General features: G+C 49.0%; 6 protein-coding genes, 2 non-coding genes and 2 pseudogenes across 25 annotated transcripts; 4 read left to right on the plus strand and 6 right to left on the minus strand.

The window, feature by feature from the left end:
- Positions 1-6,333: 6,333 nt before the first annotated feature.
- On the minus strand, positions 6,334-6,601 carry LOC132506010 (NADH dehydrogenase [ubiquinone] 1 alpha subcomplex subunit 1-like; annotated as a pseudogene).
- Positions 6,602-11,458: 4,857 nt separating this feature from the next.
- On the plus strand, positions 11,459-29,048 carry METTL22 (methyltransferase 22, Kin17 lysine). Of its 7 annotated transcripts, XM_060123033.1 has the most exons (12): positions 11,482-11,555; positions 12,116-12,257; positions 14,383-14,549; positions 16,131-16,487; positions 20,527-20,567; positions 20,656-20,800; positions 23,612-23,683; positions 25,047-25,100; positions 26,080-26,160; positions 26,343-26,445; positions 27,532-27,700; positions 28,938-29,048. In XM_060123033.1, exons 3-12 carry the CDS (start codon positions 14,396-14,398, stop codon positions 29,001-29,003), a joined length of 1,242 nt encoding a protein of 413 aa, XP_059979016.1. In that variant the 5' UTR covers positions 11,482-11,555; positions 12,116-12,257; positions 14,383-14,395; the 3' UTR covers positions 29,004-29,048. The 7 variants fall into 7 exon arrangements, with proteins under 7 accessions (XP_059979013.1, XP_059979017.1, XP_059979015.1 ...); XM_060123034.1 differs by lacking the exons at positions 27,532-27,700; positions 28,938-29,048 and adding an exon at positions 27,153-27,525 and having other exon boundaries at positions 11,465-11,555; XM_060123029.1 differs by lacking the exon at positions 28,938-29,048 and having other exon boundaries at positions 11,475-11,555; positions 27,532-27,890.
- A 16,747-nt stretch (positions 29,049-45,795) lies between these two features.
- ABAT (4-aminobutyrate aminotransferase) lies at positions 45,796-134,077 on the plus strand. Its single transcript, XM_060122360.1, has 16 exons — positions 45,796-45,921; positions 95,386-95,500; positions 100,852-100,949; positions 102,682-102,711; positions 104,723-104,840; positions 109,310-109,359; positions 116,518-116,598; positions 117,214-117,306; positions 117,797-117,859; positions 120,284-120,347; positions 120,830-120,978; positions 124,621-124,758; positions 125,574-125,741; positions 126,982-127,128; positions 129,350-129,461; positions 130,802-134,077. Exons 2-16 carry the CDS (start codon positions 95,431-95,433, stop codon positions 130,921-130,923), a joined length of 1,503 nt encoding a protein of 500 aa, XP_059978343.1. The 5' UTR covers positions 45,796-45,921; positions 95,386-95,430; the 3' UTR covers positions 130,924-134,077.
- TMEM186 (transmembrane protein 186) lies at positions 98,964-144,584 on the minus strand. Of its 9 annotated transcripts, XR_009535069.1 has the most exons (5): positions 144,548-144,582; positions 144,140-144,389; positions 119,275-119,367; positions 104,777-104,956; positions 98,964-99,080 (listed from the first exon to the last, which is right to left on the minus strand). XR_009535069.1 is itself a non-coding variant. In XM_060122361.1 (2 exons), the coding sequence occupies exons 1-2, from the start codon at positions 144,548-144,550 to the stop codon at positions 142,862-142,864; spliced, it is 639 nt and encodes a 212-aa protein (XP_059978344.1). In that variant the 5' UTR covers positions 144,551-144,577; the 3' UTR covers positions 142,414-142,861. The 9 variants fall into 9 exon arrangements, 1 of the variants encoding a protein (XP_059978344.1); XR_009535068.1 differs by lacking the exons at positions 144,140-144,389; positions 144,548-144,582 and adding an exon at positions 120,145-120,964; XR_009535064.1 differs by lacking the exons at positions 98,964-99,080; positions 104,777-104,956 and having other exon boundaries at positions 119,074-119,367.
- On the minus strand, positions 123,341-123,413 carry TRNAR-UCU (transfer RNA arginine (anticodon UCU)). Its single transcript has one exon. It is a non-coding gene; the product is annotated as a tRNA-Arg (tRNA).
- Positions 128,270-128,342, minus strand: TRNAE-UUC (transfer RNA glutamic acid (anticodon UUC)). The gene has a single exon. It is a non-coding gene; the product is annotated as a tRNA-Glu (tRNA).
- Positions 144,585-144,750: 166 nt separating the features above from the next.
- PMM2 (phosphomannomutase 2) lies at positions 144,751-166,124 on the plus strand. 3 transcript variants are annotated; one of them, XM_060122340.1, is made up of 8 exons: positions 144,751-144,882; positions 149,735-149,846; positions 151,681-151,757; positions 152,439-152,530; positions 155,166-155,265; positions 155,376-155,451; positions 156,728-156,843; positions 164,574-166,124. In XM_060122340.1, the coding sequence occupies exons 1-8, from the start codon at positions 144,817-144,819 to the stop codon at positions 164,697-164,699; spliced, it is 765 nt and encodes a 254-aa protein (XP_059978323.1). In that variant the 5' UTR covers positions 144,751-144,816; the 3' UTR covers positions 164,700-166,124. The 3 variants fall into 3 exon arrangements, with proteins under 3 accessions (XP_059978323.1, XP_059978324.1, XP_059978325.1); XM_060122341.1 differs by having other exon boundaries at positions 164,645-166,124; XM_060122342.1 differs by having other exon boundaries at positions 164,392-164,716.
- Positions 166,125-169,956: 3,832 nt separating this feature from the next.
- On the minus strand, positions 169,957-180,401 carry CARHSP1 (calcium regulated heat stable protein 1). Its single transcript, XM_060122343.1, has 4 exons — positions 180,334-180,401; positions 172,828-172,992; positions 172,026-172,148; positions 169,957-170,334 (listed from the first exon to the last, which is right to left on the minus strand). Exons 2-4 carry the CDS (start codon positions 172,983-172,985, stop codon positions 170,172-170,174), a joined length of 444 nt encoding a protein of 147 aa, XP_059978326.1. The 5' UTR covers positions 172,986-172,992; positions 180,334-180,401; the 3' UTR covers positions 169,957-170,171.
- A 17,757-nt stretch (positions 180,402-198,158) lies between these two features.
- USP7 (ubiquitin specific peptidase 7) lies at positions 198,159-254,417 on the minus strand. 2 transcript variants are annotated; one of them, XM_060122389.1, is made up of 31 exons: positions 254,280-254,417; positions 228,650-228,754; positions 223,378-223,576; positions 221,272-221,410; positions 220,524-220,612; positions 218,581-218,689; positions 217,603-217,733; positions 217,091-217,145; positions 215,992-216,072; positions 215,801-215,891; positions 213,443-213,525; positions 211,462-211,571; positions 209,989-210,145; positions 209,069-209,213; positions 208,655-208,785; positions 207,614-207,748; positions 207,135-207,236; positions 206,856-206,961; positions 205,983-206,075; positions 205,826-205,893; positions 205,395-205,495; positions 204,364-204,517; positions 203,680-203,747; positions 203,092-203,200; positions 202,920-202,997; positions 202,107-202,207; positions 201,023-201,122; positions 199,498-199,617; positions 199,273-199,344; positions 199,055-199,145; positions 198,159-198,740 (listed from the first exon to the last, which is right to left on the minus strand). In XM_060122389.1, exons 1-31 carry the CDS (start codon positions 254,356-254,358, stop codon positions 198,634-198,636), a joined length of 3,309 nt encoding a protein of 1,102 aa, XP_059978372.1. In that variant the 5' UTR covers positions 254,359-254,417; the 3' UTR covers positions 198,159-198,633. The 2 variants fall into 2 exon arrangements, with proteins under 2 accessions (XP_059978372.1, XP_059978373.1); XM_060122390.1 differs by lacking the exons at positions 228,650-228,754; positions 254,280-254,417 and adding an exon at positions 227,739-227,755.
- Positions 254,418-261,595: 7,178 nt separating this feature from the next.
- LOC132506259 (barrier-to-autointegration factor-like) lies at positions 261,596-268,461 on the plus strand (annotated as a pseudogene).
- The last annotated feature ends 16,359 nt before the right edge of the window (positions 268,462-284,820 follow it).

The following is a 284,820-nucleotide window of genomic DNA, read 5'->3' on the forward strand; positions in this document are numbered from 1 at the left end:
AGCCTATTCCCCATCTACCAAGTCCAGCATTTCAAACCACAATGTGTTCTAGGAAGTTCTTACTCAATACAGCCATGACCCCCAGAGGACTCTCAGGAACAAACAAGAAAGCATCTCTATGAGAGGAACCATGGGCATTCGTCAAGTCACCGCTTTCCTGAGTGTCGAGACCACGATTGCCCGCCTGGATGGTGGACTTCAAGGCACTCGGAGAAACAGGTAACTACAGCTCAGCTGGAGAGCTTCCTGGGGCTACAGATTGGGGGCGGGGCAGTTTGCAGGGGATATATTGGATATAAATCTCTGCACTTAACACTTAATTTTGCTATGAACCTAAAACTGCTCTAAAAAATAAAGTTTATTAATTTTTTCATGTTTTAAGAAAAGAAGGACGGAACAGGAGGGAAAGAAAAGAAAAGGGAAGGACATGTTGGGCACATGACTTAACCTGTCTGACCTCATCTATAAAATGGGAACAATACTTCACTCATAGCGTTGTTGTGGGAACTAAAAGAGATAAAACATATGAGATGCCTGGCACAGCCTCCATTCGTCCAGGAATTATTAAACAGGACATGGCTTCGCATTCCGGAGTTACTGACCCTTACTCAGCTAGCAAAGATCAACCCCTGCCCAAGCTTGAAGAAAAGAGACATTTTAAATAAAATTAAATAGAAATCAGAGGGGAGACCCAAAGAAGCTGTTGGGCAGAGACAGTTGAAAAGCAGCTTAAAAATAATTTTAAAAATAAATAAATCAATCAAAGTAGCTAATCCTTCCCTGGGGAGATGGTGCATTCGCCTCCCCTGTGCCTCCCTCCACACTGGTCCTGCTATTCAGAGGATGTACCCCGATATCTGGATCCTGGTGATTCCACTGCCACCCTACAATAAGTGGTCAGATGCAGCAATCGGACACCTTGCTAGGAGACAGCCATAATCAGAAGAGGGAGGGAGCCTCACCAGGAAGAGAAGAGGCCATTCAAAGTCTTCCACCAGCATCCTGGGTCCTGGGGTAATCTGGGAAGAAGGAAAACAGAGCAGGCTTGGGACACTTGGAAATATTCATTATTCTCCCAAAGCCGGACACAGGAAAGAACAGGGTGACTTCTTAAGCTCATCTCAAAAGAGAACATTTTGATCCTGGTCTAAGTGTTTCACCAAAACCTCTTCTGCCCACCATGCACAGCGAGTGGGTGGGGTGTCAAGGGCCAGTTTCTCTGAAGTTACACCTTCCCCATGACATCTGGGGCAGTAGCGCCTCCAGAGGTGCTCCAAAGGTCTCCAGCCTCTCGTTCTTTCTGCAGAGTCCCCGATCACAGGTGCTCAGGAAAACAGTGAACCAGGCAGGCAAGGCCCCGCTGTCATGCATCTTACATGCTAGTGCAAGAGACAGATGATAAACACGGAGAAATTAAATAACAGGTCGTTCTGGAGAGCGACAGGCCTAGGAAGAAAATAAAACAGGTGTGTGATAGAGATCCTTGCGCAGATGGTAGGGGGCAACACAGGATGGGGCGGTGGGGAGAAGGCCTATCTGAGCAGGGAGCATTTAGACTGTGAACTTCAGAAGGAGCTGATCGTGGAGGTGGAAACCGGGCTGGGCACTGGCCTTCGGAGCCCAGGGGACACCAAAGCCTTGAGGCACCAACCAGCTGAGACCACCCGTTAGCTTCCTAACTGGGTACCACAAACTAGGGGGCTTCAACAACAGCAATTTCTTCTCTCACAGTTCTGGACAGCAGAGGTCTAAGATCAAGATGTCAGAAGGGTTGATTCCTGCAAGAGACTCTGAGGGACGCTCTGTCCTCTGCCTCTCTCCCGGCTCCTGGTGTGGCCAGCAATCTTTGGTGTCCCCTGGCTTGTAGACTGGTCACTCCAATCTCTGCCTCTGTCTTCAATCACCTTCTTCTCTCTGCATCCTCTCCTCTTTTTATTTATTTTTTTAATATTTATTTAATTTGGTTATTTATTTATTTTGGTTGCATCGGGTCTTAGTTGCAGGCTCGTGGGATCTTCGTTGAGGCATGTGGGATCTTTTCATTGTGGTGCGCAGGCTTTTGTTGTGGCACTCAGGCTTCTCTCTAGTTGTGGCGTGCGGGTTTTCTCTCTCTAGTTGTGGCACGCAGGCTCCAGAGTGCGTGGGCTCTGTAGTTTTGTGGCACGCGGGCTCTCTAGTTGAGGCGCGTGAGCTCAGTAGTTGTGGCGCACGGGCTTAGTTGCCCCGCGGCACGTGGGAATCTTAGTTCCCCGACCAGGGATCAAACCTGTGCCCCCTGCATTGGAAGGCGGATTCTTTACCACTGGACCACCAGGGAAGTCCTCTTTTTATAAGGACACTTGTCATTGGATTCAGGGTCCACCCTAAATCCAAGATGATTACGTCTACAGAGACCGTATTTCCAAAGAAGGTCACATTCGGAGGTTTCAGGTGGATATGAATTTTTGGAGGCTGCTTTTCAGATCACTACAGATCCTTAATTGTGTGATTTTAACACAGTTAAAAGGGTATCTGCAGTCCTGTGAGGGCCACAGCAGGCTGTGGGAGATATGAGAATTGGCTGGGTTATCCTTAAACAATTCGTAAGAACAGCAGCCGAGATACTTCACCGCATCCCTTTTTTCCATGCATCCAGGCCCAACATCTAATAGGCAGCAACAGAGGCTTTCTCTAGGGTCACTCTGCTCACCCACGGCCAACCAGAAAAGCCAAGAAATTAGCAGCCCTAACCAATGACTGCGGAATTTGGTGTATAAATGCCCCAGCACCCACACCCTTTGGGTGAGACAACTCAGAGGCATGTGCTTTACCCTGGTTCCAAGAGTTGCCCAATAAGACTAAACTCCAGGAAACTGGAAGCTTCATACTCAGCTGGGGCTGGAATATAAAATTATGCAGCCACTTTGGAAAACAGTTTGACTGTTCTTTAAAAGATTAAACATAGTCACAAAAAGACCCAGCAATTCCATTCCTAGGTAGGTAGCCAAGAGACATGAAAATGTATGTCCACACAAAAACTTTACATGAATGTTCAGAGCACCATTATTTATAACAGCCAAAAAGTAGAAACAACCCAAATGTCCATCCACTAATGAATGAATAAATAAATGTGATCTCTCCGTACCATGGAATGTTATTTTGCCATTAACAAGGAATGAAGTACTTATAATAACTACAAATGGAGTATAACCTTTAAAAACTGTGAATCACTATACCATACACTTATAACTTATATAAAATTGTACATCAACTATACTTCAATTTAAAAAGTATTCTCAGCCAGAGACATATGTTTAATCATATTGGAGTTTACCAACTCATATTTTAAAAAATTACACTGGCAACTTAGAATAAATTAATTTGACAATTGATAAGACATCTCAAAAAAAAAAAAAAGGAATGAAGTACTAATACATGCTACAACACGGGTAAACCTTGAAAACATGCTCAGTGAAAGAAGCCAAGCACAAAAGAGTGCATTTTGTAGGATTCCATTTATATGAAATACCCCACAGAGGCAAATCCGCAGACAGAAAGTGGTTTGGCATTTGCCATGGGAGAGGGCAATGGAGAGTGAAACAAAACAGGACACTATGGTCCTTCCCCCACCCCCATATCCTCCTGCCTTTTGTCTGTGGAAAAACCTTAGCCAAAGAACAAGCTTAATCAGAGAAGTGAGAGAATGTAGAAGCAAAGAAAAACAGTCCAACAGGACGAAACGATAATAGTTTAGTCAGTAAGCAAAGTCAAGGACATTTAGTTCCCTCTCAAGGGCTACAGATAATATTCTGAGCCATATCCTGTGAGCTGTCTTATAGATACTGAAACCCTCACCAGGTGGAAGAAGTTAACTACATGATGACCAGGCTGTAGCCATGACATAAGCTGCCACAATTCCGAGAATTGGCCTCAAGGAAATGGGAACAAACCGACCCGGAGAACTGAAGGTTAACTGTATCTAAAACCATCAATATGGTGCTGGTCAAACAACCAATGACCAATTTCAAGATGACTGTCAGAGCTGACTGTGCTGTTTCTGCATGTAGCCCCCTCCCTCTGCCTATAAAAGCTCTTGCCCCCTGGTTGTCAGTGGCGGGGAGTTGGCCTTTGGACAGGACTCTGCACCTCCCCCCAGTTGCCGGCCTCCAAAATAAAGCAAACTTTACTTTCCACCAACTTCGCCTCTTTATTGGCTTTTGAGTGGCGAACAGAGGGACCCCACTTTCAGTTACAGGAGGATGCTGATGGGCAGTGTTTGTTTTGGGGGTGATGAACATATTCTGGAATTAGACAGTGGTGATAGCTGTACAATGTTGTGAATATACGAAATCCACCAATTTGTACACTTTAAAACAGTGAATTTGACAGTATGTAGATTGTATCTTAGTTCATTCGGGCTGCTATAACCACATACTACAGCCTGGGCAGCTTATAAACAACAGAAATTTATTTCTCACAGTTCTGGAGGCTGCAAGTCTGAGATCAGGGTGGCAGTGCGGTCAGGTCAGTGTGGCCTGTGTGACTGTCTTGTACCTCAACTGTCTTTTTCCCAAACATCCATTGATGATTCTTATCTGGATCAGTCAGCATTAAGGTGACTTTAAAGAGTGATTTTCTATTTCTACTCATCCTTCCTTCTATAGTTTCCCACTGCAGTTTTCCATCCACCACCCTTTTAAAAAGTCTTTTAGTTTCATTATGAACTCATGGAGTTTTTCACTGAAATAAAATTCACCATTCTAAAGTGAACAATTCAGTGGCATTTGGTACATTTACAGTGTTGTACAACCACGCCCTCTATCTAGTTTCAAGCCATTTTCATCACTCCCAAAGGAGACCCCGCACCCATGAAGCAGTCGCTCCCCATTTTTCCCTCTCCCCAGGCCCTGGCAACCACCAGTCTGCTTATGGTCTCTATGGATTTGCTTTTCTGGATGTTTCATTATACGTGGAATCATGCAGTACGTGTGTGGTCTTTTGTGTCTGGGACATTTCACTGAGTATCCTATTTTCAATGTCCATCCATGGTGTAACATGTATCAGTACTTCCTTCCATGTTAAGGCTGGCTAATTTCCCCCTGTATGGATAGACCACATTTTATTTATCCATTTTCCAGTTGACGGACATTTAGGTTGTTTCTTTTTGCTACTATGAATAGTGAATTTATGAACATTCGTGTACAAGCACTGGCCTGAATGTTTGTGTCACCCCAAGAGGGCGTTCACCACAACCTGACCACACTGGTACCCTGAACTCAGACTTCCAGCCTCCAGAATTGTAAGCATTTCTGTTGTTTATAAACCACCTACTCTATGGTATGCTGTTACAGCAGTTTCAATGGACTAAGACACATTTGTTTTGAGTACCTGTTTACATAGATTGCTTTTATTCAATGTATCATGTTTTATTCTTGCTAATAAATATTCATTTAAAGGCTCATATTGTCCCACATTTGACCAGTGTAAGCCCCTGTGCACTTTCACTTTTAAATAAATTTCTAACCATAGAAGTGATATATGTTGCAGCCCTTTAAAAATTAAAACAAAGTCCTCTCAAACCTACCTTCATCCCAGCCCCTATCCTGAGAAGGCAACTTTCCAGATTTTTTCTGTGTATTTATATAATATGCACATATCCTGAGAAAACATATAGTTTTTGAGTGTTTTCTGTTACTTAACTAATATTATACAGTATGTATGGCATCGTAACTGGCTTTTAAAATTTTTTTATTTTAATTTTACTGGAGTACAGTTGATTTACAATGTTGTGTTCGTTTCAGGTGTACAGCCAAGTGATTCAGTTATACATATATATTCATTCTTTTTTAGATTCTTTTCTCATATAGGTTATCACAGAATATTGAGTAGAGTTCCCTGTGCTATACAGTAAGTCCTTGTTGGTTATCTGTCCTACATATAGCTGTGTGTGTGTGTTCATCCCAAGCTCCTGATTTATGTAACTGGCTTTTTAAATTATTTATTTAATTTTACTTTTTTGTTTTATTTTTATTACAGAGTACAAAATACACTGCATGCTACACAATACACTGCATAACCTTCTAGCAGCGGTAGATGAGCATAACTGAGTTATTTTTCATCAATCAGGAAAATGCTCTTTTTTTTTTTTTTTTTTTTTTTTGCTGTACGCGGGCTTCTCACTGCTGTGGCCTCTCCCGTTGCGGAACACAGGCTCCTGACGCTCAGGCTCAGCGGCCATGGCCGCTCGGCGGCATGCGGGATCCTCCCGGACAGGGGTACGAACTCGGGTCCCCTGCATCGGCAGGCGGACTCCCAACCACTGCGCCACCAGGGAAGCCCCAGGAAAATGCTTTCTTAATCAATGTTCTCCAAACCCTTTGGCACATAGTAACGATCAACTCCAGAGATGCGCCTATCTCTTTCCACCGAGTTCCACAGATATGAATAATGGGCAACCCTTTTTTCCTTGCCCCCCGTTAGTGAACCTGTGGATGCGTGCAGTGGCCATTCCCGGGATGAACAAGCACGCGGCCATGACGGCAACCCCGGGGAGAATCTCGAACCACATCGTGACACCATCACCAAGGCCAAACACTTCCTTCCAGGCCCCTTAAAGGTGACCTGGCTTAACTGGCTTTTTTGTGTGTGTGTGTGGTACGCGGGCCTCTCACTGTTGTGGCCTCTCCCGTTGCGGAGCACAGGCTCCGGACGCGCAGGCTCAGCGGCCATGGCTCACGGGACCAGCCGCTCCGCGGCATGTGGGACCTTCCCGGACCGGGGCACGAACCCGTGTCCCCTGCATCGGCAGGTGGCCTCTCAACCACTGCGCCACCAGGGAAGCCCTAACTGGCTTTTTAAAAATCTAACAATATATGACTTGGTAAAATTAGTGAAATTGGTGCGTTCTTTAAGATGAAGAGATACGCTCAGATCAGCTCAGGAAGCACAGGAAAGTCGTGCCTGGAACTTTCCACATTCTATTTCACTCATTCTCACAACAACGCTTCAAAGTAGGTATTATTATCAGTACTCGAGAAATTAGAAAATTAAGTTCAAAGAAGTAAAGTAACTTGCCCGAGTACCTAGCATGTGAAAAGCTCTCCACAATCACGCATCAAATGAGTGACTATGATTACTGAGTGGCCGAGCTGGGATTTGAACCCAGCTCCATCACACGCGACGGTCAGCTTGGTTTTTCTCTACGCAGTACCAGGAACCAGAGAGGCAATCACTGTGCATTTGTAGTAGCTGCTGTTAGAGGCTGGTGAGATGCGGGGGTGGGGAGGTGTAGAATTATAATCACCTGCTCTCAGCAGATCCAGGGGAAGAGCTTTCTCTCCAGGAGGACAAAATCTTCCAGGGCCGATTGGGAAAACGCATCAAGCATTTAGTAAACGCATGACCTTTGGAAACGGGGTTGCTCTGAATACCCGGGCTAATAATGATCACCTGATAGCAATTTCCTGCAAGCTGGTTTCTTATCACACATCTGGCAGGCCATCCGCTTTCCTCTGTTGCATACATGATTTTTCATTAGCCCAGGCAGTGGGGGTGATGTACACTCCGGCATATGGGAGTTAGCCAGTAACCCTTGCATCGCCAAGTCTCGGGGGAGACTCTCAAAGGAAAAGACGTGCCTCGGATGCTAGAAACGGCTTTTCACTCTAAGGCCCCATCCGACGCTGGGGCATATCAGAGACCTGGGTCTGCATCCCAGCTCTGCCACTCAGCAGCTGGCATTTTGAGCAAAGCACCTCACCTGTCTGAGCCTCAGGGGTGGTTGTGTATGTAACTGAGACTCAGGAACGCGGGGGGCCCTCTCCCCCTAACCTGCAAAGTTCTGCGAAGAAGGGCAGCTTTCCTTCCCCCTTATTCTGCGCATCTACTGCTGTGTTGCAAACTACCCCCAAATTTAGTGGCACAGACCATAACACTTTTGTTATGTTTATGGATTCTGTGGGCCAGGAATTCAGACGGAGCACAGTGGGGCTGGCTTGTCTCTGCACTACGATGTCTGGGAGTCTCAGCCGGGAGGACCCCCCTAGCTGAGGTGACTCACACAGCTGCGGGCTGAAAAACTAGGTCTGGAGCATCCCTTCTAAGATATTTTCTATTATGGGTCAAATTACGTTCCCCCAAAAGATGTGTTCAAGTCCCAAACCTGTGAATGTGATCTTATTTGGAAATAGGGTCTTTGCAGGGTAAATAAGTGAAGATGAGGTCATACTGGTTTAGGTGGGCCCTAATCCGATGACTGGTGTCCTGAGAAGAGGAGGGGATTTGGACATAGACACAGAGGGAAGATGGCCATGTGAAGATGGAGGCAAATGTGTCACTGGAATGACTCATCTACAAGTCAAGGGTCACCGGGAGTCACCAGAAGCTAGGAGAAAGGCCAGAAAGGTATTACAAACTGCATGTGTCCCCCCCAAATTCATATATAGAAGACCTAACCCCTAGTGTGGCTGTATTTGGAGATGGGGCCTCTAAGAAAGTCATTAAGGTTAAATGAGGTCATAAGGATGGGGCCCTGATCTGATAGGATTAGTGTCCTTATAAGAGACACTAGAGAGCTTGCTCCCTCTCTCTATTCATGTACTCAGAGAAGAGGCCGTGTGAGGACACAGTGAGAAGGTGGCTGTCTGCAACCCAAGGGGCGATCCCCTCACCACAACCTGGCCATGCTAGCACCTTGATCTCAGACTTCCAGCCTCCAAAACTGTGAGAAAATAAATTTCAGTTGTTTAAGCCCCTCAATCTATGATAGTTTGTTACAGCAGCTCAAGCTAATACAGAAGGATCCTTCCTGAGAGCCTTTGGAGAGAACCCAGCCCTGATGACACCTTGATTTTGAACTTCTGGCCTCCAGGACTGTGGTGAAAATAAATTCACCAAACTTGTGGTAATTTGTTACAGCAGCCATAAGAACCTTAATACAGTTCCATCATTCACATTTGCAGGGCCTGGCCGAATGGTGAACAATGGATTCAGCTGGACCTGTTGACCAGAGGGTCTACACCTGCCCGCCCCCTCAGACATGTCTGGGGCGTTTACCACCTGAATGAATTAGTATAAGCAATAATATAGTTGACCTGTGAACAACGCAGGGGTTAGGGGCACTGACCCTCTGCAGAATTGAAAATCCAAATATAGGACCTACTGTATAGCACAGGGAACTCTGCTCAATATTCTATAATAACCTAAATGGGAAAATCATTTGAAAAAGAAAAAAAAAGAAAATCCAAATATAACTTTACAGCCTGCAGATTCAACAAACCACAGATTGTATAGTACCACAGTACCTGTTTAGTGAAAAAAATCCTCCTATAAATTGACCCATGATGCACAATTCAAACCCATGTTGTTCAAGGGTCAACTGTTATAGTTTATAGGTGCTCTTGTCATTTCTTGAGTGCTCATAGCATGCTGAGGATGATGCTAACTGCTTTACAAGCATTATTCTCTTTTCCTTTGTGGATACGGAGAAATCCTGCATAAGTTGCTGATGGGAACCAGCAGCTGCTCCTGCCTCCAAGACACTCACAACCTGGTGGGGGAGTCACAGGTGCTCTGATGGAGACAGTAGAGAGGACTGGGAGGGCCCAGAGACTCATAGTCGTGAGCTGGAGGAGGGGGAATCAGGGAAGGCTTCCTGGAGGAGGTGACCCCCAAGTAGTTTTGCCACTCTGCCATAACTTAGTGTAGAGCCCTCATAGCACATCTGTTTTGGGCCTCATGAATGATGGAAGGGACAAAGTATCAGGAACCAAGGACTCCCCAGTTTCCTGCTTAAGGGAGGGGCCTGGAAACTGCTCCGTAACACTTCCCTTTACATCCCATTGGCTTAATCCCTTTGGTTTAACCCCATGTCCTTGCTATTGCAAGGGAGGCTGGGAAATAGTCTTTAATTTGAGGGAGGCGTGTGCCCAGCAAAAATATTATACAACTATAGGAGGAGAGGAGAATGGATACTGTCCGTGCCTCAGGGAGGAAAGGTTAACGGGGTCCAAGTGGAGAGTTTGAACTTGACGCTAAGGATGACAGGAAGCCTGGGATGACGTGAATTACCTCAACATCTCAGTGAGGAGCTACCCAGACCCCCAGCAGCTCTCCGTCCAGCTCCCTAACACATCCGGGCAGCCCAAAGATGGGCAGTGACATCACTTCTGCTTTTGTCTACCCTCTCTGCACACCCCGTGAGCACACATTCCTCTTTCCTTTTTTCTTTCATTCGACAAATTGAACTTTTTGAGCAGCTCCTATGCACCAGGGAGTGCCTGGGTGGGGAGAGGTGGCTTTTCTTTTTTTTGGCCAGGGCCTGGGGATTGCGGGATCTTCGTTCCCTGACCAGGGATCGAACCTGGGCCCCCAGCAGTGGAAGCGCAGAGTCCAAACCACTAGACCACCAGGGAATTCCCCGAGAAGCGGTTATTTTAAATAGGATGGTCTGGGAAGATCTCACTGAGAAGAGGATGATGCCTGAGCACAGGCCAGAAGGAGGTGAGGGAATGGAACAAGGCAGGTGGGTGTCCTGGAGAGAAGCCTCCGGGTGAATAGGAGGGAGCAGAGTCGGGTATGAGATGGGGAGGGGATGACTGTGAGAATACTGACTTCCTTCTGTCCAAGGTGGGGGCCTCCAAGGGTTTGAACAGAAGAGGGACGTAATCTGACTTTTGTTTTTAAAAGATGGCTCTGCCTGCTTTATTCTCACAAGCCTTTAGACAAAAAACCCAGAGGTGTCTACACCACCTTCCTCGGTGCCCTCCTAGCACCCAGACATCCCCTGGGAACAACCCAACCAAGACTAGAACGGGGTCCCAAGATGCCCAGCCGGCTCCCCCTGTACTGTCCTGGGGAGTTCAAGAAACAATCTGTTTCCTTTAAAAACACTTATTTATGTTGCTTGCTCACTCTATTAACCACCCCCTCATGTTTTATCCATGAAACTGATGTTGACCCTCCGTATGTGCATGTAAATGTGTGCACATTTTACATCTGTGGTCCTATGTGCTTGGAAGCTTACTTGAAGTGCAACAGTTGTATCAGATTTAATTTCCTGTTAGACGCTAATTAACCTGAGGTTCTTCATTCGCCTGGTGTTGGAGACTTGACGAGTGGATGAATGAATGAAACGAGTACCAGCTATCATATTAATAAGTACTAAGAGCAGGGATAACGATAATTAGTATATAGCTAGTATGCTGGTTAACAGCACAGGCTCTAGAGCCCTATTACCCGGGTTCGAATCCAAGCCTTGCCACTTAGCTGGGTGACCTGGGGCGACCTAACGGCCCCCCTCTCGCAGACCCGTCCCACCCAGGCCGGCCACCCCATTAAACCAGGGCAGGTGAGAGCAGACCTGTGCAGGTGCGAAATTCACCTCCTCAGGGCTGCACCAGTCTGCCCGCGAGGCTGGCACGCATGCGCGATTCGGCAGATAGGCGTGGTCACGGGCGACGAGGAGGGACACACGCGCAGGGGGTGGGGCCGCGCCTGCGCAGGCTGCCTGCAATGGCGGCAGCTTGCGCACCGTGCTGAGCGTTTCGGTTGGGACTTCAGGCAGCGGCCGGCGGTGGGTAAGCCCGTGGGAGAGGCGGCGGCACGCGGAAGGGTGCAGGGAGCCTCCTGGCACCGAGCCTGGCCTTGAAGTGCGGGCTCCCACGGGCCTGAAGCCTAAGTCCCCACTCAGCCTCAGTTTCCCCTTCTAAACCAGGGTGTGGGAGGAGTCCATGCCTTCCTCTGGGTTTCCGTTCGCGGTCCACGCAGCCCCCTCGGTTTTGGATTAGGAAGGGAGGGTGATGCCCGAGCTGTGACTGCAGTTTGAGACGGCAATGCTTAGCTCGCCAGCTGGAGTTAAGGGAGCGGCAAGACAGAACGAAGAGCCGCGAGGGTCGAGGACCCTGGAGCCCCTGACTACGGCTCCGCGCCGCGGCCAGGGCCAAGTCTTTGCACCACAGACCCGGGCCTCGGTGTCAGAATCCCTCCTACTTCCTGATTGTTGATGACCTTGTGACACCTGGCAGAGAGAAAGCCTGGGAGGCGGGGAGGCATTACAACCCCCAGATCCCAGCAAACTGCTTTTAGTGGGCACTCCTGATGGGGTTAGGATGACAGCGTCTGCGTCTGGCCCCCACAGCCTTAAAGGAGCCAAGGACACTTGTCAGCTGCTCAAAGGAGGAAGCAGAGGTCCCATCTGCAGTCGGGGTGTCCTTTCCCTTCTCCCCAGTGAGAAGAGGGGACTGAAGCCCATCCAGCCCCAGCATTCCCAGACAGAGACTGTGAGTCAGCTATTCCTAAATAGAGAAGCTATTGCCTTATTACATCTTCCAGCACATCAATTAATAATTATTCTTATCAACACTATAATGATAATATTTTCTATTGTCATTTATTGAGCACTTACTATGTCCTGAACCCTGAAAATGATCATTGTCTCATTTAATCCTCACACAGACGCTGAGACAGGTACAAAGTGCTTCTGCATTCCCAGAGATCTGGTTGTAGGAAAAGCCCCTTAAAGGGAATCCACTTAACCTAGTACTCCATTGTAGAGTGCGTTTCCTGGGAGACCTGTGCAGGTTGGATTTTAAAATTGAAATTTCAACTAGAAATTAAGAATACGGGTTTGGCTTTTCTCTGTATTTAAGAAAATTTGGTATGCGGTTGCAGTATTTTCCCCCAGGACCTCTTTCAGTCCCTGGAGAGCCAGATCTGTCTTTAAAACGATTGGTCATGGTAGGTCTAAGCTGTATTTATACTGGATACTCTTCCTGGATCCATCCTAATTTTTCCAGTCCACATTGGTTGAGGACTTCTACCTGAGGGTCGAGCATTTCTTCTCCATTGCTTTCATTGACACCATGAAATCCTGCATCCATCTGCCAGATTCACAGGCTCACTTCACAAGCCACTTGCTTTGTGCTGGCGTATAGTGTTAGATAGGAAAGCCAGCCAGCAGGGGGCGACTCTTGTATAAAAATGTTTGTGTTGGTACAACTTTTGCTTCCCCGTGGAAAGTACTTAAATGTAGGCGCTCCAGTTATGTGGACTCAGATTGTGGACAGCCTGGGTTATGACGATCCCATTTTCCAGTTGAAGACATGGAGGCCCGAGAGGTCTCATGACATGCGTGGGGCACACACGTAGTGCACGCACCCACCCAAGTAGGGACGGTTCCCGTAGGAGGTCAGGGGTTGTGGGCAGGTTTGGGTCAAGCATCTGAAACCAAGGATTTATTAACAATTGCTGCGGACCAAGGGCTCTGCTCAGCACTTAACACCCTTCCCCCACATATCTCCCCCCATCCCCCCACCTACTGCCAACCCTGCAAGGTGAGAATGTAGCTGAAGAAACGGGTCCAGAGTAATTTTCTCAAGGTCATGTAGCAAGGAGGTAGGAGACTGGGTTTATACCTGCTCTGCCCAGCATCACAGCTCAAGGCTCTGTCTGCACGCGGCTGCTGCTGTTCAATGCTTTTTGATGAGGTGGAACATGTGGGTGGAGGGAAAGCCTTCCTGTTTTTGACCACCTTGCCTCCAGCATGGTTTTCCAAATTTTAGTTATTGCTGTGTCGCCTTCATAATTTTTCCACATCTGTATATCACCTGTACAGTGATTCCCTTAGTTGCTTTTCCTTTAAATCCGCTCACTTTTTTTTTTTAATTTAAAAAGAAGGTTTAAAAACAAATGATATATGGGCAGCTGGGGCCAACTTCTAGAAGAAAAAGGTTATAGGGAAAACAACTTCTAAATGCAAAGCATAAATTGTGATTGAATACTGGTTTAGGAAAAACTAGCTGCAAAGGATGTTTGGGTGTCAAATGGAGAAAATTGATCATGAACTGGGTTTCAAATGGTATAAGGGAATCGTTCATGGTTTTAGGTCTGCTAATGGTCCTATGGTTATGTAGGAGCATGTTCTTTGGAGACAGATGCTGAAGAATTATTTAGGGGTTAAATGGTGTGATGTCTAGAAGGTGCTCAGTTCAGGGGAGAAAAAACCTAGATAGATGGATTGATTGATCATGTGAAAAAGCATTAATGGTCATTGAATCTAAGCAGTGGGTATATGGCTGTTTATTATGCTATGCCCTCAACTTGCTATTTGAAAATTTTCATAATAAAAAAATTGGAAAAAATAAAAAAGGGAAGGAAAACTTTATCAGTATAAATGGAAATGTAGATCTCTTGCCATAAATAAACGATTACTATGAAAATGAACACAGTGAAAAACAAAATAACAGTTCTAGCTGCATTCTGTTTCCTTGCCAAGGCTGTGAGACTTTCTCCTTCAGGAAGAATTAAGAGAGGATTGAAAAGGGAGCTCTCTGCCACCTGGCTGGGGTCGTTTACACTGTTCCCCTCTGGGACCTGCTGTCCTGAGGACTTGCTCTCGCCTCTCAGGTGCTGCTGTCCCATGGTTGATGGGGAGCCCAGGCCATGGTTGCCGTCTCCCGCCCCGGCCATGGACGAGATCACCTTCAAAAGCGACACCGTGCTGTCAGACGTCCACCTCCACACCCCAAACCAGAGACACCTCATGGTGCGGCTGAGTGGCGTGGGGCAGCCCGGTAAGGTCCCTGCACCCCAGGGAGCCCGTTGTGTTTCCTGCTTTCTCACAGAAAAGATTGGGAAGACTGGATTGTTTAGCTTATCCTCACACCACTTCTTAAGTGCCCTTGTTTCACTGAGCAAACCCCTGTGCTTGCCCGAGCACCTGCTCTGTGCCAGGCCTGGACGCAATGCCGGGAACACAGAGGGAATGAGTCGAGCTCTGCCCTGGGGGAGCCCACGGGCCGGTGGGGCAGTCAGGGCCCGGGGACTCCCCCAGCCCACTGCCCCTACCCCCGGCTGACTCCTCCCACCGGGGCTCCCTGGTTTTTCTCCTGTACACACTCCCTCACTGCTCTCCCCAGCAGCCCAGGGGGTCCTTTGAAAAATGCAAATCATACCACTGCCCTGATTTAGACCCTCCAGTGGCTTCCCTTGCTCTTAGAAGGAAATCAGAGCCCTCACTTTGGCCTGCGAGGCCCAGCCCCACCCAGCCCCTGCCCGTGTGTCCACACTTCTCTCTCCCGCCCTCGCTGCTCAGCGGCCACTTTCTGCCCCTTTCCGCCCCTCACACACTGCATGTACCTTCCTCTCTGAGCACCTTTGCTCTTGCTTTTCGCTCTGCCTAGAACGTTCTTCCCTCCCTGGCCGCCCTCCCCAGCTCCGATCACTCTGTTGTATTTGCTTGTTGTTCTGGTGCAGTTCATAACTCCCCTTTCCCTCGTGTCCCAGTTTGGATTCCTGGATTCAGGAAACTGAGGCTCAGAACAGATAAGCGAGTTGCCCCAGGGTCAGACAGTCGGGGGACGTGGAGGACTCTGGCCCAGGACACCCCCTGCCTCCAGCCCAACTCTCCCGGCACCCATACTCTTACCAAAGCCTGTCCCAGTGACTTTCTGGCCACCAGGTGGTAAGGGACACAGTATCCTCGTCCTCAATTCCAACCTTAAGGCTGAACAGTGCGGTGAGGAGGGCAGAAGCGCAGGGGTTCAGTAGACCGGGTTTGAATCCTCAGCCACGCCCACAGCTGTGTGACCTTGGTCAGCTCACGTAACCTCTGAGCCTCAGCCTCCACATCTGTAAAACAGAGTGACACTGGGACTTCTCTGGCGGTCTGGTGGTTAAGACACCGCACTTCCCCTACAGGGGGTGTGGGTCCCATCCCTGGTCGGGAACCAAAATCCTGTAAGCCGTGTGGCGCAGCCAAAAAAATTTTTAAATAAAAATAAAATAGAGTGACACTGCCACTTCCATAGCCGCTGTAAGGAGTAAATGCGGCCTTGTGGGCCGAGCGCCCGCAGTGCAGGTGCTCATCAGCGGGGCTGCGCTGGAGGCTGCAGCGTCACAGCCGAATCAGACAGACCTTTGCTGCTGGTTTTATGATATTTCCACCTGGCCTTTCTTTTTTTTTTTTCTTTTCCATTATGATTTATTTACCGGATATTGAATATAGTTCCCTGTGCTATACAGTAGGTCCTTGTCCTTTTTTTTTTTTTTCCACCTGGCCTTTAAAACTCTTCCCAGGTGGAAATTGAGGAAGGGAAATAGAAAAGGAGACGGTTTGGAAATATACTGCTTTTGTGTTTTGTCTTGCCTTTCAGTCTTCCTGTCCCAGTTCAAGCTTCTGTGGAACCAAGCCTCTCAGACAGACTCGGGGGCTGAGGGTGGCAATCACAGAGCCCATCACGCAGAGGCGACTCCTCCCGCCAGAAGCGGCTGCAGCAGTGAGGGAGTCTCCCTCCAGGCTGGGGCTGACGCCACCAGCCAGGAGGGGGTGGCAGCTCAGCTGGACGAGGATGGGGATTTGGACGTTGTGAGAAGACCACGGGCTGCCTCTCCCTCCAAGCCCTCGGGGCCTCCGAGAGACAAGGTACATCCCATGATTCTAATGCAGGAGGAGGATGACGTCCTGGGAGACGAAGCACGAGAGAGTGGCCCCTACGATGTCATCAAAATAGGTAATAAAGGGCTGCTCACCTGCCGCCAGGCGGCGCCACAGCGTCGGTCGGGGCACAAGGCTGCTGAGCACGGGCCCATCCAGGCATCTCAGGGCAGGACAGGTTAGCAGAACCGGTGTCCAGACACTGGGAGCCAGTAGTGCCGCTGGCAGCAGGGGAGCTTGCCAAAGTGCTGTCGGGTCACCCTCCTGCTCCAGACTCTTCAGTGGCTCCCCATTGCCCTCGGGACACAGTCCACAGCTCTGGGGCCCCTGTGTGAGGTGGCTCCGCCCTCCTCTCCAGCCTCAACTCACACCAGCCTCACCCGCTCAGCCTCTGTGCGCTTTCTCCCTGCGCACCTCTGCTTCTGCCTCCTCCTCAGAGGGCTCGCTCCCTAACACATTCCTGATTGTACAAGTCCCAGCTTGGCCGTCCCCTGCTCCAGAAGCTTCAGTGCTGCTGCCTCCTGCATCAGTACTCTGATCCTACGTAGCATGCCAGGGTGTGGGTCGGGGTTGTTTGTGGAAGATTTGGCCCACAGGAGCCCGCAGCAGGGAGCCATGGCAGATTCTGGAGCTGGAGCAGGGCAGAGGGGGAGGGAGGGGGAGGGAGATCCAGAGTTAACCTGGAGGAGTGTGTGGGCCCATCAGATGGGCTGGGAGCTAGAAGCTGGGGGCGTGGGGGGTGGAGGAGGCAGGGATGCAGTGGCAGGAGAGGTGGGGCGGAAGGAGGTTTCAGCAGGCACTCAGGCAGGGCCCAGAGGGTCCATGCCCGGGCGTAGGGGCAGGCAGAGGGCTTTGGTGACTCGGGGATTTTGATGTCTGGAAATGCCAGGAGTGGAGAGCAGCCAGGGCAGGAAGGAAGCCAGCGATGATGAGGCACCTGTAGTGCTTTGATGTTCACCTTCATCACCTCACATAGTCTTCTCAGCCTCTCTGAGGGGTGCTACAAATGAGAAAGTGACGAGCCCAAGGCCGTGCCGTTTGGGGGCAGGGAGGAAGGTTCTGAGTCCGCGTGATCCAGCTCCACAACCAGGGCTCTGGCCATCCCCAGCACTGCTGTGATGTGAGTCAGTTCACTGAGATGCAGGGTCCTGGATGGTGCCTGAGGTCCCAGGTAAAGGCCTCCCCCAGCACTGGCCTGGGTTGTGCACATGGGGTCCACTGGGCGCTCTCAGAAACCCAGACAGAACAGCAGCTCTGATAGCCGTGCGGTCATCCGTTCAGCAGACGGTTACCGAGGGCCTGCTGGGTACCAGGCAGGCTGGTTCTAGACCACCCTGGTGGGGGCCCTACTCTGTTTTCTGTGGATTACCTCTGGTCCTCATGGCCTTTCCAGGGATGAGTATTCCCATTTCACAGAGGAGGGAACTGAGGCTCAGAGAGGTTGAGGAACTTGCCCAAGATCACACAGCTAGTCAGTGGCAGAGCCTTGACTCACACTTAGGTCCATCTGACACCACAGCCCATGTTTCTTACCCATGTCACGTGATCAGAACATTGGAAAGTGTTATTCTTGGGGGTCGATGACTGCTCCTTTCCCTCAGCCGTCACTTAACTGGCCTCCCTGAGGAGGGGAGCAGCAGACTTCACAGCGAGCTGTTTGGCCTCCAGGGCGCATGTTTAATGTTCCGGGAATTTCCCATCCTGCAAGCTGAGAACAATGTCCCACAGGGCAGGGTAGGGTCGGTGCGCCGCCAGCTCTGCCTCGCTGTGAAGCCCCATCTCACAGCGCCTGGAAGTTCGCCCTCCTTTTCGGCTCACTGTCGCTCGGTCCCTACCTGCCCTGAGGGAGGAGAATAGAAAGGTCATTGAATACCTGAGCTTAAGCAGTAACTCCTAATTATTCCATCCTCAGCTGTACACTCACATCTGTAAAATGTGGCACAGGGGAGGGGGTCCTGGTCTCAGGATCCTGTAGAGCTCCTCCACCCCTCACAAGCCAGGGGACCCCGGACAAGTATCCTGCCCACCCAGAGCCTCAAGTTTTTGGACCTATGAAAGGGGGTCGGGGAAGCTGCCCTCCCTGGGTTTTGGTGGTGATTTCATAAATACTGCCCCATAAGTGCTCCTGCAGGGCCTGGTGCAGAGCAGGTGGTGAGCAGGTGTCCCTCCCCTGGCCACCCTGTTCCTCCCATTCGTAAGCCCGGCCTTTTTTAAGGTTATAGACCCATTTGAGAAACTGATTAAAATCAGATTCTCTTAGCGGGAGGAGAATGTGTTTTCCAGACTACTTCCAGGGATTGTCAAAAATCTAAAGTTTATCCACGAACCTGCTAGGAATCCACAGACCCAAGGTTCAAAGTAAATTATGATCATTTTCCCCATTTTATAGATAAACTGGGATGCAAAGAGAACTCAGAGGAGGCAGGGCTAGAACTTGGGCTGTCAGATCCCAAGTCACGTGCCTTTTCCATTGGCCTGTGACTTGGGCAAGTACGTTAACCTCTCAGAGTTCAGTTTTCTTGTCAGTAAAATGGGTATGATCTCTGGTTGTGGGGAACTGAGAGAGCTGGCGCATGTAGAGTTCTTAACACAGTGCTTGGTGCGTAGTAGGTGCTCAAAAAACGTGAGCTGCCGTCAGCTTTCATTCCAGGGGACGATCTGAGTGTGGAGAGGGAGACGGGCTGAGGAGGAGAGTCTGGGTTCCTGCAGGTCTAGAGACAGTCCTGGCAGGGGCAGGGTACAGCTCAGATACTAAGACTGTCTGTCTAAGCCCATTTGCCAACCCTGGAGTTTCTCGTGTGTTCCTCAGGCTGGGCTTTTATGTTCTTAAGACGCCACTGGAATTGTTTAAATATAAAGTGTGACTTTCCCCTGGGGCAGGAGCTCCCTGCCCTTGACCCTGTTTAGGGAGGCCATTGAGCCCATGAGTGAGGTGATGTTATTTCTGTATCTTGTAAAGGAGCAAACTGTGGCTCTGGTGCTGAGAAGTTCAGTGACTCACGCCACTGGCCAGACTGCGTGACTGAGTCTGGCTCACACGCAGGTCTTTCTGAGCTCAGTCCATGTTCTCACTCAAGGGAAGCTGAGCACCCCTTAAATGCAGCTGGAGGCAAAACTTAAGTCCATGGGCCCCCTCGGAGAAAAGACCAGGCATAGACGACCGAGGTCCCCGTGGGAGGGCACCCCTGGCTCAGCCAGGCAAACTGGAAGGAGACAAAGAAAGATGGGAGGAGGGGAGACGCGCGCCCCAGCCGGGGGCCAGTGGGCCAGGGACAGTGTGCCGTGGGGCTGCAGAGACTGGGGAAGAGGGATGGACAGGATGGGGGGAGCTGACACTGAGGGTCCGGAGCAGGGCTGGAAAGCAAGGAGGCCTCTTCTCTCAGGCACGTGCACACTCACACAGACACAGACACACACCCCTTCAGCCTTGCTGTCCCCTCCCCCCGCCACCCCCGCTCCCTGCTCCCGGTTTGAGGTGAGCCTGGGGTTTGATGTGAACTAGTCTGCCGTGTGCGTGTGTTGTGGTGTTTTGATGGCCGTCACCATCTTGCTTAAAGATACGAGAGCCGGTTCTTATTTAACAGGAAGAACGTTTGCCATCATTCCCTTTTCTCCTTGATCTCATAGTTCTGTTCTCCACCTCCCCCCAACAACCAGCACCAGATTTTGTCCTAATGTATTTTGTGCTTGAGAATACTCCCTAACATACTTATTTTTCATCTAAAAAGGATATAACCTGAAACTTACTTTGTTAACTTCTAGTGTGGTTCTGAGTGTAAGAAAATATTTTGGAATGAGTTGTGATTATTATTCCCATACAGTTGATCAAAAGAACATAAATATATTATGATTGTAACATGCAGTTACTGAACATAAAAAAGTGGAGTGTGGGGTATGTGTGTTTGATTAAGTTGGGCCAAGTCCTCCTGTGACCCGAGTCTCCCGGCTGCGGGCAGAGAGACCCAGGGATCTGAATGAGAGTGACGCTCACATGCCCCCTCCTGACTGTAGCCTGGCCTGTGTTTCTGCTGCCTCCCCCGCACCCCATCTGTCTCTGTTCTATCCATCCCCGTTTTCACGGTGGCCCTTTCTCTCTCGGTTTCTGTCCCGTCCAGAGCACACCATGGCCACCCCCCTGGAGGATGTTGGCAAGCAGGTGGGTAGGTCCCGTCCGCTTCCCACGGCCCTGAAGGGTCTCTCGGGAGCCGCAGGCCACCTTTGTTCCTGGTCCCTCTCCCCTCCAGGTGTGGCGGGGCGCCCTGTTCCTGGCGGACTACATCCTGTCCCAGCGGGACCTCTTCCAGGGTCGCACGGTGCTGGAGCTCGGGGCGGGCACCGGGCTGGCCAGCATCCTCGCGGCCACCGTGGCGCAGACCGTCTACTGTACAGGTAACGCCCCGCCGTCTCAGGCTGAGGGGGAGTAGGCTCTTCACAGAGCGTGTGCTGACTAGATAAAAAGTGAGGCGGGAAACTGGACACTGGACCTTGGCTGCTCTCGCCTTTGCCCTCCTCTTTCGCTGGTTTTCTCCACCCTTCGTTGTTTTCTCAGCAGCGTGAGGATGACCCAGCAGGACCGGCGGGTGCAGGACCAGTGGTTCTGCTGGTACCTCTGTTCACACCCCCTCAAAAGAGTAAACATCTCAGAAAACCATGAGGAATATGCCTCTCATACGGCTTAAAAACAAGCTTCTTTTTTTTTTTCTGATTATGGAAATCTTGCCTACTCTCTGTGGAAAATTTGTAGAACAGCAAATAACATTTCCTCATAATTTTACATTTCCCATATAAATTCAACAATATGCAGTTCATTGCATGCCCACTACGTGCCAGCCACGGTTCCAGATGCAGGAGACCCAGGAGTGAATGAAACAGATCAAGTCGCTGTACTCAGGGAGCTTTAGAATCTATTTTTTAACGTTCGTATATATACTTTTTACAAGTTTTTTCCTTTTCCTTTGTGTGTACCTATTCCCAAACAATAGCTAAAGTCAAACTGTATATATTCAGTGCTGTATCCTACCAAAAATGTCAAAAAAGGGAAAAAGCATTTTCCACTGTCGTTAAAAATTACTTATAAATGACTTTCAATGACCAGGTAATGTTTTGTCCCTTTTTTTTTAACCATTCTTATATTACTGGACATTTTGGCTGTTTTCGTATGTTGTGTTTTGTTTGCATTTGTCTATTGCGCTGCAACAAATACCTTTGTGCACCATTGTCTGATAATCCTTAAACTAGATTCCTCAAAGTGGGTGGGACCTTTCTTAAGCTTTTGATACTTATGGTCAAATGATTGCTTTTTAAATTTTTTATTTTGAAATAATATTAGGTTCACATAGAAGTTGCCAAACTAGTATAGAAAGTGCCATGTACCCTTCACCCAGCTCCCCCGGTGGTAACATCTTCTATACCGTAGTTTGGGGATCACACCAGCAAACTGACACACTGCAGTACTGTCAGTTACACTCCAGATTTGCCGACGTGCTTTTTTAGGGAGAGTATACCAGTTTATAAGAAAGTACAATAGTATCTTACCAGGTAATTATTGTTAGTGTCATTATGTTTTAAATCTTCGATATCTGCTAGGCAGGAAGTGGTGCTGCTGACTTGCTTTGCATTTCGTCGATTCCTAGTTGACGTTTTCGTGGCGCACGTCTTTTGCTTCTGAGCTAGGAAAGGGGAAGCTAGGGGTGGCCTGGGAGTCGGGCGTACTTTTCAGATACCCTGCGTAAGCCACCCTGTTTACGCCTCCTTGACAATTCAGTGTAAATCGCCAGTGAACTTCTCAAGAGTCAAGCCGTAAAGCAAGAGTGCCTAGCGCCTGACAACAGCATCTAATCAAGTTATCTTACCCCTGAGAGAGATTTACTGGAGAGGAAGAGAGCTTGCATCCTGTCAGCACGTTCCAGTTAGTAGAGCCTTTTCATGAGCATCAGCACTTTTAACCTCACAGTGACCCTGGGCAGTCGCCGGGGAGCCTGTCACCATCCCCTCCATCCAAGTGGGCAGGGTAAGGCTGAGGTCAGGGGGCTGGGCGAAGGTCACATACATGGCCGCTGGCTCACAGCACGGTGCCTCTCATCATGTGGGGGGCTCAGGCTGTTTTCTGTGGAGCAGGGTTCTGTGGGCTCCCTCGGGGGCTGGCCAAGGGGTGGAGGCGGGGGCAGCCCCAGGGCTCTGGGTCTCCCACCGCCACTCAGCCATCGCTGCTCCTCTCGTATGTGCTTGGTGTGTTAGAATCCCGCACAAGATCTGTTTTGACAAAAAGTACCGTAAAGGCTTAAAAACTGCTGACCCAGTCCTGTGTTGACAGGCACATACATCAGTATTCTCTTTACCCAGTGGCCCAGGAGAAGGGACAGGTGCGGCCCTTCGGTGAGCAGAGCCCCACACACACACATCCCCGGCTCTGCATGGTCCCTGAGGTGGAAACGATGGTCCAGTCCCGGGAGGTCTGCAGTGGGCGGGCGAATGCCATTCACAAGACCCCCTGTGCCCTCCACACGCACGCTCTCCTAATGGGAAGTTAATTTTGGCAAAGCACTTCCCCCACTGCCGTCAAGGATACACTGTGCTACAACTCAGGTCTGCTCGAGTGACAGGAACCCCCATCTCATCAGAGCAGCAGGTGGCTCGGGAGACGTGATGGCAGGACGGTGAGTCAGGCACCAGGGTGCCTGCCTCCAGCCTGCCTGAATGTGCTCTGTCTCCACCGATCACATCCAAATGCCCTCCTGGCTCCAGTCAGTTTTCTGGGGTGTCAGAGAGCGAGGCTTGTTGGAGTCAGAGACACCTGGGTTCAAATCCCAGCCCTGGCTCTGCCCAGCCACCTGACTGCCGGAGTCGCTTTGCCTGTGACGGGACCGTGACACCAGCTCAGGGTCATTAGAAATACGGAGGGTGGATTCGGGAAGTGTGTGCATGTGTCATATGCTCTGAAGATGCTGGGAGTTCTCACCCTTCCCTGCAATGCAGAGTCCCCACCAGGACAGTCTTCTCTGTTTTAAGGCAGAGATCATTAGAAAGAGCCTTAAGGTGAACATATTTCATTTTAGTGTAAAACACACAGGAGAAGCTTCTGTTTCAATTTTGCACGTTTCTGCAGCCGTGCTGTTGGTACCAGCTCTCTCCAGGCAGAAGCACAAAGATAAAAGTGTCGTCACGACCGGCACCTTATGACTTGCCCTTCTGTCTTTCCAGATGTCGGTGCAGATCTCTTGGCCATGTGCCAGCGAAACATTGCCCTTAACAGCCACCTGACTGCCGCTGGAGGTGAGGCCCATCAGGTCCCCGCCCGGGAGGGAGGTTTCCCTGTTTCGCAGGTGAGACAGACACCCAGAACCACGACACTGGGAGGCGGGGTTCTCCCTGCGTCCCTGGACACCCCGGTAGTGGAGGGAGCGGACGTCTCGGCTTCGTGTCACTTCAGTTGCTTGACGGCTCTGTCCTCGCCTCATCTCCTCCCACGCCCACAGCCACGTCCTACCTCAGCTCTCTCCTCCCTGCAGGTCGCAGGGCCCTACCTGGTCTCCCCAGCTCCTGTCTGAGCTGCCCAAGCGTCCAGAGCGACCTTTCTAAGATGCAGCCTGACCCCTTCACTCCCCACTGAGCATCTTCCGGGGGTGAAGTCCAAGCGCTTCCTCTGGCTCCAGACCTCCGGCTGGCCCTGGCCGGCTTTTCCTGTCTCCTGTCCTGGCAGCCCCGCTGTCCAGCCCTTCATCCAGCGAGCCACGGGCTCCTCACTTCACATGCTCTGCCCTCTGCCCAGAGCGCCCCCGCCCCGTCGGCCTGACCATCAGATTCCTGCCCCGCCGCAGGAGTGAACTGCCATGATGGAGGAGCTGCCCGGCCAGGCCTCCTGCTCCAAGCGCGATCTGGGGCGCTCTTCTGGGCTCCGACCGGGTCATCTGGCCCCCCAGGCTTCAGAGCCTTCAGAGGTTTCTCATTGCTCTCGGAGCACAGACCCAACTCCTTGGCTTCTCCGGACCCCGTGGGGCCTGGCCCTTGCCTGTCGGCAGCCCCTTCCCCACAGCTCTGGCCTGGCCTTGCTGGAGCTTCCATCCGCGTGGGGCCTTTGCTCTGCTCTCTCCTCCGGCCTGTTTCCTCTCCCTCTTCCCCCGTCTGTTCGTAATCATGCTCAGACGTCCAGGCAAGATCACAGTCCCCTTACAGGCTCTCCTTACACCTTGAACCATGGTATTTTGACATTTGTTTGTGGGACTAGTTGATTGGCATCTGCCGCCCCACTAGACCACGTGCTCCGTGAGGTCAGGGCCCTGTCTGATCCCCTGTGTCATGTTTGTTGAATGCCCAGGGCACAGCAGGCTGTCAGCAGGCCTGGAAGGAAGGAGTGGTGTGAAGTGCCTTCTCAGAGCCTTCCCTGACGCCCATCGACACGAGAGCCCTGTCCTCCCGTGCACCTGGCGCGTCCTTTTCATAGCAGTGTCTGCTCCCTGCCTGTGTCCCAGGACAGGGACGTACCTCATGAATCTCTGCCCCCTGGGCCGACACCGGGCCTGATGCTTAGCACTCAAAAAACGTGGGATGGATGGATCTTGGTGTGTAGTGGGAAGTTTTATCTTCTTTCCTAACTGTGTTCAGAGTTTGGGGAGTTCCACTTGTGGTTGTTTTGCAGGCGGTGTGATTAAGGTCAAGGAACTGGACTGGCTGAAAGACGATCTCTGCACAGGTGCGTGGCCTCCTCTGTCGTGTCCCAGTTGATTCATTGGTTCCTTGGGCTGCCCCCAGGCCATCAGCCCTGTGGCCTTGACCGCCCAGCAGAGTCCTAGCTCCGTTGGCTGAAGAGTGACAGCTGCCGTTCTTGGTGCCGCATGTCAGGCACCCTACACTCATTCTGTCATTCAGACTCACAGTATCACTGTCCAGTCGGTCCTGTAGTCCCCAGTTCCGGGGAAGACTGATGCTCAGAGAGGTTCAGTGCCTGCCCAGGGTCACAGGTACCTGGCAGGTCAGGGTGTGAACCCAAGTCTGGGACTCCAGGCCCTAGACCGTTTGCCTGCCAGGAAGCAGCTTCCCGCTTAGCACCCGTCCTCTGCCTGCAGCAGGGAGTCGGCCCCAGGGGTTCAGGGGCTGCTGAGTGGGGAACATTTCTAAATTTCTTATGCAGACTGTTTCAGACCTGCACCTTTGCTCTTTCTTTGTACAAGAACTTTTCTTTTCCCTGTCAGATGTCAGGTGGGGAAAATCATTGCTTGTTGAGTGCCTGTCACCTAGCAAGCACCTAGCACACTTGAGGTCCTTTGGTCTCCCCGACAGTCCTGTGAGGGAAGCATTGTTATGCCCATTCTAGTGCAAACACTGCAGCCCAGAGAGGTGAAGCACCTCTCCTGGGGTCACACAGCAAGTCCACGAGGGCAGGAATGCCATGGACGGAGGTGTAGATCGTTTTCTGCACAGGCTACTGGCCGAGTCAGCAGGTCAGGCCCCCATGGATAAGGTAGCCGCCCCGGCAGAAGGGGCACCTCCTGCCCTGAAGTTTTCCACGTGGGTGGCGGAGGCGCTGGGATTCGGGGCTGCCTGGTGGCGCCCACTGCACCGAGCTTACCCGACCCCGTTTCTTTTCCTGAAGCTTCTTTCAGTCTGTCTCGTTGAGAGCTGGTGGCCCGCAGAGAAAGGGCTGAGCCCAAGATGTCCTTCCCCTTTCACAGATCCCGAGGTCCCCTTCAGCTGGTCGGAGGAGGACATCTCCGACCTGTACGGCCACACCACCATCGTGCTCGCGGCCGAAGGTGAGGGCGCCTCCTCCGCGGCACAGCCGGGGTCACCGCTCGTCGTCACGGGCCGGCTCCCACCACGGCTCCGTGCCGCTTTCATTCTGAGCGCTGTGGCTGTTATGTTTATCAGAGATTCCGTCCATGGGGCCCGCTGAGGACTCATTTCCTCTGATATTTGCCTGTTTTCTTCCCCGCAGTGTTTTACGACGATGACCTAACTGATGCTCTGTTTAAAACACTGTCCCGACTGGCTCACAGGTTGAAGAACGCCTCCACCGCCATCCTCTCTGTGGAAAAGAGGTGAGCTCCTCGCGGGGCCAGACTCTCACCTTCCAGATGCGTCCTCACTGGTGTCGTCCTCATCACGTGCTTATCCAGCACCTGCTGCGGCCGGGCCGGCTGGTCCTTTACACACGTGGCCTCGTTTAATCCGCTCACCAACCCCATGTGCAGGCACTGCCATCCCCATCGCACAGCCGACGGGAGGAGGGCTGAGGCGTCAGGGACCCGTCCAGGCTGTAGCTGGGCAGTGAGTGCGTCAGAGCCCAGACACATGTCCACTCTGCACCCCGGGCCTCTGCCCTCGCCCTGACACAGAGCCCCTCCGGGGCGTTTCTGCCCGGATGTCCTGAAACGTTAGGGCTCTTGTTGATGGAGTGACCGTGTTGTGATAGACTCGGTGCTGGGCCCCCTGCACACGTTTTTCTCTAATTCTTGTGATAACCCACAGCTTTTCTGAAGGCAATTTAGAGTATATAGCAAAAGCCATAAAACCAAACACACTGATTTTTTTTTATTGGAGTATAATTGCTTTACAACGTTGCATTAGTTTCTGCTGTACAGCAAAGTGAATCAGCTATGTGTATACATATATCCCCTCCCTCCCACCCCCCGCATCCCAGCCATCTAGGTCATCACAGAGCACTGTGCTGAGCTACCTGTGCTGTACAGCAGGCTCCCAGTAGCTACCTGTTTTACACATGCGAACGCACTGGTTGACCCAGCAGTTCCGCATCTGGAACCGGCCCTGAGGAAGCGATCCCAGCCGTGCACAGAGCCGTCCAGATGGACGCATCTGTTGCAGCGTTGTTTACACCGATGACGTCCAGGACCCCCTTCAGGGTCCACGTGACCAGTGGCAACGTGTGGACCCGATCACTCGGGTGGAATCTTGGGCACATGCCTTCCCCTCTCTGAGCCCCAGTCCCCACCTGAGCGGAGGCCGTAGCCGGCCCCACCTCCCAGGCTCTCCTGCAGATGCCAGAAGGCCGCGCACTGGCGCCCAGCACGCAGGAGGCGCTCAGTTAAAATCCAGCGCCGTGACGGGAGGGAGCTGCAGAGCCTCCGGTGGTGACAGGCAGTGTGTGTGTCGCGGCTTGTTCGCAGGCTGAACTTCACGCTGCGGCACCTGGAGGTCACGTGCGAGGCCTACGACCACTTCCGCTCATGCCTGCGGCGACTGGAGGGGCTGACCGGTGGGCGCCTGCGCTTCGCAGTGGAGCCGGTGGACGTTTCCTTCCCGCAGCTCTTGGTCTACGAGCGCATCCAGCAGCTGGTAGGTGTGCCCGCCCGCCCGAGGGCAGCTTGCTCTGGCGTGAGGCTGTCGGCTGGAGGAGGTCGTGAGCCAGCCTCCAGGTCCAGCCCGGCCCGCGCTCTCCCCGCTGACCCCGACGCTGGGCTCTCTCCAGGTCCAGGAGGGCCTGCCTGGCCAACGGTCACTTGGCCTTAGGGCACTTCCTCTTGCCGCGGGCAGTGCAGGCTCCAGGGGAAGCGGGGGCGGGGGGGGGGGGCATTGCGTGTGGGTTGCTCTTGACTGGGCTGAAGATCTTGACGCAGGAGCCCCAGTGCCGACGGCCACGTCTTCACTGTGAAAGTCTGTGGCCTCGTGGCCTAGGCGGGCTTGCCTGATGGCCGGTGGCCCGTCTGACGGGGCAAGTGGGGTCTCATCACATAGGCCTCTGAGCAATAACCCCAATGACATGCTCTAGGTGCCGGCTGTCTCAGCGAGAGACAAGGTGAGTCCCAGCCAGGAAAGGGCGGGGCTGGGGTTAATCACTTCCTATTACAGTTTTAAAACCAGCACTAGGGGGAAATCTGCAAAGTCAGAAGACCCTTTAAAATCCCTTAAACTTTGTAGGAGCTGGATTCGTATAAGTCCCAAGGTCTTTTCGTTCTCTTGGCTTCTTGTCTGCAGCCGCCCTTTGTCTGGGTCTTTGGAGACCCGGCCTGGCTCTTAGGAGGAGGGGCCTGCTCAGCTCGCCCTCCGGTCCCTTCCGCCAGCAAGCGCGGCGTTGCGTTCGTTCGTGTGTGCGGTTCCATGTGCGAGGAGGGCCTTCCCTTCATCGCTCCGCGGCCTCTGAGCTTCCCAGGCCCCTCCTAGTGAGGGTGCCAGGCTCCCACTAAGAACTTGGCGTGTTTTGTACCTTCTCCACCTGCCAGCATTAAGAGGAGCATCACACAGCCAAGAAATCAGCTCCTTACAAAATCCAGCAGCTGTGCTGCACGGCTCCCAGAATGGAGAAGGTGTGCGACTTGTGGCCGTTCTGGTCCCTTTGACAGTGTGGCAGCCTCCTGCCTCTCAGATCAGTGCTGGGACTCAGCATCCAGCTTCGCCTCCACGGAACAGCCCAGAGCAATAAAAGCACCAGGAGAGGCTCCCTGCTCTCGTGGTGGCTTTCATGCTGCCCGTTTTCACGTCTTGTTTGGGGCTTCTCTTTTGCTGATTACATCCCTTTATGAAATCGTGAAGTCTCATTTGCACATCTCGGAATCTCCCCCTCTCTCTGCTGCAGGAGCTCTGGAAGGTCTTTGTGGAACCAGTAACAGAACCCATCGTGTCTGCAGACACAGCTTCTTGACTGTTCTTGTGATGTTTCTAATAAAATTGAAAGCTCACAAAGTAATGTGCTTGAGATTTTATTGTTTAAAAAATACGGCAGGTGGGCCTTGTGTGACCCAATGCGGTTTTCTGCTTCCCAGCAGCAGCCAGAGAACGTGACTGCCCTAGGCTGGGAGTCCATTTGGTTGCATGTGGTTTTTGTGCTGCCGGCTTGGAGTAGGTGTTGCAGGGTGTTTGAGAGCTGCTTGGTCAAGTTGGGCGGTGTTCTCAGCTTGGTTCCGCTGGAGCTGATGACCTTACCCAGGTGCTTCCCTTGGGGCAGGGGCCCCAGGCTGCACCCATAGTCTTTTATGTTCTCTTCTTCTAACTGCTTACAAATGAGTTTAATATCATCTTCACAGTTGCCGTAGTACCACCCCGCAAAATGGGGCACAGACGCCTCCTTGCCTTCCACGCTGCGTGTGCCCTGTCCCTGTCACTCTGCTGGGGGCCCCTTCAGAGGAGGAGGCAGGAGCTCCCAGACTGGACGCCTCTGGTGGTGGCCCTTGTTTTATGTTTTAACCCTTTGTAACCAAAATTGGGTGTGCGTAGAACAAACATAAAAGCCACTCCTTTGGGTCCTGCAGCTGCCTAGGGCTGGGGTCCGCGCAGCCACCTGCCTCGAGGGCATTTCGCTTCCTCAGCCTGGCCTTGTTCCCCCTGTCCCCTCAGTCTCTCCACCATGCGCCACCTGTGCACGTGTTTGTCTGTCTGTCTGGTTTTTGATCTTTTTGTCTGTGCCTCTGCTGTATCTCACCCCCTCCTTCTTGCTCTCCCCCTTTACCTTGTCTCTTTATGCCCCTCCCACCACCTCTCCCTCCTTCTCCTTCTTTCCAGTTAGGGTCCCTCCCACCCTCCCGGAGGCTCCATTTCCCCGCCTCGCTGCTCCTGCCCGCTCTCCACCAGGGCCCGGCATGCCCCTTCCCCGGCTGCCCCTGCAGCTGCAGCTCAGCTGCTCCTGCCCACGTCACTTCTCCCCAGGCACAGGTCCGATTGCCAGGCCCGTCGTACCCCCCACCCCTGGTCATTGGCTTATCCTGACACCGTGGGCTAGGCTTTTGCAGGTCTCAGTTCACTTCATTTTCCCAACAATCTAGGAAGTCAGCAGCCTGGTTAGACCCACTGAACAGTTGAGAAGACTAAGGCTCCAAAAGGGAAAAATCTCCATGAGGTCAGGGACCCTGTTTGTCTCATATACCAGTGTATTCCCGGCACGTGGTCCTGGCCCGAAGTAGGTACTCGGCACATGTTGTTGGTTTTTTGGTTTTTTTTGCGGTAGGCGGGCCTCTCACTGCTGTGGCCTCTCCCGTTGCGGAGCACAGGCTCCGGACGCACAGGCTCAGCGGCCATGGCTCACGGGCCCAGCCGCTCCGCGGCGTGTGGGATCTTCCCAGACCGGGGCACGAACCCGCGTCCCCTGCATCGGCAGGCGGACTCTCAACCACTGCGCCACCAGGGAAGCCCTCGGCACATATTGTTGAATGAATCGTTAGTAGGAATTACTGCTTAGGATGGTGGTTTTCAGTTGTGGGCAGTTTTGCTTCCAGAGGCATTTGGCAAAGTTTGGAAACATTTTGGGTGGTCACCGCTCGAGGAGATGGGTGCCACTGGCCAAGGAAGCTGCTAAACATCCTGTCCTGCACGGGAGCCCCCCCAACAAAGAATGGTCCAACCCAAAATATCAGTGGTCCCAAGGTGGAGAAACCGTGACCTGGAAGAAGAGAATTAGCTACTTTAGGAAAGAAAAGTGGGCCTCCGCCGTACCTGCCGTGAAAGCAGTGCAGGAGAATGAGTCCCAGCCCTTCCCTCTGGGAGTGGAAGGAAGTCTACACACATCATCTCTAAATCTTACAAAGATCCCGAGAGGAGGAAGTATCCCCATTTTAAATGTGAGAAATCTGGGACTTCCCTAGTGGTGCAATGGTTAAGACTCCTTGCTTCCATTGCAGGGGACACGGGTTCGATCCCTGGTCAGGGAACTAATACCTGCATGCCACGTGGTGTGGCCAAAATAGATAGATAGATAAATAAATAAATGTGAGAAATCTGAAGTTCAGAGAGGTTAAGCAATTTGCGCACCATCACACAGCTGCCAAGTGGCAGAGTCAGGCTCCCAGCCCGGGCCTGTGCTCTTCCCACATCCCCACAGTGCGGTGCCTGGACCAGCAGCACCGGCGGCAGTGGCATCACCTGGGAGCTTGTTAAACATGTAGCAGCAACACAAGCCCAGACCGGAGTCAGATCTGCATTCTGACAAGACCCCGGGTGATTTGTGAACCCAGTGGTTTGAGATGCGTAGCATTTGAGCTACTCCCACTTTCCAAGGTTCCTACACACACAAAAAAATCCCTGATAGACTCGCCATAATCAGGCATAATCCCTGATAGACTCGCCATAATCGTGCAGATCACGATGGGATTTATTAATAACAAGTCTTCGAAATAGAACCCCCCCCAGACAGAGCCCCAGCTGGTGATGTATCAGCATTACCGGTGACATTTTCCTAGTGCTCCTGGGGACAGGCCTATAAATGTAATTGACACCAAGCAATAGAGTTTGTCCCGCCTTTCACCTGGCGCGTTAGGGCAAGTGCTTTAATGTCCAAACCACTTGGCCTGAAATCTTCCTCTAAGTGGAGCCTGGAATTAATCTTGATTCACTATAGTTCAAGGCATCATCAGATTTTCACTTCTCAGAGTGGAAGTGCACCCTTATCGCCGTGTTTTAAGGCTTTGCTTGAGCTTCTGTAAGCGCTTGTTTGGCAGTGCTATTTCAGAATCATCAAACCATCAAGGTGTTCTGCTAGAGAATTAACCCAGGCCATTGGACTCAAATTTTTTTTTTACATATTCTAACATTTTCAGAGGATATATGGCCCAGGGAGGGGACTTGACTTGGTGGTTCAAGCCTACACGGGAAAGATTTGGTAAAACCAACAAATAGTAACGCTGTGGGCCCAGCACTTCTCAGATTCTATGCACGTGAATCACCCAGGGTTTTTTTTTTTTTTTTTTTTTTTTTTTTATTTATTTTTGGCCGCATTGGGTCTTCGTTGCTGCGTGCGGGCTTTCTCTAGTTGCGGCGAGCGGGGGGCTACTCTTCGTTGAGGTGCACGGGCTTCTCATCACGGTGGCTTCTGTTGTCGCAGAGCATGGACTCTAGGCGCGCAGGCTTCAGTAGCTGTGGCTCGCAGGCTCTAGAGCGCAGGCTCAGCAGTTGTGGCGCACGGGCTTAGTTGTTCCGCGGCGTGTGGGATCTTCCCGGACCAGGGCTCGAACCCTTGTCCCCTGCATTGACAGGCGGATTCTTAACCACTGCGCCACCAGGGAAGCCCCTTACCCAGGGTTTTGATAGACGCAGATGCTGACTCAGTCCCGGGTGGGGCTCGATGCTGCAATTTACCAGGCTCCCAGATGATGCTGGTGCAGGGACCACATTGTGAAGAGCAAGACTGTAATGTTTCGTCCCTGGTTAAGGGCACAAACTTTGGGGTTGGGCAGACCTGGGTTCAATCCTGGCTCTGCCACAGACCAGCCAGATGACCCTGGACAAACGGCCTAGTCTCTCTGAGCCTCAGCTTCCGCATCTGTAAAATGGTAAGTCTCCCCCTCTTCATGGAGTTATTGTGAAGGTGATATTAGATAATGTGAGTAAGATGCACCGGGGAAATTTTCAGTAGGTTGCAGGTATTGTCCTAACGTAGAGTTGTCTGGTTTGGGAGCATCTTCAGTTTGTACACCGTGGCCTGGGTGATTTATAAGGTCTGGTTGTCTGTCATCGTCACCTGCTAGAGGAGTCACTGAGAGCCATCTCTACCTCTCTGTGTACATAAAACGGATCCTGGGAATTCCCAGGCAGTCCAGTGGTTAAGACTCGGTGCTTTCACTGCTGTGGCCCGGGTTCAATCGCTGGTCGGGGAACTAAGATCTCACAAGCCACAGTGTGCAGCCGGAAAAGACAAAAAAACCCACAACAGATCCTGTGTGTTACCTATCCTGCCACAATAGCTGGGCAGAGAGCAAATTTGAAAAGTCATACTGAACAGGCCTGCCTTAAGTTCCAGGCTCCGTGTTACACACAAAGGTCACTTCGGAGGACCTGAGTGGCCCTCAGAGGAGTAGGCAAGTCACCCTCAACACCACTGGTGGGGGAGACCACTGCCTGGGGAAGCGATCTCAGGGTCCAGGTATCTCATACAGGGTGGAGCTGGAAGTGGGATGTCGTGTCTGCCCCATCTGAGGTGAAAACTAGTGCATGGGGCTGACCCTAAGTTGGCAGGCAGATCCTGGCCCTCCGTGACTCTGGTGTAAAGCATCCTGGCAGGAGCCCCAGCTTGCTGTGTCTCTGCATCAAGGTGACCCGTAGGCCTCTGGGCTCTGGGCTGCAGCAGCCGTACTGGGTACCTGGGCGCTGGTCCTCCCGATGTGATGACGACACTGTGCGTGCTATGTTCCCTGCCCTGCAGTCTTCTAGAAAGCTACGCAAGTGTGGTATTAGATCTCGGGAATGTGACTGCAAGGTCGAACCCACCTCGGCCAGCGCACGGGCTGAGGTGCTGAGCAGGTGGTCACACTGCAGACAGTGGAAGAAGGCAGGGGTTCACCCTTGGTCCCAGCTAGAACCCAGGACACCTCCCAGACTGTGCCGTTCCCCACCCGGGGTGGCAGCCCCGTGCCCCAAAGCAGGTGTCAGCCAGGACTTGGTGACCCAACACTGCTGAGTGGTTTTTCTCCACAACACTGGGGCAGCTAGCTGGTGGTTCTGAAATCCATGAACTATTCAGTGACGTTACAGTCTCTCTACCAACAGACTGAGAAATCAACCTGATGGTTTTGTGCATTTTAACCCTCTGTTAAAACCACAGCGAATTCCCTGGCGGTCCAGCGGGTAGGACTCCACGCTTTCAATGCAGAGGCCCGAGTTCAATCCCTGGTCAGGGAACTAGATCCCGCACGCATGCCGCAACTAAAAGATCCCTCATGCTGCAACTTAAGACCCAGCGCAGCCAAAATAAATAATTAATTATTTAAAAAATAAATAAAACCACAAAGGGGCAGGGTCAGCCCCACAGACCAAAAAAACCTGTGGGCTTGGGTGATGGAAGATGCCCTGGACGCTTGGGGGCAGCCCTGACCTCTGTCCCCACATGGACACTCTTCTCGTCAGAACAATCTGGCATCCAGTGAATGTGAGTTCTGTGCTGATAGGAAAAAAATCGATGGGATGATTGGAAAGAGCATAAGAATCAGAGGAAGAAACAGTACCACCATTGGTGATTAAACCCGTGGGAAATAAAGCTAAATGCAGTGAAGTGGACAAATAAATGAATAGAAACATCAATCTCTATTGATTGATAGATGCCTGGTCAAAATGGGTCTTGAATTGGTTTCCCATGGGAAACACTAGGTGATTTTAAGCAGCAGAGTTGTAATGATTAAAATCTAACTTTATTCTTAAGCTGCCGTATGTAGTAAAACCTTAATTAACTAGAACTCAGTTCATTAAACCTGCTTCCCCATCACTTCCAAGGCTCAAGCCACTGGGAGAGTTAAGCATAGGAGGGAACTTGAAGAAAGGTCACAGCACATCAACACCCTCCCCTAAGCACCTGGGCAGTGAGGAACCACCTAGAAAGATGATGACCTCGGGAGGAGAAAGCCTTGCTTCAAAACCAGGCCTGAGTACGATGCTGCTGTGGGAGCCCTGGAGTATCAAGGTAGTAAAAGCCAACTGTTCTGAACACTTTGGAGGTGTTAGCTCAGTAAATCCCCCGGCATGCACATGAGGCAGGTAGTATCAACCCCACTTTATGGCTGGGTAAACTAAGGCATGGGGGCAGGCCAGGTAACCCTCCCAAGGTCACATAGGTGGTAAGCGATGGAGTCAGAAATTGAACCCAGGCAGTCTGGACCTAGAGTCTGAACACACCCACAGGCCATCCACCCCTCCAAGTAATCTGCCCACCACGGCACTGCTTATAAATGGCAACTCTAAGGTATGTGTTTCTACGTGGAAAGTTACACGCTGCACCATGGGCTTGGGTTAATCCTGGGGCGTGGGATTGAGGAAGGAGTTGATAAGAGACTTTGCCTTTTGTACTGTGTACACCTGCACCTGACCTTTGAACAGCACAGGTATGAACTGCCTGGGTCCACTTATTCTCGGATATTTTTCTATAGTAAATACTACAGAACCTCACAGTCCATGGTTGGTTGAATCCGTGGATGCGGCAGGACCGCGGATACCGAGTGCCGACTAGAAATTAATTATACTTGGATTAATTCCCACATTGTTCAAGGGTCAGCTGTACTTTGTTTTTACAACCAGCGTGGGGTATTTTTGTGTTTTTCTTTTTTACTGCAAATAAAGATAAAAGATAAGCTCACACACGTGCGCCCACGCGCGCGCACACACACACACACACACACGCAAATGCTACCTCCACCAAGAGACACATTTGAATGCAAATGGGTCAAACCATGCGTTTGGAATGTGGCTCAGTAGCCAATCTCGGAAAATAAAATCAATTTTGACCCAAAGGCTCTAGAAAGACTTAGAGAAACAGTTACCCGTGTGGAGGCCAAATCATGCCTCAGGTGGCTCTGGGGCTGCAAGACCCTGTGCTCCGTCCTCCTCCAGCTGAGACCCAGATGACAATGACACAGAAGGAGAGGACTCGGGGCCATTTAATAAAGCTCCACGTTGTCCAGTTTTCCTGTTTGGGAATTTGGCATATCCAAGCCCAGGAGAGCATGGCCGCCGTCTGCACTAAAGGCTGGAGTCGCGCCATAGATTTTATCCACGTTTCTAGCCCATTACTTTTTCAAGGAGAGCCCTCACGGACATGGCAGCAAACCGAAGGTGGGCGTAAATCCAGCCACCACAGGGGGAGTGACTCAGACCTCTGAGCCTCTGCCCAGTGGCTGGAGAACACTGATATAAGCGAGGCCCTCTGGAGAGAGCACAGAGGTTGCATTAGTTATCTATTCACTGCATAACAAAATACCCCCAAAACTTAGAGGCTTAAAACACAAACATTTATCCTCCTACAGTTTCTATGGTCAGGAATCTGGGTTTGGCTTAACTGGGTGCCTCTGTCCCAAGCTCTCTCACAAGGGGTTCAGTGTCTTTGCTCTATAGGACATTAACCAAATTTATGTCTAAAATGGCAACTTCATCTCACCATTTTCCCAACTTACTCTGAAAATCTCTGGTTTTCGTATCCTCTTTTGAACCAGCTCATCCTGCTTAGTCCCTCTTTAGTGAATTAAACAAGGTTCTGCAGCGTGCTCGCTATCAATTTGAAGAGAATTACCTTTTAATGCTTTGAGAATTATAACGTCCACGGGGTTGATAAGCGCTACGAAGAAAAGTAAAGCCATCTAGTAGAGCGTTAACGATGGGGGAGGTGATGGGGCGGGTCCTGAAGACAGAGGAGCCGGCAGTGCAGAGAAAGGAACGGAGGAATGAATGAATGAATGAACCGCAAGGGAACCAGAGCTCTTCGTCCTCCTTGCTCTGCCCCAACCGGAGGTGAAGACGGGGGCTGGAACTACTTCTTAGAGCCTGCAGGTCCTTTTCTCCTCCCTCCTCACCTCCAGGCTGGCTCCCCGGAGGACTCTCGCCGCGAGGTGGCGCCCCAGCCTCATGAATCGACAGCGGGAACTGCAGCGAGGAATCTAGGGCATAGTCATCTGTCCCCTTGGCCACTGGCAGCCGCTCCCAAGTGGACCCTGGGAGTCACGAGGGACTCTCTACCCAACCTGCGCTACATTATCCGATGGCACATTAGTTCTGAGAGCCGCCAGGGCCTAGTTAGCCCCACACCCTAATTCAGATCAAACCCACGTTTATTAAGCACTTACTACTGCTCTCCTTTATCAGTACATCAACACTGAATCCATTTTAGAGGTGGGTAAGCTGAGGCTCAAAGAGCACACGTAGGCTGTCCGAGGTCCCAGGACTCGGAAGTAACAAGGGTGGGATCTAAGCCCGGGTCTGCCTGGCTCTGTAGTCAGCATTCTTACAATTACCCCTTGCCCAGGGTGGGGACTGTTTGTCTGGAGGCAAGCAGGAGCCCTGTGGATCAGAGAGTTTGCTATGCTATTTTGCTGGGATAGATCCAAGGGTTTGATATGCGAGGACTGAGACACCTGCCTTAGGCTTTAGGAAGCAGTGCACATTGGAGCCATACAGGACCGTTTCTTTGGGGGCAGCAACGTCTGGATCAAGGAGTTGAGCTCACAAATGGGTTGCATGGGCAATTGTGGAGTTTCCAGCTTCCAGCTTACCAAGAAGAGAGCCTGGAGCTAATGGTTTGGATGCTGGGGCCAGGGACAAAAGGAACTGAGCTTTCCCCATACACCCTCTTCCACTGAAGGCTCCTGAAAGGCAATAAAACCTGGTGGTTAGAGCATGGCACCAGGTGTCTGAACTGGGCTCAAGCCAGCCCTAAAACTCACTTCTCCAAGCCTCGGCATTTGTGTCTGTAAAAGGCTGTACTTGATAATGCATATAAAACACACGGCACATAACCTGGTTCAGGAGAGATGCAAGAGCTGGTGGTCGTCATCATCATCACTTGCATCACCACCGTCATCAGCATCATCGCCATCACTATTATTAATTGTTCACTGTTGCATTTCTATTAACTGCCTGTCTCGGTGGGGGATGGAAACTCCCCAAGCAACCGCCTTGCTCAACAGTTAACAATGCTAAAACAATCTCACTTGCCTAACCACTTCGCCTAAGTGTTATTTGACTGACAGGATGGGTTATTTTGGGGAGAAAAATAATCATAGGAGCTCTTGAATGCACCATCCCTGAAAGGTTTCCATGACAACCCACACCTGGATGTTCCAGAGAGAAGGCAGCCATGTGGGGAAGAGTGAGAACTAAACTCGAGAGATGGGGAGGGGGCGTCCCCCCAGTCCTATTTTTCTGGCTGTGTTTGTACGGTAGGACTCTTTACATAGGTTCTCTCTTTTAAACCTCACCACAATCCTATGGGGCTAAGTACTATTATTCTTACCCCCATTTTACAGATGAAGAAACTTCGACTCAGAGAGGTTAAAACTTGCCCAAGGTCGGTCTTGTCAAACTAGAGGAGTTATACTAGAGCAGGGTTTCTCAGCCGCGGCACTGTTGACTTTTTGGGCCAGATAACTCTTCGTTGGGGCCTGGCCTGTGCACTATTAGATGTTTAGCAGCATCTCTGGCTTCCACTCAATTGATGTCAGCACCTCCCTCCTCCCCTGGTCATGACAACCCAAACCGGCTCCAGACCGTGGCCAGGTGTCTCAGCTGGTCACCCCCAGGCTAGGCTAATAGTCATTCCTTACACTTGTAGGGCGCTCTACATGTATAATGCTCTTTCACAGGACCTGTCTCATGAGATCACATGTAATCATGTAACTCTGAGGTCCTTAATGGCGAGGATCCTGGGATCCTGGGACCCAGGGTGTGAGCCCAGTGGCCGAACTAGGGGAGGGACCTGGGAAATCAGGGTGAAACTCAACCGTCTAACCTCCTCGCTGAGCAGACACATCTTGCAGTACCACCCCGTTTTATGGGCAGGGAAAGGAGGGTCAGAGAGGAGGGGGAGCCCCCAAAGATCCCGGGGCCTGTGAGCGGCAGTGCTGGGTGAGTGGCTTCCACTGTAGTCTCTAAGGACTCCAGATCCCAAAGGTCACATCTGTTCAACAGGCTCGCCCAGCTCAGCTTGCTGTGCTGTATCACAGACTTGAGGACGGACGGAAGCAGCCTAGAGTCACGGGCACCCCACTCAGGACCCAGCGTGGCAGACGTCAGGCCCTCGGTCACACATAGGACCGTGGCATGGGGGGAGGGCTGTCACCTGCCTGCGGTTACAGAGGAGAGTGGAGGATATTTCAGTGAAAGTAGCTTTGGTTCGGTGGTCCTCATAAAGAGGGTGGGACCTCATGTGATGCGAACACTGATTTCCCAAGCTGTATGCACAAGCTACCACATTTAATCTTCTCAACACCCAGCGAGGAGAAATCATCATCCCCACTTAGAAAGCTGAGGCTCAGAGAGAGCCAGTGACAAGCTCAAGGTCACACGGTCTGGGACTGGAACCCTGGTGAATGCAGGTAAGGAGAGGCCCGGGAGCTGGCATGTCATTTGGTACCTTCCAGGCAAGGCTCCTCCCTCCAGTGCCTGTGAATTCAGCAGGAGAATGAGTACTTGCGTGTACTTCATGTCTGCAAACTCCCAGGGACCCCCAAGATTCGTTTTCATGAAGACCTTTTCTGTGGGAAATGTATTTGAAACATCAGTCAACCAAGTGTCCGCTTCCCACGAACCCTGGATTTTTTTTTTTTAATTATTTTTGGCTGCGTTGCTGCACGTGGGCTTTCTCTAGTTGCGGTGAGCAGTGCGGGGGCAGGTGGTGCTACTCTTCGTTGCGGCGCACGGACTTCTCATTGCGGTGGCTTCTCTTGTTGTGGAGCACGGGCTCTATAGGCGTGCAGGCTTCCGTAGTTGTGGCATGCGGGCTCAGTAGTTGTGGCTCGCGGGCTCTAGAGCGCAGGCTCAGTAGTTGTGGTGAATGGGCTTGGTTGCTACATGGCATGTGGGATCTTCCTGGACCAGGGATCAAACCTGCGTTGCCTGCATTGGCAGGCAGACTCTTAACCACTGCGCCACCAGGGAAGCCTGGATCTTTATGGCCATGTTCAATTCAGGAAGAATAAAAAGTAAAAATGATACTGTTTCCTCTACTTTGTTTCAGTTCAATTAGACACATACTGAGCCCTGCTCTGTGCTCAGTAAGCCAGGCCGGCTCCTGCGTTCCCCAGGGGAATGCCGCTCTGCTCGCCCGTAGAAACCTTTTTATCATCCACCTTTCCTTCTCTATCTCACCACCCCACCCTGTACTGGGGTCTCCTGGGATCACTTCCCAGATAAAGCTATCAAATCCTGGTTCCAGGAGGAACCCACACTGACTGTGATGATTTGATGATGTTCATAATAATGGCTAATATCGTGGAGTGCTTACTGTGTGCCAACCATTCCACTATGTGCTCTGCAGACATTTCTCCCACTGAACACTCAGGGGACCCCAGTCATGCAGGCATCATCATCATCATCCCCATTTCACAGATGTGGAACTGAGGCTGGGAGAACTTAAGTTGTCTATGTAAAGTCATACCCCTCTTAACTGTCAGAGCCAGGTTATGAACCCAGATCTCTGTTGAGATTGGCTGGGACCTGGGACCTGGGACCCTTAACCAGAGTGCTTGCACTTGCAGGAGCAACTAAAAATAACTGCATGCGTGCGCGGTTGGGGCAATTAGGAACAATAAGGTACAAAAAGGCCACAAACCAACTGTCATTTCTGAGGTGCTGGGTGCAAAAGCAGCATACTACCCATGATCCCTGCACAGCACCACTAAGAAGGTGAGCAGACCACCTAAGGCCACACCCCTCTGGCCCAACCCACCGATCCACCCCTACCCTCACCTCATTTACAAAACCAGCTCCCAGGGCTTCCCGGGTGGCGCAGGGGTTGGGAGTCCGCCTTCCAGTGCAGGGGACACGGGTTCGAGCCCTGGTCCGGGAAGATCCCACATGCCGCAGAGCAACTAAGCCCAGGTGCCACAACTACTGAAGCCTGCGCGCCTAGAGCCCGTGCTCCGCAACAAGAGAAACCCACCGCAGTGAGAAGCCCGCGCACTGCAATGAAGACCCAACGCAGCCAAATAAATAAATACATACATACATACCTAAGAATTTCACAAAAAAAAAGAAACCAGCGCCCTCCTCAGGGAGCGAGCAAGGGCACATGTTCCTTGCGGTTTTTTTGCTCCCTTGTGCTGCAGTCCCAACAAAGCCTGGCCTGAATTTCTCGTCTGACCTCTTATCAATTTCTATTGATTAAAGAGTCCAAGGACCCAAGTCAGTACCGAGGGGAGGATGAGGGGGAGAAATGACTTTGGAATTGCTGGTCCTGCGGGAAGTTTGTTCTCACTTTGGGTTTTCTCCTCCTCATTAGGGAGTTGTCAGGGCCAGGTATTAATAGAGTGCCTACTGCATGCCAGGTACTGTCCTCAAAGACCTCAGGAAAGACCTAAATGCTTAGCTATTTTCTCCAGCAGTGGAGGTTAGGGGGCAGCCACACCCCTCCATCTGACCCCCAGACATGCCCTTGTATGTATCTGCCAAGAAGAATTGGGATGAATAGGAAGACGTCTCCAGCCACAGGAGGAAGGGACCTCGTACACAATACGTTCCTTCCATATTCTGGGAACGACATAAACATCACCTAGTACTAGGTTTCTCAGCTTCGGCACTGTTGACATTTGAGCACGATGATTGTTCTCAGGGGCTGCCTTGTGCATTTCCTGCCTCAGGGAAGCTCTGCAGGGCATGGGGCGGTGGGGGGCACTAGGGAATGACACAGTCCCCCTGATGTTTCAGCGTGGCCGGAGCTACCAGGGTAACTGCACTGTCGTGTCTCTTTCGGGCTGGCAGCTCTGAAGGGCCCAGACATCACAAAGGCAGCAGAATAAAGCATGTCTGTGACATAGCAGATGTGGCAACTGCTTCTGTTGGTTGTGGCACACCTCCCCACGCTGTCCCCGTTTTACCTGTCCTTCAGGTAAGGAAAGTTGCAGGCAGCCCTGGGTCTTCCAGGAGCCCAGCACAAGGAACAAAATGTATGGGAATCAGTGCAAGGAAATCCCATCCAGGTTTGCATTCAGGCGTCCACTTATGTCCCAGCCTTCCAGGTGACCTCTGGCCATCATGGCTGACGTACCTGCTTCCACCCTGGGAACATCATCCTGTGTTTGCTTCTAAGAGTTTTATAGTTTTAAGACATATTTAGGTCTTTGATCCATTATGAGTTAATTTTTTATATGGTGTGAAGTGAAGGTCCAACTTCATTCTTTTACATGTGGATCTTGTGGTAGATACTTTAATTACCCAGTTTACAGATGAAAACACAGAGGCTGAGGAGGGGTAAATGACTTGTCCAGTGTCACATGGCCACTGGAAGGTGAAACTGGAAATCAATATCAAGTCCCGAACTGGTCCCCTTTCCCTTATACCCAAATGCCCTCTATGACACCCCTTTATTAGTTTGTGAGCAGGGAGTATGGAAAGCACAGACCTCAGAAATAAGGCACGCATTTTAACCTGTCTCTGGGCAAGTTCATCCTCGTCTCTGAGCCTCAGTTTCGTTTTCTGTACAGTGAGTTGCTGATTGCTGAGGGTCTTTCCTGCTCAGAGCCCCAAGAGCCTCAGGCTCCATTGTCCTCATTTCTCCTCTCAGGAGGTGCAGTGGGAACCCTCACAGGCAGAGCTGCTTTTCTGGCAGGAGTTCCCCTCCTGGGCCTCAGCCAGCCTCTGGCTGCATCCCCTGGAAGACACCTGCAGCCCCACAGGAAAGCCTCAGAGCTGAGGAAAATGCAAGCAAAAAAAATGCTAACGCGAGCAGGGCTTTCTCTACCTGCTGACAGTTTGCTTCATAAGTGTTACAATGAAGCTATTTGAGAACCAGCTTGCAAAGCCCCTCGCTCTAACTATCCCTCTCACACCCTCCCTGAACCAGAAACAACGCGGCACCTCCTTGGATGCCCAGCACCAGGGCCTAACCCACAGCGGATGCTCCGTACACAGACGCACGAATGAATGAACAGATGAAGATGACTCCACACACTTTGTCTCCCCTGACTGCCTTAGACCAGGGCCTGGCAAACTTTTCTAAAAACGCCAGATGGTGAGTATGTTTGGCTTCGCAGGCTGTGTGGTCTCTGTCGCCAGTAGTCCTCAGCTCTGCTGTGGTAGCACAGAGACAGCCACAGACGTGCAGAAGTGGGTGGGAATGGCTGTGTTCCAGCAAAACTTTAGGCACAACGAAATTTGAATTTTACACAATTTTCTTGAGATACAAAATATTCTTCTTCTTTTGACTTTTTTCTACTATTAAAAATGTAAAACCTATTTTATATCCTAGCTTGCGGGTCATATAAACAGATGGTGGGTTGCATTTGACTTAGACTTTTGCCTTTTGTTTTTCATTTTAAATATTTTTTTCTTAGTACAGAAGCAATATATATTCATTATAGAATAATTAGAAATTAGTGACATGCAGATAAAGTAAAATTATACTCATCCACAATTTCAACATAAAGAGGGAACTACTTTTGGGCATTTATTTTTTCAGCCTATCTATCTATCTATCTATCATCTGTCATCTATATTGGTGCTGTCCAGTGTGATAGCCACTAGCCATGTGTGACTATTTAACTTAAAACTAAAATTAGGGAATTCCCGGGCGGTCCAGTGGTTAGGATGCATGCTTTCACTGCCGAGGGCCCAGGTTTGATCCCTGGTTGGGGAAACTAAGATCCCACAAGTCGTGCGGCACAGCCTAAATTAATAAATAATAAAATTAGATAATATTTTAAAATTCAGTTTCTCATTCGACTAGTGACATGTCAAGTGTTCCGTACCTACCTATGGCTGGTGGCTACCATGTTGAACAGCACAGATAAGAACATTTCCACCATCACAGAAAGTTCTATTGGATAGCACTGATTTATCTGTATCTATTTATATAAATTTACCAAAAATAGAACAACACCAAATAAACTTTTTAGGTGAATATCTTTTACTCACTTAATATTTTGAGTCAACCATTCAACATCCAATACTATGTTTTATTCAACTCCATACCATTCAATATTCAACGCCTATGCTTTATTGGAGGCATTCAGTATCATGTAACAGATGTCCCTTCCGAGTCCCTGTTGTACATTTAAGTTGTTTCCAGTTTTTTGCTACAAGAAACAAAGTGACAGTAAATCACTTTATCACTAATCTTATGCATCATTCATTGTTTTAGGATAAATTCATAGAGGTTTAACTGCTAGTTCAAAGGGTAAGCTCATTTTTCAGATTTTTTTAAATAGGAGTACTCAGTTTCTTTCCAGAAAGGCTTTGAACATTGATACTCCCAACAGCAATTTATGAAATTGTCCACTACCTTGAAACCTCCACAAATAAAGGTAATTATAATAAAAACGAGGCCATTTTTGTATTTGAAATTTTCCATCTCTTTAATTTGCCTTTCTCTGACAAACTTTATTTCCTCCCATATTTACTGATCATTTTATTTCTTTGAGTGTGTCTTGGGCAATAAAAGGGATTACCTGTGTGGCTTAGGTTTTAAGGAAAAATTGCTCGATTTATACCCCAGGCCTCATAAAGTTCTGCAAGGTGACAGGATTAACATACCAAAGAGACTGGCAAAGCTCAGTTTTAGTAGAACTGTGGATCAATTATATTTCGTCTATTCCTTCGTATTACTCTTATTATTTCTTTTGGTCCCTACAGTCACAGACCACACTAGGGGGCAGGTGGTTTGTTTGAGTTGTTTTTTTTTTAATATTTATTTATTTGGTTGCATGAGGTCTTAGTTGTGGCAGGTGGGCTCCTTAGTTGAAGTATGCATGTGGAATCTAGTTCCCTGACTAGGTATCGAACCCAGGCCCTCGCATTAGGAGCGTGGAGTCTTATCCACTGCACCACCAGGGAAGTCCCTGTTTGGCGGTTTTAAAATGTATTTGTTTGCTTTATATTTATCTTAATTCCTAGGACTATAGTCCTGCTCACCTAATCAGAGATAGGGCAGCCTGGATTCATGGAAGGCAGGAAGGAAGGACCTCAGGGTTTTGCAAGATTCCAGCAGACTAAGGAAATAGTTACCTGATCATGCTGAGTGGGAAAACCCAAGCTGTATTCTTCCTTGGCCTTTTAAGTTCTGGAATCCCCATTCATCCATTCATTATGAGCACTTGGTCATCTCATGTTGTTCTGATGGGTAGTTTCTTGTGTTTTGATTTTACCATTGAATGAACGCATCCTCTTTCTAAATACCTTTAGAAAGCTACCGGGCTATCAGTCATTCACACTTTAGTATTAACTAGTTTTCATACAGCATTTTAATTTTTATAAAAGCACCTTTATCACATCTACCACCTCTCTTATGCCCATGAAGGAGGTACTATCACAGCTGTCTCCACTTACTATTGAGGAAATTGAGTATCAGGGGGGCGGAGTGACCTGCCCTAGATCGTGCAGAATGAACCATGGACTCCTAGTCCAGTGATCTTTGCATTGACCCCAGGATGCACTAGCTATTCGTCTTCCGGAGTTGATGGGCTAGGAGGTGTTAAGTGAATGGCAGCTCTTAGGGCAGAGAATGAGAGGGCCCTGAGCACCTGCAAGGGTGGGGGGGAGCACGTGAGGCGGGGTGGGGTGGGGGGGTACGTGGAGGCGGGGGAGGGCCCGATGCTCTTTCCCCTCCCTTTCATACGGAACCTTGTCTGACTCCGAATCTAGGTTTCCAGAGCCCGGAATCCGGGCCGCAGGGTGCAGATGGGGCAGTTACACTAGCCCGCAGCCGCGAGGGTCCAGAAAATGATCAGGGGGTAATTAAAGTCTAGGTGAAATCAAACTATAGAGCCACCCCGCTTTTAGAGACGGGCTCCCCACCCCCCCATCAGATAGGCTTGGTGAGGGCTCCTCGCGGCAGCCGCCACAGCCCGGACCCTCGCTCCCGGCCCTCGCAGTCCCTCCTCCAGGCCCCCAGTTCTTCCGCCCCCGGAGGCCGGACTGTGCCCCCGTCCCTCCTTCCCCCTCCCTCCCGGGGGCGGTGGCCCGTGGCGGACGCGCTGATTGGCGGCGGTGCGAGCGAGGGCCGGAACCGGCAGCGCTGATTGGCCAGAGCCTCTCGGCGGAGCCACGGAGCCCGGCGAGTCGCTGGGGGAAGCTGGGCAGAGACCGGGAGGAACCGGAGCTCAGGGCGCGGATCCCTCAAGTCGGTGCCTGGCAGGTCGGAGTCCGAACGTTGAAGCAGGGGCCTGGAGGTAAGGACCTGGCGCCGGGTCGCGTGAGACGAGCCCTTCCGCGGGAGCTGAGACGGAATCCTTCGGCCCTGCCCCAGGGAGCAAAAAACGGGGCATCTTCTCACAGAGACGGAGCCCTCATCTTCCCGAGACGCGGGTCCCCCCCCACCCCCCGAAAAGAGAGGGTCTCTCACCTCCCAGAGAGCAAAATAGTTTCCTTTTCCCTTCAGAAATGGGCCTTTCCTTCCTGGCCCCCAGCTCTAGAGATAGGATTCCTCTTCCTACTTTACCCCTTGGAATGGAACGTGCCCCCTCAAAGTGGCTTCCAGCCTCCCCAGGTTTCTAGGGCCCCTTGATCTCTTTGGAGACCCATGCCCCTTCCCCTTCCCTAAAAAACTAAGTTTGGATTCTTCTCCCCACCCAGCCTTCTCAGCTCATAGATAACGGTGTGTTTCCTCCAGGAGGGGAAATAAGCCCCTCCCTAAGAGAAGGATATCCCTCTCCAGAGATTCTGCATGTCACCCTCAAACGCGATACAGACCTCCCTGGGCCCCCCAACTCAGAAACTGGACTCTGCGATTTGCCTTCAGAGGTGGATGATTACCTACCTCCTCCCACCCCCCCATCCGTAAGAGAGAGACGACGGTTGGTTGCCTCAGACACCTCCACACTGAAGGCATTTGGGGGATTTCCCCTCTTTCTCCAGTCAAGATGTAACAGAAGGGGTTTTCATACTCAGAAACAGGGCCAGGGTCTGGTCACCAGTCTGCACCAGTCACCCACCTCAATCCACCCCTCTGTAACCCTTTTACACAAACCCCATCCCACTAACACCCCCCCCGCCCCCATCCACCACTCCCAGTCCCATCCTTCCCACCTAATTCCATCTCACCTTTCCTCACCCACCCTGGCCAGAGGTAAGGCCAGAGGATGAGGTTTAGTAAGACTGAAACTCTTAAAGCTGGGATCCTGAGCCTAGAGATCATTCCAGGAGCCTCCAAACTGCCAACAGAAATGGGCTCTGAGGCAGCAGGACCAGCAGGGGCCACCCCCCGCCAACACACACACACACACACACACACACACACACACACACACACACACACACACACACACACAGCACTGTGTTCAGAATATCCTCCCCTGAGGCAGGCCAACCCCTCTTCTAGAGAAGACGGTGTCAGTGCAGACAGAAGGGCCCCAATTTGCTCCCTGGGGCTGCCCCTCCCCCAGCTCCTGTGGGCATTGCCTGGTGGAATTCCCTAGGCCCTTGGCCAGGGGAGATGCTGCAGGAACCATCCGTTGGGCTGGCTTCAGTGAAGCTGGACTAAGGGACAGGATGTTGGTGACCTGAGCGGGGCTGGGCACCACTGTAATCTGGCAGGCCAGGATGGGGGCGGGAGGCAGGGGAGAGAAAGGCAAGGAGCTTTGCTTTGCTCTTTGGAGTTCACCCTAGAGGTGGAGTAGGAGAAGCGTGTGTCCTGGACGCCCAAAGAGGTCAGCCCTGGAGAGAGAAAAATGGCCCAGTCGGGAGTCCTTAGACCTCCCAGGGACTCCAGATCAAAGATCTTGCTCCTTCATTTGACAGTTGAGCAAAGAGAGGCACGAGGAGGGGAAGAGACTTGCTCAAGGTCACCTAGCCAGTGGGTAGCGAAGCTGGTCACAGCCTCTCCGGGACTCCTGGGCTGCCGGGGTCCTGGACACTACCTCTTGCCCTCATATTTAGAACCGGGACTTCTGGGCACTGTGGTCCCCACTTACCAGAGGTGGTACAGAGGCTCTGCCAATGTCACGCAGCTAGGAGCAGACCGAGCTGGAACCCAGCGCCGTCCCCCAACAAGCCACCTTGTAGATCCATTCCCAGGGCTTTGCACTTCACCACTCAGCCCTTGGGATCTTTGTATTGAGCCCACTGCCCAATCTAGGCTTGCCAGAATACAAATGGACTCGGGATAGCAAGTGAGATCAGTTGCAACAGTCTGGAGCCGACGCTGCTGCAGGAATATCTGCTGCAGGTGAGGCTTGCTCCAGGCACTTTGGGCAGAGCTCCCCCCAAGACCTGGAAGTCACGGCCCCTCCCTCCAGGGCCCCCCCCACCTCGATCCCTGCCTTTTCCCTCCGGCCCCGAGTTCCCTGCCGCAATGTCGCGCCCCAGCTTAGAGCCTGCTCCTTTTCCTGAGGCATCGGATGCCCACCAGCCCACTGGGTCAACAGCAACCAGGTCCCTACAAATGGGAGGGTCTTGAGGCAGAAACTCCCCCTGCCTCCAGCTAAGGGGTTGGCTATTGTGCTCCAATGTAGAGCAGGGATCCAAGTCCAAGGTGCCAAGGTGAAAGTTCAGAGTATGAGGGAGAACTGTAGCGCATGGGGGTTGAGAGATGGGTCTCTGAACCCCTCTTATCAGGGTCTAGAGCCCAAATCTGCTACTTAGTATGTTTCTTGGAGGAATTATTAAATTCTCTGTGACTCAGTTCCCTCAATGTCCTTATCAGGGTAAAATGAGTTAATCTTTGTAAAGTGCATGGCACAGGGCAAGTGGGTGGAAGCAGTGATTATGATTACAAGTCATAAAACCTCTAAACCTGGGTAAGGGAGGTTGTCCTTTTAGGTAAAACTTATGACTCGCTGTGTAGATAATCTGTCAGGGGTAAAGGCAGCGAACAGTCAGCCCCTGTTTGGAGACAAGGGTGATGTCTTCCCAGAGAGACCGTACAGTATTTGGAATGCACCACAGACCCTAAAGTCAGATGGAGCCGGGAGTCTACTCCCATTACTGCTGACGGGGGACCTTGGGCAGGTCATCCACCTTTCTGAGCCTCAGTTTCCTTATCTTTGAATTGGGTTTGTTGGGGGGTAGGCATCAGATAAGAGAGAGGTCTAGAGCAGGGTTTCTTATCCTCAGCAGTGTTGCCGTTTGGGGCCGGATCATTCTTTGTTGCGGGGGGCAGGGGGCTGTCTTGTGCACTGTAGGCTGTCTAGCAGCATCCCTACCCTCTACCCAGTAAAGCCACTTGCAACCATTTCCATTTATGACAACTAAAATAATCTCCAAGCCTTGTCAGATGTCCTCTGGAGGGGGGCGGCAAAATCCTCCCCCCTTGAGAACTGCTGATCTAATACAGGTGCCCCACTCATAGTGGATGATTGACATAAGACAGCATCCTTCTCGTTCAGGTTCCTCGTTCTGGTTTGTGCATCATGGAAGCGGTGTGTGCAACTGCTGAGCCTGCCGATATTGAGGGCAGTGTTAACCCCTCACGTTTCAGCAGGAAAGTCTGGAGCACCTCCATGTATATTACTGTAGGTTTCCCATTTTACAGGTGAGCAAACGGAGTCCCACAGAAGTGAAAGGACTCTTCTAAAGGCATTACCCCCTTCCCTGCTAGAAGTCGAAGGAACATCCATGCAAGAAACAGTTTTAGAAATCACGTAGTTCTGGGCCTTCTCAGATCCTTCGGCAGTCTCTTTCAGAATTTAAACTGCGTGCCCTTGGGCCCGGCCATCCCACTTCTAAGAATCTCCTGTAGAAATGCTCACACAAGCACACAGTAGAATGCAGGAATGTTCGCCTAAGGGCTTGGCAATCCAAGATGGGAAGGGGTTCCATTACATGGGAATATAAGCCGTCTTTTTAGAAGAATGGGGGAGAGCTACATTCCTGACCTGGAAAGACCTCCAAGACATGATTTAGTGAAAACACTAAAGTTACAGCATCAGTATATACAGTATTTTAGTAAGTATATGTAAATACATATAGGGAAGCAAGGAGCATGAAATGGGCCTGTGTGTCTGTGTGTATACCTATACATATATATATGTAAATGAATCTATCCAGGGGGAAGGAGAAGAAAAGGAATCCTCTAGCCAGCTTCCTGTGCATTACAGATGAGCCAAGCACAGTCCCCAGAGGTTGGGGCTTGCTCAGGGTCCCTCAGCCAGGAAGGATGGCAGGGGGACTGTAGCCCGAGTTCTACAGCCCAGGCTGGGGCTCTTTCAGCTGCCTGGCCCCCAGGTCAGTGTGGCGGGCGGGGTCCGAGGACTGGACATTCCTGCACACCCTGGTCCCTCTCTCCTGGGAAGTGATCAGGCCAGAAGCTGCCAGTGGCTGAAACTCAGGCCTCTGAGCTTCCTAAGAGTTCTGGGGCCAGGAGACAGGAATCTGAGGCCTCACGTCCACAGGCCGAGCCTCTGCCCTGGCCACAGCGGATTCTTTCTACCAGCATCCCAGTGGGTCTTGAGGTCACACTGACCAGAGGGAGGGAGGGAGGGAGGGAGGAAGGAAGGAAGGAAGGAAGGAAGAAGGAAGGAAGGAAGGAAGGAAGAGGGAGGGAGGGAGGCAATGGTAGAACCTACCTCTGGGTTACTCTGAGGATTAGCTGAAACCCTGTTCAAACACCTGGTACGTGGTCCCCCTTAAGTAATGTGAGCGCTGGCTCTCTCCATCTCTGTCTGCTTGCCAACCCCCCTTGCTAGGATGCAGGGGAAAAAAGCCTCATGGGAGACTGAGGGCTTCAAGAACGCCCAGGCTGAATCACCAACCCCCCTCCCTCCACTGCATCCCTGCAGAAAGTCCAGGAGGGGTTTCTAAAGGTGTCTGCACTCCTCCCTCTCCCTTGTGTCTGACTAGCCCAGGCGTCTCAGGCATTAAATTGTCTTACCCATCCCCGGAATGGCATAACGGGATATGGCCTCTAGTCACACATTCTTTCCATAGTGGGCTCGACTCCCCAAGGGCAAATTGTCCTCCTTCTTCAAAAGCTCTCTCCCTGACCCTCCCTGGCCCCAGCCTGGAGATCGATTTTTCCTCGGAACTCCCAGCACTTACATCTGAGGCCTCCTTGGGTCCATGACTGTTTGCTGTCTTTTCTCCCCTTCCGTATCCCTGGGGAGTAGAGAGCATACAGTCAGGTCTCATTCCCTCCTGTCCCAAGTACAGAGCACCTTTCCTGGCACACAGTAGAGACTGGACGAGCATTTATTGTGCAATACATATAGCATAAAATTTGCCATTTTAATCATTTTAAAGTGTACACTTCAGTGACACTAAGTACATTCACAGTGTTGTGCATCTCTCACCACTCTCTAGTTCCAGAACTCCTTTATCACATCGAAAGGAACCCTTGTCACTCTCCCTTCCCCCAGCCCCTGGCGACCACTAATCTCTTTTTTGATTCAATAGATTTGTCTATTCTGAATATTTCATATAAATGGCATCATCCAATATGTGGCCTGTTGGGTCTGGCTTCTCCACGTTGTAGCATGTATCGGTACTTCGTTCCTTTTTATGGCTAAATAGTATTCTATTGCATGGATATACCACAGTTTGTTTATCCATCTGTCAGTCGATGGACATTTGGGTTTCCAACTTTTGACAGTTGTAAGTGCTGCAGCTCTGGGCATGTATGTACAGCTTTTGGTTCACAGATCTGTTTTCAATTCTTTGGGAAGTGGAACTGCTGGGTCATATAGTAATTTTTTGCTTAACCTTTTGAGGAAATGCCAGACTACACCATTTTACATTCCCACCAGCAATGTGTGAGGGTTCCAATTTTTCCACATTTTTATCAACACGTTATTTTCTGATGACTGTTATTACAATGTATTATTGTCATCCTAGTGGATGTGAAGGGGTGTCTCATTGTGGTTTTGATTTGCGTTTCTCTGATGATTAGTGACGCTGAGCACCTTTTCATGTGCTGGTTGGCCATGTGTATGTCTTCTTTGGAGAAAGGTTCATTCAAGTCCTTTGCCCATTTTTGAATTGGGTCGTTTGTCTTTTTGTTGCTGTTGTAAGACTTCTTTATATACCTACGTATATCTTTGTGTTGCCATTTCCTCTTGCATTTAAACATTTGCTCAGCTCCTGGGGGTCAGGCACTGTCTTGTGACCTCGGGATGTCAAGGTGACTACAATATAGTTCCTGCCCACAAGGGGCTCCCGGTTTATTTATTTATTTTTATTAATTTTTATTGGAGTATAGTTACTTTGTGTTAGTTTCTACTGTACAGCAAAGTGAATCAGCTATACGTATACATATATCCCCTCTTTTTGGGATTTCCTTCCTGTTTAGGTCACAAGGGGCTCCCAGTTTAGAGCAAAGTTTCTTGACAGCACTAGTGCCATTGCTGGGGTGCGTTTGGGGGTGCTGTCCCTGCACTATAGGATGTTTAGCAGTATTTCTGGGTTTTACTCCACTCGGTGACAGTAGCATACTTCCCCCCAAGCTGTCACAACCAAAAATGTCTCCAGACATTGCCAAATGTCCCCTGGGGGGCCACTTGTCCCCTGGCTGAGAATCAGTGGTTTAGAGGCTTAGACAGTTGTGTGTATCTACAACTTCAGTCATATCTCTTGTGCCTAACAGGGTACATAGTGGGCATTCAGGACTTATTTGTTGGATGTTGGATGGGGGGATGGATGGATGGATGGATGGATGAAATAATGAATGCAATTTACAGGGTTTGGACATGTGCCTGAAACTCTAATATGTGAAACAAAACACTCTTCTTCCGACTGGAATATTCTACCCCTTTCTGCCTAGCGCAATGGTTCTCACACTTGAGCATCAGAATCCCCTGGAGGGTGTGTTAAAACAAAGATTGATGGGCCCCACCACCAGAATTGCGGTCCCACTACCAGAATTACGTTGAATCACCGCCCCCCAGAATGCTCCCAACCCAGTTTCCATGTCCCTTGGGAACCCTGCACCAGACTTCTCCCACCTCCGCCAGCCTGTCCATCCTCAGAGGTCTCACAGCCTTAACTGCCAGCATCTCCCACTTGGGTGCTAACATTTATTGCTTTGGACTGTCAGCAACATGCTGGACATCTGTCGCTCAGCCACTGCATTGAGAATTCCTTCAAAGCCGGAACCCACCATGTCCTAGCACCCCTAGAACCCTGCTACCCAAGTGTGGTCCAGTGCCCAGCAGCATGACATCACTGGGGAACTGGTTAGAAATTCAGGCTCTTGGGACCCCCTCAGGCCTACAAAATGCAGTCTGCATTTTAACACCATCCTGGTGGGATGGGGGGTTCATGTGCACATTCGAGTAGTTTGGGAAGCCTGTCCTAGGCCGTCTCTATAACCCTCACAACTCAGAGCTAATCCCTTGCAACTTCGCTGATGTGTTATATTGACAGCATCTGTTACACTGTACATGGTGTCTGGGCTGGAACATCATTAGCGCCTTACTGGCCATTCATCTCTTTGCCTGATGTATTTTATCTCTTGGAATGGCTAAACTGACCTTGCTTTACCCCCTGGAAAACCAGAGGGGCAGCGTCTCGCTCAAGATCAAATGAAGACCGTGAGGCAGAACAGAGAGACGGCCATCCATTCCTTAGAGGGGAGCAGTTGAAGCACCATGGTGGTGACCCATGAAAATATGGGGGGGGAGGGTAGCATTCTGAGGCTACTAGGTTTGCTTTTCAAACATGGAGAGCTGGGAGATGATTCAAAAGTAGGCCAAAAACAGGGGCTGAAGTGCTATCTTGCCATTTATTCAACAAGTATTTATTGAGTACTTCGTAGATGCCAGACATCGGCATCACGTGTATGGTATTAACAAGGTCTCCCTCTTAGTGGCTTCTGTCTAGGTGGGCAGTCTAGCCATCTGCATTCATTCATTCCTGTGAGTGTGCCCATTTATTGCACAACTTCCGTGTGTCCTGACAGAACTAGTGGTGTGTGTGTGTGCGTGCATGCATGTGTGTGTGCGTGTGTGTGCATGGTGAGGGAGAGATGAACACCCAGCTACTACACCAGAGGATCTTCTAGGCTAGCTGTCAGGGGACAGGCCTATAAACAACCATTCAGAGAGATGAGTGCCAGGTGTGTGTGTGGGAGCGGATAGTGGTCAGAGCTCAGAGAAGGAAGAGGTTCCCTGTCCCTGGGGATGCTGGGAAGGAAATTTCAGGGGGAAAAGTCAGAAAAGCCAGGAAAGATATTCTCAACAGATAGAACATGAACGGGGGCTCAGAGACTTCATGGAAAACTGTTAAAAGAAAATCTTCAGGAAAAAGGTGCCGGACGGCGGAGGGGGGGTGCGGAATAAAATCATGGTTCCAAATACAGATGCAAAAACAAACACTTGTCAGTGATTTTAGTAAGCTCATTCAATGAGAGAACCAAGCAGGTGTTGGAACTGGTTCAAAGGAAAAGTCAAATAAAGCACAATTGTCTACAGAGTCAAGGAATGCTTACAAATGGAGACAAAGTAAAATGGTTGGACAAGATGGAATTGGCTTCTCTATCAGATTCCTACAACTTACGAAGAGTTGAAAAAAATAGCTCGAAGATAATGAACAGGGCTAGAATCAGATATCTTAAAAGTTTGTGTTGTATGTTAACAATGCATAGTTTTCCATTGAGATGCAATTTTTTTTCCTATAAAACCAGTGTTCAGAGGATGGAGGAGGCATATGGCGGAGCCCACCCAGGGTGGATGGGCAAGGAGAGGGGGGTCAGATCATGGACAGCCTGGTGACCCTAGGTAATGAGTTCAGACTTGACCTAGAGACCCCTGGGGAACCTGGAAGGGTTTTAAACAAGGAGGTGACCTGATTTGATTAGCACTTGAGCAATATCCTTCTGGAAGATTCGTGGAGAGTGGACTGGTTGTAGAAGGAGCAGACAGAGAAGCCTGTTAAAAGATGAGATGGTGGGGGCTTCACGCAGAGTAGGGCTCCGCAAATATTTTCTTTAAAGGGCAGGTAGTAAATATTTGAGGCTTTGTGGGCCACACAGTTACGATCGCAACTGCTCAAACTGTACCGTGAAATGTAAATGAATGGACGAATCTGTGTGCTAATAAAACTTTATCTACAAAAACAGGCTGGGGGGCCAGATCCCCCCCCACCACCACAGTTTGTCAACCCCTCATCTAGAGCAGCGTCGGAGAGGCTAGAGCTGTCCATGGTTTTGACAGGCCTCCTGCATCCCTTCCTCGAGATGTTTAAGAGTCCATTGGCAGCTGTTGGTGGGAGTGCAGGGACACTGCTCCCCTCCCTTTGAGTGTGGGTTCCCTGAGGGAATCAGACAATCCCTGGGGCGGATCACTGGCCTTCTAGCAAAAGCTTTCAGGACCTCGAAGCTCCTTCAGGGCAAGATTGGCCAAATAGCCTCTTAAAGCAGCCAAAAGAGCAAGCCGTCACCTCAGCAGGGCTTTCCTGCGTAAGATCAGAGTCTGCCTCCCCTCTTTGCCCAGAGCTGTAAATAGCTCTCTGCTGGCTTTGCAAGTGCCATTCTGGGGACAGGCTGGAAATGAGCACACCAAGGAGCATTTGTGCAAATTACTGCCTGCATGCGAATTTGCATGCTTGGCATCCTGCCCCAGCCCTAAGTGCACAGTCCTCCCAGGGGCTGAAAGCAAGACTCAAAGAAGAGCCACACACAGAAGAGCATGGACGTTCTGACCTGGGGACAGCGTCCAGGAGCGATCCAGGGTTGGGCTGCCAGGGTAATGATAAGCTAGAGGGACAAGAGGAAACATTCAGAGGACCCTGGACGGAGTTTCAACTCAGGCTCTGCCCATCCGAATGCAATGACCTATAAACAGTGGCAACTCATATTTGCTGAGAATTTGGTGGGTGCTAGGGCTATTCTGAGGGTTTTATGTGTATTTTGTTCGTCCCATTGCTCACAACAACCTAGGGAGGAAAGACTGATCAGGTTACAGAGGTAGGAAATGGAGGCTCAGAATGGATGACTGACTCCCGGGCTCTCATAGTAAAAGCAGCAAGTCTAGAGAGAAACCCAGGCTTACAGACCCCGACCCCTGCTGTCTAACACTAAGCCACACGGATGCCTCTGGGTATGCCCACTGCTCTTGCTGGCCTCAGTTTACTCATCCATCAATAGGAATAATAATGTCTTATCCCTTGATGATCACAGCAGAGTTTGGGAGGACCAGCTGCCACAGCAAATGAGGAAGCATGGTTCGAAAGTCAAAAATGCTGAATAAAGCTGGTGGTGGGTGGAGAAAGCCCAAAGCACTTCCAGCAGCAGCCGCCCACCAGCAACTCGGATCATTTGCGTAATTGATAGATTCGACCCTGTGCAACCCCTCAATGTCCTGCTGTGGGCTTGGGGTGGGGTCTGTTTCTTAGACCCTCCTATGGGGTCAAGGAAGAAGTCCTGTATTTGGAAAGCAGCTGTGTTGCTGGCCCCCTGAGCGCCCTGGAGGTTGTGACTTCTGGGTCTCAGTTTGTTCATCTGTAAAATGGCAACAATACTGCCCTTTGAAACAGCGTATGGGTGGTTATTAGATTGGATGATAAGGGTGAGTGGTTGAGTGCTTTCTACCTGCCAGGCACTGGGCTCTATTTGGATTATCTCATTTAATGCTCTCAATAGTTCAGATGGGGTTGACCTTTCTGTGGACATGGAAACAGAATCAGAGAGTTTTAAGTTTCTTGGCCAAGTTCACAGAGGTAGGAAGGGCCAGAAACTGGACATGTGAGACATAATTCAGTCTATAGCAAGGCTACTATAAATTGTGTTGCCATGAACATTCTAGAACAAAGTGTTTTAGACTCCACCAGCAGTGTGTATGAGGGTTCCACTTCCTCCATACCCTTTCCAGCTCCAGCACCTTGACCTGCTATTATATTTTAGCCATTCCAGGGGGTGTGTAGTTGTGGGGGGTTTTTCTGTTTGTTTGTTTTATTTTTGGCTTCATTGGGTCTTCGTTGCTGTGCACGGGCTTTCTCTAGTTGCGGCGAGCGGGGGCTACTCTTCGTTGCAGTGCGCAGGCTTCTCATTGCGGTGGCTTCTCTTGTTGCATGCAGAGCACGGGCTCTACGCACGGGGGCTCAGTAGTTGTGGCTCGCGGGCTCTAGAACACAGGCTCAGTAGTTGTGGAGCATTGGCTTAGTTGCTTCGCGACATGTGAGATCTTCCTGGACCAGGGCTCGAACCCGTGTCCCCTGCTAACCACTGTGCCACCAGGGAAGCCCCTGTAGTTGTTTTAAAAATTTCTCTACTAACTGAATTCTATCACCTTTTCTATATGTCTGTTGACCATTTGAAGTTTCTATTTCATGAAGTGCCTGTTAAGATCTCTTGTCCATTTTTCTTTCTTTCTTTCTTTTTTTTTTTTGCGGTACGCAGGCCTCTCAATGTTGTGGCCTCTCCCGTTGCGGAGCACAGGCTCCGGACGCGCAGGCTCAGCGGCCATGGCTCACGGGCCCAGCCGCTCGGCAGCATGTGGGATCTTCTGGGACCAGGGCACGAACCCGTGTGCCCTGCATCGGCAGGCGGACTCTCAACCACTGCGCCACCAGGGAAGCCCTCTTGTCTATTTTCTTCTTCTTATAGCTTTGTAGGAGTTGTTTAATCATGCTGGATAGTGATCCCTTTGCCAGTTATATGTTATGTATATTCTACTCTGTGGCGTGACTTTAGTTTTCAGTGGTGACTTTCGGTTATTGGAATTTTTAATTTTTACATATTTCATATTCATCTTTTTTCATGGTTGAGGCTTTTTGTGTTCTATTTAAGAAATTTAAAGTCATTCATATTGCCCCCTCAATTTTCTAGTAGCTTTCACATTTTGCGTTTCATATTTATCTCTATAGTCTGCCTGGGGTTGACTTTTAGGTATCGAATGAGGCAGGATCATGATAAATTTTTCTTTCCATATGGATAATCCCATTGACCCAATATCACTGACTCTTTATAGGAAATCAAGCATTCATATAAGTGTAAGTCTGTTTTTCTGTTCTCTATTTCATTTGTGAAGTGTGTTTCTTTGCCCCACGCCACATTGTCTTAACCACTGTAGCCTTAGAATATGATGGAACATTCCAGATTGCCTCTAAAGAGGCTGAACCAATCAACACTTTTACTAACAATTCAATAACGGTATAATTTATGGATGTATGATCCTAAGCATAGGCACAGCTTAAAGAAGTTTACAGTTTTATAAGTGACCAGACATGACCCAAATAATTATACAACAGAGGTGTCCTGCAAATGGGGTGCCACAAAGAGGGAGGTATGTGGGGCTGAGTGTGCATGGGGTGGGCAGGGGCTTGGGGGTGGTTTGATCTGGTGGGAGAGAGATCAGGGAAGGCTTCCCAGAGGAGGTGTGTCATGAATCAAAATTGAGGGTTAGTAGGAATTAAGAAATCAGAAACAAGGGAAAAGCATTGGAGGCAGTGGGAACAGCAACTGCAAGGTTGCTCTGGCACAGAAACCTACACAGGATGGACACTAGATCCAAGTGGCAGAACCTAGAGAGAAGGGGAAGTTGCGGTACGTGAAGGTGGGAAAGGTCAGAGGATCCAGACCTCAAGGCTTTTGAACCACATTCAAGAGCTGGTTTTTATACCAAGAACAACTACCCTAAGAAAAGAACAGGAATCTTCCAGATTAAGGGCAGTTCCAAGCACCTTCTCAGTGCAGCTAGAGTTGCTTCTTTGCAGGAGAATCTGTGTGACAACCTCTGTAGTAACACATGGGTCCTATAGCCTCATCCCACAGTTCCTGGCACTGAGCGTCTGGGTTTTCCTGGAAGTGACAGTTTTTCCTTGCAGGCAGCCCGAGTTCTGCCGGCAGCAGCATCTGCCCAGCTCCATATCAGGTCTGGAACCCTTCTCTCCCCAGCCTGGAGAGTGTATCCTGCCTGCTGGGCATTTGTGGGATGCCAGGCCCTGCGCCATGGACTTGAGCCATTCCTCTTCATTCATCATCATCTCTACTCATCACCCCACAGATGAGAAAACAGCAGCTCAGAGAGCTCAAGTCACTTGCCTAAGACCACACAGCTTCCAAGGGGCAAACATGACAGTTTTAAGCTCTCTATGAATTTTATTTTCTAAACTTGAATGGTACTTTTTTTTCCTTTTCAAAATAGTGGGTGAGATTCTTCAGGAATTTCACCTGCAGAGTTCCAACACTGAGTCTGGATTTTAAAATATCCCCAGATCTGTGCCCTGAACTGAACCGATGAATACCCAGGCGTAAGACCCCTCATTCTGCCCTTGGCACTGCTTTTTCAATTTGGTAGCCAGCATGGGGTTTTGGTTCTTTCTGCACTGAGTAGAATAATTGAGAAGGTTTTAATACGTCAAGATATATGTCTGCTGGGGTTTTACAGAACTGGGGGAGGGGGAGAGAGCTATATCTACACCAGCACTTAAAATCTCATCAAATGGGTCCGTCCCTGTTTCAGGATGGGAAATCCAGACAGGGCCGACAAGATTGATGATGTTTTCATGAATCTGGGCATCTGTTGTGTTCCTTGTGGGTTTTCAAGGCAGGAATTTGCTGGCAAGAGAATGAAGCGGCCAGGAGCTTCAGAGAGGTCTCAGAGCCTGGAGAGATGGTATAGTTTTGGAACAAGGATTGGCTTTCCCCTCCACAGTGGGGTATGCTGGGGGGTGGGGGTGGGAACAGACTACGGATTTCCCTTATTCCCTCCCTTTGCAAGCCGCGCTCCCGGTATTGGCTGACACTTCTGTTTACTGAGCACCTTCTGTGCACGGCAGTGCGCTGAGTGCTGCAATTACCCTCTCTTGGGACCCCATAACAACCCTGGGACGGGATTTCAGACCCATTTTACAGATGAGGAGCTATTAACAAAACTTGCACCAACTCCCAGAAACTGACTGCGGGAGTTGGGATTTGAACTGAGTCGCCTGACCTGCTGCATTTGTCTGTCAGTGGTCAGGAATCCCCTTGGGGCAGACATAGTTTTGATTGGCATTTCTCTGTTAATTAGCGATGTTGAGCATCTTTTCATGTGCCTGTTTAAGAGTAGGGCATTTCCAGTGGGGCAGTTGTGGCCCCACAGGGGACCTTTGGCAAGGTCTGAAAACATTTTGGGTTGTCACAGCTGGTGGAGGGGATAGTACTGGCATTTAGTAGGCAGAGGCCAGGGACGCTGTTAACATCCTGCAGTGCACAGGACAGCCCCCAACCCACATACAGCAAAAAATTGGCTGGCTCAAAAAGTCAATAGTGCTGAGGCTGGGAGACCCTGCTTGAGAGCACGCCTTTTCCACCCCCTTTCGAAGGTTTTCTTGGGAAGTTTCTGTAAGGGGACGCCTCTCTCTCTGACACATTGTGCCTTGGGACTGGTTCTTACCGGGTCTCTGGGTGTTTCTTCTGCTAGGATGGCATGGCCTAGGCTCTGCATTGGAGTCAGTAAAATGCTCTAGATAACATCCAAGAAGGAGGCGGCAGCTGACCTCGTGATGTTCAGCTCAAGATGGGTTTGTTTTTTTTTTTTTTTGGCTGTACGGTGCGGCTTGTGGGATCTTATTTCCCCGACCAGGGATTGAACCCGGGCCTCCACCTGCCGTGGAAGCGCCAAGCCCTAACCACTGGACAGCCAGGGAATTCCCACAATTTTAAAACCCACCATTCTGGATCCAGGGCATTTCCAGTACTGCCAGTTTACCCCTGTGTTGATAGGGGGTTAAGAGAAAAATCCCCCCATGGGGGCCTGAAACTCAGGACACTTGCCGTATTATATTCTTTTCTTTCTCGTGGGAACGCAGCACGTGAATGCATTCGTGCCGAAGCTACTAAACACGTGTGCCCGGGGTCACCGCACGTGTCCGGGTGAGATCCTGCGTGTTTATCCTGGGGGATGAGCAGCTGAGCAAACTCTCGCCTTTTGTGTGGGGTTTTGCTACGTTGCCCAACTGAACAGTGGAAAACTTGGGCAAGTTAGTTAGCCTCTGTGCCTCTTCTGTAAAATGGGGTTAATAATCACATCTGATGAGGCATCAGACAGATTGCTTGTCTTCTCTGAGCCTTGTTTTTTCGCTCTGTTAAATGGGAGGGTTGGACAAGATCTCTGAGGTCTTTATCCAGCTCTGAAAGTTTTAAATTTGAGATGCCCAGTTGCCACTGCCACTTTGCTAAAAGAAGAGCTTCCGGTGGAATAGTGGACTTGGCCGTGACAGGTGCACCCCGAAGGCTGAGCCATCCCTGGAGTAACTTTAGAAAGCTGGTCTCGGCCCATGTCCGGTCAGGCACTCATGGGCAGAGAAGGAAAAGGAAACTCGGGGAGGCCACCTCATCCTGACAGAGTTCCAACTGGGGGCTCTCGGGGGTGAGTCCCCCAGAGCTCCATGCCCCCTTCCCCACACACATGCTGTGCATCCCCAACCTCCTTCCGGCTCCCCACGTATTTCCTCACATGAACACAAGGCCCAGTAGACGGTGTTCTGTGGGAGCCGCTGAGCCCGGGAGCCGAGCTGGTACCAGGAACACCGGCATCCAGCCTTGTCTGACCAGAGCCCATATCTCCGTGAGCTCTTTTTTCTGCATCTCTTCAGATCTGTGAAATGAAGAGTCCCAGGTTTGCTTGGGGATGTCCTTTGGAAAGAAGAATGGCATGTCGACGCCACATGGTTATTGGGGAAAGTTGCTGAGTCTACAAGACATCTCTGCACTTGAGTCGGCATTGGATGAGAGACAGGAGAACTCCTCAGAGATTTCTGTTAAAAGACCAGAATGAGAGGCAGATGGTTCATAGTGGCTGCGATAAGAGGCCGGTGACTTGGTGTACTTTTCATTTTCTGCAGGAGCCAAATGATGGTAGAGATTGCATTTCTCCGCACCTGTAGAATCGCCCCATAGCAGCATGCTCGTGGTTCTGCAGAAAAGCCAGGCAGCCAGACAGATATGGGTTCAAACCCCAACTGTCACCTTATTCGATACAAGAAGGGGGGTGAGTTTTACTTAACCTTCTGTGAATCTGTCTCCCCACCTGCAAAATGGCTCTGCCGTTGCATCACGAGATGTTTAAATGCATCAGTGATCAGAGAGTAGAGATAAAGCCTGACCCACAAAAGGGTGCTTCAGATTTCTTTGCCTTGGTTTTCTTATCCACTAAATGGGAAGAAGTCTTCCATGTGATGGAGTGGTGTTTTTGTCTCAAAACAAATGGCACTCGTGGTGACAGAGAGACACAGGGTAGTTACTGGTGATAACCAACCAGAGCACTTTGCCCCAGGACACCCGTCATTCCTTGGACAGTGGACCCGGGGGAGTGGACAGTCCAGCAGGGCACAGAATCTCAGAACCTGGGACCAGGAGGAATCTCTGAGCTGATCCAGTCTAACCATGATGCTTGAAACTCCTCTCCTGCATCCTAGATGAGAAGACGCCCAGCCTCTGGAGTCGAACCCACTCCAACACGAGGAGCTTCCTTAGTTATTGGCCCAAAATCTGCCCGTCCTGGTTATTTCTCTCTCGTTTTGTGACTTACCCAAGATGGCAGCCATCGCACAAGGCACAGCCGGCACATGAACCCAGGTCTCCGTGCTCAGCTCGTGCCCATAGCCCCCATGTTATTCGGGATCCTATTGCGGCCTTCTGTTCTGCCCAGGTTTCTGGGCACACAGCAGGGCTGGTGTGACTGTGCAGGGGGACTCCCGGGGAGAAGGCTGCTCTCTACCTTGAGAACTCTTGGGAATTTTGGGAGTCAGCAATCTGACTGTGTCCCTGAGACCTGGTCAGCCCTTCTCATCTGCAGGTGCTGACCGGCTGATGGGACTGTCACAGGAGAGACGGGGGAGTGTTCCCAGCAGCCGGGTGCGCTGGGGGCAGACCTAAGGAACACTGGTCTTGGATGGCCTGTCCCAGCTGACCCAAGGCCACCTACTTCCCCAGGAGAAAGCTGCCTAGGTTGAGGAATCATTTGTTCTTGCTCTTTTTTTTTTTTTTTGGCCTCACAAAGCTGCAAGATCTCAGCTCCCCAGCCAGGGATCGAACCCTGGCCCTGGCAGTGAAAGCACTGAGTCCCAACCACTGGACCACCAGGGAATTCCCAATCATTTGTTGATTTTAGTTTTTCCTCCTACAAAGTCAGCATGCTGCCCCCATTCCCAGAGGTGTCCACATCCCAAGGACTTAGCAACATTCAACACATAAATTATATTTCATGTCCATGATGAAACAGAGGTGAAGAGGAGCTTGCATTCCGGGGCAGGGAGATGAATGCATCAATGAACAAATGGGAAACTGTGAAGGGCCTCAACGAACATAAAATTTGGCAAGGTGAAGTAGTGGAGTCTGGAAGGCCTCTCTGAAAGTGTGATTTCTGAGCTGTGGAACGTGCCACCCATTCAGAGACAGGGAAGTATGTTGGCCGGGGCCGGGGGGGGGGGGGGGCGGGGGGGGGCAGGGCTCTGTACAGGAAGTGCACGGCAGGACCCAGGTCCAGGGACTTTGAGGTTGTAATGAGAAGGTTGCGTTTTATTGTCTTTGCAATCAAACACCATTGGTAGGCTATTAACCAGGGAGTGACATTGGTCTGTTTTGGCTGCCCCATGGAATGTGGATTGAACAGGGCCCCAGGGAAAGCTGCTGTGACTTGGAGGTAGCTTGGATTCGGGTGGAAACAGAGAGAGAGGATGTCCTGGAAATGTCTGGAATGATGTCAGGACCTGAGGGAGTGGCATCAGTGCCTGGGTTCAGATCCCAGCCCGAGTGATGAGCATACGAGCTTGAGCCTTCCTTTCCTCGTGTGTAAATTTTAAATGGGAGGAGCCGACAATTTGTGAATTGGAGGTGATGAGAACAGTGCCTATCTGTCATGACTCAGAAACATTCATTGAGAGGATGCTGTCGTAACAAAGCATCACAAACTGGGTGTCTTGAAACAACAGAAATTTATTCTCTCACGGTGCTGGAGGCCCGAAGTCCAAAATCAAGGTGTCAGCAGGGCCACGCTCCCTCTGGAGGTGCGAGGCCTCCGGCTCGGTCTGCCCGAGGGAGAATGGAAGCAGCTGAGTCCACAGCCGGGAGGTACCTTCAGTCCCCTCCCCCCAGGGCCCCTACAGGCGACTCCATCATGGTCTGTGAGCGAGGAGAGCCAAGAGGTAGGCAGAATGGGACAGTGTCCCAGATATCTTCTCTCCCTAGAACCACCTGAGAAATGAGGTGTGCCCAGGTTTGAAGGAAACTGAGGTTCAGAGAGATGGCACTAAGCAGATATTGACTAGAAGAGCCAATATTTGAATTGCAGCATCGTGACATAGGGCTTGTGTACTTTCCTTCCGCCCTTCCTCACCAGGGCTCTCCCTCCATCACACTAGCTCCAAAAGTGCTGAGACGTGGACAGAGCCTCTCAAACTGAGTGTGGTTAATACAACAATTGATCATTCTCTCCCCCACTTCTGTGGGTTGGCTGGGCTCAGCTGGGCGGTTCTGGCTGTGGGTCTCTCATACAGTGGTGGGTCAGGTGCAGACGGGATGGGAGTCATCCCAAGACTTGACTGGGCTGGGTGTCCAAAGCACTACTTCCCTCCCAGGTCTGGCCCTGTGGTGCTTCTGGCCTTTCTCTCTGCACAGCTCTCAGCCTCCAGAACCTCTCCCTGTGACTTGGGCTTCTCATGCATGGTCGGAAGTCTCAGAGAAGTCTGTTTGCTTCCATGGAGGCTGCTTCCAAGAGGTAGGAAGAGGCTCTGCCTGGAATTGGCACAGCATCACTTCCGCCATATTGTTTTGGTTTGTTTCCTGGAGGCTCCATTAAGATATAATTCACATGCCATACAATTCACACATTCATTTCACAATTCAATGAGTTTGGGAATATCACATTATTAGTGTTTTTTAATTGTGGTAAAATATATATAATGTGAAATTCGACATTTTAGACAGTTTTAAAAGTACAATTCAGTGACATTAATTACATTCACATTGCTGTGCAACCACCACCACTATCTAGTTCCAAAACCTTTTCATCCCCCCCAAACAGAAACTCTGTAACCAGTAAGCAATAATTCCCTTTTCTCTCCTCCCCCCACCAACTGGTAACCTCTAATCAACTTTTTGTCTTTATGAATTTTCCTATTCTAGACATTTCAAATAAGTGGAATCATATACTATCTGTCCTTTACTTGACTCCTTTCACTGAGCATGATGTTTTCAAGGTTCATCCGTGTCGTAGCATGTATGAGTACTTCACTCTTTTTTATGGCTGATTCATATTCTGTTGTATAGATAGACCATATTTTCTTTATCCATTTATCTGTTGATGGACACTTGGGTTGTTTCCACTTTTTAACTACTGTGAATAGTGCTGCTATGAACACTGGTTTACAAGTATCTGTTTGAGTTGCTGCTTTCAGTTCTTTGGGGTATTTACCTAGGCGTGGAATCGCTGGGTCGTATGGTAATTCTCTGTGTACCTTTTGAAGAAACAGCCAAACTCTTCTCCCTAACGTGCCATACTGTTTTGGTCAAAGTAGCCACAGTAGCCTTTCCAGATTCAATAGGTTGTAGAGACAGACCCCTACCTCCTGAGGGGGGAGCAAGGTCACAGAGACAGGATGTGCAGGAGGGGAGATACTGCAGTAGCACCTTTGCAACAAGCAAACTGCTGCACGGACGGGGCATTGGTCAGTCCATTTATTCATTCCTTCAGTGAATATTTATTGATGTTGTCTGTGCCAGGTGCTGTGCCATGGTGGGGATACAGGGCATCCAGTGTGTGGTTCTTGCCATCTCAGAGCTTACAGTCACTTGGAGAGAGTCCTGAACTAAAATTATGCAATTGATTTTGGAGGAAGGGACCTGGGTTTTCTTGATATTCCTTTTCTCCTTCCTTTCACCCTTTTTTATGTTTTAAATTGTTATGATCATCTTTAAAAAATTTTTTTATTAGAGTATAATTGATTTACAAATCAGTACACCTGATTTACAGGTGTAAAGTGGCAAAGTGAATCAGTTATACATACACACATATCCACTCTTTTTTTAGATTCTTTTCCCATATAGGTCATTACAGAGTACTGAGTAGAGTTCCCTGTGCTATACAGACGTCCTTATTAGTTATCTTCTCCTTCCTTTTACCTTTTTTAAAATGGATGAATAGCTTAATATGGCAAACTGCACTAAACTTAACATACGGCTCCATGAGTCTTCACCTATGTAAACACACACGGGACCAGCACCCAGATCACAATACAGACCATTCCCAGCCCCCAGAAAGTTCCCTCGTGCCCCTTCCCAGTTAATAACCCCCAGAGGGTAACCGCTGTTTGACATCTATCAGCAGAGATTAGCTTTGTCTGTTTTTGAACTTCATCTGAATGGGATCTGCAGGAGATGCCCTTTGGTGTCGGGCATCTCCCTCCTGCTTGTGAAACCCTGCAATTAATGCTTTAGTTAAAAGCTGCAGTAGGGCTGTGAGCGCATGCAGTAGTGAGACAGAACCAAATCTGGGGAGAATCATATCAATACTGACAACAGAAGAGCTTGCTTCTGTTATTTATTATGCTTGCATTGGCAAGCATAATAAATGCCTGCGAAGCATTTATTATGTGCCAAGCCCTGCATGAAATTATAATGGGGGCAGAAGTCAGAAGGCCACGGGCTCTGGGACAGTTCCCAACAGGGTTGGACTCCCACCTCTGCTGTTTATCATCGGGTGTGACTCTGGGCAGTTTACTTTAATCTCTCTGTGCCTTCGTTTCCCCTTTTGTAAAATTAGAATGACCGTTGCTGTATCATGTCACATATCTCAGTGATCAAAATAGACACGAAGCTCTGTATTTAGGGAGCTCGAATCCTTATGGGGATGTGGGGAAGATAGACAGCTTTTTTTTAAATTGAAGCATATTTGATATACAATATTGTCTTCGTTTCAGGTGTACAGCATACTGATTTGGGTTTTTTGCGGATTACGTTCCATTATAGGTTGTTACAAGCTGTTAGGTATAATTTCCTGTGCTATACAGTAAATCCTTGTTCCTTATCTCTTTTATGTATAGTAGTTTGTATCTGTTAATCCCATACTCCTCCTAATTTATCTCTCCCCTGCTCCCTTTCCCCTTTGGTAACCATAAATTAGTTTTCTATGTCTGTGAGTCTGTTTCTGTTTTGTATATAGACTCATATTATTTTTTATGTTCCACATATAAGTGACATCATATAGTATTTTTCTTTCTCTGTCTGACTTTACTAACATAATATTCTCTAGGTCTATCCATGTTGCTGCAAGTGGCATTATTTCATTCTTTTTTTATGGCTGAGTAATATTCAATTGTGTGTGTGTGTGTGTGTGTGTGTGTGTGTGTAGACTGCAAATGCTGGCTCTGGAGAAACACGCACCTCCAGTGCTGCCTACGTGTTAGCAGGAAAGGAAACAGTGTCTGCTGCAAAGAGTGGCTCCACCAAACCAGGGTTTTCGCACTTTCTCTAAAGACTGCACTCTGGACGTGGATGCACATGGGTCACTGTTGTGTCGTTAGGAAGATAGGACCGATCCGTAGTTTCAAGGCTTGGAAAGCCTAGATCAGCGTTCAGCAAACTTTTTCCGCAAAGGGCCAGATGGTCAATATTTTCTGCAGTGTGGCCGTGTGATTTCTGTTGCAGCTACACAGCTGCCTTTGTAATGCTTTGTAGTAGCCACAGTGGCCGGAAATGAACGAGCAGATCTTCATTTGCAAAAATCACGCAACTGGCCACACTGTGCAGACTCATAGCTTAGAATTTGAATCCCTGGGCAACCAAGCCTCAGAACATCCTCTTTCCTGGCCTTCCAGGAACTCCGGGCTTCCTGACTCCAAGCTTCCCTTTCCTCCTATGTCTTGGGATGAGTCGAGAAATTTCACTTTGTGTTGACAACACGTGCCCTGAGCTCCTTGACTGTGCTGACCTACTTTCAACTTTCAAGCATTTACAACTGGGATTGGAATCCGGTTTGACCTGGTTCAATGCCAGGAAACAAACGTCCCTTTTAGAGTCCATTTGAAAGCTCACCTCCTCCTCCCACATCTTCAGAAACCAAATCGAACACAGAGATCAATGTTCCAGTGTCTGTGAGGCTCTTTGTTAATGCCGTGTCAATTTATTCAATACTTGTTTTCCTGTAATTAAATGTCTAGACACATTTTGCTGCCATCAGCTGAGGCTACCCTAGCTCTCTGTTATCATTTCTCTGTATATTATTAGAGAGAGAGGCTGCTTTCAGATCATTAGCAATGATTCAGAAAATACCAAAAGGTGGAAAAAAGTAGACTTCCACTCCATAGCCCCATATCCAAGACAAAATGGTGTTGAACAGAAAATCCATTTCTTTCCAGCCTTCCTTTCTCGTGTATTGGTTTATGGGTTTGTTTTGGCACCTCTATGAAAGTATAGCCAGACTGCATATAAAATTTTACGGTCTTTTCTCTCTCATTACATCACTTCAAAAATCATTCCTCTGGGGCTTCCCTGGTGGCGCAGTGGTTGAGAGTCCGCCTGCCGATGCAGGGGACACGGGTTCGTGCCCCGGTCCGGGAAGATCCCACATTCCGCGGGATCCCACATGCCACTTATTGAAGAGGCTGTCTTTTCTCCATTGTATATCCTTGCCTCCTTTGTCATAGATTAGTTGACCATAGGTGCGTGGGTTTATCTCTGGGCTTTCTATCTTGTTCCATTGATCTATGTTTCTGTTTTTGTGCCAGTACTATACTGTCTTGATTACTGTAGCTTTGTAGTATAGTCTGAAGTCAGGGAGTCTGATTCCTCCAGCTCCGTTTTTTTTCCCTCAAGACTGTTTTGGCTATTCAGGGTTTTTTGTGTCTCCGTACAAATTTTAAGATTTTTTGTTCTAGTTCTGTAAAAAATGCCATTGGTAATTTGATAGGGATTGCATTGAATCTGTAGATTGCTTTGGGTAGTATAGTCATTTTCACAGTATTGATTCTTCCAATCCAAGAACATGGTGTATCTCTCCAGCTGTTGGTATCATCTTTTTTTTTTTTTTTTGCGGTACTCGGGCCTCTCACTGCTGTGGCCTCTCCCGTTGTGGAGCACAGGCTCCAGATGCACAGGCTCAGCAGCCATGGCTCACGGGCCCAGCCGCTCCACGACACGTGGGATCTTCCTGGACTGGGTCGTGAACCCGTGTGCCCTGAATCGGCAGGCGGACTCTCAACCACTGCGCCACCAGGGAAGCCGTGTTGGTATCATCTTTAATTTCTTTAATCAGTGTCTTATAGTTTTCTGCATACAGGTCTTTTGTCTCCTTAGGTAGGTTTATTCCTAGGTATTTTATTCTTTTTGTTGCAATGGTAAATGGGAGTGTTTCCTTAATTTCTCTTTCAGATTTTTCATCATTAGTGTATAGGAATGCAAGAGATTTCTGTGCATTAATTTTGTATCCTGCAACTTTACCAAATTCATTGGTTAGCTCTAGTAGTTTTCTGGTGGCATCTTTAGGATTCTCTATGTATAGTATCATGTCATCTGCAAGCAGTGACACTTTTACTTCTTCTTTTCCAATTTGTATTGCTTTTTCTTCTCTAATTGCCGTGGCTAGGACTTCCAAAACTATGTTGAATAATAGTGGTGAGAGTGGACATCCTTGTCTTGTTCCTGATCTTAGAGGAAATGCTTTCAGCTTTTCACCATTGAAAATGATGTTTGCTGTGGGTTTGTCGTATATGGCCTTTATTATGTTGAGGTAGGTTCCCTCTATGCCCACTTTCTGGAGAGTTTTTATCATAAATCGGTGTTGAATTTTGTCAAAAGCTTTTTCTACATCTATTGAGATGATCATATGGTTTTTATTCTTCAGTTTGTCAATATGGTTTATCACATTGATTGATTTACATATGTTGAAGAATCCTTCAATCACTGGGATAAATCCCACTTGATCATGGTGTATGATCCTTTTAATGTGTTGTTGGATTCTGTTTGCTCGTATTTTGTTGATTTTTGCATCTATATTCATCAGTGATATTGGCCTGTAATTTTCTTTTTTTGTAGTATCTTTGTCTGGCTTGGTATCAAGGTGATGGTGGCCGCTTGGAATGAGTTTGGGAGTGTTCCTCCGCAATTTTTTGGAAGAGTTTGAGAAGGATGGGTGTTAGCTCTTCTCTAAATGTTTGATAGAATTCACCTGTGAAGCCATCTTGTCCTGGACTTTTGTTTCTTGGAAGGTTTTTAATCACAGTTTCAATTTCATTACTTGTGATTGGTCTGTTCATATTTTCTATGTCTTCCTGGTTCAGTCTTGGAAGGTTATACCTTTCTAAGAATTTGTCCATTTCTTCCAGGTTGTCCATTTTATTGGCGTAGAGTTGCTTGTAGTAGTCTCTTAGGATGCTTTGTATTTCTGTGGTGTCTGTTGTAACTTCTCCTTTTTCATTTCTAATTTTATTGATTTGAGTCCTCTCCCTCTTTTTCTTTTTTTTTTTCTTTTTTTTTTTTTTGCGGTACTCGGGCCTCTCACTGTTGTGGCCTCTCCTGTTGCGGAGCACAGGCTCTGGACGCGCAGGCTCAGCAGCCATGGCTTACGGGCCCAGCCGCTCTGAGGCATGTGGGATCTTCCCGGACCGGGGCACGAACCCGCGTCCCCTGCATCAGCAGGTGGACTCTCAACCACTGTGCCACCAGGGAAGCCTCAGGGGTTTTATCTTGTTCCTTCCTCTGGTACATAGCGCTCTCCCTTTTCATCTTGTCTATCTTTCTGAGAATATGGTTTTTGTTCCACAGGCTGCAGGATTGTAGTTCTTCTTGCTTCTGCTGTCTGCCCTCTGGTGGATGAGGCTGTCTAAGAGGCTTATGCAAGTTTCCTAATGGGAGGGACTGGTGGTGGGTAGGGCTGAGTGTTGCTCTGGTGGGCAGAGCTCAGTAAAACTTTAATCCGCTTGACTGCTGATGGGTGGGGCCGGGTTCCCTCCCTGTTGGTTGTTTGGCCTGAAGCAACCCAACACTGGAGCCTACCTGGGCTCTTTGGCGGGGCTAGTGACAGACTCTGGGAGGGCTCACGCCAAGGAGTACTTCCCAGAACTTCTGCTGCCAGTATCTTTGTCCCCATGGTGAGCCACAGCCACCCCACCCCCGCCTCTGCAGGAGACCCTCCAACACTAGGAGGTAGGTCTGGTTCAGTCTCCCCTGGGGTCACTGCTCGGTCCCCTGGGTCCTCATGTGCACACTACTTTGTGTGTGCCCTCCAAGAGTGGAGTCTCTGTTTCCCCCAGTCCTGTCGAAGTCCTGCAATCAAATCCCACTAGCCTTCAAAGTCTGATTCTCTAGGAATTCCTCCTCCCGTTGCTGGACCCCCAGGTTGGGAACCTGACGTGGGGCTCAGAACCTTCACTCCAGTGGGTGGACTTCTGTGGTATAAGTGTTTTCCAGTCTGTGAGTCGCCCACCCAGCAGTTATGGGATTTGACTTTACTGTGATTGCGCCCCTCCTACCGTCTCATTGTGGCTTCTCCTTTGTCTTTGGATATGAGGTGTCTTTTTTTGTGAGTTCCAGTGTCTTCCTGTCGATGACTGTCCAGCAGCTAGTTGTGATTCTGGTGTTCTCGCAAGAGGGAGTGAGAGCACGTCCTTCTACTCCGCCATCTTGGTTCCTAGTCACAGATGCTATTTCTTGAGTATAACTGTGTGCTAGCGAATTGGCCACATTTCTTGGCAGAACGTCTAGACCCTTTGGATTAGAACTTTGCATACACGAGGATGTCAATAATTTTTTTCTTTTCCATTATAGTTGATTACAAGATATTGAATATAGTTCCCTGTGTTATATAGTAGGACCTTGTTGTTTATCTATTTTATTTATTTATTTATTTTATTTATTTTTGGCTGCATCGGGTCTTAGTTGTGGCATGCAGCATCTTTGTTAAGGCAGTCAGGATCTTTCATTGCAGTGTGTGGGCTTCTCTCTAGTTGTAGCATGTGGGTTTTTCTCTCTAGTTGTGGCGCGCAGGCTCCAGGGTGCGTGAACTCTGTAGTTTGCGGGACGCAGGCTCTCTAGTTGAGGCACACGAGCTCAGTAGTTGTGGCACGTGGGCTTAGTTGCCCCGTGGCATGTGGGATCTTAGTTCTCTGACCAGGGATCAAACCTGCCTCCCCTGCATTGTAAGGCGGATTCTTTACCACTGGACCACCAGGGAAGTCCCCATCTATTTTATATATAGTAGTTTGTATCTGCTAATCCCAAATTCCTAAGTTACCCCTCCCCCCCTCCCTTTTCCCTTTGGTAACTGTAAGTTTGTCTTCTATGTCTGTGAGTGTGTTTCTGTTTTGTAAAGAAGTTCATTTGTATCATTTTTTTTAGATTCCACATATAAGTGATATCATATTATAGCTATCAACAATTTTTTTAATATAGTTGTGTCATTTGGAGAAGTTTCTTTTCCTCCAAGCCCTCAGTGCTCTCATCTATAAAATGGGAATAGCAAGAATTCACTCAACAAATAGTGAATGTGCGCCTTGTGTGTGCCATGCACTGTGCTGGGTGCTCACCCCATCTCTGGGGAATGGGGAATATCCTGGAAGGCATGGAATAAGAAGATACACAAATAAATGTATAAGTGCAAGCTGTGATAAGTGGAAAGGAACAGTAACACAGGAAGCTGTAAGAAATTACAGCAGGACAAGCATATTTCCATGAGGTTCCATGAGGAGATAACACGCAATGATTGAGACCTGAAGGATGCACAGAAGCTGGCCGAGGAGGCCTGAGGGAAGCAGTGCAGGCAGCAAGAATGGCCAATGCAAAGGCCCTGAGGCCACAGAGCTCTGTGCTTTCCAGGATTCAGAGGCCAGAATGGCTGGAGACAGTGAACAAAAGGCAGTGGCAGGACATGAATTAGGAGAGATAGACAGGCGGCTTCGTGAAAGACCGGGAACCAAATTGTCCTTAGCTGTGGAGTGACAAGCTGAGAGCGTGGAATTAGGAAGATGACTCTGTCCCTGCAGTAGACCTGCCGAGAGATGCCCAGGCTGGAGCACCTAATGGAAATGGAGAGAAGCAGATGAGTTAGAGGCAGATTAGAGTTGCCTTTCTTCCTCCCTTCTCTGGTTTCATCCTCAAGCTGATGACCAGGTAATTCTGGTCACATTCAAAGAATCAGCACCAAGGTGTGGTTGACTTTTATGCCGGTTTACAGCCTGCATTTCTGAGGCAGCAGCCACACCATGGAGCCAAAGAGCTGGCTGGACTGAACTCCGGTGCATCCTCGCCAGGCATTAGGGATGTTGGCAGCCCAGGTCAGGTATCACTTGTGCTTCAAACTGGTCCAGGATCATCCAGGACCAGTCGTAAAATCACCACCACCATCCCCATCCCCAGTAGAATACAGCCAATCTTTGCATGTCATAAGTACAACCAGGGGGAGGAGCAAGCTCTTACGATCTCACAAAAGAATGAAGCCACCATTGTGTCCGACAGGGAGCTGCTCTGAGGGGTAGAAACTTGAACTTGGTCATTCCCTCTAGTTCATATCCCATCGAAACAAAAGGAGGCATGCTGGTGGGGGATTCACAGTCTGGTTTGCTATCCATTTTTTCTTTATTTGAGATACGCGGGCCTCTCACTGTTGTGGCCTCCCCCGTTGCGGAGCACAGGCTCCGGACGCGCAGGCTCAGCAGCCATGGCTCACGGGCCCAGCCGCTCCGCGGCATGTGGGATCTTCCCGGACCGGGGCACGAACCCGCGTCCCCTGCATCGGCAGGCGGACTCTCAACCACTGTGCCACCAGGGAAGCCCTCCATTCTTAAGGTCCCACGTTGGTTCGGAGTTCAGAGTGCGTTGCATACTTTTTAACGTTTATTTGATCGTATATATTGATTAATCAGATTGTTTAAAATTAAGTGCCGCAAGTCAAATCCTTTTTCTTGGGAGTTTAATTTTTACAGACTGATATGTTGTAGGAGGAGATCGGACATTAGCGGGTGGCCGTGAGGGGCCAGGTTTCCTCGGATAATTAGCTCCATGGTCTTGGGCTTGTCACCTAAACTACCCGAGCTTCATTTTTCTCCTCTGTAACTTGTAGGAGCGCCTGCTTTCCGGGGTGGAGAGAACAGTGGAGTTAATATATGTGAAACACTTAGAAGAGGGCCAGGCATCTAGCAGGTGCTCAGTAAATGGTGACCAAAAACATTATTGAAGGTTTAGAGTCATTCTAGGTATGTAAAGGCACCACCTAAGCTGCCACACACGACTGCTGAGCACCAGAAACGTGGCTCATCTGAACCGAGATGTGCTGTAAGCGATTCTAAAGATGCAGTAGACCCCAAAAATTAAAATGCCATTAAATTGTTAAAAAAAAAGAAAAAAAAGAAAAAGAAAAATATGCCATTAATTAGTTTTTACATCGCTTATGTGTTGAAATGATATTTTGGATGTATCAGGTTAAATAGAACATACAACTAACGTTAAAATTTCACTTCTTCCCCTTTTTTGATAACGTGTTCAGTAGAAAAAATTTTTAATGGGAATATTCAGTAATTTGGGTATGGCTCTGGTCTTTTTTTGTTTTTATTATTAGAGAATAGTTGATTTACAATGTTGTGTTAGTTTCTGGTGTACAGCAAAGTGAATCAGTTATACATATACATATATCAGTTCTGGCCTTTATCCTGTCCTATTCTGGATGTTAGGTGATCCATGAATTTACCAATGGCTATATCCATTTTATTTTTTTTAATTTTATTAAAGTACAGTTGATTTAATAGAAAATTTTAAATTGCATACCTGACTCGCATTTAGAGTTGACCCTTGACCTACCCAGATTAAACTGCACGGATTGTTTTCAATAAATGTAGTACCTATAGGGACTTCCCTTGTGGTTCAGTGGTTAAGAATCCGCCTTCCAATGCAGGGGACGAGGGTTCAATCCCTGGTCAGGGAACTAGATCCCACATGCATGCTGCAACTAAGAGTTCACATGCCACAACTAAGGAGCCCGCAAGCCACAACTAAGGAGCCCGTGGGCCGTAACTAAGACCTGGTGCAATCAAAAATAAATAAATTAATTTAATTAAATTTTAAAAAACTGAGTCTATAAATATATATATTGTGTGTGTGTGTATACACACACACACACAATATATATATATAGTACCTGTATTTCCACTTTCCAGATCTTTGGATTAACTAAGTGTGACAGAGAGTTTGTGTTGGATTTAGAGATCACAGTATGTAGAATACAAAAAACTAGGGTTTGAGTCCTGATTCTATTCACGCTGTTTCAGCTTCCTGCCCTTGGGTGAGTCATTTATCAATTCCTTTGTTTTTGAGGCAGAGAGAGCAGTACTCGGATTTTGGACTGTGGAGGGTTGATGCCCCTAACCACCACGTTGTTCAAGGGTCAAGTGTATATTTTCAACAACACTGGTCTAAAGGTCTGATTTAAGAAGGTGGAATGATTAAGAAGTGGGAGAAACATGAACTTTGCAGTCAGAAAGATTTGGGGGTATCTGGGTAGCATCCCTCTGTATTTTATCAGGGAAGCTACTTAACCTCTCTGTGCCTCTTTCTCATCTGTAAAATGGGAGCAAAAATCCCTACTACAGGAGAGTTGTTTTGAGGCTTAAATGAGATCATACAAGTAAAGTGCTTACCTCAGTCCTAGGCAAAAAATAGGCACTCAAACAGAAGCAACAGGTATAGCTTTAGTTCCAGGCACTTAAGGGGTGTTTAGTATTCAGAAGTGGGCTTGAGGGGCTTCCCTGGTTGCGCAGTGGTTAAGAATCTGCCTGCCAATGCAGGGGACACGGGTTCGAGCCCTGGTCCGGGAAGATCCCACATGCCGCGGAGCAACTAAGCCCGTGTGCCACAACTACCGAGCCTGCGCTCTTGAGCCCATGAGCCACAACTACTGAAGCCCGTGTGCCACAACTACTGAAGCCTGCGTGCCTAGAGCCTGTGCTCCACAACAAGAGAAGCCACTGCAGCGAAAAGCCCTCGCACCGCAACAAAGAGTAGCCCCTGCTCGCTGCAACTAGAGAAAGCCGGCGCACAGCAGTGGAAGACCCAAAGCAGCCAATAAATAAATAAATAAAATCTAAAAGAAGTAGGCTTGAATACACTATGGGAAACAGTATGGAGGTTCCTCAAAAAACTAAAAATAGAGTTACCATATAATCCTGCAATCCCACTCCTGGGCATATATCCAGAGAAAATGCTAATTCAAAAAGATACATGGACCCCTATGTTCATAGAAGCACTATTCACAATAGCCAAGACATGGAAGCAACCTAAATGTCCCTTGACAGATGAATGGATAAAGATGTGGCACACATATGAAATGGAATACTACTCAGCCATAAAAAAGAATGAAATAATGCCATTTGCAGCAACATAGCTGGACCCAGAGATTATCATACTAAGTGAAGTAAGTCAGACAGAAAGACAAATACCATAGATATCACTTATATGCAGAATCTAAAATATGACACAACTGAACCTATCTGCAGAACAGAAACAGACTCACAGGCATAGAGAACAGACTTGTGGTTGCCAAGGGGGTGGGGAGAGTGGGAGGGAGGGGGAGGGATGGAATGGACTGGAAGTTTGGTATTAGCAGATGTAAGCTCTTATATATAGGATGGATAAACAGCAAGGTCCTACTATATAGCACAGGGAACTATATTCAATATCCTGTGATAAACCATAATGGAAAAGAATATTTTAAAAGAATATATATATGTATGGGCTTCCCTGGTGGCGCAGTGGTTGAGAGTCCGCCTGCTGATGCAGGGGACACGGGTTCGTGCCCCGGTCCGGGAAGATCCCACATGCCGCGGAGCTGCTGGGCCCGTGAGCCATGGCCGCTGAGCCTGTGCGTCCGGAGCCTGTGCTCCGCAACGGGAGAGGCCACAACAGTGAGAGGCCCGCGTAACGCCCAAAAAAAAAAAAAAAAAGAATATATATATGTATGTATAACAGAATCACTTTGCTATACTGAAGAAATTAACACAACATTGTAAATCAACTATACTTCAATTTAAAAAGAAGTGGGCTTAGTAGATCTGAAGATTAATAATAATAACTCTCATTTGTGTAGCAAGATGACTTTGCCATGCTGTTTTCACCTCCATTGCCACCTTTGATCTTCAGAACCCCTCTGGGAGGTATGGTCAGCCCCTTGTAGATCTGGGGAGACTGAGGCACAGGGACCCTGCGAGGTTTGAGCAGGACCTAGAGCCAGGCGCCTTCCTGTCAACCCCATCATGCTCCCTTGAAACTTGCCATGCCTCCAAAGTGTGTTCCAGTTTTTGCTTCACCCTCCGGTTAGGTATTTTCCACAGTCATCCCTGGAACAGGGGAGAAGACCATCGCCTAGTACAACCAGCCCCTACAGGACTGACCTTACCTAAGGGTGCTGCTGGGGTGCTGTGTGTTACCTGGGGAGGCTTGAAAGGCTGGAAGGGTATTCCTGGTGAAGAGCTAGTGTTGATACTTGTGACAGAGAAGAGGCAGCTCATAAAAGCACGTTCCCTGGACACATTGGTCCACTTAAATCTCAAACCAATGTGATACCCAAGTGTAGGAACTGCTGGGGACTTAGGAGACATTGCCCCATACATGCTCCTTTGCAAATTCTTTGACTTAGATTTTGATAAATTGCTCTCCGAGGTATTTGTATAAATGTGTGCCCCCACCAGCATGGCCAGATATTTCATGAAGATAAATCAGTGTGGAGAAAGCAGAGGGAGAGTGAGATGGCAGCCGGGAGACCAGCCAGGAGGCTGGGGCAGCTGTCCACCTAAGACATGACGGGTACCAGAACTGGGACAAGAGGAGAGGCTGGAGCCCAGAGCTAGTGTGGAAGTAAAATCCCAGGGCGTGGTACCAAGTGAAGGTAATGGGAGGGAGGAATCAAGGGTGTGTCTCGAGTTTCTGGCTTGAATAAATGGGCAGACAGTGGTTCTGCTTACTGAGGTGCTGAACACAGGAAATGGAATAGGTGTGGTGAAGGGAAAAAATGATGATATTTAGTTGAGAAGGTATTGATCTTAATGTGCAGGACCTCCTGTTGGAACAGGGAGGAAGATTCAGGGATGGTGAATCATTCATGGAAACCATGAGTGTGCATGAGGTCTCCCAGGGATGCTCGGATGGATGGATGAGTGGGAGGCTGGGTGGGTGGATGGGTGGAAGAGAAGGCAGATGGGTGGATGGATGGATGGATGGACAGCTAGATGACAGAAATCTAGATTTTGTCCTACTTAGATTGAATCAAATTAAATTGCTGTTTTGTTCTTAAAAATGATCAAATATTTAATTTTATTCACGCTGAAGTATTTGAGGGGGAAGGGCACTGATGTCTGCAGTTTACTTTGAAATGCATCAACAAATCGGGAGGGTTAATGGATGGAAAGAGGGGTGGATATGTGAGAAATCCATCATGGTAAAAATGTTAACAGCAGAAGCTAGGCAGTGAGTGGACAGGTATTCAATGTCAAATTCAACTTTGGTGTACGTTGGAAATTTCCATAATAAATTCAGGGGAAATGTTTTTCAATGGTCAAATGTTGACATTTTTCATGTGGTTTCACCGAATGTTTACTCTTCATTTGGCCAAAAGATCCTTCCAGGTTTCCTTTCTGTGGCATCAACAGATCTGCCTTGCTGAGACTCCTTTGGCCTTACTCTTCCCAGAGATGGGGGCTGGGGGTCAGCGATCCCCACGCCACTCCCAGAGTTCACGTTAAATTGCCCCAACACGCTGATTACCGCGCCAAGTTCGCCGGTATCTGGTTTGTAATAATTATAGATTTCCTCTGCGATTTGAGCCCATTGGTTGCCACGGCAACGGCGTAATAGCTCAACTGAAGCGCTGTCACGATGATTTAGAACCAACTCGTCTCTCTCGCAGCCTCCAATCTGGGTGCCCCCACCCCCTTGCCGTCGTCATAGCAACTGATGAGCAGCATGTGACCAAAAGCTCTGTGTCCCCCGCCCACCACTTGCCCTCCCCATCTTGTGACCATTCCCACTTCCTCTTCTGGGCCCCCTGTGGACAGGCATTGACCCCAGCTTGGTCTGTAATGGGGAGGCTAGAGTAATCCCCCAGACCCCGCCCAGAGAGGGGGTCAGAGGGACTGGAAGAGACAGGGCAGCCCGTCAGCCCCTGGAGGTCTTGGAGATGACCTGGCGCCCCTCAGAGCCCCTCAGGGCTGTGGCCCCAACATAGGCTGGATCTGCTGCCGCCGCCACCGAGTCCTGGGGAAGCCATTTAGGAATCTGAAGCCTTGGATCTCTGCTTTGTAGCTTCAGGAATTCCTGAGCCTGTTAGAGAAAAATCTAGGGAGAGACCCCCGACGGGTCAAGGGGAGAAAAACAGTCTATTTCAGAAAGTCCCAGAGCAGGTGTTTCGTGTGGATCTTTTCCTTTCTGCTTCTGTCTGGAAAGCTCTCTCTCTCTCTGAATCCATGTCTCGCTCTCCCCGCCCCTCCTCCTCATCCCTTCTCCCTCTAAGCACTTGCTGGGAACCAGCTGAGCGCATCCTTTTCCAGATCTGCTTTGCTTCCTTTTCCAAATCTGCTTTGCTTCCGAGGAGCCCTTTTCTCCCTCCAGTATCTGAGCCCATGTTCTGGGGACGGACGGCCTGGGAGTCTGGAGCATCCTCCCGAGGGGGGAGCTGGTACCCGGTGGCGCCTCTTAGGATGAACCCGCTGGCCGCGTCCCTGGGACTCTGCAGGATGGCATAGAGGAGGCATTTTAAGCAGGCGGGAGCTGGGCTTGCTGCAGGACCCTGACGACCAGGCGCTGTGAGTGCAGACGTGTGTGTGCGTGTGTGCGTGTGTGTGTCCATGTGTTTGCATGTATCTGCTGACATGTGGAGGTGTGTCACTGTTATCTGTGGTGTTTGGCGTACAAGTGTGCCTGTGTGTGACTTTCTGTCTGAAGGACACACAAACCTACATGACAGATTTTTCAAGGATATTTTGTAGAGAGAACACAGCAGGATAAGCCCCACCCCTTTTTATTTAATTTAATTTTTTATTGAAGTATAGTTGACTTTTTAAAGTATGGGCCCCTTTCAAGTGGGAACAAAATAAAGACAGATGTTAAAATGATAAGTAAGGAATTTGCATTTATCAGTAGGTTGGCAGAACCACTTCCGACATGCATCTGCCTCCTGGCCCCAGGAAATGAAGTGTGGGTAACCTTGAAAGGGCATTTTCATTCAAACCCCCCAAAGAGATCCTTCCTTTCTGTCCTAAGGGTTAAAACAGCACACACACACACACACACACACACACACACACACACACACACACACACACACACACACACACACACACACACCTTTCTGTCTGAAACTCTGGAAAAATGGAAGGCACACGGGGCCCCATCAGCGGGCATTTCACTTTCCTCCGCCACAAGACGGAAGGATTTTGCTTGACAACCTGGAGGGCTTAGTCAAGGAGATGTGAGGAAACTTTGGATGGCAACCTCCTCACATGGTTTACTTCCGCGGTCAATTAGAAGTCCATTTTGAATTTTTTGAGCAGAGCAGCCCAAGCCCCAAGAACCAGCAAGAGGCAAGCAGGTTTAGAAAGGGAAATTTCATTTGCAGGGCGAGACGTGGGAATCCTGGTGACTCGTCGTCACCCCTGGAAGGGAATCCGTTGTGCTTTGCCTGTCCCTGAACTTCTGGGAAGCTTGGTGGCCAGTCGCTCTGGATGAACACTGCCTGTGGGCTGGGCAGTGCCCTTGGCATCTTGGAGGAGAAGACAGATCCAGAGACAAGGACCGGCCTCAGGAAGGTTCCGGTCCACGCAGGCACAGACCCTGCTTATTCAGTGCGGTGCTCTCACCCTCAGAGGCGTTGCTGCCACTGGTAATTCCAAGATGCCACTCTCGTTCCCTACACTATGGCCTCTGTCTGCAGTGGCCCCGCCACCTTGGTCCACCTGCTCAAAGCTCAAATCACCTTTAAACATCCTCTGTCATTGCTTCCGGGAAAGCTCGCACTTAGACCGAGGTAGAGCTGATGCTGTAGGGGTAGAGGGTAGGGGTAGAGCTCTGCCCCGCCCCCAAACCCCCTGTACCTCTGCCTATAGGGCACTTTCTCCATTTGCCCATGGGCTACAGTTTATCTTACAAGGACTTAAAAATATATAAAGACTTTCAAAGCGACTGGCCTAGACTCTTAAAATGTCAATGGCATGAAAAGCAAAATGGCTGAGAAATGGTCCCAGGTTAAAAAGAGATGAAAGAGCCTTGCACACAAATGCAATGATGAGTGGTCCCGGGTTGGAGCCTGGAAAACAGAAACAGCTGCCAGAGACATTTTGGGGACAAGTGGGGGAATCTGAATGCAGAATATATTAGATAATACTATTATGTCAATGGTGAATTTCCTGAAGGTGAAATACCTTGTACCTCAGATAATTTGTACTGAGGTTAATATAGGACAATGTCCCTGTTCTCAGACTATACAGGCTGAAGGATTTAGGGATGAAATTCACAATGTCTGCAACTATCTCTCAAAGAATCCAGAAGAGAGATAATAAATACATAGACTGATAAATAGATGGGTTAGGTACACATGTGGCCAAGTATTAACAATTGGTGGTTCTGGGATTATGGGTGGTTGTTGAGCTATGCTTGCATCTTTTCTGTACCGGCCACATGCTGGGCACTCTGCCTAGCTCGGCACGTGGATTGCCTCATGTAATCCTCAGAGCAGCCTCGGGATGGGGGAACTCTATCATACCCATTTTCCAGTTGAGAAAACAGAGGCAGAGCCAGATTCCAGCCCCAGCCAAAACCCACATGATGTCACTGCTCCACTGCCACCCTTCTTGTGAAATTACGAAGGATAACTCAACAGTCTTGCCCACTTCCAGTTTGAGTCTGAGTGACTTCACCTCTTTACTGTGGTGTAGAGGTTAAGAGCGCTGGATCTAGAGCCAGCCTGGGCTTGTATCCTGGCTTACCTACTTAGTGGCTGTGTGTTTCTGGGCAAGTCACTTAACCTCTCTGTGCTTCCAGTTTCCAGCCCATCCCCCCCTTTTTGCGGGGGTTGGTAAGAGAGGAGGATCATTGTAACTGCTTCAGAGGATTGTTCTAAAAATTAAAGGCACTATTATATGGAAAAGCTTAAAAGAGGGTTGGCCCGAAGTAAGAGATCACTAAATACTGTTGTTGCTGTTATTCTTGTAATCCCAGCACCCCTGCCTCAGCCACTGATGGATGAACCTGGAGGGTCTTTCCCTTCTGCACCCAGGGCTGGCTTTCTAGAGCTGGCCTCTGGGCAGGTGGCCCCTAGTGGGTACTGCAGAGATCTTGGGGTGGGGGGTATGGTAAGAGGCCTCCCTATCCCACCTCTTCCCAACAGAACTGCCCTCCTGCCTTCGCCAGGCAACGAGTTACTCAGGTGCGCTGTAAAGACCTCCAGGGAAACACACGTTTAGTCAGAGCCCATAAGCCCACGAGCTCACCAGAGCCTCCGAAGTCCATCCCAGAGGGCTGGAAGCAGCCTCCTGTGTTTTGTCTGTTTTGTGTTGCTTTCACCCCTTGACGTTATGGGGGTGACTCTTCAGGGTGATCAAGAAAGAACCCAGGTAGGGAGGGTTTATCAGTTCACTCGTGGCCTTTTGGTTTTGTGAACCAGATGTTCGCACACTTGAAAAGTCATCCTGAGAGCAGACTGTGGTGGCCAGCGGGTACGGGGGTGGGGGGAGCTGTATCTCAGTCCTGAGCAGCTGGGGCGGATCCTCAGTCATCCTGGTCTACATCCACTGCCCCCTTCCAAGGGGGTGGAAAGGGAAGGACTGTTGCCATAGTGACCGCAGAACCCAGGCTGCCTCGGTGGAACCCTGTGCTCAGAGCATCCAGCTCTGGGAGCACACAGATGTTTGCTGGGCCTCCTCTGCCTGTGACATGTGCTCAGTGCTGGAGGTGATGAGACAGGCGGGTTGATGGCTGTCAAGTGATGCTGATGACCCTTGTCACGATGTGAAATTGTCTTCCTTGTTTACTTAGTTGTTGTCTGTCTCTTCCGCCGGAACAGAATGCAGGGACTCTGCTGTCTGGTCCCACCATCCCACCTGGGTCCTCAGGATTTAGTGTTGTGTCTTCAGGCCATAGGCTGTCAGGACATAGCGGTGCCTGCTGGTGGACCCGTGAGTGAATGAATGAGTGAATACATGAATCTCACAGGCTAAAGGCAGAGACAGAGATGTGAACAGATAGACAGCACAGGTGAACAGGAAAAGAATATGCGTATAAATCTGTGGCTAATCTAAACATGACAGATGTTGACAGTTGGAACAAGGTGGTAGGTAGAGTCAGATTCATCTTGTGTGTTTGAAATTTAATTATTTATTTATTGGCCATGCTACGCAGCTTGTGAGATCTTAGTTCCCCGACCAGGGATTGAACCCGGGCCCCAGCAATGAGAGCGCCGAGTCCTAACCACTGGACCGCCAGGGAATTCCCCTAAAATATTTAAAAAATAATAATAAAAGGAAAGATTGCTGGAGAAATACAGATGAGTGGCATCTAACCCTGAACTGAGAAGCAGGAAGGCTTCTTGGAGTAGGTGGCCGGAGGTGGCCACTCTGAAAAGGTACACAAGAGGTAAGGGAATATGCACAGGACGAGGGGCAGAAAGGACACTTCAACAGACAGGATCATGTGAGTGAAAACCCGGAGGCAGCGAAGAGCAGAGTATGTACAGGTCAGCGTCCAGAGGGCAGGACATACAGGTTGGGGGCAGGGGGTACCCAGCCAAGCAGCTGGGCTTTATCCTGGGGGTAGCAAGGAGCCAAGGAATGTTGGGGCATTTCACATTTTTTAAATGTGAAAAAATAAGATGGCTTCAATAGGAAGCCCTCAACTCATTCCTGAAAGCCTTATCTTTTTGCCTGGAGGATGGCTGGGGGTTTTGTACCTGTCTCAAGGAGTATCATTTTAGAGATTTTCTTTTTTTAATTAGCAAGTTTGTTTTCCTAAAACTATCAAAAAGCCATAAAATGGAGGCATTTTTCTCAATAGGAGGGAAGGCAGAGAACGCTGTTGATGAGAGAAACCCGGGGAGGTTTGGGCACCTGGGTGGGTTTCCCCTCCAGGGAGGATGCCAACCAGGAAATATTCCATGCCAGTTTTATTTACTCTGCGTATCTGGCTCTGTGTGGACAAAACACCGTGGAAGTGATGGATGTTTTGCGCTAGATCAATGCTCCAGCCTCACGTGTTGATAATGACCGGCAGCTGTGATCAGCCTTCTTCCCCAGATTCATGTCCCAGCTCTTTCTTTGGTGCTATATGTTGTCCTCCCGGGCCCACTCCTTTCAATAAACAAGCTAAACAAGGCATTGTGAGCTGTAGGGTTAAGGGCTCCAGCCGTCTGCCCTCTGTGGTCCCGTGGGAAGACTCCCTAAACAGACAGATTACGTTTGATGTCTCAGATGCTGCTAGATCTTTGTGGGGCGGGGGGCAGGTAAGGCTGGCATGAGGATCTTGGAAATCAACACACAGTGCCATCCGGAAGGCCTGACTGTTTGGCCAGGATCATATGACTGATGGCCGTTGTGCCACATCAACAGCAAGGGGTGAGCCTGCTTGATTGGCTCAGAAGGCGGCGAATCGGCTGCTTTTTCATGACTCTATCTTTGGACCTCCCCTCCCCTTCGCTGTCTCTCCTGCACCAAAATGTTTAAAGCGTTGGCTAGAAGAATTAGGATGCAAGAAAAGGTAGGCAAACTCTTGGGTCACATATTGATGTTTAAAACATGCAGTTAGCATTCTCTGTTACCTGGAGCTGTCCTAAGTGCCATGGAGTCATAAAGATGCTGCTTCTTCCACGCCAAGGACCTTACATGCCATAGGGTGGGATGGGGCGCCTCGTGGAATTTGGGCCTCTGCACCCTGGAAGGGACTGTGGGACAAGCTTTGGGGTTTAGGGAAGGTGCCACGTGTGGGCTGAGGTTGGAAACGAGTGTGTGGCTAAAAGATGAAGGTCTTGGGACTTCCCTGGCGGTCCAGTGGTTAAGACTTCATGCTTCCAGTGTAGGGGGCGTGTGTTTGATCCCTGGTCAGGGAACTAAGATCTCACATGCTGCAAGGTGCGGCAAAAAAAGAAAAAGAAAAGATGACGGTCTTCAGGAAGGCTGCAAGCAGTGGTAACTGTTGAAGTTTTTTGTCCCTGTAAAGGTGTATGTATGTTGGTCTCTGTTGATTGATGAGCTCTCTGGGTAAGGATCACAACCACCAAACTGGTAATATACCCAGATCTTAGTCTTCAAGCACAGAGGGCCGTGGTTCTAACACAGCTCCACTATCTCCAGCTTTGTGTCCTTGCGCAAGTGGCAAAACCTCTCTGAGCCTATTCCCTCACCTGAAAAATGGGAGATTAGTAGTTGCCTTCCAGGAGTAGATGAGATAGTGTGGGTAACGCTTGGCACAGGAGGGATTCGTTCATTGAATTGTAGCAGACCCTGCATCACACATCAGTGAAAGATCCTTTGAATTTCTGAAAAGTTAAAATATTTCCAGGGGATCGTAGGAATACTGTCGGGCACACACTGTAACTCCAGTCACCAAAAAAGTGCTTCCAAGTCGCCTGTGGTGCAGACCTGGAAGGAAATAAATGGCTCATTTGTTATACGCTGTGGTATTTGCATACTTAGCAGTTCCTGGAGTCCTTAAAATGATTTGGTTTCTCTAAACAGGAAGCACGTCTCCTCTCATCACGCTGACCTTATCTGTTGCTTGTTGGCCCCCCGCTTGGGAACACTGGATCCTGAGGACAGAGCAGGGCATGTGCTCGCTCTGCAGCACGTGCTGGCTCAGTGCAGGCGCCCCGTAAACATTTGTGAAGTTGAGCAGACTCGCGTACGTTGGCCTGGGTCAGCTTCTTCAGTGTTGGCAGCATCCTTCCCAGACCAGATTCTGCTTTCTCACTCCTGCTCCCTTGTGGGGTTGGAAATCCAAAACTAGCCCAGCCATTCCAGGATGCGTCTTTACACCTGTTTCCTGCCCCCAGAATAAAGCCTGTGTCTCTCCCATTCAGGGGACTTGGACTTGAAGCCTTGTCTGTTCTTTCCTCCCTTCACTCTGTTCTAGTGATGCCGTGTTCATGCTGCCTGCATGCATGATTTAAGTTCACCTTATGCTTCTTGATGGAGCCTGGCGGGCTGGGGCAGGCAGGTGAACTGGGAGACAGGAGCCTGAGGATGGGAGATGTTGAGGCAGACCAGCTTCTGTCCCGTGGAAGCTGGATGTTCAGGCTCAAGCAGAGCTAGAGATTTGCACGTGCAAATGGTCCCTCCCAGCACTTGAGGCTGTAGAAGAAATACCTTCCCTGCAGAGGAGGGGCCTTTGGAAACTGAGAACGTGGCCTGCGAGACTTCTCTTCTACATCTTGTGTGTCGGCTTCAGTTGGCCGGAACCAAATTCTGTGCTGCGTGACCACATGGGTAGGTTTTATTCTTCCCATTTTACAGATGAGAAAACTGAGGCCCTGGTGAGCTGAGCAATGTTTTTTTTTTAATTAATTAATTTTTAGCTGTGTTGGGCCTTCGTTGCTGCATGTGGGCTTTCTCTAGTTGCAGTGAGTGGGGGCTACTCTTCGTTGCAGTGTGCAAGCTTCTCATTGCAGTGGCTTCTTTTGTCGCGGAACACAGGCTCCAGGTGCATGGGCTTCAGTAGTTGCAGCACGCGGGCTCAGCAGTTGTGGCTCGTGGGCTCTAGAGCGCAGGCTCAGTAGTTGCGGTGCACAGGCTTAGTTGCTCTGTGGCATGTGGGATCTTCCTGGACCAGGACTTGAACCCATGTCCCCTGCATTGGCAGGCAGATTCTTAACCACTGTGCCACCAGGGAAGTCCTGAGCGACTTTTTTTTTGGCCATGCCACACGGCTTGTGGGATCTTAGTTCCCCGACCAGGAATTGAACACCAGGCACTCACCTGGGCCCTCGGCAGTGAGAGCGCAGAGTCCTAACTACTAGACTGCCAGGGAATTCCCTAGTTGAGCAACTTGCCCAGAGTCATCAAGCTAATAGACAGCACATTTGGGCCCAATTTCTGGCTCACGTTACTTTCTCAAATGAACCCTTAGTCTGTCTTAGGAGTCAACACTTGCCTGTTTCTAAGAACAATATTCCTCTCTTCCGATACAAGCCACTGATGATAGTATCATGCTCCATGAGGCAGGTTCTTAAAGGAAATCATGAGTGCAGGGTGGGAGGGCCGGGGTCTATTTTGCAGAGAAAACCAGGGAGGGGGAGTCACAGGAGTCGGGGCCGGAGGAGGGAAGCCAGGTCTGAGATGAAACCTTCTGTCCCAAGGCCACAATCACAGGCCCATGAATGGGGCCCTGTTAGCCATCTGTAAAGGCCAGGCCTCTGGCTTTATTGGTTGCCATGACGACCCCTGGCCTTGACAATGGAGGCCCACTTAGCTGAACGTGTCATTGTGTCCCCATTGAGTCTGCAGAAAAGCCGACGGCTAGGGCTGCAGATGGGAAAGGAATGTCCCCAGCCTCTGCCAGCCCCTTTGTCTCTGTCCCTAGAGCAGATAGAAGAATGAGAAAGAGCATCTTCAGGGCCTCAGAGAGGTCTGGGGCTTCTATCTCTAGCTAATGACACATGCAAAGATTTGGTGTTCATAGGGCCTGGGAGGCAGCATGGTGGAGAGATGAGTCCATCTTCGTAGGATGGTTCTGGAGTGTTTATTATTTATTCAGTGATTGTTCTCAGCCGGGCACTGGGGCTGGGGATACAGCAGGGACCCGAGTCCCAGGTCTCAGTTCACCCTCTGCTAGCGCATGAGTTAGGTGCAATTGGTATTGTCCTCATTTTACAGAGGAGGAAACTGAAGCACAGAGAGGTTACTTAAGGTGCCCAAGGTCACACAGAAGGCAAAAGAGGCTGGTTTCACATCAAACACCCTGCATACCACCTCCCCAAAGGGCCACCTTGATCTTCTTCTTTCTCTTCTTTTTCATCTTTGGGATGTTTAACTTTCAAAGTCGGAAACCATTTCCAAGGATTTGGGGACCATGCAGACCTGGGTCAAGTGCAGGGTCCACCGTTTACCCCTTAGGAAGGCGGTTCCAACCCTGCCTCGGGAGCTTCACCAATGCCCAGGTCAGATCCACCCCCCCAGGGCGGGGGTGGGGGGTGGGCGTCGTAGATGGAGAGCTCCCCTGATTCTCACGAGCAGCATGGGGAAGAATCACTGGCTTCTGAGACCCCAAAATCACTGGCTTTTGAGCTTGGGAAGCCATTCACCTCTGAGCCTGTCACCTGAGGTGGATACGAAAAGTAATATAGAAGATACAGGGCACACAGCAGGTGAGCCATAAACAGCAAGGGAGGGGATATGGTGATGTATGTATACATATAGCTGATTCAGTTTGTTATACAGCAGAAACTAACGCAACATTGTAAAGCAATTATACTCCAATAAAGATGTTAAAAAAAAATTCCAGCAACCAGTACTTTTGACTTTTTATTCTCCCTCCAAAGCGAATTGGGAAGGTTCCCCCCCCCCGCCCCCGCCCCCGTTCACCTGAATTCCTCTCCCCCTATTGATTTAAACATTGCTTTCTCCCAGCCCTGCCCACCCTTCAGTTGTACCAGGCAGATAAGAGGGAGCAGAGAGAACTAATTAGCATTTTAATTAGAGGAAAAGGGATAGGGAGCGGTGGGTGGAAACCCAAGGGTTTCAACTTGTTTTGACTGAAACGCACAGTAAGAAACAGCATTTATTGTAGGGGCTCTGGGTGTCTGAAACAAAGATCGCCCCCATCTGCCGCGTACTCTGATGGTTCCTATTCTGTCTAATTTATTGATTGATTGAAATTTCTCTTTAGGTTCTGTCAAGGAGAAAAGTCCCTGTCCTCCTTTAACACCTGTCTAAGGGCTGGTGGTCTCCATCCCAGCAAAAATAGGGGGCCTGGCCGAGGCCGGAAACCTTGGGTAGTCAACTGCATCCAACTTTTAATTTAACAACCTGTCTTGATTTTCTTACATTCTTTCCCCCATCCCCTTTATTTGCCCCAGATGAAACTTTGAGGAAAAGGGGCTGGGGAGTGATTAGTAAGGGTTGTAGGAAAATAGCTTTATAAAGTTTAGAAAGCAAGTTGATCTCAGGGCTTCCCTGACAGTCCAGTGGTTAAGACTCGGAGCTTCCAAAGCATGGGGCGCGGGTTTGATCCCTGGTCGGGGAACTAAGATCCCAGGTGACTCTCGGCACAAACAAAAAGTTAAAAAAAAAAAAAAAAGATATAAAGCAAGTTGATTTCAAGAAGTAACGTTAAGTAAATACATGTTGTACGAGATTAAGAATGTGAGGGAGAAGCAGTATGCTGGGAAGAGGTTTGGAAAACACAGAGGGAGATGGGATTTTAGGGACCAAGCAACCAGCTTGTTTCCGTTCAGAGTCTGGGATCTCTCCAGCCCCGCCTTGGCCACAAGCCTCAGGGTGTGCCAGTGCTCAGAAAGCTCGCCCTCCGGCCCGGGGCCCTTCAGCTCACCTCCTCCTTTCTCCAGATGTGCCGCGGATGGCAGAGGGCGTGGCGGGAGGAACAGGGTGGTGCTGGGACCCCTTCTGGGGTAAGAGTGGAGGTGGGGAGTAGTGCTGCCAGGTATTCTGAGCAAACTGCTCGCCACGTGCTTCTCGGGGTCAGAAGGGGCCTTGGAAACCATATGATCCAACACCTACATTTTACACACGAGGAAACCGAGGCCAGGAGAGTGATGTGTCTTCTGTGCGCAAGCCAAACAAGGGCTGTGGTGGACAGTCAGTGACACAGTGACTTTAGATTTGAGGGCAGGGGAATGTTATTGTTAAATTGTTGTTTTAACACAAATTTCAGACCTGCTCGCTAATTTTAAATATGATCTACCTTAAAAGGTATGTGGGACTGTCTGCCTTTCACAGCTCAAATGCGGTGAGTCCGGGAGCTGTGCTGAGCTCCGGGTACCTGGTGAACAGGAAGAACTCCATCCCCACTCTCTCGGGGTTTGCATTTTTCTAAGTGTGATTGGAGGGTTTTAGGCAGGAGAGTGATGTGAGATGAATTATCCTTTAAAAAGGTCAGAAACCAATTAGAAAACAGAAGGAGAGGAAGAGAGAAAGCCAGGAACCCCCTGAGGGCATCATTGCCCTGCCAGGTGAGAGACAGGCATGACTGGCCCCCAGCAAGACCCCTGGGCACCCAGCTCTCTGCTGTCACTGTTGCTGCTTTGCAGTCTCCGCCCGGGAAAAGGAGCCCCTCCTGTGACCGACTTGCATCTGAGGGGCCCCAGAGTGAGTCTGCAGGGAGAGTCTGCCTGTAGGCTGTCCCCTTTCCTCAGTGATCCCAGAAACCTCCAGGGATCTCAGACCACAGAGCTCTAGAATCAACGACTGCACTATTACAGTGCACGTGACAGACATCACTAATCTATCACAGCTCTTTTAAAGCTGGGTCTTGCTCTGCATTTCATCAGAGTGCCTATGCACGGTGCCTGGCGTATCACAGGGGCACAGGGACATCTGCTAAGTGAATGAATGAAGCAGATGGGTCAAATGACAACTTGCGATCACACAGCCTGTAGCGGCAGGAATTCAAACGCAGGCCTCTATGATCAGGATGTGTCATTCCCCTCTATGCCCTTTTCTGGTCCTCTCTCTCCCCTCTGTGAAAGAGGAGGGATCACTCAACAATTCTCTTTTTTATTGAGGTCAAATTCACATAACAAAATTAACTATCAACCATCTTCAGTGAACAATTCTGTGCCTTTTAATACATTCACAATGTCGTACAACCATCACCACTATCTAGTTCCAAAATTTTTCATCACCCAAAATAGAAACCCTGTGTCCATTCAATAGTCACTCCCACTATCCTCTCTTCCCAGCCCCTGGCAACCACTGATCTGCCTTCTATCTCTTTGGATTTACCTATTCTTGAAGTTTTATATATAAACAGAATCTTACAATGTGTGACCTTTGACGTCTGGATTCCTGCATTTACCATAATGTCTTTGAGGTTCATCCATGTTGTATCGGTGCTTCTTTCCTTTTCATGGCGAATGATACTCCCTGGTATAGACAGACCGCTTGGTGTTCATCTGCTCATCCATTGAGGGACAGTGGGTTGTTTCCAACTTCTGATGATTGTGAATGGTGCTGCTGTGAACATGCATGTTTATGTATTTATTCCTATTTTCAGTTCTTTTGGGAGTGGAATTGCTGGGCCATATAGTTATCCTACGTTTAACATTTTGAGGAAGGCATGATTCTTAAACCGCCATCTCTAAGGCTGAGGGTTTAGGAGCTGGTCCCTGGCTGCTTCCTCGCCATCATCTCCCACCCTGGTTGGTGCCCTCCACTCAGCTCAGCCCAGCAAGCCCCCCTCCCCAGCTCAACGATGACCCCAGCGTCTCATTGACGCGCTGAGTACTCATTCCCTCCCTGTCCTCTGGGACTTGGCTGAACAGGATCCTTCCGGATAAGACGAGCAGCTGGTACCCTCCCTCCTTGAGAGGGTCTCCAGAGGGTTCCATCTGGCGATCAGCTGTTTCTGCCCCTCATCTTCCCTTCCACCACTCTGTGATTTCTTGCCTGAATCCTTGGCCATTCCATGTCCTTTCATGCCTCCGAGCATTAGCTCAGGCCTTACCTCCCCTTTCTTCTGTGACTTCTGAAATCTCGCAGCCTTTCAAGGGGCAGCACGCCCCCCAACCCAGAATTAATATTTCTGTTCCCATGGTACCTTGCTTATACCAGCAAAAGTCAGGGTTCCATTCTGTCTTATACAGAATTAGTTGTTGACAGTGAACTGGACATTTTTTCACCTGCCTATCCTGCCAGGTTATTTTAAGAATTTATCAACATGATGCGTAAAGCAGCCAGTACATTAAATTCTCCCATTTTTCCCCGCTTCATTCCTCTGACACTAAATTATGAGCTTCAGAAAGAGAGGAGCATTTTATCCATCTTCGTTTTCTCCTATGCCTAAATAATGCAGTGCCTTGCCTGAAACAGGTGCCTAATTAATTTTGTTGATTGAATTAGTGGGCCAGGGACAGTGAATGAATGACATTAATTCTTCTGATTGTTGGAAATATATTGTGCTAAGAACTAACGTCTGATAGAGATCAGGTTTCGTTATAAGGTCAGTTTCAACTGCGGGCCACTGAAATATCACTGAGATATATTTCCCAGTGTGACATTTTGTAATTGAAAGTGTATAGATGTGACTTTCACTTTTGCAGAGCATTCAAATGTTAATATGCTAGCTCTCCGAGATTCTCACATTTTCAAAAACACATCTAGCATTTTCAAAAACACGTCTAATGGAAATTGAACTGTGTGGAGTCTTAAGTGCTCCCGTTAGAGACCAATGCTCTTAAATGAGAGACAGCAACTACTCTTTCTACCTAGTTACCAGGCTGCTAAAAATTAACAGGCTTGCATTGAGTTGGCTGTTCTGGAATAGATCAAAATATCCATTGAGTTATCAAGGAAAGAGTCTGGTTTCTCAGTTAATTTAAGGTCGCACCTTCCAAGCCCATGCTTTTCTCAATAATATTTTCTCGGGTGAAAAGCAATAAGATTTCCCCTCTGAACTAGATCATTTGTATTCATCAAGCCCCGTTGCTTCTACAGTAGGTGTTTTGTTATTCACTGACTTAATCGATGTTGTAATGAAAGGTTTGGGGTCAGGCAGTCCGAAGCAATCCTATGACCAAATCCAAATACCATAACTCCTCCGAGCTTCCATCTCGTCGTCTCTGAAACGGAGAGATACACTACTGCTGGTTGAGCAGATTGAGGGGAATAAAGTACCCTTCAGAACAGTCACTTCCACCCTGGAGGAATCCCGATCCCCCACTGGGCAGAGAAGGTTTGCCGCCCAGAAGACTTCATCCTTAGCCACCCTGCAGGGCCTTGCTCCACCTGCAGTGCTGAGTAGAAGCCGCATTATTATGGTTTTGTTTATCATTTTCTTTTTCTTTTATTGGCTGTGCCGTGTGGCATGTGAGATCTTAGTTCCCTGACCAGGGATCGAACCTGCACCCCCTGCAGTGGAAGCACGGAGTCTAAATCACTGGACCACCGGGGAAGTCCCAGAAGAGGCATTATTATTCCCAGTGCACTCCCAAAATTTGGGGCTCTGACGCTCTAACCATGCTGTTAGCTAGGATTCTGTTTGCAAGCAACAGAAATCCATTCAAAGTAATGCAAGCAAGCCCCGAAAAGTGGGGAAGGGGGAGGCTTTCTGGACTTTCTTACCAAGGCACTATTAGCATGGGAACACTTTTCCCTCACTTCTGATGTTTCCTCCCACGTGGAGGGACATCTTTGAGCGTAACACTCCTGGCTCTCCCCTGCCCCCACCCACTCACCCCCCGGGAAGGTAACTCAGGTCCCCCCAACAAGTTCAGAAGTGGGTGCTGCACTCATGGCCGAGCTGAGCTGCAGGCTTGAGATGGAACCAGGGAGTCCCCCACATGCCGGACCCACTTTCTCTCTCCTGTGGCTGCTTCTCTCTAGTGCACAGGCCACATTCTTCTCCATGAAAAGACCCTGTTTGGGGACTTCCCTGGTGGTCCAGTGGTTAAGACTCTGCTCCCAATGCATGGGGCCTGGGTTCGATCCCTGGTCAGGGAACTAGATCCCGCATGCCACAACTAATGATCCTGCACACGGCAACGAAGATCCCGCATGCCGCAACTAAGACCCAGCGCAGCCTAATTAATTAATTAATTAATTAATTAAACAAAAGACCCTGTTTGAACGCCAGCTCCTCTTACAAGGTAGATAGTGGCTGACCCAACAGCTCCCAGGACTCTGGCCCAGCCGGGACCAGTCAGGTATGACCAGTGGGGCTGGGTCACACAGAACAGACCTGGCTGCCATGTCTACACCCCTGTAGATGGAGGGAGAAGTTTCTGAGAATGGTGAATGGTGACATTTGCTGACCCTGGACTCAGACAGCTGAGTTCTGTTTTCAGATCCACCATTAACATCTACGTACCTCAGTTTCCTCATCTGTAAAAAGGGTGTGATATAGCATTGTTGTGGGTGTTAATAATAATAATAAATGTTAATAATACTGTATGTAAAGTGCTTAGCACAGTGGGCAGCATGTAGAAAGGACTCGGGAAACAGAGTAATAATGAGAAGCGAATGCTTCCGTCGTTGTTCTGAGAAACAATACAGGTCTATACCCAGTATTGTAGGTACACAAGGAAAATACATGTGCCAAGTAACAAAGCATGTATTTAGTGAGAAGACCCACAAACAAAAAGATGCACAGGGAGTACGTTTGAATGGTGGCCTGGGGAGAGGGGGATGGAGGGGGGAGAGGTGATAAAAAGAAGCAGATAAACAATGGGGGAGGGAGGCTTTGCTCCAGGCCCACAGTGCAAAGGCAACTAACAGAGCTAGGTGCCGGGATTGGGGATCAGGGCTTAGGAGCAATCTGGAGAGAATCAACCAACACACCTGTAAAGTGGGAGCTGGGAACCCTGACTCCCTGGGGCTGCGTAGAGTAACTATCTACTGGGCTCTGGGCCTGTTTCAGTTTCAAAACTGAAAATCCCACATTCCAGGGACCCCTCTCAGTCCAGAACAAACTCGGGAGAAGTACAACCCCCAAAATGGGCCACCGGATACGCCTCTGGATCTGCAGGATTCCCAACCACCGATATTCTGTATGTGAACAGGGCAGAGGGAGCTCCCTGCTTCCCACATTGAGCAGTCATTGTGACGTCTGCTGTGAAGTTTCGTCCGTCTGGGTCTTTCCATCGTGTAGAACACAGGCCTGCCTTGCTTATCCCAGGTGGACGATGCCCTGAGCTTGCCAGCTCACCTACAGAGAGCCCTCAAGCCAACTCTGTCCCCTCTCTTTGTTTTTCCATCTAGAAAATGGGCATAATAATCCTACCTGGCTACAAGGTCAAATGAAAACATGTGAACAGGCTTTGATTTAAAGTGTATATACTGGGGAATGCCCTGGAGGTCCAGTGGTTAGGTCTCAAAGCTTTCACTGCTGTGGCCTGGGTTCAATCCCTGGTCCAGGAACTAAGATCCTGCAAGTCACGCGGTCAAAAAGTTTTTTTTTAAAGTTTATATTCTGGGCTTCCCTGGTGGCTCAGTGGTTGAGAATCCACTTGCCAATGCAGGGGACACGGGTTCAATCCCTGGTCCGGGAAGATCCCACATGCCGCGGAGCAACTAAGCCCGTGCGCCACAACTACTGAGCCTGCAGTCTACAGCCTGTGAGCCACAACTACTTAGCCCACGTGCCACAACTACTGAAGCCCGCATGACTAGAGCCCGTGCTCCGCAACAAGAGAAAACACCGCAATGAGAAGCCCGCGCACCAAAACAAAGAGTAGCCCCTGCTCACCGCAACTAGAGAAAGGCCACACTCAGCAATGACCCAACGCAGCCAAAAATAAATAAAATAAATTTATTTTTTAAAAAAGTTTAGGGCTTCCCTGGTGGCGCAGTGGTTGAGAGTCCGCCTGCCGATGCAGGGGACACGGGTTCGTGCCCCGGTCCAGGAAGATCACACATGCCGTGGAGCGGCTGGGCCCATGAGCCATGGCCGCTGAGCCTGTGCGTCCGGAGAGGCCACAACAGTGAGAGGCCTGCGTACCACCAAAAAAAAAAAAAAAAAAGTTTATATTCTGTATAAAAGCAAAGGATTTCATATTAGAAGAACCTTCTCCACTGTGTGGGGAAATTGTGGGGAGTGGGATACTTGGCCAGCAAGGGTGTGGTCTTGGTTGGCGTGACTCTGTGCTTCTGTTTTCTTTCAGGGCAGGAGCGTGTGACAGGGGTCTCTGTTGCCGGTGGAGGTGACCATGGCCTCCATGTTGCTCACCCGGCGGCTGGCCTGCAGCTTCCAGCACAACTACCGCCTGCTGGTGCCCGGTAAGCCCTAGGGGGTTCTCGGCAAGAACTGGCCCTAATGGAAGACACAATCCGGACTAGGGATTTGGGGTCTGAAAAAGTCCTTGGGGATAAAGGGATCCACTGTCCCACCCACCCCCATAAAACTGTCCCCATCGCCACACCTCCCATCTCCACCATGTGCTCCTGTCCCCGGGTGGACAGCCCTGCAGTGGTCAGGGAGCTGATCCATCCTAGAGCCACTCTGCTGGTACGGAGGTGGTGGTCCCAGCAGCCAGAAGGGCCCAGCTGGCTGCATAGGGATTGCTGGAGAAAACATAGCTGGGTTTACTGCGGAGAAACAAGAAAACGACAGAAGTCCTTACAATTCACCTGAAAGCTTCAAGGGCACTGGGTGGGAGGCCCCATCCCAGGAATGTCCACCCCACCCTCTCCCTCACCTCCACTCACCCTGCACCTAACCGGCCAACAGCACTGGCTCATTCTGCCGCCGTGGTCTCTCTCAGATGCTTCTACTTCTGTCTCGCTGAGTTCAGTGTAGCCCAGTGAGCACCCTGCCCGCGTGATCTCAGGAGACCTCCCTCCCTATAGTCTAATGAGGAAGGAAAGGGTGAATCCCATTTTACAGATGAGAAAATTGAGGCTCAAGAAGCAAAGTCACACAGCCCCTTGAATGCAAGTCAGTCCGGCTCCAGACACTGGGTTATCATCACCACTCCCCCACGTGCCTCCCAGCAGCTCTGGGAGAGGGAGGCTTGCAGTAGCCTCCTTTGGACGCCAGCCCCTCCAGGCTGTCCCCAGTTTTCAGAGCCCCGTGCTTGCTGTCACAATGTCCCCTTCTTATTGTCAGTCCTGTCTGCCTTCTGAAGACAAATTGTTTGCCGAGGCCTTGATTTGCATGTTGAATGTTGCAGGTGTTTATATCCTGAGTGCGATAAAAAGCAGGAATGTTCTCTCCTCTCCCACAGGTTTTATTTTTAAATAAACATTTTCTTTTGGAATATTTTAGGTATGCAGAGAAATTGCAGAGGCAGTACAAAGAGATCCCATATGCTCCTCACCTAGTTTTCCCCAGTGTTAGCATCTTACATCACCAGGATGCGTTTGTCACAACTGAGGAACTGACCTTGGTACGTTGCTCTGAACCAAACTGAGACTCAGAGAGGTTATGTAAGTTTCCCAGAGTCTCAGAGCCTGCCAGTGACTGAGCCAGGCTTTGAGCCGAGCCAGGTTGCCCCAGGACCCACACCCTTAACTACATATTAATTATCTATTGTGATATAACAAATACCTGCAAACTTAAGAGGTTAAAATAATGCACGTTTATTATCTCACAGTTTTTGTGGATTATGAATCCAAGGCTTGGTGGATGCTCTGGGTCCAGGTCTCTCGTGAGGCACAGCTGAGCTGCTACCAGGGCTGTGGTCCTGTGTGAAGGTTCACCGGGGGAGCCGGGGATCCACCCTCAAGCTCACTCACGTGGCTGTGGCTGGCTTCAGTGCCACGTGGATGTCTTCATGCAGCAGCTCACAACACGGCAGCTGCTTCCTCAGGGTGAGGGAGAGAAGTGGGTGCCCAAGTGGGGAGCCACAGGCTGCTACCACCCTCACTGTGTTCAGATGCTTCCGTGCAGTGCCTCCACCCACTGGATCACTGCAAAGCCATTAAACATGCTGATAGTTCACGGCCTGAGGCAGTGTTCCCAATGGCATCATGCAAAGCGTTTGTAATCTTATATCAGCAGGTAGAGCACAGAGACCCGGAGACCAGACAGCAAAATGGTTCTCTCAGGGTGGTGAAATTAGACGTGTTTGTTTTTTCATTGTTGCTTACTGATATTTTCCTAGTTAAGAGTAAGTGGGGTGGACAGTTGAGGGGAGGGATAAGGTATGTTGTTTTGTTTTTAAACAAAAGCAGAGCAAACAACTCCAGTGGAACGTGACCTTGATTTTGGCCAGGCTCACATACAGAACCCTTGCTATTTGGGAAAATGACATTCATTTATTACTCTCAGTAGAAGACTAAGAGGACGGTAAAAACGTTGGATGGCTGCTTTTACAGTTTAGAGTTAAAAAATGACTCTGTGGATTGGCACGGCCACAGAGGGCTGGGCTGGATTTACCCGCTGTGCCTGGTCTTGTGCGTCAGGGCACACCCCTGGCTTCTGGTTGTGCTGCTTTATTCATGAATGAAAAAGCTGGATCATTCAATATTAATGCAAACATTTTTTGGCTTCCTTGTACTTTTGATAGTAATTTGCCTCTGGGGGAAGTGAGTCGTTTTGCTGCAAACGTTTCATTTGAAAGACCCACACTAGATGAAATGGAAGATACATCAGTTACATTCACAGCATCTGGGAAAGGAGAGGTCCAGCGGACAGATTTCCAGCTTAGCCACTCAACAAAGTGTGACTTTGGGCAAATTAATTGACCTTTCTGAGCTTTAGTGTCTTCTTTAACATGAGAATCATAATAACGTTTACCACCTAGGGGGTTGTGAGCGTTACATGCAGTAATCCATGTAAATTGCTCAGAATAATGCCTGGTATGTTCACCATTAGTGCTCAGTAAATGGACATCTACTCATGCAACTTGGTATAAGCGATCCCAGAAAAGGCTTCCTTGACAATTTAAATCTTGTTCTTTTTGTGTGTGTGGTTTATGGCATTATATATCATCAAGAGAAAATTTATCGTATTGGTATTTGGTTACTTTCCTCTACAAAAAATCAAAATTGAGATATAGTGGGAAAAGCACAAGTATTCTGGATTTAGGTTCTGGCCTTGCAACTCACTAGCTGTGTGACCTCAGGAAAGTTGCTTAACCTCTCTGATCCTCATCTGTAAAATGGGGACAACATCATCTCACAAAAAGGTTGTGGATTAATTAAAACAAGAGGTGAGCATTTGCCTAGGTAGGGCCTGCCTAGCACAAAGTAGGGACTGAACCTGTGTTAGCTTCCCCATCTTCCTTTTTCCGATAGCACGGTTGCCAAAAAACTCACCAGACTCTGATTTTCAGGATTTCTGCCCAGAGGTTTTGGCCCTCTTCCATCCACACCCACAAAGACTTGGCACATGGTAGGAACCAGTGCAGTTCTTGACCCAGACCCATCCGCCTTGCACCTGGCCATGGCCTCCCCGCCTCATGCCCCATTGATCTCTGCTCCCAGTGGAAGGATCCTTCCCCTCTATCCACTGCCTCTCCTAGCTCCTACCCCAACCCCACCTCCCAGTCCTGTTTACTCATGGTCTTGGCATCTTCATAACCGTGACTCCACATGACCCCACACGCTCCCTGTCATCAGGATCCTTTCAGCTGCAGGTCCCACTGCTAACTCCCTCCATTCCTGGTATTCCTGCTTTCCAACCCCCAAGAAGTCTGATTCCTACAATGCGATGTCAAGACATTTTCCGGAGAAAGGAAGGGAGGACTTGTGTATCCTCATGAGAGGACAACTTACTACTCACAAATTTTTCACTTTCCCCCTTTGCTGGAGACAAAGCAAGACCAGCACTGGTTAAGAGCTCTTTTTATCCAAATAGGCATCCCTGTTGCATGCAGGTCTAGTTGGACTCAGTCTTGACCAGTAACCCTGAGCTCTGGAAGAGAGAAAGAGTTTACAGTTTTCTTAAAAGTCATCAGTGTGTTCCATGACCTTTAACTCTCTGCTAATGGAATAAATGGGAATTCACTTTTCATTGTAAGATCAAACAAAAGATAATAAAAGCTGGTACCTTCATGCCTCAAAATAAGGGTAGTTTTGGGTTTTAACTGGATTTTACGTTCAAAGGGCTACACTTATTGCATAATTAATTCAGAAACCTTCTTTGATATTCAAAGCAATTATGAAAAATTAAGAATGAATTTAAATATGTTTTCTAATATCATGGCTTTTTATAGTTTGGCAAGTTGTGTGTGTGTGTGTGTGTGTGTGTGTGTGTGTGTGTGACAGAGAGAGAGAGAGAGAAAACAGAGAGAGATGCTAGCATGTTTTAGTGTTAGTTTCCTTTCCTATGTAATGCAAACAATAACGACCTACCCCTCAGGGTTGTGGAAAGATAAAATAAGATCACACATATGATTTATATGAAGCATCTAGAGATTCCCTAGTTTGATGCAAGTATGGCAAGCCGTGTAAGAGGAACTCACCTTTGCCAACCACCAAATATGTGCCAGGAAGATGAAAGATGAACAGGGACATTAAAAGGATTTCTAGGGGTTACTGATTATAAATCATTACACACTTATCTTGGATTCCGCACAGCCATCTTTTGCTTAGCGATCAGTGAGACTTGGAATTGAAACTACCCTTCATTTCAGCAAGATGCTGAGCTAAAAAGCTCTGTGAGGTTAGCCTGGGAACTCAAGTTTATTTAACCCTCTACAAGTTTATTACTATGCAAAAAATGTGAAATCAGTTTCAAGCAAATGACTTGTGCCCCAAATATTTTTTAACGAAAAAAATCTATAAGTGAGGACCACCTGAATTTAGACATTTGATTATTCTCTCCTGGATGATTTTTGATCGATGCAACTAGGGGCACAACTCCCGGGTGGGTGCTACTGGCATCTAGTGGGTGGAGGCCAGGGATGCTGCTAAACATCCTACAGTGCCCAGAGCAACCTCCCACAGCAGAGAAGATACAGCCCACAGTGTCAATAGGCCCGAGGCTGAGAAACTCAGGTCTATATATACATACGGATATAGATTCAATTTTTTACAAAATTTGGATAATTTTTATTATGGGTACATAATATTCCCAGTATTCCACTGTCTGTGAAATGGTAGAATGTGGCATATTCTATTCAGCAACTCTCCATTGTTGGACATTTAGGTTGTTGTTGTTAGAAACAATACTATGACAAATATTTTTTGTGTGTTTCTGGTTTTTTTCTTTTTTCTTTTGGCCTCCCTGTGCCGTATGCGGGATCTTAGTTCCTCGACCAGGGATCAAACCCATGCCCCCCGCAGTGGAAGCACAGAGTATTAACCACGGGACCGCCAGGGAAGTCCCAATATTTTTAACCTATATCTTTGTGCACCGGTCCCGTTATTTTCTTGGGATGAATCCTAAACACTGAGATTGCTCACTCGAAAGCAATAGGAAGCCGGCATCAGCTTATCCTCACACCAGCAGGACGTGAGCGTGCCTTCTTGCTTACAGCTTCACTGGCACCGGGCTTTCCCGTTTCTTTAAATCCTCAGGGTTCTTGTGGTGCCCACGTGGCCACACTCAGAGTTCTGGGACAGTCTGGCGGGGATGGGGCTGAGGTACTGACACTGCCTCTGTTAGGGACATTGGGTGTTATAAGGGCAGGAGTCTCACATCTGCTGTCCCCAGGGGTTCTCACCATCTTTGTTTACTGCAGGATCCAGACACATCAGTCAGGCCGCAGCCAAAGTCGACATTGAATTTGATTATGATGGGCCTTTGATGAAGACGGAAGTCCCAGGGCCTAGATCTCTGGTGAGTTGAGCACAGCTGAATGGTGTGTTTCAGAAAAGAGCAAAAAGTGTCCATGGGGCAAGAACACAGCCAAGCTGAGGGCCCCATATCCTTAGCTCCTTTCAGAGTTCACCATTAGAGATCCTGAACCTTAAACCAAGCCATTCCTTCATAAGAAGCCAAAGAAGTCTTCTCAGAGGAGATGTATCAGTTGTCTATTGCCACAATAATGCTGTGTAACAAACAATCACAAAACCTCAGCAGCATACAAGTTGCTCACGCATCCAGGGTTAACTGGCAGTTGGGTAGGCAGCTCTCTTGGGCTCATCTACATGCCTGAGGGATGACTGGCTAGGCTTGTCTTGGGTCACTGTGGTGACTTGGCTCTGCTTTGTGCATCTCTCATGCTCCAGCCAGCCAGGCTGAGCTTGTTCTCACCGTGACCGAAGAGGAGAGCTTGCTGTAGGTCTCTTGAGCTAGGCTCCACACTGGACCACCATCATTTCCACTTCATTCTGTTGGCCAAAGCAAGTTACATGGCTTGCTTTGAGTCCAGAGTCAGGGGCTGGGGTACAGCATTCCAACAACAGTGAAGGAACATGACGATGTGATGTGGCACAGGGCGTGTATAGCACATGCCCCACTGAGCTTGATCTTAAAGGGCCACAAGGAGGAATTGGATGAAGCAGTGCATTCTGCTCTAGGCAAGGGGAATGATGTACAGAGAAGCCCTCAGGGTGACAGTACAGGGTGTTATGAGTAGCTCTGAATCCCTGGAATTGATGTTAGCCTGTGAGATGGAAGAGACACAGGTGAGTGAGGGGTGTTGCTGCTTCTCCTCAAAGAAGCTACAAAACCTGCATACAACACACTTTGGAAGGCTGGTTAACCTTGATTCTGTGTTGTAATGTGCAATACTATTTCTAATGTTTGCACCTAAAATATAACAGTGTAAACCTTTTTAATACAAATTTATTTTCTTTGCATATTTTGCAGATTTTATCCACAGTGTCTTTTTTTTTAAGTCAAAAGCTGTCTCTTTTGTCATTGAAACTATTTAATAAATACAGAAATCTTTGTACCGATGTAAATGATTGTAGTTATTTTGCATAGTCTTTTTGCTGACAAAAGACTTTTTTCATGCATATTTGTTTTGGGGAGGGTGGATTTTAATTTAATAATCGTAAAATACTTGGAATAAATTTCATATTCTTGTCATGAATATTATTTTGTATTTTTACGTGGAAATACATAGTTTTATGACACTAATTGCTAAAGTTTACTTTATGTTGACTTGTTTTTAAAGAAGAAATCCTTGTAATAGTAAAACCACTAGTTTGTAATTCCCGGTTTCTATGTGGAATTGTACAAGTGGGGTGTTCAGATTATAATTATAAATGGTTCTTTGATGTGCAAATTTCTATTTTCAGTTAATTTTATTTTCCTAATGGGATGTTAAAGCCTTTTTTTTTACCCCTTAATAAAAAGAGAGCCCATGCTTTTCTGGACATTAGATAAATATCTTCAGCTTAAATTTTTTTGTTAAATAGTTTATTTGACTGTAATCTTTGAAGTGTCTAAACCTCCAGCCTGTCTGTTGTACTGGTAATTTAACTGGCAGGAATTGTTTCCTGCCCACTAATTCTTTTAAGCAATTTAAAAATATTTATAATATTGGGAAAACATGAAAGATTTTAAGCTGCTCTGGCAAGCATGTGTCCTTGCTCTAATGCATTTCTCTTCTCTCCTGCAGGAGTTAATGAAACAGCTGAATGTAATTCAGGTGAGTGGGGATGAAACAGCTGAATGTAATTCAGGTGAGTGGGGATGAAATAACAATCCTTCCATTGCTTCTTTGTTACAGTTTCACCAAAGGAGGCAAACACTTAATCTGTGCTGGCTCTTTTTTAAAAACATGCAGCTGACTTTTTTTTTTTTTTTTGCGGTATGTGGGCCTCTCACTGTTGTGGCCTCTCCCGTTGCCGAGCCCAGGCTCCGGACGCGCAGGCTCAACGGCCATGGCTCACGGGCCCAGCCGCTCCGCGGCATGTGGGATCTTCCCGGACCGGGGCACAAACCGGTGTCCCCTGCATCGGCAGGCGGACTCTCAACCACTGAGCCACCAGGGAAGCCCATGCAGCTGACTTTTGATCTAAACATTTTTTTTCTAATTTCCCTTGTGATTTCTTCTTTGACTCATTGGTTATTTATGTGTTGTGTAATTTCCACATTTTGGTGAACTTCCCAAACTTCTTTCTTTCTTTTTAAATTTTTAAAAATTTTATTTATTTATTTATGGATGCGTTGGGTCTTTATTGCTGTGCGCGGGCTTTAGTTGCAGTGAGCGGGGGCTATGCTTCTTTGCAGTGCACAGGCTTCTCATTGCAGTGGCTTCTCTTGTTGGGGAGCACGGGCTCTAGTCACGTGGGCTTCAGTAGTTGTGGCACGCAGGCTCTAGACTGCAGGCTCAGTAGTTGTGGTGCACGGGATTAATTGCTCCGCGGCATGTGGGATCATCCCGGACCAGGGCTCGAACCTGTGTCCCCTGCGTTGGCAGGCAGATTCTTAACCACTGCGTCACCGGGGAAGCCCCCCAAACTTCTTTCTGTTATCGATTTCTAATCTCATCTCATTCTGTTGGGGTTGGAAACTTATTTTGAGTGATTTCAATCCTTTGAAATTTATTGAGCCTTTTTTATGGCCTAGCATATCATCTATTCTGGAAAATGTTCCACATGCGCTCGAAAGGGACATGAACCTTACTGTTGTTGGGTAGGGTGTTCCATGCATGTCTGTGAGATCTATTGATCTGGAGTGTATTCACGTTAATCCTCTGCCTGTTTGTTCAATCCGTTGCTGAAAACCAGGTACCGAAGTCTCCAGCTAGTCTTATAGAATTATTTTTCCCTTCAATTCTGTTGGGTTTTGCTTCATGTATTTTGGGGCTGTGTTAGCAGGTGCTTATATGTTTATAGTCGTCTTAGTGGATGGACCCTTTTGTCATCATAAAATGCCTCTCTTTACCTCTAGGAACATTTTGTTTGTTTTACAGTCAATTTTGTCTGATATTAGTAGACACCATGGCATCTTTCTTATGATTGCTGTGAGAATCATATATCTTTTCCCATATTTTTACTTTCAACCTCATTTGTATTCTTGAATCTACAGTATGTCTCATGTAGACAGCATATAACTGAATCTTATTTTTTAAATTTTTTTTAACTGAATCTTTTTATCCAGTCTGATGGTTTCTGATTTTTTTTATTGAATTGCTTAATCCATGCACAGTTAATGTTATTATTGGTGTAGTTGTATTTGCAGCTTCCGTTTTATTTTTTGTTCTCTCTCTGTCTCACGTCTTTTTTGTTCCTCTCTTCATTTTCTACTAATTTTTTGTACATAAAGTGAATATCTTCTAGTGTACCATTTTCATTTCTTTCATAATCACTATATATTTTTTAGTTTTCTTAGGCCCTAAGGCTTACTATATACATTTTAACTTTTCAGAATCTTCTTCAGAGTTATATCTCCATCTTTTTTGTTGTGATATATAAAACACATACAGAAAAAAATCATAAAATACAAATCCACAGCCTAATAAACAATTATAAAGCAAATCACCCATGTAATTACCAGCAGGGCAAAAAATCCAACACTGCCAGCACCCACAGATACCGTCCATGTGTCCATAAATGGGCAGGACATGGCTTACTTCATCAATTCAAGCTTAATCCTGAAAGACTGAGGGTCTAAGGAAGTGCAGTGAGCCTGATCCAGTCTCTCCTTTCCCCAAGAATGCAGAAGCTGTGCACTTTTTCTGCAATTACGAAGAGAGCCGAGGCAATTACCTGGTGGACGTGGATGGCAACCGGATGTTGGATCTTTATTCCCAGATCTCCTCTGTCCCCATAGGTAAGAGCTGGAAAATCAGTCCCTGAATGTAGCCTCTGTCTCTGTGTAGCTGTGGCTCTCCAGACTTCAGCCACTCCTTCCAAGATGTGCATCCTTGTGTGCAGCCAGACACTTCCCTCAAGGGCAGAGAAAAGGAGCAAGTCCTTCGTAGAGCATGTATTACTAGGGACTTTACATGTCTTTTCTCATTTACTCCTCCCCCAAACCCCACAAGTATGGATCTGGGTACATATGCCCATTTTGTAGGTAGATGAGCAAAGCTTGGAGAGGAAGCATAGGTAGAATGTGAACCCATGTCCAATGTCAGCAGTCTTAGGATTCCTGGAAGAAGATCCTGAGGCAGGGATTTGGTGCAAGCGGTTAACTGAGGGAGAGCTCTTGGGAGAAAGGGCAGGGAGGGAGAGAGCAGAGGGCAAGGGGAAATTAAGAAGGATGAGGTCTCAGCCAGAGACCAGCCACAGCTTGATTCCACGGGGGTCTCTGAAGCGGGCATTGCACCCCAGAGTCGGTCCCAGACCAAGGCAAAGAGGCTGGCCTTTTGGTACCCCTGGGCCAGTCAGTCCCTGCCCATCAGCTGCCAGAGGGAAGGACTTGTGTCATCTCTTGGGCGAAGCAGCTTCCATTCACCAGGGGCAATTTCCCAGAGAAGGAGGCAGCTGGAGCCATTAGCAGCGCTGCCCCCGCCCCCCCGCCAACACACACACACACAGAGCAGCTGGGAGAGGGGTGGCTTGCCCGGGAAAGGTGACCTGGAGGGGCACCAGTAGCCTCTGCCTTACCAGGCTCCCCTCCTGGCCATCCAGAGCGAGGCTGTGCTGCTGCAGGAGGACATGGCAGACGGGACAGACGGGGCTGATTGGCACGTGCAGGTGGCTGCTGTTGGTAGCTCGGACGGTCGATGCTTCTTGGGGCGATGGATTACCCATGGCATCCGCTGGTTTGTAGGCTGAGCATCGGATGAAACCTGTCCCTTAGTGGATGATGGCAGACATCCTGGGCTCCCCATCAACAGCTCCCCACCCCCCTCCAAGCCCCTGCACTCAGCCGCCTGGGGTCTTTCCCCTGAGACCCCCCTTTAGGTCCCCATGCCTCTTCTGCTTTCCCCCTGCCCAGTCCCTTGAACCTATTTATTTCCCATTAAGATGAGATTCTATGGGAAAAGAATCTTAAAAAAAAAAAGGGAATGGATATATGTATATGTATAACTGATTCACTTTGCTGGACACCTGAAACTAACACAACATTGTACATCAACTATACTCCCATAGGGGACTTCCCTGGCAGTCCAATGGTTAAGACTCTGCGCTTCCACTGCAGGGGCGCAGGTTCAATCCCTGGTTGGGGAACTAAGATCCCACATGCTACACAGTGCGGCCAGAAAATAAAAAGAATCATAACAAAAAAAAAAAGCTATACTTTTTTTTCCAATAAAATTTTTATTTTCCAATAAAAATTTTAAAAAAAAAGAGAGATTTGGGGAATTCCCTGGTGGTCCAGTTGTTAAGACTCAGCACTTTCACTATGGAGGCCCAGGTTCGATCCTGCTTGGGGAACTAAGATCCCGCAAGCTGCACGGTGAGGCCAAATTAAAAACAAAAAAAAAGGATGAGATTCAACAGTTGGCAGATGACTCATTGTTTGGGGGAAGTTCATCATTCAGAGATCCCTTGGCCTCTGAAAGCGATTTGGAGTCCAAGATTTACAAAACCCTCTCTCCATATCCTGTTGGAGTGAACGGGATAAGATCTCGAGTTTTCCTGGGACTGTGGGCCAGTCTCTTCCCAGCTAACCTCTGCATCCTTCACACCACCCCCCACCACAACCACCCGGGGCTCCTTCTGCTTCAATCCCCAGCCAGCCAGCATCTCTATGGGGGGGGGGGGTGGGAGGATCAGGCTAGCAGTAGCTGTTAAAAGACCAGAAGTTCTAAAAAATTCCCTCTCTGGCCACCTTTTTTCCCACATCTGTAGTCATTGAGATGATTTTTTTTTTTTTTTTTTTTTTTTTTTTTGCGGTACGCGGGCCTCTCACTGTTGTGGCCCCTCCCGTTGCGGAGCACAGGCTCCGGACGCGCAGGCTCAGCGGCCATGGCTCACGGGCCCAGCCGCTCCGCGGCATGTGGGATCTTCCCGGACCGGGTCACGAACACGCGTCCCCTGCATCGGCAGGTGGACTCTCAACCACTGCGCCACCAGGGAAGCCCGAGATGATTTTTTTAAACTAATAATTATTGAGAAATTACTGTCTGCCTGGCATAGTGCCTTCCATGTTATCTCAGGTAATCCCTAAGACCGTCCTATACCATCGGGTCTTTTACTATCACTTCCAGTTTATTGATAGGGAGCCAGGTTTCAAGGGGTTGCAGCTTCCCCCAGCTGTCCAGGGAGCCCAGGATTTGAACCAACGACTCTGCCTCTCAAGCTGACTTCTGTAATAGCAGCCTCCCGGACAGCCGCCCCTGCCCTGCAGTGCGGGGGCCCATGGCATCAAAAGCCCAGGCATAGGATTTCCTGATCAGAGGGCCAGCTCTGCTTTCATCTCTCCTTCTGAAGCCAGTAGGAAATGCTGCATCTGTGGCTTAATTTGATTCCCTGAAACTGCCTTATCTACTGAGGCAGAAAAGTCATAAATACCCAGGCAGCGTGATAAAGAGTCAGAGCTGGAAGACCTCTAGCCAAAGGTCAGTTGGAAAAGTCCCCCAGAGTGTTCCTTCCTTGAGTACTGAGCTCTCCCCAGCCTTGGTCCCAGCACAGCTGTGAGTGGGGCGGGGAGGGGTGGAGTGGAGAGGCAGAGGAACAATGTTAATTACTCTCTCCCTTGGTCCCCACATCACTGCCCCAACCCACGCTCCCTGCATCCCACAGAGTGAAACCACAGGCTTTTCAAATCTGTTCCCTCTTTAATTCCATCAGGAGAGAGTCTCCCCTGGGTGATGCTGGGTCTTTAACACCTGAATCTACACTTGTTATGGAGGAGATCAGGCCCCAGGTTCAGAGCCTTGGGCAGCTTTCTTACCCTAGTGATAGAAAGTGTCCGTTCAAAAGTAAATCTTTTTTTTTTTTGGCTTCTCTGCAAAGCTTGCGGGGATCTCAGTTCCCGGACCAGGGATCGAACCGAGCCATGGAAGCAAAACCCTGGAATCCTAACCATTAGGCCACGAGGGAAATCCCAAAGTAAATCTCTTTAAATTAAAAAGTTAATTGGTTTAAAGAAAGTAGGTGCAAAATATGCATGATAAAAAAAAATGTGATAATTGAAGACTGGGGGTTTTTCTCCAAAGTCTGCTTCCTGCTCCAAGAGTCACTGATGTGTTTTCTGATCTGTAACAGTTTTGAGTTCTAGCCTGTGTTACTGTATCTTCACATTGTTCCATCATTCAACCAATATCTATCAGGCTGAACAATTGGCATCTGCCTTTGAGGGTCCTGCATCTGGTCTCCTGACTTCAGTGCCTCCTACAACCTTGGCCTTCCTGCGCAAGTTGTTGCCAGGATTAGCAATAAGGAACAGAAAGCCCCCTGCACACAGATGCTCAGTAAATGGCAGTAAAGGCTCTGCAGAGCCCAGGACATCTGGCTCCAGTGCTTTGTGGGCCTGTCTTACTCTTCCTTCCTCTATAATATCCCATTTTATCGAGCATCTACTATGTGCAAGAGACTTTGTGTTCAGTATTGCTAATCCTGGCAACAACTGATCTGCTGCTGATGGACGTTAGGTTGCTTTCAAGCCTGCAGGTGTTGGCGAGTCACCATGAAGATAGGTATACACAGGTGTTTTGGGTTTTGTCTTTTTTTGCCATGCCACCTGCAGCATGTGGGATCAGAGTTCCTTGGGCAAAGGATCAAACCCACATCCCCTGCAGTGGAAGCACAGAGTCTTAACCACTGGACCCCGAGGGAAGTCCCTACGTGGGTTTTTATCCACGTGTAGGATAAATTCGTAGAAGAGCAATTTTGCGGAATCAAAGGGCATCCTCGGCCTTGTCGCGGGGTGGCAGGCCCAGGCTGGACATGAGCAAATGTGTTCAGGCAGCACCGGTTGTGCTGGTCGCAGAGTGCAGCCAGCATCCTTCCCTCCCTCAGTCCCTGACCGAATGCCTGTTGAGATTTGACTCAAGCGGTGGACACCGGCGGGGAAGGCAAGGACCACGTTTGCAATTCGTCACGCAGGCCTGGGGAACCCTCCCAACCCTGGTCCCGAGTTAGCTTTAACCTTCATTCACTGTCTGTCTAGTCCAGTGTGTCTCCCACCTGAACATCAGAGTCATCCAGAGAACTAGTAGAAGACTTGGGGGCCTCACCCTGAGTGATTCTGAGTCAGGGGAATCTGGGCTGGGTCCCAGGAATGGGCCTTTGTGTGTAAAGAGAGTTGCAGGGTTGGAAGGGAAGGGAGGGGGCAGGCAATGGGAGGGAGGGGCATGGGACCCCCGGATCCGATGCTGGTCTCTAACCATATCTTCCTCTCCCCAGGTTACAACCATCCTGCTCTCATGAAACTCATCCAACAGCCTCAAAATGTGGTGAGTCCCCGGGTTATGCAGTGTTCACAGAGATTCAGAGGATCACTGGGGCAGCCTTTGGAAATAGTCCATCCCTTCAGTCATCCCTTAAATATTTATTGAGCACATACTATGCGCTAAGTGCTTGGTACGCCTTGGGTGAGCCCTGCTCCCATGGAGGCAGCCAGTTAGCCTACACATAAGTAGAGAATTGCAAACATACTAAGTGCTACAGACCGAGGCAGTCAGTGTTATGTGGGCATAAAACAGTGATAATGATAATAATGAACAATAGTTACGAGCATAATACGTGCAGACACTGTGGCTGGCACTTCACAGATTGAATATTGCCAAGTCTATGAGGCAGCTACTGTTGTTATCCCTGTTTTACAGAGGAGGGACCTGAGGCACAGAGAGGTTAAGTATTTGTCCAAGGTCACACAGCTAGAGGAGGTGCTGGGAATAAAACCCACAGGAGGTGGGCTTTTTGGGGATGGAGGGGCTGGGGGTCAGGGAAGAGTGGTCCCTGCAGGGAGAGGAGGGTGGGAGGGAGAGGAGCAGAGAGCTTCAGGAACAAAAGAGGACAGCACAGCCGGAGCAGAGAGGGCCAGGAAGGATCCAAGTATGACTGGAGTGGCAGGCAGGGGGCAGGTGACACACAGTTTCTCATCCTCGGCACTGTTAACATTTGTAGCCAGATTCTTCTCTGTTGTGGGCGCCGCTGATGATTGATGACACTGGCTGTAACACACACGTGGAGACATGCCTACATGCTGAGTGTACTGCTGAATGAATTTTCCCTTGTAACCCAGTGTTTCCCAACTTTCTTTTTTCAATTATCACTCCATTAAGGAGCCTTTTTAGACATTAGTTTCCTGTTGCTGCCATCACAAACTGCCGCCAGCCTAGGGGTTTAAAACGTCATGCATTTATGGTTTCACAGATCTTGTGGGTCCGGAGTCTGGCCGGCTCAGCTGAGTGCTCTGCTTTGGGGCTCACGAAGCTGAGGTCAGCTCTTAGCTGCAAGCTCTGGGGGAGGATCCGCTTTGGGGCTCGGGCAGGTCGTTGTCAGAGTTTGTTTCACGTGGTCCTTCCATCGTCAAGCCAGCAACGGCTGGTCCAATCCCTCCCTCTGCCGCTGCCCTCGGCAAGGGGCTTGTGTGGTTGCACTAAGCTCATCCAGAAAATCTAGAACAGTCTCCTTTCTGAACTGAATATGAAGCTTACTTACGTCTGCAAAGTTCCCTCTGCCGTGTGATACTGGGTTGACCAAAAAGTTCATTGCGATTTTCCCAGAAAAACCCAAACGAACTTTTTGGCCAAGCCAATATATTCACAGTCCCGGGGATGGAATGAGGGTTGGGACATCTTCTTGGGGCATCTTCATAATTGTGCCTACAACACACCTATGGTGTGTGGTATATATGTATACGATGTGGTACATACGTAGATAATAAGCACCATAGAGATGTCTGTGCTTTCTATATCACAAGGGTAAGATGCTTTTCACCCCCACTGAATTCAACATGCCCTGACCCAGTTCCTATTCCCCCAGACCAAATTAGGCCGACCACTCCCCTTACTTCTAACGGCACATGAGTAGAATCGTACCGGCTGTGCCCTTTATCACGTCTGGCTTATTTCACTCAAAATCCATCTGAAGATGCATCCTTGGTAGCCGCAGAGGATCCATCCTCCTGGCTCTAATCATTCCATTGTGTGAACACGCTGCAATTAACATCCTACCTACCGCTGATGAGCATCTGGGTTGCTTGCTACTGTGAACCTTCCAGTGTGTCTTTCAATGGCACATTCACGCGTCCCATGATACAAGGCCAGTCCCTCTCTGGCCATAGTGAGCGCACACAGTTGGCCTCAGCAGATCCCGCCGGACAGTTTTCCAAACTGGGGTGGGAAATCTTCTCCCTCCAGCAGTGTGAGAGCTCCGGCCGCTCCCCACCCTCCCGGGCATTGCCTGTCATTGGGGCTTTCATTTTTCTCAGGTGTGACATACGTGTCCACACATGACAAAGAGTGTGATTCCTAAAAGGAAATCAAAGAAAAGCAGGGGGCCTGAGAGCCCGACCACGTCAGGAACCGACTATCCAGTCTTAAACGTTTTCCCTTGAATCTGAACAGCAGAAGATAATAGGAAAGAACTCGGGTCCTCTTTACCTGTGGGTGTGCCTGCCTGGGAGGGGCCTGGACGTGGTTCTCACCTCCAATTAGTTGACAAGTCTAGGGGCTGCTCCAGCAGAGGCCGCGTCCTCCGGAGGGTGTCTGGCGAGGCCCGTCGGTGGCTCCAGGCGTGTGTTTACATTCAGAGCCCCGCTTTGTTTCGAAACGTTCTGCGGATCCCAGATGCCTCAGCAGTTGGTGCTAAAAAACTATGTCAACAAACACACCAGACACATTTGCAGTGTCAGCTGCCTCCGGAGGCACAGTTGCCCAGCAGCACGTGACTTCCAGGCCCAGGGATTCTGATTTCGGGGGATGCCCTGCCCCCACCCATCCTGCCCGGGACCTGGACCTGGATGCCACCCCCCATCCTCCCTTCTCCCACCCAGTCCTGGGCCTGTCCTGGCTCTGCCCCCAACTTCCACTTGGAGTTTCCTCAACAGCCCCTCTTCATCACTCCCTCCCACCTCCACGTCTATTCTCACCTCCTCCAAACCACCCTCCAAGCTGCGCTGTGCCTGGAACCCTCTCCTGGTACCTACTGCCTTCAGGATGCATCCCAGCTCCTCCACTGCAAGTGTAAAGCCCTTTGTGATCTGGCTCCTGCTTCCTCGGCCTCACTTCTTGACATCTGTTTGCTTACTGATGGACGGAGTGCCTACTATGTGCTGGGTACTGTCCTTGGTGCTGGATTCGATGGCGAGATCACAGTCCAGATTACAGTCCAGAACAGTCTAGACCACAGTCTGGATCACAGATTAGATCCGTCTAGATCACCATCTAGACCGTAGTCTGGATCATGGTCTAGATCACAGTCTGTGCTGACGTCCTGCAGAGGGCACGGGGACCGGCACAACCTTAGAGAAGTGACAGCTGACCGCCACAGGCTCAGCAGAGTATATCTGGGGCATCAGACCAGACGACCGTTGATTGACATCTTGGGTCTTCCAAACTCTTAGCAGGAAATGCGCTCAGGTGGTGGTCAAGGTATTTTACCTGTCCTGGGCAGGTTCCTGCCAAGTCATTGAAGTTCTGAGAAGGGCTTATCAACCCTTTTGTACCCCAAACACATCATCCATTATTCATGTGCCATGTCACCTGGATCCAATATCTGGGTTCCAGTTAGAACTTCTTATGTCACCAGGGCCATCTCATTACATTGCCCACAGGTTACACAATAATTATTGGGCATTGCACATGCCCCGCCATTGCAATGTGTGATGAGTGCCGACTGACATCCGTGGCACCTTGGCTAGGCTGGCTGGAGGGCAGCTGGCCTGGTCAGCTGAGACATCAGTGTGACCTCCAGGCCTTTTCACCTGCGTGATTCTGTCCTTCAAGACTGAGCTCCTGCCTCATCTGTATGTTGTGTTTTCCCACTGGCTCCTTCTGAGCACCCAAGAAGGGATCCTCATGTTTGCAAATGAAGACTCTAAAGACCAGAGAGGTTAAGTGACTTGCCTCCGGTTGCACAGCCACTTAAACCAAAGCTCATTCTCTTCCCGCTACAGCAGGTCTGATGGCGAGGATTCTAGAAACCTGTCCTCAATTGATTCTGCTACCCAAAGTCCCAGGTATCTTCTGTTCTTCATGAATATCACGCTTTGCCAAACAGGAGTACCACCTCCACATCTTCCCTGGGCCCAGATAGGCAGTCACTCTGCCAGCCCGGCCATCCCCTCTGTGAGCCGCTTCCCCCGCTGCCAGTGATGGCAGTTCGCCTCCACCCTGATCTCGTGCTGTGCTTGATTTCTTTGGAGCCCCATTAATAACTCGAAGCCAAAACAAAAGGCCCCTCGGCAGCCCCCACAGGCCACCCAAGGTCTCTGGGCTGTGCCAAGTAAACTCGTGTCCGGCACTGACATTTTCGGGTGGAGACTGCTTGCGGCGTCTGGCAGAGGGTGGGATCTGAAGTCAACAAACCTGGGTTTGAGTCGTGGTTCTGCCCCTTCCCGTCTGTGTGACTTGAGGCAGGATGCTTGACCTCTCTGGGCCTCCGTTTCCCCAGCTCTACGGTGAAAACAGTTAACTCCCTCCACCGCTTATCCTAGACCCACCCGGCTGGTCACAAAGAAGAAGAGGCAACAGAGGTATGAGCCTGCCATGAACTCTAGTGGGCCACGCCAAATCCCAATGCCACCAGAAGGATGAGTGCTGGGGCCTCCCTATCCTTGGGTTTCCTCCGATGGAGTGATGCCCCCATTTGGATTTGCACTGAGTTTATTACACGATTGAGTCCGAGAGAGAGAGGGGTGCCTGAGAAGTTCCCAAATCCCAGGCTCAATCAAACCTTCCATACTTTTTAATTCAATGTTTTTATTTTTATTATTTATTTGGCTGTGCCTCTCGGCTTGCGGGACCTTAGTTCCCTGACCAGGGATTGAACCTGCACCCTTGGCAGTGAAAGCGCCGAGTCCTAACCACTGGACCGCCAGGGAATTCCAGACTCAGTGTTTTTATTTTTGACTAATTTCAGATTTACAAGTTGTGAAGATAGTTCCCATCTACCTTTTACCCAGTTTCCCCCAAGGTTAACACCTCACCTCTCTATGGTACCCCTGTCAAAACTAAGAAATTGACATTGGTGCATTACCTACTACAGACTTTATTCAGATTTCCCCAGTTTTTCCACTAGTGTCCATGATTTTGGTCCCCAGAATCCAATCCAGTACGCTGCATTGCATTTAGTACAATCCCTTTCTATTACCCAAATCCACTTCCTGATGACCTCATTGCTTGTCCATTGAGCAGACAGACCCCTCCCAGACTCTTACCAAGCCTTCCAGGGGGCACTGGCTAGACCTGGAGGGACTGGACCGCTCTATTCTTATCCCCATTTGCATTTCCATTTGTGTCTTTTCCATAATGGTGGACACGTGTCATCATTATACATTTATCAAAACCCATAGAAGGTACAACACTCAGCGAACCCTAAAGTAAAATTGTAACATTCTTTTTACACGACATTTTTCCGGCAATACAACGTCACCTTCAGTTAATGCGCCTTCGTTTACTTAACCTAATGTTGGCATTTAGAGTGGTTCTCTTTTTTGTTGTAAATAACACTCCCTCTTTCCTGGGTATCAGAAGCGAGTGTCTGTTTAGCGTCAGGCTTGCATTGTTGATTTCCTTACAGAGGGAAATCCTTCTCTGGACGCACATCTATCAGAATGGTGCGGGGGGGGGGGGGGGGGGGGGCGGGGAGGAATTTTTCTAACACTGCTTTTTCATATGCAGCTCATTCATTTATTAACCAGCTCCCTCATCAGATTGCTCTCCTAAGGCTCATTCTATTTAGAAATTGCAGAGCTACTGAAGCCTCTTTTTTCCCCGTTTTTTTTTTTTTTTTTAATTAAAGTGTAATTCACATGCAGTCAAATCCATCCTTTGCAGGTACAGTTCTGTGGTTTCAACAAATGCATAATCTGGGAATTCCCTGGTGGTCCGGTGGTTAGGACTCCACGCTTCCACTGCAGGGGGCACAGGTTTGATCCCTGCTTGGGGAACTAAAATCCCACAAGCCACGTGGCCAAAAAATAAATAAATAAAAACTTAAAAAATTTTAAAAATGCATAATTGTACAGCCACTGTCAAAACCCGGACATTTGCACACCCATATTCATACTGTTCACAGTAGCCCAAAGGTGGAAGCAACCTAAGTGTCCATCAGCAGATGAACAGATACAGGAAATGTGGCATATCCATACAGTGGAGTATTATTCAGCCTTAAAAAGGAAAGGAGAAAAAAAAAAAGGAAAGAAAATCTGCCGTATGCTGTAACATGGATGAACCTAGAGGACATTATGCTAAGTGAAATAAGCCAGTCACAAAAGGACACATAATGTTTGATTCCACTTATTTGAGGTGGTTAGCGGCCTCAAGATCAGAGACAGGAAGTAGAATGCTGGTGGCCAGGGGCTGGAGGGAGGGGAGAATGGGGAGTCAGTGTTTAGTAGGGGCAGAGCTCCAGTTTTGTAAGATGGAAGAGTTCTGGAGACGGATGGTGATGATGGTTGCATAACAATATGAATATTCTTAACATTACCGAGAACTATATGCTTAGAAATGACTAAGATGGTAAATTTTATGTTACTTGTTTTTTAACCACAATCCAAAAAAATCCAGACACAAACCATTCATCTCCCCAAACATTCCCCTGAGCCCATGGGTAGCCGATCGCACCCCAGCCCCTGACAGCCATGAGCTGTTTTCTGTCCCAATAGTTCTGCCTTTTCCAGAATGTCGTAGGAATGGAGCCCTGCAGTGGGTGACCCTCATTCCAGCTTCTTTCACTCGGCATCGTGACTTTGAGATTCTCCCGTGTTGTTAAGTGTGTGGGTAGATTGTTCCATGTCATTGCTGAGCAGCATTCCATGGTGTGCCTATACCACGGTCTATTTATCGTTTCCCCAGTGGAAGGACATTTGGGCTGTTTCCATTTCTTGGCAACTGAAGATAAAAGCCACAACAAACCTTCATATCCGTTCACATCTTTGTCTGACATATGCTGTCATTTTTCTCTTAGGTAAATACCTCAGAGCGAACTGCTGGGTCATAGGGTGTGTGTCTGTTTAACATTATAGGAAACTACCAACCTGTTTTCCAAAGTGGCCGTACCACGTTACATCCCCACCAGCCGTGAATGAGAATTCTCACCAGTAATTGTTATTGTCCATTTTTTGTTTTTCAATCATTCTGATTTTTTTTTAAGATTACAGATTCAGAGGGAGGTGCAAAAAATAGTACAAAGAGGTCCCATGTATTTTCTATCCAGTTTCCCCCAATGGTAGCATCTTACCTAGTGATAGTGCAATATCCCAACCAAGAAATTGACACTTTGTTTTAAACCCAGAGCAATCCTAGTGGATTTCTCTAAAAACGCAGGGAAGTATTTATATCATTCCCCACAGCATGGAACACATCCACTCTGAAAAGCATCGCTGGTGGGTGGGAGCTGGGTCAGGTCGAGAAGTCACTGCTGGTCTCCTGGCTTTTTTGCAGAGCACATTCATCAACAGACCTGCCCTCGGAGTCTTTCCTCCTGAGAACTTTGTGGAGAAGCTCCGGGAGTCCCTGCTCTCAGTGAGTCTGTGGGGACAGCTTGCCACCGTGAGAACCCACCTCTGCCCTTCACCATGCTGGCCCGCAGCTCTGGTCTCCAGGAGGCTGGAGCAGCAGGGAAGGAAAGAACTGAGATCCATAATGATTAAGGATGGGATGTTTCTACTTCAGTCTTGCTCTTCGTGCTGTGTCTTTCATGAAGAGTCTTTTTAATTTTCCTTTGCAAGAAAAGCTGGGATCCCTTGTGTGAGGGAAAAAGGGAACCCGGGGAAGTTAGTATTGATCCCACGACAGGGCCTTTGCCTGTGCCCTTCAGTTCTCCTTTGGGTTTCAGTTGCTACAAGGATTAGAGTCCTTCAGAACCCCGAATTCCCACCTGTAAAATGTGGGTGTCTCTGGGCAGAGCTTGCGTCAGGAGGGATGTCTGGGCTTTTCTTCGCCTTTTTTCCTCTCTGGCCTCCAACCTGGGGCCTTTTGGGGCCTCTCGTCCACCCTGCCCCAGTCAGGCTGCCTCCGGGACTGCATCCCTTTTTCCCTCCCAGACTCCCACAGCCTCCAGGGCCCAGTGTGCAGCCCCTGCAGAGGCCCCGCTCCAGCTGAGGGGGTGGGGAGCCCACAGCTGTTTCCCTCCCACAGGTGGCTCCTAAAGGCATGTCCCAGCTCATCACGATGGCCTGCGGTTCCTGCTCCAACGAAAACGCCTTCAAGACCATCTTCATGTGGTACCGGGTGAGGTTTGGGGCTTGTATGCAGGCAACGTGCACACACACACACACACACACAGGCCCCCCAGCCCCCAGCCACACACTCAGCCCTTGTCCGACTGTTCATCCCAGCTGGCCAGAGTACTGGACATCAGTGGTCATGGTCGAAATCCAAGGAGGGCCACTGCCTGGACCGGGTTTTCCAAACATCCTGGCAGTGTGTCGTGTAAAACCTCCCCAGTGTCCTTATACTGTGTTACCTGAAATAACATACCATCTCTTCATCTTCATTGTTGCCAGTAGAATAGTAAAGCAACTTATTCATCCATCTATTTATTTCATCACAAGGACAATGAATGGTCTCATGCTTCAGTCCATACGTGTAATGTCGACGCGTATATGATCAGCTTTTGAGAAAGCATCCCCTCGTTGACTAGATGTTGGGTTGGGTGGAAAGTGGGAGCCCTTCCTGCCCCAGAGCGTCTCTGAGAGTTTGTTCTGTTCCATTTTATCAGAGCAAGGAAAGGGGCCAATCGGGTTTCTCCAAGGAAGAGCTGGAGACGTGCATGATCAACCAGGTGAGCCCAGCATCCCCTCCTCCTCATGCGTGGGGCCCTGTCCTCCTCAAGTAGGAGGGTGTCTTAGTTAGCGCAGGCTGCCATAACAAAACCCCTAGACAGGGTGGCCTAAGCAACAGACATGTATGATGTATTTTTCTCACAATCCTGGAGGCTGGAAGTCCAAGGTCAATGTGCTGGCCAATCCAGTTTCCCAGGGCAGGCTCTCTTCCTGGCTTGGGGATGTCCACCTTCTCACTGTGTCCTCCATCTATCTCAGGGAGAGGGATCAGGCTCTCTGGTGTCCATTCCTATAAGGGCACTAATCCCATCACAGGGCCCCAACCACATGACCTCGTCCAACCCCAAGTACCACCCAAAGACCCCATGTTCAGATACCATTACACTGGGGGTTAGGGCTTCAATATATGAACTTGAGGGTGACTTAAACATTCAGTCCACAACAAGGGATCCTCAAGCATTCCAACCCCCTAGTCCATTCCCTTGGTTTCAAGGCCGGCCGAGTGGAACTCTTCCGACTAGCACTCATCAGTTTCCCAGGACAGCTGCCTGTATTTGACCCGTCTAAAGTGGCATTTCATGTATTCTCTAGAATAATCCAAAATGTCAACACAAATGTATGTGCAAGGGTGTTCACTCGTTGGTGTTTAGATTGGCAACCACCTGTATATCCAGTAATGGGGAAAGATGGATTAAGTGTAGGGGTTCCAAGTGGAACCCCAGCAGTTCAGGGAGGCACCAAGGGGGCCAGTGTTGGGGTACAACAGTCGGGGGTGCACGGGGAAGACCAAGTAAGGCTCCAAGATTCCCAGCCAGCTTCAGTCAGAGCAGGCCAGTCCTTCCCCTAAATCCCACTATGATTGAGGCAGAAGTGTATACCACTTAAAAAAAGGGGTGGGGGGTGGGTGTTTGCAGATCGAGAGCCACTGAATTCAGTTACCCACTGTGTCCAGACACAAAGTTTTGCAGCCAGGATAATCACAAAGGGTTTCTCTTGGCCTGGAGACACGTGTGCTATAATTTAGTGAAAACAGTGGGATGCAAATTGCATAGGCACTGTGCTCTCAACCGTGTAAATCAGCATAGGGGCACACCTCAGAGATACTGGGGGTTCGGTTCCAGATCACCCCGGTAAAGCAAATATCGCAATAAAGCGAGTCACATGATTTTTTTTTTAGTTTCTCAGTGCATAGAAAGTTATGTTTATACTATACTGTAGTCCATTAAATGTGCAATAGCCTTAACATCTTAAAAAAATGTACACGCGTTAATTCAAAAAGACTTCATTGCTGAAAAATGCTAACCATCATCTGAGCCTTCAGGGAGTGGTAGTAGCAACATCACAGATCACCGATCGCAGGTCACCACGACAAGCAGAATAATAACCCAAAAGTCGCAAATATTGTGAGAATTACCAAAATGTGACACAGAGACACGAAGTGAGCAAATGCCGTTGGAAAATGGCTCCAGAAGGCTTGTTCCATGCAGGGTTGCCACAAACCTTCAATCTGTAAAAAAGTGCAACATCTGTGAAGTGCAGTAAAACAAGTTACGCCCTATATATCACATTTGGAGACTAACAAAGGAATATGACAAGAGGGCATTCTGGGATTTGTGGGAAGAGGTCTTGGAGCTTTTCCCGGGGGTCTCAGGGACCCAGTGGAGATCAGCCGGCCTGAGAAAATGCCATATAACCTCCCAGAGACTCAGGGGCCCCCAAGGTGGCCTCTGCCGCGTCCCCAGCGGCTCCTGAGTCACTGGAGGCAGGTCTGGTTCCCTTGCCAGCTGGAGGGTCAGAAGGCAGTGCTGCTGTGCCATTCGCTTGGGGCTGGAAGAAGACTGGGGTTCATGAGTCCCTCCTGAGCTCAGGGGCAGCCCCGTGGGGAGAGGGAAAGCTGGGGGTCCCACCCTCCCGCTCTGGCCCAGCAGACCTCATCCAAAGCCTGGGCATGTCCTGTGTGGGGCCCAGCTCAACCTCAGGTCACAGGAGGCAGGTACCACCACCAGCACCTGGCCCATCTGTGGGCTGTGGGAGCAGTCGGGGGGGCAGGGGGACTGAGGCAGGGGAGTTTGAAAAGCCTGCGGACGCCTGCCAGTGATGGAAAGGAGAAAGGTGGGTGGTGAGGGCCCAGGGCCAGCGTGCCCGCCCACCTTCAGGCTTGACCGAGAAAAATGGGCCCACGTGGTGCAGAACTTGTGAGAAGACAGAGGTTCAGGATATCTATTTCATGAAATCTCTTGATAAAAAACAAACAGAAAACACCACGTGTGGGCTGGATACAGACCTCTGGAGTCCAGTTTGTAACTTCTGCCTGAGAGGGGATCCCGGTTCTCCTGAGACTTTCGTACTCCTTGAGGTTCGTGGGGGCCACCATGTGGGTCCCCAGCTCACAACCCTGACTGACGGCTGTTTCTTGGTTCCAGGCCCCCGGGTGCCCCGACTACAGCATCCTCTCCTTCATGGGTGCCTTCCATGGGAGGACCATGGGTAAGGAAGGCCGTGAGATCCCAAGGTGGCAGGTAGAGTAATAATAACAACAATAGTGACGGCTGCCTCTGATCTGACGCTGGCGGCTTCCACGTATTGTCTCATTGATTGCATACCGTTCCCTGGAGACTGGGGATGGCTGTTGCCACTTTGCAGATGTGGAAACTGAGGCTGGGCAAGGGAAGGAACATTCCAAGCCCATGCAGGGGCAGAGCTAGGATTTCAATCCTCGTCTCTCTTCCTTCAAAGTCTGTGTTAGTCTGTGATAGATCAGAAAGCAAAGACACACACACACACACTCACACACACACATACATACATATACAGATTAAGACACATGGGGGCCACCTCAGCTTCAGGATGTTCCCAGAACTGGGGTTCTGCAGGCACCGGGCCTCCCTGGGCTGCCCCATCTCCTCCTCAGAGACCGTCCATCCTCCTTCCCTGAGCCAACCTCTGCTCTTCTGTTGTGCTGGGCTTAGGTTGCTTAGCGACCACGCACTCCAAAGCTATTCACAAGATCGACATCCCTTCCTTCGACTGGCCCATTGCACCATTCCCACGGCTGAAGTATCCTCTGGAAGAGTTTGTGAAAGAGAACCAACAAGAAGAGGCCCGTTGTCTAGAAGAGGTAACCCCCAGGTCCTCCCCTCACCTCCCCCTCAACCCCTCACCCCAAGACTTAGCCCCGGGGAAGAGGAACACACAAAGAGTTTATCCAGGGACCCGCGTGGCGCTCCCTGGGTGGGACGGAGGGACGGGGGCGCTTCCTGCCCCAGTGTTCCATGTTAGGAAAGGTACTGAGACATTGATTTTGCACCCAGCCTCCATCACCCCGCTTCTGGTACCAACTTCTGTATCATGTGAGTTTCTTTGGGGACAAGCTTCATTGCCTCTGGAGTAAGAGAAAATGAATTGATGGAAAGAATACAGGGCAGCTCATAGGAAAAACAATTCCATGGGATCCTGTAGTCCACTGTGTGTCAGTCTTCTCCAGAATCCTGGGGCTTTTTTGGGAGCCCTGGAGGTTGCAGTGGCAGCGGGGAGGGACTAAGGATGGGCAACTCTTGTCCCCGTGCCTCCACTTCAACCACAACAGCCCCCCTTTGATCTGTCCCATATATTGGGGTTCCATGTAAGACATTGGAAGGATTCTGTTGCAGGGTGGGGGGTGGCGGGGAATGGCTATCACTCTTCAGATTTGGATTTGAGCTCACATAAGGCTGGTTTGCCTCTTAAGCTCATCATTCTTTTTAATTAATAGTTAACACCTACTAGGTGTAAAGCAAGGTGCTAGGCGCTGGGTATTTAGTGGTAAATAAAAGAGACAAGGTGATGCAGTCCAAGCAAAATAAGGCAAGCTAAATGTCACTACAGCTTTTCTAGTAACTACATTTTTTAAAAGTAAAAATAATTGGGTGAAATTAATTTTAATAACATTTTATTGAACCCAGTGTATCGAAAATATTGTGTCATGTCATTAATATTTAGAAATTATTGATGACATGTTTTTATCGTCTTTTTTCGTGTTAGATCCTTTGAAACGCTGTGTGTATTTTACACGTAGAGCACATCTCAGTTTGGACCAGCTACATTCCAAGCGCTTGCTAGCCACATGTCTTTCCTGCATCCTATCAGAGAGTATAGGGTAGTCAGAAACACAGCACTGGACAAATAAGCAAGAAAATAGCTATATGATGACAAATTGCAGATGACACTGATTGCAAAGAAAAGCATCTTAGAGCTTCCCTGGGGCAACTGGTGAGACCGAGGCTAAAACTGCATCATCCAAATAGAAGGTTTTTCCTTAATTCTGCATAACAGGGAAAGATTGTACTTGTTACTCTATCCAGGTGTACGGTTTGGGTTTTTTCAATTATGTGTAATTATTAAATTATTTAAAAAGTATCACAATTATTTTTTTTATATTTTATAAATTTATTTATTTATTTTTATCTTTGGCTGCATTGGGTCTTCATTGCTGCACGCAGGCTTTCTTTAGTTGCGGTGAGCGGGGGCTACTCTTCATCGCGGTGCACGGGCTTCTCATTGCGGTGGCTTCTCTTGTTACGGAGCGTGGGCTCTAGGTGCGCAGGCTCAGTAGTTGTGGCTCGGGGGCTCTAGAGCGCAGGCTCAGTAGTTGTGGCGCACGGGCTTAGTTGCTCCACGGCATGTGGGATCTTCCCGGACCAGGGGTCAAGCCCGTGTCCCCTGCATTGGCAGGCGGATTCTTAACCACTGCACCACCAGGGAAGCCCCAAGTATCACAATTATTAGTCTTTAATTATCTGTAAGAAGATGCCCATTTTAGAGCAAGAGTTCAAGAAATATAACCTCTTGGGGAAAATAAGATGCTTTTCTCACTGTTAACAGTTAAAAATTTTTTTCTTATAATGACCTATAATGGAGGAGAATCTGAAAAAGAATGTGTGTGTGTGTGTGTGTGTGTGTGTGTGTGTGTGTGTAACTGAGTCACTTTGCTGTACACCAGAAACTAACACATTGTAAATTAACTATACTTCAATTTAAAAAAATAGTTTAAAAAAAGTTAAATTCTTATTTTTATTTTTTGGCTGCATTGGGTCTTCGTTGCTGCACGTGGGCTTTTCTCTAGTTGTGGCGAGCAGGGGCCACTCTTTTTTGCGGTGTGCGGGCTTCTCATTGCGGTGGCAAAGTGATTCAGTCATATATATATGTATGTATATATATGTATATATATATTCTTTTTCAGATTCTTTTCTATTATGGATTATTACAAGATATTGAATATAGTTTCCTGTGCTATACAGTAGGACCTTGTTGGTTATCTGTTTTATATATAGTAGCTTGTATCTGCTAATGCCAAACTCCTAATTTATCCCTCCCTCCCCACACTTTCCCGTAAGTTTGTTTTCTATGTCTGTGAGTCTGATTCTGTTTTGTAAGTAAGTTCATCTGTATTTTTTTTTTTTCATTTTTTTTTTGGCCGCACCGCGTGGCATGCGGGATCTTAGTTCCCCGACCAGGGATCGAACCCATGCCCCCTGCAGTAGAAGTGCAGAGTCTTAACCACTGGACCACCAGGGAAGTCCCTGGATGGCTTTTTAGATTCCACATATAAGCGATATCATATGACATTTGTTTTTTTCTGTCTGGCTTACTTCACTTAGTATGATAATCTCTAGGTCCATCTATGTAACTGCAAATGGCATTATTTCATTCTTTTTTATGGCTAAATAATATTCCATTGTATATTTATACCACATCTTCTTTATCCATTCATCTGTCAATGGACATTTAGGTTGCTTCCACCTCTTGGCTATTGTAAATAGTGCTGCTCTAAACATAGGGGTGCATGTATCTTTCAAATTAGAGTTTTCTCTGGATATATGCCCAGGAGTGGGATTCCTGGATCATATGGTAACTCTATTTTTACTTTGTTAAGGAACCTCCATACTGTTCTCCATAGTGGCTGCACTAATTTACATTCCCACCAACAGTGTAGGAGGGTTCCCTTTTCTCCACACGCTCTCCAGCATTTGTTATTTGTAGACTTTTTAATGATGGCCATTCTGACTGGTGTGAGGTGATACCTCATAGTAGTTTTGATTTGCATTTCCCTAATAATTAGTGATGTTGAGCATCTTTTCATGTGTCTGTTGGCCATCTGTATGTCTTCTTTGGAGAAATGTCTGTTAGGTCTTCTGTCCATTTTTTGATTGGGTTGTTTGTTTTTTTGTTATTGAGTTGTATGAGCTGTTTGTATATTTTGGAAATTAAGTCCTTATCAGTCGCATTGTTTGCAAATATTTTCTTCCAGTCTGTAGGTTGTCTTTTCCTTTTGTTTATGGTTTACTTTGCTGTGCAAAAGCTTATAAGTTTGATTAGGTCCCATTTGTTTATTTTTGCTTTTATTTCTATTGCCTTGGGAGACTGATCTAAGAAAACATTGCTACAGTTTATGTCAGAGAATGTTCTGCCTATGTTCTCTCCTAGGAGTTTTATAGTGCTGTGTCTTATATTGAATATTTAATTCTTTAAGCCATTTTGAGTTTATTTTGTGTATGGTGTGAGGGTGTGTTCTAACTTCATTGATTTACATGTGGCTGTACAGCTTTCCCAGAACCACTTGCTGAAGAGATTGTCTTTTCTCCATTGTGTATTCTATGTAATGATAAGACACTATGACATTTTCAACTTAAATTCCAGGGGTCCACAGCACCCCACATGCCCATCCTCCGAGGCTGCCCAAGAGCCTCCACGAATCCTTGTCATGTCCCCCTTTGGAATCCAGGTGGAGGACCTGATCGTGAAATACCGGAAGAAGAAGAAGACGGTGGCGGGGATCATAGTGGAGCCCATCCAGTCTGAGGGTGGAGACAACCACGCATCGGACGACTTCTTCCGGAAGCTGAGGGACATCTCCAGGAAGGTCAGCACACAGGGCCAGGGCTGGATGGGGCCATGGGCCATTTCCAGTTGGCTTTCCAGAGCAAAGGGTTAGCCTGGGGTCCTTGTAAACTTCCAGATGTTCAGAGGCTGCCTGTCGGCCTCATGGGTAGAGAAGTTGGGGGTGAGGGCAGGACGGGGGATTCTCCCCTAAAATCTTATTCCAAAGTCAGTCTCCAACCTGCCGTCCTGGTCGGGGACATTCCCAATCAAGAGAACATCCTGGGGAAAGCCTCAGCCTCCTCCCTTTTCTTTCTAGGGACCCCACCTCATCTTTCAGCCCATTGTGGTCCACACTGAACAGAAGCCAAATGAACAAACTTCATGTTAATATCATGTCTATTTTAACGTGTCTTGCACGTATAACTGGCCTGTCCAAGCAGTCAGTTCACGGATAAAGGTGACATGACACGAGTTGATTTAAACACAAATGCTAAGTAAATAATAGTCCGGGTGATGAGCAGAGCTGGCAGACACTGCACCGGAAGTTTGGGAAATGGGGCTGCCTTACAGTTGGGACACCCTTCCTTCTGAGCACGTCAACTTGCTCAGGGACCGAAGCCGATGGTTCAGGGAGCATTTGATGTTCCGGTTTCGTACCGGCTGAGCAGTTTGAGGCCACGTGCAGACACAGCCCTGCTGGAACTGCCCTCCTGCAGCCTTAGTTTGGTTTTGCACAGCCCAAGAACACAGGCTTGGTTTGAGGTTCAGAAAGCAGTGGCTCTTGGGCTGGATTTGGGGGTCCGACGTGGGCGAGTTGCGCTGGGTGTTTATTTCTCCTTCATTCCATGTCGGCAGCACGGCTGTGCCTTCTTGGTGGATGAGGTCCAGACCGGAGGAGGCTGCACCGGCAAGTTCTGGGCCCACGAGCACTGGGGCTTGGATGACCCAGCAGACGTGATGACCTTCAGCAAGAAGATGATGACCGGGGGCTTCTTCCACAAGGAGGAGTTGAGGCCCAACGCTGTGAGTGTGGACCCTCTCCTGTCCAGGGCAGGGGAGGGAGGCGGGGCAAGGGGCATCGACTTCTCATTACTGCTTCTCTCTCACCAACAAGGAACTAAGTGAATACCTAATGTGTCACAGAGGTTTCCTAAAGCCTAGTTCTTATCAATTTAATTTAAAGCCAATGATTACGATTACCCCAGCTCTCTCTGCAGGGCTGACTTCATAGCAGTCCATTGTCAGGCTTCTAATTTTTGCTTTGTGCACAAGCAAAAATAGTTATTAGCTGCTGCTCTGAATGGAGCATTTGCTCCGTGCCTGGCCCAGTTCTAAGTATTCCTCTTGTACTTTTAATCCTTACAACAGTCTAACCAAGTAGATGGTATTTTTCTCTCCCGTTTTGCTAATGAGGAATCAGGCACAGAGAGGTTAAGTAAGTTGTCTAAGGTTACACAGCCTGTTAAGTGACAAAGTCAAGATTTAAACCCAGAGCTCATACTCTAAACCATTTTACTCTACTGCCACTTGTACATATGGATTCTCATACACACACACACACACACACACACATGCACAGAGTCATCAAGGGCCCAGGATCGTTCCTTCCACCATTCCTGCATGTAGCTTCTACCCTCAAGGTCACTTCATGATCCAAAATGGCTACTGGAGCACCGTCTCAATTTGATGCAGTAGGAAAGAAAAAGGAGGGAAGGATAAAGTGGCCCCCTTCTCGTCTTTAAGCAGCCTTCCCAGAAATCCCACAACATTTCTGTTTCTACCACTTTTGACTAAGATCTGGTCACATGGCCACTCCTAGCTGCAAGAGAGGCTGGGAAGTGTGTTTTAGTTGGCTGCATTGACACCCTGAAGGGGGAGTAAAGCGGGTGGTCTTTGAGGGTCAGACTGCCACCAATCCACTCCTGACTCCACCACCTAAGGGGCCATATTTTCACAGACAAATCACTCAACCGCTCAGCACCTCAGCTTCCTCCTTTATAAAATGAGGATTACGGTAATTAGGGGCCAACCGTCTCGGTTTCCCCAGGACTGAGGGATTTCCCAGGACCTGGACAAGTTGGTGTCCCTAATAGTAGTACCTGCCTACAGGGTTGCTGTTACGGAGCGATTTTGGTGAGACCATATGCGATATCCTCCCAGCACTTAGTAGCTACTCGCTGGGTTAGTCTCTCTCCTCTTAAATGGGGAGGAGTGTGTCTGGGGTGTGCCTGGAACCCTTCTGATGCCCTGTGTCTTGTTCCAGCCTTACCGGATCTTCAACACGTGGCTGGGGGATCCGTCCAAGAACCTGCTGCTGGCTGAGGTCATCAACATCATCAAGCGGGAGGACCTGCTGAATAACGCGGCCCATGCTGGGAAGGTCCTGCTCACGGGACTGCTGGACCTCCAGGTACTCCGCCCGGCCCTCCCGGATCCCCATCCACGGCTCCCCACGGCCCCCGCGGGCAGCAGCTGAGCTCTTCACTGTAGCATCACACCCGCTGCCCCAGCGATTCTGAATAGGCTGCGCCATTTCTGTAGGGGACGCCTTCCCACCGCTCCGTCCCGGCCCCGTTCCCAGTTCCTGAACTCCCGGTTTTCTGCTGACACTGAGTTCAGGCATCCCTCCTTTGAGAAACCTCCCCAATGTTCCCTGTCTCTCGTTCCCACCCATTTGCCCACTATTCCCTCCTCTGGACCACCTTCTACATCCTGATCACTCCGTAGCAGTGCTCTCCAGGGGAACAGATTGCTAGCTATGCACATAACTTCAAAGGTCCTAGTACCTATACTAAAAGTGAAAAAGAAGGAGCTGAAATTAATTTGAATAATATATTTTACTTAACCCATCATATCCAAAATATTATTTCAACATGCCACTAATATATAAAATAATTCAGTATTTCTTATTCTTCTTCTCGTAATAAGTCTTTGAAATCCAGTATGTACTTTACACTTACAGTGCCTTCCAATTTGGACTCACATTTCAACAGCTACATGTGGCCACCTCATTGGACAGTAGGGCTCTTTATTATAATTATTTGTCTTTGTTATGTCTACTCCCTGCCCGACACACTCCCGTAGATTTGGGGACGGGGGATGCTGCTGGGAGGAACCAGTGTTTCCAGGACTGGCCAGCCCAGCCCAGGAGTTAGGAGGAGAGATGACCCTAACCCCAGAGGGCTGGATACAAAGAGCCCTTCCTTGAAGCACCCAGTCACCAGTGAGCTGAGCAGATCCACTGATGGTGATGGTGATGGTGATGGTGATGACGAAGCGAGGAGGGATGGTAGTGACAACAGCTTCCATTTACTGAGACTCTGCTCCTGCCAAGTTCCGTAATAGGGGATCTCATACACTCTTAAGTCCAACGGTAACGCTGTGGGCGTAGACACCACCATGATCCTTATTTTACAGATGAGGAAACTGAGGTGTGGCGGGTTATTAACTTGTCCAAAGTTACACAGCTTGCACTGGGGTTTGAACCTGATTCTTGTAGCCTTCAAAGCCCATGTTCTTTTTTTTTTTTCTATTTTTTGACGGGATCTTAGTTCCCCAACTAGGGATCGAACCCAGGCCCCCGGCAGTGAAAGTGCCAAGTCCTAACCACTGGACCACCAGGGAATTCCCAAGCCCATGCTCTTTGCCAGCGTTTACCTCTCTGACGTGATCAAGGACATAACAATAATTATTATTATTATTTATTATTATTTCCATTAATTGAGAACTTGCTCTGTGCCAAGCATTATGTTAGGTGCCTTATCTCATTTAATCCTCAGAATAGGATTGCTGCATTTAGGGGGGGGAAAAGCAGGTCCCCCCCGCAGTTAAATTTAGATTTCACAAGTCTGAAGCCCAGGAGGGAAGGGCAGACACTGGACTTGGTTCCAGTCACAGGGCAGAGGCAGGAGCTTCAGGGACCACTGTCTTCCTCTCCCAGGTAGGGATGCCAGGACACCGGTTAAATTTAAAAGATGGCAACTAATTTTTTTTCTTTTTAGCGTAAGTATATCCCATGCAATGTTTGGGACATATTTATACTAAAACATTAGAAGTTGCTTATCTGAAATGGAACCGGGTGCCCTGTTTTTCTTCTGGCACCCTCAACCCAGAACAACTTGAAGTTAGGAAACTATAATTCCCCTCCTTTTCTGGAGGAGAATGGGGAGCTTTAAACCCAGATCTGCCTGATTGCAGACTCTGAAGGGGCAAGTGTGGCTGCTGAGATAGCTGAGAGCCTCTAACTGTGCTGTAGCTCTAGGGGGAATTTCTTTTTCTTTTCTTGGGCTGGATTTGCATTTAGACTGAGGCTGGGCAGGGGTTGCTAGGAAAAGCCTCTGGGAAGGGTGGAAGGATTGGGCCCTTCCCTCCTGCCACAATGTTCCTTCCCCTGTCACCAGCGTGGCAGAAGAAATGTCAGGCACTTACTTATGTCCCCTGGGGGGACAGATGCACCCTGCTTGCAGTTGGTGCTGGAGTATGGGACGCGCCAGGGCCGGGCTCGGCAGGGACCTTGTTGTTCTGAGGCTCTCACAAACGCAGGCCGCCCCTGTCCTGAGTGGCCATGAGGTCCACGTGGGCTGATGGCTGCCTTCCTTGGCTTTGACGCCGGCCTTGTGTCCCCACTGCAGGCCCGGTACCCCCAGCTCATCAGCAGAGTGAGAGGACGAGGCACCTTCTGCTCCTTCGACACGCCAGATGAATCCATACGGAATAAACTCATTTCAATAGCCAGAAACAAAGGTAAGGCAGCCAGGGGTACCCACATTTCCTGGTGGGGGGCCTGGAGGGAGGGGGAGGGGAAGGTGATTCACAGGACTAAAAATAGTCTGAATTGCCTTCTCAAAAGAAGAGAAAGTTACCAGGGAGCTTTCCTTATACATTTATTCATTCAACGATATTCGCCAAGAAGGTGAGCAGAAGGTGAGAGGTACCAACTCTGCAGAGGGTCAGGAGAGCCAGGGTCCCTTCCTTCAAGGAGCTTGCAGTCTAGCAGGAAGGGGTGACATCAAAGAGAATATTCCATAAACAATCTATTACAGTTATAAGTCCTAGAACAGAGGAAAAGGAGTTAGAGAACGAATAGCTGGGGAAAATGTCCAGGAAATCAGGGAAGGCTTCCTTGAGGAAGTGGCATTTTACCCTACATCTCGCCGGATGAATAGGGATTGGCCAGGTGAAGAAGGTGAGAAGGAGCATTCCAGGCAGGGGAAGGGATGTGTGCCTTTAGCTGGGCAGAATGGGGCATACAGAGGGAGAAAACAAATGCATGGTGTGGAACGAGGGACAGACGGGTGGCAGGGGGTGAATCAGGTTCACGTCAGCCTGGGGATGAGGTTCGAGATTGTGGACTTTCTCCTAAGAGCTATAGGAGCCATGAAAGTTTTAAGTGGGGCAGATCAGAGAGCCTACTATGTGTCAAAGCTGGTGTCTTTCACCCGGACCAGCTTAGAGAATCCTGCAGCAGCCCTGAAGGGCAGGGGTAATTCACCTCCTCTTGAGAATGAAAAAACTGAGTCTCAGAGACGCTATACAACCCAGCCAAAGAGCCCCATCTAGTCAAAGGTGAAATCGCCCTTTAAAAGAAGCAGATTCCGAGAATTCCCTGGCGATCCAGTGGTTAGAACGCCACGCTCTCGCTGCCGGGGCCCCAGGTTGGATCCCCGGTTGGGGAACTGAGATCCTGCAAGCCGCGAAGCACGGCCCAAAAAAAATCCAAAACTCAGATTCCATCCTTCATAAGCGCTGCTGACCTGCCCACACTTGTGTAATTTATTTCTTATTTTCTTTCCCTGCCACACCACGAGTTTCTGGAAGGCCAGGACTTTGTGTCAGGATTTCTCAATCAGCAGGCCTAGCTCAGGGGCAGCAGAGCTGGCCTTCAAAGTTGGAAGGGAGGGAGGGGAGAGAAGGGCGGCTGAGCGGCCGATGAGCGAGAACGGGAAGGAGGGCTGGACGGGTGGCTGCAAGGAAGGACAGAACGGTTCGGACGGATGGGGTAGCCACCGTGTGTGACCCCGCCCGGCTCCCTGGCCCGTGACTCCGAGCCCAAGCCCCTAACCCACCCCCGCCTCTCCTTTTAGGCCTGATGCTGGGGGGCTGCGGCGACAAATCCATCCGCTTCCGTCCCACTCTGGTCTTCAGGGACCACCACGCACACCTGTTCCTCAATATTTTCAGCGACATCTTAGCCGACTTCAAGTAAAGAAGCCATTTCCTCCACGCTCTGAGGAAGCCCTGATCTCACCCCTTGTCAAATTGATTAGTTTGCCTAATTCATGTTTTCACTTAAAGTATCAGAGGTGAATGCATAAACTGGAGGATTATTTGTGGGGAGGGGATGTTTTTCGTGGCTTGGGGGGAGGGGAGGGGCTGGTTTGCTCTCTCCCTGCAAAGCCAATGGTGCACATTGGTTTTAAGCCCAGAAATTCTGCTTGAGCCCTGGACATAGTCTTAGGTTGGGCCCCGAGGGTCCTGGCCAGGTTATCTGCCACCCTTGACCCCAACGATACCTTTGGAAGCCAGTCAGGGGAATGATACCTGCTCCTGGGGCTGGTGGCTGGGACTCCTGGGTTCCGTCCCTCTCAAGTGACACGTTCTGAATGGGGAGGACGCTGGCTCCCCCTGCCCTATGCAAACAGACATGCTTCCCCCTCGCGCCCAGGCCCCGAAGCTCTGAGCATGTCCCATGCACAGTCCAGTGACGGGCAGGACAGAGCATATTAAGGCAGGAGAGTAGGGACACGGCATTGAGCTTGGGGGTGTGGGAAGGGGCCTTCTGGCCTAAAGAGTAGGGCCACTCCCCTGATCCCTCCGGGGATTCCTCTCCAAACTGTGAATTCTCGCCTTCATGGGGCTTCGTCCTGGGAGAATCTCTGGGTGGCATCGCCAACAGGTCTTACTCACCACCCTCGTTCCCCAAATTCCCTCCCTCCCGTTAAACGTCAGCCCAGACCTCTGTGGAAAGCAAGCTGCACCTGATCATCCCAGGGACACACGCCCAGGAGTGTAAGCCCAGGCCTGGGGCAGCAGAGACCCCTCCTCCTGTCCCCATGGCACCTGGGGTCTGACTTTGGACCCCTCGCCCCGGGACCCTGTCTCTAGCTCTGCTCATCCACCTCTGCTCCACTTCTGAGCCGTCCCAGGAACGGCTTTGCTGCTACATCAAAGCTGGACTAGGTGTCTTCTTGCAGGAGGCATCATGAATTGAGGGCGCCACAGTTCCATGCAGGAAGAAGTAGCCTGTTGGTGCAAGGTGGCTTCCTTGTCGTTACCCCTGCAAGTCAGAGATTTTTCCTGCCATGAGTGACTGTGAGATGACCAGGCAGGTGATACTTAGAGGCTTAATTGGATGAAGGCTGAGGCTAAGGGGGTCTCTGCTGGAGGCGAGACCATTTTGGAACTGATTTGACCTCAGATGCTCCTAAAAAGAGCATTTGGTCGTCCTCCAGCAATGAGTGTTGTTTAGCGGGTAGATGAAGGAAGTCTGTCCAAAAGGAAGCCACTTGGTCTCCTGGTGCCTTGGTTGACTATTTTGGGAGCCGGGCAGATCAAGATTCTCAATTCAGCACTTTTCTCTTTTAATAACTAACCATCCAAAGATCTCAAAGTGGTTTGGTTTTTTTCTGCTTCCGCTTTTCAGCAGATTTGGTCATCATCCTATTTTTGCCAAGAATGAAAGGCAGTCACGTGTTTAACAGACGAGGGGGAATCCCTGAATCCCGGTTCACCCTGCATTCCTGCACTCAGTGCTAACCCGTTGCTTTTAAGGAGCTCTGCCGTGTCCAAGGGCGTTCGCACTGCCAACTAAATGGAGCCTCCCTCTCTGCAAGCTTTCGCTCATTTGTATATTCATTTATTTATCCAGTCATTCATTCATGAAACTTGCATTAAATACCTGCTCTGTCCCAGGCCCAGTGCTAAGCACTAGAAATCCAAAGGTGAAATAAAACCTAGTCCCTGCTCTCAAGGGACTCACATCCCACTGCGGACAACAGAATCCTAAACCAGCAATTAATGCCATAATAGTCGTATGTGTAGGAACATCAGGAAATCAGAGGGAGTGGCCCAATCCACCTAAGGGTCAGAGGAGGTTCCAAGGAGAAAGTGACATTTGAGCAGGATTTTGCAGGATGAACAAGAGTTCACCAAGTAGACAAGACAAGGAAGAGTGTTGCAGAAAGGGAACAGCATATGCAAAGACACATGAGTTCACAGCCTCACACTTTTCACTGGGGATCCAGATTCCACAGGCAATATCCCAAGATTCAAGGCCTTATTTAACAAACAAGCAAAATGCAAACCAAACCATAATTCATGTATGCTTTCTCCTGAGAACTTTAGCATTGGATCCAAACATACAATGAGATTGCTGGAGTCCAAAAGGTTTTTAAGCCAGGGCGCAACCAGAAACGTTGGCTCTCTTTGGTGGAGAGAGTGGCTCCAATATTTTGTTCTCTCCCCACAGGGCACAGACAGAGAAATGAAATCTTTTTTATCTGGAAAGTCATTTCCAGACTTATTCACTCCTTATCAAGGGAAGTTACTTATAAAACTTTTTAAGCCATTTATCAGCCAGTCCTCGTTGACTCAGGGCATAGTGAGTTCCTGAGACGTTCTCTTTTGGAAGTGGAGGTGTTGCTGTGAGAATTTCAAGGAAAACCTTCTCAGCAGCGCTCAAGAAACTTGCTAGAGGTTGGTGAAAACATAGGGAGCCCAGAGGACAGGGTGCTGGCTCAGGCAGAGCCCACGCAGAAGAACTTCTGTGGCCGACGGTCCGGAAACGAATCCATCACACATTAGTGCCATAGAGTTTAGTAAATGTCGCCAGCAAATCTCATCACTTTTACAGAAAACAAGGTCCAGTCATGGCAAATCTTAGCACATCCTCACTTTTACTATAAATGGGTGTTTTTTAATAATTTTTACTGACACTCAGTAACCATGCAAAATCGTGCACAACATTAATACAATCTGTATATCTATACCTGTCTATATCTATCTGTATATCAGCTCATGGTAGAAAACCATAGCTAGGGAGCCTTGCCAACTTACGCATACAAAGTGATCTTGTTTACAGTATTCTGTTGACAGTGCCAATAAATGATCAAGAAATAACACGTCACAGTGTAACTGATGACCATATGCGCAAGTCCATGAACTCAGTCTGTTTCCTGTGTTAATCAGTATTCTTAAATTAAAAACAAAATATTTATAATGGAAACATCAGAGTAAATGTGGTCTTTTTGGTTGGAAATGGTTTTGGTAAGGACTTCTTTCACAAGTTCTTATGAAGCGCCTATGATTAAGCACCTCTTAGGGATGTCTTGGGGGAATTCTCTTCCTGCGTTAAGTCTGCCTTGGGCTGAGAAGTCTGGTGAGGCCATTCAGTTCATCAGAGTTCATCCAAGACATGCCATGTAATGGGGATGGACAAGGTGTGGTCCTTACCCTCAGCTCACCTTCCGGTGGGGCAAAGGTCACAGCAACCCAGCGTAAGGACCAGGATACAGGAGGATATTGTACATGAACAAAGGATAGGCCCAAGTCAGGGTGGAGGTTAGGCCTCTGAGTTTCAACTTCAAGGTTGAGTGGGAACTGCTCCAGTGACTCAGAGGAGGGGTGGAAGGCATTCCAGACCAAGAGGACAGCTATAGCTGAAGGCACGAAGGCAGGATGCGGCAGGGACTTCTACAGCGTTCAGCATTACTAGATCACAAAGACAAGGAGAGCAGAAGAGCCTGGAGACCAGGCCAAAGAAACAGGCAGGGCTCGGACCTGGAGGGCCTCCTGTGCCAGTCTGGGCCTTCCGTGAACTGATGGAGCAGGGTTTGCAGCAGGGGGTGATCCAACATGCATTCCAGAACGAATGTCCTGATTGTCCACTGTGAACAAGAGAGACTGGGTGATCAGTCGGAATCTGTGGCCATCGAGATGACCAGGTGGCCCAACCAGGACAGCGGTAATGGGCTGGATGGAGAGGGAGGGAAAAGCACAAAATCCACTACATCCAGGACAGTGACATTCAACACTAGAGGCACTTTGGAGTTGCCCTAAAGAACTTTGTAAATATCCTAATGCTCAGGCCCCACCCCAAACCAATTAAATCACGTTCTCTCCCTCACGGATGGAGGTGGTAAGCTGATGACTGATGGGACTCAGCCGGGAGGCAGGTGCAGCGTGGGAAGGCACGGAAGAGATGCTGAGTCAGCACCTGTGGAAACGAGCTGGCTCTTTGGTCCTCCTGCTATCCTGACCTAGAACCGCGGGCCGTGGGCTCCTGACTCACCTGCACCCAGCTGTCTCAGTGGCCCTCCATGGCCCTTCTTTTTCTCACCTGGAAAATGTATGGTTTGGACCACGTGATTTCTAAGGTTCCTTCTGGCTGGGACACCGAACAGGTCTATGAAATAACTGACTAGGAAAGCAATATCTACCATTAAATATGCTTTTAAGAATAATCACATATAGTGATAATATTTATCATTTGTTGAGCATCTGCTATGCACAAGCATATTCTGCTGGGGCTTTGTCATGTTCACAACACACCTATGAGCCGTGTATGTGTCTGCCTGTTTGTGAGATGAGGAGCCTGATGCTCAGAGAGATTGGGGAACCCGCCCGGCATCACACAGCCTGGAGGCCAGGATTTGAGACACACGGGTGTGTGTGAATGAGCACATGCAGTCAGCATGGGGTTGGTTGAGGATCAACCACTCAGGACCCTTCTCACCACCAGCCTGGCCACTGGCCTGGGAAAGTGAACTTGAACTGGTCAGCATTAGTGTGAGCTCCTAAGCGTATATCCCTAAGGCAGGTGGGTGGAAGGTGCCAGGACCTTTGTTAAAAACAGTCACTGTTTCCATTTTCTGTCCTTCTTCCCCCTTCTCCACCCCCCGGGGAGGCAGGACAAGGCAGTAGAATGACCTAACTCTGCTGCTTTCTAGCTGGGTGACCTTGAGTAAGTCACTTCACCTTTCTGAGCATCACCCACAGAGAGTGATCACAGTAAAGCAGCTGACACTTACTGAGGGCTTCCCTGGACCAAGCGCTGTTTTTAAGTGCTTTTCATGTAGTAAGTCAGCCCCTTCAACTACCCTCGGTGGGTGCCTTTATTATCATTAATTCACAGATGAAGAAACCAAGGCACAGACAGTGATTATATTACTGGCCCACAGTCACAGCCTGGGAGTGGCAGGGCTGGGGTTCAAGCAGGTAGGAAGTCTTGCTTCCAAACCACGTGCTTCACCCTACACCTGCGACCTCTCTCCGGTTCTCCAACTCCAACAGCTGCTGGGAGGATTCAAGAAAATCTCGAAATCAGGACTTCCCTGGTGGCGCAGTGGTTAAGAATCCACCTGCCAATGCAGGGGACACAGGTTCAATCTCTGGTCCGGGAAGATCCCACATGCCGCGGAGCAACTAACCCCATGCACCACAACTACTGAGCCCGTGCTCTAGAGCCCAAGTGCCGCAACTACTGAGCCCACGCAACACAACTACTGAAGCCTGCACGCCTAGAGCCCGTGCTCCACAAGAGAAGCCACCGCAATGAGAAGCCAGTGCACTGCGACGAAGAGTAGCCCCCGCTCACCGCAACTAGAGAAAGCCCACGCACGCAGCAACGAAGACCCAACACAGCCAAAAGATAAAAATAAACAATAAATAAAATTTAAAAATCATGTAATCATCTCCTGACTCGTGGTAGGTGCTTAATACATGATGGTTCCTTTTGCCTCTCGATCTCTGTGAACCTGGCTCACGTATAGTTCTAAATGTTAAACCTACTTCCCAACACGGGGACAAGTCCCACCAGATCCCAGAGCAGATTACAACTGTTAATCAGTAAAACGGATGTTTGTCACTAGAGTTGGTACAAACGTGGCCAGATGGTATTGACCCTGCCTGATTAACCCTCATCAGGCATGATTTTATAGTTGAATGAATGCTGCAGGATCAAAACAGGGCCATAAAAGTTGGACTCTGCCCAGGTTTCAAAGGGACCCGGTGGCTTTCCATCTGGGGACTCACAAGACCTGAATTCTTAAAGCAGCCAAGGGCAAGCTCCTAGTTATTTGGCTAACTCACCCCAGGCTGGCCCCCTGCAAGCAGCTAAGACCATCAAATCTGTTCTGGGAAGTGCATTAAACATTTTTATTTATGATGGGCTGGGGGTGGATATCTGGGCCTATGACCAGGTAAGGCTCAGTTCTGGTAACCGGTGTAGGAAGGACAACGGCTCCCAGCCATGCACACTGTGAATGTCCCCAGTTGGAGCAGACCTCACCATGGTCTGGAGGACTACCTGTCTCAGCTCAAGCTGCTCTAACAGAATATCAGAGATGGGGCAGCATAAACAGCCAACATTTATTTCTCACTGTTCTGGAGGCTGGAAGTCCAGGGTTGGGTCCTTGGTGAGGGTCTCTTCCTGCTTGTGTCCTCACATGGCACTGATTCCATCGTGGGGGCCCCACCCTCATGACCTCATCTGACTCCAATCACCTCCCAAAAGCCCCATCTCCAAACACTATCACATGGGGGGCTATGGTTCAACATATGAATTTTAGGAGGGGATACAAACATTCAGTCCCTAGCAACTACCATGTGAAAATGGACATGCTACAGGTCACCCCATTTCCTGCATCTAAATAATACACAGCCCAGGGCAGGTGGGGTGCCCAAAGTCCAGATGGTTCTCAGCAGATGGGAATGAAAACCAGTCTACAAAATACAGACACGGTTGTATCACTAATGCTTTTAATGACTGTTTCCTACTGTCCACCCAGCTTCCAAGTCCAGAATGGAGATTCATGGTTGAGAAACTTTTCTCTTTACCTCGAAAGCTGGCAGGAGGGGGAAAGGATGGCAAAAGAGATTGTGTTTAGTACAGCATTTTACTTCATTTGTTAAGATGGATGACATGATCATTACGGAAATTTTAAACAATACTAGAAGGCCATAAAGTTCAAAGTAGACGTTTTCCCTCTGTCTCATCCACCTGAATCTTCTCCCCAGAATTAACCACTGTGAAAAATTTGGAATGCGTTTTTTTAAATCACAAATAGGATCATACAGAACTATATTGTTCTCTGATTTGCTTTTTCCACCTAACACTACCCCATGATTATCCTGTCACATCAGCAGATATGGTTCAACCTCACTCTTTTTAAGGGCATGTAATATTCCATAGCTTATTTAACTGTGTTGCCTACTAATGGCAACTTAGTTTACTTCCTGTTGTTGTTGTGTGTTTGTTTCACTATTAGAAACATTCAGTGAACATCCTCATATACATGCTTGAGTATTTCTATTAGATGATTATTTTGGAACTGTTTTCCAAGGGGGAAATCACCAATATAACCACACACCACCTGAATCTAAAGACCGTTTCCATTTTCTGAGAAGCTGCTTGACCATCAGAGAGGCATGGCTCTTGGGAAGGCCCAATCCCACACAATGATTCTCAAAACCTGGGGTGCCTTGGAGTTACCTGGGAAGCATCAAAATACAGATACCCAGCTTCTGCCCAACCAGAATCTGCAGGGTTGAGCACAGGCGAGTTTTGTTGTTTTTGTTGTTGCTGATCTGGAGCAAGGGAACTGGGTACTACTGCCCTGCTGGTGCACTGCAGAAACCCTAAACTGTTTCCCTTGTCACATGCAATTTTAGCTTGGAAATAAAGGGATAGAATAATGCATTTGCTCTGTGTGCCCTCTGCTGGTACTGCATGAGCAAACCACACATCAAGTGGAGGCTCTTTTGTGCCAGGGCCGGTGAGAACTGGGGCTGTCACCTCCCGCTGAACTGACACTTCTGGGCAATAATTGTCAAATCAGGCTACGCATGAGAATCCCCTCTAGGGAAACTGGTCATGGGCCTGGGCAACAGTATTTTTTAAGAGGTGTCCAGGAGATTCTACACACGGAGCCCAGGCGGACAACCTATTCTGTAGGAAAAAAAAAAAAAAAATTGGCCCAGGGACACAGAGGCATGTGTCATTCTGGTGTTGTCCACCCTGGTCATCTATTTCAGAAATTCCCAGCATGGCTGCATAGCAGAATTAGCCTCAAGCTTGACAAAAAGACCGATTCTGGGGATCCACCCCAGACATAATCAGAATCTCCAGGGGGTGAAGCTCACTCAGGTAAGTGCTTACAGGTAGCCCAACAGGCCTACTTAACTTTTGGTTTTAATAAGTCAAGGTCAGATCATTAATCCCTCTTAAGACATTTTATAGGCACAGACTGTGTCTTTGGGAGAAGAGGTTCACAGGAACTGAAGTCACTGACAAGCAGGTGAGGGAAAGGTAGGGAAGGAAACCAGCAGCTCTAAAGATTATATAATCGAGTCTTCTATATAATTGAATCCTCAGTACAACTTCTTGAGGATAAATAGTAACACCCCTGTTATACAGAGAGAGAAACTGGAGACAGACAGATAGACACTTCTATGTAGATACCTAGGGAGAAAGGCTTTTAGGCAGAGGAACTGTCAGTGCAAAGGCCCTGAGGCTGCGGGGTCCTTGATTATTGGAGGAAGAGCAAGGGAAATATAGCTAACTGAAGTGGTAAATGCAGAGTTGTGGATGAGAAGAAAGCTGGGGGTAGGGGCGGGGCCAGGCCATGCTGGGCCCTGTAGGTCACAGTAAGGACTTCAGCTTCTACAGCAGTGATGTGATTCTCTTTTTTAAAAGGATCACTTTGGCAGGACTTCCCTGGTGGTCCAGTGGTTAGGACTCCGTGCTTCCACTGGAGGGGACATGGGTTCGATCCCTGGTCAGGGAACTAAGATCTGCAAGCCACAAGGTGTGGCAGGAGGGAAGGAGGGAAGAAAGAAAGGAAGGATCACTTCGGCTGCTGCGAGAACAGATTCTAGAAGGGCAAGGATGGAAGCAGCAGGTTGCAATAATCAGAGGCTATGAGGGCAGCTTGGATCGAAATGGCAGGGCTGGAGCAGGTGAGAGCAGTCAGGTTCTGGTTGTACTTTTAGAGTAAAGTTGGTATAAAATTAAGTCAGTGGAACCACATGCCATTTACCCTAAGAGCCGGCACTTCTAAGTGGGTCTGCGGCTCTCTGGGAACCCCCAGGCCCACAACCGGGCTCTGGGTCACACCGTCCACGGCACGCACAGCCCCTCTATCTAGACAGACCCTGCAGATATACCCCAGTTGACAATGGGAGCCCAGCATTCCCAAACATCTGAGGGACATGGTCACACACTCCCCAGATCATTGCCTTCAACTGGCTGGAATTAACACACGATGGGAATTTAACAGAGGCAATGACAAATCCATAAGTCTATGCCCTTTCATTTGCATCTTTAATTAAAAACAAATACAAATTAAAAGCTGTTTCCTCTTGTTCTTAAGAGCTCCCAAGCTTTCTTTCACTGACCTTCAATGGCTCCCCACAGTTATTTGGATCAAATTCAGGGTCCTCCCCTTAGCAAAGGCACCCACCCCACTCCTGTCCAGGGCAGAAACGCACGCTTGTGTCCCCTCAGCCTGAACAAGCAGTGCCCATGTCCATCTCCTCCACACACCTGGGGTCCCCAGGCCTCATCCCCTCAGGCCACCCCACTCTTCTCTCTCCTTGCACTTTCCCCCATTTTATTCATTTATTGGCTGTGTCGGGTCTTGGTTGCAGCATGCGAGATCTTTTGTTGCGGTGCGCGGGCTTAGTTGCCCCGTGGCATGTGGGATCTTACCATGTCCAGGGATCAAACCCGTGTCCCCTGCATTGGCAGGCGGATTCTTAACCACTGCACCACCAGGGAAGTCCCTCCCCATTTCTAATTATACACATACGCTTAGCATCCGCCCTCCCTCCCCACCAAGATGCTGTCAGTCCAAAGGCCCAAATCCTCCCCTTTTATGAACCGTGGTGCCTTCAGCACCCAGCGGAAGAGGTCTGGGATGATTGGCTGATTTGGAAGCCTGCAGGGACAAACTGCCTTGAATTACATGCTTTACTTGCTTCTGTGAAATGCAATAAATTGAGAAGACCTAACAAATTCTTTCATGTTATCGTCATTATAAAGTCACTTTTCTCAAAATGCCATTTGCAGTCTACACAAAGGGAAGATATCTCTCCATATAGCTGGCATTTATCACATTCTTTATAGCACTGAAAAAATGGAGATCATTTAAACAAGAAAGGTTATAGAACCAGCTACAACCACTCAGTGGAATATTTTGCAATTACTGATTTTTTTTTGCATAAAAAGTATTTAAATGAAAAAAAAATCAAATAATCGGGGCCTTTTGTTTTTATCTATTTGTAAGGTATGCTGCCCATTTTTTCCAACTTTATTGAGATATAACTGACATACAATATGGTATTAGTTTAAGGTATGCAACATGATTTATATATGTATATACTGCAAAATGATTACCACAGTAAGTTAACATCCAGCATCTCACATAGTCACAAGGTTTCTTCCTTGTGACTGAATATTTTAAACGAATGTTTACAACTGACGTAGTCCTATGTTATAACATGAAGCAAAAAAAAAGCCAATTTCAGATACAGGATAACATCTATGTTTCAAGTAAATACTGAAAGCACAGTGAGATACACACCCATTAGGATGGCTATTATATATAAAAAAAAAAGATGTGGATAAATTGGAACTCTGATGCATTGCTGGTGGGAATATAAAATGGTGTAGCCACTATGGAAAAGGTTGGCAGGTCCTCAAAAAGTTAAACTTAGAATTACCGTATGACCCAGTAATTCCACTTCTCAGAAAATACCCAAAAGAATTGAAAGCAGAAACTCAGATGTTTGTACACCAATGTTCACAGCAGCATTACTCACAACAGCCAAAAGGTGGAGACAATCAAAATGTCCATCAAAAGATTAATGGATAAACAAAATGTGCTATATACATATTATTCCGCCATAAAAAAGGAATGAAGTTCCGATACCTGCTACAACATGGGTAAACCTTGCAAAATTACGCCAAGTGAAAGAAACCAGACATAAAAGGCCACACAGCGGATGATTCCATTTACACGAAATATCCACAACAGGCAACTCCATAGACACAGAAAGCAGATTAGTGGCTGCCAAGGGCTGGAGAAACGGGGTGTTGGGGAGTTACTATTTAACGGGTGCAGAGCTTCTGGTTGGGATAACGAAAAAGTTCTGGAAATGGAGAGAAGTGATGGTTGCAAAACACTAATTATACTTAATACCACTTAGTGTACACTTAAAATGATTAAAAGGATAAATTTATGTTTATATTTTACTACGATTTGAAAATAAAAAAAGACTGGAAGGTCACAAAACAAAATTTAGTTATTGACTTCTGAGTGGTAGAATTAAAGATCATGACTTCTTTCCTCTTTGTTACAAATTATATAATAAGCATATTGCTAATTACGGGGGACATTACATATAACTGGCTTTATTTGATAAAGTATCACACCAGCATATAGTTCATCTGACTTTATCACACTGCAAAGCCTTCTGATGTGAGAGCCCCTAGACCTCTGGGCTGTGAACTTGCTCGGATTACAACCTTGCCCCAGTGGCGGTGCAGCTACCGTGCTGGCAGGATGAACGACCCAGCTCTAGGCTTCATCCTGGTCCCCCCGCCGCCGGGTCCACAAGGGGGCGCAGCACAGGGCTGGTGAAATCCCTGCCCATTGCCTGGAAGCCTTTTGCGGCGCCATTACCTCTGAACTAACAATGACATTTATTGTTTATTCTCACACCCATCCCAGGAGACAGGGAGGATTTTTCCACTTTAAGATGTGAAAACCAAGGTTCTGAGAGACTTGATAACCTGCCCCAGGACAGGGATTTGGAAACGGACAGACCCAAGTCTTCTGGCTCCCACCCCCCGACCTCTCTCTTTGGTTTCACAGCAGTGTAATTGTTCGAGAGAGCTTGGCATCGCTTCCTCCAAGAACTGGCTCTTAACAGAAACTTCTGGCCATTATCTGAATGTCACACACAAGTGCAGTTAAGAATCTGCACTCAGGGCCTCTTTCTAAACCCAGTTACTTCTATCTCATGAATTTCCTTATCCCAAAAGACAAGTTCCCAGGGGCCCCGGCAAAGTCTCCAGCTGCCCGACCCCCTCCTTCAGCCCCGCCCACACCCTCAGGCTGCCTGCAGGAGGCCCCCCTGTCCGTTCACTTGAACTTGTCCAGCATCCCAAACACCTGTGTGAAACGCTCTCGGTCCAGGATGCGTCCGTAGCGCAGGGTGAGGTAGAAGGTCTGTTTCCCACTGTACTGCTGGATCCGCACGAACAGCTCCTGAGGCCGATCCTGGCTTTCCGTCATGGGGATCACGTCGGCCACAGGGCAGTATGTCTCCTGTCGCCGGCCCCAGAAGGTCAGGTGGGCCACCCGCAGCATGGTGCCCGACTCATTCACGTACAGGATGCCCACCAGCCTCCGGAAGAAATGGCTCATCCAGCACAACATGGCCAGGGCAAAGCCAGCGATCCCGCCCGCCAGGCACAGGGAGTTGAAGGTCATGAGGCCCTGGGAGTACCAGTAGAGGCTAGGCGGCAAGGCCACCACCGTCAGGGCCGTCTGTGCCACCTTCAGCCGAGACAAGTACCCGAAAGACCTGATGGCATCAAACCGGTACACCATCTGAAATGTCTCTGTCTCTGTGCCGGGTGGTTTCTCCTTGGAGGTTGGTGGCCTGCTTCCCACCCACCTCCTAGGATCCCGCCCACTGCAGTACCACAGCCCGTGGAGAGGCCTTCCCCATGCAGCTGGCCCTGGCGACCGCGGCACAGCTCGGAGGAAGGCGGCCTGAAAGGGAGACAGGGAGACCATTTCTCTCATGGAACTCAACCATGCTAATCACACAAGGAACAGCTGCAAAGCATCTTACACGGAGGTTCCCACCAATCCTGTGAGGCCGGCATCACTGCCAGAAATGGAAAGAAAGGTAAAGCCAGATGCTTTACCTCACGTGATCTTCACAAAAGCTGTTTGCGATGGGAACCACTACTTCTACTTTACCACGCAGAAAATTAAGCCCAGAGAAAGTAAGAAATTTACCCAAAGACACACAGCCAGTGAGTGGGGCAGAGTCTGACCTTTAAACCGGTCCTCTTTCCTCCAGACAGCTCAAGTAGGTATAGGAAAGGAGGCGCAGCCTTCATTCATTCAACAAATACCTTGAGAGGGCCAACTCCGGGCTGGCACTGGATCCACAGCGTGTGTGACAATTCCCCAAGCAGGAAACTCAATCAATGTCCCAGTGGGGAACAAATCCGCAAGACATTCATCATAATAACTACCCAATTCTCGGTCAGGTTTAAAGCGTCATCTTGGGGTCGGAAGGGAAACGCTGTTTACTTGGCCTAAATTGAGGGATGGCGTAGAACGGAGGAGGAGGGAGGCGTCAAGCCGTAGCACAAGGGTTTTATGAGATGCACAGTTCCACACCTCGAATAGTGCAGTGAAAGATACTTTGGGCGGTGAAGTCAGATCTGGGTTCCAATCCCCACTCCTACAGTCACCAGCTGTGGATCTTTGGGCAAATTACTCCACCTCTCTGGGCCCCAGTTTCTGCATCTTTCAAAATGGGGATCCAAAATATACTGAATGTGATGATGGTTTTAAAGCCTTCAAATGCACTTGATGCTCGGCGAGTGCTCAGTGAGTTTTAGTTATCGCCGTTGCTGGCCCACGTGACCTGAGCGCAGAGGAGAGCGGGGAATAACAAATCGGAACCCACGTCCCTCCCACGGATTCTCCGAATCAGAACCCCAGGTGTCTGGAGGCCTGCCCCAGGCCTGCCCCCGACCCACAAAACACGTCACCTCCCTTACTTCCCACCACCCGCCTTCTCACCATGACTCCAAGGCCGGCTGCCGGAAGTGAATCCCTCCTACTCCCGGAACCGCTAAGAGCGCGTGTTCGGCCCTAATAGGACAGCGTAGAGGAGCATTGCATTCTGGGATCTGTAGTCCAGAGAGAACAGCTAGCGCTAATCCGAGGCATTATGGGAGTGGATTCTCCTCCTCCCGGCGTGCCCTGCGGCAGGGGGGCTGGTCCCGGAAGTTCCGAAACGGATTCCAGGTGCCAGCGAATCCTGTAAGGTACGCGTGGAAACTGGGGATATGGCGGGGCACGGCCCAGCGCTCTGCCTCTTCGACGTGGACGGGACCCTGACGGCCCCGCGGCAGGTAAGCGGTGTCCGGCGGGCTTGCGGCAGCCGGTGCAGAGCCCCCTGCTGCTCCCAGACGGGGCTAAGGACCGCCTAGCTCCCCTGAAGGGACCGAACTCTACTCTGGGTTCCTGGAGGAATGAGATGGAAGCTCCCACCAGCTCTTCAAGACCTCAGGGTGCTCGAAGAGATGGGACAGGCCGGAAAACTCTAGAGAGCAAGAAACTTGGGTTGGAAAACGCAGTCCTGGACTCTCACCTCCAGCCCCGGATTTGAACCCCAGCTCTGCCCCTTAACCAGCTTGTGTGCCCTCCTCAGACCTATGACGTATGGTTTCTGCCTGTAGCCTGATGTGAAAGACACAGGTTTCCAGGTCAAACGGACCTGGTAGAGTCTCAGCTTTACCTCCTGACAACTGTGTGACCTTGAGCAAAGTCATTTAACCTCAGAGCCTCAGCATCTATGGCATTAAGTGGGGATATGACCTGTTGCATGTGGTGTTTGTGGGTGTCGAATGAAATCATATAAGTTCATGAAAGTATCTTGCATACGGTAGACTGGGTTCAATAATATTCAGTTAATATCAGCGACCGCCACCACTCCCTTCTCCAGCCCCGCAGTGGAGTGGGGTGATGGAGGAGACCTAGATTGCTGCAGGCTGCCTGCTGAGAACCTCCTTGGACTCCTAGAAACTTCTCATTTCCAGATTTTGTTGCCGTAGGCACGGATATGTTTCAGTTAAGATTAACATTTGTGATCTTTGCCCACTCTGACCTCCCCCTTGCACAGATTAGTCACTGAACACCAGCCATTTGAACTTGAGACTTGGCCCAAGTAGCCTCACTGTCTTCAAGTTCTAGCTCTACCCTGCTTAGTTTGGGCCAGGTGAAAGCAGTGGTATGTGTGCTCCAGAATTCACAACGAATGTCTGTGACCTCAGCTGTCCCTATCATTTTTACCTTTCTGAGCCACAGGTGCTATGTATCTAGTGATGATGCTCAATTGCAAGTTCTCCAGAGGCCCTTTTTGATTCTGAGGTTCAGTGATCCATGCACACCTGTAGGTTGTTAATTAGCGCCTAGTGGTCTGGAGCCAATGTCAGCAATTCATTGTTTGTAAAAGGCCAGATAGCAAATACGTTTGTGTTTGCCGACCATATGGTCTGTAGTAACTACTCAGCTTTAATGCAAAAGCAACCATAGACCTTATGTAGACATAGCATATATGCGTTCCAGTAAAACTGCTCTCAATTTGGCCCATTGGCTGTAATGGCCTCGGATTTACATTCCAAGCCTTTTTACACAGTATCATTAGACCTTTTTAACCTTTCTCCCGCTTTCATCCCTGGTAGGATAGTTGTTATTTCCATTTTAAATAAGGAAACAGACTCAGTGGAACCATGACTTTGATTTCACACAAGAGATCTGGTACAAGTCTCTGGGCCTCAGGGCATCGTTATTTGCTAAGTTTGCCATTTTCTGCTACTGCTCCAAGGTGGAGGCTGTTGTGTTACTAGGTGTGTCATTCAGGAATTGCTTCTGATTCCCAGAAGGTACCAGGATATATAAGCATAAAGTATGAGATAGCAGCGGGACCAGGCAACCCGCAGTGTTCTCCCTTAAAACATTTGAAACGTGATATTCTTTGGCGAATGTAAGTAAATTTTTACACTCAAAAAAAAATCTAATTGTAAAGAGAATTGTTTCAGGGCTTCCCTGGTGGCACAGTGGTTAAGAATCTGCCTGCCAGTGCAGGGGACATGGGTTCGAGCCCTGGTCCAGGAAGTTCCCACATGCCACGGAGCAACTAAGCCCGTGCGCCACAGTTGCTGAGCCCGCGTGCCGCAACTACCGAAGCCAGTGCGCCTAGAGCCCGTGCTCTGCAACAAGAGAAGCCACCGCAATGAGAAGCCCGCGCACTGCAATGAAGAGTAGCCCCGCTCGCCGCAACTAGACAGAGCCTGTGTGCAGCAACAAAGACACAACACAGCTAAAAAAATAAATAAAATAAATTTTAAAAATTAAAAAAAAATAGAATTGTTTCTATGTGCTGGGTGCTCAAGGTTAAAAAATAAAGCTATTTTAAAAATAAAAAATAAAAACTTTTAGCAACAGATTTGTTCATTGTACAACCTTTCCCTTCCTCAGTACTCGCATTCTCAAACATTGATAAGCACAAGACAATCCGAAAGCAATCAAATGGGTTATCTTTTCCTGCAGCTGCTGAAATAGTATATGACCTAAACAGGTAAAATCTAATTAGAGTGGAGTCCAGAGCTTTGCACATTTTAGTGTTTTAGTAGAATTTTGCTGTTCTGAGTACTTTCCTAAGAAATGCCATTGCATCTAAAAGCAGTTGAGACTTAGAACTAGGATATAAACCTGGGTGAATTGTTTTCCAACTTCCTATCATGAAAAATTTCAAACGTACAGAATCGCTGGAAAAGTATAGTACCCAAAACATCCATATTCCCACCACTTAAATTCAACAGTGATTGATATTAATTTTCTCTCTTTTTTTAATCTTTTCTGTGCCACTTCCTAAGCTGTAGTCATAATGGTACTTCACCCCTAAATGTTCGCACCTGCAGCTCTTGAGGACAAGGACATATGTCGTAACCAAAGTACTGTCATCATACTTAAGGAAACTATCACCAGTTCCCTAATATTATTTTATACCCTGGTCCAGGGGTCAGCAAACTTTTTTCTGTAAAAAGCCAGATAGTAAATGGTTTGGGCTCACAGGCCATATGGTCTCTGTCACAGCTACTCACATCTATAGTTGTGGCCACAGACACCTCGGAAATGAATGGATATATGGCTGTGTTCCAGTCACTCTACAAAAACAAGCAGCATGCTGGGTCTGGCCCACAGGCCCTATTTTCTAACTCTTCCTTTACTCCACTCAGTTTTCCTTAATTGTCCCAAAAAAGTCTTTTATAATTTTTTTTTTAATTTTTCAGAAGGTGAACTTCTAAACATTTTTTCACCTTAATTCCAAGCTTTTGGCTCTTTCTCTGTGCTTTATTTTGTCTGGGATGGTTTAGAATTCCTTGAAATTATCAGCACAAGAGTTATTTAGAAACATTATGACAATTTGGCTGTGTGGTTATTTTGCTCCAAATCTCTCCTGCGGTGTGGGGTAGTTTAGATGCTCTATTGTGGTCACGAGCAGCTAGGTCTTATTTCCTGTCAAAAAGTATTTGCTGCCATCTGGAAGCGAAAAGGTGTCTCTGACCAATGCAAGTTGCAGAGCACGTCTGATAGCTGGACAGCAATACCATTTAACTCATCAGTGTGCACAAGGGTCAAGAGAAAATAAAGTGTGCCCTTAGGCTTCTGTTTGAAGGTGGAAGTATTGCGTTTGTGTTGCATTTTTAATATTTTGCAATCATGGGAATCTTCCCCACTTGCATTCTGACGTCAGCTCTGAGTAAAGCAGTTGTGGGGACTCTGGGACCCATTTTCACAATCACTGACTGAGAGGCCACTAGATTTTGTCTATTAGGTCAAGATTCCACCGGAAGATGTAGAAAAGATTGCACTCTGATGTAAGCCCTTCTGTACAATTTTATTTTATTAATCATATGCATGTATTACTCTAAAAAAATTTTAAGAAAAGGATAAGGGCTTCCCTGGTAGCGCAGTGGTTGGGAGTCCGCTTGCCAATGCAGGGGACGTGGGTTCATGCCCCAGTCCGGGAGGATCCCACGTGCCGCGGAGCGGCTGGGCCTGTGAGCCATGGCCGCTGAGACTGCGCGTCCAGAGCCTGTGCTCCACAGCGGGAGAGGCCACAGCAGTGAGAGGCCCGCGTACCAAAAAAAAAAAAGAAAAGGAGAAGATTGAATTCTGGATGTTTTTGTACTGAAGTTGAGTTAAGTGGGTTTTTTGTTTTTAATTTCTGGTAACTTTATTTGTGTAGATATTCCATGTAAGTGTACAATTAAGATTGCTAAAAGTAATGAAATAAAAGTTTAAAAACTTCATTGTGATTTGCTTGAACACAGGGATATCTTTTCATGTCAGTTTAAAATTTCTTTTGAATGGGCACACGGTTTGGAATTTAACTAGCATAAAATTATACCACTGAGACCACTATTTATTTTTTCTTAATATTTATTTATTTATTTTGGCCGCACTGGGTCTTAGTTGCCGCATGCGGTCTCTTAGTTGCAGCATGCAGGATCCAATTCCCCGACCAGGGATGGAACACAGGCCCCCTGCATTGGGAGCACAGAGTCTTACCCACTGGACCACCAGGGAAGTCTTGAGACCACTATTTATAGATAGAGCTTTTCTTTCAGGAGAGACTGAAAAATCTAGTGGTCTTACTCTAAGGCTTTTTGTTTGGTTATATAATTATAATAAATCAACTCTCAACTTCCTCTTTAATCTCATTATGTTATTTTGTTTTAATCAACTTAAATCCATAAATGGAGCACAGTGTGGCATTTGAAAGGACTGGGGTAGGTCTACATGCGTTGTGGAAAAATCACAACTTAGTGCTGAGAAAGCAAGTCATTGCACAAGATGTGGAATGAGTCCACTTGTGTTTCAAAAAGCACCTATTTATATATGTGCATATAGACAAGTGTATATATAAATGCACAGAGAAAAGGCTAGAGCAGTACATAACAGCTGTTAATATATTTCTTGTGTGTTTTAAACTAGGTAAAAATAAGTAAAATTTAACAAGTTTTTTTCCGATAAAAAAGTTGATGTCCCAAAAGCACGACTAAATAGTTGGTCTTATCTGTAGACCTAGAAACCAAATTGGCAGTTATAAAAATAAGGGTTATATCACTCTTGGGACTTTAGTCTCCCGATTACTTCGTGACTCTTGACTGTTGTGTTTTTCTTTTTGAAATGCAGAAAATTACCAAAGACATGGATTACTTTCTACAAAAACTGAGGCAGAAGATCAAAGTTGGAGTCGTAGGCGGGTCGGACTTTGAGAAAGTACAGGAGCAACTGGGAAACGATGGTAAACTCCACATTGCTGGCTACATTTTGGTAAAAGGTCAACTTCTCATGAAGACGTTGGGACCTGTTGCCATTTAGTATCACAGGAGCCCCGAGCCCTCATCCCCGTGTGGCAGGCTTCAGGCTTCCTGCTTCCTTGTTTGGGGAAACATTTTCTCTGCCTTTATTTTTCCTCTGTTTTTAGTCCTATAAATAAATTTCTGGAGTTGCTAGTGGAACAGTTGGTACTCGGATACATGGACAGATTCACCTAGAAAGATGGGTGTCTGTTTCTCGGCCTGCAGTCCTTCCTGTTGGTCCCCATTAACTGCCCTTCTGGCCTCAGTTCGGGCCCCATCTCCTGACGTCCTTCTCACCCAGGTGTTGAGGGGTGCTCCGGGTCTTCATGCCTCCCTCTGTTGCCCTATCGCAGTGTTCCCCAGAGTTCCCTAGTCGGGAGGCACCCAGGCTCCTCCCCACCTAGTGAACCAGAATCTCAAGCCCAGGACCCCAGGAAGGTGGAGATTCTTACGTGCCCCTTCACTGGAGATTCTGAAGGGCATGCGTCTGTAGGGCATGGGAATCATACTTTAGCAACTACCCTCAAAGAGAGTCTAGTGCTGTGGGTGCAGCGCTCTGATTATTGGAAACTGTCTGGTTATGTTTGGCTGGAAGACCAGTGCTATGGATTATTCATCTCCACGGCCCCAGGCCTCCAGGGTGCCTGGCCTATAAGAAATAGCAGGTAGAGAGAGAGACGGATTGAGCATTCTTCTTGGCACTGTTGACGTTTTGGGCCAGTAATTCTCTATGTCCTGTGCACTGTAGGATGTTTAGCAGCATCCCTGGCCTCTGCTCACTTGATGCCAGTAGTGCTGCCACACCCAGTGTGACAACCAAAAATGTCTCCAGACACTGCCAGATGTCCCCAGGGGGCAAAATCACCCCCAGTTGAGAACCACTGTTCTAGATGTAATATCTTACAGTGCGAATCTGTGTGGGGTGTATTTATTGAACCAGTTACTGAAAGAGGGATCTGTGTAGTCCCTTTAAAACTCTCTGTTTTGGTTACACTTAATTTTCCTTGTAGGTGCTCTGTTTAGAAATGCTATAAACAACATAATGGGACACATTAAGACCCAGGGATCCTGTTACCTGGTCCGGATTGCCCTTTCTGCCTCTGGTCACGTAATTAACCACAGGCTCAGAGAGGTTTTGTCAGTGTAGCACAGCATCTTACGTTTCAGAGAGTAAGAGTTGAAACTCCAGAATCAAAACAGTAGCGAGCCAGAAGAAAGTGGAAGACCCACCTGCATCAGAATCACCTGAGGAGCTCATTCAGATGGAGATGTGGGAGCCCCACCCAACACATAGTGCCTGGGAATCTGCATTTTGGCAAGCACCTAGAGTTTGAGGCTCCATTAAGATTTATGTGGGTGGTCTTCAAATGTGAATGAATATAAGAATCGCCTGAAGAGCTTTAAAAAACAAAATCTGATTCTTAACCTGGCCTCTGCAGATTCTGATTCAGAAACCTTGGGAGCAGAGCCTGGAATTCTGCAGATTTTCATCACTGCCCCAGTGCTGCAGATTCACAGTGGGGTTTGGGAGCCATCGTTGAGGTGCCCACCGAGTCTCCAATCTGCAGCCTAATTGTCATCTTTTAAATTTATAATGAAGAGCCTTCTTAAAAAAGTTTTTAAGGAGCTTTTTTTCTACCCTCCCAATCTGTTAAGATGAGATAGCCTTTCACAGTCATTACTGGAGTTTAGCATTTTTATTGGCGATTAATGTTAATCAAGAAATAGAAACACAGGGTCCAATTCATTGCATTCTCAATTTTGTTTTGTTGGCAGTGGTTGAAAAATATGATTATGTGTTTCCAGAAAATGGCTTGGTAGCATACAAAGATGGGAAACTCTTGTGCAAACAGGTAGGTTTGCAAGTATCCAAACTACTCTGTACTACTAGTGAAATGTTTTCTAAAAAGGTATCTGATATTGAATGCCTCCAGGGAGTTATATCTGGGAGAAGAGTGGTAATGAATCTTCACCCTGTATTGTTTACATTTTGGATATTGAACCATGTGACTAGTACACATTCCAAATTGTTAACTAAATTTTTATAATTGTTTTTCAAGGTTACTTAATCTAATATTTCTATTATGGTAGCAAAGACTAGGGCAAGTTGTCTTGCTGCAAGCATTTCTAAGAGGTACCATGTAGCTCTTATTACCATTAAGATCCTTCTATTCAGACGTAAGAGGAAGCCAAAGTGGAACAAATATATTTTCTATCAGTGTCTGCAGATATTTTAATTGAATAAAAGGCAGCAGCAATAAACTCTTTGGGGCTTCCAGGAAGCACTTGAGAGATAATGAATACAAAAATCTTGAGTAATGAAGCAGAAAATGGTTTTGACTGAGGCCCTTTCTGGTTTGCCTAATGTTTTCAACCAGAGAAAAAGGGAGAAAAGGAGAAAGGCAGTGGGGTGTGTCCCCACCACTGCTTGGTGACCCTCCAGCCACAGAGGCTGAAGACCTGGGTTTGCTGGAAAGCCATTTTGAAAATGCCTCCCACTGTGTCAAGTTAACTCCAGTATTTTCTTTATCTAGAACATTCAAGGTCACCTGGGTGAGGCCCTAATCCAGGATTTAATCAACTACTGTCTGAGCTACATCGCAAAAATTAAACTCCCGAAGAAAAGGTGGGTTTGCTTTTAGCAAAGAAGCGCCACTGGAATATGGCTGATGCCGTCTGGTGGGTTGGAGCTAACTCAACTCCAAAGCCAGGTGCTTAGTAAGGGACCACTGGAAACCTTCTGTAAAGCCAGCGGTAGACCAATGATTACATAAATGATGGTGCGTCCACGTGACGGAAGTTGAAAACTATATGCTTTCAAGGCTATCAGTTAAGGCACATGCCTGTGAAACAGCAGTGTGGGAAAAGCAGCATCAGCCCAGGCCCCAGCTCAGGAGTCTCAAACTGGAGGCCTTCGGGCCAAATCCCATGCAAAGCCAAGTTCAGTTGGCCCCTGGTGTTCAGTAAAATCTGCAGTAAGTGCTATCATTTAAAAGTCTGATTTCACACTTTAAAATACCTGGGTTTCCGGCTTCTGCAGCATCTGAAAACCCGGCAGCTCGATGCTCCCTCCTAGGTGGCAGCAGCCTGGCGGGCAGCGCTGCCCCCCTCCCCATCCCCCAGTCTTTCACGGGCCACTTGTCTCATTTTTCTGGCCTCGGTAGGCATTTGATTCGGGAACGTACCTCTTGTTCTGAATACTGTTATCTCAATTCCCGTTTTTAAATAAAAACAACAGTAATGTGCACACATGCCCACAGTTAAAAGATTGGCAGAAAACGGACCATATGCTAATGGTGGTTGTTTCTTGGTAATGAGATTTCAGGTGGTTTCTTTGAAATACTTTTCATCTTCTCGGTTTTCTGCACTTAATGTGTAACACCCTAATGATTAGAGGGTGAAACATTTCTTAAAGGGTGATTGGATTTCAAGACATGCTGGAGTTTCGAGAGTGCTCGAGACCTGTTTCCAGAATTTCCGAAACAGATGCCCCTGCTCGGCACCTCCTCTCAGAGGGCAGGGGCTTCCTTTTTCACATCTGTCCCAGGTAGGGGGATGGATGAGACAGGAGGGACCCGAAGTCCATCTTTCTGGCAGCTGGGAGACGGCCCGTGAGGGTTCCTTATCCTGTGCTGTTGACTTTTACGTATATTAGAAATTCTCCATTGTAGAAAGTGAACATATAACGTACCCCAGGTCATTTCAGTCTTTACTTTGGGCTGAGCATTGAGGGAGGATAAAAAAAGGATAAGATACACTCCTGTCCTCCAAAGAAGATGTCATCTAGTGAGAGGGCCCAGCGTGCAGAGCTGTGACTCCGAATTAGCCTGAGACACCCGGTGAATTCAGAAGGCAGAGCTGAGTTCCTCCTTGATCGGCGTTTACCCACATTGCTCGTGGGTCTAATGCTATGTCCCACACACGCCAGGCAAGTGTAGTAAGACGTCACATCGTCCAGGTCTTCAGGGGGGAAGTGAATGCTTGATCAACCGCCTTAGTCCTGGTTTTTAGAACAGAAGCCTTTCTACAGTGCATCAGCCTCCCTCCCTGCCTTGGGCATGACCTCTTTTTCTGACAGTTTAGGACCCACAGGCCTAGTATCCCCCCTGGGAATGATCACCAGGGCCCCATACCCCAGTGTAGATGTAGAAGGTATAGGCGACAGGCTGGTCTGTACCGAGTCCAGGACAACCAGGACGGGGTGTTTGAAAAAGTGTCTTAGGTGCACATACGTTGTTGTATCGTTTGCCTCTTTCTCTGCAAGTTGAACACAGCAGGGGAAGGATCCAGTGATGGAGATACCGCTATTTTTACTTTACTTGCTTCCCAGTTTTTTAGATAAACTGGTACTTTTCATTTCCGGAGCCCTTTCAGGGGGCCTCAGAGCAAGTACCATTAACCCCTTTCTGAGCTCAGAGCAGAGCGGTGCCCAGGGTCCCTGGTAAGTGGCGGCTTTGGCGTGGAATCTGGTCCCAGCCCCACGCCTGGCGTGTGGCCTTGGAGTATTATTACTGAGGCTCACCTGGGGATCCTCAGCAGCTTTTCCTGTGTTGCTTTTCTTGGTAAAAATCAGCATTTCACTAGGTCACTTGCAAAGGTGTCTGGGACATATATTTTCAAATTCCTCAGGGAACTTGAAGAGCTAGCAATCATTTTCATAGCTCTTTGTTAACTATAACATTCTCTGTCAAGAGCAGCACCGTCCAGCAGAAATGTAATATGAGCCACATGTGCCATTTTTTCCGCTTTCCGTGGCCATGTTTTAAAAAAAATAAACAACGGAAAGGAATAGGTGAAATTAATTTTAATATGTTTTATTTAACTGACTATATCCAAACTATGGTCATTTCAAATATAGTCAGTATAAAGCATTGTCAATGATGGTTACACTCCTTTTTCATACGAAATCTGTGAACTCTGATCTCAGGTCAGATCAGCCACAGTTTTCAGGGCTCTCTAGCCACGTGAGGCTCGTGGCCGCCACACGGCCCAGCACAGCACCGCCAAAGGCTGATCACACCCGCCTCTGCCATCGGAATCGCCCCACTTTTTTTTTTTTGACCACACCTCGGCATGCGGGATCTTAATGCCCCGACCAGGGATCGAACCCATGCCCCCTGCAGTGGAAGTGCAGAGTCTTAGCCGCTGGACCGCCAGGGACGTCCCTGGAATTGGCCGGCTTTTTAGCCTGTCTGTCCATCTGTTGTGTTGCTCAAATAAATGATGTATCTCTGGGACCTCCGTCCCCTTTTCCTCCCCAGGGGTACTTTCATCGAATTCCGAAATGGGATGTTGAATGTGTCCCCCGTCGGAAGAAGCTGCAGCCAAGAAGAACGCATTGAGTTCTACGAACTGGATCAGGTGAGTCTTTATGAAATAGCCGGGTGTATGGACGTGTGGTGTGCATCTCTGCGGCCAAGAAAGTGTGCTTCTAATGCAGTGGACTATTGGTATCTTTTTGTTTTCCTCAGAAAGAAAGTATAAGACAGAAATTCGTGGAGGATCTGCGGAGAGAGTTTGCAGGGAAAGGCCTCACGTTTTCCATAGGTATCATGCATTCAAGCGGGCTTCAGGCTCTGGGAGCTGTTTGCTGGGAGGTGGTTGTGGGCTGGTGTGCTCTTGAACTTGGACGGTGACGAGTTTGCAGCTGGGCTGTCCGTGGCAGGAAACTGCCCTCCTGCCTGATCAGCGCTAGCCAGGACTCAGGTTAGGAGATGACTTCCACGCTGCTGGGTTTGGTTCTGAGTCCTCGCCCAGCAGGATTTTTCCTGCCTGCACTTCTCCTAGTCAAAAATAAGATTGCTTAATGAAGAGTGAGAACTTATCCCCACACCTTTGGGCAGAAGACAGCTAGCTCATGGGTGACTGTAGGAGAGAGGTGGGACAGGGCCTCTTAGATCAAGTAGACTGAATGTGTTCTGGAATCCTGTGATGTTCGAATGGCAAGGAACCTTCGAAGTCACTTGGGCTGGTTTTACAAATCAAGAAGCCGAGGCCCAGAAAGGGGAAGTCGCTTGTCTAGGTTCACGAAATTTCTGTTCATAGTGACAGGCCAGCATGCGGCCGTGTCTGATGCAGAGCTCTTCCTGCATCGCTGATGTCTCTGCCTCGCTTTTTGGTGGAATATGCCTGTCAAACGCTTTAAACAGACCGATTTCTGCTCTCAGTGCTGACAAGCCGTACTTACAGCCCTCTCCTTTCACCGGCTCAAATAAGCGTACGCTTGCCAGAAAACTGGAATTGCAGAGGGCCTCTGTAAAAGATGAATGGGTGTCTTGTTAAGTATCCTTGAACTGTGAGATGAGCGTCTTCCCTGACACAGCTCTGAAAGGGTTTTTGTTGCCCAAGAAAGCTGCCTGGCAATCCCCGTCCGTGGGGTTTTCATTTTCCTGCACGACGAGCTGGATGCATCCCGCTCCCAGGCCTCTCCGCCGAGCGCACAGTGCAGCTCCAGGGGAGCACGGCTGAAGGAAGCTGTTCGCAGCTCTTTCACCGGCCTGCTTGGGGCTTCGTTTAAGCGCGCTCTGCAGACCGCTCGGGTGCAAAGCCATTGTGGGTCTCACTCTGATGAATCAGCACTGTGTCTCTTTTTTAGACTTTAGATTTTTAGGTTTTAGGTGAAATCATGTTGGAGAAAAAAAAAGTCATGCAAGAATTGATTTCTAGAACCTACCCGTAAAGTATTGTAATTAGCAAACTGAGATAATAAAAATCAACCTTGGCACTCCAGTTGCCGACAAGGTCAAAGGGCACATTTTCTTTCAGTGACGTATCATTAGCCTCCTTTTCACCTTTAGCTTGTGTGTCTCCCTCCCCGCGGCAGGAGGTCAGATCAGCTTTGATGTCTTCCCTGATGGATGGGACAAGAGGTATTGCCTGGGACATGTGGAAAAGGACGGCTATGAGACCATTTATTTCTTTGGTGACAAAACCATGCCAGTAAGTATAGAAGTGTTTTTGCAGTTTCGTTGTTCAATTTGGGTTTGAAGAGGGGGAAAGCGGACAGATGGGCCTTTCTGCCCCCAGCCACACTTCACCTGGCAGCCCAGCTCAAACTGAGTAATAACTTCTGTCCTATGAGAGGGGGGTGAGGGAGCCCCCTCTTCTCTGCGCGCAGACACCCGACACCTCTGAAGGCAAGGATGGAGCCTTTCAGTTTGGCTTTGAGTTAAGTGTCACCCACCTCGAGCGCCTTCCGGAATGAGACCCAGTGCTGTCATCAGATCCTCTTTGTGTTTCAAAGCCCTTGCTGTTTTTGTTTCATGTTTCCGCCGTGTTTTTTCCCCAGGGGCGTTCATTTAGGTTGGGCACTAGGAGTCCTAAATGGTAGGAGGACCAAGAGTCTCGTGAGTCTGGAATTCAGGAGAGATGAGAGGTGGGGGGTCAGGCCTGGGCATCACACACTGAGGGGCAGGAGGCTGTCCCGGGGGGACTGTCGGAAATCCCAAGTCAGGGACCAAATCTAAACTGGGGACTGATGGGAATTCCCTGGCGGTCCAGTGGTTAGGACTCGGCGCTTTCACTGCCAAGGGCACAGGTTCAGTCCCTGGTCGGAGAACTAAGGTACCTCAAGCTTCTCAGCGCGGCCAAAATAATAAAATAAACTGGGGACTGAGAGCAGAGCCAGGTGTTGAGAGGCCAGCAGGAGGAATTTCCCCAGAGCCACCGAGGTAGCAGGCGAGGCTTTCCTTAGGACAGGTGGGTCCCCAAGGGGCTGGATGGAGGGGCTTTGTCGCCATCGAGGCCCGAGGAGGCTCAGCCCCCAATGGTCACTGCCCAGCCCGGGGCCGCTTCCCTTTACCTTCCTCTTGCACCCCCGTGCCTCTCTGCTTCCCTCTCACGGGCCACCCAGTGGTGGTAGCTACCTTGCCATCAGGCTCCTGTCTCAGGCTTTGTGGCTGTACTGCAGCAGCAGAAAGGCTGCATGGATGGAGTTTTTAATCCCTCCAACCCCCGGTCCACCCAAAATGCGTGCTGTTTTGCTAAGGTCTCTCCTGTGTGGACCTGCCTTTTTCAGTAAGATCTCAACGTGCTAGTCTTCCAGCGTGAAAGGGACTTCTGGATAGTATAGTCTCATGTCCTGCTTTCCAAATTATAAAACTGGGGGAATTCCCTGGCCGTCCAGTGGTCAGGACTCCACACTTCCGCTGCAGGGGGCCACAGGTTCAATCCCTGGTTGAGGAACTAGGATCCCACGAGCCGCCCTCTCCGGTCCCCCGCCTTCCCCCCCATCCTCCCGGCTTTGGGCTGATTCCTGCAGGCTGAGAAGACAGCTCTTCAGAGGGGCTGAGGCAGGTTGTTCTGTGATGATGAAGCCTCAGCTGGGACTTTGCAGGATGGAATGCAGTTCTTGAGATAATTAGAAAACAACATCTTTGGGGAATTCTTCATTTGGGAATTAGAGAGTTTTCTGTTTAACCACTGCATTACCACACGTCAGTTTTTGGTTTTTTTTAATCTTACCTACTTTTAAAAAATGGATACTATTGAAGGGAGGTTCCCCCCCATTCTTAATTAATAGGTATTCATTGTAGAAAATTAGAAAAAGCATGAAGAAGAAAGGAAAAGTCACTTGTAAATCACAGCTGACATGCCTCTCAGCCTCTTTGCAATGTATATGACCCCAAATGTGGGACACGGTGTGTTCACTGGTTTCTGCTTTTGTTCTCTTAACATATTTCGTTCCCCCCACATTGGGGAATGTTCTTTGAAAACAAGCTTTTTTTTTGATGGCCGTATAGCATTCTAGCATTCAGGCACAGCTTATTTACCCATTTCCCTGGCAGAGGCCCTTTGGGTTTGTGGCTCTTCGTTGTCTTCACGAGCACTGGAGTAAACGCTCTTGCATCATTCTTTGCCCTCCTCTCTGGTCTTTTTTATCAGTGGTTTCCTGGAGATGGGAGTTAGCAGTCCAGCCATCTAAATCTTTTAACAGCCTGAGGCCCTGAGCAATCCAAATACTAGCTTTAAGTTTCTTTTCGTATTCAGTGATAGATATTTGGAAAGCTGTTTTCTTTCTTTGCGCCAAGGCAAAATGTTTTTGCCGGCTCCCAGGGAGACAGCACCTGAGCTAAGCGCTGTCAGTAAAAAGCCCTTTCCCTGCCAAGCTCAGCAGGCTTAGACGCCTGCCCGGCAGCTCGGCCAGAGCCTCATGTTGCACCGAGTCCCGCGTGTCTTCCCCGGCCCCCGCCCCGAGCACCTCCAGAGAGCAGAGGGAAGAGGGAAGAGGCTGGCCCTGGCTCTCCTGGAAACTCCTTCATCCGTCCCGGCAGCCACAACAGGCAGCTTACAGGCCCTGGGCCCGGCCTTTGGTGGGAGTAGCGGGGGGGGGGGGGGGCGGGGGGCGGGGGGGGGCTCGGTTTGCTGCGGGGAGGGAGATGGCCAGCGCTTGGGGAGATGCACCCAGGCTGCTCTGCCTGGCTCTCCAGGGGGCTTGCGCCTGCCAGCTCAGCCCCAGCCCTGCCGAATTCCCAGGCAACAGTGCCTCTGCTTGTTTAATGCTTCTTGTAAAAAACATCTGGACTTGAAGTCGGGGCGACGTGAAAACCCACTGGAACACTTGGTGAGCATTACCCACTGATGGGTGTGACTCCGCAGTTCCACTTTGGTTAAGTCGGCTCTCAGTTCACTCCTACGTGTGTAGAAAGGGCTACAGAGAGGGGCACGCCAGAAACAACCCCACCCTTCGCAGGAGATGGAGAAATAAACGGGGGTCCAGCCACACAGCGGAATGCCAGGTAGCATAAGCACAGCTGGTGTGGAGCAGTGCTGGTAAGAGGCTCCATTTTTGTGTAAACACAAAGAAATCATCTCTCTTCGTGTCTGCTTGTAAGTGCACATGGGGGGTCTGAAAGGGTACCCCCAAAATTACAGAGTTACCGTGGGGGTAGGATGAGGATGGGAGAGACTTACCGCTGTGACAAGACCCTGTTTTTAAATTTTTGAGCTGCATGAAGGTGCTGTCTATTGAAAAATAAAACTTAAAAATGTCAAATTGAAAAGAGGAAGGGAACGAAGCTTTTCAGGTGCTTCCTCAGCGCCACCCCTGAGCAGGACACTTCCACGCCGCCACCAGCCGGGGGAGGCGGGGAATGCGGGGGCCCCGCAGAGGGCCAGCTGCTGGCTGAGTGCGGTCTGGAAGCCCATGCCCTTTTTATTCTCCCCTCTCACTTCCAGAACACTAAGACTGCTCATCCTTTACAGTCAGCATGAGGTGGTAGGCTTGGAAACCGAGAGCACCCAAGTCGGCCCCCCAAAAGCCTGGCGCGGTGACCACACGTGAGTCTGTCTAAGCCTCAGTGCCCCGGGCCGTCCAGGGGGTTGTGGGTCCGCTTCCAAAGGACCGAACAAAGTGAGAGGTCTTAGACGGAAGGGAGTTGGGGATGTGCCTCTTTCCCAGTGGCGGGCCTGCCTGGCCTGCATCCAGAGGCCCCTGCTTTTAAGAAAGTTGTGATAAGGCTCACCTAGTACTGAGGTTGCTCTGTGAGATTGGGGGCCTGCGGGATGGGTGACAGGTTGCCCTTGTGAGTGGTACCCAGCGACCCTTGAGATTCTGTTAGGCCTTTGGCCGGGGCCTGGGCTTCCTCGGCGTGCCTGGCATCTCCCGGCATCTCCTGGCATCTCCAGGGCTCCCAAGGCTCCTTAGGGCTAACAAAAGTGCAGAATGTGTCCTTGGGACAGACCTACCTGACTGTTTGTTTCTGTGGCAGAATCTGAGACCCAGGTCTTGTGTGGCTGGTGGCAGGCTTAGGTTAGCATGGTGAGGGGGTCGCTCGTTCCTGGAGGGACCCAGGGCAAATCGCCACTCCTTGTGGTCTGAGCCTCCTGGAGGAGGATGGACCAGATTAGAGGTTCTCAACCCTGCTGAGAACCCCGGGCCCCCTGCGGGAGGACAGGAAGCCAGATGCTGTGCAGGGGAACCATGGGTCCCATGTGTCCACTGGGGGCCTGCCTTCCTTCCGGACCCCAGAATTGGTGGCCTCGTTGGTCCAGAGAACAGGACGGTGGACCAGCCCCACCCCAAGGCAGGAGCATCCCTCACCCCAACGCTCCTGCTCAGGGAGACCCAGGCTTCAGGCCCCCAGGGCTCACTGGTGTCCACAGCATCAGCATCTCCCCGATGTGCTCCCGTGCCAGGGCCCCTCACACATCTCTGAACCCCGTTTTACGGGTGAGGGGAGCTGTGCCAGAGCCATCGCCAGACCCTAAGGGCCAGTCACCCAGGGGCGCAGCCCCACCCCTAGCCTGGTCATCACTAGATTCTGAGCTGCTGGTCCCCAGCCCTGGAGGCACATTGGAGTCACCTGATGGCTTTCAAAACCTCATGACCCTGGGGCCAGGCTGTTTTTGACCATAGCTGTTTACTTCTTTCTAGGAAAAAAATCAGCGCAGTTATCTAAGGGCATTCATTTTTAAACGTGAAAGTTGTTTGAGGTTGTTTTCATCCACAGCTAATTCTGACATACTGGGAGAGCAGCGCACACCGCAGTCATCAGGTCCCCAGCCTCCTGCGTAAGCCCTGGGCACCCAGCTCTCCTGTGGCCAGAGACACCCAGGCACGGGAGCTCTTAGTGCATCCTGGGCCTTTGGCCCCCATGTCTCTTGTTCTTTCCCAGTTTTATTGATGTATTTTTAAAGCTCCTTCAGTGACTGTCACTTGCAGCCAGGGGAGAACCCCTGCTCTGGGATCTTTGAAGGCTGAGCCTTTGTCTTGGTGGCCTTTGTACCCATAATGGATAGAAATTGGCTAAGTGCTTATTGAACTACCCGAGGTAAACGTCCATGTGCAGCTAGAGAGCTTGCCTGTGCCGCGGGCAGGTATCCACACAGCAGAGACCCCCTGGGAGTTGTGTCTGGAGCAGGGCATGCAGCCGGCGGCGGCCGGGACACTGATGCAAGAAAATCAGCTTGCACTGCGACCCTCCTCCCGCTGCGACCCTCCTCCCGTCGGCCCAGACCTTGGCCTTGTAGGGATTAAACATTAATGGGCAGCCTGCGCTGATCCGGGGCCTCTGCTTTGGGCCTGCCAGTTACACCTTAACGGAAACATGATCACTTACTCATCCCTTCGCCTCTTCCCTCCCTCCGTCTTCTCCCAGGAAACAGGAGCTTTGTTTTGGAGCTTGTGGGTGGCTGAGCCTGCCCAGCAGGAATCCAGTAACCTTTGGTGCACATGCAAATCCAGTTTTGAAGTTTCCTGTTCACTGTAGCCTTATTTTTCTAGTGGGTGGCACTCACTAGCTTGGTGGTTTGGTTCTGCTTCTCCCGACCTCACTCCGAGTCTGGTTTGCAAGGTCTGTGCAGCCCCAGGAGGGAGCCCGCCCGCTCTGAGGCCAGTTGCCCTGCGGGAGATGTGGGCAGTGCGGGCAGTGCAGCTTTGCTGCCCTCTGAGAGCAGCGGTCCCCACCGGGCTGCAGGAGGTTTCTCCTTCCCGGGTGATCGGAATCTCTGGACCTGGCTTTGGTACGAGTCAGTGGCTTACAAGGCAGCAGGGCTCAGCCTCCTTCCACGGACAGCTCCCCGCCATCGCCACCAGCAGGCCCTCTGTCAGGTGAGGCATCTGTTGGGCACCTGGGACACCCTCTCCAGGTTGGGGCAGGCGTGGCATCTGTAAGCCTTGCTGCTCCAGAGGTCCTGCTCCCCAGAGAGTGGCTTCTGTCTGCCTTGCACCCTGGCTGGGGGCTGGAGCCTCCTGACTCTCCTCTGCTTCCGCTTTTGAGTCCTCATCCCCCATCCATTCTCCAGAAAGTTCCTCGTGTGAAGTGAACCTGATGGTGTGAAGCCTGGCTCCTGGCTTTCTGGAGGCTTCACATAAAATCCCAAGTCCTCATCTCGACCTGCGAGGCCTCACGGCCCGGCCCCTCCCCGGCAGGCTGTAGCCCAGCAGGCTCTAGCCCGGCTGGCAGCCTTTCCCGGATGGGCGGTCACAGGGCTTGTCCCTTCTCTTCCTTCAGGCCTCTGCTCAAAGGCGTCTCCCCTGTCACCCTGGTCCCCTCCCCTTATTCTTTGCAGATGCCGGCAAAGCATCCACAGAGCTGTTTATGTCCATCTTAAATGTAAGCTTGGAAGGCGACCCTTAGGTGGACGTCATTTGTTTGCCACTGTATCTCCAGCTTCTGAGACCATGCCTGGAGGGTAGTGAGCGCTGCACACGGTTTGTTGGGTTAATCCGTGAAGACTAACCCCTCCCTCCAGGGTCGGTGAGTGACACTGGAGTGAAAGTGTCCCCAGGTGGGTGCTGGGTTTTTCTGAATAGAGCAGGAGTTCTTGCTTGCTTGGTTAGGTGCTCTGTGCTGGTTTCCCCACACCAGGCCGTTCCTAAGAGAAATCTTTTTTTTGTCGTAAGAATTGTCTTCACGTGTACTTGTTCAGGAGATGCTGGCCATGAACTGGGGGCCAGGTGAATGACCAGAGCCCCTTCACAGGACATAAATTCGTGAGGCCCACGCAAGGCTTGGCAGGCTTCTGGGAAAGAACATTCCCCAGTGTGGCTCCAAGGTCATGGCCTCCCAACATGGCTCCACCCAGCGCGCCTCGGCCCAGGCAGTAGTCCCTCATGAGGTCTATGAACTTCACCTTCTCCTAGGGAAGCCGTCTGCTTGGGGGTGGGTGGTTCTTACAAAGATGAGAGCAGCCATAATTTCAGGTGTCAGTTGTTTAAAAGGATGTCATTTTCGTACAGAATCGTTTTCTCCATACTGGCTTCGTGCTCTGTGTTTTATGAAAAAATCCATTTTCTCTGCAGTGATTTTCATCACATTATAAACTAATTGATTTTTTTTTCAAGATTTTGTGTTAGACTGCTTATCCAATGTTATGAGGAAAATATAGGAAATTCCATGAGAAGCTAAGCAGGGGCTTTCCTGCAGGGCTGTGGGTTGTGGAAGCAGCATTCCCCTGAGATGGGCGGGACCGGGGAAGGGGGTACAGCACAGTCACAGGACCCCCTGCACCCAGCATGCCTGGCCCCTTTCAGACTGGGCCTCAACTCCTAGGGGCTCACCAGGGGGAAGGAAGCATGAAAACGCTAGGAAGCGGTGCTAGCTGCGCGCTGGGGCTGCCCCAGGATTGCGCGTCCACCAGTGGCCTCGGTGCTTTGGGCGAAGTTCCGCCACGATCCCCATTTCACAGATGGGGAGCTGCCCACATACCCCCCTCACTGGTGCTAGACCAGGATCTGAGCCCAGGCCACCAGGCTCAGACTCCAGCCACATGGGCCTATTTAAACTTCAGTGAATCAGACTCAGTCCCTCTGTCACAGGCCTCACGTGTGGCCTCCGTCGGCTCAGAGGTGGACCGTGTCCATCGTCACAGAAAGTCTCAAGGGCAGTGCTGCTCTGGACTGTCTGCCCTCCTACAGTCCCCCATGACCTGTTAGGAAAGTTTGGATGCAGTTAAAACAAATTGATGGGGTGAGAATTCTGCTTTCTTGATAGAAAAATAAGCCTTAGACAGACCTTCATGGGAACATCGTGATTTCTTTCATAGGCATAATTGCATGTTCCAAAGCTAAACTGCAGTTCAAGGGAAGGTGAAAAACCCTTTTTTGGTACGACAGTACCCTTGCTGTTCCTCTCCTGGGGGCTAAGAAAAGGTGCCTGAAGAGATGCTCCCCGCCCGGTAAAATCGCAGGGTCCTCATTTCTGGTCCTATTTCTCTGGTGGCCCCAGGCCCCTGGGTGGCAACAGCCTTGGCCCAGGAGGAGCCAGGTGGCGCCTGCATCTGCGCCGTGTCTTCTCAGGGCGGGAACGACCACGAGATCTTCACAGACCCGAGGACGGTGGGCTACACCGTGACGGCGCCCGAGGACACACGCAGGATCTGTGAGGAGCTCTTCTGCTGACCATCCCTCTCCCCGTGGGAGGGGCGTCCCGCCACGCCCACCCCCAGCCCACTGTACGGTTGTCACTCGGGTCCTCACTTGGCAGGGAAATGGCCCTCCGCCTCCAGTGCTAGAAGCAGCCAGAAGGGAGAAGAAAAGGCTTGTCAAGAATGGTTCAAAGGACTGTCTCCAACAGAGGGTTTTGTCCCCACCCCGAGTCTCAGGACCCCCAGCCCTGCCCTGATACGTGCGATCACAGTACACCTGGGGTTTTTTTGTTTTTAAACTTTCCCATCATTCTAGAATGATACAGGAAGAACGAGTGTGCCTGGACCCTCCCTCTTTCCTCATGGGTCTTGTGGAAAATGTAACAGATATTCACATTGGGACCCTGCATCAGTACCAGGAGGGGGGCTTTGGTGATGAGAAAGAAAGGACAAGATGTTTACAATGATCTGACCCTGGGACATGGTTAAAAACACTTCCAGAAATGAAGCTCCCCCGTGAGAGCGCGGGCCGAGTGACCACTGACCCCAGGGACTTTGCAGCTAGCTGGCCCAGGAAGCAGGGGTAGCTCTGTATCCACTACACTTGGAGACCCGCTGGTTTCCTAGCCATTGGGACAGAGGCAGTGGGACCAACAACGCCGCCGAGAACAGGCACATGGCCCTCCCGGGACGCAGCTTCGAGCCCAGGCCTAGAGACTAACTGAGGCGGTCACACTTCACCCAAAAAACCTCCTCCTGCTGTCCCCAGGGCCTGTTTGCCCTAGTTCGTCAGGGATCAGGGGAGAGCCTGAACTAACAGATCAGGAGCTGTACCGTTTCTCTGCCGATGTTTGAATAAGCCCATCCACCCAGGCCCTCGGAGCTGCCGTGTTTGGGTCTGCAACCCTCACTCCTCCCTCCCGCCTCCTGCAAGTTCCTTGTATAACTGGAAGGCAGCGCGGAGCCTCGTCCACAACACAGAACACGGAAGAGAGCTTTCCAAGAAAACGGTTGCTGTGTCGCTTTTGAGCATCTTCCTCCACAGACAAGTGCCGGGGCCGGCGTCAGTCCAGGCATGGCCTCTGCTGGGGGCTTGCAGACCTGAATCTCAAGTGGGGATTACAGAGGTACTCTGAGCAGCCCACCTTTCTGCCCCCACCAGGTACCTTCATCACAGAGGAACCTGGTTCCCCCCAACCCTCCCCCAGCCTGGCTTGTCTCAGCTCAGGATCAGCGCCAGGCTGCGAGGTCAGCCCCCTCACCTGCCCAGGGCCACACACCGGGGTGACGGTTCTCACTGGTTCCCAGGACTGTGCCGTCCTGTGGCATCCTTCCTGGCTGAATTTTACACAATACTGTAATGATCTTTCCAAATGAAGAGTAGCAAATTAAAGTGATTTTATTGTTTCCTATTTTTCTTTCTGATTACTGTTTTCTCCTCGAGTTAAGTGAGTTGGTATCTTCTCAGATTCTGGGGGAAGAGCTCAGCCCTCTTGGACCTGAGGGGCCACTCGTTGCGACGCTGACGTTCCCACGATGTTGGGGGTTGCACTTACCAACTGGCATCGACCCACCCTCCAGGCTTTTCTGCCCACTGGGTAAGGATCCAGTATTCCATAGAAGTTTCCTTATATATCAAAACGAGACAACTGAGTCTTACTCAGACTTGTCCCAACTTTCATGAGGTGAAGGGTGCACTGTTTCTCCGCCCTGCACAGGGTTGCCCTGGGTAGGTACCCCGAGGCCATCAGGCTGGGCCCCCTCCCCTACACTGTCACAATTCCCTCAACCTGCCTCCCCACCTCCAACGACTTCAGACTTTGCGCCATCCTTCCCCTGCTGCGGTGGTCTTATCCGGTCCAAGCTCCCCGGCCATGTATCCCACCTCTTCTCTCTTTAGGTATTCCCCAGCACCCACCTTGCTCCCCGAGGGCCTCCGCAGCTGGGCTCCGTGGTGGGGACATCAGGTAATAGTAGGTAAGTAACATGCAGGCAGCAGCGGCTGATGCCTTACACGTGCTCGCAAAGCAGCAGCTTCTGCCGTTGGCAGGTAAGAGCCGGCTGCCAGGATTCAGATCCTGGTTCAGCTGCTGCTGACTGGCTGTGTGATGGAGGACGAGTTCACCCCAGCCTCAGTTTGCTCATCTGTCGAATGGGGTTATAGTCCCTACCACACGTGTAACTTAACCGCGTTAACTTCAGTGAAGCACTTAGAACAGTGTGAGCTATCGCTAACTTAATCATCCCCAGAAACCCCGTAAGACGGGACTGTCAACCCTGCTTGACAGACGAGGATAAGTCATTCCCTCAGCCTTCTGCCGTTCCAGGACGGTAGACAACATCACAAGAAATGTAAACATGGTAGCTAAATGCTGAGCAAGAGGGAAGCAAAGAGGTTGCCCCAGGTCAGCGTGGGGCTGTTAAGAAAGCTTCCTCCTCCCCTTCCCCACCCCCTGACCCCACCCCCTGCACTGCAGAAGCTGACCAGGTATTTAGCCCTGGGCTCTAGGGCTTAAGAAGCCTCAAGGGAAAGACCACTAGCAGCTACTGGCCGCTGGAAGGCCCATATAAAGCTCAGTGAGGAGCCTGAACTCGATCCCGAGGGAGGGGCCGGGGGAGGCCCATCTGTGTGACGAGGGTAGGTCTGTCTAGCTTCCGGGCAGGGAGTGACTGGAGGGCCCGCATGGAACAAGTTTGGCAAACATTTGGGTGAGGCGAAGGTGGCCTAGGTGGCCCTGAATCACTTCCTGAGGGCTGCTTCCCTCTCCTGCCCAGACAGGGCCAACTCGGCCAGGCCTCCAGGCTCCCTTCCACATCTGCCCACCCCCCGCCCCCCTCACCCTGGCTTCCACCAAACCCACCCTCCCTCCCTCGAGCCGCATGGCATCACATGTGTTTGGGGTTCAATGCTTACTCCGGCCTTTCCCTAATCAGGTTCGATGGGCTGGTTATAATTTGTCCTAATGCACTCTGAAAATCTGTATATTTTTACAATAAAGATGTTCACCTCTGCACGCCCAAAGCCATTATCTACCTCCCGAGGGAAACACTGGCCAAGGAGGACCTTCGCAGCCTCTTGTGCCCCCTGCATCTCCCTGCTGCACTCCTGGAAACCAAGAACCTGGGCTGCCTCCCCTCCCACTTCCCAGCTTCCCTCCGTCTGGACCGCCCTTGGCCAGACTGCTTCTGCTCACACAGTACCAATTTAAATGCATCAGCAGTGCGTTTACCCACAGCTGACCACATAAGTGGCATTTTCTACTGTCACGAAGCCACATCCCACTGCTAAGCTTGCCTACGCAGGAGGATGATGATTAAGGAAGAAGGGCTGATCCCATTTTCTTATTCATCCTCCAAAAAACCAGACTGCAAAGTAGAATGACTGTCAGCCTCCTCTGGGGAGACGCCCTTACCTGCTGGCTTCAAGGAAAAGCTCCCTGGCAACCAGATTCCCATTAACACATAACGCAGAGCCTCACGCAAAACAGACTTTACTGAGAGAAGGATGCTGGTGGGAGGAGACCTGCAGTCAGGAATCCGGATTCTGTGCCCAGCTCCGTCGCCAACACCGTCCATCCTCCCAGAGCCTCCGGAGTTTCTGTAACTTGAGACTCTGTGCTTGAGTGGGGAAGGGTCCCTTCCAGCTCTGACTGAGAAAGATGTGGTCACCAGGAAGGACAGAGCAAGAGCCATTTACAAAGGAGTCTACACAGCGAGAGCCCAAAGTTTAGCTCAGAAGAGCAGATCCAACTCCCAGCCCGCTGGCGGGCTGGCAGGTCACAAGGAGCCCCAACCATGTGTCAAGGTGAGGACAGGGCAGTGGAGACACCTGGGGGAGCAGGTGGAGGGAAGGTGCAGGTTCTCAACCTCCGGGAGCCTGCACAGGTCTCGGGAAGTGGCTCTGGAAGCGTGGTCTGTACCCAACAGACGGGTCTCCAGGAGCCACCTGGGGACAGACCATCCAAGGCTGGAGGGGAGAAGGCCACCGCGGGGCAGCAGAAGGCAGAGGCAGGAGGACCCTTCGAGGGGCACGACAGGCCAGGAAATAGGATCAACTTCCTTAACTATGATGTTTCACTGCATACTGGAAACCAACACACTTACTTGCCTATTTAAAACAACTCCAGTGGTCATTTTGTGATGTATGAAAATATCAAATCACTGTGTTGTGCACAGGGAACCAACATAGTGTTGTAGGTCACACACACACACACACACACACAACACACACACACACACACAATAACAACTCCACCAGTTCTCAGCAAAATAGTTCTGGCCTTCCACCCCCTTGCAGAAATTTCCAGATTTAAGACACTGGATTAGGCCGTCATTGTCTTTCAAGGGCTCGCCTCCCTGCACTGACAAATGGACACTTTTGTCTACAAAAGTGACTACATACAGGCCACATATTTCAAGACGTATTTCCCAGCTATTGCTATTTTTAAAACACAACTAAAGCCAGACCAAACCACAGCAAAGAAAATCCTAAGGATCTGTTTACTGGAAATATCTACAAAGGTTTGCAATGTCGGCAGCGAAGTGCAAACAGAGCTGGCTCTGGTGAGAACTTCAGTTATGAAATAAAAAAAAGAAAATCCTAAGCAGTTCTTCACACCAGTTTTCCAGAAAACCCCACCAAAGGTGTATTTCCCCTTCAACTTCTGACTTTACCAGGCTGTCAGGAAGCAAACCACCTGCTCTTTTCTAGATGGATCCGGAGAAAGGTCTGGTCTTAAAGAGCCTCCCCTCTCCACACTCCCCTCTCCCACCGCCATCCCCACTCCCACCCACCACCTCAGTGACGGGCTGCTGAGCCAGGATCACTCACCCTGAAGACAGACAGAAAGGACCAGCCTTCGAAGAGAGTTAGGATTCGCCTCTGAGCACGTCGCTGCCAGGTGGAGGACTCCGGGCTCCCAGACACCCAGCTGTGACACCTCCCGCTGCGAAGGTACCAACCTCCCCCCACTCCCCGCCCCTCCCAGCCCCCTGAACAACCAGCTGAGAACCAGAAAGAAAAGCCTGCTTTGCCCAGGGCCGAGGAAGAGACACAAGGGGGCCGCTTGGGCGGGAATTCCTCCCGGGAAAACACGCAGGGTCCATGTCACTACCCAGAGGGCCAGATCTGGGGATTTTGAGCCTTCCTCCAGGGATGAGGGGCTGTGGGCTGGGGAAGACCACCCGACCCAGTCCCGGGTGGGGCTCGGACAGACCCTCCACTCAGCCACTAGCGGGTGCCTCTCCTTTTTCAATGCTTTTAATGCTTTTCAGATGGTGAGAGGCTGTGCTGGTGGCCGAGAGCACCCCACACCCCTTCCTTCAGGAGACACTTGAAAGGGACCACGCTCCCCCCTTGAAGCCCCATCTCAAGCGGTAGAATGTCCTCTCCAGTTTGGTCCTGCCTCCGGCCCCAGAGTCTCCCCCAAGCCCTGGGGAAGGGGCGCCTCTGGCCTCTCCTAGGAGCTGACGATGTGGCCGGACCAGGTCTCGTGCTTGGTGCCCGGCGCCAGGTGGGTGATGACCACCTCCACGGCCTGCAGCTTCTCGTTCTTGGGCGGAATGGAGCACATCTTATAGGTGACCTCATCGCCTTCCACGGGGACGTACTCCCCCTCCACGCTGTGGGGTGGGGAGAGAGCACTCAGGGCCGGCACTCAGAGAAGCCAGGACACCAGCCCTCGCAGAGGAACTGCCGCCCTGCCCTGCCACCAGGGGGCACCACCATGGCCCTCTGGTCGTGGCTAAGGAGCCCCACACCCAATCAGCTCCTTCCCTGGGACCTCGGTTGCTGAGACAGAGATGGAGCCCCACCCCCTGGGGATGCTCACATGGCATGTTAAACGAGGGCACTGAGGGCCTGATGGAGGGAACAGCGGGGAAAGGCAGTCTGAGCCCGAGTTGGGGGATGGCCCGGGGGGAGGGTTTCCTGAGCAGCACCCCGACCCCCTGACCCATCCAGGAGTCCCAGAAACCAGGCTACACCTCTGCTGTTCAACTCCTCAGAACCCCAGTGAGCTTTCCAGAAAGTCCGTTTCCCTTACTTTCTATGGGACATGAGTCACCATCTCACCCGTGATAGGGAGGTGCCCAGCTTGATGTCCCCTTGATGAGACCCCAGGAGGAAAATCCCTTCAGATCCTGAGCACCAAGACCAGCCAGCTCCCCCGGAACTGGTTTGCCTTGACTGAAGAATAACATCGCAGATGGTGCTGCCCTCTTTGATTTGGCCACCAGGAAGCTCAGGAATAAACATGTAGCCCACTTCTAGCAGTGGAACTAGGCATCACAGTATCCCCATCTTTCTTATCTGCCCCCCAACCCTTTCCTTTCTAATTTTTTTGGTGCACTGTGTGTATCCTTGTCAACCACTACAAATCCTTTCTGGAAAGAGGCAATGTGGAGATACATGTCTACATCCACGCATGATTCATACATACGTGAAAGGCATTGCTCTAGCGTCATCCTCGTGTCTACGCTGTACGGGGGGGTCTACTGAAGACCTGGCGTGTAAGAATGTTGGGGGAGGGTCAGAAGGGATAACTCTCCCATCCCAGCAGACATGTGCAACAGGATCCTAATTCCAAAAACATGGTTTCTATGTAGACAAGGTCTGCTGTGTGGGGTAAGGACTTTGCCTGCCACAATCGGAAAGACTGGGGAGCTGCCGCTGAGGTCAAGGGTTGGGGTGCGGGTCAGGGTGCCAATCGGATCCCCACAGATCTGCAGGCTGCTTAGAAGATCAGAAGTGAAGCACAGGCTGCTGGATGCCTTCCAGCCCCAAGACCAAGGACGTGTGGGCTCCACCCTGGGTCCCCCCCACTGCCCGCCCCAGGGTTTTCAGACACTCAGGAAGGAAGGACGTCAGTGAGCAAGTGGCAGGAGAAAGGGTCCAGCCCCAAACTTCCTTCCTGGAACAGAGCGCAGGCAGCCCCCCGCCTCACCAAGCTGCTTCCCCCAAGGAAGTGCAGGAGCCCAGCCGCCAGGTGAAACACAGCTCCCCAGACTCACAGGGACGCCCCTCCCCACCCACCAGACCCACACGGGCACTCAGACCCACCCCAAGCAGATCTCAACTCACACATGCGCACACGCAGTCGCCTGCAGCCTGACACACTGCCACCACCACCACGGGCTCACGACCCCACCGCTGAACACGGTCACACACAGATCACAAGCAGAGTCACACACACCTGGCTGCACAACCATCATCATAGCCGGCGCCCAGGAGAGTCACACGCTCTCCCCGCCTCCTCGGGGCCACGGCAGCACCCACCCCAGACACAGCCCACCCAGACTGGCCGCTGTCTTACTCGGAGATGTGCAGGAAGATGTCAGGGCCGCCGTCGGCCGGGGTAATGAAGCCGTGGCCCTTGGACCGACAGAAGCATTTGCAGACTCCTTTGTAGACAGGGCCCTGTGAAGCCCGCACCGTCCTGCCAGAGAGAGGAGAAAGCGTGAGCGGCCCCCGCCAGCCCTCCAGAACAGCCCCCGGCTTCCCGGGCACACCCAGCTCATCCCAGTGCCCACGCACGCTGTGCCCCAGGGAGTCCTGGCCAGGGCCACCACGCACAGCTGTGCAGGCTGTGCACTGCACGACTCTGGGAGCCATTCACAGAGACCCTGGTGACAAGGACTCTCTGAATGACGCTGGCAGAGTTTTCTCAGGCCTCAGTTTCCCCCTCTGACTAAAAGCTCTCTGCGCATCCCTCCCTCCGAAGGCTATTAGCAGCAGCAGCTAGCAGCAGCCTCCACTCGTTGGCCTGAGCTCTGCATCTCCCAGGCACCGTGTGGGTCCCCTGTGGCACCGTGGCCACCCTGCTACTGTCCCCCTTTTGCAGCCATGAAGTCAAGGGCTCACGGGGGAAGAGGCCTGTGTGTCGTTAAAGCCTGATGATTTAAGACCCCAGCGGTTTCCCACCCCTGGCCATCGCCAATCCTTGCCCCCAGCTCGTGACAGCCTCAAGTGGGCCTGGAGCAGCGCCGTACAGTTTACGAGGCGCCTGCCCAGTTTCTCACCATCAGCCCTTTCCCAACCCCGAGTCTCCCATCTGACAGGGACATGAGGCTCTCTGGACCCCGCAGGCGACCTATCTCAGGAAGCCTGACACTCACGCTGAGAAGGTCCTTGTCCGGCGAGTGGGCAGTGGGCTCGGGACCACGTTGCCCCGAAGCGGGGATGGTGAGCGGTCTCGGGCCTGTTGGGTATCCAGCAGCCCGGCCGAGGACTGGTGGGTGGGGTGCTGTGATGGGGGAGGAGGCTCAGATGACATGGCCGACCTGGAGAGGGACAGGGGCTCTCAGGGGCTCATGCCTTGCAAGGAGGGGCCTCCCCAGATGCCTCCCCACCCCAGCGTCTGCCATCTGAGACTCATTCTTCTGGCTGTGGAATGCAGGCTCGAGGCTCACTCAGCGTGGAGGTCACCTGCTCCAGAAACACGCCCGGCTCACTCCAGCCGGGGCAGGCGCCTGGTCTGGGCTCCTGCAGCTGCCGTGGGCCTCCCGCTATCATTGCTCTGTATGGAAATGCCAGGTCGCATCACTGACAAGGACACCATTGGCCCCCTCTATGTTCCCAGCGCCCAGCACAGACCCTGGCACACGCCAGGCCAGGCGTGGTAAATCCTTGTGGAAGGAAGGAAAGGAGGGAGGGCGGGAGCAGGGAGGCAGGCAGGCAGGGCGGGCGGGGCTGTTTCAATGCCAACCACCTAGATAAGGACTCCAGCCACTCATCAGACATTTCCTGGCCCCGGCTAAGTGCCGGACACTGTGGGGAAGGCAGAGGCAAAAAAGGGACCAACACTCAAGTGTTCCTCCAGGAAACTCCGGGACACAAACCAAAGAAGGCTCAGACCCTAAGTCAGGCCTGCATCCAGGAGAGGGAAGCCCGGCAGGTAAGTGTGTGGGACGCTGAGGGGCAGGGGCATTTCAAAGGCAGCATCTCCACCTGGACCCTTACTCAGATCCAGGCCTTAAAGTTAATTTCCACACAGCCTGAGTCTCCAATTGCTGCTAAGAAATCGAATTCCCTCCGTGACCCCTAACATGCATCAGAGGCTGGGGGCAGACCCAGCTGGAGGGGCTGGAGGGAGCGGACTCCATAGTCCCTGCCTCGCTCTGGCAACTGTGTCAAGAGCAGCACGTGGCCGCTGTACCCAACACACTGGCAGCCTTGCCTCAAGGCCACGAGGAAAAAGCAAAGCCCAGGAGCCAAAGGACCTTGGCTGAGTCCTTTCCCCTCTCTGGGATCAATTTTCCCATCTGCACAGTGGGGCAGCTGGGTGGACATCACTCAGCACCTGCTCAGGAAGGGGGATGGGGACTCAAGGTGGAGCAGAGCGGGGCCCTGTGGCCCCAGGACAGTGGAGGAGGCCGACTCGGACATCACCCCCGTTCACAGGGCAGCCCTGCTGGGTTCTGTGTGGTTCACATGGGGTTTTCAAATTTAAAATATGAGCTATCTTTTAAACATCCCAGGAGTTTGCTCCAAAATCTAGGTTTCCAACTAGTTTGAAAAAACTAGCAGCTTTGACAGCCTGGAGCCTCCAGTCCACCAGCCCTGCCCCATGCGTGCCTGGTCTATAGCAATTACGCAGCCCCAGGGCACCAGTTTTCAACCTGCATCCTCCAGGGAAAGGGCCGCCTCCTTCCCCGAAAGGACGAAACCTCTTCCTCCACTCCCCTTTCAGGACTCGCTCCCTCTGGCTGGGAAGGGAGAGGGCCGCCTGGCTTCCCGGGGGAAGTGATATAGCTACCTCCTGACCCTTCTCTCAGCCGCAGCCGCAGCCAGCCCAGAAAGGCCCCGGCTCCTTGGCCCGGGGGTCAGAGCTCCAGCATGACCCACCAGTACAGGTCATAGAGTCCTAGAATGTTCAATGCCTGGGGTTCTGGGAAGGGGGCCAGCCCAGAGAAGGGAAAGCCCCACGCAGGACAGCAGGTGGGACCACTGCGTCCTGGTGACACCAGGGTGAGGCGGGGAAGTGCCCTCCCCCGCATCCACAATCTCCCTCTTTCCCCTGATGTCAGGCACATCTGACTTCAAATCCCACCCTGCCGGCTGTGTGATCTTGGGCAAGTTACTTAACCTCTCTGGACCTTGGTTTCTGCATGAGGAAAATGGGGATTTTAATAGTTCTGACTTCACACCATTGTCATGAAGTTGAAATGAAACAATACATGTTAGGCACTCTGCATACCCTCCACCCAGAACAAGTGAGCATTAAGTGTCAGCTACGATTGTTGTTATAACTGTCATCATAAAGTCATTCAACAAATATGTGCCCGGTGTCAGGCCCTGTTCATGGCACTAGAGACACGGCTGAATTTGGAGCCAGAGAAGAAACAGGTCAATAAATATATAAACAAAATCATTACAGGTGGTTCCCTGGTGGCCTAGTGGTTAGGATTCCAGCCTTTCATTGCCATGGTCCAGGTTCAATCCCTGGTAGGGGAACTGAGATCCCACAAGCTGCGTGGTGTGGCCAAAAAATAAATAACCATTACAGACTGCTGAAAGGGCTGATAAGAAATACATAGAGGGACATAAAAAGTAGCAGGGTTGGGGTGCCACTCTAATGAGGGTGCAGGCTGGGTCCCGGACAGTAAGAAAGAGTGGACCATTTACAAAACAGAGGGAGGCTCTTCCAGGTGTGGGAAACAGCCTGTGCAAAGGCTCTGAGGTTGGCAAGGGCAGGTGTGACTGGAGGCCAGCAAGGAGACTGGGGGCGAGGGGGTGGCCGGGGCACTGGGGAAGGAGGGGTGAGAGGTGAGAGGCAGGTTGGGTTGGAGGGCAACACCATCATCCCCATGTGTCTTCATTCTTCACATCCATGTCTGTCTGACTGTCCCCATGTCCCCTGCCAGGGCTACCTCCCCCTAGGTTAATGAAGCAGGCCCAAACTGGGGCCCCCCTTCTCTCTCCACCCCAGCCCCCTTGACTCCCCTAGTATACCCAGTCCAGCAGAGATGCTAATGGAAGCCCACCCTCTTGAGCGGGGAGCAACCTGAAGGCAGCATGGAGTCCCTCCACATCCTGGGGCCCGGCACTGGGGCTGGGACAGAGCAGGGTCTTAACCAGCATTAGGACCCAAAGCCCCCACTGGAGTTCATGTGTACTTGTGTGCTTGGTGCCTTGCACAGTCGAGCAGCAGCAGGGGGCTCCACGCATGAGTACCTGGCAGTGGGAGAAACTGAGGCATGGGGGGCACTAGAGCCTCTCGGAGTGGGAACGGGAAGGTAAGTGCCGGCCTGGGAGGCTCAGGATCCTTAACCACCACCCTGCCCACCTCCCCTGGGCCATCAGAGCTGAAAGCAGCTGGGGCAGCTGGAGCAGGCCTGGACAAGAGCCAGCCTGCCCCCAGGGGCCTGCGTGGGGAGGGGGAGTGGCATGGGGGAGGGGGCAGGGAGAAGGAGTACATGGCCTCTGTGTGGGGAGGCCTGGGTTAAAGTCCAGCTGTAAGGAAAACAGCTGGGGGAGGGGGGAGCCAGTAGCCCCGGAGCCAGCTCTGGGGCCCACTGCTGCCCTCCAACACACAGATGGGGGGTGTGCGGCAGTCACCCCCCCACCCTCATCCCCACCCACCGGTGCTTCCAACCAGCAACACCAGGGGAGCCTTGGAACTGACCCTGGAGGAGGCAGGGCCCACCCACTGCCACTAGCCCCCTGCCTGGACGCCCTCAACTCCCTACAGCTGCAGGGCATTTGCAAACAGGCAACTGAGGCTCAGTCTGCTAGGAGGCTCTAGGCCAGACCTGGGACGGGCCTCAGGGCTGCAGCAAACTCAGACGGAATGTCACGCCCAAGGCATGCCACGGCTGCTGAGCTGTGTGCACACACCTGTGTGTGTGCATGTGCGTAAATGCGTATGGCTGTGTGTGCACAGGACTGTAATGGGCGTATTTGGCTCTGCTCACATGTGTGGTGTATGTGCGCACGTGTGTGTCTGAAGCCAGGCGCACACGTGGATGCACACCTGTTTGTGCACATCAGTGGATGGGGCGAGGCCACCCCACCCCTGGCACCAGCAGGGCCTTTACCCTGGGAAAGGGCAGGAAGGGGGCCTCAGCCCAAAATAGCCTGGGAATTTTCCACAGGCCCTGCATGTCCTCCTGGAAGGTTCAGAGGGTTCAGCTGGGCACCAGGCTCTGGTCTTCCTGACCCCTCTTCCACCCACCCACATATCAAGGGACTGGAGACCCAATCCTGCAGAGCTCCTGCTAACCCCCTCCCCTCCTCTCAGCCTCAAACCCCACCAGTCCCACCAATCGTATCAAGGACAAGTCTGTCTTGAGCCAAGTAGCCAGTTGCTGACTCCAGGGAGGGGATCCTTGGCAGTGCTATCCATCATTTACACTTTAGTGAGAAGGAGTTTGCAGTTCATTCCACAAGGCTGCATTGTTGGTAGCTTTCAGACGCTTGAGGGCAGGGAGATGGAGGGGAAGAGCTGAGTTCAAGCTGGGAGCTTCATTCTCAGCATGGTTCTCAGCAAAGCCAGATCTCTCCAAGCCTACTCTGAAAAATGGGGTGTCGAGCCTTCCATGGGTTTCTGGATGGGGGAGGCCAGGGCTGGGCACCATGTTCAGACACCTCCCAGGTGTCTGGCAGGTGGGGATGACTACTAGCCCGCGTGAAGGGAACAGGACAGGACACTGGAGAAAGTCGGTGCTAAAATGGAGATGCTGAAGATGGGGGCGGAGTCCCAGATTCTGCATTTCTAAGGAGTTCCCCCCAGCAAGGTAGATGCTGGTCAACCGACACAGAGTAGAACACACACAAGAGTAGTGCGGGTTACCGGGTTATCGGCCTTGCCCACCACTCAACCAGCATAAGAGGGTGGAAGGGAAATTTGGGGGGGGGGCTCTAGATGAGTCACAAAGTCACCTTAGTACACCCAGGTTCCTCGTCTGTAAGCTGAGGCAGCAGAGACGCCTCCCTTCCCTTCTCAGCCTCCAGCCCAGCTAAGCCCCAGCCCCGCAGAACCAAGGGCACGTGGGCCGAGGGGCTGGGTGAGCCAGCGGAGGCTGGACAGTGGGGTCCCAGGAAGCAGGAGAGGCCCATGAGGAGCCCGAGGCGGGCTTGGGCCACATTCCCCTCCATTGTTCGGGGGAGAGTGGGGCTCAGGCGGGGGAGGCGGGGAATAGAGCGAGGATAGAGGGGAGGGGGAAAGGGGGAAAGGAAGGGGGCGGGGACTTAAGGGGCGGGGATTCGGAGAGCGCCGAGGCCAAGGGGTGGGGCGGGGAGTCAGGGGGGAGGGAGCGGAGTTGGGGTAACTGGGGAATTAAGTGGAGGGGGCGCAAGGGCGGGGCGGCCTGGCTGGAGCCTGCAGCGCCAGCAGCAGGAAGAAATACGAACTTGGCGCGGAGGGTGCAGCCCGCGATGCCCGCGTCCGGGGAGGGGGAGCAAGCCCAGCCGGGAACTGCTCGGCCGCCCCAGAGTGCTGGGAAGAGGCCAGAAACCCGAGGGCCATTGACCAGGAAGAAGAGGCGCCCCTCCAGCACTGCCCCCCGTTAGCGCTCCCGAACACGCCCGCCCCGCCCAGGACCCTGCGCCCGCCGGCTCCCAGCCTGGGCAGCCCTCCTGGGAGGAGCCCAAGCCCTTGTTCGTAACTAGGGGCCTACTCCGCACCCCATCACCCCCACTTCCAGCCCTTCTGTATTCCATTCTCGCCTCCATTCTCCCAGGGCTTCGGTCAGACCTGAGTCTCAGGCCTAACTCTGCACTCCACTCCCTCTGTGACCCCTGGCAAGCGACCTCATCGCTCCCTGCCTCAGTTTGCCCATCTGTCAAATGGGACAGTCCTGGTGCAGCCTCCCAGCCCGGCGGACGTCGTGCGGAGGATGTTGTGCAGGGGGTACCAGATACAAAGGCTCGGAAACAATGGTGGAGCCGCTAACGATAGAACTGTCAGGCCTGGGGCCATCTAGAATAATCCCTCCCATTTCTGTCCCTGCTGATGGGACACAAACCAAATGCCCTGACTTTGCCACTCGGTGAGACAAAGACCCACCCTCGTCCCCGCCCAGGACCCAGAGCCCGGCGCTGGGCCTGGCTCAGCTCATTGCGAGCATCTACTCCGGGCTGGGCTGGGCGACGCTACAGGCCCCAGTTCCGGCTCTGCTGGGGCTCCTGCGCCAGCTGGGGGCGGGGGTGGGGGGGAGGGAGTGACAAACATGGCAGCTTTGAGAAGCGCGGTCATCAAGTCCGCCCGGGGAAGGCGAGCACAGAGGGGGCTTGGAGGAGGGCCCTGGCCCCGAGGAGGCAGCGGCTGCTTCGAGTCCTAAAGGCGGAATGGGGAAGTTTTTCCTGGGACCTGCAGGGGCAAAGGCCCAGGGGGAGGGAGGACGGGCGGCAGAAAGAGGATGGGAGGGTCTCGGGGGAAGATAATAGAAAGCTCTGTTGAAAAGTTTGAGACTTGACCGACAATGGGGGGCATCAGTGGACGATTTTAAGCCGGGGGTTGATCTGAACCTGTTTTTACAAGTCCTCCCTGGGTTCAGGGTGGCGAACGCATTGGAGGGACAAGACTCCTCCAATGAGGGAGTGAAGAGACCAAGAAATACCCAAAAAGCCAGTAAAAAATGTTAACAGTAGCTAACGTTCCTCCCCGCACTGGGTCAGCCATGTCCTTTTATTCTCACTCACCCCGTTATGATAGGAAAAGTTACATCCCCAGTCTACGGATGGGGAGACGGAGGCTCAGAGAAGCCTCCTATTTTGCAGTGAGACACCCCCGCCTGTGGGAACGGAGATCGTGCCTGGAGGGGCTTATCTCCTGTCCCCCACCCCCAATACACACATCCACTCCGACCCCAGATAAGCTATGGGGACCAGGGGCTTCCTTGTTAGAAATCAATACAAAACAAAAAACCGTTGCATTTCCGGCCTGCAAACTTGGGCTGCCAGTGAGGCTGTCGGGAGGGAGCCTGTGGGCGCGGAAGAAGTTTCTCGGCAAGGCCTCTGGGGCCCCTCATCCAGACGCAAACACACCCGGCGAGCGCCAGGCAGCTCCTCCTCCCCAGACGCGGCCAATCGTCCGGCGCCAGGATACCCCCAGCCCACCTCCCCGCCAAGCCCGGCCGACGTCCCACCACTGAGCCCACAGCTGGCGCGGCCAGGCCTGGCTGGGGGCTGTCTCCACCTCCCCGAGCGGCGCCCCCCACCCCCGCCGCGCCTCGCCCCAGCGCACCGCGAGTCACCCCATCCTGCTCCAGCCCACAGGCGAAAGCAGGGGGAGGGTGGTAAGGGGTGGGGGCGGGCGGGGGCGGGACGAGGAGGAGGGGAGGTTTTTTTCCGCTAGAAGAAAACAGGTGGGCAGGCGGGAAATGCAACCTGACGTCCGCCTCACATCCCTCCAGCTGCTGCCACACCCACCATTCTCCAGAGGGGGATGAGTAACCCGCGCTCCCCAAATAGGCCAAGGCGGCCCGGGTATTTCCTAGGGGCCTAGAGAGACCCAGCCTGGGGCCCTCTGCCGGCGAGCTGGAAGACCCTGCAGAGGGGGCGGTGAATGGGGGCAGCGGCGGCAGAAGAGGCCGAGGTCCCATCCCGGAGGTTCCTGGGCCTCCCTCGGGGCGGGGGCACCACACCACACCCCTCCTGGGGTCCCCGGAGAAGCTCCCTACCTGACGATCCACTCCGCTCAGCCAGCTGCTCTGCTCGAACTGCGGGAACAGAGCTGGGGAGGGGGCGCGGTTCGCGGGGCGGGCTCGCCGCGTCCCCGCCCCTGACCCCGCCCCCAGGAGCTCTCAGCCAATGGGACTGCGGTCTGGAGCAGGGGCGGGGCGGGCGGGAGCACAGCCCCGGCGGGATCTTTGTGTCCTCGCGCGCGACTGGCGGGGTCGCCGGGCGCATGGCCTTAGGGGGGGACCCGGCTTCAGGCCTGTGCCATACCCCGGCCAGAAAACTCCCCTGAAAAGGGAGAGAATCTGGTCTTCGCGCCCGAACAGGTCCCTCCCCTAGCCAACGGCGTCGGGTCTGGTCCCCCACCTGACCTTAGCTCCAGAAACCGGACGGCCCAGGGGCACCTCCGTTTTAGCGCGAAGAAAGAGATCTAGGAATGACAAGAAGGAATGAAGAGAGCGGCCGAAGGGAGGAAAAGAAAACCAAAAAAATGCAAAGAAAGAAAGAACAAAAAAACGAGGGAAATCTGTTGATTTTGTTCTTTTTGTTTGTGTTTTGCTCTTAATTTCCACTCCCTCCTTGAGTCCTCTGTGTCTGCAGGGGTTTTTTTAAATTAATTTTTATTGGAGCATGGTTGCTTTACAATGTTGTGTTAGTTTCTACTGTCCAGCAAAGCGAATCAGCTATACGTATACATACATCCCCTCTTTTTTGGATTTCCTTCCCATTTAGGTCACCACAGAGCATTGAGTAGAGTTCCCTGTGCTATACAGCAGGTTCTCATTAGTTATCTATTTTATACATAGTATCAATAGTGTATATGTGTCAATCCCAATCTCCCAATTCATCCCACCCCCCCTTTTTTCTTTTTTTCTTTTTTTCTTTAATTAATTTCGTACTCATAGGAGAGGAAACCGAGGCACGAGAGGTGACCCACCCTCTCACACACAGCAAGTCGGGAGCAGCTTCTGAAAGGGAGTCCAGCCCTGGACCCAGGCTCAGGCTGGTAGTTGAGGGGCGGGAAGGGGGGAGGGATCCTGTAACTGTCCTGGGACAACAGGGTCCAGGAGTGGGGACGGCACGGGGGTCCCTCCTGGAACTCACCAGTTCTGCTTGCTCTTGTATGCAGATAGGTTAGGGGTCCCCGGAGAAAGAACCAGGCATGGCTTTCTTGACATAAGAGAAGCCATTTTTGGCCTAAGCCATTTTGTGATCTAAGCCCAGCCACAATGTTTGTCCTTTAACAGGGCTCAATAATTAATGATCTTCAGGGAAGTGAGGGAATGCAGGAACAAAGGAAAAGTAGTCAAGAAACAAGAGTTCAGCGATAAAACAGTTGTAGTTCCTCCTCAAGGGAATGATGATGTTGACCCTCCTGACCTCAATCAACTAAAACTTGGACTCTGTCGACCTTTGCCCCAATTCTATGCCGAATTCTCCTCTGCTCAATCCCCTTCATGAATAGGGGATTAAAACTTCCCCAATTTGGGGAATTCCCTGGTGGTCCAGTGGTTAGGACTTGGCACTCTCACTGCGGGGCCCCCAGGTTCGATCCCTGGTCAGGGAAGTAAAATCCCATAAGCTGTGTGGCCAAAGAAAAACTTCCCCGATTTTGCTGTTGGGGAGACACTGCTTTGGGAAAGATCCCAGGTGTTCTTACTTGCTGCCAGTAATGATAAATCTTTCATTCTCCTGATCTTTAGCCTGGTTGTGTCTTTTCGCTCCACACCCACCAAGAGATGAACCCAGTTTTCCAGTAACACACTCTCTCCCCCCATCTCCCTCTCCCTCTCCCTCCCACCTCCTTTGTTCCCTCCTCTACACCCACACAAAGAAGAGACTGTTGAAGGCAGCCCTCTACAAGCCTGCAAGAGGGTTCTCCAACAGGAACTGAATTGGCCAGCACCTTGATCTTGGATTTCTCAGCCTCCAAAACTGGGAGAAATCAGTTGCTGTTGTTTAAGTCACCTGTCTGTGGTATTCTGTTACGGCAGCCAGAGCAAACTAAGGCAGTCCCTTCTCTTCCTTTTTTCCCCAAAGCCCTTCTCAACTAAACTGAAGCCTCTCAGAATTTCACACCTGAGGTTGTGCAGTTCGGGTCTACAATTCACTGGATGTGTTGCCCATGCTGGGCTCTGTGTTGGGCACTGAGCACCCGGAAATAAAAAGTGCCTGCCCTGTTCCCGCCCCCGAGGACTCACAGCCTGGGGAAGTGGTAGGCGGGTAGTGCTAACCAATAACCAAGATGTCAGGTGGTGGGCTAGATAAGCCTCCATGGCTCAGTGGGTGCCGGCCCTCCGCCATAGGATGAGACAGGTCACAGGGAGTTCTCTCTCCCAAACTGTGGTTGTTTAAGTCTCCTGCAGTCGGTGATATCAGCCCACCACCTTGGCCCCATCTGATGACACAGGCCTAGCAGCCAGACCTGAGCTAACAGCTGATGAGGACACGTGGTCTAAGTTTTCTGCCCAACAAGGCCTTATTAGCGGTTCAGCCAGCCATCTGACAAATATTTATTGCACCTGTACTCTGTTCCAAGCCCTGGGCTAAACAAAACTCTCATTAGCCCTGCCCCCCCACCCCCCATTGATACACTCTAATAGCGGAGGCAGATGTTAAACCAGTAATCACACAAGGTACAAACTCACTCTGTGACCCACAGCAGGGTCAGGCGTGGTGCTGGAGGAGCCAGGAGAGACTTCTCTGAAAAGTGCTGATTGACCTGAGATCTTTAATCAGGAATTAAACAAAGAAAAGGACATTCCTGAGAGAGGTGAGAGCCTGTGCAAAGGCCCTGGGGTGGGAAGGAGCATGGTGGGGCTAAGACATAGAGAGAGGAAAGGGAGTGTGGGGTGAGATGGCAGTTGCCGGAATGGGCTAAATTTATGGGTCTCAATTAGGGAGCGATGGCAGCCAGGCAAGGGCTTAAAGCAGGTGTGAATGGAGACTCCTCCCTTCAAAGTGTGTCTCATGTCCACCCACCCGCACCCATTTCTTCCCACCTTGACTTAGGCCTCTACCATCTCACCAGGAGCTGCAGCCTCCATCCAGTCGCTTCTGCCTCTCCCTAATAACCTGCTCATGCACCCGTTTTCTGTGCAGCAGGCAGAATGAGCTTTCAAAAGCACGAATCCAACCATTGTTCAAGAAAAGATTACTCATGACACTTGTTAAAACGGTAAGGCAGACTTTGTTCAGGACAATCACGATAGGTGTAGGGACCACTGCAATGGGGTTTTTGCAAAGATTGGGCTCAACTCCAAATGCAACTAGGAAAACTGGAAACTTATAGCGGGGGGTAGGTGGGAGGGGGGAGGACAGTGGATGGAAAATTACTAAGAAGAAACGAAACATCACGGGTCAAGGGGGATTCTGGCTAAACTGAGCTAGCAGGATTCTTGCTGTAGTCAGGTCAAGGTGATCAGACATCACCTGCCCCCACACAGCCAGCAGTATCTGCACCAGAGTGGTTCACTGGTTACAACCGACGACTGACACATCGTTATCACCGGCATCCACAGGAGGGCCCACCTGATCCATGTGCTCAAATCCGGCTATCCTTTCCTATGCTGCTTCTGGGGTTTTCCGCCCGCTGCTAAGGTTAGATAAATATTCTGTGGCATTTCCTCTTTCCTTCTAATTCTTTCATCGTTTTGAGAAGCCACTTTACATCTTCGGGATATTTTGGTGAGCAGGGTGAATGGCCCCATCCAGCTGTGCTGAGCTAGGAGTGCGGGCTGCGGGGCCAGATGGCGGTGAACTTCACTCTGCCAATGACTGGATCTGGGGCCACTCTCTTCCCCTGCATCTTCCCAGGCTGCCTCTTTCTGGTCGTTGCTCAAATGAGGGGACCTTCCACCCACCCTGAACTAAGTGCGTGCCGTGCCCTCCCTCAGTCTGTCCCATCGCCCATGGTTACCATTTCACCCTTCTCCCCTGTGAATGTTTTTGGTGTCTGTTTCCCCCACTAACACATTGGCTCGCCAGGGCAGGCACGTTGTCTTGCTTGGTTTTGTATGCCTGACACATGGTAGGTGCTCAGTAAATACATGTTGAAGGACCAGGGCAGAGGCAATGTCATGGAGGGTAGCAAGGTTGGCCACGGATGAGGGGAACTGGCGAGTGACTCAGTTTTCCCTTCTGTAAAATGGCACCAGAAGAGCCTACAGTTGAGAGGGAGCTGGAAAGTCCACCCCAAGCCGGGTGGGAGGCCAGTGGAGGTGGGAGCTTGCCCTCTGCTCTGCTCCTCCTGGGCTGACCCCTCCGGGTAGCTCTGAGACTAGAACCTACTCAGGGTGAGGTCCAAGGGGGCTAAGGGGGCCGGCTGAGCCTGCTGACTGAAGGAGGGAAAAGAGCCCAGGAGCCAGCTTTGTGAGCTCACCCCAAACACAGACCACCCCTCCCAAAAGGGCACAGACACAGAGCCCACTGAGATGCATGGAGACCTGTGAGCACACACACTCACACCTCCACACACAAACCTGCACTGCAAACACCCCATGTAAATGAGATGAGATATCCATGGACACACACACACACACACACACACACACACACACACGAGCAGACAAGACACATACCATACACAACACCAATATCCGCCCCCCCCACACACATACCCCCCATGCAAACACACGCAGATGGAAACACGCATAACCACACTTTCCCACTGCACAGCTCCCTGGGATTCTCCCCCAAACTCCAGACCCCAGAGCTTTCTCAGTCTAGAAACAGTCCCCCTGCCTCCTCCTCCAGGCAGGCCTCAGAGTTCACTCACAGAGTTCTTAGGGCAGGGAATGGAAGGCACCCATCAGGGAAGAAGTCATCCCCATCTGGGATGCCCACTCTTCAGAGAGAGAGCCTCCGATTGTGCCCAGGGGACAAGAATTCCCCCCTCCCAATAAGCGATGGGGCTTGGGGAGGGGGCACCTACAGCAAGCAGCCCATTCACCACCCACACCTCCTGCCCCCAGCTCACCACAAGCTGGGAGGAAGAGAAAGCAGACAGATGACTGGTTAGCAGAGCTGGAAATGCAGCCCAGAGAGGTTAGGGGACGTCCCAGTATGACCCAGCAGGTCCTGCCCAGGGCTCAGGGATCCCTTTGCCAGTAGAGCAGGTGGGATCCCTCTGATGGGCAGGAGGAGAGGGAAGGGAGGGCTTGGGGAAAGCACAGCCCCTCCCCAGGCTGGAGAGCTTCTCCAGCTGCCCCTCCCCAGCCCCTTGGCAACCCAGCCCCCCTCCCCATCTCTTTCATAATAATTACAGTTACCACTCCTTCCTCCAGATTCCTTCCTCCTTATCTCCCCGCTTCCCTGCAGGAGCTGGGCCCTTCTGGGAACAGGATGAGCAGGAAGGGGAAAAAAAAGTCCCATCTCCTTTTTTCCTTGAGCAGCCCTGGCTGCGGAGTCCTTATTGCAGAGCCCGGAGAGGGTGAGCGAGGAGCTCAGGGTCACTAGCAGGAGAGGACCAGGGTCCTCCAGGACTCCCAGCTGCCAGAACTCCAGGCTCACTCCATTCCCAGGATGGCCTGCCCCCCTGCCTTGGCTTTTGGGGACTCTGCTAATTTAATTTATTAGGGTCATTATTGATTGCAAGCTTTCTTTTTTAAAAAATAAATTTATTTACTATTTATTTATTTATTTTTGACTGTGTTGCATCTTTGTCGCTGCACACAGGCTTTCTCTAGTTGCGGCGAGTGGGGGCTACTCTTCGTTGCAGTGCACGGGCTTCTCATTGCGGTGGCTTCTCTTGCTATGGAGTGTGGGCTCTAGGCGCACGGGCTTCAGTAGTTGTGGCTCACGAGCTCTAGAGTGCAGGCTCAGTAGTTGTGGCGCAGAGGCTTAGTTGCTCTGTGCCATGTGGGATCTTCCCGGACCAGGGCTTGAACCCATGTCTCCTGCATTGGCAGGCGGATTCTTAACCACTGCGCCACCAGGGAAGTCCCTAATTGCAAGCTTTCTATGTGCTTCACACGATTTCTTTCATTCATCATTCATACAACAAATCTTTATTGAGCGTCTACTATGTCCCGGGCACTGTGCTGGGTACTGGGGAGACAGCTGTGAACAAAATCAGTGAGGGTCCCGCCCTCACAGAGCTGAAGTTTTAGGGACAACAGACACTGATCAAGTAAACTAAACAGGAACCGGACAATTCCAGGCAGAGGTAAGTGCTGGCAAAATTGGCGGTCCAGTGGTTAAGACTCCACTCTCCCAGTGCAGGGGCCACGGGTTCAATCCCTGGTCAAGGAATTAAGATCCTGCATGCCACACCAAAAAATAATAAATAAATAAATAACAATGAACCAGGTGGCCTGGTAGAGGGTGGCTGGTTCCTCTCGCCCCGGGGGTCCATGGCAGCCCTCCATGAGGAAGTAGCATATGAGCTGAGTTTGACGATGAGACATGGGATATCTCAGGAAAGAGCCCTCCAGGCAGCAGAAGCTGCAAGGCCGGGGGTGGGTGGTGGGAGGGGGGCAGGATGGAAGGAACAGAAAGTAGGCATGTGTGAAGGCTCAGCCAGCAAGTAAAACTGTCTTCTTGAATTTTCCTAACACTCTTAGCAGGAAGTTTTATTATTATTATTATCATTGTTATTGTTGTTGTTATACCCATTTTACAGAGGAAGAAACTGAGGCCCAGCGTCACACAGCTGGGAGTGACAGAGCCCATGCTTTAACCACCTTCTTCCTCTTCCATGCCAGGCCTTACTTAGGGGATGCAAAGGTTTAAAACAAATAGGGCTTCCCTGGTGGCGCAGTGGTTGGGAATCTGCCTGCCAATGCAGGGGACACGGGTTCGAGCCCTGGTCTGGGAAGATCCCATATGCCACGGAGCAACTGGGCCCGTGAGCCACAATTACTGAGCCTGCGCGTCTGGAGCCTGTGCTCCGCAACAAGAGAGACCGCGATAGTGAGAGGCCCGCGCACCGCGATGAAGAGTGGCCCGCGCTTGCCGCAGCTAGAGGAAGCCCTCGCACAGAAATGAAGACCCAACACAGACAAAAATAAAAACAAAAAAACCAAACAAATAACAACAACAAAGCAGTCCTCCAGGAGCCCTGAGCCTCGCAGAGAACTGATCCTCATGGAAGAGGCCCAGGAGGAGCCCAGCCAGGCCTCATGGCTCTCCCATGGGGTCCCGCATCTGGGTGCGGAGGGACTGGGGTCTAACCAGGCGTGCCCTTGGGCTGGCCTCAAGCCCTCTCTCAGGCCTCCTCACTCCTTGCAGCCTGGCCTGAGGAGAACAAGGTGGGACAGGAGTCCTCAGCCCCAGGGCGGTGTGAAGGCACCAGGCCAGCCCTAAAGGGACTATGCCAGGGGCGGCCCTGCTCCCCGGTCCCCACTGCGCTAGATGAGGACCTGTCCGTCCAGCAGAGCCTGGAGGGAGGAAGTGAGACGGACTCGCGCAGCCTGGTGCTGCCCCCTGGTGGCGATGGCCGGGATGGTCGGAGCCCGCGAGCATCGCCCATCTCCCTCCTTCATTCTCCCTCAGAGTGTCCCAGTTCAGATGCGCCAGCCGGGGTCCAAACCCTGCGTTAAGGGGACCAACGTCCTCAAAAATCCCCAGAGAACGAGGCAGTCGCCAACCTTATCCCAAGATGTATAACCTCAAGTCTATACAAAGCCCCCTAGTCCTGGGGTGTGAAATCGGGAGGATTTTAAGCCAAATGGGGTGGGCTGTGATGGGTGAATCACGCAGCTCATTCATTCATTCATTCATTCATTCACGCAGTCAATCTATATTAGTGGAGCACCTCCTCCATAGCGGGCTGGGGGATGCAGCAGGACAGGAAGCAGGCATCAAACCTCAGACAGCAATGCACATAGGGATGTAGACACTGTCCAAAGGAGACGGGGCGCAGGGGACAGAGTAAGAAGAGGGGGTGTGGCAACACGTCATCATGTGGAGGCAAAAATGACTAGCAGGAACGCCAAGCTGGCTGTTTCAAGACTCTCAGGTGTGGACGCCTTGGAATTGGTAAAAGAGCTGCAGCGACAGGAGGTCAGAGGGTCCGTGAAGGGGGAGGTGGTGCTGGAGCGAGGCCCTGACCACAGAAGAGGCATCTTTTCTTTCCAGGAAGACAAGATCTCTGTGGGAATCAGGAAAGGCCTTCCTCAATATGCTTCTTTTCCATCAGCTGAAAAACGGTTGCAACAATTCACAAATCTAACACATCTCTGATGTAAGTGACCCTTGGATGCCATGCACACCTGCCTTCATGCCCAGATTCTCTGCCTTTGCAGGTGTCACCTCTACTTTTACCACGTCTCACAGCTTGACCTGTTTCAGAACTTCAAATAACTGGGCTCATAGGAGATGTACAGTCAGGCTTCTTTGGCTCAGAATCATTTTTTGAGACGTGTTCATCTGGCTGAGTACACCAATAGTTCATTCTTTTCATCGCTGTGCAGAACTCCTTGGTACAAATAATGTACACGATATGATGATCCACCCACCTGCTGACAAATATTTGGGTTGTTTCTAGATTTTGGCTATTATGACTCAAGCTACTATGAATTTTCTCATACAGGTCTTTTTCTGAACATATGTTTTTATTTCTCCTGGGTAAAAACCTGGGAGTGGAGTTGCTGGCCCCAGGTGGGTGGATGTGTGCCTTTAGGAGAAACTGCCAGTCTTCATAAATGATGAACAATTTTACACTCACACCAGCAATGTAGGAGGTTCTAGTTGTTCTGTATGCTTGTCAACACTTGGGGTTGTCTGTTTTTTAAAATTTAACCAGTGGAGGGACTTCCCTGGTGATTCAGTGGTTAAGACTCCATGCTTCCACTGAAGGGGGCACAGGTTTGATCCCTGGTTGGGGAACTAAGATTCTGCATGCCACATGGCCAAAAATAAATAAATAAATAAATAAAGACTCCACTTCCCACCAACATATTTATAAATAAAAATAGAACAGAGAAAACCATAATTCAAAACAACACATGCACCCCAGTGTTCATAGCAGCACTGTTTACAATACCCAGGACAGGGAAGCAACCTAAACGTCCATTAACAGAGGAATGGATAAAGAAGATGTGTAGATACATACAATGGAATATTAGCCATAAAAAGGAATGAAATTGGGTCATTTGTAGAGATGTGAATGGACCTAGAGAGTGTCATACAGAGTGAAGTAAGTCAGAAAGAGAAAAACAAATATTGTATAATAAAGCATATAAGTGGAATCTAGAAAAATGGTATAGATGATCTTATATGAAAAGCAGAAGTAGAGACACAGACATAGAGGACAAATGTATGGATACCAAGGGGGAAAGGGGTGGGGTGGGAGGAATTGGGAGACTGGTATTGACACATATACATTATTGATACTATGTATAAAATAGACAACTGATGGGAACATACCGTATAGCTCAGGGAACTCTACGTAATGCACTGTGGTAACCTAAATGGGAGGGAAGTCCAAAAGGGAGGGGATACCTGGATGTGTATGGCTGATCCATTTTGTTGTGCAGTGGAGGCTAACACAACATTGTAAAGCAACCATACGCCAATAAAAATTTTTAAAAAAATCTAAAGAGATATAACCAAATGCAATGCATGAACCTTGGTTGAATTTTAAATTGGAGGAAAATCATGAGACATTTTTGTAAAAAATGGGGGAACTTGACATCATATATTAGATGGCATTATGGAATTATTGTCAGATTTTTTAGGTGTGATAACAGTATTGTGGTTATATAGTAAAATGTCCATTTAGGTGATGCATACAGAAATAAAGAACAAAATATCATAACGTATATGACTTTAAAATTGTTTAGCAAAAAGAGAGAGAGAGGGCTTCCCTGGTGGCGCAGTGGTTGGGAGTCCACCTGCCGATGCGGGGTACACGGGTTCGTGCCCCGGTCCGGGAAGATCCCACATTGCCGCGGAGCGGCTAGGCCCGTGAGCCATGGCCGCTGGGCCTGCGCGTCCGGAGCCTGTGCTCCGCAACGGGAGAGGCCACAACAGTGAGAGGCCCGCGTACTGCAAAAAAAAAAAAAAAAAAAAAATGTTCTTCGTCCTATATCCAAGTTTCTGAACATCTGTGAGTTTTTAAAATAAAATTTGAGGGAAAAAAAAGAATAAAATTATTGGAAACTTTCTTTAAAGTTGGCTCATTATATTTTTTGTCCTGAAACTATCTGGTAAATCTAATTTAAATGCAATTTTATTTAATGACTAGTGTTGATATTATGATTCATCACTCATTTACTTAATTAGCACTTGACTTTAGGTACCCAAAATGTCCAATTTGCACACTGATATTTTTTCAATTAAATAAAATTATGTTTCGGGAAGAAAAATAATAAAAATAAAAAATAAAATAACATTTAACCAAGCGGGATCCTCCCGGACCGGGGCACGAACCCGTGTCCCCTGCATCGGCAGGCAGACTCTCAACCACTGTGCCACCAGGGAAGCCCTTGATTTTTAATTTGTGTTTCCTAGGTGAATGGGGATGCTGAGCATCTTTTCATATGCATGTTGGCCATTTCTATATTTTCTTTTGTGAAGTGTCTGTTCAGGTCCTTTGCCCACTTTTAAGGTTGTGAGGTTTTTTAAAAAAATCATTCAATTGAAGGAGTTCTTTTATATTCTGCATACCTGTCCTTTGGACTTTAAATATTTTCTTCCACTCTGTAGCTTGCCTTTTTATTGTATCTAGAGATGGTATCTGTTAAGAAGCAGGTGCTTTGATGAAGTCGTCTTTCAAGTTTTTCTTTTATAGCTTGTGGTTTGTGCCTCGTGTCAGGTAAGAAATCTTGACACATGATCGCATTTGTTAGTTTTCGGTTGCTTTCCGTTTTTTGGTGTTGCTTTTTTCTTTTTGATGTACTTCCTTTTTAGTTAGTAAAAATAATGATACGGTTCCAAAGTCAAACCTATAAACAAGGTATAATTAGAGAGGACCTGCTTCCACTCTCAACATTAACCGTTTTAGTTCCTAAATAATCCTTCTTTTATTTCTTCTTGGAAATTATTTATCTCCCTCCCCGTTTCCTGACATTAAAAGTAGGGCTATAAAAAAAAAAAAAAAAAAAAAAAAAAAAGTAGGGCTATATAGGGACTTCCCTGGTGGTCCAGTGGTTAGGACTCCTCACGCCCACTGCAGGGGCCCGGGTTCGATCCCTGGTCAGGGATCTTACAAGCCACACGGCAAGGCCAAAAAAAAAAAAAAAAAGCAGTACTATATATACATATACACACATATCTTCTTGTTTGTTATTGGACAGTATATCCAAAAAGAGACTGTTCCATAGTAATATATGGAGATTTTCCTCTTTTTTCCCTTCTTTCCTCCCTTTATTTTTGGTAGCTGCAGAGTCACTATATGGATGGACATTTGGGTTATTTCTAGTTTTTTGTTGCTGCCTTGTGCCTACCTCACCTGATATTTTTGCTAGTCTACCTTTAGGATGGATTTCTAGAAATAGTATGGCAGGGTCAAAGGGTCCCCCATCTGTAACTCTGCTAGGTATCACCAAATCCCCCTTCTAGTGCTTGTATAGGAAAGCCTGTTCCCGCCCAGACTTGCCATAACTTTTGGTTTCTGCCAATCCGATAGGAGCAGGGCTATCTTGGACTATCTTGGATGTTCCCCAGTGTCTGCAGGCGTAATGAGAAGCCATGAAGTATACAGGTTAAGTGCACAGACCTCACTTCGTGCCTTTGTTCGCACAAACCCTGGCTTTGCCCTTCCTGGCTGTGACCCCAGGTGTAGCACGGAGCCAGCCCCAGCGCGGAGGCTGCCCTCTACACTCGGGATCATCTCTTCTGGCTGTTTCAGGCCACTGATCATTTCACAATAAAAATGCTGGCTTTACTCCCTGGGCCGAACCGATTACCTGGGTTATGGCATTTGATCCCATAACAGTCCTATAAGGCAGCTATCGTATCCCCATTTTACAGGTAGGGAAGCCAGGGGATGGAGGGTTAGAAAGAGTTAGGGCTTTGCCCAAACTCACAGCTAAACAAGCAGGAGAGGCAGCTGGACTTGTGAGGCAACACATAAACTCGCACACGTGTGTACATGCATGTACCTGCATGTCCATGTGTGCATACACGCCTGTGTGTTTATCCACACACCTGTGTGCATGTACTCATATACATGTGTATGTATGTACCTGTATCTCTGTGTATATACGCGTGTATACATATACAGTTAAGTCCCTACATACGAACGAGTTCCGTTGCGAGAGCATGTTTGTAAGTCCAGTTTGTAAGTCCAACGAAGTTAGCCTAGGTACCTAACTAACACAATTGGCTATATAGTGCTGTACTGTAATAGGTTTATAATACTTTTTTTTTTTTTGCGGTACGTGGGGCTCTCACTGTTGTGGCCTCTCCCGTTGCGGAGCACAGGCTCTGGACGCTCAGGCTCAGCGGCCATGGCTCACGGGCCCAGCCGCTCCGCGGCATGTGGGATCTTCCCGGACCGGGGCACGAACCCATGTCTCCTGCATCGGTAGGCGGACCCTCAACCACTGCGCCACCAGGGAAGCCTGGGACCAGACTTTTAACGTGGGGTCCCTTTGAGGCCATTTGCGGCTCCTGCTTCCCTCCCCTGTTCTGCGTTCCAGTCACCCACAACCAAGAGTGGCCCGTTCACCTATTCACCCATGTGTCCAGCCTCTTCCCCTGGCCTCTGGAAGGCCCTGCCTGCCCCCTTCTCTCTCCACCTATTCCTTCCAGCCCCATCTCTCACTCCTGGGTCTCTGTCACTTTCCCCAGGCCCTGGTGCCCCGAGGGCCTGGCGGGGACAGGTGAGTTTATGGGAGCTGGGATGGGGGAGCCAATCTCAAATCTCTGTGCCCAATTCCCAACAAGAGGTTTAATCCTTAAAATTCCTTCATGGCTACAGCACAGTAGCTTTTCTGTACTGCAAAGGCCGCTGTGCAGGAATTTGGCAAATGCAGGAATTTTGGCACTAGCTGCAGGACAGGAAGCCTCGGTTTCCACATCCAAACAGGGACCCATCTTAACAAGATTTTTAGGACTTAAAAGGATTTTTAGGATTTAAAAGGCCCCAAGTTGCAGGACAGGAACAGAGACGCAGATGTAGAGAATGGACTTGAGGATATGGGGAGGGGGAAGGGTAAGCTGTGACAAAGTGAGAGAGTAGCATGGACATATATACACTACCAAACGTAAAATAGATAGCTAGTGGGAAGCAGCCGCATAGCACAGGGAGATCAGCTCCGTGCTTTGTGACCACCTAGAGGGGTGGGATAGGGAGGGTGGGAGGGAGACGCAAGAGGGAGGAGATATGGGGATATATGTATTTGTATAGCTGATCCACTTTGTTATAAAGCAGAAACTAACACACCATCGTAAAGCAATTACACTCCAATAAAGATGTTAAAAAAAAAAGGCCCCAAGTTGGCTTCTGAGCAGGATTCCTCCTGGGTACCATGTGGTCTGCCTGGGCGTGAGGCTGGGCACAGGATGGGCTAAAGGGCACAAGAAGGGATTTTTTTTTTTAATAATTTTTATCATGGGGCATTTCCCCCTGCTGTCTTTATCTTTAAAAAAATTTTTTTTTTCCTTTGGCCGTGCCGCAGCTTATGGGATTTTACTTCCCCGACCAGGGATTGAACCCTCAGCAGTCAGAGCCTGGAGTCCTAACCACTGGACCGCCAAGGAATTCCCCAAAGGAATTCTTTTTACTTTGCAAAATATAACAAATATTATTCCCTCATCTTTTCAACGAAAAGGAATTTCCTAGAGAAGGGGCAGAGAAGTGGGAGAATTAAGAGGCAGAGAAGAAAGAGTATATGGCACTGAGCTACATTTTATTCACTAAACCGTGGCAGTTGCTTCTCTGTTTTGCTTAGCGCCACCCGGGAGGGCAGTACGGAAGCCGAGGCCTGAGAGATGGCTGGTCTGCACCCAGTAACTGGATGGGCAGCCGGAAACTAGGGTCGGCCTGCCCAGCAGCCTTCAGGTGGTCAGCCCTGCTGCTGCGACGGCGCTGGCAGGGTGTGTCCCACCAGCCAGGGGAAAGGACCAGTCCGGGGACAGATTTCTCCGGATCTGAATGTCAGCCCCCAGAAGATGCCAGCAGCTGCCCCTCCACCCTGCCCCCATCCCCAGAGAGACCCCAGAGAACCGAGTGGGGCACTGACTCCCGAGGGGTGGCACTAGCTGCAGGACAGGAAGCCTTGGTTTCCACATCCAAACAGGGACCCACCTTAAGATTTTTAGGGTTAGAAGATGAAGCGTCAGACGTAAACTAGGCATCCTGGGAACCAACTTCTCATTTGTAATAAATCCGAAGGGGGCTCCAAGTGGACCCGTGTCGACAAGGCAGGGGGCCACCCATCTAGGTCCCAAGTGTACTGATGGAAAGGGAGGTCAGGCGGGCCCACTGGCCACCACTCCCCAGAGGATGAGGTCTTGACCTGGGACTTGGCCAATCTGCAGTTTGGAGGACCACAGCCCTGCAGAGGCACCCAGGCCAGGCGGGCGACGGTCATGGGGCCTAGATGGCCCTGCCAGAACCGGAACAGGACCCGGACACGCCTGCAGAGCTCCAGCCTGGAGTCTGATTCTGCGCCTGCCAGGCTACTTGCCAGGTTTGACCTGGATTCCCAGAGAGGTCCACAGGCAGGAATATTCAGTGGCATGGCAAACGCAGTGCTGGCTGTGTGGGTGGTGTCCTGGGCCCTCCTCTACCGGCCTTGTTCACCGTGGTCCATGCGCCGTCCACGAGGTCTGGCCCAGCTCCCCGGCAGCCCTCTGCCAGCCCACAAAGCCACCCCAGGCCACTCTTAGACTGCCCAGCGTCAGGAGACACACTTACCAACGTTTAAAAAACATCCCGATTTTTGGCTTCTCTTGAAAACTGCGACGGCCCAGCTGCACAGGTCCCTGGTTCGGCAGATGTCGGGCCGTCCCCTTGGCCCGGCCCGGCCAGTTCCCATCATCCCAGGGCCTCCTCCTTCACTGCCTTGTACAACTTGACCTAAACCACCATTCCCATTTCGTAGCCTTGACGTCTGAGGCCTTGGTTCTGGGTCCCGAGACCTCACTGTAGACTCAGGCTGGGACGCGTGGGACCGCAGCGCCATTCTCTGAGGCTTCCCCACGCTTCTGCTCTGTCTGCACCAACCTCTGGGGCTGGCCAGGAGGGCCCAGGGCTCCGGGGGAGATGGCCACCCTGTCCCCCTCTCCCGTAGCTCTCATCTCAAAGTGGGGGGCCCCTCCTTCCAGCAGGGAGGCCGGCTCGAATACCTGGAAAGAGGGAGCAGTGAATGTGGGTCTCAAAGCCAGCTCTGCAGTCAGCAGAGGCCCCGAGAGCCCAGCCTGACAGATTAACTCAGAATCCCTGTCCTGGTCACTCGGGGTGGCCCGGATGCCTCACTGCCAGCCGCATGTGGGGTGCTCATCGGCGACAGCCACTACAGGACCACTGCCCGCCTGACCTGAGCCACAGAACAGCTCCGCCGCGCCCCCTCCAGGAGTGGACTGGGGGGTGTGATACGGCTGCAGGCAGGGCGCTGGGGACACCTCCCGCTGTTTCCAGCCTGGAGCAAGGCTGGGCAGGGTGGCCAGAGGCGAGGAGGCGTCACAAGGCCGGGAGGGCACTCAGGGGCCTGGCCGGACTGTCACACTCTACCACCTGCCCACCTGTGAAGGGGTGAAACGAACCAGCCCCCCAGCAGCAGCCCTGACCCTCTGCGGCACTGGGTCCGAACGGACGAGGGCGCCTCCTCTGTACCGGTGGGAAGGGGGCAGGATTCGGCTTCAGGGGGGCTGAGTGTGGGTTCTCTCCCAACGTCTTATGACGAACTCAGAACATCCATCATACTGGGCAGGATCATGCTGTGAACACCCATCCCTGGATTTATCCATCAACAACGGTGCCTGCCCGTCGGGTGGGTCAGTGGCCCTTTAAAGCTGCGATGAGCTGCGATTCTGTGTCTGAACAGCTCAGCCGGCGGGGGGGCCCGGGTTCCAGGCCTCACAGAGTGAGCGTTTTATGTATCATATATTAACTCGACAGCTCGAGGGAGCTGATCACTGTAAAGACACACAAAGCGAGGGAAATGTGGTTGGAACGCCTGAGCCACATGTGGCAACTTAAAATTAAATCAGTGAAAACTCTCTCTCTGCTACTTTAGCCACATTTCAGGTGCTCAGCGGACACCTGGGGCTCGCGGCTCCCTCACTGGGCAGGGCCGACGGAGGACCCTCCACCCCAACGGCGGACATTCTAACGGGCAGTGAGCGGTCAGAACAAAAAGGCCGAGAGTGGCAAATATGCCACAGCATCACCCACCCCCAAACGGGGGATCTACGGCTCCGTCTTGACATCTGAAATGTATGTTTGCAAATGTAGTTTGCTCTTACTTTCTAAAACGAGACCCTTTCTCCCAGCTTGCTGCTGCCGGTACAGTCATGACGAACCCAAGCCCCTCTTCAACGTTACCCTGTGGTTCTGGGGGCCTGAGGGGAAGATGCACCACTCTCAGGGTCCAGAGCGAGCCGTGTGAAAGGCCGTCCTCTTCAGGTTGCACCCCTCCCACCACCCCCATCAGCTTTATGAACTCGGACTCAAGGCCGTAAGTGGGAGGGAATGGAAGAGTAAATTGCACGCGCTACCTGCTGACCGTCCACGTTATGAAAAGGCCTTTGGGGAAAGCCATTTAATAACTCGACAATAAGTTTCCGTGACTTAAGACTATAATCAACCCTCAGCCAAAACCTAAAAGAAATCAATATTTTAATGTTCGAAGTTGAGCACCCGGAGAATGACTTTCCGCAGAAGGGTGGGGCGGGTGGCGCTATGGTCACCGTGGGCACCTGGGCAGGAAGTACCCGCCAGGTGGTGAGCAGCCCAGGGACACAGTGCGCCAGGCGCGGGATGCAAGGCCACCTCCCCTGGGCCACGCCTTCCACCATTTCAGTATTTCTGGTCATCTTATTGTACTTGGTTCCTGCCTGGAAAAACTTTTTCTTAAGCTTAAATGGGATGAATCAGAGGCAAAAACAACTCCCCCCCCTCCCCGAAAACCTCGTTATAAAGGAATAGGTTCCCCAGGCCTATTTGCAGGGAGAGCAGAAATCTCCCTCAACTTCCACGTCACTCACTGAGTTATAATTTTTATAGAAAATTTTATTCAACATACAACATTTTCCAGCAAAAAGGCAATATACAGGAAGAGTCGGTGTACACTGCTGCTACAGAAACAAACGAAAAATACTGGAAAAGGATGAAAAATAAGTGTCATCTGCTGATTCTATTTTACTGCACTCAAAACTAGACACGCAGCTGGCGTCAGCTCCAAAGGAAAAGGCCGGACTGAAAGAAAACTACACACAATGAATATCAACATCAGTGAAAGTCACTTAGATTCACCCAACAAAATGCCACCTCCTCCCAGTGGTAAATTGTACATGTTCATTCATTAAATATACAATTTCAATTTTCCTTTTTTTTTCTTTTTTATTTAGCTTTTTTATACAAAGTCAACAGCTTGCTAACACCAGTGGGCATGCCCTCTTTGCTAAAAGGCCCTCCTTTCTTGGTTCCGCCTGTTCCGTTTTAAGGAGACAAGTCTATTTATAATTTTTTCACCTGCTCGAATGAACTCTTGAGATCGTTAGGTTTGCCGAGAGGCAGCATAGTACACCTTAATTGTATTGAACAGCGTTTTCAATTTAATAAAAAGACCCCCGAAGTGTCTGTCAGGCCTGTATTCAGTGCATCCACTCTGCAAACGGGCTGCAGGACAGCGGTGGCTGACGGAAGGGAGACGAGTTTATTAAAAAGACCCAGGCAGCTGGGGAGACCGAGGAAGGGGCGACAATACACGAGTGAAGGAAAGAGCGCTATTTATTAGGTTGTGAGTTTCTCTGTTTCGCCTTTACAGATGCACAAAAGGTCATTGAAAAGTATAATTGAGGGAAAGACGTCAGACGAGCCTAAACAGAAGACTTACTAGCTGTGGGGCTGGCGGCCGGGCCCCAGGGCGGGGACAGCCGAGCCTGTCCAGCGCCGCGCCGCACCCACCGGCTGTTCCCCGACACGCTGACAGCGCCTTGCATCGTGGTTACCATAAAATAACTCTCATTGGCATCCAAGCTTTATAAAAACACCTTCATTTTGCTCAAAAAGGGCAATCAATAGATACAGAGAAGCCAAACTGAACAGCCTCAACAAAATAAAATTAACACCAGCAGCAAATCCTCTTGCTGAAGACTTGGGACAGTGCTCGCGCACCAGAGTTCTTGGCTGTTGTTAAAGGGCACACCCACCGCGGTCCGCCTCGCCCACCCGCCAGGGGAGGAAGTCAGTTATGGATTTTAATCGCCTTTTCCAGGTATGTGTAGCGACTCCTCTTTGGGGCTTTGTTGAAGTGGTCGAGCCCTAGCCAAGGCCGAGGATGAGACATGTTACCTGGCGGGGAGAGAAAGCAACTGAGACCACAGAGCCCAGGCTTGGGCCCCTGGAGCGAGTGCACCCCACCCCCAACTGAGGTCTCAGGGCTCCCAAGGGCGGCACCGTCTCCCCTGGGACCTTAGTTTTTTCGGCCATTGTGTGATGCCTGCCAAGTTCATCAGTTACAGGCTGCCATTCCTCCCTGTTCTACAGATAAGGAAAACAAGGCCGAATCTCCCAGCTCGAGAAATACAAGGGCCGCCACTCGAACCCAGGGCTGCCGGCCTCCCGGCCACTTACTACTTGCTTCTTCCCTGTGGGAGGGCTCTTACCAGGCTGAGGTTCAAAGTCTTTCAAGTTTACTTCATACTCATCTTCATTTATGTACTGGTGTCGGCCCATCATCACAATGGCAAATTTAAACTGAGAGACAAAAATCGAAAACGCCATTCATTCCAAATACTAGCAAAACTCACACCTCTGGCAAAAAAAGTCAAGACTTTAGCATCCCGCCCAACAAATTACTTGCAAGTATCCAAGAAGCGCGTACCTTTTCAAACTCCTTTTCCTGGATGTCTAGCAGACTCTGAATCCGCTTCATCACTTCTCTGAAATGCTCACCCTGCGACGACAAAGGGCGCATGTGCTCACAAAGCTCATGCCCTCCTGTGCTGCCCCCTCAGGGAAGGAGCCCCACTGAGCAACGCTAACCCAGAGCGCGAGGGCCCAGGTCCCGACCCGAGACACTCAGTCTCTTAGCAGAAGGACGCCTCACCTGGTGTATCCTCAGCAAGAACGGGATCCCGAATGTCCCAAACACCTCTTTGTGGAAATGTGCCACTGTGATCAGCATCTCATTTTCCTTATCTATGTCTACCTGGTCCAAAGGTATTTCCTGGGGACACACGTTTTTAACACAAGGGGTTGAGAAATTCAGTTAATGCAAACACAGCGCCACATTTTAATTCTTAATTCTGACTCACTCCTCCAACAAGGGAAGCTAGGTCAGATTTTTGCCAAAATGTCATGTTTGAGGCTTGTTAGAATAAGAGTTTAGAGCCAGGAGAAATAGCTAAGCTTAAAAGAAAACTCTGGGGACTTCCCTGGTGGCACAGTGGTTAAGAATCCACCTGCCAATGCAGGGGACACCGGTTAGAGCCCTGGCCCGGGAAGATCCCACACGCCACGGAGCAACTAAGCCCGCGTGCCACAACTATTGAAGCCTGTGCGCCTAGAGCCCATGCTCTGCAACAAGAGAAGCCACCGCAATGAGAAGCCCGCGCACCGCAACAAAGAGTAGCCCCCACTCGCAACCAGAGAAAGCCCGCACGCAGCAACAAAGACCCAACGCAGCCAAAAATAAAAATAAATAAATTTATATATTTAAAAAAAAAAAGAATCCGCCTGCCCATGCAGGGCACATGGATTCTACCCCTGGTCCAGGAAGATCCCACATGCTGTGGAACAACCAAGCCTGTGAGCCGCAACTACTGAGCCTGTGCTCTAGAGCCCACGAGCCAAAACTACTGAGCCTGCGCGCCTAGAGCCCGTGCTCCACAACAAGAGAAGCCACTGCGATGAGAAGCCCGCGCACCGCAACGAAGACCCAACGCGGCCAAAAATAAATATTTTAAAAAAGAAAACTTTTTAAAAAAAAAACTATTTATTTGGCTACATTAGGTTTCTGTTGCGTCACGTGGGATCCTTAGTTGCGGCATGTGGGATCTAGTTTCCTGACCAGGGATCGAACCCGGGCCCCCTGCATTGGGAAGGCGGACCTTTAGCCACCAGACCACCTGGGGAGTCCCAAAACTCTGGGTTTTAAGAGACCAAATAATGAGTTGTTCCAGTTACTGTGGCAATCTCAGCAGTTTTAAAATCAACAGGGACCCAGTTTCTGACTAGATGTGCTTGATGATCCATACTTAAAATTAATTTCTAAGGACAAATAAGTGAGATATCTGGAGTAGTAGAGAGTAGAAGGGTGGCTGCCGCAAGCTGGGGCGAGAGTCTCAGCGGAGCAGATGGATGGCGGTGAGGAATGTCCAACAACATGAATGTGCTCACACTACTGAACAGTACATTTTAGGTTAGGTCTATTTTATCATAATAAAACATTCAATTTTTCAAAATCTGGCAGAATTACATTAACCTCAGGGGTCACTTCATCTACCGGCACAGAAACAAAACGACAGCCACTGCCAGGAGCCGCCGTGCTGCCTGAATAAGCTGCGGGCGGCCGCCCCACCTGCCGGGGCTCAGGAGCCCTTCCTCCCTGGTGCAGCCAGAGGGACACTCACCTCTATTCGAAACGTTCGACTTGTCGCAGGAGATAAACATTCTAGGAGTTCGTCTTCTTGATGCACACCAATAATTTTGTAGCTTACGATTTCTAGCAGCCTGTGCAAAACAAGGAAGAATGTGAACTATATACATTCATGTAAAAAAAACTTTCTAGGGGCTTCCTTGGTGGCGCAGTGGTTGAGAGTCCGCCTGCCGATGCAGGGGACACGGGTTCGTGCCCCGGTCTAGGAAGATCCCACGTGCTGCAGAGCGGCTGGGCCCGTGAGCCACGGCTGCTGAGCCTGCGTGTCCGGAGCCTGTGCTCCGCAACGGGAGAGGCCACAACAGTGAGAGGCCCACGTACCGCAAAAAAAAAAAAAACTTTCTAGAAAACTATTCGTCCGTCATTTTATTACAAAGCTACGAAGATTCGCTTGTCTTCTTATGAAGATTTGAAATGTCAAAAGCAGGTATCCTTGGGGAGCAGACAGAAGAACACTGGCCAGGGACCCCCTCGGAGCGTGTGTAAATCTTTCTTGCTATGGTTCCAAACTGGGCAGGGCTTGTGAAATGTTTCTCACTCTTTAGATAACAAAGGCCTCATTCTTTTATTAATTTTGTAAAGAAAACATTCCGGGAACCAAAGAGCCCCAAAGGCTGTTCCATCCTGCGAGCCGAGTGTAAGACAAGGTGATGAGACCAGCACCTGACTCTGAAATAAAAACTGAACATCAAATCTGGGGCTTCTTTCTGCGGCTTGAACGCTGGCGAAACAGATGAGAAGTGACCAGATTTCTCAGACACGGTCAAGGCCCACGTTTTCCAGCTTCAGCTGATCAGTCTGCTTGAATCACTCTTCCTCTGCTTGACTTTTCTACCTGAATCTCCCTTTTGCACTACTGCTAATTAATATCCAGAGACACAGGGAAGGAAGACGGGCAAAAGAAAAGGATTAAATGTGAAGTATTTATATAAAGTGTTGCAAAGTATGGGCTGAAAGGTGAGCATGGCAACTACTGTGGGGGGGGGGGGCACTGCGCAAGTACAGGGCTGGGCCAGGGCTGCCCCTGCCTCCACCTTCAGGATTTGGGAAATACTCGCCTAAGTTTCCCTGATGCCTTCTCGCCGAGTTCCACAGCCTTTTTACATTCCTCTAACAGGTCCCGGACACACCCGTGCTTGTCTGGATATAGTGTTATTTCCTAAGAAACGACAAGATGAAGGCTATACAGGAAACAAGACACATGCGGGGCCTGCTTGGGCCCATCCCCGCCGACCACCACTCAGACCACCTGTCCAAGGCTGGCAGCCGCCCCACACCGCAGGGAGTCTAAGAAATGCCATTTTGAGGCAAAAAGCTCGCCATTCACAGGACAGCTACTCAGGCATTTCTCCCCCCGGAAAGGTCACTAAGAGGCTGTCCAATTCTCAGCATGGTGAGACAGAGGACAAGGACCAGGGTGGACTGTGTCATTTCAGCCTGACAGCTGCACACGGGTGACAACATGGATGGCACATGTCCCAGATTTCCTCTCAATACCGGTAGAGCTAGAAAGGTGAACGACTTGGGTGTCTGAGTAGGTACAGACTTTCCAGAAGAACCACTTAATGTGAGGCTGTGTCGTCTGCAAAGGGCCCAGCGGAGCTGCCACCGGCTCCAAGGCCAAGCAGCAAGGTCCAAATCAGTCGGAAAGGGTCTCCCTGACACTGTCACTCTGCCTGAAGCCTCAGAGGTGGCGGCAGGGGCTGGGTGGACAGAGCTCCTCCCCGCACCGGGGATCTCGAGCGGAGCCGCTAACACACGCTACCGCTTAGGGAGCTTTCTTTGGTGGTTTTAGTTTTCAGGGTCTGGAAATGAGATACAATACACAAGATGCAATAAAAATAAACACTCACACCATAGAAAAGACTCACCTCTTCCCTAAATTGGCTGTTTAACCATATACACTTAAAACTTCGCCTGTTCTCAAAGTCCGTGATTTTCATCTTAAGCTATTAAGAAAAGAGAGACTCATTTTAGATTCGCTTCCACAGAAACCCGAGCCTTCTCCTTATTACCCACGGTTACATTAATTTGGACTCATACCTGCTGATAGTAAAGTTTCTTAGGTTGTCTAGGCTTGAAGAACTGTAGAAGATCTCTTAAAGTACCTTCATAATTATGTCTAAGAGGATTACCTGGGCCATCCCTATAACTACACAAGAAAACAGCATATAAATAAAAGACTTGTTTATTTGCCTAAAACAAATATCCGTGAGTGAGCATAAAAGCAAACCTCTGGCCTGACACCTAGACTTGAAATTTGGACTCTGACTACTCCTGTCCCCAGGTCCTAAGTCCCTGCGTCTGTCACACCTGAACACTCTCTGCAAGGGTGACACGGCACACAGAAGCCGGGCCGGGCCAGGCCCAGCCGGACACACATGGGAGGGAGGTGTGTGGATGAGGTCTCTAAAGTAAGCCTGGCTTTAGATGAGGCTGCCAATTATTTTGACATCTTGGGGTAGCGTGGTCAAGATGTAAGTGGTGACAATTCTATATCTGAAACTAAGCAAGAAATGGCATGTCAGGTGAGGTGGCAGCTACTTATTACATTAGTTCGGAGATGTTTGGATGAACTATGGGACACATGCAGTCAAGACCAAACACGGGGCATCTGTGAGTGTGGCTCACCCTTGAGACTTGAAGAACTGGAGCAGCATCGGGTCGGTGTTGAGCCTCTGAGCAACTGTCTTTGCCACCTGGAGAGGGAGGGCCAGAGTCAGGGAGCAAGGTTCACATCCGGTGAACAAACTGAAACTTGCTGATACACTTTATCACTGTTCATTTGCTGAGTGCTCTTAAAGAAACCTGTTATAAGCAGCCTGAATTTAAATGCCCCGGAAAGTTACCATCTAACAGGAATAAACTATATTCCTTAGTATATCACCACAGGAACAGCGTATCTGAGGAAGAAAACCTTTTAAAGTGTTTTTCACTTTCATTGGGGAGGTCTGTCTGTAGATTTATTTCCTGAAGGCTTTTTTTTAATGGTTCACACTTGGCATGTTATAACTGAAGCAAAGCTGCTGTTAAAACTATGATCTCTGAAACCAACTTATGCCAGGGGTCAAGAGGATTTCGAAGAGCAAGAAGACAGGGCAGTGGGTGGGGGTAGGCGAGTGAGGGGAAAAGAGCTTCCGATCCCCCGGCAACATCAACATCAACCCACTTGCATCAAGAACTTCCTCAGACAGTGGACTGCAACCCCTCCTCCAGAACCAAACCCATTACACAGCCTCATCAGCAAGCTTTTTAAAAGAGAACTTTGTCTCTCTGGTGTGGAATCTGAAGGGAAAAGAGCATTTTATCAAATACCTGAAAATAATTCATTCTATTTGATAATGTAACCACAAATCCAGGATCATTGGGGATTGTTTTATCACAGAAAATCACATCGACACGGTGGTAGAGATCTCTGAAATATTCCTTTGCAGTGGGTAATTCACTGTTATCATTTTCGGGGTCATCCCTGGGGGGAAAAACACAGACAATCAAAGTCCAAGCCAGGGTTCAGGCATCATCTCCCAAGGAACAGTGATGCTGAGCAGTGCGGATCTAAACTCAGGCTAGCATTTTCCGATGCTGGGAGCCTGCCCGGCTACCAGGCAGAGGCGATCGTGGACAGAAGTGTGCGCTGAGCCACGCACAGGGCTGGCTGCTTTCCGTTCCTGATCTCGCTCCCGAAACAGAACAGTGCCCTCTCGTTCCACAGACAAGGGAAAGGACTCAGGATGCACTGCGGGGCCCACCCTGCTGGCTCTGCTGAGTCTACTCCCCAACCGGGACTTGATAGGTTATCACTTCCCAGAGAAGGCTGCAGGATCGGGTCGCTGCTATACCTAAAATGTTTACTGCCTGGCCCTTAAACGAGAGGTCTGCCACCCCTGCTCTTGGCCACCGGGCCCTGCAGCCTCCCTATGGTCAGTGTTCAGGGCTGCCCTGCCCTGGCAAAACAGCTTCAAGAGCAAGGAAAGGGCCGAGTGCGTCATCAGGCTGCCTTCAGACTGCACACCTGCCGGCTTCCACGCAGACAGATTAAAGTGACTACCCAAGTAGGTGCATTCTAAGAATTTCATGTTTTCAAGGAAAGAAAACAATCTTGCTCTTCCCTAAAGACCTTTGCCCTCCTGCTACTAGTTGTCATGCTCGCTGTAGACATTTTTGGGAAATAAAAGCATTCAGTGAGGAAAATGCTTGCCACCCCTAATTCCAAAACCCAGAGAAGGCCAACTGCTGTCAACATTCTGTCAATGTCAAACAAAACGTGACTCAGGGTCTAGAGAATCATTTCCTGGTTCTAGGACTTCTGATATTAGTACAAAGAGATAACTTCAAGAAGTACGTACTTCTGAAACACTATAATGTCACCATCCATTAGCTCATCGAGGGCTTTATCAAGAGACACGTCATAGTCCTGAATTCTCTCTGTTAAATTCGGTTTAACTTCCTACAGTAAAAGAAAGGACATGGTTACAACGCAACGTCTGTCCAATGTTTAATACGGCCACACACTGTATGTACTTTCTCTATACCCAATTCCAACAGCCCTACAATTTTAAATAAAGAGTACGAAATACTAGTAATAAGGATATAATAATCACTGACCCTAAAGAGGGAAACATCAGAAATGTACAGAGAGGATTCTGACTCAAGATCACCCGAGGCCCCATTTAGCTGTGGTCTTGACACAACAAATGCAGGGCTAGCAAAACAGGCAGAAGTCGTCCTCCCCAAACCACTAACCATGTGCTGATTACAGAAAAATAAGGATCCAAACCTCATAGAGGATAAGACTAGTATCTTGGATAAATCCTGCTCTGTCACACATAACTGGCAGCAAGTCACCTAGGTTCAAGAAAAATGAAGAATTCAAAGCTGTGATACACTGAGACTCTGGCAAAATCAACTCAGAAGGTGAGTGCTGCCAGACTTACGTATTTTACAGGATATTGGTGTGTAGATATGCCCACAGTAATTCAAGCTCCGTGTTTTGGGATCGTACATCTTCAAAAATAACATCACATCATCTACAAGGTTAAATAAACAGGCTTTGTTAGGATCTTCTGGTCAGTGCAATGTTAACAAATAGCAACTGAAATGACAACTTAGGGCACCTAAAAGTTACTGTGTGCAATGAAGTTTGTTAAGAGGCTGATCCTAGGTCTGAGGCATCATTTCTAACCTCAAACCCATGGGGAACACTGCATTTGAAGCAGGAAAGATGAGAATGAGTGCAGAGAATTTAGGAAACCTAGTTTTAAGACCTGGTCCTCACTAGCAGTGTTTTACCATCGAAGTATCGTTAAAGGTTGTGTCTGAGTCTTTGCCGGAGAAGTGACCACTTGAAGTAATACAAATAAGCAATCTTGGACCTACCTGTTTTGTAAATAAAGTTGCGCTGGAAGACAGTTTTTTTACCTAATCTCTGTAGCTGCTTAGTAGCTACAATAGCAGACAGAGGCGGTATGGCCCACAAAGCATGAAATACTGACTATCTGGCCCTTGACAGCAACCCCTGCTCTACACCATCTGTCAAGTATATACAAGACCAGCGTGATTAGAAAAATGTGGAATGTGCTGGACTCCACGCTGCTGCCAGCTTCTCACCTGCCAGGACGCTACAACCCACAGTCGGTCTGATTTGACTTCATCAAGAAGCCTTGAACACGGTGGATGTTTCGCGAGCATTTTGGGGATTAACAAGATTTCTTTGCAAGGGAAGAACACTTAACCCTGTGTGTTTAGAACGACACTCCGGGAATAAAACTCCACTCTGGAGGTGCTGGGCTGGGGGAGGAGGCACTCACGATCTTTATCAAACTTGGGTAACGTTGCTCCACTAGCAGCCAGCTCCGGATCAACTGTTTCCAGGAATATTGTCCAAGGGTTTTCATTATCACTGAGTTCAATCATCTATTCCCAAAAGAGATGCTGGGCTTAGAAGATTTTAATGGCTAAGTGAGAGTGAAAAACTATATTCAAGTAGAAGACAAGATCCAACTCTATGTAACTGGACGGAGGGGAATACCGCAGGGCACACAGTGCCTGCCGCGCACACCCAGACCAGACCAGACCGCCACACTCACCGTCTTGCCGCCGTCGGCCTCGTTATCCAGCATGGCCGGTCGTTTGGTGCCATTGCTCCTCGCCTGCATGGGCCACAGTCGAATCTGATCTTGAGGAAATCCCTGGAAATAATTACAGTTAAATTAGTTGAAGCAAAATCAGCTTATATTTTAATTCAACATCAAGGAAATGATTCTATGATTATAAGGGGAAAAAATCATGATTACAGCTCTCCCTCCTGGTATGGGCAACAGTGACCTGGCCTTCGGGATCCCTGGTGTCCCGGAAGTTCAAGCCCATTTTACCAAGGGGGAGGCGGGCGGAGGAGGGGGAAATTAGGGGAGATGCCAGAGGGCACAACCCGGAAGGGAAGGAACTCTGGTCCCAAGCTCACTCTCAGGTGGTGTCTGGACACAGTGCCTGCCTCCAAGGGCAGGATCCTCCAGGGTCCAGTTATGGAAAAGGAGAGAGAACTATCAACAGGAGGACGGGCGCTCACCATGGTCTGAGAGAGGTTCTGGACAAACTCAGCAAGCGAGGAGTTTTTCAACACTTTGAACACAGTGTATTTCACTTTTTCTTCATCGTACATATCATTTCCTTGATGGCCACAAAACTGGTCCTCTGCAACAATCTGCAAATAGGGATGAAAATGCAGAATGGAGTTTACACCACTAACACACACAAGAGAACCAGGTCAGGCTGATCGAAACCAAGGTTCAAATGCTAAAACTAAAAACAACTAGTGTTGGGCTTCCCTGGTGGCACAGCGGCTGAGATCCACCTGCCGATGCAGCGGACGCAGGTTTGTGCCCCGGTCCGGGAAGATCCCACATGCTGCGGAGCGGCTGGGCCCGTGAGCCGTGGCCGCTGAGCCTGCACGTCCGGAGCCTGTGCTCCGCAACAGGAGAGGCCACAACAGTAAGAGGCCCGCATACCGCAAAACAAAACAGACAAAAGAACAACTAGTCTTTTGCTTTGATGAACCTTCTACAGAAGACCCAAGCAGAGAAGCACCAAAATGACCAAGAACTAAATCAGGTACGAATATTTGGAAACCCTACATATTTCCATGCAGCCATTCTAAACTCATCCATAAACATCAACTAGAAATCCATCTGGATGGTGATCCCCAAATATGATAAAGCCAGGATGCACATGTACCTTTTTCTCCAGGTAGTCTATCAACTTGTTAAAACAAATGCCTGTTTCCTAACTGCAACTAAATCATGAACCAAAACCACCTGGCAGTTCACCCCCCACCACCCCAGCTGCCAGAGCTCTCCCTGCCAGGCCTCATCTGGGTTCTGCTCACCCTTCCTTCTCTGGTCCCCTGCATGCTTTATAAACACTAAGACACTGCTGCTCTGGCAGCCTGAGTACCTCTCACATCTAAGCCCATATCCTGAACTGGAAAGAACATTCCCAACGGTCAGGGAACTGGCCTGCAGTTCCTCAGTCGCACGCTCAGGGGGGCTGCCCAGACACGTCGCCGACGCCCTGGCCCGCGAAGCAGCTTCGCGCCTGCCCAGAGGCTGACCTGCACTTGCATGTAGAGATGGGCTTCCTGCCGCTCCTTCCGCTTCTGAGCCTCGATCCTTTTCTCTTCTTGTAATCGCTCCACCAACTGCTGAGGGATATCATGGTCGGTGACAGCTTGTAAAACCTCACCTGCAGGACAAACGCATCTTCCTTCACCTCTGTGCACGTCATCGCAAATAAAGCCACCCTTCAAAGTAAAATTACTTGGCACCCTGGGTCCACATCCAAACCCGCAACCCCAATCCAGCCGCTTCCAGATGATGCTGTAAGGCAGCATAAGCAGGCAAGTGTCTGGACAGGTGGCTCTAGCTTAGGTCCACTGTAACGTGGTATAAAATGCCCCAGCGGGCGAGACTCAGGGCCCAGCCGCGAGCTTGGCACAGCCAGGGCACGACACACCCGCTCCACTCACTGAGCTTCGACTCCCGGATGTAAACCAGCATGTAGGCGTTGGTGCAGTGCCGCACGGAGAGGTCGTCGTCGTGGCCCCCATAGTTGTGCTCGATGGCCTCCTCTTTCGTACACCTGGACACCACGTCATCGTCAAACTTACACCACTGCAACGGGGAGCAGCAGAGATACGGCGCTTTGAGGAGCACACAAAGTAAAAGGCAGCATTCTCCGAAAACACAAGACCTGCCTCAGGTGACCCTCACAAAACTCGCCAGCACTTCTGCCGTCCTCGTCCCACATGCTGGAGAAATTGCTAATATCCGTCCATGGGCAATTTCTGTAATGTACTCAAATATCCTAAGCCTCAGCTTAGGCTCCATCTCTGTCCACTGTGGATGGAGTCGTTTTAAATGGCACTAACCCTACAGTTACAGGTTCCGCATCTGGTGCCATGAGGGTCCTGCCTTCAAATCCCCTCGGCATGAGCTGGACGGGCTCCACCTTGGCTCTGTTCCTCACTGGCCCTGTGGCCCTGGACACAGACCCCAAGACCCTCATCTGCTCCTCCTGGTGAAGATCACGTGATGGGATCCACGTGAACCAGGCAAACACCGCGCATTACATCGCGTGGGTAATGGGGCACGTGCAATAACACACAACCAATGCGGGCCCGTGAGTGCGGGCCACAGATGATTATTCTAAGTGGAAACTAAGTGCCTCATGTTAGATGTAAAGGGATCCTATAAGGTCCAACATTCAATACTAATAACGAGAATGTATATATCAAGTACAATCATAATTAACCAACCACCTTTAAAAGTATCAGGAACATACAGGCACAGAGGCCAAGAAGGGATCCTTCACTATCAAGGCCAAGTCTGAAGCTGAGCGTCACTGAATCCCCTACACAGCATCACGTCCACCCTCCCCAGCACTTACTTTGCCATCCCCTTTAGGGTTTAGATAAACCACATAATGTCCACCATGATTATCTCCACTATGAACCAGGACTGCATGAAGAATATAATTTGCAGGGTCTTTAGGATCCGTTTTTTGCAAAAATTCATCAAGTGGTAGCTGTTCGGGGAACTCAAACCTATTTAAAATAAAAACATTTTAAGAGAAATCCAGGTTTCATTTACTTGTAAAATATTTCACCTTTAGGCTTTACTCCTTGCTAGACCTTCTAATTCACTGGCTCCTCTTTACTTGGAAAGGGCAGCTCCTACTCATCACAACAAATTATTCACACGTCAACAAAATCTGAAGCTTGATTTGAGAAAAATACCTATAAAGCACTGACACACCTAATGGAATTTTAAAGCCCAGGATATTACATAACAGTCAGTTTTTGTGACAAAAACACACTGACTTTTCTAGGATGTGGATATTTCCAAATGTTGTCATGAACGGGGGCGGCGGGGGGTGCTTGAGAGGCAGGAAGAGCGTGAGGTGGGTGCACAAGGACCGTGGTGCTGAGCAGAGCACGAGCCTGGCGTGGAGGGGCAGCTGCCACCCAGCACGGCCCTTGGGAACTCAGGCCCGGCACTGCCAAGTGTTTTGAATGCCAGATGCCAGAAATCTGGACTTTTATGTGAAATCTCACGACCTGAAAAAACGTTGGCAACTAATTCCAATAAAAATAGAAAGAAAACCAAGGTGAGGACCCAACAAAGCACACCAGCAGGTTGGGCCTAGCTTGCAGGCTGCTGGTCTGTGAGGTCTGCTGTCTCAAGAGACCCCACGGAGAAGGGCAAGAACAGACGAGCAGGCCCGGCTGGTGGCAGGTGATATGATCGACTCACACTCTCCGCCGAGTTTCAGGGGTGACTGACCAACCTCTAGGAGGCTGGTTATTGTCAGGCTGTACCCCCTGACCAAGGAGTACAAAGTCACTGCTCCAACTAATCAGGGTGCAAGTTCTGTCTCCTGAACCAGACAAAGCAGTGTGTGGTAGCAACCTTTTAACTGGTACTTTAAGGATCTATAAAACACCTGGAATGGGGGACACACCCACCTACGCCAGCATTCCTGAGGATTCTAGCACATTCTATAAGCCTATACCAACTGAGAGATAACATATTGGCGAATCCTATGTAAACCAATAGTGTAATAATAGCAAATGCCACTTCTGGGGAAAGCAAAGCCTGTGCAGCAGAAAGTACCCTCTCCCCCGCAGACTTCAGTCTGCCACAGCGTAGACAGAGGGGCTCCCTGAGGAGGAGATACGGAGGAAGCAGCCCCTGAAATTATCCCTTTAAAAGCACAGTTCTTGGGACACCTCGGCAGAGAGGAAACCTAAATAAATCAGAGATGAGACCGAAAACAGAAAAACTAAACAAAGCACTGAGACTAACCCCCTAAATCAGGATGATGGGTAAATCTTAACTCTCACATCCCACTCTAGATTACCTATCGTTGATCTTGATATTTTGGTCCGTCTGAGGGTCATACATAAATCGCATCAGTTGTAGGTGTAACACTGGTGGCAATGTTAGGAATTTCACACCTTTCTCTGCTTCCTGAACATTGAAAAAGAAGCACAGGTTTAGTTTACCTCTACTTATTTCTCGAAGCAACAAAAGCAACAGCGTTTCACAGCAAGGGTGGAACACGTTGGGAACTTCTGGTAGGGAGATGGGCACAGGGTGCCTTTAAAATGTTCTGTGTGTGGGATTTCCTCTTAGTTTGCATTATACTCTATCTTGATGTCCAGCGACAGGGGAACAGTGAAGTAAACTACAGCTCAGTCACTTGTTGCCCTATTAACACAGTCATTAAACACTACGAAAATTCTGGACAAACACGGGAAAATCAAATGGAAAAGCAGAGGATTATGATTATGTGAATGAGGTGTGCCTATGGACACCAGAACAGAATAAGACGAGCACGGTCTGGGTTGGGAGAACTGCCTGTGACCGCCGTCCTTCCCCGTGAGCACGGTCACGTGCTAACTGTTCACTCCTGCTTCTGAAGACCCCTCCGACTCGGTATCAGCAAGGCCCTCTGACCACCGTCACAGCCTCTGCCCAGGCGTCACCAGCCTCTGGGGCAAAGGACACCCCGAGCAAGGCCTCTGTGGGAGAGGCCCAGCCTCACTCCTCCCCCCACCTCAGCCAGCTGAGTCCTCACTCAAATAAGCCTTCACCAAAGCCAGTCACCACCAGGCCATTGGCGGCCCTCAGCACGGCTGTATTCCTTCGGAGCTGTAAACCTTATTTCCAACACTGGCTAGAACACACCCACCTGGAGGAACTGGTGTCCTAGGTGGCAATGTTCTCTGTTGTACATTAGCATGGTTAAGGAAACTGGGTAGTTCTGGGAAGAAAAACAAAAACCCAGGAACCTACTGCCACACAAAGGAATGGCACGGTTTTAGTACAACTTGAAACAATAATAGAAGAATCCTGTTTCTCAGCCACTGTCCATTGAGAGTCTGATTCTAAAATATATTTTGTTCACCCAGAGCCAAAAATATCCAGTGTGGATAAGGGCAATTCTGTGAGTTGACTCAAGTGTTTCCTAAGCAAATCCAGTGGCATATTTGCCAAGTAACTTACTGATCTACAAATCAGTGGCCTGACCAAGCAGGACAGCAGGTCTGTGACCCACGGCAAAATGGGCTCACCAGCACCGTGAATTATAAATGTGCGAGCTTGGTAAACCCAGGATGGTCCGAAAAAAATCATATATTAGTTGAGCCAGTGAGTCAAGGTTATGAGGCTCAAGACAGACCTGGAGGGCTGGACCCGTGAGGATGCCTTTGACCCACCAAGCAGCCTGGCCAGGGCACAGCCCGGGCCCCTCCATCTGACCATGCACTGCCGCTTGTTTACAACACTCATTGTTCTGCCAGAGTTCCTGTGGGGCCTTGTGGAAAACAAGCAGGGACACCGAGTATGGAACAATAACAGAAAATGCACTCCTCGTTCTGGAAGTCAGGATCCTCAGAAAACTAACTGACACTCCACTGCGGCGGCGGGAGAGCAAAGCACCACCACCAGCCAAAACCAGAGTCCCAGTGACCAAGCAGTTCTATCTGTGACTAGGAGCAACCGAGGGAAGCTCTGGCACAGACAGCAGTGAAGTAAGGGGCAGAGTTGTGGATGGAATTGGGGCAGGGGGGAGGTGGGGGGGTACACGTGCCGGGTGATGGTTCTGCCTCTGGTAGCCAGGAGGCACAACACCTTCCCCACCCCTGCCTGTCTACACCAGCAACACGATCAGAGCTCTCTAACACAACGTCCAGACTGAGAAATAAAATCCTTTTGCGTTCTAAACACCAGCGGCATGTGAAAAGATACAAGTGAATGTTTAGTTCACAGTCAAGCAAAAGATCTGAAAACAAGGTGGAAAGATACAGCGGGACACTAGCACACAATCTCCAAGTTACCTGCAAGCCATGCTCCCCGGCATCGTATTTATTGTCACCGTCTAGTTGTTCTACTGCCACGTAATCCACAAATGATTCAAATACTTTCAAGAGAGAAAGAGAAAAAAGTCAGCCGAAGTTATCACTAAAGCTTTGATTATAACATAGTCAATCAATCAATTCAGGCACGCCAGGGAGGAATGTAAATAACTGTAGCTGTGAGCACAGGTCTGCAACTTCACTGATCCAGCAAAAGGTGTGAACTCTTAAGGCCACTGAGGGTGTTACGTGATAACATGGAGTCAATGTTTTAATAAACTTAAGTAATGTTAAAGTACAAATTTTAACCCAAACACTTATTCTAAAGTCAGTGCAGAAAGAGAGCAGGCATGTGGGAGGGTGGGGTGGGGGAAGAGGGGGAGTTTGGAAGGGGACACAGGCTTCTGCTGTGAGAGGGAGTAAGAGCGGAGGCTCCTGTGCACAGCACGGGGACACGGCTGATAACGCTGCCACGTGTAAGTCAAGTTCATTGACCAGAAGGCAGTCATGCTGTCACAATACCTGAGCATACCAAATAACCACGATGAACACTTTAAATACCTTACGATCCTGTCACTTAAACCACAATAAAGCTGAAAAGGAAGAAGGAAGAATCCATCCAAGGATGATAGCCAATGGACCAGGAGGTAGAGTCTAGAAAGAGGTCTACACAGATGCGAAGGGCTCGCTGCTGACAAAGGGGCAGCAGAGCACCTTTGGTCCACTCTGACCATAAGCAGAAAGAAACTATTCTGGGTGGACTGTAAATAAACAGAAAAGAGAAAAAAGTAACAGATAAGAGAATTATCTTAAGACTTCAGGGCAGGTGTTCTCAGACACAAAAAGCAAAGATTGATACCCTGGATTTCACTACAGTTATGACATTCTTTAACCAAATGGGCACACTGCAGGAGTGAAAAGGCAAGCCCCACGCTGGCGGAGAGCCCGAAACCCAGGCGAGCAGCAGCAAACACAGCCCGTGAAGAACTCGCGCGTTGTGGCCATGAGGGAGTAACAGGAAGCGCACTCCCTCCCTTGCACTGGGCTCCATTACAAGGCCAACAACCGTATTCACACGCTAGACAACAGGCAGGACAGGACGTGGCCACTGAGAGCCCTCCAACGCCCCAGCTCACTGTGTGGAACTTCCAGGCTGCAGCGCAGGGCAGAGAAACCCCAACGGGCCCCAGAGTCTCCCTGAGACAGGGTGGGGCTTTCAGGGGCCCGAGGCAGTGGCCACGTGCAGGACGGAGGGCCCCGGGGAGAGCCACGCGGGAGAGCCCCGGCGACGTGAGAGGCTCCTCCTGGTCTCGAAGGAATCAGCTATCTCCAAACAACGAAATGTGCCCCGGAACAAAGGGTAAGAATATCCAATACCCAACAGGATAAAAATCACAACAGCTGGCATCCAATAAAAGATGACCAGACAGGCAAAGAAGCTGGAACTCACAGCCAGAGATGGAAAGCGAATCGATGGAGACAGATCCAGAAATCACGGAATTATTGGACCAGGACATCAAGTTATTACGAACTACATTCCATATGTTCAGGAAGACACCCAAATTGCCAATAAGCATTCGAAAAGGTAAAATCTCCCCGACTTCCAGGGCAATGCAAATTGAACTCAAGATAGCACCATTCTCCCACCAAAACGCCAGTCTGACGACTGACGGCTCTGGAGTGGATGTGGAACAACTGCTCGCACCCTACTGGTGGAGCAGAAATGGATAAACTGCTGTATCTGCTAAGCTCGACATATACACACAGGCCCTACGAGCCAGCATTCCACTCACCGTAAATGCACCAGGGGCGGACACAAGACCGGCCAACAAGCCTCACATCTACCAGCCTCACACTGAAAACAACCCGAACACCCATCAAGGAAAGAATGGTTTCAAACATTTGTGTTATGTTCCTGAAGTGGAATACTATAAAGCCATGAAAATGACCCGATACTGCTGCTCAATATAAGGATGAAGTGCATGGAGGCAATGCTGAGAAAAAGAAGAGAGAGAACGAGACACATACCCTACACGATGCCATCTACGTAAATAAATACCACAAAACACGCAAAAGTAACCGAGGAAAGAATGTCAGCAGGCCAAACAGTGGTTTCCTGTGAGGAGGGGGAGGCAGTGACCAGGAAGGGCCACCATCTTGCTTTGCAAATGTTCTGTTTCTTGACCTGGGTGGGGTCACCAGACTGTGTTCACTCAGTACCTTCATCATTTGGGCAATTTTCTCTACACTGTATTTCAATAAAAACCACCGTGTCAATGAAGCATTATACCAAACCAAATTACGAAAAGGTGGTGGTGCCATTATGTACACAGAACTTACTATTTTTCTTTCCTTTTATACTTAGCTGGATATCATAATAATCTTCTCTTCTATCAGATCGGTAGTCTACTTCTTTACACTGGATATATGACTACAAATAAGGAGAATAAGATGGCTTAAGCATTAACCGTCAAAATATTTGCATGTTTAAAATCTTTAAAAATCACTCTTTAAAACTGGTTATCACATACCACCATCTTGCCTCTGAATAATTTAGGTATGGTGCCTTCTACACACGTGCCTTTCATCTTATTTTCCACATTATCAAGCAACTGGAAGAGAAAGTTTTGGCTTTCAGAAAATGTTATGCTTAATTAACATAAAGTAATTTGAAATGTGACTAGGAAATTTCAATGGTCAAAGAAATTCTAGACTATAAATATTATGACCTTTAGCATGCAATTATCAAAAACATACAAAAATCTTCTTCCTTGGTTGGATATTTACAAAAATATCTACATGCAACAGTTGAGATTAACCCTCTATACAGCCTTTGGAATGAATTAGTAATCTGTAGTGCCTTTAGAAGCATTTTTTATATTCATTTTACCTCTGTGGAAAAGCATGTAAATTGAGCACTAAACTTAACTCGTATTGGTCCACACCAAGAGATTAATGAGGTTGAGCCTGTCAACAGGATTGACTGGTTTGTCCATGGATATTTAATGAACTGGATTCAATCCAGCTAGTGCTGCAAAAAAGAAAACACACCTTGCCCAGCCAATCACCTTGAATAGCCATTTCATGTTGTGTGTGAGTGTGTGTGTGTGTGTGTGTGTGTGTGTGTATTTCTTTCATCACAACTGGAAGAGTGCGCGTCTGCTAGTGACTAGAGATGGTCTGCGGGAAGATCCCCTACACAGAGGTCTGCCTCAACCAGAAGTTCTGTGCCAAGGCGGGGTCTGGGTCTTGTGCTACAGAGTAAGAACAGAAGTCACTATTCTAAAGTGAAGTGGGATCATCAGGACAGCTACTCAAGCCAATCTGTTGTTTCTTGGATTAGTAACTCTGGTAATTATGCCAACTTAACACATTAAAAGTACACTACCTATACTATTCAAATTTACATTTTCCCTCACACTTCCCTATCAAATAATTTTTCAGTCTTTCTGGTTTTAAACTAGATACATGCTGTCTTTTCTTTCTAGCCTAGTTCTGGTCCTGAACAAAGATGGGCATAACTGGAATGATAGTGACTGAAGTAGGCCTGAGGTTTTACTTGGTAACAACTTCTGACAGTGCTTCAAAATATGAAATGTAAGTAGTAAACAATTACGGCTGAAAACTCACCACTCGACAGAGTTCTTGAACATCATGTTGCATGAAGCTATCTAACGTTTCCCACCTTAGAGAGATAAAATGAATTTATATTTAAACTTCCAGATTTCAAACAAGAGTAAATTAACAAGCAACTCAGACTAAAAAACCAAACCATGTAATTAGTCATTATTCTTAAATTTTTATGAAGATTATAATTCAAAGACAAACTGAATTTTATCCAGACACCAAAACGTTCACAACTTTATACTGTTCTGAACATCTTACTGCAAGGGGAGGTCGTGTTTGCAAGTAAATGTACAGAAACTTGGAGACCATATGTTATCCTTTCCTTGACAGGTAAACCTAAGTGGTGAACTGCTTCTCAAGCAAAATTCTAAAAGCCTCCATTTCCAAAGAGGTCAAACAAAGGACACTGATAAAATGCCCTGACATACTCAAGTGCCTGAGCTCTGCTCTCAACCCTTCCCCGTCCACTAACTCAGCCCTCGAGCAGCAGAATGGACAGGTCTCCCAACACATACCCGAACGACTTGGTCAGCTTCTTTGTTCCTACGGGCTTATCACTGTGCTGTAATTCATAGAACACTCTTTGCAATGCTAAAGGGACGCTTTTGGATGAATCGTCACCCTCTGTCGGCATCATGTACACAGCCTAAAAGAATTGATTCAGAAATAAAAATGGAATTTTATGTGAAAGTATCATTTCTAACACCACAATGACGAAGGCAGTTGGGTAGGGCTTTTAACTATCCCCCCCACAAAGGGTCAAAAGGTCTTTTAAAAATCAAGACAGTGAAAAAAGAATTTTAAAAATGACTTAAGGCTCACCATCCAATGAGAACCACTTCTATTTCATACTTCTTAGAGCAGAGCAACATTTTTTAACTTAACATGACTTTGAACAAAAGAGTTGATGGAACTTCAATGCTACTGCAATTAACCACACTCAACTATCCCCAAGATATCATCCTATCTTGGTAATTAACGCTGCCTGGAAGAATGGTGCGAAAAGGACACGCCAGCAGACCAGCCAATGGTCCCCCCAACACCAGGAGTGTGTGCTGCCTGCGCTGCTCCCCTGCTTGCACGGCATTCCTAAAGGGCAAGTAACTATCCTCCGTTAGATTTTATATTTTTTAGAAGTTTTAGCTATAGTAAGTGAAAAATTAAGATTCCTGACCAGGAGTTTTTCAACTAATCAATTTTAATATAAAACTTTTCAAATGTTGCTGCTAATGACTTTCATATTTTTTAAAAAAGCTTTTATTATTTCTAGCCCAATAAAGTTAGGTTTGTCGGCTGTGGTAAACTTTTCATCATCTAAGTTAGCTTCACAAGCGTCCGAACACTGAGGAATAGAGCTATGTATAAGCATAAAGCAGGGGCCTCCCTGGAGACGCGGCAAGAGACAAGTCTGGTGACGGGGCTTTGCTTGCCCCTTAATACTTGAGAGAAAAGGGTGGGTGGAAGGTTGAGGGAGAGAAACACCATCCATTTACCTTTCGCAGTTGGTTTGTGAAAAATAAAGTCTGCAGCAGGCTGTTCATGTAACAAGTCGCTCCCTGATTCTTTAAACCGACATAGCCCGTGTGCTTCTTTGAATCCCACCTACAAGATCAGTTTGAGGTTGAGGGAAAACTGCACAGGACACCTCCTTGCTTCTGCAACGTGTGTGGGCGAGGGGACTGGGGGCCAGCACCTCACTGCTCTGCACCACCACCTCCTTCCCACCATCCTGACACGGGGTGACGACGTCCGAGCACCCGCCTCCAAGTGAATAACTCGTTGCCAGGCTGGCAGTTATCACACGGCTCCCTCCGGCAGTCACCAGTTTTGTCTGCTCAAGCACGTGGGCCAGTGCGAACTCAGCCCGGCACCGGAGAGGCGGCCTCCGCGCGGTGTGCTGACAGCAGCAGTGCCATCATTTACCCAGAGCAGCACTCTCAGAGAGGAGTTCAAGTCTATTTCTATCAAACTGAGTCCCAGTGTGGCTCCCTCACACACACATCGGCTCACACGTGTAGTCAGCACAAGGTGGGACGGAAACAGCCGAAACCCCTCTTTTCTGTAGCGTCCCGTACACGGAGAAGGACAGGCATGCATACCGGCAGGTTCAGACCTCAATTACAAGAGCCGTTTCCCTTTACTCTGTTACACAGGTGGTTGGTTAGGAGAGAGAACAGTCTGTACCCTCTCGCCCCCAAGAGTTAACAGGAAGCAGAACAGCCCTCCCCAGCGCCATCCCCTCCCCCTCTGTGCACGGTGCAAATGTGTGACCAGTACTAGACATTTACTGTGAGTTCAGGCCAGCAGGACTCTGATGCCGGGGGTAAGAGGTTTTTGCAAGACTGAACCAAGATACCTGTTTTGATTGGTAAGTCTGAAAAACCCAATCTACCTTCTTAGTCAAAAGATGTATCATAAGCATAGGGGGAATGTTTTCTAAAGGAAGGGGAAAAACCCCACAAAAAGTTTAACTAGAAATACCACCTTTTTACCCCCCACTCCTGGTATCTGAATACAATTCAAGGGTATGTTTCCAAAAGGCTACTCAAGAAAAGCCTGATTCCTCTGATATCAGCCCAATGAATATGAAAACTAATAAATCTTATTTGTTTTAAAATTTCCCAGGGCCACATGCAGGCCACCTTAGCCAGGACCTGGACTGAATGACCTGACCGCCCTTCTGGGCTGCCGGCTGCCCATCCCACCCGGGTCAGCCTACGCACTCATGCCAGAGGAGGGCCACGTGGGAAGAGAAAAAAAAACGGGAAGAGACAGGGGCGCCTACACTTGACTCCTTCCCACCTAGGCTGCACTTTATTTCTTCGCTCGTTGGCCTTAAGAGTCCTGCTCGTCTACAACCTGATCCCAAGGCACCATCTCAGCCCTCTTCACACTCTCCTAGTGCCCCGCCCACCTCAAACTTCCCTGCCAGGTGTCCTTACTCACACCCTTCTCCCCACCTCCAAATTCCCCCGGTCATTCCTTATCAATCAAGGACATCCTCAAGGACATCTGACACATTCTTCAAGGCCGACACCTCGCTCTTGCCCACAGACCGCCTGGACCCAGGGACGGAACCCTCTCCTCCCAGCGCCATCCACACCACAAAATAACAGCACATCTGCTGCTGCAGTTACTGCCGTCAACTCCTCTGCCCGAGTGGTCTTGGAGGTTCTTCGAGGGCAGAAAACCATGGCTGCCTTGTCCAACATAATTATATTCCTAGAGCCCAGCAGAGTGTCTGGCACATAGGAGCTGCTCAATAAATCCGCCACACAAAGGCATGAGCGCGAAGCTGGCATACGTCCGTTGATCTGGTCTGTGTGCCAAGGGATGAGCACACAGAGGGTGCTTATCTGCTGTATATATGCACCTCTGCTCCTTTCACTAGAATTCACAACATCTCTTAATAGCATCCAATTAAAGGAAAACTTACGCAACTCCATGGGGGGCATCCGCCTGTACAAAGACTTCAAAAGTAACTTTGTCATCATCTATAAATCCTTTCTCAGGATCAGTCACTTCCTATAAAAAAAAAATAAGAATATCCAACTTGCATAAGAACCCGCAAATGCTCACTTCATTCCAAACAATTACCCTGTACTTAATCAATTAAAATACTACTTTTTCAAAACACCTAAATTGTGCTTCTAGTTTTGCAGTGCTTTGGCTTGTTTTAAATAATGTTCTCTGAATGAAAACAGCAAAAGCTTGGATGTCTCCTGGAGGAATGGGAGGTGTCAGGGGCTCAGCATCCACTCAGCAGGCAGGGTCTGGGGAGGCTGCCAGAGAACCCACCAGAGAGCTGAGCAGGGCGTTCCTAAGTCCTACTGGCTTCCACCTCTGCAAAAGCAGCCCAAACGCGCTGACTTGAGAATTCACTGGTTACAGGAAACCACCCTGCACTATGCCTGCCTCAGTATTATTTCTTTTAAAGGAAACCTAGCCTATCAGGAAGGCTATTAACTACCTTACTATGTTTGACCAAAACACCGAGATGAAGTCTTGTTGGCTGCTAAAAACCTGACGTAGGAAACTGGAGAAAAAACGTTTTCAGTTACCTATCCAACTTACAAAGCAAACATTTTGATCCTAAAATGAATAGATGGATATGAAGAATGGAGAATTAGGGAACAAAGAACAACGCTCAGATCATTCAGTCTGAGTACATTGTTACTACTTACACTCCAGGCCATGAAATTGGAAAATCCCCAATCGTTCTCTTTATGGAAGAACAAATGACTGATACGCCGGCTGAACGACTTCTCATCATCTCTGTAATTTATGATCTTCAGCACCGCTTGTGCATGACAGGACCAAGACCTGTTCAGGGAGGACAATCTAAGCCTCAGTCGACAGATTTACCTGACTTTTACACAATTTTTAAAACAGCACACAAAACCTCCCATATTTTTTCCTTCTATTTTTTAGATGGAATAAGGGGACACACATTATCTTTAATGGAGAAAAAAATGTGAAGAGGGTCTGGGGGTGCCCTTGTGTGGTCTGGAGTGATTTAACTCAATGCTATATGTCTTTTTTTTCTTTAATTTTTAAAATTTTATTTATTTATTTTTGGCTGTGTTGGTTCTTCGCTGCTGCGCGCGGGCTTTCTCTAGTTGCGGTGAGCAGGGGCTACTCCTCGTTGCAGTGCGTGGGCTTCTCATTGCGGTGGCTTCTCTTGTTGCGGAGCACGGGCTCTAGGCGTGCTGGCTTCAGTAGTTGCGGCACACGGGCTCTAGAGCTCAGGCTCAGTGGTTGTGGCTCACGGGCTCTAGAGCTCAGGCTCAGTAGTTGTGGCGCCCAGGCTTAGTTGCTCCGCGGTATGTGAGATCTTCCCGGGCCAGGGATCGAATCTGTGTCCGCTGCGTTGGCAGGCAGATTCCTATCCACTGTGCCACCAGGGAAGCCCCTATGTCTTTTTAATTTCTAAAAGGTTTCAAGTTTTTTACTGGTATCTATAAAATACAAGTGTTTGAACTTTAAATACTGTCCTTAGATTTTACAAGAGACAATAGCTTTTTGGTCAGATAATAGTTCTAGTACCTAATACGGCTATTACTTGAATAGAAGAATGATGATAAAGCTATTTTTTAGGTGAACAGACCTAAAGCTGTAGGCTCTACTAATAAGTGTCACTCCTGCCCCCCTCAGGTGCTGTGAGGCTTCCACACCAGGCTGTATAGGGGGCTCTGAGCAAGGATGCCACCACCCGAGAATAACTGCAGGTGCGGTTGTTTGGGGCAGACCCCAAAAGGGTCCCTGGATCAACGTGTAAAATGTTTAAAAACCAACTTAAAGTGGAGCTTTTATAAAGGAAGGTTTTGACTGAACTCATTAGACTGAGCTTTTTATAAAGGAATGTTTCGACTGCAGACTCATCAGAACAAGGGCAAGGGCAGTGTTGTTCCCGCGGGGATGCCGCTCGCTCGGGATGCCATCGCTGGACATGGGCTGCTGGATGTTTCCCAAACTACCGTTCAGGCTCAAGTTGTCTGTCAGACTAATAAAACCAATCCAGCCTCAACGCTCATCAGATCAGATCATAATGTGAACGGAACACAAGAAGTAAAAATTTGGCCAAGGCCCTGACTGCCCCATAAAACTGGCTTCTTAAACACTCAAGTAAAGAGGAAAATGAAAGCTTTGGCAGAACAGCTGGAACCAGCGCCCTTTGGGGAACATCTTCATCAAGGGTGCCAAGGGCCATAATTGCGGTGGCAGGGAGACGTGGTCAAGGAAGCAGCTTTCCCGTGGGTTCATGGATGTGGAACGAGAAAGGGTGACAGTGATCTGGAATCCATCCCTTCAATCTCTCAACTGTGCTTCTGATAAACGTTGAACAGCGACACTTTGCTTTTTAATTTTAACTTTCTGAATAACCCATAGAAATTGGTTAACATACAGTGAGGATGTCTGCCTGAAGAATTTTCCTTAACGACAATTTCCCCCCCTAGCAGTTACTGGTAGAATAAGAAATACACCTGGTAATCCAGCAGTCAGCTAGTCCAGATAGGCCCTGATTCCATGTTCCACGGGCAGGTAGATTCTAACACACAAAGTTCAGTTTATTTGCAAGAAAAATATACACCTTTTCTAGTTTGGATATAGTACCTACCAGTGAGTTTTAAAGAGGGAATTGTATTTAATATAACTTAAAATCAAATGACTATGTAAAGGCAGAAAGGGAATTCAAAGAGAAATCCAAAATTCAAAGAGGCCAATTTGGCTTCCAATAATGTACTAGAACTACTTGCGGATTTGTAATTGCATCATTTAAACTGTCTTACGTGGAATCAGATTCAGCATTGCACTGGAGAAAGAATCCTACGCTTTTTTGGTGTGGTCTGTCTGGATAAAAGCGTGGCATCACCATAATCTTCCATGGCAGATTTCGCACAAAACACGGAGGGCTAAGGACCGACTCACTCAGTCTGCTGAAGCGCTCGACAGTGAACTGAAAGGTTGCCTCGGAGCGCCAACTCGTGTCTGCAAGAAAACGCTTTGTCAATCACCAAGCCCGGCATTGTCAGACAACACTGAAAGCAGCACAAACCTGGGTTAACCATTCTATATTCAACTGCTAAAATCTAACCCTTTGGGGAAAGGATAGCATCATTTCCAATTTAGTAACAATCTAAAACTGTGAGATGACATATAGTTTGTGTAAATGAAATCCCAAACTCAGAGGGCTAGCAACACACACCTGCATTCCCCACCAGACGAGCTCAGTGTGATTAAGAATGTCTATTCTACTCTGTCTTAATTCCCAAGTAATCCGCAGTGAGTGGAGAGACTGGAGAAAAGGAGTAAAACTTCTCACGTCACATCTGTTCAAGGACAGGACTTGAGGAGGAAAAGAAAAGGGCTTGAGACTTGGGCTGAGTGTGGAGAAGAAACATGAATTTGCAGGCAAACAAGAACTTCCGAGGAGTGGGCGACAGCCATTCCTGGGAAGCGCAGCACTGTTTAGAGATAAGAAGATTCCTAAGAAGTTAGCTAAAAATAAATGTTAACTTCATTAGTTCACAATTTTGGTGAAATATCAGACTAGATTCTCTAAGGGAATTATTTGAAAAAAAGAAGAAACTGGCATTCCTTTTGACGTGAACAAAATGAACTATTAAATTTACTCAGCAAGACCAAAGGCCAATTTAAGAAATCAAGATTTCCTCCAATAAAATGCAAAGCACTGATACAAATTCAACTAAAAGTCACACTTGGAATTCCAGCTTTTTCTGTTGCTGACTATTCCTTTCAAGTGACCCAGGCTGTGGATTAGTTTTGACAAACCCAGCAGTGTCCATGCTTCTCCAGCTCTCCCCGTGAGGGGAGCAGCTCTCCCAAGGCCACCCGCCAACCTGTTACCGGCCAGCACTTTTATAAAATATAATAAAACTGCCGCAGGAAGGCCAAATTGCTATACAAGTTTCTAAGCGCTTCCTCTCTCTGTGCCTATCTCGTGGCAGATTGGGGACAGTTCACAGGCCCAGGGGCCAAGGGCCACACTTGGTCTATAGAATAACAGGAAGGCCTTCTCTGGCTGAGAAGCAGGTGCTACTTTGACATCCCTGACCCCACGCACAAAGTGGGGTTTCGCAGGTCTGTGCCCTCAGCCCGTCTCTACACTTCACTCAGGTCACTGCGGTGCAGACTTCTCCGCACACAGAACTGCCTCCACTGTGACTGAATTTGTTCTTAAGAAAACATGTCCATCAGTCCTCATGAGAGGGTAGTATTCTTTACCAAAGAAATAAAACCCAAAAGGATGTGTAACAGCGCTTTTATCTTCGTTTAAAGGCTCTCCGTCCCCACCTTTTTTTTTTTTTTTTTTTTTTTACTACCCGTAACCTGGCTCAGCTGTTAGCAGAGAGGCCCTCAAAGGAAGAGCAGCTGGATGGGTGCGTTTTGCATTCGAGCCTCCTCAAGGGGCAGGTATTACCCTCATCCCTTGCACAGATGAGAGTCCACGGAAAAGACAAGAAACTTGTTCCAGAGAATGAGGTCCAGAATGGCTGAGGAGAAGAGCGGGCCACTCCTCCACAGCCACACAAATCATATTTGAGCAGCATCTAAACCCCACAAGGTAGGCAAGGGCAGGTGTTACTTAATTCCCACTTTACAGATGAAGAAACCGAGGCCTGCTGAGGTTAAGTGGCTTATCTCATCCAAGGTGTTAAGAAGTGAGCACAGGGGGTCTCAGTACCCAAGATCTGGACACTGAGCACAGTGACCCTGCCTCTGGTTTGTAAACTGCCATCCTACAGTTTAGGTGACCAAACGCAGAGCCCAATAAACCCGGCCTGCTGTACAGTAATGGCAGGACACACTCCTGGGACCTAAGGACATCATGTCGCAAGCCCCCCCCCCCAACTCACCTACCTGACTGTCAGTTACCATTCAGGTCTTTGTAGGATTACAGTTTTATACAGACAAAAAAATGATACACATCATAAATGCCTTTTTGCTCTTCCTCCCGACCCTTTAGTCAAATTCCTCAATTAATCTTAAACATTAAATAGGACCACACGATGGGGAGCTCAGCACAGCACGCATCCAGAAGCGGGCTAGCCCTTCAAGGCCAAGGCTCTGGGTCTTGAGCCTGGCGCCACCCTGGCCCCCATGTGCAGTTCACACTTGCTGAATCACACACTAGATGTGAGATTCTGCCTCATGTTCAAGGCAGAGGATTATCTTCCAAAGTATGCTAATGAGGAAGTTTAACATGAGATCTCATGTGAATAAAAATGTCACCACCCCACAGCTCCAAGCTCTTCATACTGTGTGGCGTTGGTGGTATAGAGATGAGCATAGCTGCCTTGCAAACTCTTCATAACTAACTGAATAACTGAAAACCTGTATTAAATACCAGGTCAAGACAGGAGGGTCTACAAAAGAGAAGACGACGTGAAACCCATCTCTGGCAGATGGGGTCAGCCTTGTTACCCTCCCCTAAGGGAGCTAAATGAAAAAATGGGAGGAAGGTACTCGGGATTCCATGTACTATTTGTGCAACTTCCTCTGTATCTATAATTGCTTCAAAACAAAACTTTTTTTTTTTTTTTTTGGTAAAAGTAGTATACTTGGGATTATGAAGGATACCTTGTATCCTGCAGGATTAGTGTTTCATCCAAACAGAGACTCTAACCTGCCTGAACACCACAGAGCACTGACTCACCTACTCCAGCATCTTATCGCAAATGACAGGATGGCAAGCTCGTGCTACCTGCTGCCCTCAACACATCTTGTCAGAAATCTCGATAACCCACCACTTTAGGTCTTTTTAAAAAAATGGCAGGCCTGAGGTTTCCCCAAATGGCGCTCTTGCAGTAACTGTATCAAACATCGATTATTCATTCTAATACAAGTCTTTGCAAATCCTAGTTAATTCCCAGAAATAAGTTTTTTTTCACGGGTACCAACAATCTAGATCTACAACAATCACTCTCTACCTCTACTAAACATTTTTCCAACCTGTGTTGCTAGCCACTCAACTACTGTGTAAGAAACTCCCCCTACTAAAAAGGCCTCTCTGTAAAAATCAGATTCTAACTCAGTGTTTCCCATACTGTGTGCCCTCCAAAGATGTTAAAAGGAGATTCAGCAAAAACAGATTCTAACGTTCAGAGGCTTGGGGAATCATTAACAAAAAAAGTCTTTTGAAGAAAGATGTTAGGAGGCTGACAGCTTAGACGTACTTTAAGAAACATGCTTAAGCCAGCACTCCTCAAACTTCCTAGATTTTTCTGATCACTTTTCACAACGCACATATCCTGCCATTAAGTGTTTCAAAACACCTATCACTACTGGGAAAACGCTGCTGTAAACGAAGGCTTCTACTCCTAGAAACAGAACCATCTCCCTCCCACCCCCCTTGCCATAGATACGATCTTTCTCTCTCCTGACCCTGGGCCTTTAGAAAGGCCAGGAACAAAGCGTTACTGAAGATCACTTCTACTTTCTCCTGTAACATGCTTTTCCCGTCTGGTAATTCGCAGTAGGAGCATTTCTACTTTTAGGTTCTATAGCACCATTATTTACTACCAATAATTTAGTAAAATTTGCCTCAAAAGGGATTTTATGTACATTATGATCTCCTTATTGATTCTCAAATGAGGCAATCTGGGGCCCCCAGGAGACTTCTAGCCATGTTTAGAGACATTTTCGGTTGTCACGACTGCACAGGGGGTGGGGTGGGGTGGTGGTGGTGGTGACAGGTGACACTGCCATCCTACAAGGCACAGGACAGTCCCTTCCAACAAAGAAGTATCCACCAAAAAAGGCATCAGAGGCCAACAGAACCTGCCCTTTTATCCACATCTGTCTCCTCCCAAGCCCTCCCCGTAAAAACACCTGGGGAAAAACGAGAATGAAATTGCTCTGTGGAAACCAGACCGGGAGGGCTCTGATTGGATTGGACCGCTCACTGCTCCAGGAGAGACTACAATCGATTCCTGATTCACGCCTGGTACATCAGACCTGGTCATGCCTTCCCAACTGCACTCTCTGAACCTCTTTTGGCATCTCCAGGGTCTGAAATAAAACCAAGAGCCCAGCAACCAAGAGACCACACCCACACCGTTGCCCTCATCTGCGGTGGAAAGTGCACTCCACAGGTAACAAAGCAGCGGGTCAGACCACGCCTCTTTACCTTCCTCAGATATTGCCTCAGCCAGCTGCCAGGGGTAAACCGCACTGTGAGAGAACTCTCAACTACGGCTGCAGTTTCTCATGGAGGCTGAACTTTTGGCAGGAGGTCTGAACAGCAGTCCTTCTGGTGGTGCAGCCCGTGACTGATGGTTTCTTTCAACTGCCCCGTTACACCCCTGGGAAGGACACAACCCTCATGAGGATTGATGGACATGCTTTTGACAGAACATGGTTTCATATTACACTGCAAGATTCCAGGGGCTGCATAAAGTGATTACTGGCTGCTACCTTCTCATGATTTCGACCTGGCAAATGCACAGGTCACACAGTCTGATAAATTACAGCGAAGAAATAGCCTCAAAAGAAAGGCTTTCCTAGGCACAAAATGTCCATGCACGTACAAATGCATACACTTTCCACAGAGAAGATAAAGACCAAAAGTCAGTCTGGGGGACAAAGCCCAAAGCTCGATTCTGGTTTTGCACCTAACCGGAGTGGGGAGAGATTATTAGCTACAAACAACTGATATACTTGCTACAATAAGAATGCAATGGAAAGCCACGTTCCAGTGTCTAGAAGTATCGTGCTGCAGACGAGAAGGAAAGGACAGTAAGATATACTTGTGTTCTGAATACTAGGAGTGGCTGGAAAATTAATTGTAGGCCTGAGCAAATACCCATCTATTACAAACTCCTGTATTTCAACCTTCTCTCCTAGGCTGGGGAAAATCAACTTACCTTGAAATCTGTAGGCAACCTTGAAATTTGAAACCAAAACAGGCTCCTAAATTTTCCTCAGATACAACCTCCTGAAAACTAGCTACTCTTAAGAAACTCAGAAGTACTCAAGGAAGAAATGTCTGTTTCCGACAGTTTTTTGCCCAATGCGCGTAAACAAAGCCCAGGTACTTACCGTCCTCCATGTCTTCCTCTGTGTTGTTGTGCCCATCACTCATGGCTACATTGCCGTTGATAACAGGGTTTTGAGTAATTCTTGGTGGGTCATCTGCATCTCCAGCTTTAAAGAAAACAAAGAAATTCCATGATTTTTACCTTCATGGCTTGAATTAGATTAGAAATATATATATATACTTGTACTCTGACAATTTCCAGTCACTATTAAGTTCCAATTGTGCCCAAATAATTGCACTTTAACCCAAAAAGTATTTACTAGTATGTTTACTAAATATAAACTTTTGTTTCTTTCAAAATGCTAAATGGGACTTGAAAACACATTACACCTCACAATAATCAGCTCCATTTGCGATGATCTTTATTTTGACATAGGTCCACGGTTTAAAAGAAGAATTTTAAAAAGCCTTTGGCGGGATTTAGGATTTAAATAGCCTCTACTGCCCATACTTCACATTTAAATCCTGTCCTTCCAGCATGTCAGAATAGCTCACTGCAACTAATGCTGTTCTGTTTGCCTGTACAGTCGGCTTTCCTTGGTAAATCAGACACTCCAATAGAAATTAAGTGTCTCAACTACAAACAGGAGATGTGGTTTTTTAAATAGCTGCACAGTTGTGTCCTTGGACTCCAATACTCAGAGCCTTTACACCATTAGGATCAGCAGTCAATCTGATTCAGCACCATGGAGAGCACCCTCCCCTTTCCCCTCTAGACAAACTCCAAACTCCAATTGTCAGGTTACTTTTCTCAAATAATTCCTGAATATAAACCATCCGATTTTCCTTCTTAAGCATCTCAAAACACACGTTAGAAATCCTTGGAAGCTAAGAAACAGGTATTACTACTCAAATTTAGACCACTGCCACTCCTGATACTTTTGTTTTATTAAATATCAATATATACAGTTAATTAGCAATTGTGTTAAAAGCTGTCTATGAAAACATAAAATTTTAAACTGATCCCTCAACCATGACATCCTGACAGAAAAACTGGGGGAGGGAAGTAGGGAAAGGAGAAATTCCTTTTCCTGTTGCTTAACTAGCTTGAACTCTAAACTCTAAAACTTATATGCTTAAAAAGCAAAATGAAACATTGGGTGCTTTGACAGAATTTCCACATTTACCCTCCTAAATTAACCATTTCAGGGAATTCCCTGGCAATCCAGTGGTTAGGACTCTGCACTTTCATTGCCGAGGGCCCAAGTTCAATCCCTGGTCAGGGAACTAAGATATCCTGCAGGCCTCGCGGTGTGGCACCAATAAATAAATAAATAAATATATATATGCGCATATATATTAACCACCTCAAACCATCACACAAAATATTTTATGAGGAAAAACCCTATGAAGGCCTTTGAAATAAACAGCACATTCCACCAATGGAATATTATGCAGCAGTTTTTTTTAAGGTTCTCAGTGTACCTATATGAAATGTTCTGAGTTATATTAAAGTTTTTAAAAATTAAGGTACCAAGCAATATATATCATCATATGCAACCCTTGCTATAAAAGAGAGAGACTGTGATGGAATAAGAGTGTGTACTTTCTCATTTCCCTTTATACCAATAAGCAAACACTGGGAGAACACAAACTAGTAAGAGGTTCTGTAGAAGCAGCAGTAGAGTGATTCTTCACTGCAGACACACACACACATCACATGAATGCACTATAAATCTTAAAGTAATTTGCTTGACGTAGGCCTGGTACTTTTAATTTAGTTCCTCAGTTCAAATCCAGCCTACGGCAAGAGCTTTAAAACATGGTCTATAATGCACGAATGCAAAAATGACAAAGGTTTCTCTGCAGGTGGCTCCTAAAAGGCAAGGCAAGTAGGGTTCTGCAGCTGAACCAGGTGCTCCTGAGCAATGTCCCATCTTTTACACACGATGGGTACACATTCCTGCTGGGCTGACCAATTTTCCACCCTTCACAGGCCTGGAGACGGTGGTCCAGGCTGGTGGCTGTGAAACTGCAAAAAGCTCCTGGTTGGCCCAGCATGTACATGAGGAACCTGTCCAGCAACAGGCCCTCCCAACCAACTGCCATGGGACCCTTGGAGAAAAGGTTGGCAACTCAAGTCTAGCTCCTAAGGGACTGAATATCCAGTTAAAAAAAGCTTCTCATAAAAATGAGTTAGTTCAACAAGAGGATTAAAATTTTAATTAAGACACGGTAAGTCCCCGGACCAGAATTAAATGATGAAAGCGCCTGATACCACAATCTGTATTAAGCTTCCAGAAATATCCTAAATGATAAGGCTGTCTTTATCATCAAGGAAGAAGTGCAAGATTGGCACGTACATATATTTATCACTCTATATAAAGTGATCCTGTTCCCGAATTTTATATCCTGCCTAGTTGGAATTTTCCCAATGTATTAACTCTCATTTGGCCAAATACGAACTACAACACTAATTTTTTTGACACACACAGTTGCAAATACCAATGACAATATGGTATGCCTCAAACACATAGACAAAAAGGTCTCTGATATACTTAAATGTCAAGGAGGGGAGGAGAGCAATTATCATTCCGAAATATATACATGACACCCAGAAATACGAAAGGAGTTCATTTCCATTACTCACAATTGGTAAGCCTTTTGACAACAACCTTGTGATAAGTACCAGAGGCATATTTTAATATATATGTGGCACAAAATACCTTTTTTAAAGAGTGACTTCAGAAACACAAAAGGCTCCCTTGTTTAGTTACAAAGCCTATATTTCCTCCTCTTTTACTGAGGATGCCTGTGCTTACATCCAGCTTTTCTCCCCACAGACTTCTGTTTGTGATGTCACAACCCAGAGCTACTGACCCCAAAGAACACTGGCCAATTGCTATGGAAATGATGTGGTGCTGATTTAGCACCTGAATCTCACTCCTGGATGAGAAAAATAGAAAATTCCAATTGTTGGCCTTGACATTTTCTATCACTTCACAAATATTTCTCAAACCTCTCCCCAAAAGGCTGGGTAGAGGGAACCAAACAACCCCATTAAACCCACCTCACGGTCTTCCAACTAAGAGTCTATATGCTGCCACCAGGAGGTACCTGGGCCACGAAGATCCAGCCATGCCCCAGAGTCACTCTCGACTCAGCCCCCCAGATTTCTCCTCAAAAGTCCCAACTAGTGGGCTTCCCTGGTGGCACAGTGGTTGACAGTCCGCCTGCCGATGAGGGGGACACGGGTTCGTGCCCTGGTCCGGGAGGATCCCACATGCCGCGGAGCGGCTGGGCCCGTGAGCCATGGCCGCTGAGCCTGCACGTCCGGAGCCTGTGCTCCGCAACGGGAGAGGCCACAACAGTGAGAGGCCCGCGTACCGCAAAAAAAAAAAAAAAAAAAGTCCCAACTAGTAATACAATCCAGTGAGCAAAACCATGGCTCAGTTAAAAGGGCAGAACACATGGATTACCAGAGGCCATGGGCCAACACTCGGTCCCTGAATCGGTCAAGCAGAGCCTAACCAGCACATTTTAAGCCCCAGTCTACCAGTTCACCCTGACTTCCAAGTCAAAACCCCCAGACTTCTGCTTGGTCCTCCTCCTCTCCTCTCTCCTGGCACTGAATCCATTTTAAAGAATATTACATAAAATAGGGGTTATCAAGGTAAATTAGAACACTGATATCTTTCTGCAAGTCCAAATATACTGCAGAAGGAGTGTTCAGAAATGGCATATTGGTTCTGAAAATCCATCAGTGGCGTAAGGCCCCCACTCTGAGCTCCTGAATCACCTTCTGGTACAAGCCCATGGTTCCCTGCCATGTCTGCATGGCTCAGCAGCAGAATCTTCTGGGGGGGGGGAGGGTTCTCTTGGCTACATCAGAGTGACTGCACAGAATCTCCAGGAGCTCTCCCTCAGAATTCTTTTTTTTTTTTAAAAAAGCTCCCCACAAAATTAGGGCCAGAAGCATATTCAAACAACCTCATCAAAACACAGAGTATCAGTGTGGGAGAAAGAAGTCTGGAGTTACTAGTTCCCTCAGGTGTTGATGTAAGTTGCTAGTGGGGGAAACCAGGTGAGGGGTCCATGGGAACACACTCTACTAACTTTACTGTACATCTAAAATTAACCCAAAATTTCAAGTTTATTTTTAAAAAGAGAACATAAGAAACCCTCAAGCCTAAGAGGCAAGGAATATAGCTATTAAACTTATACAGGAAAATTTTCGGCATGAAGCATCCATACAAGCATGTGTGAAATTCTCACATAATTAAAGGTAGAGAGCAAGGCAGCTTAGAGCTGAGATACGAAACAAAGTCTCCCACACAGACACTGGGCGGGTGCACAGAGCACAGCTCCTCAGGAGGGGCCGGCCTGGGAGAGAGGGCTGGCGTCTATGCTGGGGCAGGAGCAGCAGAGGAAACACTGGGCACGTGAGAAGGATCTAACGTCTGCTCCCAGGATTTCACAAATAAGTAACTCCCAAGTACTGGTCCCTATTGTGTGCTGGGCGCTGTATAAACATTCTCAGGCAGTGATCACAGCCTGGGATCAGGCAGAGTGGGGTGTTTACAGATGGACCCAGGGTCCCGGCTGGACTGAGAGGGATGTTGCCCTGGGCCTGTAAGCTGTGGAGCAGCTACTCTCTTTGCTTTTCCTCCATGAGACAGGAGTGGCCCTTCCCTAAGGAGGACTGCTCACCCTGAAATAAAGTATGTTAGATGGAGCTCCTGAATGAAGCCAGAGGCACCGGTCAGGAAGAAATAAAGAAGGAAGTCCTGAGCAAAGAGGCACAATGCTGTGAAAAGTTCTTTAGCCACAAATACTTTAAAAATGCCTACTCTCACCATTTTGCAAAATTATAGTGCAATATCACAACTGGGAGAGCGACAATATACTGATCCTCCTCCTATTCACTTGCATGCATTTCATGATGTGAGGTCTGTGTGTTCCCCACACTCAAGATACTGAGCAGCCCAGCACAAGGACCCTCAGGGGGTGCTTTTACGGCCATACCCACCTCCATTCTGTGCCCGCCCCAAACCCCTGGCAATGGCCAATCTTCTCCATATCCACAATCTGCCATTTGAAGAATGGACACAGCATGTGTAAGTAAGCTTACGGAGCACCTTCTGACACAGCACAATTCCCTTGAGACTCACGTCAACAATGCATTCCTTTCTCCTGCTGAGAGGGTTCTGTGGCAAGGACATGCCACTATCTGCTCACTCAGATAGCGGCAACATCCGGGTTGCTTCCAGTTTGGAGGCATTACATATGAATAAAGTGGCTGTAAACATTTTTGTACAGGTCCTGAGCAAAGAGACAGGTATTTTTACTTCAGGATTTTACACAATGAATGAAATGCTCACAGAAGCAAGGCAAGGGGTGCAGTGATAAATAAAGGGAAATAGTGACCTCCCTGCCTCTGAGTCTAAGTAGAAGGAAGGCATTCCCAATGTTCATGTACATACACGTGCACAAGGTACAAGCACTTTTACTATTCACAATACGTGGATCCTAATTCAGGATCCATACAGATATGCGTACATGGATTTGATTTCGAATAGCACCATACCATTATGTCATGATCTACTCACCCATCCCCTACAGATGACTCTTCCCAGCCACCACCACCTCCTTTTTGGCCATCTGAGTGACACTACAAGCAAACAACTGTACAATGATTTTGTCCTGCAGCACGCTGTATAACTGTGTGGTCATCTGTCAGGGTCATCTCTCTCACACACTGAGCTCCCACAAGCAGTGCTCTTTCCCAGTGGCAAAGATCAACAACGCATCCAAAGCCACTACCAAGTGGCGCTGCACAGCCTCCTGCACCAAGTTCTCATGCTGCTCAGGAGAACTCTTCTAGCGCCATCACTTATTTTCAAGAATTCAGATATAATCGATTTCCCAATGTGCTGATCCTCAAAAAACCTGGCTCTAAGCTCAAAGAAGCAAAGAGACATCTGATAACTTGAAGGTGAGAGACAGAAGATGTACCACTCGTACTAAGCCCAGCTGAGAAGCTGAGCTGATTAGAGGGGGGGCGGTCTGGTAAGCCTTCCACAAAAGCAAGGACCCACAGGTGTCAGCTATCACACTCCCCAAGAAACCAGAACCTCCAGGGCATTGGGAAACAACTTTGGACGCCCCCAGAAAACCTACAGTTCTGTGGGAGAACTCGATGGCTCTGTGTCAACTCCAGTCCCCTTTGGGGGAATTCTCAGGCAAAGCCAGGCTTCGAACGGACTGGGGAACAGATCCAGATCCAGTCCTTGGGCAGAACCTGGAGGGAACCAAGGATACAAAGGTATGGAGCAAAATTGCAGGTCTGAGCCGTCTTTGCTCTCGCCCAGGTTTACCAGTCCTGGCAGCCGCTGGGTGGAAAGGAGTAGGTGCTGACCAGGCAGCAGGGCCCATTCACCAACAAGCTCACCCCCGCCCCCCAGTCAGACAAGGACCACAGTGCCTGTGGGCCATGAGGAAGTGCCCAAGTGCTTTCCGGCCCTCAATCCCTCTTGTGAAACCTCTTAGAAGTGGAAAACTGCAACTATGGTTCAAAAACATCATTTCTAATCCACTACTGCATTACAAGGATTTCATCCCCCACCCCCACCCCGGGCACACCGTATTTGCCCGCAATTACAGTAAGGAGGGCGACGTTCTAATGACTGTCTCCTAACACTGGTCTTCTCCACACACGACTAACTTGGGAGGTAGAGGCTGAGGCTGGGTGCCCTCTTCTCACAGGAGTCAGTCCCCTTATTTGCCAAGTGTCTTGATGTGTCAAGAGCAGGCTGCGCCCTGGGCTTCAGGAGGGAACAGATAAGCAGCCCTCACACAAGAGGGCTAATGCGACAGAGGGGAAAACAGCCACGGGCCTTGGACATCCGGGCCAGGACCAGAGAGTGAAGGGAGCCGGCTGGGCAGAGATCCTGAAGAAGCACATTCCAGACAGTTCCAGAGTGACCAGGAGCAAGGCAATGGGCAAGGGAGGAGGTGGGAGATGAGGCCCAGGTTGAGGGTGGGCAGGGCCTTGAAAATCTCCGAATGTTCACGTCAAGCCTATGTCCCACCAAATGAAGAGGAAACCACCGGTGGCCCTGAAAGCACTGTGACACTCAATAACAGGTGGGTCAGGGCTTCCCTGGTGGCGCAGTGGTTGAGAGTCTGCCTGCCGATGCAGGGGACGCGGGTTCGTGCCCTGGTCCGGGAAGATCCCACATGCCGCGGAGCGGCTGGGCCCGTGAGCCATGGCCGCTGAGCCTGCGAGTCCGGCTCCACAACGGGAAAGGCCCGCGTACCGCAACAACAAAACAAAAAACAAAACAAAACAAAACAAAAACAAAAACAAAAAACAGGTGGGTCAGAACTGAGATGGTGCCGGTGCTTGGACCCTGGCTGCCAGCCCCAGGCAGCCATCTGATCAAGCCTGTCCTCATCATCACAGGCAGCAGAGCTCCATCAGAAGCGCCTCTGCTGCCCTGTGGAGGATGTGCGTGAGGTGTGGTTTTGGGCTATCTTGCCCCTGCCAAGTTGGCAGGGCTGCCTCCAGTGACTCTCTGAATTCCTTCGGTCATATTAACAGTGAAACCGTCCGTGGCTTAATCAATACCACAACGGTGTTCTGGTTTTATTTTGATTTTTATATGAATTGGCTCCATGCCTGCCCCATGAAGGGAGCTGAAAGCCCACTTGCGGGTGGTGGTCCTGCCCTGGGGAGAGTCTGAGGATTCAAAGTAGACTCTGTATTGAAACCCGACAGTTAGCTCTATACTCTTAAATAATCCTGATTTAAATTAGTTATATGAAAATAAAGCCCCAAAGAAGGCCACGTATAAATCTGTGTTCCTTAAATAAAACTATTTGTTTGGGGTCTTCAGTTTGGCTTCATTATGTAAAAATCATCTGTTTTTAGAGGATCATGCTAACTGCCATCATGTCTGTCCCACAAACCATGACTGATGACTGAGTGAACACTGGCCGGGCATGGAGAGGGGTGTACACCCTGCACGACTGAGGAGCTTATAATTATGTCTGTGCTGCTTGCTTACACATCTGGTCTTATCTGCTATATTGGGTAGGGCAGTCCACTTGTGGAAAGGAAAAACAAGTCCCAGCAAGCCCAGCAGAGACAGAGCTGCACAGAAGCTACAGGATGAAGGCAGAAAGTATCAGCAACCCACAGGAGTCAAAGGATCAATATGCAGAACACACAGAGATCCTACAATCAAAAGAGACAACGCAACCACAACAAGGAGAAATTCTTAAGAAATACAAATGACAAATCTGCTCAACTTTCCTAATTAACACAATACCACTTTTCATCTACCAGAAACAGTCTCACATCACAAAATGTGTGGTGTCAAATGGCTAAAGTCTAAATTTATAGTCAAATTATTCTCCCCAAAGGCAGTATTTATTAAAACCAAAGTCAAATATTCTTTCACTCAAAATGCCATTTCTAGATATCCATTCCAAAGAAACTAGCATACATGCCCAAAGATATATACAAGCATATTTCTTATACTGAAGCACCATTTTTTACAGAGAAAAACTTAAAACATAAATGCCCATTAATTCTAAGGGCCATATATTGTATGGCGCCATTTATTCATATAAAGTGCCCAGAACAAGCACACCCACAAAGACAAAAGGCAGATCAGTGTTTGCCTAGAGCTGGGAGGGAGAGTGGAAGGGTGATGGCTAAGGAGTGCAGGGGTCTCTTTTTGGAGTGGTAAATTGACTGTAGTGATGGGTGAATATATTTATTAAAAGCCATTGAATTGTATGAGTGAATTGCAGGATATATAAAATCTCAATAAAGCTGTATTTTTTTTGGGGGGGGAGACAAGAACTGGACAGAAATGGGCTATTCTGAGTGGGAACAAATAGTTCCACAAATCACAGCTGTCTGAGGGCCCAGCATAGTGAATGATGTGTACATTGAACAACTGAATCAGGTGTAAGTGTTCCATTTTCTGCAGTATTTCTCTAAAAGTTTTAAACATTTTTGGTGTTTGAAAAACCCATTTATCTACAAAATTTATTTATGTACATAAATTCACTCTACATTCATGTAGTTTTAAAGAAAGTAAAACTATATTAAGGGACAATGTCCACCAAGAGAGAAATCAATTAGCAGGATGTCCTTACAGAATGAAGGAAGCTGTACATGTGGACGAGATGAAAAACAGGACAACACCCATCGTACATTAAGTACACGTGTTCACTGAGGGACGGAGTCTTTCTTGCCTTCTTGCTTCCATGTTGTTTTAATGTCTCAGCGAATATGTACTGCCTTTATAATAAAGGTAAAACCACCCACACACGCGAAGCGAAGCAAAGCAAAGCACGATGCAGAAAGGCACAACCAAAGTACTGCCTAAGGCCTGACACCACCTCAAGCAGCCCATAAAGTCTGTACCAGTGGGGACTTCCCTGGCAGTCCAGGGGTTGAGACTTCGCCTTCCAATGCAGGGGGTACAAGTTCCATCCCTGGGGAGCTGGGATCCCACATGCCGAGACCAAAACAGAACAGAAGCAATATTTTAACAAATTCAATAAAAAATTTTTTAAAAAAAGGTTATATCAGAGAAAGAAAAGGGTACAGCAGCTGCCCATTTGGGGGCAGGAGGGAGTAGGAACAAAAGGATCCCAGAACAAAGGGATTACCTAGATTACTTGTGACCTTGAAGGTCCTTTTACACCGGGGCAAATGGCAGCATCCTCTCTTAAATGCCTGGATTTTCTTTAGAACTACTTAAAAAGACAAGGAAGTTCGGGGGCTGAGGATTGGGGTCAGAAGTAGAGGAGAGATTTTAAACATACTGTGACTGTGCTAACTAAAACTTTTGAAAACTAGTCAAGCACAGCCAATTTCAAATGAGTTCCTTTATTTGTATAAAGCCACAAACAGAACAGCCTAGGACAGAGGACTAAGCTGTTTCTGGTTGGTTTTTTTTCCCACGTTGGTGTCAGCAGACCACCACTCAGGCCTTACCCTCCTTTTGAGGGGACCCACCCGGACTGTCAAGGAACACCTACTTTCAAAACCTTCTAAAAAACCAGTGGCCAAAGAAAGTGTTGAAAAGTTCCTGGGAGGAAGACTAGTTTCCCAGGTAAAGTCGCGGGAGCAGAAGACATATGGTGTTCAGGGGCTGGAAGGCACAGCAACAGTGTCAGCTTTCCTGAAATTAATCGGTATATTTGAACACAATTCCAATCACAATCCAGCAGAGTAAGTGAAACAATTCTGAAAAGAACACAGTTTGAGGAATTACACTACCTGATTTTGAGACTCACTATAAAGCTTCAGTTATCAAGATGGTGCTGTGTTACGTAGACACAGATGAATGGGACAGAGAGTCCGCAAATAGACCCATGTAAACATTACTACTTGATTTGTGACAAAGGTGTAAGTAATTCAATGGAAAGGGACAGCAGTCTTTTCAACAAACAGTTGGACACCAATAGGCAAAAAAAACCCCAAAAAACCCTCCAACCTCACACCTTATACAAATACTAACTGATAATAGACCGTAGATGAACATAGATTTAAACTTTAAAACTTTTAGAAGTAATCACGTGAGACATGGCCAAGAATTCTTAGACATAACACCAAAAGCAAGATCCATAGAAAAAAATTTTGATACACTGGACTTCTCCGGAAAGACACTGTTAAGAGAATAAACAGACATGCTACAGATTGGGAGAAAATATTTGCAAATCACCTATTGACAAAGGACTTATATCAAACATATAAAGAGCTCTCCAAACTTGACAGAAAAACAAAACAAAAAAACCCCAAATACTTGAACAGACACTTCATAGAGGGTATAGGGATGGCAAATAAATACATAAAAAGATGTGTGACTGTGAGCTATTAGATAGCTGCAAATTAAAACCACTATCCACCTACCAGGATGACTAAAGTGAAAAATGCTGACACTCGAGTGCTGGCGAGGATGAAGATCAATGGGGGAGTGGGAGAGGGCACGGGCGCCTGGGAAGTAGGTGGCAGGTTCTTACGAAGCATACCTCACACAACAACTCTACACCATCCTCTAGAGAAATGAAAACTCATGTTCACACAAAAACCTTAACACGGGTATTTATAATGGCTTCATTTGTAACTGCCCAAAACTGGAGACAACCCAGGTGTCCCTCCGTGGAACAGAATGGAAGCAGCAATAAAAAGCAACTACTGATTAGGTTACATGCTGTATGATTCCATTTTCTCGACATCTGCAAAATGACAAACCTGTACGGGATGGGGAGCATGGCCATGGTGGAGACACAACCAGCACAGCGTGAGGGGAGGTTCTGGGTCCTGACTGGGGCAGTGGTTACGCAGACCTACACCTGTGCTGAAACTCAGAGCCATTCACCCCAAAGGCAAAAGAAAAACAACGAAAGAAAAACAAAGGAAAAAAACACCTGGAGGGCAGGGAGAATAAGAAATGATTTACTGACTCTTTAAACAAGCACTGCCTCGGGATATGGGTTCAGATCTTTAACCATTCGGGAAAAGAGAACTGAGAGAGCATAAAAGATATACAGGTCTGAGTCTTTTTGCCTCAGGACCTTTGTTCGGGTGGTCTTGTACACAAATGTGTGCATCACAGCTCCTGTTCTTTGAGGAGAGAGGGAGTCAAAAACGTCAAAAAGCCAGGAAAATGGGAGGTCAGACACACCCTTTGCTCCAGTAAACTCACATACATAAATAAGGTGTGCTACTTCATAAGCTACGTTTAAATTCAGACCGATTGAGCTTCCCTGGTGGCGCAGTGGTTGAGCATCCGCCTGCCGATGCAGGGGACGCGGGTTCGTGCCCCGGTCAGGGAAGATCCCACATGCCGTTGGAGCAGCTGGGCCCGTGAGCCATGGCCGCTGAGCCCGCGTGTCCGGAGCCTGTGCTCCGCAGCGGGAGAGGCCCGCGTACCGCAAAAAAAAAAAAAAAAAAATCAGACCGATTCCCAAAGAGTTCCAACTGTTCCACGCAAGCTACTGGAAAACGGAGAAAATGGGGGGAAAGACAAACAATAAACAAGTGGAAGGCTGACCATGATGGAGGAATAGAAAGCAAAATAATCAAAATCACAATTACCTCTGGTTTAAGCACGCTCTCCTTGAATTCTCACAAAATATCTGTTACTCATCTTAACAGGACCGTCTTACATATACCTTTAAGTGTGAGGGGGACCAGAGGACGATTTCCCATTGCAGGGGACCACCCAACACTGCCTGCTGCCCGTCCCCATGGCGTCAGCTGCTGCGGACAACTAGGCTGCCACTAGCTAATTATCATCCAACCATCTTCGTCCTCTGCCAGATAGTAGTAGTAAGACTCTTAAATACAGAACAAAAGTCACTGCTCTCTGTGCCAGCGAGCTTTCTGGAGGTGTAACTACAACCCTATACTGAGTCAGGTAGGCTGTTACACACATGAATGTGGTATTTTAAGGACTTTTTAATGTAACTGTATAATGAAATATGCCAACATTTAAAAGATCTGTATAACTCTGTGAATCAGTATTTTCCAAATGACCAATGAATGGTATTAGAAATGCTCCATTCAAAGTACAAGACAACCCAATAAATTTTAATGTAACAGAGCACGGTAAGTTAATCATAGGGTTTCAAACTGCATGCTGTAATCAACCTTAAGAAGCTACCAAATTTTGATGTAGTATGAAAGAATTGCCACAGTTGCCTGAAAAGGCTATACCTCTGTAAGACTGGGTTTGCTTTATATTTCCAGTAAAATTTACATTGCAACTGACAGCACCAGATATGAGAATCCAGCTGTCTTCTATCAAGCCAGATAATAAAGAAATCTGAAAAATGTATGAACAATGCCATTCCTCATTAAATTTTTGTTTTAGAAAATATTTCCTATAAAAAGCATGTTAAATGTGGGAATCCCCTGGCGGTCCAGTGGTTAGGACTCAGTGTTTTCACTGCTGGGGACACGGGTTCAATCTCTGGTTGGGAAACTAAGATCCTGCAAGCTGCACAGCGTGGCCCAAAAAAACCCCCAAACAAGCAGTATGTTAAATGTGTTACTATGTACTGGTTTATTATTTTTAAATGAATAACTAAGACTTTTAATTTCTAATTTGGCAAATAATGATAGCTATAACCCACCTACCCAGAAGCTCTTTGGGGTTCTCACCAATTTTAAAACTGTCCCAGGATCCTGACAACAAGAAGTGTAATAGGGACTTCCCTGGTGGTGCAGTGGTTAAGAATCCTCCTGCCAATGCAGGGGACATGGGTTCGATCCCTGGTCCGGGAAGATCCCACATGCCGTGGGGCAACTAAGCCCACGTGCCATAACTACTGAGCCCACGTGCCTCAAGGAAAGATCCTGTGTGCTGCAACTAAGACCTGATGCAGCCAAAAGTAAAATTTTTCTAGAAAAAATAAATAATAAACACAAATAAAATTCATGGTGACTACTAACATTTTCCCACAAAGACTTATAGAAGGGCAGGTGCAAATCTAACCCTTTATAATGGTTACCAAAGTAGGTAAAATTAAGGTTATTTGGCATTGAACATGGTGGCATGTTCCAGTCCTACTGAAACTAAAATATAAAAATGCAATGCGTTCAATTATCTGGTAGAAACTGCTGTTCAAGGTGTAGAGAATAGAATGCTCCCTGGCCTCAAAGTCTAAAGGGGAGAAGAGCAAAGAAACACAGTTCATTACAATCCATGCACATGGGCAGGAATCAGAGAGGGGCCTCTATTTTCATCTACCCAAAGGCCTTACCTCTGCCATTTTCACCTCAAATCCCCCAGAACTCAAATCCTAACCACCCGCTCCGGCCACTGCCAGTACTACTCAGGAGCCTTCCTGCTCCCCTGCCCCCAGACATAATTGCTCTCCCCCACTTCCAGAGCCCTCTCTCTGCACCTCTCGCAGCATTCATCGCTTTCTATCCTGCATTAATTACATGTTCACGTGACCCATCTATATCCTGCTGACTCTCCCTCTGCAAAGACACCTATCACCTCTTCATCTCTGTAAACCACCCCCCAGCCCAGGGCCTGAAGCAGCGATCTGAGGCGAAGGGCCAAGTATGCGCTGTGCTGAGCCAGTTTGGGGAACCGTCTTCCCAGGTTTTTACAGAAGAAAATGCCTGGTTTTCTGTTATTCTGAACAATCCTCTCCAAGGCGGTCTTCTAGAAAGGCAAAGCTAAACCCAGTTCACAGGCTGGGTCTGGAGCAGCAACTGGCCGCTAGAACTTTCTGTGATGATGGAGAAGGTCTACAGCTGCGCTGCCCAATACGGAAGCCACGAGCCACAGGTGGCTATGGAGCCCCTGAAATAGCGCTAGTGAGACGTAGGACCTGAGGGCTTACTTAATTTTACTTAAATCACTTCAAGCCCGCAGAGACATGGTTTCTTGGCCCGTGGAGTAGGGGGTAGAATAGTCGCTTTCTGCTCTAAAACAAAATTATGTGACCAAGAGCTCTCTGATAACATACCCAAAATGAAACCAGTATTTTAAGAACAAAAGGCCTTAAAAAGTATAGGACTTTTAACTTCATCAAAATAGAAATTCCAAATAATAGCTCTGATTCCCAAGGAAATACTGGCTATAACAGAAAACTTGCAGATTTGTAGTACTAATTTTCCCTCTTCCCCGTAGCCCTCAAGGTAATTAATGACCAACTTGAGAATAATTCTGAAGACTTTTGACAGCTCCCAGGGACCATGCCTGTAACATCACAATCCCCACGACCTGGGCATCCTGCAGGAGCCCACAACCATCACAGCCACCACCAGGACCGCCTGTCCTTACCGTGTGCGAATCTGTGTGGCTGGCCGCCACACATCTTGAAGCTGAACTAGTCACCTCTACGGATCATTTGCATTCTGGGTCGTCCCCCCTACTAGGATGCCCAAGAGTTACCTCACTTACTTGCATCTTCTCTAGACTCCCCAAATGCACTGGCTTGAAGGTCTCAATTTCGCCAACCCAGCGATGAATGCATTAGCAGTTTGTTAAAGTTGTATGTATGAATCTATCTCATGTTTTAAAACTCACTGTCAGGGAAAGAGGCCCAGAAGGAAGATATTCTGTGTGTGCCACAGAAACACCACCACGCAACTAGCTGGAAGTCAGTGAAGCGAGGAGACTGGCTGGCCTCTTAGGACCTCATTTCTTTCAACCCCTGCCCAGCTGAGCAATCCCGGGCTCTGGCACCTCCGACCCTGTTTTCCTTCCACCTTGTGGAAGCTGCTGTCTTAAGAAAGAAACAGATGATTCAGGCGACAGGGAGGAGAGGAATGCAGCTGGTCAGGACTTCAAGACACAGCAGGGGTACAGTCAGGTTGGTGCCATCTGTGTGGCTTGGAGGAGCCTCAGTTTGCTCATGTGCAGATGCAGGGTCATGAGGGTGAGGTGACAGGAGGACCTGAGTGGACAAGGTGCCTTGAGGTCTGACCCTGTAGCTCCACAGAACTTGGCCCTCTGAAATGCAGTATGCTTTCGCCCTGAGCCCTGGCAGACAAGGCTCAAGCCTTCTCAAGTTTAAATCTCTCCATATGCCCAGAGCCCTGAATGGTTTGCTTTAGGGATGATTCATTTCAGCTTAGGATCACATTACTGAATACCTGATTCTCAAAGAAGGGAGGCATCTACCTTTAAAAACACATCTATTTTGCTTCTGCCACCATATTCCACTTGCTGAAGTATAAGGTGGCCCCGGCTGATTTCGGCAGTGAGCTACTTTCTATATTCAAAGCATGTGGTGAGCCACACAAAAATCTTCAGACTGAGGAGCCCAACTGCAGCTTTGCCACTTGGGGTGGTGAGATAAGAAACGCGGGAGAAGGCAGCAGTTTAAATTAAAAAGCAGTAACAGGGCTTCCCTGGTGGCGCAGTGGTTGAGAGTCCGCCTGCTGATGCAGGGGACACGGGTTCGTGCCCCGGTCCGGGAAGATCCCACATGCCGCGGAGTGGCTGGGCCCGTGAGCCATGGCCGCTGAGCCTGCGCGTCTGGAGCCTGTGCTCCGCAGCGGGAGAGGCCACAGCAGTGAGAGGCCCGCGTACCGGAAAAAAAAAAAAAAAAGCAGTAACAACGTCTTCATGACAAATAGTGTCCACTGACTATGATGAGACGCAAATTTCTGTGAAGCCACATGGCTTGGGTTCAAATCCCACCACTGCCACCAACCCTGGGTAGGTTGTTTAACTTGCTCAGCGCCTTGTTTCACTCAGCTATAAAATGGGGATGATGCTGCATCTACTTCAGAGTTGTGGTAAGGAGCCAATGAGTTGATACAGACACAGCCCTCACGTCCAGGGGCCTGGCCCAGGGAGGGGTAGCTGCCAAGCTCTCCCAGCCTCTATGCAGCTCTCTAAGGTTCAAGGCCAGTTTACTGGACACCCACCTACTGCTTCTTACCCACCTTCTTGGATCATTATTAGTTTTGTTGGCTGCTGAACAAATCACCACAAACTTACTGGCTTAAACACCACACGCTTATTCTTTTATAGTTTTGGAGGTCACAAGTCCAAAATGGGCCTCACTGGGCGAAAATCAGTGTGTCAGCAGGGCTGGCTCCTTCTGGAGGTTCGAGGGGAGAATCTGCTTCCTGGCCTTTTCCAGCTTCATCTTCAATGCCAGCAATGGCCTTCTCACATCACGCCACTCCAACCTCCCTCTTTCACGGGTTAAGGACCCTGTGATTACACTGGGTCCACCTGAGTAACACTGCATAATCTCCCCGTCTAGGGATCCTGAACTTAATCGCACCTGCCAAGTTCCCTGCCAGGTAAGTAACATAGTCACGGCTTCCAAGGGATTAGGACAGACATCTCTGTGGACCATTGCTCTGGGGACCACAGATCCTCTCCCTCTAGATCCCAAGCCCATGATGCTGTTCTACACCTCCTGCCTCTGAGCACACCACCCCTCCCTCTTTTCAAACTTAGCTGTGTCCCCTCCTCTGTGAAGCCTCCGATGACCCACCCCCTTCCCCACCGTAGGTCAGTACCCACCCCCCCATCATAGCCCTCCCTGGCACATGTTTACCAAGAGCCTTCACTCACGTGCTGGGGGCAGCCAGCCCTGTACCTGCCTGTCGGGAGGGTTTGCATAAATGTCTATCTCGTGAGCAGAAGCCCTGCACCAGGCTCTGCGAGTGCACAGCAAGTACAGCTCTGCTGCCACAAGGGTACAGTGGAGTCAGAAGCAAGCCATGAGGCCTGGTGCTCGGGGACATCCAGATGAGAAAGCAGGGGGCGGGGGTGGCAAAGCCCAAGGTGCCTGCACACAGCCTGCAAGCAGGTGCCCTCTTCGGACCTGACCGAAACAGAGCAAGCGGGGAGACTTTGCAGCAACCTGACTTCCTGCAACACCCTAGCCTGGGCCAGTGGGTGCGCTGTCAAACTGGAGTGTGGTGTCACGTGTCCCGGGACCCCATTACAGTTTGTAAGAGTTTAGGGTTAGCTGGTTAACTGCAACCCAAGTCAATAGGACCCAGAACCCATTTCTTTCAACGAAACATAATTTAGATGTTAGTTTATAGGATAGAGTTGGAGCTGTTTATGGATACATTTTGGAAAACTGCTGGAAGATGGCTCCCAATCTCAGGGGTATACCTCCGCAGCACTGGACTCACTTGCATATTAGTAAAACGAACATCGAAATGACTTGGATCAACATTCTCTATGAGGAGCAGGGATGCCATCCATCCAAGCAGGAAGCGAGATTATTTGTTTCTTTAAAAAGTAGTGTGCAAATAAGGTTTAATACGGGGAATTGATATTTCACACAAAACTGTTCAGTTACCATGGTGGAATGACAAAGTTACAAGTGCAATAGCACGTCCCCTTGTATTAATGGCCTATACACGCTTGCAATGAACATGTACAGTTTCTGCAAATCCTCCCTGCGTGTTTGTTCTAAGCAATAACTGTTGAAATGTGACTTTAATAACAACCTGGGGCTTGCATTGTGTATGTGTATTTCATTTCATTTCTTAAACAATTTGTTTACACTGCATGTCTACAAAATACAGAAATTGTCCACAACAGACTGGAAATTAAAAAAACAAAACAAAACTGGTTCTTCACCACAAATAACCGAAGAAAGCCTGCTCTGTAGTGTTTGCCCAGGAACTATTTATTCACTCATTTTAATTTAGCTTTTCCAGGACACATTGTATCTTTCCAACATCCAATGTGACACTAATGCTACCAGAAACACCCTCTAGCTAAGGATCCAACCAGACTGTTTCGGTGAACTCTGGCCACTAACACTCTCTGCCCTGTCGGACATGTGCTGTACCTGCTTGTCCAATGTGGTGGCCACTGGCCACGAGTGGCGACTGAATACTTGAAACGTGGCTAGTCAGTTAAGGAATGTGATTGCCACCATGTGGCTGGTGGCTACCTTACTGCACACTGCAGGTTAAACCCTTAAGCATCCTCCTACCCCACATGTCTTCTCCTCTGCCCCCATAAGAATACGAGCTGGCATTCTCAAGCAATCCAGGTCTCAGTAGGAAAAGAGACTCAGTTTGTCCTCATGGGTAGCAGCAGGAGACCTGGAGTGCTTTAGAGAATGAAGGAGTCCTCTGGCTAGCACAGGCAGGATATCACACAGATCAGAAGTCGCCGCTTGGCCACCACTGGGAGCTGGGTTAGGGTTCGAGCTCAGCAACCTCACTCCACCAGCTACTTCTTTGGACTTTCTGCAGGTCAGGCATTCCAGCCCCTATCTGTTCTCCCTCTTGTCCTTAACAAGCTAAAGACAGAAGAGGAAAAGGCTGAGACTCTTGGGAGGGTATTCTTCCGTGCCCATCTATGATGGTTATAAAACAGCAATAGGGATTGAGGAATGTTTTTAACCAATTCACACACACTTTGTTTGACTGAATAATTTCTCCTCCTAGCTGACATAAACTACCAACTCTAAGAATCAAGCACTTCAAGATTACCTACCCATCAACTACACTTCAATTAAAAAAAAATTACCTGCCCCACATTATTTACAAGGAGGAGTTGGACTCTCTAACCATGCAAACAGGCTAAGGAGCATTACATGTCCTTACTTGAAAACAGCAATTGCACAGGGTCAATTAAGGGCCTTGAAATGTAATTTATTCCCCAAAGTCATATTGACAAAATGCACTTGCAACTCCAGGTGAGTAAGGTTAGTTTTCTCAGCCTATACCCTAGAGAAAAGCCCCCTCAACTCTTTCTGAAAGTACCATGGGGGGGGGCAGGAGGGAGCCAAGAAGTCAGATCACTACCCAGACACTGGTGGCCACACCCTGGGTGTGATCACACTCTGCATTACAGGTCACCCCAACAATCTCATACAGCCCCTTTCCAAAGCAGAGGCCAGCTCAACAACTTATTGCAAGAGCTAGACCTTCCTCTGGTCAATATTCTGGGGGCTGGTACCTCATACAGGACACTGCCCTCCCAGTATCAGGATGTCAGGGAAACCAATTAGTCACTAGCATGGAATCAGAACCCAGGGAGGGCCTGGGTTTCGAATACTCTATGCCAGGCAGGAAAATCACGTGGAACTGTTGTGGTCACAGAAGGGAACCTCCTGCTCTTTATCCTGCAGATTCTCAAATGACCTAAAAAGAAGGGAGGACCACCACCTTGAGACTCTGATACAGTACTCACATTTGTTAAGATAAACCCCAGGTTGAGCAGATGACTTGGGCTCCTTGGAAGGACACCTGGGCATCTCTGAGAATATTAACAGCTGTGCCCACACAACAGTGGTCCCAGCCGAGCTGGTGACAACACAGCACGTGCTCAGCCCAGCGAGGGCCCAGCCGCACAGTCAATGAGCCCTCCAGTCTCGTCACCCCCTGGAGCGCTCTGCTCTGCCCAACACCAAAGACAGTGACACTACTCCCTAAGGCGTGCCCCACCGAGGCCCCTCCGCCTCCCTACTCCCTGGTTCTTGCTAGCTCACACTAGTGTCACCATTAAGTTCTGGAAGCATTCACTCTAGTCCGGGTCAGTGTATTTCCCTACACAACAAACTTTCTAACTACCTCCATGTCCAACTTCCAAGTTTAAATCACCAATGCTCAGAAGTAGGCCTGCTTCTCTTCAAGAGAATTTCAACACATCTGACTTCTCATTGGCCAAGCCATGTGTTAAGTTACTACCAAAATGGCATAACTTGACTTTCTTGCCTACGCAAGACACTTAAAAATCCTGCTTCCTCCAACTTGCCTAAGTCCAAATTAGTTCAGAACAAGAAGTTTCTGAAGCAGGTGACATTTGAACATTTAACCGTCACAGTACATGTCAAGAAATACCTTGTTACAACTCGGTCCCCAGAGTAAAATTCCTTTGCCTTGGAAATCAAGCAGAAGTACCCAGGCTACATACTACCCATGCAAAAAACCAGAAACAGTAACAAATTTTAAAATACTCAATAGAAAACTTCAATAAGGTCCATCAATACCCTTGTCTGGAAAAGGAGCTTTTCCTTGCAAAAGGATCAAAAATGCCACTTCAAGCAACTTACGTTAAAGGCAATAAAACTGAATTAGCAGCTATCAAAGCAATATTGGTTTATGGCTTTGGCATTCTCTTTCACACACCACCCTGCCAGCCAGCCATCTCCTGTACTACTGTTTTGCCTTAAAATTGCTGTTTCCTGAATGAGTGTCTCCCACAAACACATTTAACAAAAAAGGAACATAAGATGGGTATCTTCAGATGGACAAACAGTCCAGCGGTGAGGAAGATGAGTACAGAAGAGCAACCCCACAAGTAGCTCATGGGGCAAGACATGGCTCTTATGCAAGGCAAGTGGCTGAGACCACCAGAAAAGTTTAGGGAAAAGGTGACATCTGAATCACTTTCCTGGGGTCTCTTGTCCTGTCTGCATTCAAGGAGAAGCAGACACTACCTGTGCAAGTACAGGGCCCAAAAGCCAGAGTTGCACGTCATGCAGTGCAAGTGTGTGTGCACTCAGAGCCTGAAGCACAGAGCAGGCTGACTGAGGATCCTGAGAGCAGAGGCCGGGCTGTGCGACTACCCATCTACCTGCATGAGGAAGGCAGCACACCTGAGTCCTTCTAATAAGCAGGGCAGTGAAAAGACAGCTGTGTGGGGTCCAGGAAGAGTGGAAGCAGAGACCAGTAAGAAGGCTACCGCAAAGTTCCAGCATGAGGCAACAGGGGCCGCCTGGTTTAGGGTGGTGGATGGAAAACCGAAAGGGCTTTTGGTAACAGGATGTGGGATTTAGAGACAAGAATTCAGGGCCGACTCCCAAAGTCTGGAGGTTCGTGTAACCTGGCTTCCCTGCTACAACCTGATTGGCAACCTCATCAAATTCATTACTAGATGCTCTAACACTAGTGCAAGAGCAAGAATACTCTCATCACGAAGGCCACTGAGCTAACCAGGCTTCGGCAGCAGTGTAACAACGCACCAAATCCACTATCCACTCCTCTATCATCCACTACATTTTTCTTAAAATATTATAACATTAACCTTATATAGCTATTTAGGCACATCAAGCCTAGGATTTCATAAACAATGCTGCTTAGATTGAGGCTGGTCAGTTTTCTTCCCAATCCAAGTCAGGATATAATTACCGTAGAACCAGGAAAGTCAACTTGCCCCACCTGTGTGCGCCATGCTTGATTAACCTGTGCCCATCCCTGCCTCAGGTGTAACCCTTTTACCATCACAACACCATGAGTGAACACTGATGCCCCTATCTCTGTGCCCAGCACTTCACACATGCTTTGTGTTTCCACCCTCACAACATCCTTGCAGGATACGACAGACCTCCTTTTCAAGGATGCAGAAACTGAGGCACTGAGAGCTTAAGCAATGTGCATGAGGTCACACAACAATTAAACGGTGAAGTCCACGTTCAGACTCAGGCCTGGCGCTAAGCCTGTATTCTCTGACCACACTGCCCCACCGTGAGTTAACTCAGTGGCTTCTTTCCTCCTTTCCACAAAACTGATCCCCCCCACCCCACCCCCCAAAAAACAAGATGAAGGTATACACTTTTTTCCAATATGTGCTGTTAACAATCTTTTGTTTACAGATAATCAAAATCAGCAGCCTGGAAGAATCAGGAGGGCGTATGCCTTCTGGAAAGTAACTTCCAGTCCCATCAAAACCTGACAGGCTCACATCAGATGTTTCTAAGTTTGGCCTAATTTCTTCTATGTGTCTCTATCTTTTCTGGGTTCTCCAAGTTGATGCTCACTTTGTAGAGTTCTTTTACCAACCAAAGCTAATGTGAGAGGAAAATCAATATTCTCATATTATTTGATTTTTGTCTTGTTACAGCGCTATTTGAAAAACAAACATGTTTTAGATATAATAAAATGCCCAAGTGTAGTTTATTTGGGCACACGTGTACAAGAGAACTCACTTTCCACTCCCAAACCTGCTTTAGCAGAAAAGTAACTTGAAACTCCATCTACCCACACAAGTTGGAAAGAAAAAGAAATCCACCACTGCTTCCCCCCAAACAAAAACCACAGAAGTCAGTGATCAATTCTTTTCAGAAACTGCAGACAACTCATTGATTTGCTCCCAGCTTGGTGTCCTGATAGCAGTGGTCTGAGTGTTGTACAAAAGTCAACCAAAACTGTCTGTGCCCATTAGTCTCCAAGATTACACTCTGAAACAGAGACTGCTCACACGGGCGGCAGAAGCACACCAAGGAACAAACATCAAGGTATTGACGTTTGTGCCAGCCCGCCTATGCAGAAGCCAGGCCTTGGGAAAACTTCCTGTTGATCTGGAGGGGGGCGTAACAAACCAGATTATCACCTCTCAAGTACCCGAGAGGGCAGAGGCCACTGCAGGTCCCTCCTGCAGCCCCTCGGCCTGCGCTCTCTCTGAGTTAGAGAGTGAATAAACTGTGGAGCACATTCATTCCTGGCCAGGCCGACAAAGGCCACCACCTCCATTGGTGCTTTTTGCCTCCCAACCTGAAAACCTGCACGGGCCTCACAGGAAGGAAGCATGTGGTCTCAACCCCACTGAACTGCCACCATACCCCACGCCCCCCCCCATCTTTTCCCTCTCTGCCCTTCACCCTTCATAACTTTCCTAACGGCTCAAAACAAGACATTTTTAATATAACTGATCCTGAGCACTGTTATTCTCCAGCAGATGTGCAAGGGCTGTGCAGGGATCAGTCAAAAGCAAATGTGACCCCTATAAAGCAGAGCAGGAGAGCAAACTAACACCGGACCCGTCGGTAGGAAAAAACCGCCAACCAAACCAGTCTCCCCGGCTCCTTCGAAACTGCCCTGCCCAGGTGGAGCGGGCAAATTCTCCGCATCCACAAAGCTTCCCTTCCTCAAGCTGATCAGAGGGAGCCCTGACAGCTTCCAGCTGCTGAGTCCACAGGAACCAAGGCGAACACCAAGCAGGCGAGAGTCACTCACAGAGCCTGGCAGACGAGGCCACGCAGAGCTGATGGTCACTAAATCCCACCCTTCTCGCTTTTTAATAGGAAGGATTTTCACACTTGCTGGTCCTAAACTACAATGTATAAACCTAACGCCACATTTTCGGAGTGGGAAGGCTAAGAAAGGCTGAAAGAGACTGCCTAAGACATGGGCAGCTCTTTAAACTGCACACCTGCGGCTGCTCACAGGGTGCTGACAACCGTAAGCCCTACAAAGACAAGGTACCCTCTGGATAATGAACCTGAGGCCCACTCAGAAGAAGACTGAAGTTTACGGAATCAGCAGTAATAAACTACAACCTTTACCATTCAGTTTGAGACGCCAGTAAATTTGCAGATTACTGATTTTACGGGCGACTTTTCCAACAAAAACTTGGATATGAGAACAAAACTCCTTGAGGAAAAAAAAAGTAGTCTTGAAAGCACGCATGACTTCTGAAAACTCTTCCTCCACTCAACACTCTCTAGTCTTATAGAAAAGCCCTTGAAACTTGTGGACACGACTATTTCCCCTGACACCCAGTTCTGCACCAGAAATACACTATGCACTGGGGCCCATGCTGATCAGCTCTCACCTGTGTTCAAAACGCTTAAAAAGTGCTAAGACAACATAAGTGGGACACGGATATGCTAACACTAGTGGATTTTTGTCTCGACTGGGGGATAACTTGAAAAGGAAATTGAAAAGCAATCCCTTTTTACGAGGCATTAAAAGGAATATACATAATTCTCTCACCAATGTATTCCTTCAGCTAATTGTTTAATGACACGTGACAAAAACTCTACGAAGTTATTGCCTTTCTGGGGCCAAGTGAGACGGACAGCCTGGTCCTTGGCATGGACTGGGTTCTCCTGACCCCATTACTGGCCACTGAAGTACCAGCGGGAAGTGCCTTCCACAGGCATCTCCACCACTTCGCCTTTTGCCACCTTGCAGGCCATTTTTTTCAGAGCACATCCAACTGTTGGCAGTACTTTACTCACAGGGGAGTACCAGTCATGGTAAGAGTTCCCACCAACCAGGATGTAGCACCCCACACGTGCAGCCACCCCACAGGACAAATGCTGCTTCACCTGAGCTTCCCTAGCACCCCCATTCATTTCCACACCCCAAGATCTCTGGCTAAAAGCAAAACAAGAACAGAACATTCAATGTCCCCTTCATTCAGGGGCACTCTTTTGACTCCTGCCTGTCCGTCCCCCTCGAAATAGGTAAGGACTCTTTTAAGACTCCTTAGACTTTGCCCTTTTAAGTACTTGGGGCCACGAGAAATAAAAGATGCCTTCCAACTACCAAGTCCTCTTGAGGTACGTAAGCCCAAGACCCTTCCGCGCTCAGTGCCTCTGCATCAAACCTCTATTACCATGGCCTTGTATCTCAAAGCAGGATACCCTGAGAAAAACTGCTGGCACACGGGCACAAAATTAAGTTACCTCTGGAGTCAGGGTGGATTTAGAGAGAGGTAGTCGTGGGGCGGGGTGGGGGGGGGAGGGCGGCGGCTTTCACGTAGTTTCAAACACACACCTGGCCGGAGGCTGACTGCACCGCACACAGCCAAACTCCCCGAAATACAGCTAACTCAGAAACGAAGAGCGCCTGACTCCGGACTCTGGGCCCGTCCAAAGGCTGAGAACATCTGCGCCCCTTGCAGGTGTTTCCAAATGAAGCCCGACGCCAGCAAGTGCTGTTATGGAACGATCTCGGGGTCCGCTTCGAAGCCCCGGTGGGCTCTGCCGGGGAGCGCGCAGGAGCAGGTGCGGGCGAGCCCCGAAGCCCAAGGAGGTCTCCGGTTCCCCGACTTTACCGGCCAGAGCCAGGACCCCGCGACGTCCGAACGGGGAGACGGTCCCCGGAGCCCGGCTCCCCAACCCGGGCGCGCAGCGGCCGCCAGCAGTCCGCAAACGCCCGCATCCCTCCCGCCGGAGCGCTCTAATTTACAACTCCGGGCTCCGGGCGCTTTGTGCCGACGAGGCCGCCCGGGTCCCGCGGGCCGGACAATGCGCCGGGCGGGGGGACCACCGGCCGCCCCCAGCCCGCGGGCCCGGCATGACTGTGCAGCCTCGCCCGGCCCGGGCCGGCCGAGTCGGGCCGGCCAGGCCGAGGCCCGCGGCCGCCCGGGGCCTGGTTAAAGATGGCGAGCCCCTCGCGTGGCTCCCGCGGCTCCCCCCGGCCACAATGGAAGGCGCCCCCCGGCCCCGCCGCGGCCGGCCCCCGGGCCTCACCTTCCATCTCCATGTCCTCGGGCTCGCTCAGCTGCTGCTCGCCCGCTTTCTGCTGCTGCTGCTGCTGCTGGTGGTTCATGTCGGCCGCGGCCTGGGCCTCGCCTGCGGCCGGGGGCCGGGGCTGCGGGCCCGGCGGGCGGGCGGCGGCGGCGAGCCGGGGCGGCGGCGGCGGCGGCGGCGGCGGGGCGGCCTCCTCCTCCTCCCGCGCGTCGTCGGCGGCGGCGGCCCCGGGGCGGCCCGCGGCGGGCGGCGGCGGCAGGGAGACGCGCACGTACTTGCTCGCGATTCGCCCAATCTCGGCGCCGAGGCGGGCGGGCGGCCGGCGGGCCGGGCCGGGCGGCCTCGTCGCTCGCTGCGGCCGCCGCCGCCGCCGCCGCCGCCGCGGGTCCCGCCTCCCGCCGCCGGGGCCGGGGCTGCGGGGCCGCGGGCCGGCCGGGGGCGGAGGGCGGCCGGGCGGGGGCCGCGGAGTCAGCCCCGCCTCGGGCCGGGCGCGGCGGGCTGGAGGCCTGGCCGGCCGCGGAGGGCCTGCGGGGCCTGGGGCCGACGGGAGCGGCGGCGGCGCGGGCGGGCGACGGGCCGGCCGCGCTCCAGGCGCTGCGGCCTCCGCCTCCTCGGCGTCGTCGTTGGGGCTCCGGCAGCGGACGCGGCGCCCGCCGGCTCGACTCGGCTCGCTCTCAAAATGGCGGCGGCGTGAAGTGTCACATCCGCATGGGGGGCCCGAGAGCGAGCGAGCAAGCGAGGAGAGCGGGCGGGCGGCGCAGGGAGCAGGCGGGCAGGCGCCGAGCCGGAGGGCGGAGCGGGAGCGGGAAGGCGGTGCGGGGAGGCGGAGCAGGGAGCGCCCCGCCCACCGCCGCCGCCGCCACCGCCTCCTGGGTCCGCCCGCCTGCCCGCCAGCGGCCCGCAGCGCCGCGCCCCCCGTGCCCCTCTCCCGGCCCGCCTCGGCCTCTCGCCGGGTGCCCGTCCTCGGTGCCCGCCCGGAGCCTCGCGGCCGGGCCCGGGGGCGCTCCGATGTGGGCGACTGGGTGCCCCAGCCCTAGGGGGCGAGTGGCCCGGCAAATGCCCCATCCCGGTCATTTGGTCACCCAGAAAGCCCCTGCGGCCGCCAGTGGTAGGGGCAGAAACCCTGCCCGCAGACGGGTGACCTCGGGCCGGTAGCTGATATCGCCCGTGGACTCCGGAGAAGAAGGCCCGGATCGGAGCGAGCGGCCAGCGCGGATCAGCACTTGCTGGCACTGTTATTTACCCCCTTTAATAGATCTGTAATTTATTCACCCAGTACCTCGCGTACGAGAACTTCTTTTCTCACTATAGCCCAAACCAGAAAACAGATTTTGGTCCCTCAAAACCAACCCAAATAGCTCTTCCTTTGGCATTAATTTATCCCCTTCATACCAGCCCAGTCTGGCTAAGATCCTTCACCCAGGGCCTCCCTCATTCCCGATCCTTGAGAGACCGGTGATTGGGGTCTCAACTTTTTGATGAGAACCAAGGCAATGTGGATAAAGAAGAGAATGGAAGGAAAGGATACACATCTCTACATAGGTGCACCTCTAAGTGACCGTCTCAAGGGAGAATATAATTTTGCCCCCAAATGACCAAGAAATTGTGATTCGTATCCCACTTTCTATCTCCCTATCTCCTGTCCCTGCAGTTTTCTCCAGTTTTCTCCACTTTATTCACTGTCTGTCTCCCCGTCCAGAAAAGAATGTTTTGTGCACTGTGGTATCCCAGATGCCTGGGACATAGCATGTACTCAATACGTATTTGTTGAATGAATGTATGATTCAAGTGTGACTATGATTCCGCTCCCTTCCGCCCCCCCCCCAGCATTTCATAACTTAAATGTTTCCCCCCAGTGAATTTCTTGCTGGACCAAAGCAGTGAGCAGACAAGAGGGAAGGAGCTACTTCACCAGGAATCAATCCCAGCCCCTGGGTCACCCCCAGATTCTGAAGAGGTGTTGTTATTCACACAGATTCTCACAAATGCTAATGAACAGTTCTCAGATGCAAAAGAATCCTTCTCTCCAGCTCTCTAGAGACTCGGGGGAGGGCAGAAAGGACTGCTCTGGCAAAGGAAGGGGTGGCAGGGAGTGATAAAGGTGCCTATCGGGTTCCACACTGGCCAACCTTATCTTCATCACTAGGTTCAAAACCAACCAGGGAATTAAAAAGAATAAGAGTAAAAAGAATACCTCGCACGATGGATAAATTAAATGTTGTACACCCAATACAATAAAATACTGTTTGGCAATGAAGAATGGATGAGGCTTGAAAACACTGTGCTGAGTAAAAGAAGCCAGACAGAAAAGATCTTATAGTGTATGATTCCAATTACATGAAATGTCCAGAACAGGAAAATCAACCTATAGAGATGTGAGATAGATTAAGGACTGGACGGTTAAGGGTTTGGGAGTGACTGCTAGTAAGTGCAGGATTTCTTTTGGGGGTGATGAAAATATCCTAAATCTGATTCTGGTGATGGTTGCACAACTCGGCGTATATACTAAAAACTATTGAACTGTGCACTTTAAATGGGTAAATTACGTGGTATGTGTCAGATCTCAATACAATTAATTTGTTTTGTTTTGCTTTTTTATAAATTATTAATTTATTTAATTTTGGCTGCATTGGGTCTTCATTGTTGTGCGCGGGCTTTCTCTAGTTGTGGCCAGTGGGGGCTACTCTTCATTGCGGTGCGCAGGGTTCTCATTGCGGTGGCTTCTCTTGTTGCGGAGCACAGGCTGTAGGCGCACGGGCTTCAGTACTTGTGGCACGCAGGCTCAGCAGTTGTGGTGCGCAGGCCCTGGAGCTCAGGTTCAGTAGTTGTGGTGCACGGGCTTAGTTGCTCTGTGGCATATGGGATCTTCCCGGACCAGGGCTCAAACCCGTGTCCCCTGCATTGGCAGGCGGATTCTTAACCACTGCGCCACCAGGGAAGTCGCCAACTAATTCTTTTTAAAAGATGAGAATGAGTGAGGAAGACCAGAGTGGAAGCTGTTCATACTCTAGATGAGAGTTGGAGATGGACTGGGGGTGGGGTTGGGGGTGGAGATGGAGCAAACGGGTTAGTATGTAGGCAGGTCAAATTGCTGAGAGCCTGGAACTGAGTGGGAGGGAAGAGAGAAGAATCAAGCATCGCTCTCAGATTTCTGGCTTGAGCAACTGGGTGAATGATGGTGCCAGTTACTAACATGGGGGAGAAGTCTGGGGGCGGCACAGGTTTGGAAGTAAAATTAAGAGTAAGTTTCTTTTGGCTTCATTTTGGGGAGTTTGTTGTTTTTATTTGTATTTTTGCTTTTTTTGGACTGTATTACATTTGAGATGCCTGTTAGACATTATCCATACAGAGGTGGTAAGGAGTTAGTTCAACAGGAGTCTGGGCTAGAGGTAAAGATGTGTGGAGATGGTATGAGAGCCTGGAGGCCACCTAGGGAGGTGGGGATAGAGCAGATTTGGGTCATAGTCAGAGGCTGATACAAAGAGGGACCAGCAAAGCAGACTGTCTCAAGTATAGGCCCCTCACCCATCCACCCAGTCACTCCATCCTGGGACCTGGTTTACTTTTTCATAGTATTTACCAGCATTTTCTTTCTCTTTCATTTAGTTTCTTTTCTTTTTCTTTCTTTCTCTTTCTCCCTCTCTCTCTTTCTTTCTTTCTCTCTCTCAGTGCAGCTTGTGGGATCTCAGTTCCCGGACTAGGGATCAAACCTCGGCCCTCGGCAGTGAAAGTCCCGGGTCCTAACCACTGGACCACATTTTGAATAACTGTTTACATAGCATAGTATGCAGAGTTCTGCAAGGGACCTTCAACCTAGATCCTACTCCTACGATTGCATTCTATTACGCTGATGAAATTAAGGTTGGTAATCAGTCGAGTTTAAGTAGAGAGACCATCTGGTTTGGCCCAACCTAATCATATTGGTCTTCTAATAGCAGAGTTTTCTCTGGTGGCAGAAGAGGAAGGCAGAGATGTGACAGATGAGAGGAGGTTCTCTGTTATTGGGATGTAGGGAGCCACGTGGAAGGATCTGAGAGTAGCCCCTACAGGCTAAGGGGGCATTCCCAGCCACCGGCCTGAAAACGGGGGCCTCGAAACTAAATTCTGCCAGTCTGAATGAGGTGGCCCTTCCCTGGAGCTGTCAGAGAGCCCACCCCTTGGCTTTGGCCTGGTGAAGCCCAAGAGGAGAGCCCATTGGAGCTGGCCTGCTCTTCTGATCTACAAAACTATGAGATCATACATGGGTGCTGTTTTCCACCTCTAAGTTTGTGATAACTTATTGCACAGCAATAAAAAATGAACATGCATAATAATGTGTCCCCTCCTACAAGCATCTTGATGAGAGAAACTTATCCTTCTCACAGTTCTGTCCTCAGCACCTAGCACAGTGCCTGGCACATAGCAGATGCTCAATAAAGGTTGAATGAACGCTTTCACCTCAGCTGATGCTAACTGCCTGCTAGGAGCTAGGGGCTGTCTGGGATATAAAGGTAGAAAAGAGTGCCTGCGTGCTTTAAAGGCTTCTCAGATGGATTTTCATAGGGATTCAATAACAGCACTTATCTTCTCTTTTCCTGCCTTGCCCATCTTTCAAGGAGGAGTGGATGACAGGTGGAGAAGTTATTCCTAGGCCACCATGGCTACTAGAAAAGCAAGACCGGGAATCCCCTGGTGGTCCAGTGGTTGTGACTCTGCGCTTTCACTGCCAAGGGCCCGGGATTCAATCCCTGGTGGGGGAACTAGGATCCCTCAAGCCAGGTGGCCAGAAAAAAGGGCAAGACCAGTGCACTTTGAGGCCTACGAAGAAGGCCCAGACTCAATTATTCCAGAGGGTTGTGCTAGCCTGTTTTCTTCTTCCCCTGGTGGAATTATAAAACCCATTTGTGGGCTTCCCTGGTGGCGCAGTGGTTAAGAATCTGCCTGCCAATGCAGGGGACATGGGTTCGAGCCCTGGTGCGGGAAGATCCCACATGCCCCGGAGCAAATAAGCCCGCGCAACACAACTACAGAGCCTGCGCTCTAGAGCCCGCGAGCCACAACTACTGAAGCCTGCGCGCCTAGAGCCCATGCTTTGCAACAAGAGAAGCCACCGCAATGAGAAGCCTGTGCACCGCAACGAAGAGTAGCCCCCGCTCGACGCAACTAAAGAAAGCCCGTGTGCAGCAACAAAGACCCAATGCTGCCAAAATTAATTAATTAATTAATTAATTATTTTAAAAAAACAACCATTTGCACACAGAAGGGGTACTTGGGGAAGAACTCTGCAGAAGTGTATCAGCTGCATAATGCCTACTTCCTGGGAGGTTTAATGCCAAGATGCCTCAAAGGATCTGTTAGAGAACTCCAAAGGGCAAGAGGATTTAGGGCACTATTTCTTTTTTATATAAATTTATTTATTTATTTGTTTATTTTTGGCTGCATTGGGTCTTCGTTGCTTTGCGCAGGCTTCTCATTGTGGTGGCTTCTCTTGTTGCAGAGCATGGGCTCTAGACACGCGGACTTCAGTAGTTGTGGCTCACAGGCCCTAGAGCACAGGCTCAGTAGTTGTGGTGCATGGGCCTAGTTGCTCCGCGGCATGTGGGATACTCCCGCACCAGGGCTCGAACCCGTGTCCCCTGCATTGGCAGGCAGACTCTCAACCACTGCACCACCAGGGAAGCCCCTAGGGCACGATTTCTGATCACTGCTAATTTTTAGAAATTTCACAACCCCTGCCCTGGTTCCAAAACCAGTGACCAGAGGAAGAGACAGAAAACTGGGGAGACAAGAACCGCTGGACCATCTGCCTTGTCATTAGGTAGAGCCAAGTAGGGAGGGGCGCCACCCTATCATTACTCTCTGAGCAAAACACATTTTGCTGCTCCCAGGGCCCATGCCATGACTCGGCATAAACAGCCGGTTCGTTTTTCTTCTTGAGACCCAAAATATTTATCTACCTGGAAGCTATGTTTTGGTCAGGGTCTAAAATAACTTAATGGAAATAGGAATCAGAGGCACTTTTTTCCCAGTATAACTAAGTTATAATCCATACCTGGAAAGACAACCTAACCCCCCAACCACAAGGTTAGTGAGGATGTGGGCTTAGAGATAAGGCATTTGGCCAAGGTCATGCCGCTGTAAACAGTTTGGGAGGGTAAGAGGCTTTGGGATGCAAACCAGATGATCTGGGTTCCATGGAGGGGTCCTGCAAACTCGAACTTGGGAAATTGACTTAACCTCTTTGAACTCAACATTCTTATCAGGGAAATGGGGAGGGCAGTTTCTACCTAAAGTGGCTGTTAAGGAACTACTTTCCCCATCCAGAAATTGTGAGATGGTTCTTGTAAGAGAGAGAATGAGATGAGACCCCAGGCCTTCCCCATTCCTGACCCACCATTGTTTCACTCAAAACGATTCCTAGGGTTTCCCTGGTGGCGCAGTGGTTGAGAGTCCGCCTGCCGATGCAGGGGACACGGGTTCGTGCCCCGATCCGGGAAGATCCCACATGCCGCGGAGCGGCTGGGCCCGTGAGCCATGGCCGCTGAGCCTGCGCGTCCGGAGCCTGTGCTCCACAATGGGAGAGGCCACAATAGTGAGAAGCCCGCGTACCGCAAAAAAAAACGATTCCTAGGCTGAGCACCCACTATGTGCCATGGACAGGGACGGGGCTGCCTGAGGTTAAACAAATGGCAAAATAGACCACAGGGGTGGCTAATTAGGTCAAGTGGCCAACATTCTTCTGGGCTGTGAGCCGGCAAAACCTTAATGTCCTTAAAGCAAGGTCTTTTCTAGAATGACTGCTCATTGTTAGCCAGGTGTGCTGTAGATACTGGGGTCTTGTTTACTTTTTTAAAAAACAGCTCAGGGACTTCCCTGGTGGCTCAGTGGTTAAGAATCCGCCTGCCAATGCAGGGGACACGGGTTCGAGCTCTGGTCCGAGAAGATCCTACATGCCGCAGAGCAACTAAGCCCGTGCGCCACAATTACTGAGCCTGCACTCTAGAGCCCATGTGCCACAACTACTGAGCCCGCGTGCCACAACTACTGAAACCCATGCGCCTAGAGCCCGTGCTCCACAACAAAGAGAAGCCACTGCAGTGAGAAGCCCGCGCACCACAACAAAGAGTAGCCCCAGCTCGCTGCAACTAGAGAAAGCCCACGTGCAGCAATGAAGACCCAACACAGCCAAAAATAAACACATAAATTTAAAGGGCAATGAACTCTGTATTTGGCTAATATCAGGCTAGAAGTTTGTCACATAGTGCACATTCTTGACAGAATTTTCTTAGCACGAATTGTAAACCAAATAATAAGCACTCCTCAAAGAGCCAGGTAACATGCTTTATGTTGAGTATCTGAATCCCCACAACCAGGTAAGAACAGTAGTAATTTCTCGTGTTTACTGAGCACTTCCTTGTGGCAGGCACGGGGCCAAGGGCGTACAGCAACTCATTTGTTTAATCCTCTCAACTGCCCTGTGATCTAAAACTGTCATGCACCCCTCTTTACAGGGGAGGATACCAAGGCACAAAGAGGGCAGGTGCGCAAAGTCTCAGAGGTAATAAAAACAAGGGAAGGGTTTCTTAATATAGGTTAAGCACAGACTTAGCAGACGAGTGACCCACCTATGTACCCAACAGAATGGAAAACAGGTTCTCAAAAGCTTGTACACAAATGTTCATAACAGCACAAAGCACAATAGCTAAAAGGTGGAAACAACCCAGATGTCTATGGACAGATGAATAGGTTAACCAAAGGTGGTATATCCTACAATGGAATATTACACAGCCACTAAAAAGGAAGCGCTGATACCTGCTATGAAACGAATAAACCTTGAAAACATTAACACTGAGTTAAAGAAGCCAGCCACAAAAGGCCACATGTTGTATGATTCCATTTATACGAAATATGCAGAATGGTCAAACCCAGACACAGAAAACAGATTAGTGGTTGCCAGGGGCTGGTTATGGGGGTAGAGAGAGTGGCTACTTAATGGATACAGGGTTTTGGGGAGTGGGGTAATGAAAATATTCCGGAAATAGTGGTGATGATTGCATAACATGGTGAATGGATGACATGTCATCAATGGTAAATTTTATTTTATGTACTTTACTATAATAAAAAGAATAACAAGGTAAAGATTTGAGCCAGAGTATCCTCTCATCCCATAGCATATGCCTCTAACCACTATGCCATGCTTTACATTCTGTTAGAAGGTATTATTGTTCTCATTTTACAGATGGGGAAACTGAGGCATGGCGAGGAGATGGTGAAAATGGGATTCACACTTAGCTCTGCCTGTCTCAGAAGTCAAGCCTAAGAGCTGCCTCCCAAGGACAGGGAGCTCCTGGCTTTGGATGGGTTCAGCACCACTGCCATTTAGGGCTCTCCTGTGCACTGTAGGATGTTTAGCTGCATCCCTGGTCTACCCACTGGATTCCTATAGCAACTGTGACAAACAAAAATGCTTCCAGAAGTGGCACTGGGTTGTTCAATGACTCAACTTACTTTTCTATTAATAAGCCTAAAAATGAACTGCTGACTTGGAAAATTATTTTCAAAGACATTTGAAAATGAGGGTGGAGAATATCTATGTGTTAAAAGTAAAATTCATTTAACCTCACACTTAGTCATTCATTCATTCTTTCAACAAATATTGGCCAAACACCTTTCCTGGCCCGCATACTCAAGGTCTGGATGGAGGCAGAGAAAAAGAAATCTTGCTTTAAGGCAGTAATCTGGGTCCCCTGGCTGATGAGGCTGGCTCATCCTTCCAGCTGGAAATGCCCTTTCTCAGAACCCCTCTCTCCCATCTCTTAGGACTCTTAGACACAGAGCACAGCTAAGCTACAGGGCTCTACGGCCGGTCAGGAAGTAGTTCTTTCCTTCCATAGCCCTTGCTCAGGAAATATTTTTGATTGAATCAACGAATACACGTGCTGGCAATAGGCAGATTTCTTGCACCACTGTTAGGAGTGCAGTAACTGTTGCAAGCAGCAACTGGATTTCATCTGCCAGAAGGGAACTCAGGGAATTTAAATTAATTAAAATAATGGCATTTGATATCAAGGTTGATAGGGAAAGAGTCTCAGGTTCTGAGGGCAACAAACCAGCTTGAGAACACCAAGGTCCCTTTCGTGTTAAAGAAAATTACACACAAAAAATGGACAACGTTTATTAAGCATTTACTACATGCCAGGCACCCTGGTGAGTGTTCTACCTCTATTTTTTCTTTAAATAGTCCAGAACCTCCAAAGACTTAATACAGAAAGATATCCTATATTAATAACTACCATATTTCTTTAGAAAGTAGTTTTTATTCACAAATAATCTCTGCTCCTCCCTGGCATGTCTACCAAAGTAAAGCAGAAAGGGAATTCTTTTTTTTAAATAAATTTATTATTTATTTATTTTTGGCTGCGTTGGGTCTTTGTTGCTGCATGCGGGCTTTCTCTAGTTGCGGTGAGTGGGGGCTACTCTTTGTTGCAGTGCAGGGCTTCTCACTGCGGTGGCTTCTCTTGTTGCAGAGCACGGCTCTAGGCACGTGGGCTTCAGTAGTTGTGGCACACGGGCTCAGCAGTTGTGGCTTGCGGGCTCTAGAGCGCAGGCTCAGTAGTTCTGGCGCACGGGCTTAGTTGCTCTGTGGCATGTGGGATCTTCCCGGACCAGAGCTCGAATTGTGTCCCCTGCATTGGCAGGCGGATTCTTAACCATACGCCACCAGGGAAGCCCCTGGGAATTCTTGTCTATACTTCAAGTATCTACATTTTGAGAGAGCCTTTTGAATTTCTTTAAACATCAACAATAGTATTTTTAAGTGGCAAAGAACCATGTGCTTCAGGATTTGGTGTTACTATTTTTCTCACAATAAGAAAAATCAAGGCCTAGAGAAAAAGTGACCTTTTACCCGAGTCCTAATTTAACCACTTTGTACTTGTTTTTTATTTATTATTATTCAGAGGTTAATTCTGCTATTGACTTGAAGTAACTTCCCAAGAAAATGAGTGCAAGAGGGCAGTGGTAAAATACAGTTAAGACAGAATTAAATTCTTAGATACTCTAAGAGTAGAAATTCAAAAGAAGATGGCAGAGAAAACAAATCTTCAATTAATAAATCTACATGATGGCTATAGCCCTGCTTCAAATGTTGCATTTAATTAACTGGGCCAAATTTAAATTGAACTGCCCTGATTCTCTAGGAGAATGACTGTCATTCCGGAGTCGTGTTTTTTTTTTTTTTTTTAATCAAACGATGCCACAAACATATCTGGAACACCTACTAAGTCGGTCATTACCCTAAACATAGGAGCCATTTATGTTAGATCATTTCTATTGTTACTTATCGACTCTGATTTGCTTTATCAATTCAAAAACAAATACGTTTGTATCTCTATTACATTCAAGGCATCAAAGAGGGTGGAAAGTGGTTTGGGCTTTTTCAGTTTCACTTGAACTTATGATGTTACCTGGCTTGTTTTATTTCGCCTTCATGTAACAACTTGACTTTTGTGCGTTTAGCCACAATACTGTGCACAAGAAAATTAACAGTGGTTTCCTTGGAGGAAGTGGGGGGTGGGATTCTGTGTCTACTTTTGACTTTACTTTTCCACAGGAATTAGTAAACTATGGCCCGTGGACCAAATATGGAAGCACTTGTTTGTAAACATAACTTTTATTGCAGGGGGTAAAGTAGAGGAGGGATAAATTGGGAGATTGGGATGGACATATACATACTACTGTATATAAAATAGATAACTAGTAAAGACCTACTGTATAGCACAGGGAACTCTACTCAATACTCTGTAATGGCCTATTAGGGAAAAGAATCTAAAAAAGAGTGGATATATGTATATGTGTAACTGATTCACTTTGCTGTCACCTGAAACTAACACAACATTGTAGATCAACTGTATGCCAATAATTTTTTTTTAATTTTGCATATTAAAAAAAATAAGTTTTATTGGAACACAGCATTCATTCATGTATGTATTGTCTATGGCTGCTTTCACCCTATAAAGGCAGGATCAGAAGCTGCTATAAAGACCAGAGGTCATATGGCCCGCAAAGCCAAAAGTACTTACTATCCGGCCCTTAATGGAAAGTGTCAATTCCTGCTGTACTGTTTGAATTTTTTTTGAATCATGTGCATATAATACTGTAATAATAACATTTGGAGGAAATACACATCAAAACTATATAGCATTCGAGCAGAGCTACAGGGAACCTCTGAGATGAGAAGGCTGAGACCCCAGGGCTCAGGAGCGGGTCGGTGGTAGGGAGTCCAGGTGGCCCTTATCTGAGACTTCCACCCTTGTACCATTTTTCTTGGTTGTTTCATCTGGTACAATGGGTTCCCAGGTTCAGCCAGAGCTGGCGCCATGGAACACCTCCTCTTGTCCCCTTTCTCCCCCAGGGTCACCAGAACTTCTCTAGCACGTTCTGATCCACATTATACAAGTCACCCCAAAGCAGTTTCTCCGCGCATGTCCCAGGACCTTCAGCATCACCATCCCAGGAAAGGCTTGTTAAACATCCTGCCTGGGACTTCCCTGACAGTCCAGTGGTTAAGACTCTCCACTTCTACTGCAGGGGGCGCGGGTTCAATCCCTGGTTGGGGACGTAAGGTCCCTCATGCCTCGCAGTGCGGCCAAAAATACATCCTGTACCAGGAAGACTCTTTCAAGTAGGTTTAGGGTGAGACTGGGGCTGGGCATTTTTCCGTGCCCCACCGGCAGTGCTGACTCACACCCTTGGCAGCCTGTTGTGCTTTGCTGGTGTCCAGCATCCCCACCCTCACCCCACGGTGGACAAAGCCCAGTCTTATAGTTACAACAGCTCTGATGTGGTGGGCACTCACGTGCCAGGCTCCTGAGTGCCAGGCTCCGTCCTGAGTGCTTCTCATGCATTCATTTACATGTCCTGACAACCCCAGGAGCGGAGCCATGCTTGTAGTTGTCCAGTGTGTGTATCGTACAAAGCGTGGGGCAGCAGATCAGTGTCGGGAAGGGGCAAGGAGAAGGAGGAGTCAACTACGGGGCTGGGGGGATGTGGAAGAATTTTTAAGGTGTTCATTTTGATAGTGGGGGAGGGGGATACATGACCCTATGCATCTGCAAAACTGATAGAACCTCATCAAGAGTGAACTTTATTGGGGCTTCCCTGGTGGTGCAGTGGTTAAGAATCTGCCTGCCAATGCAGGGGACACAGGTTCGAGCCCTGGTCCAGGAAGATACCACATGCTGCGGAGCAGCTAAGCCCTATGCGCCACAACTACTGAGCCTGTGAGCCACAACTACTGAGCCCATGTGCTACAACTACTGAAGCCTGCATGCCTAGAGTCCGTGCTCTGCAACAAGAGAAGCCCACGCACTGCAACGAATCACTGCAACTAGAGAAAGCCTGCGCGCAGCAACAAAGACCCAAAGCAGCCAAAAATAAATAAAATAAATTTATAAAAAAAGAAAAAAGAGTGAACTTTATTGTACACAAATTTTTTTAAAAATCAAGAGGGATATTGGGGGATCCTAGGACGGAATGCAGACAGTAACAAGTGAATCTATATCGCAAGTGTTCGACATAACCTCATTGAAGGGGGTGGGAGAAAACAGGAGCTGACACATGACTTTGGAAAATGGTATTTTTAATGGAAAATATAAAGCTAAAATCAAAGCACTGGGGACTTCCCTGGTGGCACAGTGGTTAAGAATCCGCCTGCCAATGCAGGGGACACGGGTTTGAGCCCTGGTCCGGGAAGATCCCACATGCTGTGAAGCAGCTAAGCCCATGCACCACAACTACTGAGCCCACGTGCCTCAACTAACTGAGCCCACATGCCACAACTACTGGAGCCTGCGCACCTAGAGCTCATGCTCCGCAATGAAGAGTAACCCCCGCTCGCCACAACTAGAGAAAGTTCGCACACAGCAACAAAGACCCAATGCAGCCAAAACTAATAAATAAATTAATTAATTAAAGCACTCTACGTTAAAAAAAACAAAACAAAACACTGGGCTGAAATCCAGGCTAAGAACCCCTGGCCAAATTTGCTTCTGGCAACAAAGGCTCCCCTGCCCTGGGATGAGACGGGTGTCTGTCAAGAGAGGCACGAGCAAAGGGTCTGTGTAGGCTAGTCCTGGTCCTGCCTGTGATTGGGAGCTATTACCCCATTTTACAGATGAGGAGGCCAAGACAGGAGGTTAACTGGCCCAAGAACTAGTCCAATAAAGTGTCATTTCACCTCTGGAAATAACTCAAAATGTCCATCACCTGATGAATGGATAAATAAAAGTGGCATATCCTACCATGGAATATTATTCAGCCATTAAAAGGAATTACACACTGACACACGCTATCTTAATGAACCCTGAAAACAATATGTTGAGTGAAAGAAGCCAGACACAAAAGGCCACATATTGTCTGATTCCATTTATACGAAATGTCCAGAATAGGTCACTCCATAGAGACAGAAAGCAGATTAGTGGTTGCCAGCAGCTGTGGGGACAGGGAACAGGGACTGTTAGTGGGTATGGGATTTGGGGGGAGAAATGAAAATGTCCAAAACTGGCCATGGTGGTGGCCGCACAACTCTCTAAATACACTACAAACACCTGAATTAATTATACACCTAGGAGAGTTGTATAGTATGTGAATTCTATCTCACTAAAGGTGTTGTTACTTCAACAAAACAAAACAAAACACTTAATGGGTTGAGGGATCAGCGGGAGAAGCCATTATGGGAACCAGAGCTACAGGAGTCCCCGATTAAGCCTGATCAAGACGACAACCTCCCAAAAGCACAGAGACTTCATGGCAGAGCCCATGGGGGAAAAGCCAGCCGGAAGCCTGGCCGGGATTGGCGAAGTCCTGGGCAAGAAGTGGAGGAAAGGGACTTTGACAAGGCCTATGTGGTCCTTGGTCAGTTTCTGGTGCTAAAGAAAGATGAAGATCTTTTCCGGGAATGGCCGAAGGACACGTGCGGCGCCAACACCAAGCAGTCGCGGGATTGCTTCGGTTGCCTTCGAGAGTGGTGCGACGTGTTCTTGTGATGCTCTCTGGGGAGCCCCCGACCCCGAGCCCCAGCACTAAGTCTCCAGAGTTTGCAGCCAAGTGAGGACTCCTCCCCCGTCCTCTACAAAGGAAAAGATTGCTGTTGTCATGCGCAACTCCCATGTACCCCAGGGTCTTTGGGGAGTTCTCTCCCCTCACCTTTCAACGTTTTTGGAATTTTTTCCCTTGCATGCATCTCCCTTAGCCTTTCCCTGCCAGTTTTGTGACAGCAGTTACCAGCTTTTCTGAGTGATTCCTGGTCCTGTCCTCACCCGCCCCCTGCTCCCACCTCGGGTCTGTTTTACGCCATTTGGTCCTCTTTCTGGCAGAACAGTCACTGTCCTTGTAAAGTTTTTTTAAATCAATAAAGTCAGTGGCCTTCCAAAAAAAAAACTAAAACAGATTCCCACTCTGGCAGCCTCAGCACTGCTCCATAGGAGGCCTTAAGAGTCACACCAGGTTGCCCTCACCCAGGCAGGCCTGTCAATATTTCAAAACCCACATCCAAGAAATTCCTAAATTAATACTCTGCCACTGAACTAATACAAATAGCCATTGTTTTGCCTGATCCACTCCATGCCAGCTACTTTCCTTATTTTATCTCCACTTTTTACACCAGCCGGGTAAGGATGTATCCCATGCTCCCATATTTTCTGAGCGGGTTGTGTTCCTGAAGACTTGGCAACATTTAAAGCTAATCATTCAATGGCTTCCCTGGTGGCACAGTGGTTAAGAATCCGCTTGCCAGTGCAGGGGACACAGGTCCGAGCCCTGGCCCAGGAAGATCCCACATGCCGCGGAGCAGCTAAGCGCATGCGCCACAACTACTGAGCCTGCGCTCTAGAGCCCGCGAGCCACAACTACTGAACCTGTGTGCCACAACTATGGAAGCCCACAAGCCTAGAGCCCGTGCAACAAGAGAAGCCATTGCAGTGAGAAGCCTGCACACCGCAACAAAGCGTAGCCCCCTCTCGCCGTAACTAGAGAAAGCCCTCACGCAGCAACGGGAGCCCAACACAGCAATCAATCAATAAATAAATTTAAATTAAAAAAAATAAAGCTAATCATTCAAGACTACCCTTGATAATGGAGGGTGGGTATTTCTGTTTACCTACTCACATGGGGTTGCCCTAGTTGTCAGTCTAGACACATATGGGTGCTTCAGGCCTCTTGGTCCTTTGTGCCTGGAGATTATTGGAGCCTTAAATTAATGTGGGGGGGGGTGTCTAAGGAATTTGTATTATTTCACATTCAGACAAAAACTGGGACTTGACTCCTATTTTTATGGCATTGATTCAAATTTGCACTGAAAATGAAACCCAAGATGATGATCTTTTTATGGAGAGGTTGGCAGCTTGTCCAAAGTCACACAGCAAATAAGTGACAGGATTCTAAGTCTGTCTACACTCTGAAGCTGGGGCTCTACTGCCCTCCAATTATCCTGGTTGTTTAAAAATCCCACCCGTGCAGGGGACATGGGTTTGTGCCCCGGTCCGGGAAGATCCCACATGCCGCGGAGCGGCTGGGCCCGTGAGCCATGGCCGCTGAGCCTGAGCATCCGGAGCCTGTGCTCCGCAACGGGAGAGGCCGCAACAGTGAGAGGCCTGCGTACGGCAAAAAAAAAAAAAAAAAGAAAGAAAAAATCCTACCCTCTGAGTTTAAAGTGGATAGCACTGATGGGATCCAGTTGGGCAAGGAAAGTGTTGCAATAGCTACACTCAAAGGGACATGGTATTCCTTTTTCAAAGTATTTGGTCTAGGGTGGAATCATTAAAGCTTTAGATTCATTAAAAACTTAAGTTTCTAAAACCTATAACAGTCTGGATTTGAATAAAAGCTTTTGGAATTGTTTGCTCTTGTTGGTTTTTCCTTTGAGCATCTGTGTGTGATGGGGCAGGACCCAGCCAGACTATGTGAGCTCCATGCCCTCACCTCCCTGAACCTGCTCCTGCATGTACTGAAAGTGGAGAATCATGCCTACCTGTCCACCTCACTGAGCTATAGTCAAGTTCAAAAGGGATAAAGCAGGGGTTGGCAAACTATAGCCCGTGGGCCACATTTGTCTGGTCTACTTCCTGTTTTTGCATAGCCCAAGAACTAAGAATGTTTTTTACATTTTTTTCAATGGTTGGAAAAAAAAATCAGTGAATAGTATTTCATGGCATGTGAAAATTATGAAGGTTCACACTTCAGTATCCATTAATAAGGTTTATTGGAATACAGATACACCCATTCATTTATTGTCTGTGGCTCTTATAATGGCAGAATGAAGTAGTTGGGACAGATTATATGGTCCAAACTATTTACTATCTGAACCTTTACCAAAAAAAAGACTGCTAGCCCCGGGGGATAAAGGATGCTCTAGGTAGAATAGCACTTGTCAGGACTTCCCTGGTGGGGCAGTGGTTAAGAATCCACGCACCAGTGCAGGGGAATCGGGTTCAAGCCCTGGTCAGGGAAGATCCCACATGCTGCGGAGCAACTAAGCCCATGCACCACAACTACTGAGCCTACACTCTAGAGCCTGCGAGCCACAACTACTGAGCCCGTGTGCTGCAACTACTGAAGCCCGTGCGCCTGGAGCCTGTGCTCTGCAGCAACAGAAGCCACAGCAATGAGAAGCCTGTGCACCACAAGGAAGAGTGGCCCTCGCTCTCTGCCACTAGAGAAAGTCTGTGCACAGCAACAAAGACCCAACGCAGCCAAAAAAATAAAAATAAAAAATAACACTTGCCATATAAATATCAGCTACTATTTATTCTTCTTTATTAACCATGTTCCTAACACACCAATCTTTTATTTTTTTTAACATCTTTATTGGAGTATAATTGCTTTACAATGGTGTGTTAGTTTCTGCTTTATAACCGATCTTTTTTTTTAACCTGTATTTTAAATTAGTTTTATTTGTAAGCATGCATTTTCTTCTAGAAGATATTTTTTAAAATATCTATTGTTGGGAGTCCCCTGGCAGTCCAGTGGTTAGGACTCTGTACTTTCACTGTCGAGGATGCGGGTTCAATCCCTGGTTGGGGAACTAAGATCTCACAAGCTGAGCAGTGTGGCCAAATTAAAAAAATAAAAAATCTATTTTTGTTAACCTAACAAAGGACAAATATGACATAGACAAAGGTTGGAGATCTTTCATGTGGAAAAGAATACTTTTTGATAAAAACAAAGTAAACTTGTAATCATTAATTTGGTCATAAAACCAGATAACAAATAGTGAACAAACAGAAGATGCTCAACCTAGTTGTTAACAAAGAAATCCAACTTTAAAACAAGATACTTTTCACCCAGCAAATAGGCCGTAGTTAAAAATTAAAAAGATGAATACCCAGTGATGGAGAAGATACAGGAAAATGGACTTATACTGCACGTGGGATGTTGCCCTGAAATATAAATTTTAAGTGTTTTACTCTTTTCAATTTGAAATTTCTTTAAATTTAAAAAATATATAGATTTGAAACAAAAAAAGACATAAAATATTTTCCATTATTTGTTCAACAAATATTTCCTGAGCAACTAATGAGTGCCAGGCCATGGGAAAGAATTTACATTTGATATGATTGGAACAGGGAGGCCATTGAAGTGTTTTAAACAGGGAATAGCATGATCAGAATTACACTTTTAAAAATATCTCTGGCTGCTGGATGGAGATTGGCCCTGGAGCAGGGAGATCAGTTAACAGGCTTTGGCAATTATCATCAACAGAGATGATGAAGGTATATAAAGTAAGATATAAAAGTTACAGAAGGGTACCCTCTGCCCAGCATTGCCCTCGCCTCCCCGTCACACCCTTTAGTATAAATTCTCTCCGACCTTTCATCACAATGCTTGGGACATTCTAGGCCAGCTGTAGGATAATACGAGCCACATATGCAATTTTAAAATTTCTACGAGTCACATTTCAAAAAGTTCAAAATCAGTTCCTCAAAAAGTTAAACAGTTACCATATGACCCAACCATTCGACTAGATACACATCCAAGAGAACTGGAAACGTAGGTCCACACAAAAGCTTGTACAGGGACTTCCCTGCTGGTCCACTGGTTAAGACTCTGCGCTTCCACTGAAGCGGGCACGGGTTCCAATCCCTGGTTGGGGAACTAAGACCCCACACGCCCCAAGTGCGGCCAAAAAATAAATTAAAAAAAAAAAGTCTGTCTCCTCCATCAGAATGGAATGTGTGCTCAGTAGGGTAGTAACTGCCCTCATCTCCTTCAAGTTAGAATCCACAGGAAAAGACTCAAATATCGACTAAAGGAACAAACCTATTCGTTTGCAGGTTTTGTAGGTTTCTCGGAGCCGGGATTTCAGTGGCAGCTGTGGGAACTAGCAGAGCTTTGTAGCCGCCCCACCTACTAAGGTGAAGCCCCGCACCTTTCTCCAATGTTCCAACCTCACAATCGGCACACAACCCTCTCCCTGTCTGTGGGGTTCCGAAGGTTGAATTCTCTGTGCAGGTAAAGCAAGGAAGGGCATCCAATGTATGGGGAAACACAAAATCCGTGCAAAAGAAAGCCGAAGACGGTGTTTAAATGTGGGCTTGAATGTCAATTACAAAGGGATGGGAGTAAGGGCTGCGAGCTTCAGATGAAACCAAGGGAGGAAAGGGATCTTACAAGTTTATGGAGATAGAACAAATGCTCAGTATTTTCATGTTCACTTACATGACTTCAGCTCTGGACTGGTGTGATTCTGGATTTGAAGTTTTTGTTTGTTTGTTTGTTTTGTTTTTTTGAAGGGGGAAATGTTATGACATTTCTAAATACAACAGTCAATTCAGCTGTACTCAATAAGGTAATCTTGTTCCTTCCTTGGAAGATAATAGGTAACAAAAGTGATTTAAGGGATTTTCAAGGGTAATTAGGACTGCACTTGGGCATCTGTGCCCATCTTGGAGCCTGGGTTCTGTGGAGGAGCCCTTTCAACCATTATTCTGGTTAGACTGATAAGCTCCCCTTTTGCTCTCCACCCTAACCCTAACCTCTGTCCCCCATACCCATCCTTCCACTAGCTGTTCAAAGACCCAACCCCATTTTGGTTGATTCAGTCAACTTCCAAAGGAACAACGCCAAAAGCAAGAGAATGAAACACAGGCTCAACTGCAAAGGAAAAGGTCAAAGGCTTATTTGCAAATCACACGCTCACATACCTAAAACCCCCCCGGAGAAGAAACCAACCAGCTATGGAAGGCAATTCAAGATTTCTATAAGTTGGCCCATGGCAAGATCTACCTCCCTGAAATCAACAGCTTTCTTACAAACTGACAATCAAGTTGGAAAACATGATTCTAAAAAACATACCTTGTTTTTGTCTTGTGCCCCTCCAGGCATCCAGAAACCACCTGCAGCGTAAGCTGGTGCCAGGGGTGTTAGGGGTATGTTGCCTCAGGAATTGGGGGACATATGCCCCTTTGGTCCTCCAGCTATACTCAGGCTTCCGTTTCCTTTTCTGAGGTGGCCTTGACTTTGACGGCATGGCGAATCCCAAGAAAGTAAGTTCTCTGGGAGCATGAAGAGCGTCTTGTGCTTGGGAGGCCCAGCAGTGAAGGGAAAGAGATCTGGTCCTACTCTTCTCAGCCTCCAGCCTATTGTAGGCTCCCTCCCACCACCACCCCTTCCCCACCCCTAGCTCTTCCGAAGGCTGGGTATGGAATCCTTGCTCATTTGCATAGCTTAAAGGTTTACGCAAGGTGTGGTTCCAGGACAAAAGAAGGACTACTCTAAAGTCATTTTGAAGCCTCTACCTTGTATTGAAGTACATGCAAAACTCCCTCATATTTGGACTTTCGCTCAAATATTCGCTATGACATTTTGCCAGCTAGGCAGATATAGATAGGTAGATAAGATGATAGAATCCATTTAATAATGGTCCAAATCAGTGTCTACCATTTAAACACTATGCATTTCACAAATGAACTTATCTACTAAACAGAAACAGACTCACAGACATAGAGAAGAGATCTTTGGTTGCCAAGGGGGAGGGGGGTGAGACAGGGATGGACTGGGAGTATGGGATTAGCAGATGCAAACTATTATATATATTGATAGAATGGTTAAACAACAAGGTCCTACTGTATAGCACAGGGAATAGCACAGGGAATTCAATAGCCTGTGCTAAACCATAATGGAAAATAGTATGAAAAAGAGTGTATATATATGTATAACTGAGTCACTTTGCTGTACGGTAGAAATTAACACAACACTGTGCATCAACTATACTTGAATAAAATAAATTTAAAAAACCCACAACACTGTGCATTTCATCTCACCCATTCTTTCCCTGAAGACTTAGCCCTTCGTGGGTCCCAGAGTTAGCTTCTGCTGGGTGCCTTTGGGGCTACAGAATCAAGCCCACTTCAGATAATATCCCCATAACCTTAACACATTATTGCATTGTTTAATTACGTTACAGTACAGGTTCCTTCCATAGTTAAAGGAAACATAATTTTATATAACAGGGCTTCCCTGGTGATGCAGTGGTTAAGAATCTGTCTACCAATGCAGGGGACATGGGTTCAAGCCCTGGTCTGGGAAGATCCCACATGCCATGGAGCAACTAAGCCCGTGCTCCACAATTACTGAGCCTGCACTCTAGAGCCCACGAGCCACAACTACTGAGCCTGTGTGCTGCAACTACTGAATCCTGTGTGCCTAGAGCCTGTGCTCCGCAACAAGAGAAGCCACCACAATGAGAAGCCCGCTCACTGCAACGAAGAGTAGCCCCTGTTCGCCGCAACTAGAGAAAGCCCACGCGCAGCAACAGACCCAACACAGCCAAAAATAAATAAATAAATTTATTTTTTTTAAATAGAGTTTGCAACAATACTACAACTATAATTGTTGCAGGCAAAAATCATTAAAAAAGTAATAATTTTATATAACATGATTGCATGCCATACATACTGTACGATATTGACGCATACTTCACAAAGCTCCCGTTAACGAGTTCATGAATGTGAAATAATCAGGTAAATTTAAAAGCTTTATATTTTGCAGAAATCCTTACTAGGTTGTCATACAGGTGTTTGGGAACGGCCAAAGTGTGTGTTTCTGTTTAAAGACACCTTATTTAATATATACTGTTGTGTCATGTACGTTGAATGCAGGGCCAGCAGCGCTACAGTTTGTGCCTGATGGAGCTTTTCTAACACATGCGTTTTCTCCTTAAAGTACGTCACACTTTCTTGCACTTAGGAACATAGACAGCACCTCAGCACAACGCTTGGGGGCCGCTTTAAACAGTTAAATCCACAAAAAGTGCAAATGCGCAAAAATCATGGCACTAAATAGACCACGAAAGGACACTGGTGCTCTGCATCAGAGCCGAAACAAAAGTCAGGGTGTTGGTCGCCTTGTTTGACTTCAGCTGGGAATGTGCTTGTCGGGAGACTCAGATATTTGTCAAAGACTTCGGAAGTACTGTGAGTGTGCATTTAGGGATTACAAACATATTTTAGTGAGTAAGTGAATTCACAAATACAGAATCCATGAATGATGAGGATAGGCTATTTTATAACTCAATGAAAAAGTCTTAAGAAAATAGAGTGTAGGCTCTTGCCATCAGAAAATTTGCTACCCACTACATTTTTTTTTTAATTATTTAATTATTTATTTATTTTTGGTTGTGTTGGGTCTTTGTTGCTGCCCGGGCTTTCTCTAGTTGCGGCGAGCAGGGGATACTCTCTGTTGCAGTGCGTGGGCTTCTCATTGCAGTGGCTTCTCTTGTTGTGGAGCACGGGCTCTAGACGCGCAGGCTTCAGTACTTGTGGCACGTGGGCTCAGTAGTGGTGGCTTGCAGGCCCTAGAGCACAGGCTCAGTAGTTGTAGCGCAGAGGCTTAGTTGCTCTGCGGCATGTGGAATCTTCCCGGACCAGGGCTTGAACCCACGTCCCCTGCATTGGCAGGAGGATTCTTAACCACTGCACCACCAGGGAAGTCCCCCACTGCATTTTCATGACTACACTGAACTGGTTGCCAGCACTGTTCTTAAATCTCTCTGTGTCTCTCCTTTTCTCCCTCTGCTGAGTATACAGTCTGTCTCCATTGACACCACAGACAAATATTGAGTGCCTCCTGAATGCCAAGGCACCGCCCTATGAAATCAATGACAGAAATCTAGGAAATTAACAACAGGCTCTTTGTACAACTTCTCTACAAAATTGTAGTAGATTTTTTTCTTAAATAGAAAGAATATGGACACATGGTAAAAAATCAAAATGCTAATAGTCTAGAAAGGCATTGAAAGAAAAGCAAAAGCTTCCCCTGTGATCCCGAGGTTCTTACACTGGTTACCTGAGCTGGCTTGATAGTAGGACTCCCTGACATGCCTCAATTTCTTCATATGGGACCCGTCATAGTATTTAATTCGGAGGCTTGATCCACGTTTGCCTGTACGTGAGAAGTCTGTCTTCTTTCCCTCAATAAACAGTTATTGAGCACCTGTTATAGCTCAGGTGCTGTTGCAGGTACTGGGGCTATAGCAGAGATCAAAAAAGACATATACACACACAAATCCCCCCCCTCGAGGAGCTTACACTCTAGAGTGAGCGGGGCAAAATGAAACAAGTTTATCAAGTTATTAAGTCTATTAAAATATAACAGGTACTATGGAGAAAAAGAAAGGAAATTAGGGGACTAGGGGGTTTGTGGAGGGGGGTAGAGGATTAGAGGGAGTGGCAGCTTTAACCAGAGCAGCTAGGAATGCTAGGAGGTGACTTCACAAAGGGAGTTAGCCAGGAGGCTTTAGGGAGAATAGCAAGTGCATAGGCCCTGAGGCAGGTCTGGGCAAGGTTTACTGGACAAAAACAGCACGAGGACGCACAGTGGGTGAGTGCAGAGAGCTAGGAGAAGAGTACATGACAGCCAAGAAGTAGGGAGTGGGTGTGCTGGCCACCGGGGGGTCAGGACCTTGGCTATTACTCTGGGTGACACGGGGTACCAACAAAGAATTTTTGAGCATGGAAGTGACATTGTCTGGGCCCCTTCAGACAGCGTGAATGATTTCTGGTGAGTCCTTTCAGAGGTTTGCGTGTGTAGATAAACCAACACACAGGGCTGCCTTCACGGTTGTACAGCGTGTATGGTTGCACATAGGCTGGTGCCCAGAAGGCCTCCACACTGGTTGCCAGCTTGAAACCCTTCATAATTTTTTTTTTTTACATCTTTATTGGAGTATAATTGCTTTATAATGTTGTGTTAGTTTCTGCGGTATAACAAAGTGAATCAGCTATATATATACATATATCCCCATATCCCCTCCCTCTTGCGTCTCCCTCCCACCCTCCCTATCCCACCCTTCTAGGTGGTCACAAAGCACCGAGCTGATCTCCCTGTACTATGCGGCTGCTTCCCACTAGCTATCTATTTTACGTTTGGTAGTGTATATATGTCCATGCTACTCTCTCACTTTGTCACAGCTTACCCTTCCCCCCTTTGTAATTTTTGAACAAGAGGCCTGGCCTGCCCCTCACTGGCCTGAGGGCCCCCCCGGAGGCCAGGACAGTACCTGTTTGTGTTTATAGCCAGTGCCTAGCACAATGCCTGATGTGAAGGGTGGCCTCAGCAAAGGTTGACGTTAATAATACTAGGGACTAAATTCCCACACTTTCATGCATACGTTTGCTCCTCCCACAAGCACTGATTGAGCACCTAGTATATACAGGACCCTGAACAATAAGTCTTCTGAATACAAACATGAAAGGTTTTTAATCCCCACCTTGCTTAGCTTCCAGCCTAATTTTACATATACAGGTAACACCCAATGACTATTTGTCATCAACAGTTCTCTTAATACAGGAACAGGTGCTGAACAGAGAGACAATTTGCCATGATTGCACCATCTTAGTCCAAACTACTGATCTGAAACCATTTGCTTTCTTTAAAAAAAAAATCTGCTGACCAAATTATATATCCTATACAAACCACGAAAAATGCTCAAAAATGTTAAATGGCTAATGTACAGGTTAATCAAAATTTGCACGCATTGGGCTCTTTCCCCCAACTCCAGTTACCTTAATTTTAGTACCAGACGACAAAGGAGGGTTTTGCAAACTTTGGTCATTTCTTTCAACACTTCCTGAGGCTATTCTTTTAAAAGAGAGATTCCAGGGAACTCTACTCCATATTTTGTAATAACCTATAAGGGAAAAGAATCTGAAAAAGAATACATACATATATATATGTATAACTGAATCACTTTGCTGTACACCTGAAATTAACACACCATTGTAAATCAACTAAAAAAAATCAAAAGAAAGTAAAAAAAATTAAATAAATAAAATAAAAGAAAGATTCTGCTTAATGGGAAAAGATTTCATTGCCTGGGATTTTTCCAGAAGGACGTGAGTGAGGGTTGATTTCAAATTTCTAAATGAACAAAGGGCTTCTGAGAGTGAGTGTGTGGTTAAGGACATGTTCTGTATAGGCTGACAGCTTTGTTGCAGTCCTGATTCCACTGCCATCTAGCTGGGGGGGCCACCATCTATCTGGGGGGCCTTGAGGCCTGGGCAAGACACCCTCAGCATCCTTTTAAAAAAACACTTCTCGGGACTTCCCTAGTGGCACAGTGGTTAAGAATCCGCCTGCCAGCGCAGGGGACATGGGTTTGATCCCTGGTCCGGGAAGATTCCACATGCTGTGGAGCAACTAAGGCCGTGCACCACAACTACTGAGCCTGCACTCTAGAGCCTGCGAGCCACAACTACTGAGCTCACGTGCCACAACTACGGAAGCTCACGTGCTGCAACTACTGAAGCCCATGCACCTAGAGCCTGTGCTCCGCAACAAGAGAAGCCACCGCAATGAGAACCCTGCATACCGCAACAAAGAGTAGCCCTGCTCACCGCACCTAGAGAAAGCCCGCACGCAGCAACGAAAACCCAACACAGCCAAAAATAAATAAATAAATAAAAATTAAAAACCACTTCTCAAACAATACTGGCAGGGTTCTGCTTTGGTTTTTGGCCATGCTGTGCAGCATTCGGGATCTTAGAACCTGTGCCCCCTGCAGTGGAAGCGCAGAGTCTTAACCACGGGACCTCCAAGGAAGCCCCTAAAACAGTACTGGCGGTTTTTTAACAAGCATAAATTTCTCATCCAACCTGCCAGTCCACTCTTAGGTATCTACCCAAAAGACGTGAAAACATGCGGCCATACAGACCTTTGGGTCAACATTTCGAAGGGCGTTATTCACAGTAGCCCAGAACTGGAAGAATTGAATGTCCATCAGCTGAATGGATAAATAAAACATGGTCTAGCCATACCACAGAATATTATTGAGTCATAAAAAGGAAGGAAGTACTGACACAGGCTACCATACGGATGAATCTTGTAAACATGATGCTCAGTGAAAGAAGTCAGATGCAAAAGGCCACAGAAAGTAGGAATTCCAATTATATGAAATGTCCAGAATGAGCAAATGCATCAAAACAGAAAGTGGATTAGTGGTTGCCTGGGGCTGATGGAGCAAACGGATTAACTGTAAATGGACCCAAGGGATCCTTTGAGAGTGACGGAAAGATTCTAAAATTAGATTATAGTGAAGGTGGCACACGTCAGGTAAACTTACTAAAGATCATTAGACTGTGCTCTTTAAATGGGTTAATTTTATGATGTGTAAATTATGCCTCAATAAAGGTCAAAAATAAAACCCTTCTAATGTTGATGTAAACTCTGCTGCAGATATAACCACTAGTTAAATATGCAGCTACTTGAGTCATAAGTACTTTAAAAAGGACTCACTGGCCTGACAAACTGCTACTCCCTACAAACCCCCTCACACTTAGCTACCTTAGGTCCCTGGGGTTCCTCTGATGTCAGTTGCCGCTTTACTTATTTTTTTGCGTTTTATTTTTTTACTATTATTTTTAAAAAACTTTATACAGGGACTTCCCTGGCAATCCAGTGGTTAAGACTCCGTGCTTCCAATGCAGTGGGCGTGGTTTCGATTGCTGGTGGAGGAACGAAGATCCCACATGCCTTGAGGCCAAAAAAAATTTTTTTTATGCAATTTTGAAAGGTTACTTTCCACTTACAGTTATTATAAAATATTGGCTGTATCGCCTGTGTTGTACAATACATTCTTGAGCCTATCTTAGACCCAATACTTTGTACCTCCCTCCCCTCCCTCCCCCATAGCACCTCCCCAACCACTAGTTGGTTCTGTGAGTCTCTTTCTCTCTCTTTTTTTTTTTAGCGGTACGCGGGCCTCTCCCTGTTGTGGCCTCTCCCGTTGCGGAGCACAGGCTCAGAGGCCATGGCTCACAGGCCCAGCCGCTCCGCAGCATGTGGGATCTTCCCGGACCAGGGCACGAACCCGTGTCCCCTGCATCGGCAGGCGGACTCTCAACCACTGCGCCACCAGGGAAGCCCTCTGTTTCTTTTTTGTTATATTCACCAGTTTTTTGTATTTTTTAGATTCCACGTATAAGTGATATCATAAAATAATTGTCTCTCTCTGCCTCCACACTTTTGTTCCAGCAGTTTCCATGGCCCACAGGAGATGAAATTCTGGACATTTTTCAGTCTTCCTCAGACTTCTGCTCTTTCTGAAGCCTTCTCCACTGACCCCACTCTCTACACTCTACCCGGACCCCACCCCCCGAAGAATGGATTATTCCCCCCTCTAGCTTTGGTCTAACTCCAAGATGAGAAAGTTCCAGAGATTTGCTCTTCAACCTAGGTCCTGTAGTTAACACAGTGGCGTCATGCACTTAAAAAGTTGTTGAGAGGGTACATTTCAGGGTAAGAGTTTGTACTACAAAAGAAGAAAAAGAAAAGCAAGGGACACAAGAATCTTCGAGGGGTGATGGATATGCGTGTTCCCCTGACTGTGGCAATGGCATCACGGGTACCTGTGTACGTCCGAATTCACAAAAATGTATACATTAAAGGTGTGCCGGGCTTCCCTGGTGGCGCAGTGGTTGAGAGTCCACCTGCCGATGCAGGGGACTCGGGTTCGTGCCCCGGTCCGGGAAGATCCCACATGCCGCGGAGCGGCTGGGCCCGTGAGCCATGGCCACTGAGCCTGTGCGTCCGGAGCCTGTGCTCTGCGGCGGGAGAGACCACAACGGTGAGAGGCCCACATACGGCAAAAAAAAAAAAAAAAAAAAAAGGTGTGCCATTTTTGTATATTAAGTATACCAAAGCTGAAAAAATAAGGGATAGAAAAATAAATTAAATAGTGTTTGGTACATTACATTTTTTTTTTTTTTTTTGGCTGCACTGTGTGGTATGTGGGATCCTGGTTCCCTGACCAGGGATCGAACCCAGGCCCCCTTCATTGGAAGCACGGAGTCCTAATCACTGGACCATCAGGGAATTATCTTAAAGGGAATTTTAAAAAATGTGTCTATCGAACCCAGTAGTGTGAGCTTTGTGTCACTTTTAGTTTGTTATCCGAGGCTCTACATAAGTGCATGACAGCTAGTAGGGACTCAAACGTTGCGGAGATCAGGAAGGAAGGAGGGAAGGAGAGAGGAGGACAGGGTGGACATTGGGGCTATAATTTAGCTGTGATGGAAGGCAAGACCCCAATGGTTTCGCTCATCCATTCATTTCCTCAACAGGTCTTTACTGAGCACCTACTATGTGCCTGGCATTGTGCTTGGCCCTGGGAGCAAGAGTGTGAACCAAGCAAGTCTAGCAAGGATTTCTGTCAATAGGAGACCTCCCAGACCTGGTATGATGTTAAAGGGCTAATCAAAGTCAACTGCACTCATTTCTTTCTAAATACAATTATTTTCGGGTGTGTGCACCAGCAGGGGATGAGTCATCAGTACGCTTCCTTTGGCCCTACATTCTCGTGCAGGAGACGGATAAAAAATAGATCCGTCTCTATGTGCCAGGAAGAGAAGCAAGGCAGGGTAAGACAGGGTAGTCCAGGAGCGCCTTCTAAGGAGGGGCCGTAGGAGGTAAGCATTCAACAGCCCAGCTTTCTCTGGCTGTCAGCCCTGCTCTTTGTCAGGGGGAGGCCCCTCTGTGCCTCAGTGTTTGGATTCTGAGCAATGGAGATAGGGCTGCTAGCCCCTGGGGTTACTCTGCAGATGGAACAAAGCAATGCCCAGAGAACCCGAGTGCTGGCTGTCACTGTCATGAGGACACTGGCCGGGCAGGGAGCCCTGTATTTCCAGGACGTCTCCTTCAGATTCTGATGTCCAGTGCGGTCAGCTCACCTCTATACAGACTGTTCAAAAGAATAATAACAGTAGTGATCATAATCATAATAATTTGTTCCAACAGTTAATGTCCATCTCCCCACTTGACTGTCAGCTCCTCGAAGCAGAAGAGCTTCCTCAGCCTGCTTTCCGTCTCCCCAAAGCCTGCATATGATTGGGGCTCAAAAGCGGTTTGGTGAATGAATGAATGAATCTGAAGAACTCCCGTGTTTTGACCTTCTCTCCCTTCCCCTCCACTCGCTCCATTTCCCCCCTCCCCCACACTTTTGGGAGGACTGGCATTGGAGCTGAGCCTTGAAGCTAGACCAGGGGGGAGGAGAAGGCAGAGGCTACATCAAGGAGGGAAAAACCAGGAGGGCAAAGACCTGGAGGCTGGCTTTGGGCTCTTTCTGAGTAGCAGGAAGACGGGAGGGGTCTGGGAGGGAGGGTGCGAGATCAGGTTTGGCCTGCTGGGTGGAGACCGGATTAGGCTTCTAATCTCAGTGCTACTCTCACACCCAGGTTGACCTTGGGCCGTCTCTCCTCTGAGAAGGAAACCTGTCCCCCTCTCCTGGGACAAGATGATGTTCAGAAGCCTGTCTAGGTCTGCTCCCGACCACTCTGGAACGTTCCCGTTTTTCTGCAGACCAAGCACCGCTACCTCCACCCAAACTCCCGCAGCGGATCCCTACCTGGCCCCCCACTCTTGTTCCTGCGCCATCTGCACGTGGCATTTGGGCTCCTTTCAATGCTTGGGTGCCTGATTCTTGAGCCCTGTTTGGGTGCTGGGGGCACTATGGAGACAAAAGTCTTCGGCTTGAGGAGCCTTCCTTCCTGAGGGGAAAGCCAAGCTGAGAAGTGAAATGCACAGGGTCACAGGGGGTCTCTGGAGAGGAATAAAGCCGGGAGGAGGGCAGGCTGGGGGAGGGCACAGGTAGAGGGCTGCAGGGCAGGTAAGGCCCTGTACGGTGTGGAGGATGAGGGTGTGGAGAGGTCTTGCAGGAGCACTGCTTGGATTCCTTATTGCTGCCGTGGGATGTCGAGGCTAGGGAGAGGTGGGCTTTCCTGGGGGTGGCGAATTAGGTCATGTTTCCTGGCTTCAACCCCTGAAAGGCCCCTATTACTCTTCTGTTTTTTTAATTTATTTTTGGCCGCGTTGGATCTTTGTTGCTGCACGCAGGCTTTCTCTAGTTGTGTCGAGCGGGGGCTACTCTTCGTTGCGGTGCACGGGCTTCTCATTGTGGTGGCTTCTCTTGTTGCAGAGCATGGGCTCTAGGCGCGCGGGTTTCAGTAGTTGTGGTGCACGGGCTTAGTTCCTCTGCGGCATGTGGGATCTTCCGGGACCTGGGCTCGAACCCATGTCTCCTGCATTGGCAGGCGGATTCTTAACCACTGCGCCACCAGGGAAGTCCCCCCATTACTCTTAAGACAAAGGCAAAGCTTTCCCAGGGGCAGCCTGTGTGGCCAGGCCCCTGTGGTCCTCTCCACCCTTGGCTTCCTCCATCTCTCCCAGCCTCTCCTCACCAGCCACACGGGCCCCAGGGCCTTTGCATGAATGGCTGCTTCCTCTGCCAAGAATGTTCTTCTCCTCCCACCTCCCTTCCAGGACTCCTTTCATCTCTCACTCCTGGCTTTGTCACTTCCTTCAAGATGCCATTGCCAAGCTCCCCTGACTGGTTCAAACCAGTTGTCATCTCCTCTCCCTGTACGTTCCTTCTCAGCACTAGCCCAGGTGGTAAATGCACGTTCCTTTGGGACAGTGTTTGAGGACTGTCTCCCTTGCTGTCTGTTGAATCCCCAGCACTTGGTAGAGGACCTGGCACATAGTAGGGGTACAACTCAAGTTTGTTGGATGAAAGAATAGAATGAGGAAAGGAGGAAGGGACGAGGGGGCGGAAATGGCACAGCCCGTTGGGTCTTTGTGTTCACAGCAGAGCCAAACATGCTGGGATAAAATCCAGGCTGAGCCACTCCCAGCTCTGGGACCCCAGGGCGAGCACAGGGGCTCTTTGACCTCAGTTTTTCTCATTTGTAATAAAGGAGTGATCACAATAGCTTCTACCCTAGTGGACTTTGTGTGTGTGTGTGTGTGTGTGTGTGTGTGTGTGTGTGTGTGTGTGTGTGTGTGTGTGTGTGGTGTGGTGAAATATATATAACAAAAATTTACCATTTTAACCATTTTAAAGGGCACCATTCACAATTTGCTGGCACTAAGCACATTCATAATGTTGTGCAACCATCGCCACTATCCAATAGTTCCAGAACCTATTGGGTTTTTACGAAGATTATATCATGCACCTAAAGCTTTCACACAGGCTCATGGATTTGGGAAGCGCTTGGAGAACATTATTAATTATTAT

The sequence above is a fragment of the Lagenorhynchus albirostris genome, chromosome 15 (genome assembly GCF_949774975.1).
Source record: "Lagenorhynchus albirostris chromosome 15, mLagAlb1.1, whole genome shotgun sequence".
NCBI lineage: Eukaryota > Metazoa > Chordata > Mammalia > Artiodactyla > Delphinidae > Lagenorhynchus > Lagenorhynchus albirostris.

What these genes read in the sequence shown, in the direction of transcription:
- PMM2 (XM_060122340.1), top strand. Translation starts at nt 144,817, where the DNA reads ATGGCGGGGCACGGCCCAGCGCTCTGCCTCTTCGACGTGGACGGGACC. An exon ending in AGGCCTCACGTTTTCCATAG is followed by an intron (nt 155,452 to 156,727) that starts GTATCATGCATT and finishes TCCCCGCGGCAG; the next exon opens with GAGGTCAGATCAGCTTTGAT. An exon ending in TTGGTGACAAAACCATGCCA is followed by an intron (nt 156,844 to 164,573) that starts GTAAGTATAGAA and finishes TGGTGGCCCCAG; the next exon opens with GCCCCTGGGTGGCAACAGCC.
- ABAT (XM_060122360.1), top strand. Translation starts at nt 95,431, where the DNA reads ATGGCCTCCATGTTGCTCACCCGGCGGCTGGCCTGCAGCTTCCAGCAC. An exon ending in TCCCAGGGCCTAGATCTCTG is followed by an intron (nt 100,950 to 102,681) that starts GTGAGTTGAGCA and finishes TCTCTCCTGCAG; the next exon opens with GAGTTAATGAAACAGCTGAA. An exon ending in AGGAGTTGAGGCCCAACGCT is followed by an intron (nt 125,742 to 126,981) that starts GTGAGTGTGGAC and finishes GTCTTGTTCCAG; the next exon opens with CCTTACCGGATCTTCAACAC.
- METTL22 (XM_060123030.1), top strand. Translation starts at nt 14,396, where the DNA reads ATGGTTGATGGGGAGCCCAGGCCATGGTTGCCGTCTCCCGCCCCGGCC. An exon ending in GAGTGGCGTGGGGCAGCCCG is followed by an intron (nt 14,550 to 16,130) that starts GTAAGGTCCCTG and finishes CTTGCCTTTCAG; the next exon opens with TCTTCCTGTCCCAGTTCAAG. An exon ending in CTACGATGTCATCAAAATAG is followed by an intron (nt 16,488 to 20,526) that starts GTAATAAAGGGC and finishes TGTCCCGTCCAG; the next exon opens with AGCACACCATGGCCACCCCC.
- USP7 (XM_060122389.1), bottom strand. Translation starts at nt 254,358, where the DNA reads ATGAACCACCAGCAGCAGCAGCAGCAGCAGAAAGCGGGCGAGCAGCAG. An exon ending in ACCCTAAAGGGGATGGCAAA is followed by an intron (nt 209,214 to 209,988) that starts GTAAGTGCTGGG and finishes TCCCCGTTGCAG; the next exon opens with TGGTGTAAGTTTGACGATGA. An exon ending in ACCAATATCCTGTAAAATAC is followed by an intron (nt 205,894 to 205,982) that starts GTAAGTCTGGCA and finishes TCTTGAACCTAG; the next exon opens with GTGACTTGCTGCCAGTTATG.
- CARHSP1 (XM_060122343.1), bottom strand. Translation starts at nt 172,985, where the DNA reads ATGTCATCTGAGCCTCCTCCCCCATCACAGCACCCCACCCACCAGTCC. An exon ending in CGGACAAGGACCTTCTCAGC is followed by an intron (nt 172,149 to 172,827) that starts GTGAGTGTCAGG and finishes TCTCTCTGGCAG; the next exon opens with GACGGTGCGGGCTTCACAGG. An exon ending in ATCTTCCTGCACATCTCCGA is followed by an intron (nt 170,335 to 172,025) that starts GTAAGACAGCGG and finishes CCCACCCCACAG; the next exon opens with CGTGGAGGGGGAGTACGTCC.